The sequence below is a fragment of the Taudactylus pleione genome, unplaced genomic scaffold, assembly GCF_031769625.1.
Source record: "Taudactylus pleione unplaced genomic scaffold, aTauple2 ptg000285l, whole genome shotgun sequence".
Taxonomy (NCBI): domain Eukaryota; kingdom Metazoa; phylum Chordata; class Amphibia; order Anura; family Myobatrachidae; genus Taudactylus; species Taudactylus pleione.
This window is the reverse complement of record NW_028284687.1, coordinates 1392026-1661450: the sequence shown is the minus strand read 5'-3', so window position 1 is coordinate 1661450 and position 269425 is coordinate 1392026. Positions and strand designations below refer to the sequence as shown.

General features: G+C 44.3%; 6 protein-coding genes across 8 annotated transcripts; 2 read left to right on the top strand and 4 right to left on the bottom strand.

The window, feature by feature from the left end:
• Positions 1–27881: 27881 nt before the first annotated feature.
• On the bottom strand, positions 27882–43280 carry LOC148512047 (uncharacterized). Its single transcript, XM_088482350.1, has 7 exons — positions 43235–43280; positions 39780–39948; positions 35435–35626; positions 35232–35355; positions 35016–35113; positions 34702–34876; positions 27882–31556 (listed from the first exon to the last, which is right to left on the bottom strand). The coding sequence occupies exons 2-7, from the start codon at positions 39882–39884 to the stop codon at positions 30322–30324; spliced, it is 1929 nt and encodes a 642-aa protein (XP_088338476.1). The 5' UTR covers positions 39885–39948; positions 43235–43280; the 3' UTR covers positions 27882–30321.
• An 18908-nt stretch (positions 43281–62188) lies between these two features.
• On the bottom strand, positions 62189–70388 carry LOC148512046 (uncharacterized). The gene is made up of 8 exons (XM_088482356.1): positions 70339–70388; positions 68737–68848; positions 66456–66647; positions 66253–66331; positions 66036–66133; positions 65482–65881; positions 62939–63496; positions 62189–62602 (listed from the first exon to the last, which is right to left on the bottom strand). Exons 2-8 carry the CDS (start codon positions 68812–68814, stop codon positions 62262–62264), a joined length of 1746 nt encoding a protein of 581 aa, XP_088338482.1. The 5' UTR covers positions 68815–68848; positions 70339–70388; the 3' UTR covers positions 62189–62261.
• A 2419-nt stretch (positions 70389–72807) lies between these two features.
• LOC148512044 (uncharacterized) lies at positions 72808–173011 on the top strand. The gene is given in 5 exon segments (XM_088482330.1): positions 72808–72952; positions 73255–73458; positions 80814–81788; positions 86658–87242; positions 170876–173011. Coding segments are annotated over 5 exon segments (3261 nt in total). The 5' UTR covers positions 72808–72822; the 3' UTR covers positions 172243–173011.
• Positions 100429–117484, bottom strand: LOC148512045 (uncharacterized). 3 transcript variants are annotated; one of them, XM_088482361.1, is made up of 8 exons: positions 117428–117484; positions 116585–116767; positions 113560–113638; positions 113343–113440; positions 113089–113200; positions 108408–108505; positions 108192–108303; positions 100429–102974 (listed from the first exon to the last, which is right to left on the bottom strand). In XM_088482361.1, exons 3-8 carry the CDS (start codon positions 113591–113593, stop codon positions 102040–102042), a joined length of 1389 nt encoding a protein of 462 aa, XP_088338487.1. In that variant the 5' UTR covers positions 113594–113638; positions 116585–116767; positions 117428–117484; the 3' UTR covers positions 100429–102039. The 3 variants fall into 3 exon arrangements, with proteins under 3 accessions (XP_088338487.1, XP_088338485.1, XP_088338486.1); XM_088482359.1 differs by lacking the exons at positions 116585–116767; positions 117428–117484 and having other exon boundaries at positions 113560–113704; XM_088482360.1 differs by lacking the exons at positions 116585–116767; positions 117428–117484 and having other exon boundaries at positions 100429–102971; positions 113560–113704.
• Positions 173012–188296: 15285 nt separating the features above from the next.
• On the bottom strand, positions 188297–249716 carry LOC148512042 (uncharacterized). The gene is made up of 14 exons (XM_088482372.1): positions 249570–249716; positions 241962–242153; positions 241363–241441; positions 241135–241232; positions 240583–241015; positions 237744–239562; positions 236092–236150; positions 230275–230421; positions 219003–219074; positions 207329–207420; positions 192332–192443; positions 192154–192251; positions 191658–191991; positions 188297–189988 (listed from the first exon to the last, which is right to left on the bottom strand). The coding sequence occupies exons 1-14, from the start codon at positions 249696–249698 to the stop codon at positions 188703–188705; spliced, it is 4950 nt and encodes a 1649-aa protein (XP_088338498.1). The 5' UTR covers positions 249699–249716; the 3' UTR covers positions 188297–188702.
• Positions 199321–218302, top strand: LOC148512043 (uncharacterized). Its single transcript, XM_088482342.1, has 5 exons — positions 199321–199386; positions 205451–205529; positions 205648–205745; positions 211203–211806; positions 216921–218302. Exons 2-5 carry the CDS (start codon positions 205496–205498, stop codon positions 218228–218230), a joined length of 2046 nt encoding a protein of 681 aa, XP_088338468.1. The 5' UTR covers positions 199321–199386; positions 205451–205495; the 3' UTR covers positions 218231–218302.
• Positions 249717–269425: the final 19709 nt, after the last annotated feature.

The window sequence follows — 269425 nt, the reverse complement described above, 5'->3', positions numbered from 1 at the left end:
CATTTAAGAAAACACCAGAAAAGTCTCTGGTCACCTCCTTACTGCTCTTTCCCATCTTTCCCGTACAGTCCACGTTGACCACTGTTTGAACGCAATCAACTGATGCTTTTCGACCCACCCACCCACCTTCTTGAAGGTAAGTATGAATGCATGCTGGTCCGGTTAACCCCTTTAAATTTCCCGGCTAACAAATCCAATCCGACCGCCACACCTGCTACCTAAGCAAGATCAGCTCCCTACCTATCTCCCTATTAGTCCAATGCTAGATGTGGTGCACCAATCAAAGTACTGCTTCCTAAACATGTGATACAGACTCGTCACGGTTGTCATGGTAACCGCAACTATAGAAGACGGAAGCTGAGTCCTCCAGACCGGGAGACAAGACAACAGGATACCCGGTCAGATGCGGCTTTGTTTGACCCGATATACTGTTTAGTCCCGTAGGCGTGGCTACCTTTCGTCATAATTTTAATCCGTGCTTAGAGCGTGTTTCCAGACTGCTGCCATCATATAAACATCCGAACCTCATACATCAGACTCTCGGGGTCTCAACAAGTGAGTCTGGTGTTTATAAAAAGTGTGTCCATCCAGCAACTAGAATATAAACATAAAAACAGGAAACATGACAGAATAATATACATAAAACCTCCGTTTATAAAATCGCCAAAAACAAAGTAAAAGGAGGGGGAATAAAATCTATAAAATCCAAGTTACGCCTGTCATTAGACACTAGCCAGGATTTGACAGTCGGGAAGCCAGCGGTCAACATTGCCGCCATCGGCTTCCTGACTGCATCCCGGTCTCTATATATTAGGTTTGTGGCATCAGCTGAGTGTGCTAGAAGCACCAGAGCAGAGAGCGACCCCACCCAGGCAGGAAAGAGGAACTGCACAGGTTGTGACAGGTGCAGGGTTCTAGAATGAAGACTCGTTACCCTCTAATAAACGCTTCCTATCAATACCTTCCACTTCCAGTGAGTACTCAAGCTGCGTGTGCCATCGCAGTGACTTATGCACGCCCATGCAACTGCGATCAACGGACAGGCGCGTCTGGTTTTTCCGACCACTCCCCTCATCACCACCCCCAAACGCTGGCAACCTGTCACTCTGCGATGGATTCCTATGTGCGCCCGTAATCGCAGTGTGATCGGTGCGCAGGCACAGCGCGTTGCATGCGCAGTGGCAAACGATTGATCTGTGTACGTAATTGTGATTGCGTACGCTACTGAACCAAGCCCATTGTCTCCCCCTTCCTAAAATATAATTACATCTAAAAGAGTCCACAGTAGACTTGATGACCGTAAAGGTAAAAATGATGTTGAGAGGATTGTTATTCGAATAGGTACAGAACTTCAAAAGTTGTTGGCCACCTCTCCAAAAGATCAGCACCTCTTCTATGTATCTTGACCAGAACAACAGGTTTGCTTCAAAGGGATAATGGTTATGTAGTGATAGCTGCTTGTTGCTATGTAAAGATATGTAGCTGCTATGATTTCCACTTGTTGCTATGTATGGATCAGTAGTTGCTGTGGATTCCGCTTGTTGCTCTGTAAGGATCAGTAGTTGCTATGGTCTCTGCTTGTTGCTATGTAAGCATCAGTAGTTGCTATGGTTTCTGCTTGTTGCTATGTGATATGGTTTATGCTTGTTGCATGGTAAGGATCAGTAGTTGCTAAGGTTTCTGCTTGTTGCTATGTAAGGATCAGTAGTTGCTATGGTTTCTGCTTGTTTCAATGTAGTGAACAGTATTTGTCTCTGGTTTTTGATTGTTGCTATGTAAGGTTCAATAGTTGCTATGGTTTCTGCTTGTTGCTGTGTAAGCATCAGTAGTTGCTATGGTTTCTGCTTGTTGCTATGTAGCTGATCAGTAGTTGCTATGGTTTCTGCTTGTTGCTCTGTAAGGATCAGTAGTTGCTATGGTCCCTGCTTGTTGCTATGCAGTGCACAGTATTCGTCTCTGGTTTTTGTTTGTCGCGATGTAAGGATCAGTAATTACTATTTTTTCTGCTTGTTGCTATGTATGGATCAGTAGTTGCTATGGTTTCTGCTTGTTGCTATGTAGCGAACAGTATTTGTCTCTGGTTTCTTCTTGTTGCTATGTAAGGATCAATAGTTGCTGTGGTTTCTGCTTGTTGCTATGTAAGGATCAGTAGTTGCTATGGTTTCTGCTTGTTGCTATGTAAGGATCAGTAGTTGCTATGGTTTCTGCTTGTTGCTATGTAAGGATCAGTAGTTGCTGTGGTATCTGCTTGTTGCTATGTAAGGATCAGTAGTTGCTATGGTTTCTGCTTGTTGCTATGTAAGGATCAGTAGTTGCTATGTAAAGATCAGTAGTTGCTACAGTTTCTGGGCCTGATTCAGAGCCGGACGCTATGACCAGAGCGCTCGCTCTGAATCAGGGCCCTCCTACCTCTTATTGGAGCGGCCTTTTGGACGCTTGCATAGCTGTTGGTTACCACCCACAGCTTATGCGAGCGTCCATGATGATGGTCGCGATGGTCAAGACCATTGCGACCATCGGGCTTGTGAAGAGACCCTAAGGTAGGGTCTCGCTGCCGCAAGCCCTGGAGTGATTTTGGCTCTATCAGAGCCAAAATCACTCCCACTGAGATCACTAGTGATGTCAGTGGGGCCGGACCAAGACGGTAGGCGTTTCCATGGGAACGCCTCCGTCTGGCAGCCACGCCCCCGGCACGCCCACCAAAGGGGGCGTGCAGTCACTCAACATCGACAGCACGCCCCCTTTGGTGCGAGACCCTGAGCGACGGCTTCCCCGTCGCTTGCCGGGTCTCGCACATGCGTACGACGGAGGCGCCTCCGTCGTGCGCATGCGCACTTGGCCACCATCGACCCGCTTGCGAGAGTTCAGCGCTCGCGAGCGGGTCAGAATCAGGCCCTCTGCTTGTTGCTATGTAAGGATCAGTAGTTGCCACGGTTTCTGCTTGTTGCTATGTAAGGATCAGTAGTTGCTATGGTTTCTGCTTGTTGCTATGTAAGGATCAGTAGATGCTATGGTTTCTGCTTGTTGCTATGTAAGGATCAGTAGTTGCTGTGGTTTCTGCTTGTTGCTATGTAAGGATCAGTAGTTGCTGTGGTTTCTGCTTGTTGCTATGTAAGGATCAGTAGTTGCTGTGGTTTCTGCTTGTTGCTATGTAAGGATCAGTAGTTTATGTGATTTCTGCTTGTTGCTATGTAAGGATCAGTAGTTGCTGTGGTTTCTGCTTGTTGCTATTTAAGGATCAGTAGTTGCTGTGGTTTTTGCTTGTTGCTATGTAAGGATCAGAAGTTGCTGTGGTTTCTGCTTGTTGCTATGTAAGGATCAGTAGTTGCTGTGGTTTCTGCTTGTTGCTATTTAAGGATCAGTAGTTGCTGTGGTTTCTGCTTGTTGCTATGTAAAGATCAGTAGTTGCTACAGTTTCTGGGCCTGATTCAGAGCCGGACGCTCTGACCAGAGCGCTCGCTCTGAGTCAGGGCCCTCCTACCTCTTATTGGAGCGGCCTTTTGGACGCTCGCATAGCTGTTGGTTACCACCCACAGCTTATGCGAGCGTTCATGATGATGGTCGCGATGGTCAAGACCATCGCGACCATCGGGCTTGTGAAGAGACCCTGCGGTAGGGTCTCGCTGCCGCAAGCCCTGGAGTGAGTTTGGCTCTATCAGAGCCAAAATCACTCCCACTGAGATCACTAGTGATGTCAGTGGGGCCGGACCAAGATGGTAGGCGTTCCCATGGGAACGCCTCCGTCTGGCAGCCACGCCCACCAAAGGGGGCGTGCAGTCACTCGACAACGACAGCACGCTCCCTTTGGTGCGAGACCACGAGTGACGGCTTCCCGTTGCTCGCCGGGTCTCGCGCATGCGCACGACGGAGGCGCCTCCGTCGTGCGCATGCGCACTTGGCCACCATCGACCCGCTTGCGAGCGCTCGCGAGCGGGTCAGAATCAGGCCCTCTGCTTGTTGCTATGTAAGGATCAGTAGTTGCTGTGATTTCTGCTTGTTGCTATGTAAGGATCAGTAGTTGCTATGATTTCTGCTTGTTGCTATTTAAGGATCAGTAGTTGCTGTGGTGTTTGCTTGTTGCTATTTAAGGATCAGTAGTTGCTATGGTTTCTGCTTGTTGCTATTTAAGGATCAGTAGTTGCTATGGGTTCTGCTTGTTGCTATGTAAGGATCAGTAGTTGCTATGGTTTCTGCTTGTTTCTATGTAAGGATCAGTAGTTGCTATGGTTTCTGCTTGTTGCTATGTAAGGATCAGTAGTTGCTGTGGTTTCTGCTTGTTGCTATGTAAGGATCAGTAGTTGCTGTGGTTTCTGCTTGTTGCTATTTAAGGATCAGTAGTTGCTGTGGTTTCTGCTTGTTGCTATGTAAGGATCAGCAGTTGCTGTGGTTTCTGCTTGTTGCTATGTAAGGATCAGTAGTTGCTGTGCTTTCTGCTTGTTGCTATGTAAGGATCAGTAGTTGCTGTGCTTTCTGCTTGTTGCTATTTAAGGATCAGTAGTTGCTATGGTCTCTGCTTGTTGCTATGTAGTGAACAGTATTTGTCTCTGGTTTTTGTTTGTTGCTATGTAAGGCTCAATAGTTGCTGTAGTTCTGCTTGTTGCTATGTAAGGATCAGTAGTTGCTAAGGTTTCTGCCTGTTGCTATGTAAGGATCAGTAGTTGCTGTCGTTTCTGCTTGTTGCTATGTAAGGATCAGTAGTTGCTATGGGTTCTGCTTGTTGCTATGTAAGGATCAGTAGTTGCTATGGTTTCTGCTTGTTGCTGTGTAAGGATCAATAGTATAATCATAATACAGTGATACCTGGGATGTGTATGGGTGATGACTGGAGAGGTGACTGCTGGGAATGGAACATTATACAGTAACACCGGGGGATGTGTCTGGGTGATGACTGGAGAGGTGACTGCTGGGAATGGGACATTACACAGTAACACCGGGGGATGTGTCTGGGTGATGACTGGAGAGGTGACTGCTGGGAATGGGACATTACACAGTAACACCGGGGGATGTGTCTGGGTGATGACTGGAGAGGTGACTGCTGGGAATGGGACATACAGTAACACCGGGGGGATGTGTCTGGGTGATGACTGGAGAGGTGACTGCTGGGAATGGGACATTATACAGTAACACCGGGGGATGTGTCTGGGTGATGACTGGAGAGGTGACTGCTGGGAATGGGACATTATACAGTAACACCGGGGGATGTGTCTGGGTGATGACTGGAGAGGTGACTGCTGGGAATGGGACATTATACAGTAACACCGGGGGATGTGTCTGGGTGATGACTGGAGAGGTGACTGCTGGGAATGGGACATTATACAGTAACACCGGGGGATGTGTCTGGGTGATGACTGGAGAGGTGACTGCTGGGAATGGGACATACAGTAACACCGGGGGGATGTGTCTGTGTGATGACTGGTGAGGTGACTGCTGGGAATGGGACATTATACAGTAACACCGGGGGGATGTGTCTGGGTGATGACTGGAGAGGTGACTGCTGGGAATGGGACATTATACAGTAACACCGGGGGATGTGTCTGGGTGATGACTGGAGAGGTGACTGCTGGGAATGGGACATTATACAGTAACACCGGGGGATGTGTCTGGGTGATGACTGGAGAGGTGACTGCTGGGAATGGGACATTATACAGTAAAACCGGGGGATGTGTCTGGGTGATGACTGGAGAGGTGACTGCTGGGAATGGGACATTACACAGTAACACCGGGGGATGTGTCTGGGTGATGACTGGAGAGGTGACTGCCTGGAATGGGACATTATACAGTAACACCGGGGGATGTGTCTGGCTGATGACAGTAGAGGTGACTGCTGGGAATGGGACATTATACAGTAACACCAGGGGATGTGTCTGGGTGATGACTGGAGAGGTGACTGCTGGGAATGGGACATTATACAGTAACACCAGGGGATTGCTGGGAATGGGACATTATACAGTAACACCAGGAGATGTGTCTGGGTGATGACTGGAGAGGTGACTGCTGAGAATGGGACATTATACAGTAACACCAGGGGATGTGTCTGGGTGATGACAGGAGAGGTGACTGCTGGGAATGGGACATTATACAGTAACACCAGGGGATGTGTCTGGGTGATGACTGGAGAGGTGACTGCTGGGAATGGGACATTATACAGTAACACCAGGGGATGTGTCTGGGTGATGACTGGAGAGGTGACTGCTGGGAATGAGACATTATACAGTAACACCAGGGGATGTGTCTGGGTGATGACTGGAGAGGTGACTGCTGGGAATGGGACATTATACAGTAACACCAGGGGATGTGTCTGGGTGATGACTGGAGAGGTGACTGCTTGGAATGGGACATAATACAGTAACACCAGGGGATGTGTCTGGGTGATGACTGGAGAGGTGACTGCTGGGAATGAGACATTATACAGTAACACCAGGGGATGTGTCTGGGTGATGACTGGAGAGGTGACTGCTGGGAATGAGACATTATACAGTAACACCAGGGGATGTGTCTGGGTGATGACTGGAGAGGTGACTGCGGGGAATGGGACATTATACAGTAACACCAGGGGATGTGTCTGGGTGATGACTGGAGAGGTGACTGCGGGGAATGGGACATTATACAGTAACACCAGGGGATGTGTCTGGGTGATGACTGGAGAGGTGACTGCTGGGATTGGGACATTATACAGTAACACCAGGGGATGTGTCTGGGTGATGACTGGAGAGGTGACTGCGGGGAATGGGACATTATACAGTAACACCAGTGGATGTGTCTGGGTGATGACTGGAGAGGTGACTGCGGGGAATGGGACATTATACAGTAACACCAGGGGATGTGTCTGGGTGATGACTGGAGAGGTGACTGCTGGGAATGGGACATAATACAGTAACACCAGGGGATGTTTCTGGGTGATGACTGGAGAGGTGACTGCTGGGAATGGGACATTATACAGTAACACCAGGGGATGTGTCTGGGTGATGACTGGAGAGGTGACTGCTGGGAATGGGACATTATACAGTAACACCAGGGGATGTGTCTGGGTGATGACTGGAGAGGTGACTGCTGGGAATGGGACATTATACAGTAACACCAGGGGATGTGTCTGGGTGATGACTGGAGAGGTGACTGCTGGGAATGGGACATTATACAGTAACACCAGGGGATGTGTCTGGGTGATGACTGTATCATTGTGTGTCAGGTTCCTATAAGGTGTCAGGATGTCACTGTCTATGTCTCCATGCAGGAGGGGGAGAATATAGAGGAACACAGGGGTCTGTACAAGGACGTGATGATGGAGAATCACCGGCCCCTCACATCACTGGGTAAGGGGAGACTGTCATTTATTGTACAGGGGAGAGCAGGGATGATGGCCCCTATATACACACATCACCTGATAATCACATATATACAATGTACTCAGTCACTGTGTGTCTCCTACAGATGGACACAGTAACAGAAATACCCCAGAGAGATGTCCACATCCTCTTTATTCCCAGGATTGTACAGAGGAGAATCACAGGACCCCACAGGAGCATCAGGTAGGTGGGATTAAGGCAAGATAATTATTGTAACAATGAAAGGTGCTACCCTTTAGAGTACAGTCCAAAACGGATCATAGTGTAATCTACTCTATATATGCTATTCTGTGTATTCCTCCAATGTATGCATAAGTACATGAGGGAAAAAACAAAACATGGCATAATACCTCCATAAATGATACACCCGGTGGAAAGTTTTCCGACCAGTTACTACAGGAAAGGCAGAAGTAAATAAAGGAAAATCTCCATTCCCCACAGATTTGCAAACAGAACAGGGTTCTGTGATATGAGCTCCATAAAGCCACAGCCTTGACAAAGATGGTGATCGTTGAAACGCGTCGGCGTGGCTAAAGACTATTGGAGCGTGCATCTGTGATCTCTCAGCCACATCATGGCTGACTCAGGGATTTACACCGCACACTATTTATTTGCCTGTTGCTACTGGAAATCTTGTAAGGGCTTTCTCATCATCGCTACGCTATTTTAAAGTTTTGTATGATTAAAGGTTTTGCAGTAGAAACGCGTCGGCGTGGGTAGAGATTGAGGTGTTTGCACTAAATTGTGTATCCGTCTATTTTTTCTCTGTTACCTGGATTTATTCCTACTGGTGTTGGTATTACATTCATCCTTATTCACTTTTTACCTGCATACCACAGGGTGTATCATTTACCGGGGGTATTATACCATGTTTTGTTTGTCTCGAGTTGTGACAGGTGCAGAGTGCTAGAATGAACACTAGTACTGTGACGACTTGGAAAAGCCCAGACTTGCATCAGTTGTAATCTGACATCTTGTGAGTTAGTTTGAACACGACTTCATGGCGAGGTGATGTGAATTATGTTCGAATGGGGCATTTTAGTGGGTTCCTACGGATATTTCCGAAGTGCGGACATTCAACATTCCTCTATCTATGGTGACATGTGTATACCAGGAATACCTCATGGAAGGCATTACCACCCACCTTGGACAATACAGTGGCTGACCACAGGTGCTTAATGGTAACAGACGAGCAACACTGGCTCAAATCACATCCCCACCTGGGCTTGTGACATTGCTAATTGGACTCTGGAGGACTCGCATGGTCAAATGAGTCACGGTTCCAGTTTTGAGCTAGCGGTAGGGTTCGGGTGTGGTGCAGACCCCAAAGACACACTGTGCAGGCTAGTGGTGATGGTTCTATAGTGGTGTGGACTGTGTTCATGAGGCATGGGTTGGGTCCACTGGTCCGCCTGAACACGTCATTGACCGGTAACCACTTTGATGCATCTGCAGTCCTTCATGGACTTCATGTACCCCCACAATGATGGGATATTAAAGCAGGATAATACACCATGTCATCAGTCAAAAGTTGTCCAGAATTGGTTTGAGGAGTATTCTGGAGAATTCCGATGAATGGTATTTCCGCCACGTTCACCCAACATGAACCGAATCGAGCATTTATGGGAAGTGATGGAGAGGTCCATTCACACCGAAGATGTTGCACCTACAAATATCAGGGAGCTGTGGGAAGCTATGCAGATGACGCGGGTAAACATCTCTCCATAAGTCTTCTGTCCATTTCTGTAATCGATGACACATGAAGTTGGTGCACTTCGCTGGGCTAGAGGGGGCCTACATGATACTAAGCATCTATCCCATGACTATTGGCATCTCAGTGTACATTGGCTTTGGACACCCTTTGTCAACAATATGGTTTGCTCACCTGTGTTGTGCCTTGGAGACTTATTTTTAATAAACCTTTCTCAGATGGGATTTAGGGTCTCTCCAAATACCAAAGTGGCTTTTTAATTTATGATGTGTAGAACAGCTCAATGCTTCCAATTATAATCTATTTTTTGTTCTCTTACTGAAATCAGAAATTATTAATGTCTTCTTTTATTCCTGGTTTATATAGAGTAAAGATGATTTCAATAATTAAGGTTGAAGATATAGAGAGAGAAGAAGAGACTTATGTGACTGATATGAAGGCAGAAGATATAGAGGGAGAAGAAGAGACGTATATGAGAGGTGATCAGCAGTGTAAGGAGGATGAAATCTCTACAGATATCACCACAGGTGAGTAATAAACACTTATTACAGAAAAGAGTCACACACTCTCCTTGCGTAGTCACTACAGAAATCTCTTATCCTACACCCTGCTCTGTCAGTACAACTTAATGAGGGAAATGTATCTGCCCAGTTTGGGAGACAGGAGCAATCAGCCCCTATTAGACTTCTGCTTTACCCCTCACATCATGTCATTGTGTGTTACCAGCCCAGAGATCTGACCAGTCTCCTCCCCACACTCTCTGGTGTATCTCATACATCAGGAGACATCGACCCCTATTATACTCCTGCTCTCCTCCTAACATCATGTCACTGTGTGTTACCAGCCCAGAGATCTGACCAGTCTCCTCCCCACACTCTCTGGTGTATCTCATACATCAGGAGACATCAGCCCCTATTATAGTCCTGCTCTCCCCCTCACATCATGTCACTGTGTGTTACCAGCCCAGAGATCTGACCAGTCTCCTCCCCACACTCTCTGGTGTATCTCATACATCAGGAGCCATCAGCCCCTATTATACTCCTGCTCTCCTCCTCACATCATGTCACTGTGTGTTACCAGCCCAGAGATCTGACCAGTCTCCTTCTCACACTCTCTGGTGTATCTCATACATCAGGAGCCATCAGCCCCTATTATACTCCTGCTCTCCTCCTCACATCATGTCACTGTGTGTTACCAGCCCAGAGATCTGACCAGTCTCCTCCTCACTTTCTGGTGTATCTCATACATCAGGAGCCATCAGCCCCTATTATACTCCTGCTCTCCCCCTCACATCATGTCAATGTGTGTTACCAGCCCAGAGATCTGACCAGTCTCCTCCCCACACTCTCTGGTGTATCTCATACATCAGGAGCCATCAGCCCCTATTATACTCCTGCTCTCCCCCTCACATCATGTCACTGTGTGTTACCAGCCCAGAGATCTGACCAGTTTCCTCCCCACACTCTCTGGTGTATCTCATACATCAGGAGCCATCAGCCCTATTATACTCCTGTTCTCCCTCTCACATCATGTCACTGTGTGTTACCAGCCCAGAGATCTGACCAGTCTCCTCCCCACACTCTCTTGTGTATCTCATACATCAGGAGGCATCAGCCCCTATTATACTCCTGCTCTCCTCCTCACATCATGTCACTGTGTGTTACCAGCCCAGAGATCTGACCAGTCTCCTCCCACACTCTCTGGTGTATCTCATACATCCGTATAAGGGACATCACTTTTCAATGGGAGATCACACAGAACTATAACCACTAACCCATTCAATGCACATTGACTCTTCACTGCTCCTCTTCATCTGGTGATCTGTCTTAATACGATCTTTTATTCACTGCTGCTACTTCCATCTTGGCTTTGTACCACCATTCTGTGCCATCTTTATGCACCGCTGCGGTTTCCTACTCTGATCTATACCTCTATACTGCTTTTCGCTTTGACTCTCTATACTTTACTACACCGAAGCTTCAGCCTTAATTAGTAGCTTTACTGTGTGCTTATGCTAGTTTGGGTTGACGGGAGGGACACCTAGAGACAGCTTCTTTCTTCTTAGGGGCCATAGGGGTCCACAGGGTTGACCTTGGGGTATAGCTGTATCTGGATCCTCGGGCACCACGCAGTTAAAGCTTTAGCTCCCAGGATGCACTGGGTCCATTGGATGTCCAAGCTGCCGTTCCTACACCCCGCAAGCGCCGCGACACCAGTACAGATCTGGGGATCGCGGCGGGACCTCAGAGTCTGTACTAGCCAGGCTCTGGGGGAATCCCATGACTGCTGCCAGAGCGCCGGGGAACAGGTAAGACGCGGGTCACTTCTTGCGGTGACCCCCGTGTATATGCAGTCTCCTGCCTCTGGTCTCTGGGGACAGACCGGAGGCGCTAGCAGTAGCGGCGGGCTCCCCCTCTCTGGAGGCATACCCCGCCTGTCCACTAGACCACCAGGGAGTTTATGCCGGCAGTGGAAGCCAGCGTCCGGGGGTTAATTGCTAGCCAGGGGAGGCAGCCTTCCCTGTCTAGCGGCTCCTCAGCTCAGCGTGTCTTTCCGATCCTCCCTTCTCAGGGTATACCGCAATTATTGCAGTCTTGCCCTGGGCCTCAGACTGTTAGTCCGTATACGGGGTTACCTATATATACTCAGTCTCTTCCAGTGACTCAGCAGTCCATCATTCCCTTTCAGGAACTCCCTCAAGCGGTTCAACCACCTTGAGTGGATGTGTTCTCCAGTTCAGTCCAGAGTTTGGTGGCTTCATCATCAGCCTTTCAAACTATACTTCGGAGTGACAAACCTCAGAAGGCATCTAAACGCCCTGTTATGTCGTCCCAGTCTACGCAACTGTCAGAGTCGGATGCGTCCTCGGATGATGGGGAATTGCCTGAGGACTCTGACTCGGATTCCCCTGTCCGGTAAGTGGAAACTAAATCTTCCATTAATGTGCCGGCATTGGTAAGGGCGGTGTGATCCATTCTTGATATAGAGGATGACGCACCGGCCCCTAAATCCAAATACCCAAATTTCAAACAGGCAAAAAGTGACTTCGGCTTTTTTTCCTCTGTCTGACCAGCTGACTGATCATATGGCGGAGGCCTGGCAGTCACCTAGTAAGAGGTTCCAGCCGCAGAAACATTTAGCGTCTAGTTATCCGTTTCCTGCAAGTCATTGCAAAAAGTGGGAAACCCCGCCTGCGGTGGATTCTCATGTTACTCGCTTAATCAAGAGCGCTACCTTGCCTATGCCGTCCATTTCATCCCTAAAGGACCCCACAGACAGGAAAGTGGAGACTTGCTTAAAATCAATCTATTCTTTCTCCGGGGCGGTGGCCCATCCGTCCATGGCCATCTCTTGGGTGGCTAAAGCCATTGAGAGCTGGGCCAATGTACTGGAAGATGCCTTTCCTGAGGATGCTTCGGAGGTTCAGAGAGCTTTAGTGGGACAGGTGAGGTATGCCGCTTCCTATATTGGCGAAGCGGCTTTGGATGTCAGTCTTCTGACTTCCAGAGTATCGGCTGCAGCTGTGTCTGCTCGCCGGTCTTTGTGGCTACATTTTTGGAGAGCGGATGTGGATTCCAAGAAAGGCCTGGAGGCCTTACCCTTTAATGGGGAGATATTGTTTGGCCCAGACCTGGACAAAATTGTAGATACCTTGGCAAAGTCTAAGTCAGCTTTCTAAGGCTAGGACCTCTGCTTTTCGGTCTTTTCGAACTCAAGGGAAGTCCAAGGGTCAGTCCTTCCCGAGGCAGTCAGCAACCATGGCCGCCCCTAAACCACAGTAGCAGGCCTGGAGCGCTAGACGCCCTGCTTCCAAGCCAGAGGATAAACCTTCAGCCTGATGGGACGGGCCTCTTTCTGGGGGATCCCAGAGTGGGAGGCCGACTTCTTCAATTCGCCCAGTGCTGGTGCACTATCATCACGGATGCTTGGGTACGAGAAGTGGTCTCTCAGGGGTATGCCCTTTTCTTTTGTCACAGACCTCCCCACCCGTCTTCTGCACGAGTCCTTCTCAGGACGAGACCAAGGCCTTGCAGATTCAGGGAGCTTTAGAGTCCTTGCTGAAAGCAGGGGTCATTGTTCCCGTTGCGCTTTCTCAACGCTTACTACTCTACTCTGTTTCTGGTTCAGAAACCCAATGGGTCTCTTCGGCCTACCCTCAACCTAAAGTCGCTGAACAAGTTCCTCAGAGTGCCCAAATTCAGGATGGAAACTTTACGTTCCATCATTCTGGCTATGGAACCGGGGGATTACATGGTCTCCCCGGACATCCATGACGCTTACCTCCATGTTCCTATAGCGCCTACACACCAGCGGTATCTGCGGTTTGCTATATGTCAGCACCACTTCCATTTTCAGGCTCTGCCCTTTGGCCTCTCGACAGCTCCAAGGGTATTCACCAAAATTATGGCTGTCATGGCTGCCCATTTGCGGAGCCAGGGTATACGGCTTCTGCCATATCTTGACGACTTCCTATTGCTAGCAAGCTCTCCGGAGGTACTTCTACAACATCTGCACCTGACGATCACTTGTCTGCAGTTGACTGATAAACTGGAAAAAGTCCTCCCTGATTCCATCACAAAGGATGGTTCATTTTGGAGCCCTTCTGGATTCTCATCAGCAAAGGATCTTTCTGACTCCAGAAAAGATTTCCTCCCTACAACTACGAGTGCGCAGTTGCCTGAGGAGTTGCAGGGTGTCTGTTCACTCGGCAATGAGGATTCTAGGGTCCATGGTGTCGGCGTTTGACTGGGTTCTGCTCACAACAGATGCCAGTCTTCGGGGTTGGGGTGCAGTGACAGGTCCACTTTCACTTCAGGGCCGTTGGACTGCGGAAGAAGCAGTTCTCCCGATCAACATGTAGAACTTCGGGCCGTGTACAGGGCCTTCCAGTTGTCCGGTCACGCTCTTCGAGGAAGGGCCGTGCAAGTTCAGTCCTACAACGCCACCACTGTGGTGTACATCAACCGTCAAGGGTGGACTCGCAGTCGAGCAGCGATGTCAGAGGCGTCACGTATCCTGTCTTGGGCGGAGTGCCATCTTCCGCCCATCTCGGCAGTCTTCGTTCCAGGAGTCCTCAATTGGGAGGCGGACTTCTTCAGCCATCACGACGTGCATTCTGGGTAATGGTCGCTTCACCCAGAGGTTTTTTAACTACTGTTGGATAAGAGGGGACTGCTGGAGGTGGACCTCATGGCCTCCAGACACAATCACAAGTTGTCCGTGTACGGGTCCAGGACAAGAGATGCCGACGCAAGCCTGGTGGATGCACTGTCGTGAAATGGACTTTTCAGGTGGCGTATCTATTCCCTCCGACTATGTTTCTCCTGGCGATTGCTTTGGCAAGGAGGGTGTCAGAATTGGGGGCGCTTTCCTGTCCTCCCTTTCTGATAGTTCGCCAGGACAGGGTGGTGCTTTGCACTCATCCAGGTTTTCTTCCTAAGGTGGTTTCTAAATTTCACATTAATCAGGAAATTGTTGTGCCGGCCTTTCAGTCACCTGACCTCTCGGTTGGTGATGCTTCCTTGGATGTGGTCCGGGCTCTCCAAATTTATGTGGACCGGACTAGTTCCATTCGGAAGTCGGATTCCTTATTCGTCCTCTTTGGATTTCACAGGAGGGGTTGGCCTGCCAACAAACAAAGTGTGGCTAGATGGCTTCGTTTGGCTATTTCTGAGGCTTATACTCAGGAGGGCTTGCCTGTTCCAGCCTCTGTTAAGGCTCATTCTACTCGGTCTGTGGGCCCCTCGTGGGCAGCTAGCCTTGGCGCCTCGGCTGATCAGCTGTGTAAGGCGGCCACGTGGTCTTCCATCCAGACCTTCCTGAGGTTCTATGCTTTTGACATGTTCGCCTCTCATGATGCTTCCTTCGGGCGTTGGATTCTCCTTTCAGCAGAGGAGCATCCCCGCCCTTAGTTGGACTGCTTTGGGAAATCCCAAGGTCAACCCTGTGGATCCCCTATGGACCCTGAAAAGAAAATTAGAGATATGGTAAGAACTTACCTTTGTTATCTCTCTTTCTTCGAAGTCCATAGGGTCCACAAGGCGCCCGCCCTGAAGCACCTGGCTTCATACAGGCTGTGTGACTGGTCACCGGTTTTCTGTCTCCCTTTCTGTGAGTATGGTTCTTGTGTGTTCCAGTCTTCCTTCTCTCTGTTTTTCCTCCTCTGGCCTTGGCTACTTACCAACTGATGTGCCTGTGGCTCGGGGGCGGGGTATAGAGGAGGATGGACCCAGTGCATCCTGGGAGCTAAAGCTTTAACTGCATGGTGCCCGAGGATCCAGATCCAGCTATACCCCAAGGTCAACCCTGTGGACCCTATGGACTTCGAAGAAAGAGAGATAACAAAGGTAAGTTCTCTCATATTTTCTATTGCTACCTCTAGGTCCACTTGAAGAACTTTAGTAGTATATTCTCATTAATGGTAATGGCACCAATGTTTGTGTGTTAGGGCAGTGTCAGAATGGGTATTGTGGCTGGATGATGCCTCTTGCTAATGAGGATTCCTGTCGCGAGAAACTAGTTGATTAACGTTTATGCTTGGGAAGTGTTCCTCACCAAAGTCTTCATTTTGGATGGATTTATCCAATGTGTCTTTGTCATCTGCATGTCCAGGTTCTTGGATCCATGTGATGTTCATGGTAATGTGGATGCGTGAAATTGTAATATAACATCTGGTTGTGTCTTTTTATTTATAATAAAGCTTCATGTTCCTGTAATTCTTTCTGCGGCAGTTTCCATAGGTTGCTTACCAGGAGGTCAGGGATTAAACACCTCATGCCCATGTCCCCGATATGAAGTATCTGCCTGGTGGGATTAGCACTTAGATAATTCTATTCAGCCTTCCTGCAGAGGAGTTCCTACTGGTTCCACCATATTCCCAGGTGCAGCTTTTATTGTACTCCTAGGGGTATATTTACTAAAGAAAGAGTTTCTAGAAGTGGAGATGTTGCCGATAGCAACCAATCAGATTCTACTTAACATTTAGCTACCACTTTCCAGAAGATAATAGCTAGAATCCAATCTAAACTCTCACTTTAGTAAATATACCCCCTCGTCTTTATTCTACCACCCTGCACCTGTCACAACCCGTGCAGTTCCTCTTTCCTGCCTGGGGTGTCGCTCCCTGCTCGGGTGCTTCCAGCCAATGCAACAAATTGCTGAGATACAGACCAGGGGGTACTAGAAGCATCAGAGCAGAGAGCGAAAATCCAAGGCAGGAAAGCGGATTTGCACGGGGTTGTGACAGGTGCCGGGTGCTAGAATGGCCTTGCTCTTGGTTTATCCAGCTGCCTGCTCTCCTCTGGATGTTGCATTATTGAACTACTTTTACCACCTGCATTTTGACTCGTCACTTGTGTCCGACCTACTTGCTCCATTTTTTTTCCTCTTTATTATGTCTTTTCGTTGTGTCGGATCTTGCTTTAATGACCTGGGCAAACAGCGAGCCAAGAAAGAGGTGCAAGTGTAGTGGGCACAAAGCACCTGTCCCAGATTATTTATCTGGAGACCCCAGGCCTTACTCTGGGAACATCTGCATTCATCACTTGGTCATGCGGTAGGCTAATGTGGGCTGCTCCTCTCATGGGAGATAATTGTTCCTTTTCTGCAGGATTAAACTCCGGTTGCCAGTGAGGAACATCAGAGATCCCGCTTGGAGGCAAATCTTCCTGCATAGTTTGTACAGCAAACTCGCACTTTACCTCTCTATTTTGGAGGGGATCCCTATATAACTGAAGAGGAAGGGGAGCGAGTGGAGGGCTTGTAAGAGAGGGGAGGTAGATGTAGAGCATTTGGAGAGAAAGATGAGTCAAGTGTCAGCATTAAGGACAGACTGGAGAGGAGAGAGATGGGATTTGGGGAGGCCAGAAAGGAAGAGGTTACATTAGTCCAATCTGGAGATGACCAGTGAGTGTATGAGGGTCTTAGTAGCATAAAAAATCATAAATGTATGAAGGTTCATATGAGAGTTACATCATAACACACAGTGGACGCACTAATTTGGTGGCTGAAACAGCATTCATAAGCATACACCTATCCATTCACTAGGGATGAGATGTATTGAGGTGCCAAGTTTTTCAGTTGGCTTGTTCACTATTGTAGCTGTCTTCTTACCTTCTCTCATATTCTTCTACATCCAGGGCCAACCCTAGTTAAGGTCATTGTATTATGACCATAATGAGTCCCGTTTCATTCTCTTGATGTGGTTCTAAACAGGCCATTGCTACATGAATTACTTTGTAAACTCACCAGCCTAGCATTTGGCCAGAAAAACCTGTCCCTGTAAATGTGAAGGCACTTTCCACCAGATGAGTGTGAACCTTCCCGAGAAGCGTGACCTCATCTGTACAGATGTCGTGGGCAGCTGCATGGTCTTTACGGGTTTGGTATGAAATACCGGCTGCTGAATAGCCGACTGTGGAAGCAGACACTGAGAATCCCGACAGGGGCATGTTAGTACCCTATTCCTCCCCCCATAATCCTAGCCCTCCTTTAGTGGTGCCTAACCTCCCTGAGGGGTGCCTACCCTGTAGCCTAACCTTCCCTGTGGTGTGCCTAACCCTAAATCCCCCTGGGGTTGCCTAAACCTAACCCTCCCCTGCGGCTAACAGCTAAGAAGCCCCGGCTTACCTTTGATTGGGATGCCGTCTGTCAGGATTCCGGCGTCGTATGTAGACGGACGTTGAGATTTAGCCGCCTATGTTTAGTCCTGAGCTGGGATTCCGATGCCAGGATTTAAACTGATGGCATCCCAGCCATCGGTATAATAACTACATCCCGTCTTCACTCTTCACACACCTCCACAAAATGCTACAGTCTTAATGCTTGGACAACCCTCTCTATGCTCTTCTCCCTCTTATTCTGTTATCCTGGTCCTGCCCTTTGGGGCTTTGTTAGAAAATGAGAGATGTCTGTGGCAGCCAATGGGGGCTATGTAGGGGAAGGAGCCTGAGCTTTTGATAGTAAATTTAATGTGCCCAAACTCTTGTACCTGTACTCTTAACTCTCCAAGCATATCCAGTGACCTCCAATAATCTACAGAGACCTACAGTTGCCGCAATGCAAGTTAAAGTATAATTGTGGGCTTATATTTATAATGTTGTGTATTGTAAATTTGTCAGTGGTTAATGGAATGTGTTTTAGTTGCGTTTTGATATTATTTTTATGCCTATATATTTTATATAGTAAATAATGATAAAATAACAGGACTAAGGGTATGTAAACTCGATGTGCAACTGCATGGTCTGCACACAAATAAAGGTATATAATCCTATAATTTCCAACCAAGTTGATGGTGGGGAGACCTAGGCCCTGATTCAGAGCCGGACGCTCTGACCAGAGCGCTCACTCTGAATCAGGGCCCACCTCCATAATTATGGAGCGTCCTCCTGGACGCTCGTATAGCTGTGGGTCACCACCCACAGCATATACGAGCGTGCAGGTTGATGGTCGCGATGGTCTTGACCATCGCGACCATCGCCACTGCGAGCCGAAGCCTGCGGTTGAGTTTCTCAACCGCAAGGCCCGGAGTGATTTTGGCTCTATCAGAGCCAAAATCACTCCCACTGACATCACTAGCGATGTCAGTGGGGCCGGCTTCTGACGGTAGGCGTTCCCTTGGGAACGCCTCCGTCTGGGAGGCACGCCCACCAAAGGGGGCGTTCTGTCAATCAACATCGACAGCACGCCCCCTTTGATCAGACACAACGAGCGAAGGAAAGTCCTTCGCTCGTCGCGTCTCGCGCATGCGCAGTGCACACCATCGACCCACTTGCGAGCGGACAGCCGCTCACGAGTGGGTCTGAATCAGGCCCCTAGTGCGGATAAAGGTATAATTAATAAACTGAAACATCGGATTATTGCCTGTTGTAGTGACTACTTCTTTCCCATATAAGACATTGAGAGTTTCTCTACGGAGCTAGTATATACGTAAAATAGGATGACAGTTGCTGTTAATGTCATACATGGATTGGACGAAGATGGTACATAGTAGATTATGCATTGAAGTGTCAGTAGTCATGAGACTTATTGTGTAGGACCCCAACTAGCCCGGCGAAGTGCAGCAACACCACTGGAGACCTCTGGAGAGATGTTGACCCATGCCGTCTGCATAGCTTCCCACAGCTCCCTGATATTTGTAGGTGCAGGATCTTGGGTGTTAATAGACCTCTAACATGTCCCATAAATGCTCGATAAATATGATGTTGGGCGATTGTGTTGGCCACACCATTCATTGGAACTCTCCAGAATGAGCCTCAAACCAATTCTGGACAACTTTTGACCGATGACATGGTGCATTATCCTGCTAGAATATTCCATCATAGTGGGGGTACTTGAGGTCCATGAAGAGCTCCAAATGGTCATCAAGCAATGCAATGTAGCGGTTACCAGTCAATGACGTGTTCACGCAGATCAATGGACCCAACCCATGCCACGTGAAAAACACCACCAGCCTGCACGAAGCCTTGTTGACAACTGGGGTCCATGGACTCATGGGTTCTGTGCTACATCTGAACCCTACCAACAGCCCAAACCAATTGGAACTGTGACTCATCGGATCATGCCACATGTTGCTAGTCCTACAGGGTCCAATTAGCAGTCACAAGCCCAGGTGAGGTGCTGTGTCCAGTGTCATAGTGTTAACAGGGGCACTCTGGTGGGTTTTCTGCTCCCATATCCCATGGAAGCTATAGAACACTGCACTGACCTGCTGGATATGCATCTAGTACCTCCTGCATTGAATGTGATTTGAGCCATTATTGCTTGTCTGTTACTACAAACAATTCTGGCCAGATGCCGCTTGTCAAGATCATTAAACACCCTTGGCCACTGCGCTCTCAATGTTGTGTGGTAATGCCTTCCATGAGGTGTTCCCGGTACACACTTGACACTATAGATCAAGGAATGTACAATTTTCGCACAACTTTGGAAGTGGAATGTCCTATTCATTAGGCACCCACTATCATGCCCCGTTTGAACTCTGATAATTTACTTTACCTTGCCATGAGCAGCCTAGCCGGTGTTCACACTGACTCACAAGATGTCAACTGATGCAGGTCTGGGCATTTCCATGAAGTCACAGTGTAGTGATGCCATTTACCATTACCTTTACATACGGCTATCCCATGACTTTTGGCACTTCAGTGTATAATGAAGAAGTGTGTTATACAATGTCCCTGGTGAAGCATGGCATCACATGCTGAGTGAAACGCGTTGGCCACACTGCCTACACACAACCAGGAGATGGATGGACCTCCGGAGAGCTGAGTCGGCGGCGTCTGCGGTAGGAACAGATATCGCTACTACATCTGGCAACCGTGTCGCACTTCCATACACTAAAAGAGATTTCTACTATCAACAAATTTAGGCACTGTATGTAGGAACCACACCACTTGCTGGCCAACGCTACTTTATAGATGAGAACAAATCCATAGTACTGCGCTTCAAGCACCTGCACTCTTTATACCACATTGCGTTGGTTGTAAGGACACGCGGCTATTTAGGTGTGCACCAGTAGGATACCCATACCATTTACAATGTGTTTTTGTTAGAATCACCTGTTCTACAAACACTGGGCATTCCGATGTATCGTGAATGAATATTCCAACATATGTCAAACACGGGATGTAGCCAGCATCCCGGAGTGCTGGATGCCGATGGTCAAAATAGTGTAAATGGGGTTAGGCACTATGGGGTGGTTTAGGAATTAGGGTTTAGGGTGTGGGGAGGTTAGGTTTAGGCACTAGGGGGTGGGGTTAGGGTTAGGCACCAAAAAGGGATGGTTAGGGTTGGGAAAGGGGGGGGGGGGGGGGGGAGTTAGCATACCAACCAACAATTGTTGACCCAGGTGGATCCCAGCATCAGGATCCCAACTGCCAACGACCCATACCCAACCCGTCAAACACACCTTACACAGGAAATAACATCCCTGTTCCAAGCTTTATTATAAACTGAATTGTCTTCTGGCTGATGCATTTTGAAAGACGGATGTTGACATTTTATGTTCATTGGATTTCAGATTATGGCTGCTCCAAGGTAGGTTCCCCATCTATTGCCAAGTATTGAGTGTTAGGACTTTTTGTATTTATCCAGAAAACCTGCTCCAGATTGCCTGCTCAGCATTGCTTAAGCGTTCCAGTTGCATTGCCATCCAGCTGAGTGGGATACGGTCAGTATCCCGACGGCCGCAATGCCGGCACTGATATTGCCGGCACCAGAATCCAGACGCCTATCACAATACTGATGCTGACATCCCGACCGCTGGGATACCAAAAGTAAGTAGCGGGGTGGGGGGTTAGGCACTAGGGGGAGGGTTAGGATTAGGCACTAAGGGGGAGGATGCGGGGAGGGGGAGGTCATGGTTAGGCACCAAAGAGGGAAGGTAAAGGTTGGGAGAGGGTTAGCATACCAAACAACAAGTGTCGGTATTCTAGCCCTGTTGTGATGCCGGTGTCAAGATCAGGCAGGTCTCTATTTAAACCTACATTCACATGTGCTGTGTTCTGACACCGGCATTTGGCTTACGCACATTTTGGAATGCTGAAACCGAGTTTACAACATATTCCTTAGGGATTTACGGTTTGGACCACTTTCAAAATGGCATCATCTCCTTTTAGTTGTAATCAATTTATGAGTTCCTGCAAATGGGGGGGTCTAATAGGCTTAACCGACTGAATCGATTTATTGTAAACTCAATCCCATCTGTAATTTCATTATCCTTGGATCGGTACAATAATTTTTAGAGGTAAAACACTCACTGGCTCCTAGACAGCTGTTGAGACTCTGGGTGAAGTGCAGGCAATCTGTAGTAAGCCATACAGAGCCTGTGGGTATGTGCTGTAGAGCAGAGAGGACCAGCTGTAGGAACCTCTACAAGGCTTCTGCAGGTTCATGGTCTGCCAGACAGCCTCATTCACAAGGGGAGGGAGGATGTGCAGCCAAGCCGCGGCAGCTCACCTCCGGAGCGGGCCATCCCAGTTCATGGTAGCAGCTTGCTACAGAAGTCGTACAGGGAGGACACATTTGGTACTTCAGAACTGCACATGGGAAGGCTGTCATCTCAGGTGTAGGAGATGAGATAGTCATGGATGGACACCAGAGGTAGCACTGTCCTGAATGTGGAAGCCTGCTGATGGCCAAATTTCTTCCTGTCATTAAGTCCGGATGTACATGCTGAGTGGTGTCAGTGTTTCTTTACACTGTAGGCGCAGGTTTTTTTTTTTTTTTTCTATAAAAACAATATTCTTGCCACCAGGCGATAAATGTCTATCCATCGGTTTGTGAAAGCCATCGATCTTTGGCTTGATTAGTATTAATTCATATTGCCATTTTAAATCCATCGGTCAACGCGGCCAAAGATCTGCAGCTTTAACAAACCCACATATAGTAAAAAAATAGTATTTTTCATTTATATTGTACGCCATTTTTCTTTGCGTAGGTTTGGCCAATACTTATGTGGTGTCCATTCCAAATTTGGACGCAGTTTTGCATTTAGTGATACAAACAACCAAAAATGAAACCCAGGCGCTAAAGAGTTAAAACGATTTAGAAAAATCCTTCCAATTTCAATGTGGCTGAATGCGGTAGTCACCCTCACAAATGGAAATACATATATAAAATAAGAACACAGCCACAGACTATGGAGGTATCAGTTATTGTACTCAAATCAAAATAGCAGATCTACTGTATATATAAAACATTTATTTATAATAAACACAATCAGACAAAACTTTATCAACAATTGTCAAAAAAGACAATAGACAGACATGAATAAATATAATAATAATCTTAAAAGATTTTGTCAATAATTTGAACATGTAGCATTCAAAGCGTAATCCCTGGATACTGCTCAGTATTAAATACGTACATTCTTTCCTCCAAGATAGTGGAATGCAGTCTTTATAACAAAGTCACTGAGTTATTAATAGAGGGTTGGTAGACCCATACAATGAGTAGAAAGTATCCTTTCAGCAAATGTTATTAACTGCAGGCTCCTGTCACGTATTGAGAGCATATAGTTGGGGCTGGTGTATGATGTAAACCTTGTTGCCCAGATGGAAATGCGCTCAACCTGACCAGCTGGGAGCATCTAGTACCGATGACTACCGTTTGTGTTGCTCCTGAGGCCACGTATTCATTGGTGGTGGGAGCCCCGCTCCAAATCTGTTACAGCTACGGCTGTCAGAATGTTGGAAGCAGATTTCTTATTTGTCTGCTCGAGACCGCAATGGGGAGCCCCATCTCGCGCTGGTAAGCCACTCTGTAGTGCGGTGATGGAAGTGCTGTAATTTGGCTCTTCCAGTGAGCTCTGTGCTCAGCTCTTGTTGGTGAGCAGACGGTGAGTCGGTGTGTCACTCATAGCTGGGAATGACCGACAAGTTCTCACGGAGTCTTCTAGCTGCAGGTGAATAATTAGGGAGAGCCATGTCCACAGGAACGCAGTAGTGCATACACAACACCTACACGTTTCAACGTCTCAAAGACATCTTTTTCACCATTGTGGTCTCGAGCAGACAAATAAGAAAGCTCCCAGATGGAAATGGGCAACAAGGTTTGCATCATACACCAGCCCCAATTATATGCTCTCAATATGGGACAGGAGCCTGCAGGTAATAACATTTGCTGAAAGGATACTTTCTACTCATTGTATGGGTCTACCAACCCTCTAATAATAACTCAGTGACTTTGTTATAAAGATTGCATTCCACTGTCTTGGATGAAAGAATGTATTTAATACTGAGCAGTATCCAGGGATTACGCTTTGAATGCTACATGTTCAAATTATTGACAAAATCTTTTAAGATTATTATCATTTTTATTCATGTCTGTTTATTGTCTGTTTTGACAATTGTCGATACATTTTTGTCTGTTTTTATATATAGATCTGCTATTTTGATTTGAGTACAATAACTGATACCTCCATACTCTGTGGCTGCGTTCTTCTTTTATACATTTAGTGATATACTGTGTATATAGGAAGAAAAATACGATGTTACAGCTCTACAGATAAACATATCTGGGGATGTGCCTTAACAGACATACATACTGGATGCAGTTTTCACCAGCTGTGGTGACCACACTGTTAAAAGCGGCCTGTACAGCATAGTGCTGGCTCCCTAGAGGCTCCACAGTTTGCATCTGTCCTTCCATTCCTGGTGGTGCGGCTTCAGGGGGACTTCTCCACTGCTGGACCCTCCTGCAGCGTCTGGCCTATCCCAACATGGAGCCAGGCCCTTGAGTGCTGGACCACCCCCTACTGCTAGCTCCAACTGACATTGAGGGCTGGGTTTGAAGAGGGGGCCTGACCTACTATAGTGCCCGGCCAGGCTCTGTATATCATCAGCCACTTCTGGAAGACTAGGATCAGAAGGCTTTGCTGTGGGTGAATCAGCCACAGCTCCTGGGATTGCTGCTACAGCTGTTTATTGGAATCCTGCCTGTCTGTTTATATGCTACTTGGGGTTTATGCCTATAAAGTTGAGTCCCTGGATCTTCAATGTTGGCTTGGCCTCATTCTGTGGTAGTTCATGTCAGGAACCCTGTAACCCTCTGTGATGGCCATGACATCCCCTTTCCTGCAATCTATTATCCATGTGTGACTTTGTTTTATGCTGCCTCCCTTCTGGTGAGCCGCTCTCCTTGCTATTAGAGAGCTCCCTGTGTTACAGGTTTTGAGCCTCACCAAGAGGGAAATGTGAGTGCCTGGTGGATTGCTCTCCATCTCTGAATGTTCTTAGATGGTCATCTTGTGAATTGCCTACTGAATGGCCACCATGTAAATTGCCTATTTGATGTTTGCCCTCCCATGTTTATTTCCTGCACAAGCACTGCCTTTTAACCCTTCTATGGTCTAGTGCAGAGGTTCCCAAACGTGGTCCTCAAGGTTCCCCAACAGTCCAGGTTTTAGAAATATCCATGGTTGAGCACAGGTGACTTAATTAGTACCTCAGACAATATGATGTAACCACCTGTGCTCATCCATGGATATCTTTAAAACCTGAACTGTTGGGGAGAATTGAGATCTGTTGGGGACCTCTGGTCTAGTGTCATCTAAGTCTTAGCTTTGATTATTGCTTATCTGGGACTGCCAGACTATGCCTGAAGAAACATAAGCTATCTGCTTTAGTGCCACCCATCTGTTTCCAACCACATGGATCAGATGACGTGAGCACTTCTTTCTATCCCCAAAATGGCCACTACTCCCGGGTTTTCCTCATTGACTTCTCAACTCAAAACCTTCCCCCCTCTCCTGACTTGTGAGTGAATCCTGAATCTGATACTACTTTAACAGTCTGGACCATGCTTTCGGCTCTGTGGGTTGACCTGACACCAGAGAAGCTCCTATTTGGGAGCTCCATACTGAACTTTTAGAGATTGTCAGTCATAGGGACTACTTGAGAGACCAAGATGGGTGAATTGGTGGCTGCTCACATTGATCTGATCACAACACAGGACTCGACACAGTCTGGGATCTCCGTGCTCTAAGATAAAATCGCAGAACTGGGGGATCACTCTTGTAGAAATAATACCAAACTCTGGGGCTAATTCTGATTCAGTGGCCTATGCAGTTGACCAATGTTTTAGGTCTGCACACGTGTCCCAGTCACACAGCTCATGGTTGATAAGTGGTCACTAGCACTCCTGGTCCCTCTGTATCTTGCCTATTTTGTGGCCGACTATACACCATTAGTGTAGTCATAGGCTCCTGATCTCAGCTGTCAACATGACCATGACAGTTTCTTTCCAACTTGGAGGCCTGATAAACCCTTACAGAGGTGTTTTTGGTGTGCCCCTTTTGGCTGTGCTTCATGGAGTGGCCATCTAGGTGGGTTCTAGGTGAAGACTAAGGCATATGCAGACCCAAGCTGATCCGGAGACTAAATTATCCACATTAGAATGACAGAGTCAAACTGGCCGATCTCGCTCCCTTTAATAAGATTACTGAGGTCCAGCGCCAGCTACAGTTTAAGCGAAACGCGCGTCGGCGTTCACGCTATGTACCACTATGAAATAACAAAGTGATGTAATATATGTACCTGTAATTCATGTGAATGTTTGGACCATAAGTATTCTGATCTCACGCGATAGACGGCAGCTATTTACAAAATGTAATGAAACCTGAGTTAGGCTGACAGCCCTGAGCTAACGAGCGGAAGCAACCACCTGGCGGCTCTGAGCATATGAAAAAATAAATTTATCCGACTTAGTCTGCTAAGGGTCAGTGATTGCGATTAGATGGTTACAGTGAAAATAAATGTGTAAGTGTTCCATGTGGGCTAGACCTAAATTAAGTCACACATAATCCAGAAAGGAGCTGTTACAATAAATGTTGAATGTAGTCTAACATATGATTGAGCAATTATAGGTGTATACTGACCATTGCCCTGTGTGAATGAACGTCAGTAACTGCTGGAGTCTCTGAACGGGTGTAAATTAAATAATTTCGTCAGCTTAAGGTAACCATACATGGTGCGATAAAGCAGACGATCCGACGGATTGGTACGATTTGGCTGCTATATCGTACCATGTATGGGCATATCGGCCAGTGCGCGCACCCGTGGGGTCGTACCTGGGGATGCGATGTGCGATCCCATGCAGCACTATGCAGGGGAGAAGGGAGCCGGCATATCGGGCGGTTGGCCATCCGATCACTCTGTGTGTGGGGACCGTCCGATGTCGGTCGTCGGTTCCCCTGTCGAGTCGCACGGTTTGTATCGCACCATGTATGGGCGACTTTATAGTGATAATATCTAAATGTCTAATGAGGATCTCAATTGTATAGTGTGGACTAGATATAATCCATATCACACATGATCCGGAAAGGCACTGATACAATAAATGTAGATGAACACATGACTGAGTAATCACACGCTGACATTGATCATTGTAGTGGAAAATCTGAACATCTGAGTGATTAACGATCTTTATTTTGCCGATTTACATAATAGATGTGGATAAATCAACTGTGAAGACATAACACTAATTCCACCATATCTCACCTCTACCACAGAGAAGGTATCTGGGTAAATAGATATCGGGTGAAGAGAATATACATTTTTTTGGAGGCAGGGGGTACTCTTTTAGGAATCCTAATATCATCAGACGTTCCTGATCGCCTACAATCTAGCATTATATCCTGGCTGATAGCAAGTGTGTAGACAGGATATAGGGATAATAAACACACTACCCCTGATATACTGTATGAATCATATTATTGATTTGACTATCTTATTACCAATTTAGAATATACATCTATAACTAAGAAATCAGCTGCTGAGACTAATGGTGCGTACACACGGTCCGATTAAAATGGACGATATGAACGATAACAATATTGATCATATTGTGCATTTTTCATTGCCCAACGACCTGCGATGCGCGGGCACGTATGGTCGATATTGACCATCGCCCGTGCATGCAGGCCAACCTGGTTGATATTGACCAGGTTACTATAGGGACCAGCCATTGTTGATCACGGATCGCTATAGTCTTTGTTGATTTGGTGGTGTGCTGGATGATCTATATCGATCGTCCAGCACATCCGGGAGATCGAACAACGATATCGTTATCGATTGTCCAGTCTGTACGCACTATTATACCAACGATGGACAAGAGTACTGACATTTCATGAAATCTGTCTGAATCCAGAAATGATACACAAATACTACGATTGAAGCTACAATATAAAGTGCTTTTAATATAGAGCTGCCGTTATAGTGATGGAAGGATCGGTTTGGTGGAGCTAAAAATGTGTCATTCGAAACATTAGTAACAGTTTACAGTATACCTTGAGAACTGGAAACACTTTATAACTGGATAACACACGGATACAACTATTGAGATTGTAGGAAAACATATTTTTTATTTCAAAAGAAATCAGAGAGAGTCCAATGGGTGTTTATTATTTATAGATACAACTATTTGAAGGTAAGATATACACATAGATAAAAATAAAAATACAGGTACTAACCACTATACGAATTTGATCTCTGAAAAATAACAAAATAAATATGACTACTGGAACATAGCGATAAACTATATTTTATGTTGTGACAGAGAGGGTCTCTCCCACCTTCTGAGGAAAGGGTTAACCTCCCAGGGAGGAACCACACCCTCACCTCATTTAAGACCAGCTAAGGCGTAAAAACATGGTAAGTTGAGTTAATCAGTGGAAATGTGAGGGAGAGATTACACCTTTAGCAGCTCGCTCTATGCTGGACAATCTGAACCATGACTGTGCTGGGAATACTCTGCTTGTTTGAACTGCTGTCTCATGTAAGCTGATTTATTGTTCCTCAACTGTGTTTGCCTTATGTAAGAAGCCATTGCACTGGCTCTGCCTTTTCAAGCCTGGAATAAAAAGCTTACCTGTTTGCATCATCTCATTCTCCCATTGGTCGTCTGAACATACCCGCTACATATGTATATATACTTTTTACTTATTGGGTCAAGTTTCAGTATTTCTCTTAGGGTATTTGCCTCCTAAAAGCAATATATGTATTTTTATTAATACCAATAAGAGTTATACTTCAATTAATTTTGGTCCAGGTGCACTGCCAGTTAGAAGAAAAGAAAGAAGTCTTACGCGCTGATAGCCTAGAGTAAGTTTGGCGGTGGCACATCCCGGATGATCTGAACTAAATGATTAGATGACAATTTTGGGATTATTGGACCTATCTGTTATGGAAATATTTGATATTCAGACGAAATGTCATCTAAGAATACTAATTTGGTTTGGTCGTATAAACAGTAATATATAAACATTTCAAGGAAAGAACACCAATGGGATCTGAAGTAGCGAAATTAGTACCTAAACATTTTTGGTGTGTCCATATTTTCGTAGCCACTAGAGGTACTATTGCTCAGAATTGGGAGTCTCCTGTGCTTACTAAATTGTGTCCAAGGTTCCTAACTACTTTGAAATGCAGACACTTGGATTATCAGCCTGATCTCTACTAACGCACTGGTTCTCATGGCCTGAGTTTACTACTGATGGGTAGGGCTCTAATATTCTCAGACCTTCCCCTCCATTAACTAGGCTCCCGCGAGACCCCACTGAGCCCCCAGATACAATCACGAATGATATGTTTATTTCTATCAAACCAGCGCATACATCTGTAACATGAGAATTAGATAACATCTTTAAAGTCTTCAATAAAATTGTATGCATAGCAGCACCATCCCTTAATAGTTTGGGGAAGTTCTTTGATCCCATTAGTAAGGCTTCCCTAAATGAGTAGCCTCACCATGGACTAGACGCTGAAGGGCTGCCAAACTGTTGATGTCCAAAAGATGGCTTCCATTAAACCGTTAAAAACTCTTTTTGCTCCCCTGTGAGGCAGTGTAAAGCACTTGACACCCCCTCCTTAACTCAGAAAACTCTACACCCACTTCTGCTATAAAAGACTAGTGCCAAGGGCTGGCGCAAACCCGGTTCCCTACTCCAGAAGGACATGCTTATCTTATGAATGTGCCGCTGGTGCATGGTCAAAGACAAACCTAGGCACAATGGCTGGAGATAGGAAATGTAGGTCATAGTAGCACTGTAGACAACATGCTGCGAGTATGCTATACACTGTTCTATATATCCCATCTGTATCCAATATCTCCCCATAGGATGAATGGGAAAATACTGTAATGAATAAAATTTGTTACATACATTCCAACACAACATCAAAGAAAGGGGATCGGTATGAAATACTGCCGGACACATGTCCAGCTGTTCAAATCCCAATGCTGGAATACCGGCACCAGTGAAGATCCCGACAGCAGCTAAGGTACTAACTAATCTAACCACCCACCTAACCCTCCCTTAGGGGTGCCAAAACCTAACCCCTCCTTCCCCACAGCAAAAACAACCCTCCCGGGGAGGTGCCTAACTCTAGCCTCCCCCCGGGGGTGACTAACACCCCCCTTCCCCTAGCCTAATCCTAACCCTCCCGGGGTGGTCCCTAACCCTAAGCTCCACCAGGAGCCCTTAACCTAATCCTCCCCCCCCACGGCTGTCCATGCCTGGCTTACCTTCGATCGGGATGCCGGGCGTCGGACTCGTAGATAAAATTGCAAGCGTCGGGATTTCGACACCGGTCATTGGACCCTTGCCAAGATTAGACAGTCGGGATCCCGACTGCATACCACAGAAAGCACAACTGTCACCAATACAGAGTGCATATGTGCGTTTAGAAGCTTTTCATAAAGTATCAATGTCTGGATGGTAATGATAAAACATTACTATAACTGTGAAACTGGAGCTTTGATAGGAAATGGTCTCTAACTTATGTGAGTGCTCTGATGTATTACAAGATATGATTTCTGTGCAAAACATTTCCCACACTCAGAGCATGGAAATGGTTTCTCACCAGTGTGACATCTCTGATGTCTAACAAGTGCTGATTTCAGTATGAAACATTTCCCACACTCAGAGCATGAAAATGGCTTTTCACCCGTGTGACGTCTCTGATGTCTAACAAGATCTGATTTCTGCATAAAACATTTTCCACATTCAGAACATGGAAATGGTTTCTCTTGTGTGTGACTTTTCTGATGTATTGCAAGATGTGATATTTGTGTAAAACTTTTCCCACATTGAGAACACGAAAATGGTTTCTCACCTGTGTGAAGTCGCAGATGTCTATCAAGATCTGCTTTCCACGTAAAACATTTCCCACACTCGGCACATGGAAATGGCCTCTCACCTGTGTGATGTCTCTGATGTTTAACAAGATGTGATTTGTGTGTAAAACATTTCCCACACTCAAAACATTGAACTGTTTTCTCACCTGTGTGAGTTCTCTGATGTGTAACAAGATCTTGTATCTGTGTAAAACATTTCCCACACTCAGAACATGGAAATGGCTTCACAGCTGTGTGACGTCTCTGATGTGCAACAAGAGCTGATTTCTGTGTAAAACATTTTCCACACTCAGAACATGAAAATGGTTTCTCCCCTGTGTGACTTCTCTCATGTCTAACGAGATGTGATTTCTGAGTAAAACATTTCCCACACTCAGAGCATGGAAATGGTTTCTCCCCTGTGTGAGTTCTCTGATGTGTAACAAGAGATGATTTCAGTGTAAACCGTTTCCCACACTCAGGACATGAAAATGGCCTCTCACCTGTGTGACTTCTCTCATGTGTATCAAGATCTGATTTCTCTTTAAAACATTTTCTACACTCAGAACAAGAAAATGGCTTCTTCTCTGTGTGAAGTCTTTGATGTCTAACAAGCGAGAATTTCCGTGCAAAACATTTATCACATTCAGAACATGGAAATACTCTATCATTTCTATGAGCTGCACTGTGTGTTAGAGTATCAGCATTATCAGGAGAACATTCTCCAGGATTAGAGGAATCACGAGATAGATCGGCAATATGAAGTGCTGGATGTGTATTGAGGGAATTGGAGGATTCTCCTGTAGCATCCCGGGAGCTTTTATCTTCCATTTTAAAAGCTGAAGACAAAATAAGATGTCGTTCTGAAGTCTTCATGATTTTGTGTCCATCAGCTGGAAAATAAAATGTATGGAAATAGTTTTACTTTTTAGAAATCGAGCAATTTCTATACTATGAGTTTGAGAGGTGTAATATCTTAACTTAAAATTGTAAACAACAAACTTTCTGTAAAATATGGACAAAGAGAATGAAGAAAATATAACGTGTGTTAGGAAAAACAAGAAAACAGTCAAACTGAGACTTCTAGTTCCGGAGGACACAGAGTGAGCAGCATCTTCTCTCGGCTCCATGGTTTTTCAGCTTCGAGCCGCCATACAGTAGTTACTGACATACCGTTGGTAGACTTTTGGTACCCACCTAAGTGTTTGAAAAGGTACCTGGCCTCCATGATGCCTGCCAAACAGCAGCTGTCCTAGTCTGAGAAAAGCTGTCCCACCTCGAATATGTCCGCCAGGACTTCAAGAGATGCCAGAGCTAGACATCTGTGTTCTGAGAGACAGCTACAGGACCCACCAACCCGCTCTCTCCATCATCACCAGGCGCAGGTATTGTGCCCCCCCCCCCCCCGTTTCTTATGGGGACATTGTACAAGATATTATAAAGATTGTAAGCCCCTTGCTAAAAGAACAAGCAAAAGAGCAGACTGCAGAGATACAACAAGCAGTTACAAATATCAAAGGGCAGATCCAACAACTAGCCCAAAGGGTGTCCGTGGTGAAACACAAGGTGGGAGAAACTTTCCAAGATATCACCGCTTTGAAAACCACAGGCTCCTCGATTACGGAAGACTGACTTGGGTAAAATTGGATGATCTATTAAATAGATTACACTACAATTATTTAAAAATTGTGGGACAATGTAAAACACTGAAAAAGTCCATGTTAACCCATTTTTTGTGATCCACGCTTCTAGAAATAATGATTATACAAGATACCTGCACTGATCTAATCATAAAGTTTGTCCATAGGACAGGATCCTTCTGACCACAACAAGCTGAAAGCCCTGCAGACTGTGGCTGGTAACACACAGTGACATGATATGAGGAGGAGAGCAGTAGTATAATAGGGGCTGATAGCTCAAGATGTATGAGATACACCAGAGAGTGTGGGGAGGAGACTGGTCAGATCTCTGGGCTGGTAACACACAGTGACATGATGTGAGGGGGAGAGCAGGAGTATAATAGGGGCTGATGTCTCCTGATGTATGAGATACACCACAGAGTGTGGGGAGGAGACTGGTCAGATCTCTGGGCTGGTAACATACAGTGACATGATGTGAAGAGGAGAGCAGGAGTATAATAGGGGCTGATGGCTCCTGATGTACAGTCAGGTGCATAAATATTGGGACATTGATAGAATTTTCATATTTTGGCCTCTATTCACCACCACAATGGCTTTGAAATGAAACAAACAAGATGTGCTTTAACTGCAGACTTTCAGATTTAATTTGAGGGTAATTACATCCAAATCAGGTGAACGGTGTAGGAATTACAACGGTTCTATATGTGCCTCCCACTTTTTAAGGGGCCAAAAGTAATGGGACTATCAACTAAAAAGCTATTTCATGGACAGGTGTGGGCTATTCCCTTGTTATTTCATTATCAATTAAGCAGGTAAAAGGTCTGGAGTTGATTCTAGGTGTGGCATTTGCATTTGGAATCAACTGCTGTCGACTCTCAATATGAGATCCAAAGAGCTGTCACTATCAGTGAAGCAAGACATCATTAGGCTGAAAAATCAAAACAAATCCATCAGAGAGATAGCAAAAACATTAGGTGTGGCCAAATCAACTGTTTGGAACATTCTTAAAAAGAAAGAACGCACCGGAGAGCTCAGCAACACCGGAAGACCACGTAAAACAACTGTGGTGGATGAAAGAAGAATTATTTCCCTGGTGAAGAAAAACCCCTTCACAACAGTTGGCCAAATCAAGAACACTCTCCAGGAGGTAGGTGTATATGTGTCAAAGTCAACAATCAAGAGAAGACTTCACAAGAGTAAATATAGAGGGTTCACCACAAGATGTAAACCATTGGTGAGCCTCAAAAACAGGAAGACCAGATTAGAGTTTGCCAAACAACATCTAAAAAAGCCATTACAGTTCTGGAACAACATCCTATGGACAGATGAGACAATCAACTTGTACCAGAGTGATGGGAAGAGAAGAGTACGGAGAAGGAAAGGAACTGCTCATGATCCAAAACATACCACCTCATCAGTGAAGCATGGTGGTGGTAGTGTCATGGCGTGGGCATGTATGGCTGCCAATGGAACTGGTTCCCTTGTATTTATTGATGATGTGACTGCTGACAAAAGCAGCAGAATGAATCCTGAAGTGTTTCGGGCAATATTATATGCTCATAGTCAGTCAAATGCTTCAGAACTCATTGGACGGCGCTTCACAGTGCAGATGGACAATGACCCGAAGCATACTGCAAAAGCAACCAAAGAGTTTTTTAAGGCTAAAAAGTGGAATGTTATGCAATCCCATGACCTGAATCCGATTGAGCATGCATTTCACTTGATGAAGACAAAACTGAAGGGAATATGCCCCAAGAACAAGCAGGAACTGAAGACATTTGCAGTAGAGGCCTGGCAGAGCATCACCAGGGATGAAACCCAGCGTCTAGTGATGTCTATGCGTTCCAGACTTCAGGCTGTAATTACCTGCAAAGGATTTGCAACAAAGTATTAAAAAAGTGAAAGTTAGATTTAGGATTGTTTAGTTTGTCCCATTACTTTTGGCCCCTTAAAAAGTGGGAGGCACATATAGACACCGTTGTAATTCCTACACCGTTCACCTGATTTGGATGTAATTAACCTCAAATTAAATCTGAAAGTCTGCAGGTAAAGCACATCTTGTTTGTTTCATTTCAAAGCCTTTGTGGTGGTGAATAGAGGCCAAAATATGAAAATTCTGTCAATGTCCCAATATTTATGCACCTGACTGTATGAGATACACCAGAGAGTGTGGGGAGGAGACTGGTCAGATCTCTGGGCTGGTAACACACAGTCATATGATGTGAGGGGAGAGCAGGAGTATAATAGGGGCTGATGGCTCCTGACTCCTCCATTGGGCAGATACTTTTCCCTCATTAGTCTGTACTGACAGAGGAGGGTACATGATAAGAGCTTTCTATAGTGACTGAGCAAAGTAGAATATGTCTCTCTTTTTTTAAAATAAGTGTTTATTACTCACCAGTGCTGATATCTGTAGGGCTTTCCTCCTCCTTACACTGCTGATCACCCCTCACATACGTCTCTTCTTCTCCCTCTATATCTTCTGTCTTCATATTAGTCACATACGTTTTTTTTTCTCCCTCTATATGTTCAACCTTTATATCAGTCACATATGTCTCTTCTTTTTCTTCACCCTAAATAACCCACAAATCAATAACAGTTTAGCAATACACGATTTTATTTAGATAAAAATATAAGACACACACAGATTCTCTACAGATCATATAGTGACAGTCACATTGGTATATTGGTGAGACCCTAAATCCCAACTACCTGATGCTCCTGTAGGATCCGGTGATTCTCCTCTGTACAATCCTGGGAATAAAGAGGACGGGGACATCTCTCTGGGGTATTTCTGTTACTCGGTCCATCTGTAGGAGACATACACTGACTGAGTACATTTTATATATGTGATTATCAGATTATGTGTACTATAGGGGGCCCCCATACCTGGTCTCCCCTGTACATTAAATGACAGTCTCCTCTTACCCAGTGATGTGAGGGGCCAGTGATTCTCCATCATCATGTCCTTGTACAGACCCTTGTGCTCCTCTATATACTCCCACTCCTCCATGGAGAAGTATACAGTGACATCCTCACACCTTATAGGAACCTGACACACAAAATGATACAGTCATCACCCAGACACATCCTCTGGTGTTACTGTATAATGTCCCATTCCCAGCAGTCACCTCTCCAGTCAGCAGCTGAATGATCTTATTGGTGAGTTCCAGGATCTTCTGGTCATTGTGTCTCTCATGAATCAGTGAGTGAGGTGGCGGCACCGTGATGGGGCTCTGGGTCCTGTTCAATCCTCCTAACACACGGGGACGGCTGCTGGGTGTCTCAAATTCACTGGATGTCTTCTTCACTACTGTGTATGCCTGTGTATTGGGGAGAGACATCAAATATCACTGCATAAACTCCCAGATCCCCTCACCTCCCCAGTCATGTCCCTGTATTATTACTAAATAGATATACATAAATTATGTCACTGTGACACTCCCAGACCCTCTCACCTCCCCAGTCATGTCCCTGTATTATTACTATAGATATAAGTGATGTCACAGTGACACTCCCAGATCCCCTCACCTCCCCAGTCATGTCCCTGTATTATTACTATAGATATAAGTGATGTCACTGTGACACCCCCAGATCCCCTCACCTCCCCAGTCATGTCCCTGTATTATTACTATAGATATAAGTGATGTCACTGTGACACTCCCAGGTCCCCTCACCTCCCCAGTCATGTCCCTGTATTATTACTATAGATATAAGTGATGTCACTGTGACGCTCCCAGATCCCCTCACCTCCCCAGTCATGTCCCTGTATTATTACTATAGATATAAGTGATGTCACAGTGACACTCCCAGATCCCCTCACCTCCCCAGTCATGTTCCTGTATTATTACTATAGATATAAGTGATGTCACTGTGACACTCCCAGATCCTCTCACCTCCCCAGTCATGTCCCTGTATTATTACTATAGATATAAGTGATGTCACTGTGACACTCCCAGATCCCCTCACCTCCCCAGTCATGTCCCTGTATTATTACTATAGATATAAGTGATGTCACTGTGATACCCCCAGATCCCCTCACCTCCCCAGTCATGTCCCTGTATTATTACTATAGATATAAGTGATGTCACTGTGACACTCCCAGATCCCCTCACCTCCCCAGTCATGTCCCTGTATTATTACTATAGGTATAAGTGATGTCACTGTGACACTCCCAGATCCCCTCACCTCCCCAGTCATGTCCCTGTATCATTACTAAAAATATAAGTGATATCACTGTGACACTCCCAGATCCTCTCACCTCCCCAGTCATGTCCCTGTATTATTACTATAGATATGAGATGTCACTGTGACACCCCCAGATCCCCTCACCTCCCCAGTTATGTCCCTGTATTATTACTATAGATATAAGTGATGTCACTGTGACACTCCCAGATCCTCTCACCTCCCCAGTCATGTCCCTGTATTATTACTATAGATATAAGTGATGTCACTGTGACACTCCCAGATCCCCTCACCTCCCCAGTCATGTCCCTGTATTATTACTATAGATATAAGTGATTTCACTGTGACACTCCCAGATCCTCTCACCTCCCCAGTCATGTCCCTGTATTATTACTATAGATATAAGTGATGTCACTGTGACACTCCCAGATCCCCTCACCTCCCCAGTCATGTCCCTGTATTATTACTATAGGTATAAGTGATGTCACTGTGACACCCCCAGATCCCCTCACCTCCCCAGTCATGTCCCTGTATTATTACTAAAAATATAAGTGATATCACTGTGACACTCCCAGATCCTCTCACCTCCCCAGTCATGTCCCTGTATTATTACTAAAGATATAAGTGATGTCACTGTGACACTACCAGATCCCCTCACCTTCCCAGTCATGTCCACATATTTATTATTACTATAGATATAAGTGATGTCACTGTGACATCCCCAGATCCCCTCACCTCCCCAGTCATGTCCCTGTATTATTACTATAGATATAAGTGATGTCACTGTGACATCCCCAGATCCCCTCACCTCCCCAGTCATGTCCCTGTATTATTACTAAAGATATAAGTGATGTCACTGTGACACTACCAGATCCCCTCACCTCCCCAGTCATGTCCTTGTATTATTACTATAGATATAAGTGATGTCACTGTGACACTCCCAGATCCCCTCACCTCCCCAGTCATGTCCCTGTATTATTACTATAGATATAAGTGATTGTCACTGTGACACTCCCAGATCCTCTCACCTCCCCAGTCATGTCCCTGTATTATTACTATAGATATAAGTGATGTCACTGTGACACTCCCAGATCCCCTCACCTCCCCAGTCATGTCCCTGTATTATTACTATAGATATAAGTGATGTCACTGTGACATCCCCAGACCCTCTCACCTCCCCAGTCAAGTCCCTGTATTATTATTATAGATATAAGTGATGTCACTGTGACATCCCCAGACCCTCTCACCTCCCCAGTCAAGTCCCTGTATTATTATTATAGATATAAGTGATATCACTGTGACACTCCCAGATCCCCTCACCTCCCCAGTCATGTCCCTGTATTATTACTATAGATATAAGTGATGTCACTGTGACACTCCCAGATCCTCTCACCTCCCCAGTCATGTCCCTGTATTATTACTATAGATATAAGTGATGTCACTGTGACACCCCCAGATCCTCTCACCTCCCCAGTCATGTCCCTGTATTATTACTATAGATATAAGTGATGTCACTGTGACACTGCCAGATCCCCTCACCTCACCAGTCCTGTCCCTGTATTATTACTATAGGTATAAGTGATGTCACTGTGACACTCCCAGATCCCCTCCCCTCCCCAGTCCTGTCCCTGTATTATTACTATAGATATAAGTGATGTCACTGTGACACTCCCAGATCCCCTCCCCTCCCCAGTCATGTCCCTGTATTATTACTATAGATATAAGTGATGTCACTGTGATACCCCCAGATCCCCTCACCTCCCCAGTCATGTCCCTGTATTATTACTATAGATATAAGTGATGTCACTGTGACACTCCCAGATCCCCTCACCTCCCCAGTCATGTCCCTGTATTATTACTATAGATATAAGTGATGTCACTGTGATACCCCCAGATCCCCTCACCTCCCCAGTCATGTCCCTGTATTATTACTATAGATATAAGTGATGTCACTGTGACACTCCCAGATCCCCTCACCTCCCCAGTCATGTCCCTGTATTATTACTATAGATATAAGTGATGTCACAGTGACACTCCCAGATCCCCTCACCTCCCCAGTCATGTCCCTGTATTATTACTATAGATATAAGTGATGTCACTGTGACACTCCCAGATCCCCTCACCTCCCCAGTCATGTCCCTGTATTATTACTATAGATATAAGTGATGTCACTGTGACATCCCCAGACCCTCTCACCTCCCCAGTCATGTCCCTGTATTATTACTATGTATATAAGTGATATCACTGTGACACTCCCATATCCCCTCACCTCCCCAGTCATGTCCCTGTATTATTACTATAGATATAAGTGATGTCACTGTAACACTCCCAGATCCCCTCACCTCCCCAGTCATGTCCCTGTATTATTACTATAGATATAAGTGATGTCACTGTGACACTGCCAGATCCCCTCACCTCACCAGTCCTGTCCCTGTATTATTACTATAGGTATAAGTGATGTCACTGTGACACTCCCAGATCCCCTCCCCTCCCCAGTCCTGTCCCTGTATTATTACTATAGATATAAGTGATGTCACTGTGACACTCCCAGATCCCCTCCCCTCCCCAGTCATGTCCCTGTATTATTACTATAGATATAAGTGATGTCACTGTGATACCCCCAGATCCCCTCACCTCCCCAGTCATGTCCCTGTATTATTACTATAGATATAAGTGATGTCACTGTGACACTCCCAGATCCCCTCACCTCCCCAGTCATGTCCCTGTATTATTACTATAGATATAAGTGATGTCACTGTGATACCCCCAGATCCCCTCACCTCCCCAGTCATGTCCCTGTATTATTACTATAGATATAAGTGATGTCACTGTGACACTCCCAGATCCCCTCACCTCCCCAGTCATGTCCCTGTATTATTACTATAGATATAAGTGATGTCACAGTGACACTCCCAGATCCCCTCACCTCCCCAGTCATGTCCCTGTATTATTACTATAGATATAAGTGATGTCACTGTGACACTCCCAGATCCCCTCACCTCCCCAGTCATGTCCCTGTATTATTACTATAGATATAAGTGATGTCACTGTGACATCCCCAGACCCTCTCACCTCCCCAGTCATGTCCCTGTATTATTACTATGTATATAAGTGATATCACTGTGACACTCCCATATCCCCTCACCTCCCCAGTCATGTCCCTGTATTATTACTATAGATATAAGTGATGTCACTGTAACACTCCCAGATCCCCTCACCTCCCCAGTCATGTCCCTGTATTATTACTATAGATATAAGTGATGTCACTGTGACATCCCCAGACCCTCTCACCTCCCCAGTTAGCAGGTAGATGATCTCCATGGCGATATGTAATATCCTCTCAGTCATGTCACTCCTGTCTGTGTCCATCTTCAGTGAATCAGTGATGTGTCTCATCCTCACATAGTGTCCAATAAAAACCTTGGTTCTTCACAGCTGGATTATTTAGGAATCAATAGAACTATAATAAACATCACAGAGAATACATGTAACATAATCAGCTATGAAATACTAAGTGATCAGTACGTCTCCTCTTTCCACTAAGCCGTAGAGCCCTGAGCAGTGTCTGTCACCAGAGGCTGCTCCCCTATATAATTATAATAACAGGAATCCATAGGCTGCTCCACTTGTATAATAATAATGATAATAACAACAACAGGATACCACAGCCTGCTTCCTATGTATAATAATAACAGGACACCATAGGCTGCTCCCCTGTATAATCATAACAATAATAACAACTTGACACCAGAGGTCGCTAGCACTGTGTAATAAAAACAGCACACTGCAGGCTGCTTCTCCTATATAAAAATAATAATAATAATAATAACAGGACACTACAGGCTGCTCCCCCTGTACATAATAACAGGACACCACAGGCTACTCTACCTGTAAAATAATATCAGAAAACCTCAGCCTGCTCCCCCTGTATAATAATAACAGGACACCACAGGCTGCTTCCCTTGTATAACAACAGGATATACACAGGCCGCTCCACCTGTAAAGTAATAATAAACTCCAGACACCATAGGCTGATCCCCCTTATTAATAATAATAATAACAACAACAACACACCACTGGCTCTCCCTTTTTATAATGATAATAGAAGAACACCAGAGGCTGCTCCCCCTATATAATAATAATTATAGTAATTGGGCACCATATGCTGCTTCATCTTTATAATAACAACAACAGAACACAACAGCAACTCCATTGTATAATAATAACAGGACAACACATGCTGCTTTCCCTTATATTAATAATAACAGGAGACCATAGGCTGCTTTCCCTGTATAAAAATAACAAGACACAAGAGACTGCACCCCCTTGTAAAATTAATAACAAGACACAACAGGCTGCTTCCCATATATATTAATTAAAGGACACCACAAGCTGCTCTCCCTGTATAAAAATTATAACAACATTCTTCACTGGACACCAAAGGCAGCTCCCCTGTATAATAATAATAATAAACCACAGGCTACTCCTCTTTTATTTTACTAATAATAAAATGACACAACAGACTGCTTCCACTATATAATAATAATAATAATAATATTATTATTATTATATAGTTGAAGCAGTCTGTTGTGTCATTTTATTATTAGTAAAATAAAAGAGGAGCAGCCTGTGGTTTATTTTTAATAATAATAATATTATAATACAATGGAAAGACGAGTCATTTTATTAATAATATAATACAAGAGGAGCAGCCTGTCGTGTATTATTAATACAGTGGGAGCAGCCTGTAGTGTCCTGTTGTTAATATGATGTATTATTATTAATAATAAATTATATTAACAAAGGACACTATTGGCTGCTCCTGCTGTATAAATAATACACGACAGGCTGCTCCTCTTGTATTATGATGATAATTAAATGACAACAACATAATAGAAACTCCTCTACAAATAATATTAATAGGACAACAAATACTGCTCACACTGGATATTAATAATAATAATATTATTATTAACAAGAGGCTGCGGCTCCTCTATAAATAATAATACAAATAATAATAAAAAAAGGACAACAAAGGCTGCTCCCCCTCTATAAATAATAATATTAATGATAATATGACACCACAGACAGCTCACTCTGTATAATAGTAATTATAATTAAATAATAACTAATGGGACACCACCAACTGCTCATCTTGTATAATATAAATTATAGGATACCATAGGATGATAGATCTATGTAATAATAATCATAATAATAATTACAAATACAACAAGACAACACAAGCTGCTGCCCCTGTATAATAATAAAAACAGGACACCACAGGCTGCTCTCCCTGTATAAAATATTAGTAAGAGGACACCACAGGCTGCTACCCCTGTATAATATTAACAAAAGGACACCACAGGCTGCTCCCCCTGTATAATAATAGGACACCACAGGCTGCTCCCCCTGAAAAATAATATTAATAACATGACACCACAGGCTGCTCCCCCTCTATAATAATAACAACAGGACACCACAGACTGCTCCCCCTGTATAATAATAACAGGACACCACAGGTTACTCCCCCTGAATAATAATATTAATAACATGACACCACAGGCTGCTTCCCCTGTATAATAATATTAATAATAACATGACACCACAGGCTGCTCTCCCTGTATAATAATAATAACAAGACACCACAGGCTGCTCTCCCTGTATAATAATAATAACAACAAGAACATGACACCACAGGCTGCTCTCCCCGTATAATAATAATAATAATAACAACATCAACATGACACCACAGGCTGCTCCCCCTGTATAATAATATTAATAATAACATGACACCACAGGCTGCTCTCCCTGTATAATAACAATAATAACAAGACACCACAGGCTGCTCTCCCTGTATAATAATAATAACAACAACAACATGACACCACAGGCTGCTCTCCCTGTATAATAATAATAATAATAATAACAACAACAACATCATGACACCACAGGCTGCTCCCCCTGTATAATAATAATAATAACATGACACCACAGGCTGCTCTCCCTGTATAATAATAATAACAACAAGAACATGACACCACAGGCTGCTCTCCCTGTATAATAATAATAATAATAACAACATCAACATGACACCACAGGCTGCTCCCCCTGTATAATAATATTAATAATAACATGACACCACAGGCTGCTCTCCCTGTATAATAATAATAACAACAACAACATGACACCACAGGCTGCTCTCCCTGTATAATAATAATAATAATAATAACAACAACAACAACATCATGACACCACAGGCTGCTCCCCCTGTATAATAATAATAATAACATGACACCACAGGCTGCTCTCCCTGTATAATAATAATAACAGGACACCACAGGCTGCTCCTCCTGTATAATAATAACAGGACACCACAGGCTGCTCTCCCTGTATAATAATAACAGGACACCACAGGCTGCTCTCCCTGTATAATAATAACAGGACACCACAGGCTGCTCCCCCTGTATAATATTAATAACATGACACCACAGGCTGCTCCCCCTCTATAATAATAATAACAGGACACCACAGGCTGCTCCCCCTGTATAATAATAATAATAACAGGACACCACAAGCTGCTCCCCCTGTATAATAATAACAACAGGACACCACAAGCTGCTCCCCCTGTATAATAATAACAGGAGACCACAGGCTACTTTTCCCTGTATATATGACACCACGGGCTGCTCCCCCTGTATAAAGGACACCACAAGCTGCTCCCCCTGTATATAGGTCACCATTACCTGCTGCGGCCGCTTTTCTACCTCCTTCCAAGTGGAGAACCGGAAACAGATTCAAGAAAGACCGGAAGTCAGTTTGGACCGCACAGCCGGAAGTAATGGTGGAACGCACAGTGCGAAAGTGTTGGTGGACCGCACAGAACGGAAGTGAGGGTGAAACGCACAGGTAGGAATTGATGGTGGAACGCATAGGGCGGAAGTGTTGGTGGAACGCACTAAGTGAAAAGGGGGGGTGTAGGGTCCCCCGGGTGAGGGGAACACAGAGCCTGGCGGGGGGTTTGTACATACAGACAGTGAGAGAGAGCTGAATGTATGTAACATGCTTTATACAGGGAGCTGCTGTGTATACCGTCCCTCTATATACCATGTGCCTCCTCCCTGCCCCCTATTTATTGTACCCCTATACCCCCACTATATACCATGTGCCTCCTCCCTGTCCCCTGCTGGTTATTATACCCCTATACCCTCTCTATATACAGTGTGTCTCCTCCCTGCTGGTTATTATATCTCTATATACCATGTCCCTCCTCCCTGCTGGTTATTATACCACTATACCCGCTGTGAATACCATATGCCTCCTTCCTGCCCCCTTCAGGTTATGATACCCCTATACCCCCCTGTATATACCATGTGCCTCCTCCCTGCTGGTTATTATACCCGTATACTCTCTCTATATACCATGTGCCTCCTCCCTGCCCCCTGCTGGTTATTATACACATGTACCCCCTCTATATACCATGTGCCTCCTCCCTGCCCCCTGCTGGTTATTATACACATGTTCCCCCTCTATATACCATGTGCCTCCTCCCTGCCCCCTGCTGGTTATTATACCCCCTCTATATACCATGTGCCTCCTCCCTGCCCCCTGCTGATTATTATACCCCCTCTATATACCATGTGACTCCTCCCTGCCCCCTGCTGGTTATTATACCCTTAAAGCCCCTCTATATACCATGTGACTCCTCCCTGCCCCCTGGTGGTTATTATACCCTTAAAGCCCCTCTATATACCATGTGCCTCCTCCCTGCTCCCTACTGGTTATTATACCCCTATACTCCCTCTATATACCATGTGACTCCTCCCTGCCCCCTGCTGGTTATTATACCCTTATAGCCCCTCTATATACCATGTGCCTCCTCCCTGCCCCCTACTGGTTATTATACACCTGTACCCCCTCTATATACCATGTGCCTCCTCCCTGCCCTCTGCTGGTTATTATACCCCCTCTATATACCATGTACCTCCTCCCTGCCCCCTGCTGGTTATTATACCCCTATACTCCCTCTATATACCATGTGACTCCTCCCTGCCCCCTGCTGGTTATTATACCCTTATAGCCCCTCTATATACCATGTGCCTCCTCCCTGCCCCCTACTGGTTATTATACACCTGTACCCCCTCTATATACCATGTGCCTCCTCCCTGCCCTCTGCTGGTTATTATACCCCCTCTATATACCATGTACCTCCTCCCTGCCCCCTGCTGGTTATTATACCCCTATACTCCCTCTATATACCATGTGCCTCCTCCCTGCCCCCTGCTGGTTATTGTACCCCTATACCCCTTCTATATACAGTGTGTCTCCTCCCTGCTGGTTATTATATCCCTATATACCATGTCCCTCCTCCCTGCTGGTTATTATACCACTATACCCCCCTGTAAATACCATATGCCTCCTTCCTGACCCCTGCTGATTATTATACCCCTATACCCCCTCTATATACCATGTGCCTCCTCCCTGCCCTCTGCTGGTTATTATACCCGTATACTCTCTCTATATACCATGTGACTCATCCCTGCCCCCTGCTGGTTATTATACCCCTATACACCCTCTATATACCATGTGCCTCCTCCCTGCCCCCTGCTGGTTATTAAACCCCTATACCCTCTCTATATATCATGTACCTCCTCCCTGCCCCCTGTGGTTATTATACCCTTATAGCTCCTCTATATACAATGTGCCTCCTCCCTGCTGGTTATTATACCCTCTCTATATACCATGTGCCTCCTCCTTGCCCCTGCTGGTTATTATACCCGTATACCCCATCTATATACCATGTGCCTCCTCCCTGCCCCCGTTGGTTATTATACCCGTATACCCCCTCTATATAACATGTGCCTCCTTCATGCCCTCTGCTGGTTATTATACCCCCTCTATATACCATGTGCCTCCTCCCTGACCCCTACTGGTTATTATGCCCCCTCTATATACCATGTGCCTCCTTCCTGCCCCCTGCTGGTTATTATACCCCTATATACCCCCTCTATATACCATGTGCCTCCTCCCTGCCCCCTGCTGGTTGTTATACCTCCTCTATATACCATGTGCCTCTTCCCTGCCCTCTGCTGGTTGTTATACCCCCCTTCCTGCCTGTTCTATTCTATACCCCCCTGTAAATACCATGTGCCTCCTCCCTGCCCTCTGCTGGTTATTATACCGCTTTATCCTCTCTATATACCATGTGCTTCCTCCCTGCCCTCTGCTGGTTATTATACCCCCTATACCCCCTCTATATACCATGTGTCTCCTCCCTGCCCCCTGCTGGTTATTATACCCCTATACCCCCTCTATATACCATGTGCCTCCTCCCTGCCTCCTGCTGGTTATAATACCCCTAGTCACACCCCCTATATACCATGTGCCTCCTCCCTGCCTCCTGCTGGTTATTATACCCCTATTCCCCCTCTATATACCATGTGCCTCCTCTCTGCCCCCTGCTGGTTATTATACCCGTATACTCTCTCTATATACCATGTGACTCCTCCCTGCCCTCTGCTGGTTGTTATTATACCCCTATACCCTCTCTATATACCATGTACCTCCTCCCTGCCCCCTGCTGGTTATTATACCCCTATACACCCTCTATATACCATGTGTCTCCTCCCTGCCCCCTGCTGGTTATTAAACCCCTATACCCTCTCTATAGATCATGTACCTCCTCCCTGCCCCCTGCTGGTTATTATACATCTGTACCTCCTCTATATACCGTGTGCCTCCTCGCTGCTGGTTATTATACCCCATCTATATACCATGTGCCTCCTCCTTGCCCCTGCTGGTTATTATACCCGTATACCCCATCTATATACCATGTGCCTCCTCCCTGCCCCCTGCTGGTTGTTATACCACCCTTCCTGCCTATTCTATACCCCCCTGTAAATACCATGTGCCTCCTCCCTGCCCTCTGCTGGTTATTATACCCCTATACACCCTCTATATACCATGTGTCTCCTCCCTGCCCCCTGCTGGTTATTATACCCCTATACCCTCTCTATATACCATGTACCTCCTCCCTGCCCCCTGCTGGTTATTATACCCCTATACACCCTCTATATACCATGTGTCTCCTCCCTGCCCCCTGCTGGTTATTAAACCCCTATACCCTCTCTATAGATCATGTACCTCCTCCCTGCCCCCTGCTGGTTATTATACCTTTATAGCTCCTCTATATACCATGTGCCTCCTCCCTGCCCCCTGCTGGTTATTATACATCTGTACCTCCTCTATATACTGTGTGCCTCCTCGCTGCTGGTTATTATACCCCATCTATATACCATGTGCCTCCTCCTTGCCCCTGCTGGTTATTATACCCGTATACCCCATCTATATACCATGTGCCTCCTCCCTGCCCCCTGCTGGTTGTTATACCACCCTTCCTGCCTATTCTATTCTATACCCCCCTGTAAATACCATGTGCCTCCTCCCTGCCCTCTGCTGGTTATTATACCGCTTTATCCTCTCTATATACCATGTGCTTCCTCCCTGCCCTCTGCTGGTTATTATACCCCCTCTATATACCATGTGTCTCCTCCCTGCTGGTTATTATACCCCTATACCCCCTCTATATACCATGTGCCTCCTCCCTGCCTCGTGCTGGTTATAATACCCGTATTCACACCCCCTATATACCATGTGCTTCCTCTCTGCTCCCTGCTGGTTATTATACCCCTATTCCCCCTCTATATACCATGTGCCCCCTCCCTGCCGGGTGTTATACACCTTTACTCCCTCTATATACCATTTGCCTCCTCCCTGCCTTCTGCTGGTTATTATACCCCTATACTCCCTCTATATACCATGTGCCTCCTTCCTGCCCCCTGCTGGGAATTATACACCTGTAACCCTCTATAAAGCACCTCTCCCCCACCCCTCACCAATGTCACTGTGTGCCCTGTGCACAGACTGCTATGTAGCCTATCCTATTCATGTGACCATGGGCCCAAAGCCCCTCTCCCCCACCCCTTACCGGCCACATGTATGGTGCCAAACCTATCCCACCAATGTCACTGTGTGCCCTGTGCACAGACTGCTATGTAGCCTATCCTATTCATGTGACCACGGGCCCAAAGCCTCTTTCCACCCACCCCTTACCGGTCACACGTATGGTGCCACACCTATCTCACCAATGTCACTGTGTGCCCTGTGCACAGACTGCTATGTAGCCTATCCTATTCATGTGACCATGGGCCCAAAGCACCTCTCCCCCGACCCCTTACCAGCCACACACATGGTGCCACACCTATCTCACCAATGTCACTGTGTGCCCTGTGCACAGACTGCTATGTAGCCTATCCTATTCATGTGACCGTGGGCCCAAAGCCTCTCTTCCCCCACCCCTTACCAGCCACACGCATGGTGCCACACCTATCTCACCAATGTCACTGTGTGCCCTGTGCACAGACTGCTATGTAGCCTATCCTATTCATGTGACCATGGACCCAAAGCCTCTCTCCACCCACCCCTTACCGACAACACGTATGGTGCCACACCTATCTCACCAATGTCACTGTGTGCCCTGTGCACAGACTGCTATGTAGCCTATCCTATTCATATGACTGCAGGCACAAAGCACCTCTCCCCCCACCCCTTTCTGGTGGCGCACTTGGTTCCACACCGATGTCACTGTGTACCCTGTGCACAGACAGCTATGTAGCCTATCCTATACAAATAACCGCAGGCTCAAAGCAGCTCTGCCCCCACCCCTTACCAGCCGCGCACATGATGCCAAACATATCTCACCAATGTCACTGTGTGCCCTGTGCACAGACTGTTATGTAGCCTATACTATACAAGTAACTGTGGGCCTTATGGTGCAAGATGGAACAAGTACCTCTGCTATCCCCAAAATGTCCACTGCCTTCAGGCTTACCCCATTGACTTCTCCATCTCCAAGACTTTTCCTCCTTTCTTTAGATTGAATCCACCTTTAACAGTCCGCCTACCATGCATCCAATGTTTTTGGCTCTGTTGGCAGAGAGATGAACTCTATTTGGGAACTCCGTATTGGACTTTCAGAGATTGGTGGTCGTATGGACCACTTGGAGACCAAGATGGGTGAATTGGTGGCCTCTCACAATGATCGTATCACAGCACAGGACTCGACCCAGTCTGAGATCTCCGCCCTCTGAGATAATATTGCAGACCTGGATGATCACTCTCAGAGGAATAAAATTAAGATCCATGAGATACCAGACTCTGTCTCTCTTTTTTCTGGATTTTGTGTTAGATCTGTTCTGGAATCTCCTGCCTACAGCAGATGAGAGGGACCTCCCTTTAGCCCATTATAAGGTTGCCTTTCCTCTAAGGACACTCTGCTCCAGATGCATTTTTTTCATGTGAAGGAAAATATTCTCAGGACTACTCAGAACTTTGCAACTGTTTCCTGACCTGAATACTGTGGGTTTCATTCTGATCAAAGTGAATACTTATACCACATAACCAATTGAGTGAGTACAAATTAACACACTTTAGTACAAGTAACACTCGACAAACAACATACAAAGTATACAGTATACTCAACTTTTGTCTATGTATTCAGACAACACCAGTGATTCATCATCTTCATGAGATATAGGTCATCTGGGAAGCCCTCGTTTCACAATGCCCAGGCCTTTCAATTTACATTGTAGACACCTTACTGCAGTCTCAAGTCCATACACGAGCTGAAGGGCTTTTGTCTAGGTCTTGAATTATATACCATAGTCTGGGTGTTGGCTTCCGCATATTAAACTCATATTAGTTGCATACTGGGTACAACATAGCATGGACCATTCTTAGCTCTTGCACAGTAAGCACTAACATATAACCAGACAAAGCAATACAGTAATGACGTGTCCAAGGATGTCTGGAGTTAGACTGTCTTCCAAAGCCCCTTTTGTCTACAATATGGGCTTCGCTATCAGTAACCCATAATGCTTAGCACCTCTACACATCTTACAATGGTCATTCTTATGGAATGTGCTCAATGTCTAATAACACCATATAAGGTCTGAAGGGCTCATTATACATTTCTGCTAATGGCAGGTACAAGAAGACCCCTCAATATATGACTTGTCTGACCCTAAAGGTGAAGCTGACCATTCTCTGAAAATATAAATTGACTAGAACTGTATGAATACAATCTCCTTTTCAAACCTTACAAGGACCCAGCACAGGTTCTAATACTTGTGTGTTATGTAGAAATTAAATCATTAACCCACTGGTTGCATGACCTTTCCATATTCACAACAGAGAAGTTCCTTCTTCGTGATCACCTCAACCCTCCAGGCCCACTTTAATCATCTAAGGGGCTTCCATGTCAAATTAATTATTTGAGGAGAAGGCTCTACTTACTGTATGTGGTAACATCCATTGACTCTGGTGTAATATTGCTAGCTCAGTGGCAGATTTCGGTGGATATGTCCTCTCATTGTCCTATGCCGGTACCTACGGAGTGGACCCAGGTTTATTAAATCCTTAGTGTACTGTTTTATGATGTGAATTTACTACTCTTGGTCTTACTATATCCTTGCTTTGCCTCTGTGAATGGTTACAATTGACGTTGCCCTCTCCCTATTCTTGCATCGTTCCACCTATGTTACTCCTTGGAACTTGGGTTCTATGTCTCTGGCAATAGGACCGGATTACTCCTAGCACACAAGCTTCGGGGATGTCAGGCACCATGGTAACAAGCTTCTCAATCCCCTTGATATTGCAAATGAGTTAACTACTTACTATGCCCAGCTTTATCATTTTCAAGATGACCCTTCGATATTAACTTTTACTTAGCCTTCCGAGATAACCAAGCCCCTATTCAGGTGACCCTTTTTTACCAAGGGAAATTTTAGAGGCAAAGATTGTTGCCATTCCCAAACCTGGCAAACACCCTTCTGATTGTAAGAATAAAGCTGCATACACACACAACGATTTTGTTACCAACGATTTTATGAACGATTTTCTGTCAGATTATCTGTCAGATTTTTTAAAGTGTAATGAACGATTTTTTTGAACTATAAACGATTTTTGCATCCCTTACTGAAAATCGTTGAATTGACAAGTCTGACTGAACTACAAACGTGAACGCGCATGAACGATAATTGTTCATCGTTTGACTCAGAAAGTGAACGATTTTTCAAACGATTATCGTTAAACAATATAGTTTAACGATAATCGTTAAAAAAATCGTGTGTGTATGCAGCTTTATAGTCCTATCGTCTTATTAAATAACGATGTACAGATGTTAAGCTATTTGCTAAGCTGATTGTATCATGCATAACCCCCTTACTTCCCCACTTAGCCAGGTAGACTTTGTACATCTGATAATACTTGAAGAGTTTTAGGGGTATATTTACTAAAGGTTGGTTTTGCTTTCTTGGACATTTTTCCGTCGGTTTTGCAATCCCCTCATTTACTAAAGGCCTAATTGATGAAAATCTGACCAAATGACTGGTGTTAGAACCAATAGCCCATCGGCTTACTATCAATGTTTTCTTCTTCAGGGTCCATAGGGCTCCACAGGGGAGACAATCGGGTGTAGGTGGAACCTGGAGGACCGGACACCAGCAGCAAAGCTTTTCAATCCCAGGATGCTCCGGTCCTTCCCCCTATACCTCATCCACAGCCTGAAGGCAACTCAGTTTCATTGGTGTCCGGCAGGAGCTGGATCACCATTTTTAACAGTGGGGCTGCTATTAAGCAGGCCAAGCTTATTTTTATGATTTATTTTTATTTCTAGTATTTTTACTACTGAGCAGCAGCGTGAGACAGTCCCTTGGACGTCTGCACTGCTGCTCCATCACCCCTCCGCAGTGCAGTGACAGCAGCCCTTGGCTAGTTACTCCCGGCGGGGCTCTGAGGGGGACTAGCTAGCAGGCTCCCCGGACCCCAGAATGCAGCCCAGAATCCAGGGGACAAGTAAGGTGGATCTCCACGTCTTTGTGCAGTCTTGCCTCCGGTCTCAGGAGACAGACCGGAGGCGCTGATGTGGACACTGGTGTGGCCACGACTCCACAACACCACTGGGACATATATTATACTGGCGCAGAGGCATATTCTACAGGCCAGGGGACCCGGTGGTTAACATCAGCCAGGAGAAAAGGTGCTGTCCCTGCAGCCCCTCCCCCAGCTCAGGTGTCTCAGGACCCACCTTGGGCTGCCTTTTCACAGGTCCTGGCAAAAATTGCAGACCACCTAGTGGTGGTCCCTGTGGTAGCTCCCCTTACGGGATGGCCACAACTGGTGCTCCCGGCCAATCCTTTTCCTCCCCCATGGGTAGACGTACTTTCTACCTCAGTACAGAGTTTGGCGAATACCTCTACAGTTTTCAGCAAATGCTGCAAAAAGATAAACCTTTATCTACTAAGCGTGCTGTGTTATCTTCCCAGTCCATCCAGTTATCTGACTCTGATATATCGTCTGGGGAGACAGAAGATGCAGACCTCTCTCACTCTGACGTCTTAGGAGACGAGGATCCACCCTCTAAATTAAATACAGCTGCATTGGTGAGAGCTGTTAAGTCTATTCTACCATCAGAAGAGGAGAAACCCACTCCTCAGACAAAACAGCCACTTTTCAAACATATTTCCACACTCTGACCAGCTATCTGATCACATGAGCGAGGCATGGAATATGCCCCGTAAAAGGTTTCAGGTACCAGAACATTTAAGTTCCTTTTACCCTCTCCCCACCACTGATTGCACTAAATGGGAAGTTCCTCCAGCAGTGGATTCCAATGTAACTCGTCTGGTGAAGAATGCCACCTTACCCATCCATAATGCAACCTCCTTGAAGGAAACTACAGATAGACAGATGCTTGTCATAAATCTAAATATCTCTTACAGCAGCTATTATTCGTCCTGCTAGGGCTACAACCAGGGTGGCAAAAGAAATTGAGAGTTGGGCAGAGGCCCTAGAAGAGACATTTCCCCCTGATGCTTCAAGGGAACAGCTGTCCTACATATCTCACATTAGAGATGCAGCCTTCTATTTAGGTGAAGCAGCTATGGATATGGCTCTTCTAGCTTCCAGGATATCTGCAACTTCGGTAGTGGCTCGCCGTCTGGCTCCATTCCTGTAAAGCAGATTTGGATTCTAAGAAGGCTCTGGCATCTCCGCCTTATTCTGGAAATAACCTGTTTGGCCCAGAATTAGATAAAATTGTGATTACCTTGGCAGCTTCCAACACGGCATTCCTGCCCTCTGCATATAACACAAAGCCTCGGACATAATCCTTTCGGTCCTTTTGACCTCAGGGGAAAACCAAAGGTAAGTCCTTTTCAAGGCATCAGGCATCAACTAAGGCCTTGAAGCCTAGGACTAAAAAGACCTGGGCTACTAGACGTCCCCCTGCCAAATCTGAGGACAAGCCTACAGCCTGATGGGATGGGCCTCTCCCTGGGGCTCCCAAGGTGGGAGACTGACTTCTTCAATTTGCCCAGTTGTGGCATCAAACCACGTCAGATGCATGGGTAAGAGAAGTGGTCTCACGGATATGCCCTCATTCCTGAGGCGACCCCCCCAGCAGTTCTTTCGCATTGGACCAAACCAAGGCCCTGCTGCTCCAAAAAGCCATTCAGTCTTTACTGAATTCAAGAGTAATAATTCAGGTCCCCTCTACACAACAGAGCAAGAGATATTATTCTACCCTTTCCCTTGATCAGAAGCCCAATGGGTCTCATTGGCCTACCCTCAACCTCAAATCTCTGAACAAATTAATCAGGGTGCCCAGGTTTCATATGGAAACCCTCCGCTCTTTTATCTTAGCTATGGAGTCTGGGGATTTTATGGTGTCTCTGGACATCCAAGACACTTACCTATAGAGCCCTCTCATCGACAATATCTTTCGTTTGCACAAAAGAGGATGAACAGCGCTAATATATGTAATGAGAGTATATCATGAATTAAAATTGATAGGCTGTTGAGATAGTTATATATCTCCAGTTTGCTATACTACAGCAACATTAATCATTTCGGGCTCTGCTGTTTGGCCTCTCTACGGCCCCTCGGGTCTTTACCAAGATCATGGCAATTATGGTGGCCTCTCTTCATCGTCAAGGGATCAGACTACTCCCATACTTGGATGATCTCTTGCTGTTGGCCAGCTCCCCAGAGATTCTTCACTGCCGTTTAACCATTGCCTTTCTACAAATGCACGGTTGGCTGAGCAACTGGAAAAAGTCTTCACTGACAACCTCTCAAAAGATGGCGCATTTGGGAGCCCTCCTGGACTCTCGGGTTCATATAAACTTCCTAACGGCAGACGAAATTTCAGCAATACAGCACAGTGTGCAGACTGCTCCTCAAGCGCCGAGTGTCAATTCACTCTGCAATGCAGCCCTTGGGATCAATGGTGTCCACCTTCAACATGGTGGAGTTTGCCCAGTTTCACTCCAGGCCCCTACAACACCTGATCCTCTCCCCATCTGCTCAGATCCCAATGAGCCTTCCCCCAGAGGTTTGCCTGTCATTAGCCTGGTGGCTACAGACATCCCATTTGGACAAGGGACGCTCCTTTTGGATCCCGAACTGGGCTCTCCTCACCACGGATGCAAGTCTCCGAGGGTGGGGCACAGTAACCATCCTGCACTCCTTCAAGGGCCAATGGACCCCAGTTGATTCAGTGTTGCCAATCAACATCCTAGAACTTTGAGCCATCTACAGAGCTCTCACTCTGGCTCAGGATATTCTGAAGAACAGGCCAGCAAAAGCTTGATGCGTTTCTCAGCAGTAGGTCATGTGCTGTTTCATCAGCACTTCTGATGAAACAGCACATGACCTACTGCTGAGAAACACGTCAAGCTTTTGCCCGTGACATCAGAGTCTGACCTGTTGCTCTCTCAGACCTAACTACTATTCCGGCTATCCCGCTCCACATGCTGTCTGATTCTCAGTCAGAGCGACATTCTTCCATTATCCGGCCGGCCTTCGGAGTCCTCCTTAACGATACTGGATCAGAACCTCTATACACACCTTCCTATACCTCCTAATATCCTGCCTATACCTTCTAAGGATGACGCTAATTTGCGTACGCAGTCAGACTGTAAAAAAAGACTTAGACGTGGAATCTGTGGTTCCAAAGCACAAGTGTTATTCAGGTAAAAGTTCAGACAGTTACACGCAATTGATCCATACACAATTTAGCCGCAAAAGGAAATAATACAGACCCAAGTACAGTATACATATGCAGCGCTTCCGGACCCGGAGATAGGCATCAGCAAGAGACCCCTAGTCATACAGCACGAAGACTAAAAACTAGCATTCTGGCACACATATTTATACCCCCCCAGAATAAACAGGACAATAGGGAAGTTTGTTGCTGATGTCATTGGTTCCCAGGGGAGAAGCATCTGTTACAGCACATTTAACAGGCTGGTTCAAATAGACTCTCCCTGCCTCTAACAGCTGGGGATCTTTCTCTTCACGCCCCCTGTAACATCCTAACAGTTATTCCTGAAATATACATTTTGTTGCTTGTAGGCTCTGCGATCCATAACTTGAGTTTGCATGATGCGACCTCCCCACCGATAACACCGGAATACTGTAAAAAGAATACGCATCAGTACAAAACCAAACACGACTTGTTTAGCATGTATAATACCTTAGTTATCAAATACCTTTATTTCTCAGCATTTAAACTAACTGAACCAACTTAAATCATACACTTTAAAGCTTATTGAAACCTTATGTGTGAATATGTAATGTGTGGGTATTCAGGGTTTGATATAAGGACGCTAGTTAACTTGGGGCAGATGCGTGCGTATAAAGCTAATAATACAGCGGTTTCATACAAAGTCCTATGCATTCGCTAATATGCGACTAGTTAACAGCGCAATTGTGAGTATTAATGTGTGTATGAGAAATGATGAAAGATGCAATTGCATGTTGCTAATAGTAATATCGCCACATGTACTAAAGGGTAAGTTTATCTAAAATGGCGCTTAGGCGGCCATTCGCAAAATGGCGTCTTGCGATCTCATTTCCAAAATGGAGTCTTGCGGCCATTCGCAATATGGCGTCGCTGCGATTAAATTTTAAACTGAACTTGTCTCAGCCAATTATTCAGCTTCGACATCCTGTACCACGCTTAGCGCAGACACAGCGGTACAATGAGAGGGGTAATACCAGCTGACACGGAGTTGTGTAGCCAGACTGCATCCTGCATGTGTGGACAGTACTTTAAGGGATCATTACACCGGTCTCTCACAATTGCAAGTGAGAGGAAAGCCTGACCAGCAGCAATCTGATTTCATCTTCAAACAGCATGGATGAAGCATTCAGTGAAATAAACAATCAGTGAGTGTCTATATATGTTTTATCATCCTAAATAATTTCTCTTTTTTATACTGTGCACTGGTTTTTTTGACTTGTACTCACTGATAGATTGCCATTCCCTCGTTCTCCTTCCTTTTTATTGCTGCTATTGAATGAAATTCCAGTGACTCACTCGATCACAAAGTTAGAGGAGAGCATTCATATATTTTATCAATGGATATTCTTTCATTTCACAGAGAGACTGATCTTGTGTTTTAATAACTGTGTTGGCTACTGCAACAATTGTTACTCATCAGTGCCACTTAGCAGGAGGGAGTCGAACCTTTTTGTTGCAATTTCACCTGCTTTATATGTCTGATAATCAGACTGGTACGGAGACATTTTAATCACATCAGTGTTCTCCAGTGGATTTATCTGTTATATTTTGTACAATATCCTTTCGACGTCTCATGCTTGGACTCTTTTTATTCTAATTACCACTTTTTTATTTTTATATGTGTATCCATGATTGTTTATGATTTTTGTAGGATGATTACATTTATCTAATTATTGTCACCACTTTTTTAGACAGCGCTCCAATCCTTGTTTTTTCCAAGTTTATGTGAAGCACTCCACAGATCACTATCATCTGTGCAAGCTTCATTTTATGAAGGTTAAAAAAGTAGCAACACTAAAGAAAACTGTGTGGAATAGCCCCCCTCTCTCTCTCAAATAATTACCGAACCTCTGAGCTTAGGCTGGTATTGTAAAATAGGGGGGAAAACAGAGTTGAGTCTAGAGCTGAGTCTATATCAGGGGAAAGAGCGTGTGTTCCCGTCATAACGGTAACTGGTCAGCCCAGGGCTGGAATCCCTAGGGAAGTGGTGGTCCCTCTGCTAGTGATAGCTGCCCCGACTGGTTTAACCTTTTGCTGGTTATTGAAATAGGAGGGATCCCTTGTCATTTTTTTCCCATTTTGTAATAACATCCTAGGCTCAGAGGACCGTGGTGGTTACTGATTTGGGGGGGGACCCCACAGTTTTTTGTTAATTTTACAACTTTTAAGCATTGTTAATAAAATGAAGCCTGCACTGATCATACTGTTCTATGCTGTGGTTTAAATCCACTGCAGGTTAAAGGCGGATTGCCTTTGGATTTGCTGTGAATAACGGGTTGAAATCTAGTGAGCAACGTCGATAGGTGACAAATGACAGTCTGGACTGTTGCATAACCAATACCATTTTTTAAGACTGCAATCTTCCGTTGATTTTACTTAGACATCAAATCTGATGCTTAGTAAATATACCCCTTAGACTTGATCTCGATAAGTGGTGAGTTTTTTCTACTCTCTCTTGACGCTGAAAAAGCCTTTGATCGCTTTAGTTGGCGCTACATGCAGAAGACTCTGTCCACCTCCGGCTTCTCTGGGACAATCCCACACCAAAAAAAAAAAATGTTGTGGTATTTATATCACAAGAATAACTCCTGGCGCTGACAAATCTTTACTACAGAAAATATTTGTGTAAAAGATAAATGTAACAATAAAATATAATAATAAATGAATATTAATTAGACTACCTATAGATATTAATGACCTGCAGCTAGTGATAGGCTTGTGCACATTACCTCTAATTGGTCAAAACAAAAAAATAAAATTATATATCACTGCGCTTGGTAATATTTATGATATAATCTGCTGCTTATCATGAAAAACAAGTAGGCTTTTTTAAAAAAATAAAATAAAATACAACAATAAATTTAATGAACCACAATACATAAAATATCATAAAAATAACAAGACAATAGAATTATAATTTATCAATAACCATCCTGCACAACAGTGAAATCATATAATTGACAGACTAATAGATAATGTCCCAGTATAAAAAGATGTTAATATTTGTAGCAGTAGGTTACAAATGAGCTTAGTGATGTGTAGTAGCTTTTAGTTGCAAATAGACATCTCCTGTATTGATAAGTAAAAAGTTCAAAAAAGTGGATTTTCTTGGAAATTCACAATCCTTGTTGATAATACTAGTTTAAAAGTAATAAAAAATACGTGAACGTTGCCAGTTAAATGAAAATGAAGTCTGTTTTAATGAATTAAAGGAGAGTCAGCGGAACTGGAACTAATCAGATCTCCACAGCCAGTATGAATGAATTAGAGTGCAGCCGTATCCCACAGGTGGCTGCGGCTGTAGACAGCTGCGGGTTCCCTGTGATATCCTGATGCAGGGTAGAAAGGAAGCAAGGTCCGATTTGAATCATGTGAAGGAACAATATGCGTCAAAATGTTTAGTCTCCCAACAACGGGACAATTTTAGATTCCATTATGGCACTGTATGCTGGTCCATCAGCTCGGGTGTTCAGAACCAGCTTCCACTCCAACCCTTTGACTATGGCCAATGGCACTCGACAGAGGCTCCCCGTCTCCCTTTATATTAGTTCTGACCATCGAGACCCTTGCCCTGGAGATTTGCGATTGTTCTGCAGTTCCCGGACGGCTTATTTGCAGATTATGTGCTTTTATTTGTCGCACTGCCTGAGACCTTGCTCCCCAATTTGCAGTGATTGATTGACACATTATCTGGCCTCCTATTTTAATCTTGAATTCTACTAAAACAGAGGCTCTTCCGATTAACGTACCCCAGACTAAGCTTCTTGGTTTGCAGACTGATGATACTTTTACTTAAAAAAGGGACGGCTTTGGCCTATTTGGGATCCCTGCATCCCTAATGCATATCTTCTGTGCTGTCCACTCTCCTGCCTGCAAAATATGGACTTCAGTTGCAGAAGTTTAGGTCTGGGTTTATTTAAGGGCAGAGGCCCCCTAGGATAGTGTGTACTTGTATAACTTATTCTAAACTTCCTAGCTCATTTACAGGATTGGTTCCATCGCCAAATATTTAAACCATGAGTGAATTTTCAAAGGCGTCGGTGTTGGCTTATGCACTTTTCCATCTTGTGTGGTCCACTATTTTGCTACACTCCTTACAGGCTGCTCCCTTATTATTATTCTCCTTTATTTATATGGCGCCACAAGTGTTCCGCAGCGCCTTACATAGTACGTAAAACTAGTAAGTGAACAAGAAACAACTTACAGTACATTACAGTGCAGGACAAGGACATGGTTTATATACATTGCTGTAATAGTGATTAAAACACCAACAATAAGCAGCAGGGAGTTGACAGTCACTTGTTAGGTGCCCATATGGGGAGTAAGGAGTAGAAGAAAATGTAAAAAGTAGCACATGAGGGAAGAGGGCCCTGCTCGTGAGAGCTTACATTCTAAAGGGGAGGGGCAGACAGACAGGCGTGACACAGAAGGGGAAGATTAGGATGAGAGCTGGAAGGTCTTGATGAAGCAGCAGGTCTTGAGAGCCCGTTTGAAGACTTGTAGACAGGTGGAGAGTCTGATAGGGAGAGCGTTCCAAAGGTAGGGAGCAGCACGGACAAAATCTTGGATGCGGGAGTGGGAGGAAGTAATCAGTTGGCAAGAGGCGGCATGCATTTGTTGAGCGAAGTGGAGGGGGCGGGAGTGTGATGGTCCATTGTGAACACATTACAGGTTTTGGACAAGCTTTTTCTTCAGCTGGATGTGGATATTGAGCGACCTACAAGCTATCTGTGCATGCAGTGTCCCTGCTGATTCCCAATCTCTCCTAGTCCCAATAGGATTTACTGACTGTAGACTCACTTCTGGATTCTACATTTGTATTACACTTTGTAGAGTTGTGTCAAAACTTTAGCTTGCCGTGGTCAGACACCTTTAAGTTTCTGAAAATCAGGCACTGGATACTAGCTATAGCCAAGTTACCCTGCACTCTCTGTCCTCCTCCACCCCAACTTTGGTCCGGGTTGGCTAAAGGAGTCTCCATTTTGCTCTGGTACCATTACTTATCTCTCTCCACTAAGATTCAAGAGCTTAGGCCTCAGCTACAATGGGAATCCAATCTTCAATGGCCCCTTACCCTATCCCAATGGATAAGCATTTACAAAACTGCCCACACCATGTCCAAATGCCTGAACAACACAATTTTACATTGATTATATCTTACCCTGAATAAATTACATGCAATTTGGCCTCGTTGTTCTAAATTTTGCTGGCATAGTTGTGGCACGAATGGTGCCTTGTTTCGTATTTTCTAGACCTGCCCGGGCATTTAATTGTGGCTGGAGGTTTTTAAACTTATCTGATTGGTTTTATCGATAACTGTGGAACCTGAACCACGTCTTATTATTATTATTATCCTTATTTATATGGCACCACAAGGGTTCCGCAGCGCCTTACATAGTACATAAACATAGTACACAAGCATAGTACATAGACATAGTACATAGACATAGTACATAGACAGTTGAGCAGAACTAGAAAACAGTGTCATACAGTTTAAGACAATGCAATACAAGTACATGGTATATAAACACTGCTGCAACAGAAGCAGGATGGCAAAAGTCACGGGTTAGGTGCTTTTGAGTATAGAGCAGATAATATAACTAAAGAAAGGATAAGCACAAGAGGATAGAGGGCCCTGCTCGTGAGAGCTTACATTCTAGAGGGGATGGCCAAACAGACAGGGGTGACACGGATGGGGAAGACAGTGAGCATGGGACAGAGGGTTAGGATGACAGATGGCTGGATTCCTATTTTACAGTATGTGTGGAAGTCATTTGAATTAAGATTTATGCCACTGACATTCTACTTTAAGAGGCAGTTTTTGTAGGTGTCTGTTGAAAGCCATGGCTGTTATATCAGTGTATGTGACAGTATATGTAGGTGTATGGGGAAAGCCATGGCTGTTATATCAGTGTATGTGACAGTATATGTAGGTGTCTGTGGAAAGCCATGGCTGTTATATCAGTGTATGTGACAGTATATGTAGGTGTCTGTGGAAAGTCATGGCTGTTATATCAGTGTATGTGACAGTATATGTAGGTGTCTGTGGAAAGCCATGGCTGTTATATCAGTGTATGTGACAGTATATGTAGGTGTCTGTGGAAAGCCATGGCTGTTATACCAGTTTACGTGAAGTCTGACGGGTAGCTGAAGCCACTTCATGAAGGGCTATTTAGAGAGTTTGGTTAACGTATAAACCAGCAGTCTCAGGTAAATGTAGAAATTGGTGAAAGTAGTTATGGTAAAGAGATGTTCAGATGTAAAATAATAAGTTGTGATGAAGTGTGAATTCTATAAGGTACATTTATTGATTTGGAGGGTGATGGGAGACATGTGAGGTTTGCAGGATATTTATTCCATAGTAAATCCGCTGTATGTGTGTGGGGCCTGGATTTGGTGATATGTCACCAGATAATAAAAGCAGAAGGATGGAGAAGTAGATACAGTTGTAGGTGTGTAAAAATTTTTTATAGTGACACAATGAGGCTGTAATAGTCAATTTTTGATGAAAAGAAATCTCATTAGTTTTTAGAGGAGGTGAGTGACTCAATAGGGCTGCAGTGTGCCCAGAGAGGGGAGATGCAGGGAGAGTTAGGGATGTTATATCCTTAGAGAAAATACATTTCCCACACTGAGAACATGTAAATGGCCTCTCACCTGTATGACTTTTTTGATGTCTCGCAAGATCTGATTTTTGTGAAAAACATCTCCCACACTCAGAGCATGGAAATGGCCTCTCACCTGTGTGACTTCTCTGATGTGTAACAATACAAACGTCTGGCGTTTATCCTACTTTTACCCTAGATGGTACATAAGAATGGTTGTTATGTTCTTGGCCGTATTTTAATGACCACTAGCGTGGCTATAGCTAAGAATTAGAAGTCTCCTTTACTTACTAAAATTGTGTCCAAGGTTCATTGCTACTTTCAAAATGGGGACACTAGGACTTGAGTTCCCTCGGAGCTCAAAACTGATGGCTGATGTCCAAAAGATGGTTTCCTTCAAATCCTTATTGTGAGAGTGCTGTGACACTCTCCCCTTTAACTCAGAGAACTCTGCACTCACTTCAGGTATGCAGGACCAGTGCCAGGGGCAAGCAATGAACTGAAAACACAGTTCCCCACTTCAGGAGAAGCCACTTCACTTATGAATGAGCCTTTTATGCATGGTCAAGAGCAATTCTAGGCCTGATGGCTGGAGATGTGGGACTGAAGGCAGGAAATGCTGGCCATGGCAGCACTGCAGCCAACACGCGCATCCCCAGCTGTGACTAGCCAATAGAGGTATTGACACTGTCGTCATATATCCTATCTATATTCAATCATTTCCCATAGGAAATATTTTAATGTCTAAAAGGTGTTAAAAACATTTCAACATCACATCAAGTAATGCACAATTGTCACCAACACACAGCGCAGGAAGGCAGCCATTTTGGGACATTGTTTAGAAAACACAGAAGGTCATTAGATATAGGTCTGTCTGTGTACTGCAATCTATTTAGCAGCGCCGAATATTTCAACTTTTAAATATGCGCTTATGAATATATTTAATAATGTACAGTATGTGTCTGTGGAGGATAATTATAAATCAGTAATATACTATGTGACTGGAGCATTGATAAATGGTCTCTAACGTATGTGAGTGATCTGATGCATAGCAAGATATGATTTCTGTGCAAAACATTTCCCACACACTGAACATGGAAATGGTTTCTCACCCCTATGAAGTCTCTCATGTGTAACAAGAGCTGATTTCAGTGTAAACCATTTCCCACACTGAGAACATGGAAATGGCTTTTCACCTGTGTGACTTCTTTGATGTCTAACGAGATCTGATTTCTGTGTAAAACATTTCCCACACTGAGAACATGTAAATGGCCTCTCACCTGTATGACTTCTTTGATGTCTCGCAAGATCTGATTTTTGTGAAAAACATCTCCCACACTCAGAGCATGGAAATGGCCTCTCACCTGTGTGACTTCTCTGATGTGTAACAAGATCTGGTATCTGTGTAAAACATTTTCCACACTGAGAACATGTAAATAGTTTTAAACCTATGTGACTTCTCTGATGTCTAACAAGATCTGATTTCTCTGTAAAACATTTCCCGCACTCGACACATGGAAATGGTTTCTCACCTGTGTGAAGTCTCTGATGTCTAGCAAGATGTGATTTCTGGGTAAAGCTTTTCTCACACTCGGAGCAAGAAAATGGTTTCTCACCTGTGTGATTCCTCTGATGTATAGCAAGATCTGCTATTTGTGTAAAAGATTTCTCACACTCAGAGCATGGAAATGGTTTTTCACCTGTGTGAGTTCTCTGATGTCTAACAAGATCTGATTTCTCTGTAAAACATTTCCCACACTCAGAGCATGGAAATGGTTTCTCACCTGTGTGACTTCTCTGATGTCTAACAAGATGTGATTTCTGTGTAAACCGTTTCCAACACTCAGAGCATGGAAATGGCCTCTCACCTGTGTGAGTTCTCTCATGTGTATCAAGATCTGATTTCTCTGCAAAACATTTTCCACACTCAGAGCATGAAAATGGCTTCTTCTCCATATGACGTCTCTGATGTCTAACAAGCGATGATTTCCATGTATAACATTTACCACATTCAGGACAGGGAAATACTCTATCATCTGTATGAGCTGCACTATGTGTAAGAGTATCCACATTCTCAGGAGAACATTCCTCAGGATTAGAGGAATCACGTGATAGATCGGCAATATGAAGCGCTGGATGTGTATTTAGGGAAATGGAGGGTTCTCCTGTAGAATCTCGGGAGCTTTTATCTTCCATTTTAAAAGCTGAAGACAAAATGAGCTGTCCTTCAGAAGTCGTCGTGATGTTGTGTCCATCAGCTGGAAATAAAAATGCATTTTTTAAATAAAACAATTTTCATACAATTAATTAATTTCTAATGTTCAGTTACTTGGTCTAAATTTGCAAAATAACTATGTAAAATATGAAAAGCCTAATGACAAAAAATATTACGTGTTAGGGGAAAAAAGAAAATTGTCAAAGTGAGACTTCTGGTTCCGGCTGCGATGGAGCGAGACGCATCTCTTCCCGACTCTGATACCTGCCCCAATATGGCTGTTACCGGCATATCATCAATAGACTTCTGGTGCCCACATCTACTGCAGACCTCACTTTGGTGTATGGAGAGGCACCTGGCATCCCGATGACCGCTAAGTAGCAGCGCTCCCATGCAATATCTAGAGATGCCGGAGCTCGGGATCTGTGATGTTAGACTCAGCCAATGGACCCACCAATCCTTTTTCTCTATCATCCCCAGGCACAGGTACTGCGGCCCCCGTTCTAATGGGGACATTGTACAAACCAGTATGGAGACTGTAAGCCCCTGGCTAAAAGGACATGCAAAAGAGCAGATTGCAGAACATTTAAAAAAGCCAAAGGTCACTGAAATTTCATTGCGTCAACAAAATCTATCTAAAATCATAAATTTTATTGGATGGAATGGATAAAAACACATTTAATAACCAGTTCAAACGTTAAACATACTAAAAATAAAGAATTTCATACTTAAAAAAAATATATATAAAATAAAACAATCAGAGAGAAAAAATAAAGTCCACCACGTCACACCATCGTTTTGACGCCATATCCCTATGATGTGAGGGGAAGAGCAGGAGAATAAAAGGGGCTGATGGCTCCTGATGTATGAGATACACCAGAGAGTGTGGGGAGGAGACTGGTCAGATCTCTGGGCTGGTAACACACAGTGACATGATGTGAGGGGGGAGCAGGAGTATAATAGGGGCTGATGGCTCCTGATGTATGAGATACACCAGAGAGTGTGGGGAGGAGACTGGTCAGATCTCTGGGCTGGTAACACACAGTGACATGATGTGAGGTGGAGATCAGGAGTATAATAGGGGCTGATGGCTCCTGATGTATGAGATACACCAGAGAGTGTGGGGAGGAGACTGGTCAGATCTCTGGGCTGGTAACACACAGTGACATGATGTGAGGGGGAGAGCAGGAGTATAATAGGGGCTGATGGCTCCTGATGTATGAGATACACCAGAGAGTGTGGGGAGGAGACTGATCAGATTTCTGAGCTCGTAACACACAGTGACATGATGTGAGGGGGAGAGCAGGAGTATAATAAGGGCTGATTGCCCCTCATGTATGAGATTCACCAGAGAGTGTGGAGAGGAGCTTGGTCAGATCTCTGGGCTGGTAACACACACTGACATGATGTTAGGAGGAGAGCAGGAATATAATAGGGGCTGATGTCTCCTGATGTATGAGATACACCAGAGAGTGTGGGGAGGAGACTGGTCAGATCTTTGGGCTGGAAACACACAGTGACATGATGTGAGGGGGAGAGCAGCAGTATAATAGTGGCTGATGGCTCCTGATGTATGAGATACACCAGAGAGTGTGGGGAGGAGACTGGTCAGATCTCTGGGCTGGTAACACACAGTGACATGATGTGAGGGAGAGAGCAGGGGTCTATTAGGGGCTGATGGCTTCTGATGTATGAGATACAGCAGAGAGTGTGGGGAGGAGACTGGTCAGATCTCTGGGCTGGTAACACACAGTGACATGATGTGAGGAGGAGAGCAGGAGTATAATAGGGGCTGATGGCTCCTGATGTATGAGATACACCAGAGTCTGTGGGGAAGAGATTGGTCAGATCTCTGAGCTGGTAACACACAGTGACATTATGTGAGGGGGAGAGCAGGAGTATAATAAGGGCTGATGGCTCCTGACCCCCCAGGGCGGATACATTTCCCCCTTAGTTGGTACTGCCTGTTGTAGCAACTGAGCAAGGATTATATGTGAATAATTTTTGTAATAAGTGTTTATTACTCACCTGTGCTGATATCTGTAGGGATTTCCTCCTCCTTACACTGCTGATCACCCCTCAGATACGACTCGTCTTCTCCCTCTATATCTTCTGCTTTATTATCAGTCGCATACGTTTCTTCATCTCTACCTGTATCTTCTAACTTCATAACAGTCACATACGTCTCTTTTTCTCCCTCTATATCTTCTGCCTTCATATCAGTCACATACGTCTCTTCTTCTCCCTCTGTATCTTCTGCCTTTATATCAGTCACATACGTCTCTTCTCCTCCCTCTATATCTTCTGCCTTCATATCGGTCACATATGTCTCTTCTTCTCCCTCTATATCTTCTGCCTTTATATTAGTCACATACTTTTCTTCTTCTCCCTCTATATCTTCTGCCTTCATATCAGTCAGATCTTCACCCTAATTTAATCCAAAAAACAATAAATTAATTACTTTATAATGTTAAATGTAATTTATTAATTTTAAACAGTATAATATCAGTGTATAAGACACACACAGCTGCTCTATTGATCATGTAGAAAAAGTCACTTTGGTATATTGGAATCCCACCTACCTGATGCTCCTGTGGGGTCCTGTGATTCTCCTCTGTACAATCCTGTGAATAAAGAAGACGGGGACATCTCTTTGGGGTATTTCTGTTATTGGGTCCATCTGTTGGAGACACACAGTGACTGAGTACATTGTATATATGTGATTATCAGGTGATGTTGGTATATAGAGGGCCCCCATAACTGGTCTTCATTGTACAATAAAAGAAAGTCTCCTCTTACCCAGTGATGTGAGGGGCCGGTCATTCTCCATGATCACGTCCTTGTACAGAATCTTGTGTTCCTCTATATACTCCCCCTCCTGCATGGAGTCATAGACAGTGACATCCTGACACCTTATAGGAACCTGACACACACAATGATACAGTCATCACCCAGACACATCCTCTGGTGTTACTGTATAATGTCCCATTCCCAGCAGTCACCTCTCCAGTCAGCAGCTGAATGATCTTGTTGGTGAGTTCCAGGATCTTCTGGTTATTGTCTCTTTCATGTATCAGTGAGTGAGATGGAGGCGCCGTGATGGGGCTCTGGGTGCTGCTCAGTCCTCCTGACACACAGGGACGGCTGCTGGATGTCTCACAGTTACTGGATGTCTTCTTCACTACTGTGTAATCCTGTGCAATGGGGAAGAAACCAAATATCACTACATATACTCCCAGATCCCTTCACCTCCCCAGTCATGTCCCTGTATTATTACTATAGATATAAGTGATGTCACTGTGACACTCCCAGATCCCTCTCACCTCCCCAGTCATGTCACTGTATTATTACTATAGATATAAGTGATGTCACTGTGACACTCCCAGATCCCCTCACCTCCCCAGTCATGTCCCTGTATTATTACTATAGATATAAGTGATGTCACTGTGACACTCCCAGATCCCCTCACCTTTCCAGTCATGTCCCTGTATTATTACTATAGATATAAGTGATGTCACTGTGACACTCCCAGATCCCCTTACCTCCCCAGTCATGTCCCTGTATTATTACTATAGATATGTGATGTCACTGTGACACCCCCAGATCCCCTCACCTCCCCAGTCATGTCCCTGTATTATTACTATAGATATAAGTGATGTCACTGTGACACTCCCAGATCCCCTCACCTCCCAGGTCATGTCCCTGTATTATTACTATAGATATAAGTGATGTCACTGTGACACTCCCAGGTCCCCTCACCTCCCCAGTCATGTCCCTGTATTATTACTATAGATATAAGTGATGTCACTGTGACACTCCCAGATCCCCTCACCTCCCCAGTCATGTCCCTGTATTATTACTATAGAAATAAGTGATGTCACTGTGACACTCCCAGACCCCACTCACCACCCCAGTCACGTCCCTGTAATATTACTATAGGTATAAGTGATGTCACTGTGACACTCCCAGATCCTCTCACCTCCCCAGTCATGTCCCTGTATTATTACTATAGATATAAGTGATGTCACTGTGACACTCACAGATCCCCTCACCTCCCCAGTCATGTCCCTGTATTATTACTATAGATATAAGTGATGTTACTGTGACACTCCCAGATCACCTCCCCAGTCATGTCCCTGTATTATTACTATAGATATAAGTGATGTCACTGTGACACCCCCAGATCCCCTCACCTCCTCAGTCATGTCCCTGTATTATTACTATAGATATAAGTGATGTCACTGTGACACTCCCAGATCTCTCTCACCTCCCCAGTCATGTCCCTGTATTATTACTATACATATAAGTGATGTTACTGTGACACTCCCAGATCACCTCCTCAGTCATGTCCCTGTATTATTACTATAGATATAAGTGATGTCACTGTGACACTCCCAGATCCCCTCACCTCCCCAGTCATGTCCCTGTATTATTACTATAGATATAAGTGATGTCACTGTGACACTCCCAGATCCCCTCACCTCACCAGTCATGTCTCTGTATTATTACTATAGATATAAGTGATGTCACTGTGACACTCCCAGATCCCCTCACCTCCCCAGTCATGTCCCTGTATTATTACTATAGATATAAGTGATGTCACTGTGACACTCCCAGATCCCCTCACCTCCCCAGTCATGTCCCTGTATTATTACTATGTATATAAGTGATGTCACTGTGACACTCCCAGATCCCCTCACCTCCCCAGTCATGTCCCTGTATTATTACCATAGATATAAGTGATGTCACTGTGACACTCCCAGATCCTCTCACCTCCCCAGTCATGTCCCTGTATTATTATTATAGATATAAGTGATGTCACTGTGACACTCCCAGATCCCCTCACCTCCCCAGTCATGTCCCTGTATTATTACTATAGATATAAGTGATGTCACTGTGACTCCCAGATCCCCTCACCTCCCCAGTCATGTCCCTGTATTATTACTATAGATATAAGTGATGTCACTGTGACACTCCCAGATCTCTCTCACCTCCCCAGTCATGTCCCTGTATTATTACTATAGATATAAGTGATGTCACTGTGACACTCCCAGATCCCCTCACCTCCCCAGTCATGTCCCTGTATTATTACCATAGATATAAGTGATGTCACTGTGACACTCCCAGATCCCCTCACCTCCCCAGTCATGTCCCTGTATTATTACCATAGATATAAGTGATGTCACTGTGACACTCCCAGATCCCCTCACCACCCCAGTCATGTCCCTGTATTATTACTATAAATATAAGGGATGTCACTGTGACACTCCCAGATCCCCTCACCTCCCCAGTCAACAGGTAGATAATCTCCAGGGTAAGATGTAATATACTTTCAGTCATGTGACTCCTGTCCGGGTCCATCCTCTCGTAGCATCGAGAAATGACTCTTGATTGTCTAGGAATAAGTAAAACACACATCATAGAGAACACATGTAACATAGTCAAATATGAAACACTGAGTGACCAGCAAGTCTCTGATTTTCCCCTCAGCCATATAACCCTGGACATTGTCTTTGAGATGTTCCTGTGATCCAGTGTGAACCAATATCTGTGACCGGATGACTTCACTCCGCCAGGCAATCACAATTTTTTTTCACTGAGAGAATAGAGGGTAGTCACTTGTCTCTGAGTAACCTGAGTAGCCTTACTACACCTATAGTGTTCCCACTAGCTTGTTTTAGCAGGGCGCCGCACTGCACCCTGCTCAATTTTAAAAGGGTAAATTGCGCCCTGACCTTTTAGCGGCACCCCGCTAAAATAGCATGACCTGAGCTTTCCCCACCTGAGGGTCGACGGTGTCCCACGGGTGGAAAAAGTTCAGTTCACCGGCGGGTAAACAGACGCCGTGCTAATGGCATCATATGGAGCAGTCAGCATGGAGTAGCTGGATAAGGGTTTCAGTTTGGAGATACTGGGCTCAATGTAGAACAACTAGATTCCAGAGCGGAATAGTATTTGGCGCTTCTCTGGTAGTCACAGTATACGAGCAGATGCAGGTGTCTTCAGGCAGGATGTTTATTGCATATAAACCTCTTTAAAAAGAGTAGTTCTCTTGCAAAATCTGCTTGGGTCAATCACAGCACACAGATGTCACAGAAGTACAGTCCTCCCCGATAGCCAAAAGGATATTCAGGGCTCGCAGGCCCCTTTTTATCTCGTCCTAACACACAATACCACATGTGGTAAGCCCATCCTGAGGCCCTTAACTAATCAAGCTAAAGGCATGTGTCGTGCATGTACACATTTAACATTGTCCTTTTTGGACAGTGGGGGTGGTCACTCCTTGGTGTCCTGAAACCACCTGGACAGGTGAGCACAGCCCGGGCGCCAGTAAGTCTGAAGTGGGGGATTGATCCCTCAAAGGCCTGACTTCCAGGACTCTGTTGGCGGAACCGTATCACCTTCTTTGGCCAATTTTGGGATCCAGAGAGGCAAGATTCCCAGGCAGCAGCCTCCTGGCCACCGAGTGTGAGATCTCTGGAGCTCCAGTGAGACCATCAGCTCTCACTGCACCCCCTGATACCACTGTGATGCAGGAGGCTGAGAGGGAGGACATTGTGGTTCCCTGGGAGGGGGACAGGGGGAACCTGCAGCCCACAGAGTGTTTCTGATCCCCCCCTAGAGCACCAGAGAAATTTAAGTGCAATTTTGCTTTTAATTACATACAATATATTACTTTTTATATAAATACATTTAGACCTGTGTGTAAAGCCTGGTACTGGTGCCAATCACTGCAGCCTGGGGGTCAGTGCTCCACCTACATTATACATTTTATTTTATTAGGTGATAGCTGGGTGTGAGATGGGAATATATGGAAAGGGCACATCATCAAAAACCTCCCCCCACTCACCTCCTATAGCTCATTACATTTATGAAATAACTTACCCCCCCCCCCCGCCAGTGATCGCCGGCAGAGCTCTCCCTCTCTCACCCAGAGGACGTTACACACCAAACTTCCGGCCTGTGCGTTCCACCTGACTTCCGAGTTCTGCGTTCCACCTGACTTCCGAGTTCTGCGTTCCATATGATTTCCGGGTTCTGCGTTCCATATGATTTCCGGGTTCTGCGTTCCATATAACTTCCGTGCATTCAAGTCTATGAGTCCACCTGATCTCCCCGCCTTCTGGGTTTCTACAGCATGTGCCCGTTGATTGCTTCTGTTTTTATTATTATACAGGGGGAGCAGCCTGTGGTGTCCTGTTATCACTATTATACAGGGGGAGCAGCCTGTGGTGTCTTGTTATTATTATTATTATACTGGGGGAGCAGCCTGTGCTGTCCTGTTATTATTATTGTACAGGGGGAGCCGCCTGTGGTGTCCTGTTATTATTATTATACTGGGGGAGCAGCCTGTGCTGTCCTGTTATTATTATTATACAGGGGGAGCAGCCTGTGGTGTCCTGTTATTATTATTATACAGGGGGAGCAGCCTGTGGTGTCCTATTATTATTATACAGGGGGAGCAGCCTGTGGTGTCCTGTTATTATTATACAGAGTGAACAGCCTGTGGTGTCCTGTTATTATTATTATACAGGGGGAGCAGCCTGTGGTGTCCTGTTATTATTTTACAGGGGGAGCAGCCTGTGGTGTCCTGTTATTATTATACAGAGGGAGCAGCCTGTGGTGTCCTGTTATTATTATACAGAGTGAACAGCCTGTGGTGTCCTGTTATTATTATTATACAGGGGGAGCAGCCTGTGGTGTTCTATTATTATACATGTGAATCAGCCTGTTGTGTCCTGTTATTGTTATTATACAGGGGGAGCAGCCTGTGGTGTCCTATTATTATACAGGAGAAGCAGCCTGTGGTGTCCTGTTATTGTTATTATACAGGGGGAGCAGCCTGTGGTGTCCTTTTATTGTTATTATACATGAGGAGCAGCCTGTGGTGTCCTGTTATTATTATACAAGGGAGCCGCCAGTGGTGTCTTTTTATTAATATTATACAGGGGGAGCAGCCTGTGGAGTTCTTTTATTATTATTATACAGGGGTAGCAGCCTGTGGTGTCCTATTATTATAGTTTTGGGGATGTATCCTCACATTACTGACATTGACCAGGGCTCTATGGCTTGGGGAAAGGGGAGACTTACTGATTACTTAGTGTTTCATATCTGACGATGGTACATGTGTTCTCTGTAATGTAAGATGAGGGGATCTGGGAGTGTCACAGTGACATCACTGATATCTATAGTAATAATACAGGGACATGACTGGGGAGGTGACAGGATATGGGAGTGTCACAGTGACATCTCTTTTATCTATTGTAATAATACAGGGACATGACTGGGGAGGTGAGGGGATCTGGGAGTGTCACAGTGACCTCACTTATATATAGTAATAATACAGGGACATTACTGGGGAGGTGACAGGATCTGGGAGTGTCACAATAACATCACTTATATCTGGTAATAATGCATGGACATGACTGGGGAGGTGATGGGATCTGGGAGTGTCACAGTGACATAATTGATATCTATATTAATAATACAGGGAAATGGCTGGGGAGGTGAGGGGATCTGGGAGTGTCACAGTGACATCACTTTTATCTATGGTAATAATACAGGGAAATGACTGGGGAGGTGAGATGGTCTGGGAGTGTCACAGTGACATCACTTATATCTCTAGTAATAATTCAGGGACATGACTGGGGAGGTGAGGGGATCTGGGAGTGTCACAATGACATCATTGATATCTATAGTAGTAATACAGGGATGTGACTGGGGAGGAGGAGATCTGGGAGTGTCACAGTTACATCATTGATATCTATAGTAATAATACAGGTACGTGACTGAGGGTTTCTTTGAGTGTATGCAGTGATATTTTGTGTCTCCTCCAATACACAAAATTACACAGTGGTAAAAAAGGCATCCACAAGGAGCTGTACCCGTGTTGCAGGAGGACCGAGTAGGACCCAGAGCCCTATCATGGTGCCTCCATCTCAGTCGCTGATACAGGAAAGAGACAATGACAAGAAGATCCTGGAACTCACCAACAAGATGACTGGAGAGGTGACTGCTGGGAATGGGACATTATACAGTAACACCAGGGGATGTGTCTGGGTGATGACTGGAGAGGTGACTGCTGGAAATGGGACATTATACAGTAACACCAGGGGATGTGTCTGGGTGATGACTGTTTCATTGTATGTGTCAGGTTCCTATAAGGTGTCAGGATGTCACTGTCTATGTCTCCTTGCAGGAGTGGGAGTATATACAGGAACACAGGGGTATGTACAAGGACATGATGATGGAGAACCATCGGCCCCTCACATCACTGGGTAAGAGGAGACTGTAATTTATTGTACAGGTGGGAGCGGGTATGGTGGCCTCCTATATACACACACATCACCTGATAATCACATATATACAATGTACTCAGTCACTGTTTCTCCTACAGATGGACCCAGTAACAGAAATACCCCAGAGAGATGTCCCCATCCTCTTTATTTACAATACTGTACAGAGGAGAACCACAGGATCCCACAGGAGGATCAGGTAGGTGCGATTTAGGGTTTCAACAGTATACCAAAGTGGCTGTCACTATATGATGTGTTGAGAAATTGAGTGTGTCTTTTATTTTTCTGTTTTATCTCAATAAAATCAGGTATTATTAAAGAGTTATTGTTTTCTGGGTTATTTAGGGTGAAGAAAAAGAAGAGACATATGTAACTGATATAAAGGTTGAATCTATAGAGGGAGGAGAAGAAGAGACGTATGTGACTGATAATAAGGCAGAAGATATAGAGGGAGAAGAAGAGACGTATGTGACTGATATGAAGGCAGAAGATATAGAGGGAGAAGAAGAGATGTATGTGACTGATATCAATGAAGAAGATATAGAGGAAGAAGAAGAGACGTATGTGACTGATATTAAGGCAAAAGATATAGAAGAAGAAGAAGAGACGTATGTGACTGATATGAAGGCAGAAGATATACAGGGAGAAGAGGAGTATGTGAGGGTCGATCAGCTGTGTAAGGAGTAGGAAATCCTTACATATTCTCCTTGTTCTGTCACTACAACAATCTCTTATCCTACTCCCTCATCTGCCAGTGCAAACTAGAGGTAAATGTATCTGCCCAGTGGGTGAGTCAGGAACCATCAGCCCCTATTATACTCCTGCTCTCCCCCTCACATCATGTCACTGTGTGTTACCAGCTTGGAGATCTGACCAGTCTCTTCCCCACACTCTCTGGTGTATCTCATACATCAGGAGCCATGAGCCCCTATTATACTCCTGCTCTCCCCCTCACATCATGTCACTGTGTGTTACCAGCCAGAGATCTGACCAGTCTCCTCCTCACACTCTCTGGTGTATCTTATACATCAGGAGCCATCAGCCCCTATTATACTCCTGTTCTCCTCACATCATGTGACTGTGAGACTCTATGGGACTCTTGCTCCCCTCTTCACATCATGTACTAAGCTGAAAAATGCGTAAAAAACGTGTTTTACCGCATTTCTTATATGGACTAAGCATTCCTGTGCTTCGTCCTAGTGGGTAACGCCATATAATGCCTATAGGCTTCCTTTGGGGACACCCCCTGAGAGGGATCCAATCGGATGCCTCCCAGCTCCCTCCATGGCACGCGTGTCCTTCTGCACATGCGCAGAAGGATGTCAGGGGACTTCTGGGTCATAAACCCAGAAGTACCCTCTTTTGCAAAGGACAGCTCTTACTGGTAAGAGCTTTCCTTTGCTATTTTCTATGTACATACTGGCGAAATCGCTGGTATGTACCCGATAATTAGCGGGATGTACGGGATTGCGGTTGCGATGCTTAGTACATCCCGCCCCGTGTGTCTGTGTGTTATCAACAATCAGCTGCTGGTCTATCAATTACTGTACGATGGGTATCGGGAGACTACCACCAGCCACCTCACCATTGAAAGGATTACAGTTCTGCTGCTAGGCACTGGGACTAGTGCATTGCTGGTTGCTGTCGTACACTGGGAGACACATTACATTATATACATTGCATTTTTCATTAAAATCACAGGTATAAAATGTAATTTGTAGCACTGAGCCTAATAATGCACTTCACTTTCTTTGGTGGCCTAGCAGCATCTGGAGCTCTGCGTGGGCTGCCTGTTCCACAGTCAACTTCCCTGGGATGCGGAATGTCTTCTCCTAAACGGCTCCAGCTCATTTGCAAGGCGACAGCCACCTGGGGATCTGGTCACCCTGCCTTTGGATCCCGAATTCATCTAGAGAAGGTGGTTATGTCCCGCAGAGTCCTGGAAGTAAAAATTGGAGGGAAATGGAGCGATTGCATCCGTCTCTCCAAACTTCCAGGCACCGGAGGCGTGATCAACTCTGCCCAAGCTCTCATGCACTCCCCACTCTCTATTTGGAAAATGTAAATGTACACATTCGCATTGCTTGATTAACTAAGAAAACCAAGGTTGACCTACCCCTTGTGGTATTGGTTGTTGGAACTTTATAAAAAGAGGGCCTATGAGAAAGTTTTTATCCTCTGACCACCTTGAGAGGAGTGTACGTCTGTGACATCTTGTACTGTTTGCTGTGTCTTTGTAAAGACATATCCTATGAGCAATACATTTCTACATGCTTCAAGACGCCTGTATCTGCTTGTATCTTCTGACTACCAGACTAGCGCCAAATGCTACTCCTCTGACTGGTCCATAGTGAGGGACCGTAGGGAATTAACTGTCCAGGAGGTGCTTATGTTGGAGGCTGGGTGACACAAGCAGTTCCAGGTAGCAGTGTAGGTGCTTGGTGGTGGCAGCGAGTTACACATGAATGAAGCACTATGTACAAACTTCTGATTTGTACTACTTTCAGTTCACTTTTTTTTTTATTGAATTTTTTACATTTTCACCATAGATTAAAATAATGTGAAGCCTAACTACACGCTACTAAAGAGATAAAGGAAATACAAATTCAAATGAGGTCACAAAAATACAACATCTCCAGTGTAGAGTACGAGATGTCAACCAGTACCCGCTCCCCGATAATGTTCCATGTGACCTTAAAACATACTACAACTTAAAAAGAAAATAAGACTAATACATAGACAAGGTGTCACGGTGCTTTCGGATCCCGTCACTCACTTACCGGGTCCGGCAGTGCTGGTCGGAGCGTCAGTTCCCAGCACATCTCCTCCTCTTGGCCGTGCTCCTATAGGGCTGCGCGCGCTGCTCAGAGATGGTTTTAAAGGCACAATCACGACAATAGTGACGTCACTGTGGGCGGCAAATTTGAATTAGTTCTATATAAGGAAAAGCCTGGCCACTTCTCCTTTGCCAGATTATAGGTTCCCAAAGCATACTCCAGCGTTCCTAGTGATCCCTACTGGTCATTCCTGACCTTGGCTTTGCTTGTGACTTGATTCCGTCTCCTCTCTGGTACTGCGCTTCTCCATGACCTGTTAAAGTCTGCTCCCTGGTACCATCTTTTCCATATGGTTCTGACCCGGCTTGTCGACTGCAATATACACCTTCTTAGTACTCCAATCCAGAGTACACCAGCACCTGTACAAGGGAACCAAGTCTGAGGGCCGCGACCTTCATGTTGGACGCAAACAGCTGTTTGCAGGTCCCTAGTGAATATCACCGGCACGTTGGACTCCACTCCTCAATACTGGGTCTTGACAATCCCGAAGTACGGGCTAGCATCCACTATCCATCCATGAGTTGCGACGTAAGGACAAGAATAACCCACCAAACAGAAGAATGGAAAGTGGGGGCGAGGTTTGGAAACGGAATCAATATGACAAATTACTTATTTTACTTACATAATAGTGACCAGCATTAAGTACATCGCATCACCAAATCAGAAGATGCCATTAGACGGCGGTAAAAAAAACAATGAGTGCCTCTTTGGATATTAATAGGGTTAGACAGGAATTATTGCATACTGTTTGTGTCCTAGGGTAAGCGTACAGAGCATGGATCAATGCAATGAGTAATATTTGTAAACCCAAATTTAATTATGGATTCAATCGAATGGTCCCATGACACTTGGTGAAAGGCCTTTTCAGCGGCTAATGCTGAAATAAGCTTAGGTTCTTGACCTCCGGAGGATTCCACCCATCGAGCTGACGCAATCACCTCTAAATATTGCCCACTGAGTGACTGTCCCATATAAATCCCGTCTGGTCTGTATGAATAATAGTAGCGGGTACAAGCTTGATCCTCTTTGCAAAGATCTTTGTCAGTAGTCTATAATCAACATCAAGAGTTAGGTTAGTAAGAGCTAGGTAACTCCAGGGTTCTACGCAGTTTGGGGAGGATTTTAAGAATGGCAATATTAAAATATTCTGTGAGTTTACAATTTGCCAATATGGCATCAAAAACTGTAGTGAGTGTATCACATAACTGGGCAACACAATTTTGTAGTACTCCCCCATAAGTCCATCGGGGCTAAGGGTTTTGACTGGTTCTATATGTTGAATTGCAGACCGCACTTCAGTAGGGGTGATTGGGGCATACAACTATTTTAAGATGTCATAATCCAGCTGGGGAAGCCATAGTCCTATCCAGGAAGATATTTAGCCTGTGTGTCATTGTAAGGTTGGGTATCCACAGATTCATACAATGAAAGGAGACCCTCACTGGTTTCTATAGTAGTGTTTGCATTAGTGAATGCTCAGGGTTTTAATTAACGGGGCAAGTTGTGATCTCCTCAGGAGATTAGATAGAAGATGCCCTAATTTGTTTCCAAATATCTGCAATCTTTTTGGAAGGAGAAACTGTCTCCCATCTTGGACAGAGGACCTCATTCAGAGTCGGTCGTAGCGGCCGCACGGTCGTACGCCTCCGCTAAACCGCATGCGTAAAGTTCGCAATGCGCGTGCGCAAACTAGCTGCTACGATCAGAAATTTCTCTCTCCTTGAACACAGCCAGGTCGGTAGTTTGAGTGACAGATTGAGGCGTTTGTGGGTGGTAACAGGGGAAGGTGCTTGAAAACGGGGGAGTGGAGATCCGAATGCAGGCGTGCCTAATTATGCGAACGGCGTTTTATGGGAGTGCATAATTAACAAAATAGTGTCATGGCACACGTGACATGGGTGGTTTGTACACTGACCTGATCGTAGTGCTTAAGAGAGGGTATGTTCAACCTTAAGCTCTACGACCAGTTCCGATGGTCTCGATTAATCCTTATATGCCCGGATATGACGTGTAATGCCTACGAGAAGGGGGCGTATTTTTTGGTTTTACGGCCGCATCCTCCCCTTGGTCAGCCAGCTAACAATCCGATCTTAGGGACGAACTTGCGAGGGCATCATTTGCATATCCGGCCCCTTTTCCCTTACGACCGTGCAGCCGCAACGACCGACTCTGAATGAGGTCCAGAATCTCATCAAATTTTGGTGTTAGCTGTTAAGTAGGCCAACTTATTTCATGACAAGGGGGATGTTTTGTATTTGTTAAAGATGTCTGAGCAAGTTTATAAAAGTCCAGAGACATTGATATGTGTATGATATTATGAGGCCTCTAACAACTCCCTTAGAGGACTGCCAAAATAACAGAGGGTCCTGTCCTCCTGTTCATGCTAAATATTATGTCTGAACTCCCAAAAGGCCTCAACCTTTCCTCTAAATTTCAGAGATATGGAAAGATAAGTCAGGAATCTTTATCAGTCTTCGTGGCAAGGTAAACCTAGACTAACTGGTTCAATTTCTGTAGGCCAACACCCTTGGAAACAATATGTCAGCCGTCAGTATGTAGTCTATTTTCGACAAAGTGCTGTGTGCGGCTGAGAGGTACGTAAAATCTTTGTCCAAAGGGTGTCAGGATGCGGCCTGGGATCGGCCACTACTCACCTCTGCGCCGGTGTCCTTGGGCTTAGGTGTTCAGTCGCTGGGAGTGGAAGTGAGTAGTGACTGAGTATTCTCCCTGGGGTCTGCTAGGGCTTCCGTGCGTGCGTCCTGGTTTCTGGGCTGCCGAGCATGGGCGCAGCCATGTTGGTCCATATCACCTGATTAGTTTCTCCCAATGGTAGTCCTGTGGTCACTCAGCTGATCCAATGATCAGCTACCCAGGGGTATTTAAGTCTGACTCCAGGAACAGGAAACTGCTGTTCAACTTCGCTGTTCCAGTGACTTGTGATACTCACCAGTGTTGCTCTGTTTCTTTCCTTCAGAGTATTGCTTCAGCCTACTCACAGTTCTCTAGAGTTTCCTGCATTAGCTTCCATGCTATTCTCAGTCTGAGAGTTAGTTCTCTCCCAGTACTCCTGTCTTTTATGTTTCTATGCCTGTGTGTCTTGTAATGTGCTGCTAGTTCTACTGCAGCTTCTCTGTGTTACTGAGGTGTCAGATTACCTGCTATTACTAGTTAGCTCCCAGCTGGATCTCTAATCATTCCCAGTATATGCCTGTGTCCACATCTCTCTGTGTTTTTCTGTGCAAACCAGCACCTGCATATGTAGCAATTCTCAGTACATGTCTGTGTCCACATCTCTCTGTGCAAATTAGCACCTGGATTTCTAGCAATTCCCAGTATTTTCCAGTATTCGCAAGCAAGCCTGCGATTAGGATCTCTAACAGTGTTCCAGTATTTAGTTCCTTTCCAATATTCAAGCATTCAGTTCACCTCCAGTATTCTAGCATTTAATTCATTTAATATAGTTTCGGTCTTCTGCCATTCCCGGGTACCTGTCCAGAGGGCCGTGACCTGCTCACTTGGTGCGGCAAAAACCAAATCCCAATTGGAGGGGTCACTGGAGAAAACCACCAAGTGAGTTAGACTCCGCGATTCTGGGCAGGTCTAGCCAAACCTGGGTTCGGCTGCAACTAGGAGACCTAGTTACTGTCACTTCCCTAGTCATCCGAACTCCCAGCTCACCGTCCTCCATAGAGGAACATTTGCATCGGATCATGACAAAGGGTGTCTAAAGCTCCATTCATCTGTAAGTGGTATTTGATCCAGGAGAACCAACAGATCCTGGAGTAGAAAAGGAATCATTTCACTGTGAATTACCAAAAATCTTGACTTTACTTGGACTAAGAAGCCCCAGGCCCAACTCAGCTATATCAAAATTTTATAAAGTACAGCATTATTTAGCAATATAAAAAAGGAGGGTAGACGAAATCAACTATTAAAACAACATGCAAAAATGAGAACTACGGTTATTGGAATTATAGTAGCAAGTAAAACAGAAACTGCATAATTAAGCACCTTAATAATAGCTAAAATAGGGGAGTAACCAAAGCAATACAGTAAAGGTCAGCAATTGAGGTTTTAGGGAGACCGGTGAAACCTGAGCTGCAACAATACGAATGTGGGAGTCACAATAGCTTCCAGAAGCCTTCGCAACAGCCTCTGAAGCAGCTCCATGATGTGACCTGGTCTTTCCAACATCATCTCACGTCACAGAAGCGGCATCTCCCAAAGTAGCATTGGCAGCAGAATGCTCTTCATCCAAACAGGCCTGTGTATCCGAAGCCGAGGTGAAATCCTTGAAAGTATCCTTTTTAAAGAGACAAAGGCGTACATTTGAGACCAGATTGGACTAGACAGGAGCAAACGGGGAAACGTCATACGAGCCCTCGTGAGTTCTGGGGAGTAGTCCACGAGAATGTAGAATTTAGAGCCATTCCAATTCATCTTGCGCTGTCTATGTAATGCCGACCATATAGATTGCTTATGGTAGTAGTTAAGGCACCTGAAATGAAAAATATGTGGTCTGGAATTAGGTTGTGGTCAGAATGATCCTGTCCTAAAAGCACGATCTGTTACCAGATCAGTGCAGGTATCTTGTATATTCATTATTTCTGGGAGCATGGATCACAGAAAATGTTTAATATGGACTCATTCAGTGTTTTCAGGTTGTCCCACAATTGTTAAATAATTGTCTTGGGATCTATTTTCTAGATCATCCAATTTCACCCAAATTTCATAGTCAGACTTCTGTAATTTAGAAGTCTGTGATTTTAAAGCACTGATATCTTGAAAAATTTCTCCTAGCTAGTGTTCCACCACGGAAACCCTTTGGGCTAGTTGGATAAGCCCTTTGATATCTGTGACTGCCTGTTGTAGCTCTGCAGTCTGCTCACTCCATAATTTCTTGTTCAATGTGCCCATAAGAATGAGGGCCACAGTACCTGTGCCTAGTGATGATGGAGAGAGGCTTGGTGGGTCTGGTGGCTATCTCTGAGATCGCAGAGCTCTGGTGTCTTGAATTCACGGCAAACACAGTGTAGGTGGCATGGCTTTTCAAAGACTGGGACCACTGCTGTTTAGTGGGCATCAGGCATATTTTCGTTATTCTCTTTTCCTTGTTTTACAGAAAAATTGTTTGCAAATTTAAAGCAACTGCACTTCTCAAACTCACTAACAGTATGGAAATTACTCAATTTAATAAATAAACAATTTCCATGCAATTTATTTCCAGCTGATGGACACAACATCACGAAGACTTCAGAAGGACATCTCATTTTGTCTTCAGCTTTCAAAATGGAAGATAAAAGCTCCCGAGATTCTACAGGAGAACCCTCCATTTCCCTAAATACACATCCAGCACTTCACATTGCCGATCTATTACATGATTCCTCTAATCCAGAGGAATGTTCTCCTGAGAATGCGGATACTCTTAACCATAGTGCAGCTCATACAAATGATAGCGTATATTCCTGTCCTGAATGTGGTAAATGTTTTGTACGGAAATACTCGCTTGTTAGACATCAGAAACATCACATGGAGGAGAAGCCATTTTCATGCTCTGAATGTGGGAAATGGTTTCCAGAAAAATCATCTCTTGTTACACATGAGAGAAGTCACACAGGTGAGAGACCATTTCCATGCTCTGAGTGTGGGAAATGTTTTATACATGAATCACATCTTGTTAGACATAAGAGAGGTCACACAGGTGCGAAGCCATTTTCATGTGCTGAGTGTGGGAAATGTTGTACACAGAAATCATCTCTTGTTACACATCAGAGAAGTCACACAGGTGAGAAACCATTTCCATGCTCTGAGTGTGGGAAATGTTTTACACAGAAATCATCTCTTGTTACACATCGGAGAACTCACACAGGTGAGAAACTGTTTCCATGTGAGTGTGGAAAATGTTTTACACATGAATCACATCTTGTTACACATGAGAGAAGTCACACAGGTGAGAGGCCATTTCCATGCTCAGAATGTGGGAAATGTTTTATACAGATATCACATCTTGCTATACATCACAAAAGTCACACACGTGAGAAACCTTTTCCATGTTCTGAGTGTGGGAAATGTTTTATACAGAAATCAGATCTTGTTATACATCAGAGACGTCACACTGGTGAGAAGCCATTTCCATCTTCTGAATGTGGGAAATGTTTTATACAGAAATCAGCTCTTGTTACACATCAGAGAACTCACATACGTTAGAGACCATTTCTTACCAAAGCTACAGGCACCTAGTTATAGTAATGTTTTATCATTGCCATCCACAGACATTGATACTTTACTAAAAACTTTCAAATGCACATATTAAAAAGATAAAATTGCCTTTTTGGATTGCAGTACACAGATATCTCATACAGTGATGTGCAGTGTTGTAACCTTTTGCTACATTGTCGTTAACTGCCCATAGCCGGGAACTAGAATTGTAACTGTAATTACCATCTGTGTAGTATTTTACTACACAATGTCTCCAAAATGGCTGCCTTCCTGCGCTGTGTATTGGTGACATTTGTGCTTTACTTGATGTGATGTTGGAATGTGTGTAACTCCTTTTAAACATTAAAATATTTTCCCATTCATCTTAGGTGGAGATATTGGATACAGATAGTGTATAGAGTGACAGTTTCAGAGCTTGATCTGCTCCTACTCTATACCTCAATTTGGCTAGACACAGCTGAGGATTTGGTTGCAGTGCTACCATGACCAGCATTTTCTGCCTTCAGCCCCACAACTCCAGCCATCATGCCTAGATTTGCCCTTGACCATGTACCAAAGGCACATTCATAAGTTAAGCGACTTTTTCTGGAGTAGCTAACTGGGTTTTCAAGTCCAGGTCAGCCCCGGCACTGGCCCTTCATAGCTGAAGTTGGTGAAGAGTTCTCTGAGTTAAGGAGGGGGGAAGGGTCTCCGGTGCTTTCCGCTACTGCCCCACAGGGGGCAAAATAAATTTTTAAAGGTTTAAAGGAAGCCACCATTTGGACATCAACCATCTCAGTTGAGTTGTGGTCCTTCAGCATCTCCGTGGTGAGGAGACTCATTTAGGGAAGCCTACTAGACGGCTTAATAATAGGATCAAAGAACTTCCCCAAGCGATAAGGGGATTGTGCCAATGCTATAGCCAACAGCACAGCTCTAGCAGTGGTGCTATGGGTACAGGCTTTTGCACCACAAAGGAATGTACATGCACCTGCCCCTGCAGAGCCTGATAGTCTGTAGCCTTTACCATCTGGCTCTGCCTCAACTCCCCGGGACACTTAGTAACATTGAAGGAGGGAACAATCAATAATCGGCTCTGGTGGGGAAGACAAAAAAAAGGCAAAAAGCCGATTTGCAGACTGTATGAATGTTTTAATCCACCCATGTAAAGCAAAAATTTTTGAATTTTACGATTTTATTGAATATTTTATGGATTTGATAGAATCCTCAAGTTACAGACGTTGTTTTGATATTTTTATTTCTATCATTCATGTTTGTTGAGTTTCCATATACACATACATAATATACATAGGATAGGGGGTACAGAACAGGGAAGGGGTGCGATAACATATCATACATCTCAGTTACAGAACACAGTCAGTAATAAATGAAAGTAGTGTATAAAAGTCAGCATAGAGACCTTGTAAAACATCGTAGAGCTGTACATTGCCATAGTCCTTCATCACACAAACAGAAAACAAGTGTCACTTTCAAGTATCTGGGGGCTCAGTGGGGTCTGAGGGCAGCCTAGTTAATGGACAGGAAGATCTGAGCATATGAGCTCCCCACCCATCGGTAGTAAACTCAGGCCATGGGAATCAGTTCATCAGATCAGGCTGATGAAGAGTATGGGAGTCCGAGTATCTCCATTACAAAGTGGTAATGAACCTTGGACACAATTTAGTTGGTAAAGGAGACTTCCAATTCTGAGCTGTAGCCGCTCTAGTGGCCAAAAAAATATGGCCAAGACCATACTAACCATGCTTAGGTACCGTCTGGGGTAAAGGGAGGAGAAGCACCAGACCCGGTTCAGGTTTCACAGTTATTGATAAAACCGAATTTAAAAACCATCAAAAACTATGTAGTGACGCCCGGGCAATCCCAGAATACATCAAGCAAGGTACCAATGGTGCTACAATTATACCAACAATATTTAGAACAATGAGGCCAATTTGCATGTAATTTATTCAGGGTAAGATATAATTTATATAAATGTGTATGGTTCAGGCATTTGGACATGGTGTGGGTAGTTTTGTAAATGCTTTCATTGGGATAGGGTGAGGGACCGTTGGAGATTGGATTCACATTGTAGCTGAGCCCTACGTTATTCAGTCATAGTGGAGAGAGATAAGTAATGGTACCAAAATGAAATGACACCCCATGAGACTTCATTAGCCAACCTGGACCAATGTTGGGGTGGAGGAGGATGGAGAGTGCGGGGTAACTTGGCTATAGCTAGTATCCAGTGCCTGACTTTCAGAAACTTACAGGTGTCTGACCACAGCATCTACAGTTTTGACATAACGCCACAAAGGGTAATACAGATGTTGAATTCAGAAGCGAGTCCACCCTCAGTAAATCCTATTGGGACCAGGAAGAGAGTGAGAGATTGGGAATTAGCAGGGACACTGCATGCACAAATAGCTCGTAGGTAACTCCATATCCACATCCTGTTGGATAAACTTGTCCCATATTGATTATGTGTTCACAATGGACCGTAAGTGATTAGTAGGTAAAGGCTGTAGTAGATTAGGCGTACAATCAAGATCTGTAGGTAGATAAAGCAACATGAAAGCCCTTTCTAAATCCACCCATGGTTTACACCAATCCTGTAATAAAAAACGCCAAAAAGAAAAAAGTAGTCCATTCACTTGGATGCACAACAATGTCAATATAGGTATAATAATATTAAAATATAACTTTTATTGGATATACATTATTAAATAGACATTTTAAAATCAGCGAAGTAAAACGATAGAAAAGTAATGTACACATTCGCATTGCTTGATTAACTAAGAAAACCAAGGTTGACCTACCCCTTGTGGTATTGGTTGTTGGAACTTTATAAAAAGAGGGCCTATGAGAAACCTGGGTTCGGCTGCAACTAGGAGACCTAGTTACTGTCACTTCCCTAGTCATCCGAACTCCCAGCTCACCGTCCTCCATAGAGGAACATTTGCATCGGATCATGACAAAGGGTGTCTAAAGCTCCATTCATCTGTAAGTGGTATTTGATCCAGGAGAACCAACAGATCCTGGAGTAGAAAAGGAATCATTTCACTGTGAATTACCAAAAATCTTGACTTTACTTGGACTAAGAAGCCCCAGGCCCAACTCAGCTATATCAAAATTTTATAAAGTACAGCATTATTTAGCAATATAAAAAAGGAGGGTAGACGAAATCAACTATTAAAACAACATGCAAAAATGAGAACTACGGTTATTGGAATTATAGTAGCAAGTAAAACAGAAACTGCATAATTAAGCACCTTAATAATTGCTAAAATAGGGGAGTAACCAAAGCAATACAGTAAAGGTCAGCAATTGAGGTTTTAGGGAGACCGGTGAAACCTGAGCTGCAACAATACGAATGTGGGAGTCACAATAGCTTCCAGAAGCCTTCGCAACAGCCTCTGAAGCAGCTCCATGATGTGACCTGGTCTTTCCAACATCATCTCACGTCACAGAAGCGGCATCTCCCAAAGTAGCATTGGCAGCAGAATGCTCTTCATCCAAACAGGCCTGTGTATCCGAAGCCGAGGTGAAATCCTTGAAAGTATCCTTTTTAAAGAGACAAAGGCGTACATTTGAGACCAGATTGGACTAGACAGGAGCAAACGGGGAAACGTCATACGAGCCCTCGTGAGTTCTGGGGAGTAGTCCACGAGAATGTAGAATTTAGAGCCATTCCAATTCATCTTGCGCTGTCTATGTAATGCCGACCATATAGATTGCTTATGGTAGTAGTTAAGGCACCTGAAATGAAAAATATGTGGTCTGGAATTAGGTTGTGGTCAGAATGATCCTGTCCTAAAAGCACGATCTGTTACCAGATCAGTGCAGGTATCTTGTATATTCATTATTTCTGGGAGCATGGATCACAGAAAATGTTTAATATGGACTCATTCAGTGTTTTCAGGTTGTCCCACAATTGTTAAATAATTGTCTTGGGATCTATTTTCTAGATCATCCAATTTCACCCAAATTTCATAGTCAGACTTCTGTAATTTAGAAGTCTGTGATTTTAAAGCACTGATATCTTGAAAAATTTCTCCTAGCTAGTGTTCCACCACGGAAACCCTTTGGGCTAGTTGGATAAGCCCTTTGATATCTGTGACTGCTTGTTGTAGCTCTGCAGTCTGCTCACTCCATAATTTCTTGTTCAATGTGCCCATAAGAATGAGGGCCACAGTACCTGTGCCTAGTGATGATGGAGAGAGGCTTGGTGGGTCTGGTGGCTATCTCTGAGATCGCAGAGCTCTGGTGTCTTGAATTCACGGCAAACAGTGTAGGTGGCATGGCTTTTCAAAGACTGGGACCACTGCTGTTTAGTGGGCATCAGGCATATTTTCGTTATTCTCTTTTCCTTGTTTTACAGAAAAATTGTTTGCAAATTTAAAGCAACTGCACTTCTCAAACTCACTAACAGTATGGAAATTACTCAATTTAATAAATAAACAATTTCCATGCAACTTATTTCCAGCTGATGGACACAACATCACGAAGACTTCAGAAGGACATCTCATTTTGTCTTCAGCTTTCAAAATGGAAGATAAAAGCTCCCGAGATTCTACAGGAGAACCCTCCATTTCCCTAAATACACATCCAGCACTTCACATTGCCGATCTATTACATGATTCCTCTAATCCAGAGGAATGTTCTCCTGAGAATGCGGATACTCTTAACCATAGTGCAGCTCATACAAATGATAGCGTATATTCCTGTCCTGAATGTGGTAAATGTTTTGTACGGAAATACTCGCTTGTTAGACATCAGAAACATCACATGGAGGAGAAGCCATTTTCATGCTCTGAATGTGGGAAATGGTTTCCAGAAAAATCATCTCTTGTTACACATGAGAGAAGTCACACAGGTGAGAGACCATTTCCATGCTCTGAGTGTGGGAAATGTTTTATACATGAATCACATCTTGTTAGACATAAGAGAGGTCACACAGGTGCGAAGCCATTTTCATGTGCTGAGTGTGGGAAATGTTGTACACAGAAATCATCTCTTGTTACACATCAGAGAAGTCACACAGGTGAGAAACCATTTCCATGCTCTGAGTGTGGGAAATGTTTTACACAGAAATCATCTCTTGTTACACATCGGAGAACTCACACAGGTGAGAAACTGTTTCCATGTGAGTGTGGAAAATGTTTTACACATGAATCACATCTTGTTACACATGAGAGAAGTCACACAGGTGAGAGGCCATTTCCATGCTCAGAATGTGGGAAATGTTTTATACAGATATCACATCTTGCTATACATCACAAAAGTCACACACGTGAGAAACCTTTTCCATGTTCTGAGTGTGGGAAATGTTTTATACAGAAATCAGATCTTGTTATACATCAGAGACGTCACACTGGTGAGAAGCCATTTCCATCTTCTGAATGTGGGAAATGTTTTATACAGAAATCAGCTCTTGTTACACATCAGAGAACTCACATACGTTAGAGACCATTTCTTACCAAAGCTACAGGCACCTAGTTATAGTAATGTTTTATCATTGCCATCCACAGACATTGATACTTTACTAAAAACTTTCAAATGCACATATTAAAAAGATAAAATTGCCTTTTTGGATTGCAGTACACAGATATCTCATACAGTGATGTGCAGTGTTGTAACCTTTTGCTACATTGTCGTTAACTGCCCATAGCCGGGAACTAGAATTGTAACTGTAATTACCATCTGTGTAGTATTTTACTACACAATGTCTCCAAAATGGCTGCCTTCCTGCGCTGTGTATTGGTGACATTTGTGCTTTACTTGATGTGATGTTGGAATGTGTGTAACTCCTTTTAAACATTAAAATATTTTCCCATTCATCTTAGGTGGAGATATTGGATACAGATAGTGTATAGAGTGACAGTTTCAGAGCTTGATCTGCTCCTACTCTATACCTCTATTTGGCTAGACACAGCTGAGGATTTGGTTGCAGTGCTACCATGACCAGCATTTTCTGCCTTCAGCCCCACAACTCCAGCCATCATGCCTAGATTTGCCCTTGACCATGTACCAAAGGCACATTCATAAGTTAAGCGACTTTTTCTGGAGTAGCTAACTGGGTTTTCAAGTCCAGGTCAGCCCCGGCACTGGCCCTTCATAGCTGAAGTTGGTGAAGAGTTCTCTGAGTTAAGGAGGGGGGAAGGGTCTCCGGTGCTTTCCGCTACTGCCCCACAGGGGGCAAAATAAATTTTTAAAGGTTTAAAGGAAGCCACCATTTGGACATCAACCATCTCAGTTGAGTTGTGGTCCTTCAGCATCTCCGTGGTGAGGAGACTCATTTAGGGAAGCCTACTAGACGGCTTAATAATAGGATCAAAGAACTTCCCCAAGCGATAAGGGGATTGTGCCAATGCTATAGCCAACAGCACAGCTCTAGCAGTGGTGCTATGGGTACAGGCTTTTGCACCACAAAGGAATGTACATGCACCTGCCCCTGCAGAGCCTGATAGTCTGTAGCCTTTACCATCTGGCTCTGCCTCAACTCCCCGGGACACTTAGTAACATTGAAGGAGGGAACAATCAATAATCGGCTCTGGTGGGGAAGACAAAAAAAAGGCAAAAAGCCGATTTGCAGACTGTATGAATGTTTTAATCCACCCATGTAAAGCAAAAATTTTTGAATTTTACGATTTTATTGAATATTTTATGGATTTGATAGAATCCTCAAGTTACAGACGTTGTTTTGATATTTTTATTTCTATCATTCATGTTTGTTGAGTTTCCATATACACATACATAATATACATAGGATAGGGGGTACAGAACAGGGAAGGGGTGCGATAACATATCATACATCTCAGTTACAGAACACAGTCAGTAATAAATGAAAGTAGTGTATAAAAGTCAGCATAGAGACCTTGTAAAACATCGTAGAGCTGTACATTGCCATAGTCCTTCATCACACAAACAGAAAACAAGTGTCACTTTCAAGTATCTGGGGGCTCAGTGGGGTCTGAGGGCAGCCTAGTTAATGGACAGGAAGATCTGAGCATATGAGCTCCCCACCCATCGGTAGTAAACTCAGGCCATGGGAACCAGTTCATCAGATCAGGCTGATGAAGAGTATGGGAGTCCGAGTATCTCCATTACAAAGTGGTAATGAACCTTGGACACAATTTAGTTGGTAAAGGAGACTTCCAATTCTGAGCTGTAGCCGCTCTAGTGGCCAAAAAAATATGGCCAAGACCATACTAACCATGCTTAGGTACCGTCTGGGGTAAAGGGAGGAGAAGCACCAGACCCGGTTCAGGTTTCACAGTTATTGATAAAACCGAATTTAAAAACCGTCAAAAACTATGTAGTGACGCCCGGGCAATCCCAGAATACATCAAGCAAGGTACCAATGGTGCTACAATTATACCAACAATATTTAGAACAATGAGGCCAATTTGCATGTAATTTATTCAGGGTAAGATATAATTTATATAAATGTGTATGGTTCAGGCATTTGGACATGGTGTGGGTAGTTTTGTAAATGCTTTCATTGGGATAGGGTGAGGGACCGTTGGAGATTGGATTCACATTGTAGCTGAGCCCTACGTTATTCAGTCATAGTGGAGAGAGATAAGTAATGGTACCAAAATGAAATGACACCCCATGAGACTTCATTAGCCAACCTGGACCAATGTTGGGGTGGAGGAGGATGGAGAGTGCGGGGTAACTTGGCTATAGCTAGTATCCAGTGCCTGACTTTCAGAAACTTACAGGTGTCTGACCACAGCATCTACAGTTTTGACATAACGCCACAAAGGGTAATACAGATGTTGAATTCAGAAGCGAGTCCACCCTCAGTAAATCCTATTGGGACCAGGAAGAGAGTGAGAGATTGGGAATTAGCAGGGACACTGCATGCACAAATAGCTCGTAGGTAACTCCATATCCACATCCTGTTGGATAAACTTGTCCCATATTGATTATGTGTTCACAATGGACCGTAAGTGATTAGTAGGTAAAGGCTGTAGTAGATTAGGCGTACAATCAAGATCTGTAGGTAGATAAAGCAACATGAAAGCCCTTTCTAAATCCACCCATGGTTTACACCAATCCTGTAATAAAAAACGCCAAAAAGAAAAAAGTAGTCCATTCACTTGGATGCACAACAATGTCAATATAGGTATAATAATATTAAAATATAACTTTTATTGGATATACATTATTAAATAGACATGTTAAAATCAGCGAAGTAAAACGATAGAAAAGTAATGACAATTAAAATAAAGAGCTGTATTATCCTCTGTATCACGTATGTTTAATGAGATACTGTATAATTGTATTGTAACCATTAGAATGTCATTAAGTGGAATAAAGGCAAAAGTATCTGTATATGTTGTTATTACTGATCCTCAATTAATTAGTAGCATAAAAGCATGTATATTTATTAGATCTCAATACAACATATAATCTTTAATTGGGATGTAATCCTTATAATAAGATCCAGACTGTATGTCTTAATATACTGTATGTCTAAATAACACACTGATTGATCCTATGTTAGTAACCATCCCCTAGATACAGTAACAAATTATTTTACTTTGTTACAAAGTCAAAAAGTGCCCAATACCAACATCACAGCGGGCAACGGTATATTCCTGTACCAGCGTACAATCTCACTGCTACAATATTACACTGTACAACATCACAGCGGGCAACGGTATATTCCTGTACCAGCGTACAATCTCACTGCTACAATATTACACTGTACAACATCACAGCGGGCAACGGTATATTCCTGTACCAGCGTACAATCTCACTGCTACAATATTACACTGTACAACATCACAGCGGGCAACGGTATATTCCTGTACCAGCGTACAATCACACTGCTACAATATTACACTGTACAACATCACAGCGGGCAACGGTATATTCCTGTACCAGCGTACAATCTCACTGCTACAATATTACACTGTACAACATCACAGCGGGCAACGGTATATTCCTGTACCAGCGTACAATCACACTGCTACAATATTACACTGTACAACATCACAGCGGGCAACGGTATATTCCTGTACCAGCGTACAATCTCACTGCTACAATATTACACTGTACAACATCACAGCGGGCAACGGTATATTCCTGTACCAGCGTACAATCTCACTGCTACAATATTACACTGTACAACATCACAGCGGGCAACGGTATATTCCTGTACCAGCGTACAATCACACTGCTACAATATTACACTGTACAACATCACAGCGGGCAACGGTATATTCCTGTACCAGCGTACAATCACACTGCTACAATATTACACTGTACAACATCACAGCGGGCAACGGTATATTCCTGTACCAGCGTACAATCTCACTGCTACAATATTACACTGTACAACATCACAGTGGGCAGGCACATGGTTACTATCTATCTAATATACAATGTAACATATTCTCTAATTACTGAAATACATTTGTCAGAATTGATACAGCTCAAACTTTGATTGTACGCTGGTACAGGAATATACCGTTGCCCGCTGTGATGTTGTACAGTGTAATATTGTAGCAGTGAGATTGTACGCTGGTACAGGAATATACTGTTGCCCGCTGTGATGTTGTACAGTGTAATATTGTAGCAGTGTGATTGTACGCTGGTACAGGAATATACCGTTGCCCGCTGTGATGTTGTACAGTGTAATATTGTAGCAGTGTGATTGTACGCTGGTACAGGAATATACCGTTGCCCGCTGTGATGTTGTACAGTGTAATATTGTTGCAGTGAGATTGTACGCTGGTACAGGAATATACCGTTGCCCGCTGTGATGTTGGCATTGGGCACTTTTTGACTTTGTAACAAAGTAAAATAATTTGTTACTGTATCTAGGGGATGGTTACTAACATAGGATCAATCAGTGTGTTATTAAGACATACAGTATATTAAGACATACAGTCTGGATCTTATTATAAGGATTACATCCCAATTAAAGATTATATGTTGTATTGAGATCTAATAAATATACATGCTTTTATGCTACTAATTAATTGAGGATCAGTAATAACAACATATACAGATACTCTTGCCTTTATTCCACTTAATGACATTCTAATGGTTACAATACAATTATACAGTATCTCATTAAAAATACGTGATACAGAGGTTCTCAAACTCGGTCCTCAGGACCCCACACAGGTCACATTTTCCAATTCACCCAGCAGGTGCACAGGTGTATTCATTACTCCCTGACAGATTTTAAAGGATCCACAGAAGGAACTAATTATTTCACCTGTGATTCTGTGAGGAGACCTGGAAAACATGCACTGTTTGGGGTCCTGAGGACCGAGTTTGAGAACCTGCGCTGTAATGGAATGTGGATGCATACCTCTTGGTATCTGCAAGTAAGGCAACTGGAAACCCCCATGATGTTTAGATTGAGTTATATATGGATAGCCAGGGGTAGTAGGTTGAGCTCAGATATGTTAGCCAAGGATGCCAGAATCTAAATTCCAAAATAGGTCAAAGCCATCCTTTTCCAAGTAAAAGTATCATAAGTTTGCAGACCGAGGATGTTATACTGGGGTATGTTATTCGGAAGAGCCTCAGGCACTGATTCAGAGCCGGATGCTCTGACAGAGCGCTCGCTCTGAATCAGGGCCGGCCTTCTTGTTTTTTAGAGCGGCCTCCTGGCCGCTCGCATAGCTGTGGGTGACCACCCACAGCTATAGCGAGCGGCCAGGAAGATGGTTGCGATGGTCAAGACCACCGCGGCCATCGTGCTTACGACGAGACCCTTGTGGTAGGGTCTCGTTGCCGCAAGCCCCAGAGAGATTTCGGCTCTAACAGAGCCGAAATCTCTCCCACTGACATCACTCGTGATGTCAGTGGGACCGCCCCCAAACGGAGGCGTTCACATGGGAACGCCTCCGTTTGGGCAGCCACTCCCCCGGCCCACCCACCAAAGGGGGCGTGCTGTCACTCAACATCGACAGCACGCCCCCTTTGGTAGGAGACCCGGAGCGACGGTTTGCCCATCGCTATCCGGGTCTCATGCATGCGCACTGGGCCACCATCGACCAGTTTGCAAGCGCATAGCGCTCGCAAGCAGGTCTGAATCAGACCCTCAGTTTTAAGGAAGGGTCATCTCAAAAATTAAAACTGGGCATAGCAAATAGGTAACTGATTGGCAATATCAATGGGATTGAGAAACTTGTTACCATGGGGATTAAGCAGACATTTGATCCTGTTATGTGCCTGACGCCCCCAAAGCTTGCATGCTTGGAGTCTGCCCACCCTATAGCCAGAGACAGAACTGATGTATACATTTGTTATCAGCTAACTGCATACATGTAGAGGACAAGCTGTTTCCGAACCTCAGTAATTTGCTTTTTAAGGATAAGAGATGGGTGAGTTTGATTTTGTTCTAATGTAGAAAATGTAGTTTCTGGATCGGCTTGGGTTTGCACATGCCTCAGTCATAACCTGGAGCCCACCTGGATGGCCATTCCACAAAGCAGAACTTTAAGGGCACACCAAAAAAATGAAAATTGAGGGAACCGAACTACTCCAGATAAAATTAGATTTACAGCATTTACCACAGTAGGTAAAATTTGGAAGAATGGCGCCATACAAAAGGCCAACTGCTCATAAACTATAACAACCTTGGTATTATACAACCTAGAAAATCAGAACATCAAAAATTCATGAGAAACAATATGCTGTCTCTTGCTTTGCATAGGTGACCTCACTTCCCCATAGATCCATCTCTACGACCTGGATGTTTTGACGTTCCTCTCCTTCAAGACAAAGGACATGGAGGACTTTGGCCCTCATTCAGAGCTGTACGTTCTGAGCAGAGCGCACGCTCTGAATGAGGGCCGGCCTCCATAACTATGGAGCGTCCTCCTGGACGCTCGTATAGCTGTGGGTCACCACCCACAGCCTATACGAGCGTGCAGTTTGATGGCCGCGATGGTCTTGACCATCGCGACCATCGAAACTGCGAGCCGGAGCCTGCGGTTGAGGTTTTCAACCGCAAGGCCCGGAGTGATTTTGGCTCTATCAGAGCCAAAATCACTCCCAATGACATCACTAGTCAGTGTCAGTGGGCCGGCTTCTGACGGGAGGCGTTCCCTAAGGGAACGCCCCCCGTCAGGGAGGCACGCCCCCGGCACGCCCACCAAAGGGGGCGTGCTGTCAATCAACATCGACAGCACGCCCCCTTTGATCAGACACAACGAGCGAAGGAAAGTCCTTCTCTCGTCGCGTCTGGCGCATGCGCACGACGGAGCTCCCTCCGTCGTGCGCATGCTCAGTGCAGAACATCGACCCACTTGCGAGCGGACAGCCGCTCGCGAGTGGGTCTGAATCAGGCCCTTTGTCTTGAAGGAGAGACAGAGTAGGCCTGTAGGAACTCTCCTATTGTCTTTTTGGACAGACTCAAAATTCAAGTGTTCCAGTATCTGGCCTCATCCTCTGTTAATAAGCATTGAGAGTGATGGGTTGTTGCAAGGGCTCTCAGAGATAATGATTATTGCAATATACATGATTTCCCTTTTGTGGACATTGGTGGAAGAGAGTCCAATTAAAGCAATTGTTAAAATCCCCAGTTCAAGGCTCATTCAAGGCTCAATTGACCACTCAGTTTACAAAATTTTGTGCCCCTTGATTTTCTCATATGGTTTGGAAGGCCCAAAAGTCTGATGCATCGATTCATAAGCAAAAATAGTTGTTGATCTCCTTTTCTATGCAGTTTTATCAGCTTGAATGGTTGCCCCAGTCCTCACATTCCTTACGGGATTATAATCAACTTCTGGTGGTCAAAGATGAAATTCAGTTGGTCCTTGCCAAACCAAAAATTTGTTGACTTAACCAATGATTTTTTAGAAAAGTAACAAAGTAGATACATGCTGGCTTAGGGACTTAGGGCCTGATTCAGACCCACTCGCGAGCGGCTGTCCGCTCGCAAGTGGGTCGATGTTATGCACTGAGCATGCGCACGACGGAGGGAGCTCCGTCGTGCGCATGCGCCAGACGCGACGAGCGAAGGAAAGTCCTTCGCTCGTTGTGTCCGATCAAAGGGGGCGTGCTGTCAATGTTGATTGACAGCACGCCCCCTTTGGTGGGCGTGCCGGGGGCGTGCCTCCCTGACGGGGCGTTCCCACGGGAACGCCTCCCATCAGAAGCCGGCCCACTGACATCACTAGTGATGTCAGTGGGAGTGATTTTGGCTTTGATAGAGCCAAAATCACTCCGGAGCTGCGGTTGAAAACCGCAACCGCAGGCTCCGGCTCGCTAATTCGATGGTCGCGAATGGTCTCGACCATCGCGGCCATCACAAAGCACGCTCGTATAGCCTGTGGGTGGTGACCCACAGCTATACGAGCGTCCAGGAGGACGCTCCATGAAAATGGAGCCCGGCCCTCATTCAGAGCGTGCGCTCTGCTCAGAGCGTACGGCTCTGAATGAGGGCCTTAGAGCCAAACAGGGATCTCCAGCTACTGTGGCAATCAGGGATAGGCAACACACTCTCACTTACGACACAGTTAAGATGAATTATTCCTTTAGTCAGTTTTCTAGATCTCTTAATAATCTTCACTCTCACGACCAACTGAGCCATGGTTTGCTGATGTTCACACGGAACCCTTCTCTGCATTAGATGGACCCACTGATGGCATCAACTGACTGTACAATCTCTTTACCATTGGCTAATGAAATACATATCCTTTGGTAAATGAGATTTGAGGCACGGACAATGTAATGCTTTATGCGTGGAATCTATAGCTGCCAGGATCTGCCTGAATTCAGATGTTAGGGGGATTGATCTGGGCTCTTCACATGTAAGAGCTCACTCTTGGTAGATAATGTCCTCCTCACAGAAACCTTCATTGTGCGATATGTATTAATATTTTCACCACCCTGGGTAACACTTCACACTCATATTCCACACACAGCGCCGAGGTCACATCACTAGACTTGGGAAGAGAAGGATAGCACTAAGCAAACAATAGGATGAGGGGAACATCCTATCCCAAGTCTCTCCCCATTCCGTTAGCTTGCTCACAGTTGACCTTATTGTAGATATACTGTATATCAAATGAATATACAGCAGCCAAACTCCTCCTCCACCAATCTCAACCAGTATTTATATATAGAGGAAATATATAAAAATATTAATAGTGCACTCACATCCATAAAAGCATAACAACGTACTTACTTTTTCCAACATGTTCCGATATCGGTGGAGTACACAGAGGAAGTTTGGATGAACTTTTGTGAAAAACAGACAATTTTTTTGATCCATATCTGCCCCTTATGTATTTTTTTGTATTAACTGATATATTTATTCATTGGTGCCAGTGTGTTACATATCTGTTTGTAGGGTATTTGTCTTTGCTTGTTCAATGACATCCTGATTTGGACATGTACACTCACCCAAACCTCTAGCCTACACACGCAAGCCATGTCGAAAGCCGCACCTATCGTGTACAGCTGATGCAGTGTGTGTAACTCCCGACCGGCTCCACTGGGCATGTGCAGTACTATGAGACTCCACACGCCACAGCATAGCGTGACTAGCAGGATGCTACATGGCATATGGAGTGGCTCCACTGGGCATGCACCGGAGATCCCATGTGCAACTCGTGGAGCTGGCAGCCACCACAGTGCCGACATTGCCGCAAGTGTGTACCTTAAAACGCACAGTCAGTTTGTAATACAGAGACTCCTCTTTCAAACAGAGCCCACTACTAGTTTCTAAGTCATGAAATTACTATAGTATCTAAATCTGGAACAATGCCGACAGTGACGGAAGTATGCGCCTTAAAACGCACAGTCAGTTTGTAATACAGAGACTCCTCTTTCAAACAGAGCCCACTACTAGTTTCTAAGTCATGAAATTACTATAGTATCTAAATCTGGAACAATGCCAACAGTGACACAAGTGTGCGCCTTAAAACGCACAGTCAGTTTGTAATACAGAGACCCCTCTTTCAAACAGCCCACTACTAGTTTTTAAGTCATTAAATCACTATAGTATCTACTGTAAGTCTGGGATGCACTGTGTGTGACTCCCGATCGGCTCCATTGGACATGTGCAGTACTACAGTATGAGACTCCATACGCCACAGCATAGCGCGACTAGCAGGGCGCTATGTAGGTACTGTATAGAGCACCGCACACCACCTTCTTGAGCACACAGTGCATCAGCAGTACAGTGGCATAAAGTATCATAGAAATGCCAGGTGGTATGAAGTTGTGGACAATGTATTGAGTTTGGCGGCATTGAACAGAAGCGAATGATGGCTGGGGAGCATTAGTGAATATTTATCCCTCCTCATTAAAAGCTGTGCGTGCGTGTGAAATATTTTTATACAAAAGTACAGGACTCACACACTTAATGTAATGATTTAAACCTTTATTAGACATTCTTCTACAGCCCTGATTCCATGAGGAAAACGCTGTACTATAGTGTACCGAATCACTGCTTCTGTCAGTCAATCATCGGCCGGTGATACAGAAAACGCATTGGAAATCTGGCGCATGCGCTGTGTAGTTTAGGAAAAGTGACACCTAGTGGACAAGAAGTTGTATTACAAGTTATGATTTTTTTACAGTTGTACGCTACGTTCCCTTATGAAACATTCTGTGTGGCATGACTCAAGGCGTACTGTGTGGCATGACTCAAGGCGTACTGTGTGGCGCGAGATGCATGGTGCACTACATGGCGTATGGAGCATCAAACTAGCTGAGCCCATCTGTAGGCAGCTGTTGGTGGAGCACAGAGTATTTTTTCATTTCTATTCATAGTCCATTAACTGCTGAGAAAACTACAATACACAACGTTATAAACTATAAGCTTGCAATTATATTTTAAATTACATTGCGGCAACTATTGGACCCCATAGGTTATTTGGGGCTTACTGTATATTCTTGGAGAGTTAAGAGTACTGTGACTAGAGTTTGGGCACTTTAAATTAACTTTTTAAGATTATTCCCACTGCCATCATGACAGATAGATTCTCAGGCAGTGGCAGTGTGTGAACTACCTCTCTCCCCCGTTGACGGAGATAAAAGAGGCGCATGTTTAAAGTAACTACAGTTATGGACAGCTAAAAACTTATTATCAAGTTAGGTAACCACCTGGTGAATATGTGATTTACTAGCATAGTATGCAGACCTGTTTTGCGTGGCAGGAGAGACATTGAAGTCAAATACAAGAGCATGCTACGCCTCACAATAGAGAACATCTTGGCTTTGTCTATTTTTTATATATAAGAGATGATTTCCCTATAGAGTACCGTTTCTGCTGCTTGCCGACATAAACCATAAATGTGCTAGATTGTTATGGATGCAATTCGCCCAAGCTGACTCTAGCACCGACTTCTCAATTTTAGCGAGGATTCCAATTTACAAGGTAGCGCCACCATGAGCGATCCCCCAGAGTGAAAGGATTTCAGAGGACCAACCTCATGGGAGCAGGATCTGGGAATGTCATAGGCTCAGTTTGTGTGTCCAGGATTATAATACCAGTTACAAGCAGATTCCATAGGGAGTAAAGAAATTATATGAAGGGCGGTTTCCCCTATGTTAGTTGGGATCCGTCTAAGACAGTGAGCCATGAAACACGTATCTGTGCTTAGTACTTTTGCATTGGTGACCATCGATTTTCTGAGAATCATGTGTGATGAAGGGTCCCCCTCAGATGAACTGAAGATATGAAAAGATGTACACTATGTAGACAAAAGTGATTGGACACCCCCACGTAAGGGAAATGCATACCATTCCGCACGAGTTTCAAAATGGCCACTAATGTGGCGGTTTCAACAAGAACACTTGGTAGGGAGGTCCATGCACTTGCAGTTCTACGGAAACAACAAATGCTTTTATTAAGACGACATGGCCTGAACAATGTGTCTCCTTCCCAGGATAGTTCTAGGCTCCAGGTTTCACTCCCTGTGTCCTGGTTTTGTGCCTCCTGTGATTTTCATTTGTCCATTATGGACTATTTGCTGTTTTCCATTATCAGCTACCAAGTGCCATTCCCTGTGAGCTGTCACCTGCATTTCCATCTGCCGCTGTGTATCACCGTCACCTGTCAGCATATAGTTCCAATCTACCAGTACTATATTGTTCTGAGTCCTGGAGGTCAACTTTGTCCCTGGAGTGTATCCCTGGTCTTGCTGGCCCTCACAGGTCACTAGGTGAGGGGTCACCCAATGGGCCTGGTCTGCTCACTCTGGTTCCATTGGGCTTGGTATGTTCACTCTTGTTCCAATCCAGTATCCATGCATAGTATACATTGTCACTCGTGTACCTACTCTCCTGTGTAGACTCGGAGTATCATCAAGGCTCCATATTTCCTACTCACATCCATCATACCGCAGGGTCCGGGGCTGGATCTACAGAATATCAAAACCATGACACCGGGTATGTAGGTGATGATGAAGTTCTACCTCGAAAAGAAAATTGCCCATCGAGCCAATCGAAAATGTCTATTCTTGGTGGGGTCAATATTTTGCAGATTTCTGTGGTGAGTGAACACTATGATTACATAGTTATATCCCAATGTTTCCATTCCCAATTAACAGCGAGATTCAAAATTGTAACCTGCAGAGGAAAATTTGTGGGAAAAGGAAGCAGATGGATGGAGGCATCTACCTCAATAACTCTAGACCGGGATGCCAAGAGCACTGATGCTCAGATGAGATCTTATTTTAGACACTCAATATCTGTCATGGGTTGAGAAGGCCATACAGTTACATGAGCCCCTTTCTAGGTCAATGCAGTATCTGGGTTTCCTGATAAAGAAAAGGAATGGATGAACCTATTCCAAAAAACCTTAGGGTTAGTAAGTTGCTCCCAATCAAGGGTCATCATGACTTTACTGGGTCCATGGAAAAAACCCTCAGGAGATATTGGGCCTAATTCAGAGATGATCGCAGACGTGGCTAAAGTTCTATGCTAATGGTGATATAAAGCCCTACCCCTTGACTGCATCTGAATGTGCAAGGACTGAGATGCCCACTGTTAGCATCTATACACGCTTAAATTCCACCGATGCGTCTTTACACGCCAACATCGGCTGCAGCATCGAAACTCGCACCAGCCCTGCGGCAGGTGGAGCTTCTCCGTCTGCGCATGACCTCCCGTGTCACCGGCTGTGCGACCGTCTACCTGGCCACTTTCACTGATAAATAGCCACCTCCCAGTCATCGCCCAGGAACACACTGCACTTTTCAAAAACATTTGGGATACCGCGCATCTCATACCCAACTGCGTCCTCTGAGCGTACGCTCTGTGTAATGACTGAATTCCCTGAGTTTACAAAGAACCAACTTGACATGAATACAATGTTATATCGCGGGTAAAGGTGCCCCCTATAAAATACAGGCTGATGTCCGATCCCACCTTGGCGGATGTGTAAAATCGAGTGGGGGAAAAGAAGCCCTGGAGCCATCTGCTAATTGTTATCAATAAAGGGAATAGTAAAACAATAGGATACACACTGCAAACTGACAATGTACATGGGACCCCCAGACGCACTCATTGTCCCTCTGTACATTATATGGGGAACCCCCTTAACCAGCTGCCTCATTCCTTCATTTTCTTTCCCCTTTTTTTTCTTGTTTAAATAGTCTTAAGAAAATCAAAAAGACAACTTGGTTGATGATTATAGATTTATTACACTGTGTGTATACAGAGCACATAACTGCGTGTAGTATCTATATATGCACTGTACTGTTTTTTCATCTACTTATTCATGATATAAAAAGGAATTATAAATACAATATAAAATTAAAATGAACATGAAACGTATTCTTAGTCACTGTACAAACTACAATACACACTATAGGACTCATTATAAACCATAGGCCAGCAATGTGCTGTCACTTTCATATAAAGAGCACCAACAATAGGGCACACATGTAAGTTGCGGGAAGCGTCCAGGTTATGGAGATTTAGGTGCTAGGTTTAACGTGCCGATTTCTTACCTTTTATAAAGTTACCAATTTAAATCCAGTGGCTAATTTGCTGACAGCTCACCATTGACTGCAACTTGCAGGCTATTCAATTTGTGAGATGTTACATATATTTCTATAGCTCATTAATTAGAGCGCATGCAGCCATTTGCAGAAATTATTTAGCTTGCAGTCAATTGATCCATAAAGTACCTCGGTCACAGGTTCCATCCTCATGGGTCATCTTTCAACTCACAAAATAGCCCCAATCACTGTTAGTCAAGTGGATGCTGTTGATTCCTTTTAACCATAGGCTAGAAACCATCGATGGTTCACCTCTGTCCACAGTAGACAAAGCCTGCCACTAAATGTCGGAGGCTCCCCACCAATGTTCATGATCAGTGCGTCCCCCATTGATGGTAAAAACACCATAATACCACTGATGGTTGATAGCCGTCGTTGGCCAACCCTAGTCTATGTAATGTATTTCATAGCTAAGTGTGGTGATGATTTAAATTTTTAAGAAACACAGTGGGCTCGATTTAATTCAATGCAAATTGAATAATGCCGGGAATTAGCTCCTGGAACTATTCAATTCAGAGCGCTGTTAAGCCCTGACTAAGGATTTCTTCTCGCACCCCTCCAGGATGAATTGAATTGTGCCCAATGAATGTGTGATTTTGAATGTTTTTAATGAACTTAAATTTATCCTCTTGGTCGTGTGTTATGTCTTCATGTAGGGATATCCAATGATCTACCTCCGGTAAACCTTACACATGAACCCCATGTATAGAAATCAGGGCTTCCCCCCTAAGGAAATCCTGTTACATGAAATCAAAAAGACAGCCATCGGTCACACAATATCATTTCCATATTGTACTTTATAAGCCATCAGGAATTCAATTATCGTTCTTATTATCCGGAAGGTACAAAACATCCGGCTGCAGAGATGAGTTAAAGGAATCATTTACCAGTAACATTTTACCAGGAAAAAACAATCTGAGAACTGCGAGAACCACTGAAAATAATTTACCAACTGTAAGAAATATGGGCCCATAATTTTACAAAAATGTTCCCATTTATTTGCCGGGTGACTGCCTCGATGTACACTCACATTCTAATTTTGGGAACTTACGATGTAAACGTGCATGATGTTTCCTACCTAAGATGTAAACGTGCTTAGACAGAAGAGTAAATGTCTGACTTAATATCCAACTAATACCACTCTCACCATTCATGTCGCCTTTTCCTGACGTCAATAATCACCTTACAGTCTTTCTGCATCTTATTTTCACATTTTGGTGCAATGCAAGTGTGGAACCACTTAACTCCAATACAGTACTTCTGTCACCCAGTATCATGCTCATCATCCCATGGGGATTGTTTTTCACTTGTCTCTGTTATCTGCCGTTTAAAAGATGGTCTTTGTGTCACGCTTTTGTCACGCTCAGAACCAGAAGGTGGCTTCTCCCCTGTGTGAGTTCTCTGGTGTTTAACAAGATCTGGTTTCTGCGTAAAGCATTTTCCGCACTCAGAACACGGAAATGGTTTCTCACCAGTGTGGATTCTCTGATGTCTAACAAGGCCGGACTTCTGTGTAAAACGTTTCCCACACTCAGAGCATGGAAATGGCCTCTCACTTGTGTGAGTTCTCTGATGTGTAACAAGATTGGATTTAACTGTAAAACATTTCCCGCACTCAGAGCAAGAAAACGGCCTCTCACCTGTGTGACTTCTCTGGTGTATAACAAGATGTATATTATCTAGAAAACATTTCCCACACTCAGAACACGGAAATGGGTTCTCACCGGTGTGAATTCTCTGATGTGTGACAAGATTGGATTTAACGGTAAAACATTTCCCACACTCAGAACATGGAAATGGCTTCTCAACTGAGTGAGTTCTCTGATGTCTGACCAGGCTGGATTTAAATGTAAAACTTTTCCCACACTCAGAGCATGGGAATGGTTTCTCACCTGTGTGAATTATCTGATGTCTTGCAAAGATTGACTGGTGTATAAAAGATTTCCCACACTCAGAGCAGGGAAATATAGTATCGCCTGCATGATCTGTACTATGAGTAGCAATATCTGAGCTATCGGGAGAGCGTTCCTCAGGATTAGAGGCATCAGATGATATATCTGCACTAAGTTGCTCTGGATGGCTGCACAGGTTAATACGATTTCCCCCAGAAGATTCTCGTGTGAGGTTATCTTCCATTTCAAAATCTGGAGATAAAATTAGACGTCCCTCCAAAGTGTTCCGGCTTTTGTATCCATCTGCTGGAAATCAAATAAATAAAAAGAAAATATAATTTTCTATACATATTAATGAACAGATTACAATACACTCAGTTAAATACTATAGGGGCTAATTACCGGCGCCACACGGGGAAATGTTATTCAATTAATTAGCATTTTCCACACACTATAAACTACCATAGGTGCCATTTTCTCGCAGCCTTTTCTTTGGTGCTCTTGAAGTTGCAAGTAAAAGCCCTAACCCTAAGCGAAATGACGAGCAGGGTTACCCCACTAATTGAATTTCTAGTCGCGAGTACATAGTCACGGGATAAACCTCACGGGCAATTGGATTCCCCCCCTATAAGTGAGATCAAGATGGTAATTTATTTAAAATGTATTTGAAAACTTACAGCCACTTTATTAAAATTATAACTATATAAACCACAAATATGAATCACCTACGGAACAAAAAATCATCACATAGACCCAGCAACAGTGACCTGCAGACTGCAAAGCCACATTACCAGTCACATAGCATAGACCCAGCCACAGTGACCTGCAGATTACGCAGCCACTTTGTACATCTTCAACCAACATGCAGTCTTTGGCGAGGAACATCTATGCAGCATTCACACTGCCCAACCAGCATCAGAAGACAGGAAGAATCATTGGCCACTGACAGTATCCAATCAACTCACATCAAGAAACAGCTGTTACATGCAAACACTGGAACCGTGGAAGCAGAGTAGCCATGGGGTAAATTAGCAGCACATACTATTTCTACGCGAAAAGCTGCGCACTTTTCACAATGCGCAGGCTATTACATTTGGCACTCAGGAATGTTTTATTATTATTGTAGTGCATATTGTGAGTTACGCAATCTCTTAATACTACACAAGGAAATTTATGGGCATTGTCGCATGTGGTAGTGCACAAGGAGGATCATGAATAATGTCACCTTGGTCTCATCCACTTGACTGAATGACAGAGCGGATCCATCATGCAATAGTCTGCTTCCTTGTGGGCCACCCGAGTTTCTTGGCATCATAAAGCACCAGAGGAAAATTACTGTGTCTAACCAAGGAAGTTCTATTCAAATACAGACGGAGCGCGTGGATTACATCGAAAAAAGGGCCAAACGTGCCTGATCCCCAAAGGTAGCAGATGGGTGGACCATAGGAAAAACTATTTCCAGATTGATGTGGAAAGCCGACACATTAGGCTGGAACTAATGAATCGTATGCAAAACTGGCTTATTACCATGGAACACAAGATAAGGTGATTTGCAAGATAAGGCAACGAGCGCAGAGACACGCCGGACCAAGGCAAAGGCCATAAAGAAGACAAGCTTCCAAATCAAAAACTTCAGATGAACTGACTCCATAGGCTCGAAGGAAGTGGGAAAGGGGGGGCTGTTGAAGAGCCTACAAGACCAGGTTCAGATCCCATAGAGCCACTATGGGGACAAGGGAGGTTGAACACGCAGAACGCCTTGCAAAAATGTCCAAACTTCAGGAGGAAGAGACCTAAACCTTCAGAGAGCTCAGCTGGAGCCCTACCTCCAAACCATCATGAAGGAAGTAAGGAAATGAGAAAGACGGAAATAGGAAAACATTTCTTCTCCCACCACACAATGTAGACTTTGCATACTCTGTGGTAATTCCAGGCCCAAACAGGTTTCCTGGCCCGCAACATAGTCTGCACCACGCTGGACAAAATTCAGTTAGATCTCAAGAGACTGGCCACAACAGACATGCCATTAAAGCCAACAGATTTAGGTCCTGGTGATGAAAGGGACACTGTTGAAACAGATCTGGATGTAAAGTAAGATGCCATGTTTTGAATGGCAGCATACCAGGACCAACGGGAATAATCTGGATCCATCAAGATGATTGGCATGCCCTATGCCCGGATCCATTTCACTTCTTGAGGCAATATCGGCAATGGTGGAAAGAAATATCCCAGGTGGTACATCCACAGAATGGTTATAGCATCCACTGCGAAGGCTAGTGAGTCCCTGTAGTGAGCCAAAAACTGGGGAAACATGCAATTGTGCTGAGATGCCAAGAGATCCACATCTGGCAGGCCCAATTTCCAAATGAGCAGTTGAAGCTTTCTGGGTGGAGAGACCAACCTCCGCTTCAGAATCATGTTCCTGCTGAGAAAATCCACCTCCCAATCGTCTACTCCCGAATTAACACAGCAGTGATCGCCGTAATGAACATCTCTGCCCGAGATAGAATCTGAGCGGCCTCCACCATCGCACAGAGTGCCGCCCTGATAGTTGACATATGCCACCGCTGTGGCATTGTCCGATTGGATACTGACCAGCCTGCCCACCAGAACTGACTGAGCACTGGACAGGGACAGAAAAATTGCCATGAGTTCCAAAATATTTATGGGAAGGGTAGACTCCTGCAGGACCCAAAGACCCTGCAAACATAGGTGTAAGGCCACTGCTCCCCAACCCAGGAGACAGGCATCCATGATCACAATGATCTAAAATGGAGTAGCCAGTGACCGGCTTTTGTAGAGATTCTCCCTGACTAGCCACCACTGCAGGGACCAACGATTTCTCAGCGAGAGGGTTAGCAAATGAGAGGGCAGATGGTTGTGAAACTTGACCATTGGAATTCTCGAGAGTGAAACCAAGTATGCTGAATTGTCTAATGGCGGAAACCATCTTTCCTAACAATTTCAAGCACAGCAGGACTGGCAGATCAATCCATGGCCGAAACCTTCCAGACAAGACCCTGAAGGGAACAGATCTCATCTTCCGGATGAAACACACTCTGAAGGGTGGTGTCAAAAATCAACCCCGTGGAACATCATGCATTGACAAGGCACCAGATAGGACTTTTTAAAATTTAGGATACAGCTACAGTATGTTCATGTAACACCTGAATTATGTGGTCAAAATGGCACTGGAGTAAGAAAACGGAGGTCAACTTGATAAATCGATTGTCCAAGTAGTGTATTATTGATATAACTTCCTTCCGCAATAGAAACTCCATCACTGCCTTGAGTTTTGTAAAAACATGTGGAGCTGTGGCTAGACTGAAGTGAAGTGCCCTGAATTGAGAGTTGGCTCTTTCTACTGCGAACCTGAGGAGAAATTGATGCCCCTCTTAGATTTGGACATGGAGATATGAGTCCTTTATATCTATGGAGGTAAAAAACATTGACCTCAACACTGCAGATCACCAACCTCAGGGACTCCATCCGGACCGACCCTCCCACAACCTGGAGTTGAGGGCTCTAAAGATGAGACCGGGAAGGAAGGACTCATTTGGCTTTTGGACCAGTAAAAGGTGTAGAACAACTTCTTTTGTTGAGTCGCCAGCACAGGCACCATCAGAAAACAAAGAGAAGAAATGTCTCGTTCTAATGCCGGCCACTTTTCAGCCTCACTTGGGATAGTGGTGGAGAAAAAAAACTCCTGGGCGGGAGACCCCTAAGTTCGATAACATAACCTCTCTGTACAATCCCCATCACCCAGCAGTCTGTGGAGGACTCCATCCACCTGTCACTGAAAAGGAGGAGGCGTCCTCTCATTCCAGTGCCTGACAGGTGGGGAGCCACACCACCAGGCACTTGACTTTTCAGACGTCTTGGGTCTGGAACATCTACCAGACCAGGCAAATCTGCCTTGCTACATTTGGTTCCGATCCAAAAAGGCCAAACTCTAGACCCCAGCCCTCTGGTAGCTGCTCCACCTGAAAGGAAGGGTGAAAGGGACAAGACTGAGGCTCTATAAGTTTTAGCACCAACACTGGAAGAGAAGTACTGTTGCCATCTGTAGCCTTAACAATACGCTTATTCAGCTCCAGATCAAAAAGACGCCACTCTCAAAAGTATAGTGCCTCAAGAGAACACTTGTATTCTGAATACGCCTCCCAGGAACGCAGCCACAATGCCCGTCTAGCAGAGATAGCCAAAGCCAAAAGCCTGGATCCGCCTGAGCTGAAAGGTCATTGTATTCTCCTGCCTTCATTTAAATGGTCCAGAAGTCTTGGCCAGGGAGTCCATATCCACACAGTCCAAGGCTTCATGGACTTCAGAAATGAGGTCCTCCACACCTTGGGTAGAAGAAGAATTGAAGTCCTCGCCCTCCTCAGGAAGCTCCCCCTCCCTAATCCTTGAAGTCACCAAAAGGAAGTCAAGAAGAATTACAGTGCTTATGCGACTCCTAGAGTAGCGGGTCCTCAAAGAACCATCCAAATAGGAAGAGACCTTTGCAATACCATAAGCCGACCGCTCCATAGACTGGACCCAGGTTGGTTCAGGCACCAAAGGTGGCAAAAAAATCAGACACCCACTGGGGACTGACAGCCTGCACTTGAACAGGAACAATAGTGGTCAGAAGAGCCTGTTCCTCCCTCTAGTCATCCACCTACCTGACCAGCTCAGCAACGGACCTGCACAAAGATTGAGCCAAAGGAGATTTTGCCATTGAAGAAGCAAAGCCCCCCTGAACCTGCACATCACTAGGTCCCTTGAAACAGTCTGTGCATAGGGCCCCTGAATCCAGCTGACCACACAGAATAGTTTGGCAAATGCAATTAGAATATTGCAATACTTAGCATTCTAGGAAGAGGAAGAGAAGAAGAGAAGAGAAGAAGAGGAAGAGAGCCGGCATCCCAAAGCAGTGTCCCTGCAGGCCATAGAGGCAGCACCTCAGAGGAATGGAGTCTTCAGCTCCTCCCCTGCATCTATGTGACCAATAAGGGAGAGTCAAGCATGGCAGCTGGCTCCTCCCCCGTAAGGCTCTTCTCTTAGGGTGGCCAGCTATCAGAATGAACTTCCCTTCAAGGGAAAACACTTGGCGGAACCCGTTCCCGGGCAGTCTGTCTGCACGCGTGCTTCCCTTCATTCCTGGGGAGAGCAGCGGGATAAACCCGGGAGATGGCTCCGCCTGTGCAGGGGACTGGAAAAGGAGAGCACAGAGGCAGTGGCCTCCGATCCTCACTGCCCCGCTGCCACCGGTCTCCTGACGTGTGCTGCCAGTTGTAGAACAACATCTCCCAAAGTAAAAACAAAGAAAGTAATTAGAAATAAAATAATACGCTAAGATGTAGGGGCTGCTGCAGCTCAAAAGGGCACTTAAAAGATAGTAACCACCAGGGCTTTCTGAGGGAAGGTGCTGGTGTTATAGAGATAGGTTAGATAAAGTGCCAGCTCCTCGGACCCCTCAAGCAATCGATGGTAGTAGTGTCCCACAGATCGGAAGTAAAAATAATAGTGTTTATTATGCACCTGTGCTGATATCTGTAGGCATTTCCTCCTCCTTACACTGCTGATCACCTCTCACATACATCTCCTCTTCTACCTCCAGAACTTCCACCTTAATATTAGCCAGATCTTCATCCTTAGTAGTGCACACAACAATAAATGAACACTCCGATAATGTCTGATTTCATTCGTTTAGATGTAACATTAGAATTTTTTACATGATCCCTACATCCCACCTACCTGATGCTCCTGTTGGACCCTGTGATTCTCCTCTGTACAGTCCTGGGAATAAAGAGGATGGGGACATCTCTCCGGGGTATTTCTGTTACTGGGTCCATCTGTAGGAGACACACAGTGACTGAGTACATTGTATATATGTGATTATCAGATGATGTGTGTATATAGGGGGCCCCCATATCTGCTCTCCCCTGTATCTATAATGTGATTAGCAGCTGCGACCCTCATGGTGAGCAGGGTTTAATGTGATCCATATGATGTTTGGGTCATCTCTAATCTTATGAAATAATCCAGAATTGATTTATGGGTATAGGCGTCCTTCATGCTGACACATTACACCCTGGGTCTGTGGGCGCAGCGCTGGTAGGTGCCGAGACAAGTTGAGTCCTCTGTGCAGGATACGATATTCTGGTCACCATGTGAGGTGCTATAAAGACACCCCAGCGAGCAAACTATGTGGGTTAGCGTGAATAACCTTGATCTCAACTGATCCAAGTGAGTAATGGGTGGTGGTTTCAGGATAGCCCACACCATGAGTTTGCGAAACACCATAAAAGTTATACACATCGCGTGAATGCGTGCCCCCGAGAAATGCGAGATTCAATTAGAAATGGCGATTTGCGAGACTCGCAGTAAAGGCGCACAGATTTTTTTCGACATAAGGCCGCCTGGGAGAAGTGCATGATCAGTGGGGAAGTCATCATGATGGACCCCCAAAAAGTGGCAACTAGGATAGCAGGACAATACAGAAGGCCATTAGTGGCCATTCGGAAAGTACAGGAGGTTCTTACAGGCTGTCAAAAAGATTTGAAATGACGAGTTATCAAAAAAGGTGAAGAAATGAAAGCCAGCTGGTGTTTTTGAGCAACTTAAAGACTTTCCAGTATTTTGTGGGACATTTAAACGTTTAGTCTAATTTTTTTGCGATTTTATATAAGTTTTTAAAACATAGGAAGACCTATCTACAAGTTCAAAAAAAATTCTCCCAACACCCAACATACCTGTCCAACATCAATTACACCTCCACATACCTGTCCTACATCAATTACACCTCCACATACCTGTACCCCATCATTTACACCTCCACATACCTGTCCCACATCATTTACACCTCCACATACCTGTTCCACATCATTTACACCTCCACATACCTGTCCCACATCATTTACACCTCTACATACCTGTCCCACATTATTTACACCTCCACATACCTGTCCCACTTCATTTACACCTCTACATACCTGTCCCACATCATTTACACCTCAACATACCTGTCCCCCATAATTTACACCTCCACAAAGCTGTCCCCCATCATTTACACCTCCACATACCTGCCCCACATCATTTACACCTCCACATACCTGTCCCCTATGATTTACACCTCCACATACCTGTCCCACATCATTTACACCTCCACATACCTGTACCACATCATTTACACCTCCACATACCTGTACCACATCATTTACACCTCCCCATACCTGTCCCACATCATTTACACCTCCCCATACCTGTCCCACACCATTTACACCTCCAAATACCTGTCCCACACCATTTACACCTCCACAAACCTGTCCCACACCATTTACACCTCCACAAACCTGTACCACATCATTTACATCTCCACATAGCTATCTCACATCATTGACACCTCCCCATACCTGTACCACATCATTTACACCTCCACATACCTGTCCCATATCATTTACACCTCCACAAACCTGTCCCAAACCATTTACACCTCCACAAACCTGTACCACATCATTTACATCTCCACATAGCTATCTCACATCATTTACACCTCCCCATACCTGTACCACATCATTTACACCTCCACATACCTGTCCCTCACCACTTACACCTCCACAAACCTGTCCCACATCATTTACACCTCCCCATACCTGTACCACATCATTTACACCTCCCCATACCTGTCCCACATCATTTACACCTCCCCATACCTGTACCACATCATTTACACCTCCCCATACCTGTCCCACATCATTTATACCTCCCCATACCTGTCCCAAACCATTTACACCTCCACATACCTGTACCACATCATTTACATCTCCACATAGCTATCTCACATCATTGACACCTCCCCATACCTGTCCCACATCATTGACTCCTCCACATACCTATCTCGCCTCATTTACACCTCCACATACCTGTCCCACATCATTTACACCTCCACATACCTATCCCCCATCATTTACACCTCCACATACCTGTCCCACATCATTTACACCTCTACATACCTGTACCACATCATTTACATCTCCACATAGCTATCTCACATCATTGACACCTCCCCATACCTGTACCACATCATTTACACCTCCACATACCTGTCCCACATCATTTACACCTCCACAAACCTGTCCCAAACCATTTACACCTCCACAAACCTGTACCACATCATTTACATCTCCACATAGCTATCTCACATCATTTACACCTCCCCATACCTGTACCACATCATTTACACCTCCACATACCTGTCCCTCACCACTTACACCTCCACAAACCTGTCCCACATCATTTACACCTCCACATACCTGTACCACATCATTTACATCTCCCCATACCTGTCCCACATCATTTACACCTCCCCATACCTGTACCACATCATTTACACCTCCCCATACCTGTCCCACATCATTTATACCTCCCCATACCTGTCCCAAACCATTTACACCTCCACATACCTGTACCACATCATTTACATCTCCACATAGCTATCTCACATCATTGACACCTCCCCATACCTGTCCCACATCATTGACTCCTCCACATACCTATCTCGCATCATTTACACCTCCACATACCTGTCCCACATCATTTACACCTCCACATACCTATCCCCCATCATTTACACCTCCACATACCTGTCCCACATCATTTACACCTCTACATACCTGTCCCACACCATTTACACCGCCACAAACCTGTCCCACACCACTTACACCTCCACAAACCTGTCCCACATCATTTACACCTCCACATACCTGTACCACATCATTTACACCTCCCCATACCTGTCCCACATCATTTACACCTCCACATACCTGTCCCACATCATTTACACCTCCACAAACCTGTCCCACACCATTTACACCTCCACATACCTGTCCCACATCATTTACACCTCTACTTACCTGTCCCAAATCATTTACACTTCCACATACCTGTACCACAACATTCACACCTCCACATACCTGTCCTACATCATTTACACCTACACATACCTGTCCTACATCATTTATACCTCCATGTACCTGTCCCACATCAATTACACCTCCCCATAATTTACACCTTCACTTACCTGTCCCCATCATTTACACCTCCACATACCTGTCCCACGTCATTTACACCTCCACATACCTGTCCCACATCATTTACACCTCCACATACCTGTCCTACATCATTTACACCTCCACCTACCTGTCCCACATAATTTACACCTCTATATACCTGTCCCACATCATTTACACCTCCACATACCTGTCCTACATCATTTACACATCCACATACCTGTCCTACATCATTTACACCTACACATACCTGTCCTACATCATTTATACCTCCATGTACCTGTCCCACATCATTTACACCTCCCCATACCTGTCCCCATAATTTACATCTTCACTTACCTGTCCCACATCATTTACACCTCCACATACCTGTCCCACATCATTTACACATCCTGGTTTGATTGAACCACATGTGCTCAACCATGGATATCTCTAAAACCTGTACTTTTGGGTGCCTTGAGGACCTCGTTTGGAATCCTCAGAATTTACCATTTTTTGATTATACTATTATCATTGACGATTATGGATGAATCAGATATACCAAAGAGTGTGGGGAGGAGACTGGTCAGATCTCTGGGCTGGTAACACACAGTGACATGATGTGAGGAGGAGAGCAGGAGTATAATAGGGGCTGATGGCTCCTGATGTATGAGATACACCAGAGAGTGTGGTGAGGTGACTGGTCAGATCTCTGGGCTGGGAACACACAGTGACATGATGTGAGGGGGAGAGCAGGAGTATAATAGGGGCTGATGGCTCCTGATGTATGAGATACACCAGAGAGTGTGAGGTGGAGACTGGTCAGATCTCTGGGCTGGTCACACACAGTGACATGATGTGAGGGGGAGAGCAGGAGTATAATAGGGGCTGATGGCTCCTGATGTATGAGATACACCAGAGAGTGTGGGGAGGAGACTGGTCAGATCTCTGGGCAGGTAACACACAGTGACATGATGTGAGGGGGAAAGCAGGAGTATAATAGGGGCTGATGGCTCCTGATGTATGAGATACACCAGAGAGTGTGGGGAGGAGACTGGTCAGATCTCTGGGCAGGTAACACACAGTGACATGATGTGAGGGGGAAAGAAGGAGTATAATAGGGGCTGATGGCTCCTGATGTATGAGATACACCAGAGAGTGTGAGGAGGAGACTGGTCAGATCTCTGGGCTGGTAACACACAGCGACATGATGTGAGGGGGAGAGCAGGAGTATAATAGGGGCTGATGGCTCTTAACTCCCCCACTGGGCAGATACATTTCCCTCATTAGCTTGTACTGACAGAGGAGGGTGTAGGATAAGAGATTGCTGTAGTGACAGAACAAGGAGAATATGTGACTCTTTTCTGTAATAAGTGTTTTTTACTCACCTGTGCTGATATCTGTAGGGATTTCCTCCTCCTTACACTGCTGATCCCCCCATACATACGTATGTTCTTCTCCTTCTGTATCTTCTGCCTTAATAACAGTCATATCTTCATCCTAAATAATACACACAATATGAGAAATGTTTGACTTAATTTAGATTAAATAATATATCAGTGTATAAGACACACACAGCTCTCTACAGATTATATAGTGACAGTCACTTTGGTATATTGGTGAGATCCTAAATCCCATCTACCTGATCCTCCTGTGGGGTCCTGTGATTCTCCTCTGTATAATCCTGGGAATAAAGAGGACGAGGACATCTCTCTGGGGTATTTCTGTTACTGGGTCCATCTGTAGGAGACACACAGTGACTGAGTACATTGTATATATGTGATTATCAGGTGATGTGTTTATATAGGGGACCCGGATACCTGCTCTCCCCTGTACAATAAATGACAGTCTCTTCTTACCCAGTGATGTGAGGGGCCGGTTATTCTCCATCATCACGTTCTTGTACAGACCCCTGTGTTCCTCTATATACTCCCCCTCCTGCATGGAGACATAGACAGTGACATCCTGACACCTTATAGGAACCTGACACAATGATACAGTCATCACCCAGACACATCCCCTGGTGTTACTGTATAATGTCCCATTCCCAGCAGTCACCTCTCCAGTCATCACCCAGACACATCCCCTGGTGTTACTGTATAATGTCCCATTCCCAGCAGTCACCACCCAGACACATCCCCTGGTGTTACTGTATAATGTCCCATTCCCAGCAGTCACCTCTCCAGTCATCACCCAGACACATCCCCTGGTGTTACTGTATAATGTCCCATTCCCAGCAGTCACCTCTCCAGTCATCCCTCAGACACATCCCCCGGTGTCACTGTATAATGTCCCATTCCCAGCAGTCACCCCTCCAGTCATCACCCAGACACATCCCCTGGTGTTACTGTATAATGTCCCATCCCCAGCAGTCACCTCTCCAGTCATCCCTCAGACACATCCCCCAGTGTTACTGTATAATGTCCCATTCCCAGCACTCACCTCTCCAGTCATCGCCCAGACACATCCCCCGGTGTTACTGTAGAATGTCCCATTCCCAGCAGTCACCTCTCCAGTCATCGCCCAGACACATCCCCCGGTGTTACTGTAGAATGTCCCATTCCCAGCAGTAACCTCTCCAGTCATCGCCCAGACACATCCCCTGGTGTTACTGTAGAATGTCCCATTCCCAGCAGTCACCTCTCCAGTCATCGCCCAGACACATCCCCTGGTGTTACTGTAGAATGTCCCATTCCCAGCAGTCACCTCTCCAGTCATCGCCCAGACACATCCCCTTGTGTTACTGTAGAATGTCCCATTCCCAGCAGTCACCTCTCCAGTCATCACCCAGACACATCCCCTGGTGTTACTGTATAATGTCCCATTCCCAGCAGTCACCTCTCCAGTCATCGCCCAGACACATCCCCTGGTGTTACTGTATAATGTCCCATTCCCAGCAGTCACCTCTCCAGTCATCGCCCAGACACATCCCCTGGTGTTACTGTAGAATGTCCCATTCCCAGCAGTCACCTCTCCAGTCATCGCCCAGACACATCCCCTTGTGTTACTGTAGAATGTCCCATTCCCAGCAGTCACCTCTCCAGTCATCACCCAGACACATCCCCCGGTGTTACTGTATAATGTCCCATTCCCAGCAGTCACCTCTCCAATCATCACCCAGACACATCCCCTGGTGTTACTGTATAATGTCCCATTCCCAGCAGTCACCTCTCCAGTCATCACCCAGACACTTCCCCTGGAGTTACAGTATAATGTCCCATTCCCAGCAGTCACCTCTCCTGTCATCACCCCGACACATCCCCCGGTGTAACTGTATAATGAACCATTCCCAGCAGTCACCTCTCCAGTCATCACCCAGACACATCCTCTGGTGTTACTGTATAATGTCCCATTCCCAGCAGTCACCTCTCCAGTCATCACCCAGACACATCCCCTGGTGTTACTGTATAATGCCCCATTCCCAGCAGTCACCTCTCCTGTCATCACCCCGACACATCCCCCGGTGTAACTGTATAATGTCCCATTCCCAGCAGTCACCTCTCCAGTCATCACCCAGACACATCCCCTGGTGTTACTGTATAATGTCCCATTCCCAGCAGTCACCTCTCCAGTCATCGCCCAGACACATCCCCTTGTGTTACTGTAGAATGTCCCATTCCCAGCAGTCACCTCTCCAGTCATCACCCAGACACATCCCCCGGTGTTACTGTATAATGTCCCATTCCCAGCAGTCACCTCTCCAATCATCACCCAGACACATCCCCTGGTGTTACTGTATAATGTCCCATTCCCAGCAGTCACCTCTCCAGTCATCACCCAGACACTTCCCCTGGAGTTACAGTATAATGTCCCATTCCCAGCAGTCACCTCTCCTGTCATCACCCCGACACATCCCCCGGTGTAACTGTATAATGAACCATTCCCAGCAGTCACCTCTCCAGTCATCACCCAGACACATCCTCTGGTGTTACTGTATAATGTCCCATTCCCAGCAGTCACCTCTCCAGTCATCACCCAGACACATCCCCTGGTGTTACTGTATAATGCCCCATTCCCAGCAGTCACCTCTCCTGTCATCACCCCGACACATCCCCCGGTGTAACTGTAGAATGTCCCATTCCCAGCAGTCACCTCTCCAGTCATCACCCAGACACATCCCCTGGTGTTACTGTATAATGCCCCATTCCCAGCAGTCACCTCTCCTGTCATCACCCCGACACATCCCCCGGTGTAACTGTATAATGTCCCATTCCCAGCAGTCACCTCTCCAGTCATCACCCAGACACATCCCCTGGTGTTACAGTATAATGTCCCATTCCCAGCAGTCACCTCTCCAGTCATCACCCAGACACATCCCCCGGTGTTACTGTATAATGTCCCATTCCCAGCAGTCACCTCTCCAGTCATCACCCAGACACATCCCCTGGTGTTACTGTATAATGTCCCATTCCCAGCAGTCACCTCTCCAGTCATCACCCAGACACATCCCCCGGTGTTACTGTATAATGTCCCATTCCCAGCAGTCACCTCTCCAGTCATCACCCAGACACATCCCCCGGTGTTACTGTATAATGTCCCATTCCCAGCAGTCACCTCTCCAGTCATCACCCAGACACATCCCCCGGTGTTACTGTATAATGTCCCATTCCCAGCAGTCACCTCTCCAGTCATCACCCAGACACATCCCCCGGTGTTACTGTATAATGTCCCATTCCCAGCAGTCACCTCTCCAGTCATCACCCAGACACATCCCCCGGTGTTACTGTATAATGTCCCATTCCCAGCAGTCACCTCTCCAGTCATCACCCAGACACATCCCCCGGTGTTACTGTATAATGTCCCATTCCCAGCAGTCACCTCTCCAGTCATCACCCAGACACATCCCCTGGTGTTACTGTATAATGTCCCATTCCCAGCAGTCACCTCTCCAGTCAGCAGCTGAATGATCTTATTGGTGAGTTCCAGGATCTTCTGGTCATTGTGTCTCTCATGTATCAGTGAGTGAGGAGGAGGCACCGTGATGGGGCTCTGGGTCCTGCTCAGTCCTCCTGACACACGGGGACGGCTGTTGGGCGCCTCACACTCACCGGATGTCTTCTGGATCAGCTTTGTCAATAAAAAGAAGGCAATTGATTATCACAGTATATATAGTGATATATCATTTCCATCCCAATTATATACGCAAAAAACATATTACTGGGATGGAAATGATTTTGTTGGAGAAACATTAAAACATTCACTGATGGACACTTGTTGGGTTTATCTGTATAACTATATTTTTTTTATTTATATTTGGCCTTGAATATACTCGTATTCAAGGGTGCAAAGAAAAAATACTATTTGGGGTGTGGGGGGTTCTTTTATTTAATATTTACTGGTTATAAAATATAAAATATAATTTAAAACGAATATAAAATGTAGTGAATAGGTATCAGGGCAGTGTAGTGCTGGGAGACAATGGTAGGGTCATCTGTAGGATAAGCTCAGAACATATCACACTCCGTACATAGACGGGCGTGGGTCGCTGGGCGTTCTATCACGGTTGGTACCTGCGACCATGGCATAACCCAGGCGCTGCTCAGCCAGCTATAATAGTATAATAATAATATCCAATATCATCATATAGCATATATCTGTCACATGTGTATCCCATGTATATGCTGCCCAGGGTGAGTACTGACAGACATCTGTGTTACATGTTACCCATCATACCTTATTCTCTAATCTGTGTACTCAAACAACTGCCAGTCACAGGGCTCCTCTCACCTTGGGGGGAGCGCTACACACCCCACTTCCGGCCTGTGCGTTCCATCCTACTTCCGGGTTCTGCGTTCCACACGTTTTCCTGTCTCTGCGTTTCATGCGACTTCCGGTATTTCTGCGTTCCACCTGCCTGTGCGTTTCACAGACCGGAAGTGAGCGCTGAGACGAGCCTTTTCCAGCCTGTTATAGAAAGGGGGGGGGGTATGGTAAGGCATGAGGGTCATGCCCGGTGCTCTTGTAGGGATAGGGTTTGCTGTGTGCTAACATAGTGTCAGTGGAGTGCTGGCTGGGTTAGGTAAGTGCAGCAGCCCCCTGTGGGAAGGTTCTCTAGTCACCCACCTGTTATCTCCCATCTACAGCAGGTCCCCTATCACACCTATTCTGTGCTCCCCTATATCCCCCAGACCCTGCTCTGTCCCTTTATCCTTGGACTTAACTCCACCTGATCCCCGACCCCTAATAATGTTATAATAAATTATTCCAGATCAGTAGCGTTAGATACCACGCCACATCCCGTGGACGGCCCGGGACATGCACCTACTTACGTCTGGCGTTCGTCACACTTGGAATTTTCCCCGCAAACGTTATTCTGTTGCCAATTGTGTTAGGTCAAAGGTTGTGGGTCCAAGAATTTCGCCTGTTTCGGGTTCTTCTTACTATCCTTAAGATGATCTCCTTTTCCCAAAATTCTGTATCTCTTGTAGGCAACCACCGGCTCCATACCCTCTACCGGTGGTACTCGGTCTGTGGTGAGAGAGTTCATATCAGGTGGCATCGTGGAAAACTTCAAAAGATGATCCAGGAGTGAGCGGAATATCTTGAGACAGGATACCGGGTGTCTGAAACGCACTGATGCCGCTTAGACTGTAGGAATAAGGGACTGGAGGATACGGATATGTGATAGCGTGCCTTTTGGAAAGATCATTTCAGCTCCTCCTGACAGCTGCCCAAGAAGTCTGGAGTCATTCTTATGCCTAGTGTTCATTCTAGCACCCTGCACCTGTCACAACCCGTGCAGTTCCTCTCTCCTACCTGGGGTGTCGCTCTCTGCTCAGGTGCTTCTAGCACACTGTGGTCTGTACCGCAGCAGTTTGTTGCATCAGCTGAGTGTGCTAGAAGCAGCAGAGCAGAGAGCGACACCCCAGGCAGGAAAGAGGAACTGCACGGGTTCTGACAAATGCAGGGTGCTAGAATGAACACTACTTACGTTTATACCCTGATAGCTATTTTATAACTACTGTTGTGATATGTATTTTTTTATGTTTTTTTTTTTTTTTATGTCTTTATTGTTCCATTATAGGAACACATAAATAATTTGTTTTATGCTGCAGCTATCTGTGTTTTCTATGGATTCTGAAAGCAACCCACAGTCATCAACAAAACACCTGTGGGATCTGGACGCCTATTTAAGGAAGGGGGAGAAGTGAAGGGTTTTGATAGAAACTTTTATAGGAACACCCGCTAGAACCTCAATTTAAGTGCTTCTCCTCTGAGGGAGTAAGAAAAGTTTGCGTGTATATATATATATTACACTGAATATGTTGAATATGTTTATAGCCCTGTGGGATTCGGTTGTGCATGGGGTAGCCGGACGAAGCAGTTTATGAGGACAAGGGTCTGTGCAGCCCTTCCCTAGCTCTCCCTACCTGTATCTAGTCCTCTGGTGCCGCTGGCTTGGACTAAATACAGGGAGGTAGAGTCTAGGGAAGGGCTGCACGGACCCTTGTCCTCATAAACATCGGGCACTGGTCCTTTAAACTCTGAAAACTTCCGACACCATCCAGCCACCACACCCGAATCCCAAAGGGCTATAAACATGTCTATTTATTTTTTATCATAATTGTTTCTATTTGTTTTGTCATGTTTATCTTGTTTTATATGCCTCTTTCACATAACATAAAGCGCCCTTTTTCTGAACTTTCTCCCCTATGCCGCCTACTGTTTTGGGTACGCTACGTCTATAATAACCCCACCAATCCCTGGCTACTGTAATATTCCCACCAATGCCATGCTACTGTAATATCCCCACCAATGCCATGCTACTGTAATATCCCCACCAAGACTGGGGCGTTGGGTACGGCATGCTGGTGCTCAGGATCCCGACAGTCAAAATCCTGACAGGGTTAGGATTCCGACACCTGTCAGACGGTATCCTAACCCTCCCTCCCCGGTGCCTAAACCTAACCTCCCCCCTCCCCGCACTCTAAACCTATCCCTCCCCTCTTTGCGCCTAACCCAAACGCTAACCTTCCACCTAACCCCGCTACTTACCTTCGGGATTCTGGCGGTCGGGATGCCAGGCGCCAGATTCTTGACAGGCATTGGGATTCCGGCGAAAGGCATTCTAAGTTCCAGGATTCCTGCGGTCGGGATTATGACCACATCCCATCCAAAGATACTGTAATAACCACCAATCTCAGGCTACTCTAATAATTCAAACTATCCCAGGCTACTCTATTATCCCCACCAATCCCAGGTTACTGTAATAACCCCACCAATGCCAACCTACTCTAATACCTCCACCTATCCCAGGACACTGTATTATCCCCACCTATCCCAGGTTACTGTATTATCCCCACCTATCCCAGGTTACTGTATTATCCCCACCTATCCCAGGCTACTGTATTATCCCCACCTATCCCAGGCTACTGTATTATCCCCACCTATCCAAGGCTACTGTATTATCCCCACCTATCCCAGGTTACTGTATTATCCCCATCTATCCCAGGCTACCGTATTATCCACCACCTATCCCAGGTTACTGTATTATCCCCACCTATACCGGCTACTGTATTATCCCCACCCATCCCAGGTTACTGTATTATCCTCACCCATCCCAGGTTACTGTATTATCCCCACCTATCCCAGGTTACTGTATTATCCCCACCTATCACAGGCTACTGTTTTATCCCCACCTATCCCAGGTTACTGTATTATCCCCACCTATCCATGGCTGCTGTATTATCCCCACCTATCCCAGGCTACTGTATTATCCCCACCTATCCAAGGCTACTGTATTATCCCCACCTATCCCAGGTTACTGTATTATCCCCACCTATCCCAGGCTATTGTATTATCCCCACCTATCCCAGGCTACCGTACCTAGCCTGGGATAGGTATTATCCCCACCTATCCCAGGCCACCGTATTATCCCCAACTATCCAAGGCTACTGTATTATCCCCACCTATCCCAGGCTACTGTATTATCCCCACCTATCCAAGGCTACTGTATTATCCCCACCTATCCCAGGTTACTGTATTATCCCCATCTATCCCAGGCTACCGTATTATCCCCACTTATCCCAGGCTACCATACCGTACCTAGCCTGGGATAGGTATTATCCCCACCTATCCCAGGCTACCATATTATCCCCACCTATCCCAGGCTACTGTATTATCCCCACCTATCCCAGGTTACTGTATTATCCCCACCTATCCCAGGCTACTGTATTATCCCCACCTATCCAAGGCTACTGTATTATCCCCACCTATCCCAGGTTACTGTATTATCCCCATCTATCCCAGGCTACCGTATTATCCACCACCTATCCCAGGTTACTGTATTATCCCCACCTATACCAGGCTACTGTATTATCCCCACCCATCCCAGGTTACTGTATTATCCTCACCCATCCCAGGTTACTGTATTATCCCCACCTATCCCAGGTTACTGTATTATCCCCACCTATCACAGGCTACTGTTTTATCCCCACCTATCCCAGGTTACTGTATTATCCCCACCTATCCATGGCTGCTGTATTATCCCCACCTATCCCAGGCTACTGTATTATCCCCACCTATCCAAGGCTACTGTATTATCCCCACCTATCCCGGGTTACTGTATTATCCCCACCTATCCCAGGCTATTGTATTATCCCCACCTATCCCAGGCTACTGTACCGTACCTAGCCTGGGATAGGTATTATCCCCACCTATCCCAGGCCACCGTATTATCCCCAACTATCCAAGGCTACTGTATTATCCCCACCTATCCCAGGCTACTGTATTATCCCCACCTATCCAAGGCTACTGTATTATCCCCACCTATCCCAGGTTACTGTATTATCCCCATCTATCCCAGGCTACCGTATTATCTCCACTTATCCCAGGCTACCATACCGTACCTAGCCTGGGATAGGTATTATCCCCACCTATCCCAGGCTACCGTATTATCCCCACCTATCCCAGGCTACTGTATTATCCCCACCTATCCCAGGTTACTGTATTATCCCCACCTATCCCAGGTTACTGTATTATCCCCACCTATTCCAGGTTACTGTATTATCCCCACCTATCCCAGGCTACTGTATTATCCCCACCTATCCCGGGTTACTGTATTATCCCCACCGCTCCCAGGTTACTGTATTATCCCCACCTATCCCGGGTTACTGTATTATCCCCACCTATCCCAGGTTACTGTATTATCCTCACCTATCCCAGGTTACTGTATTATCCCCACCTATTCCAGGTTACTGTATTATCCCCATCTATCCCAGGCTACCGTATTATCCCCACCTATCCCAGGCTACCGTACCGTACCTAGCCTGGGATAGGTATTATCCCCACCTATCCCAGGCTACCGTATTATCCCCACCTATCCCAGGCTACTGTATTATCCCCACCTATCCCAGGTTACTGTATTATCCCCACCTATCCCAGGTTACTGTATTATCCCCACCTATTCCAGGTTACTGTATTATCCCCACCTATCCCAGGTTACTGTATTATCCCCACCGCTCCCAGGTTACTGTATTATCCCCACCTATTCCAGGTTCCTGTATTATCCCCACCTATCCCAGGTTACTGTATTATCCCCACCTATCCCAGGTTACTGTATTATCCCCACCTATCCCAGGTTACTGTATTATCCCCACCTATTCCAGGTTACTGTATTATCCTCATGTATCCCAGGCTACTGTATTATCCCCACCTATTCCAGGTTACTGTATTATCCCCACCTATCCCAGGCTACTGTATTATCCCCACCTATCCCAGGTTACTGTATTATCCCCACCTATCCCAGGTTACTGTATTATCCCCACAGCTCCCAGGTTACTGTATTATCCCCACCTATCCCGGGTTACTGTATTATCCCCACCGCTCCCGGGTTACTGTATTATCCCCACCTATCCCGGGTTACTGTATTATCCCCACCTATTCCAGGTTACTGTATTATCCCCACCTATCCCAGGTTACTGTATTATCCTCACCTATCCCAGGTTACTGTATTATCCCCACCTATCCCAGGTTATTGTATTATCCCCACCTATCCCAGGTTACTGTATTATCCCCACCGCTCCCAGGTTACTGTATTATCCCCACCTATCCCAGGCTACTGTATTATCCCCACCTATCCCAGGTTACTGTATTATCCCCACCGCTCCCAGGTTACTGTATTATCTCCACCGCTCCCAGGTTACTGTATTATCCCCACCGATCCCAGGTTACTGTATTATCTCCATTGCTCCACATCTTCTAGCCCAATGCGAAGCAGCTGCAATGCTATTAGCATACTCCTCTGAACCAGGACCATTAGACGTAAGCATTGGTACTTATTAACCATAGACCTGGCACTTAAAGAAATTATACCTGAAAAATATAACTTTGTTTACAGACGGGTAAATAATTAGAAAAAAACAGGTTGGGTATGGGATGCCGGTGATCCCCGATGCCGGCATCCCAACAGGGTTAAAATACTGATAAGTACCCCAACCCAACCTCTAAACCTAAGCCTCTCTCCCCGCACCCTAAACCTGACCTCCTCCCCTAGTGCCTAACCCTAAACCTACCCTCCTAGTGCCTAAACCTACCCTCCTAGTGCCTAACCCTAAACCTAACCCCTAGCCCCACTACCACCTGGCAGGATGATGGTACTGGGATTCTGACTGGTGTTGCTGAGGGGCTGCCCTATGTATAGGGCACCCCAAATACCATGAGAAAAGTAGAAGAACTTCCCTCTAGTTCTAACCAAAAGAACTGAGTAGAGATTTCATCACCTGTATGAATTGCAATATATATGCAAGACGTCAAGAACTTTAAAAGAAAGATGGGCAGAACATGCAGGAGATATTAAATAAAGCTTTTGATTAGCACACGATAGCCAATCATTTTAGAGAAGCCCACCATTGTTCCATTGTTTCCATTAACCAAGTAATAGGAATAAAGAAAATAGAGGGGAATTGGAGAAAAACGGGATGTAGTCGGCATCCCGAATGCCAGGATGCCGACAGAATATTGGCTCCACAATTTCGATGGTCATTAGAATACCGACTCTGGATTCCTAACGATAATTATCAAGGTTAGGTTTAGGCTTATGTACTAGTGTGAGGGTGAAGATTAGCCTGCAGGAGGGGAGGGTTAGGCACTAGGGTGAAGGTTGGGCTAAGGGAGGGGAGGGTTAGGCACTAGGGTGAGGGTGAAGGTTAGGGTTAGGCACTAGGGTGAAGGTTAGGCTACAGGAGGGGAGGGTTAGGCACTAGGGTGAAGGTAAGGCTACTGGAGGGATGGGTTACGCACTAGGGTGAGGGTGAAGGTTAGGTTATGGGAGGGGAGGGTTAGGCGCTAGGGTGAGGGTGAAGGTTAGGCTACGGGAGGGGAGGGTTAGGCGCTAGGGGGAGGGTGAAGGTTAGGCTACGGGAGGGGAGGGTTAGGCACTAGGGTGATGGTTAGGCTATGGAAGGGGAGGGTGAGGGTGAAGGTTAGGCTACGGGAGGGGAGGGTTAGGCTACGGGAAGGTTAGGGTTAGTCACTAGGGTGAAGGTTAGGCTACAGGAGGGGAGGCTTAGGCACTAGGGTGAAGTTTAGGCACTAGGGAGGGGAGGGTTAGGCGCTAGGGTGAAGGTTAGGCTACTGGAAGGGAGGGTTAGGCTACAGCAGGGGAGGGTTAGGCACTAGGGTGAGGGTGAAGGTTAGGCTACAGGAGGGGAGGGTTAGGGTTAAGCACTAGGGTGAAGGTTAGGCTATGGGTGAGTTAGGGTTAGTCACTAGGGTGAGGGTGAAGGTTAGGCTGCAGGAGGGGAGGGTTAGGTACTAGGGTGAAGTTTAGGCTACGGGAGGATTAGGCACTAGGGTGAAGGTTGGGCTACGGGAGAGGAGGGTTAGGCACTAGGGTGAAGGTTAGGCTACAGGAGGGGAGGGTTAGGCACTAGCGTGAAGGTAAGGCTACTGGAGGGATGGATTAGGCACTAGGGTGAGGGTGAAGGTTAGGCTACAGGAGGGGAGGGTTAGGCGCTAGGGTGAGGGTGAAGGTTAGGCTACAGGAGGGGAGGGTTAGGCTACGGGAGGGGAGGGCTAGGCACTAGGGTGAAGGTTAGGCTACGGGAGGGGAGGGTTAGTCACTAGGGTGAGGGTGAAGGTTAGGCTACAGGAGGGGAGGGTTAGGCGCTAGGGTGAAGGTTAGGCTATGGGAGGGGAGGGCTCGGCACTAGGGTGAGGGTGAAGGTTAGGCTACGGGAGGCGAGGGTTAGTCACTAGGGTGAAGGTTAGGCTACAGGACGGGAGGGTTAGTAGGCACTAGGGTGAAGTTTAGGCTACGGGAGGGGAGGGTTAGGCACTAGGGTGAAGGTTAGGCTACTGGAAGGGAGGGTTAGGCTACAGCAGGGGAGGGTTAGGCACTAGGGTGAGGGTGAAGGTTAGGCTACAGGAGGGGAGAGTTAGGGTTAAGCACTAGGGTGAAGGTTAGGCTATGGGAGGGGAGGGTTAGGCACTAGTGTGAAGGTTAGGCTACAGGAGGGGAGAGTTAGGCACTAGGGTGAGAACTTTAAAAGAAAGATGGGCAGAACATGCAGGAGATATTAAATGAAGCTTTTGATTAGCACACGATAGCCAATCATTTTAAAGAAGCCCACCATTGTTCCATTGTCTCCATTAACCAAGTAATAGGAATAAAGAAAATAGAGGGGAATTGGAGAAAAATGGGATGTAGTCGGCATCCCGAACACCAGGATGCCGACAGAATATTGGCTCCACAATTTTGACGGTCATTAGAATACCGACTCTGGAATCCTAACGATAATTATCAAGGTTAGGTTTAGGCTTAGGTACTAGTGTGAGGGTGAAGGTTAGGCTGCAGGAGGGGAGGGTTAGGTACTAGGGTGAAGTTTAGGCTACGGGAGGATTAGGCACTAGGGTGAAGGTTGGGCTACGGGAGAGGAGGGTTAGGCACTAGGGTGAAGGTTAGGCTACAGGAGGGGAGGGTTAGGCACTAGCGTGAAGGTAAGGCTACTGGAGGGATGGATTAGGCTACAGCAGGGGAGGGTTAGGCACTAGGGTGAGGGTGAAGGTTAGGCTACAGGAGGGGAGGGTTAGGGTTAAGCACTAGGGTGAAGGTTAGGCTATGGGTGAGTTAGGGTTAGTCACTAGGGTGAGGGTGAAGGTTAGGCTGCAGGAGGGGAGGGTTAGGTACTAGGGTGAAGTTTAGGCTACGGGAGGATTAGGCACTAGGGTGAAGGTTGGGCTACGGGAGAGGAGGGTTAGGCACTAGGGTGAAGGTTAGGCTACAGGAGGGGAGGGTTAGGCACTAGCGTGAAGGTAAGGCTACTGGAGGGATGGATTAGGCACTAGGGTGAGGGTGAAGGTTAGGCTACAGGAGGGGAGGGTTAGGCGCTAGGGTGAGGGTGAAGGTTAGGCTACAGGAGGGGAGGGTTAGGCTACGGGAGGGGAGGGCTAGGCACTAGGGTGAAGGTTAGGCTACGGGAGGGGAGGGTTAGTCACTAGGGTGAGGGTGAAGGTTAGGCTACAGGAGGGGAGGGTTAGGCGCTAGGGTGAAGGTTAGGCTATGGGAGGGGAGGGCTCGGCACTAGGGTGAGGGTGAAGGTTAGGCTACGGGAGGCGAGGGTTAGTCACTAGGGTGAAGGTTAGGCTACAGGACGGGAGGGTTAGTAGGCACTAGGGTGAAGTTTAGGCTACGGGAGGGGAGGGTTAGGCACTAGGGTGAAGGTTAGGCTACTGGAAGGGAGGGTTAGGCTACAGCAGGGGAGGGTTAGGCACTAGGGTGAGGGTGAAGGTTAGGCTACAGGAGGGGAGAGTTAGGGTTAAGCACTAGGGTGAAGGTTAGGCTATGGGAGGGGAGGGTTAGGCACTAGTGTGAAGGTTAGGCTACAGGAGGGGAGAGTTAGGCACTAGGGTGAGAACTTTAAAAGAAAGATGGGCAGAACATGCAGGAGATATTAAATGAAGCTTTTGATTAGCACACGATAGCCAATCATTTTAAAGAAGCCCACCATTGTTCCATTGTCTCCATTAACCAAGTAATAGGAATAAAGAAAATAGAGGGGAATTGGAGAAAAATGGGATGTAGTCGGCATCCCGAACACCAGGATGCCGACAGAATATTGGCTCCACAATTTTGACGGTCATTAGAATACCGACTCTGGAATCCTAACGATAATTATCAAGGTTAGGTTTAGGCTTAGGTACTAGTGTGAGGGTGAAGGTTAGGCTGCAGGAGGGGAGGATTAGGTACTAGGGTGAAGTTTAGGCTATGGGAGGGTTAGGCACTAGGGTGAAGGTTAGGCTACGGGAGGGGAGGGATAGGCACTAGGGTGAAGGTTAGGGTTAGGCACTAGGGTGAAGGTTAGGCTACAGGAGGGGAGGGTTAGGCACTAGGGTGAAGGTAAGGCTACGGGAGGGGAGGGTTAGGCACTAGGGTGAGGGTGAAGGATGGGCTACAGGAGGGGATGGTTAGTCTCTAGGGTGAGGGTGACGGATAGGCTACAGGAGGGGAGGGTTAGGCGCTAGGGTGAAGGTTAGGCTACGGGAGGGGAGGGCTAGGCACTAGGGTGAGGGTGAAGGTTAGACTACGGGAGGGGAGGGTTAGGCACTAGGGTGAGGGTTAGGCTACGGGAGGGTTAGTCACTAAGGTGAAGGTTAGGCTACAGGAGGGGAGGGTTAGGCACTAGGGTGAAGATTAGGCTACGGGAGGGGAGGGTTAGGTTACAGCAGGGGAGGGTTAGGCACTAGGGTGAGGGTGAAGGTTAGGCTACAGGAGGGGAGGGTTATGGTTAAGCACTAGGGTGAAGGTTAGGCTACAGTAGGGGAGGGTTAGGCACTAGGGTGAAGGTTAGGCTACGGGAGGGGAGGGTTAGGCACTAGGGTGAAGGTTAGGCTACGGGAGGGGATATTGGAACGGCAATCAACTGTTGCCTGGCAACCGGATATTAACTTATTTTGAAGACATGTTGTAGTTGGGATTTACCTATTTTGTATTTTTGCATGGTGAGTGCTCATCTCCATATTTCTAAATTAATCCTGGATTAGGCTGTGGGACTTTTTTTTTTTGTAGAACCCCGGGATATTGCAATGCTGGCTATTTTAGAACTATAGATAGATAGATAGATAGATAGATAGATAGATAGATAGATAGATAGATAGATAGATAGACAGAAATATATATATATACAGGGGCGTCGGAGGCGTTAAGGAGACCCCGGGAGTGTCAGTGACATCAGCAAGGTCCCGCCCTAACGCGTTGAATGCGGACCGACACGCTGAGGCAATTGTGGAAGCCGGCGGCGTGGTACGCGTGTATCCGACTGAGCCTCCTGCGTGTGGGGACAGAGATTGCTTGGTGGAGTGTTTGATAATATCACGTGGTAACCGGCCCACAGAGATGATATTCTTGGTACGGGTCACATACATTTAGTGCCTGCTGCTATTTTACTATAAAACTTTTTTACAGTATGGAAGCGCTCCCTGTTTGCATACATTTTAATTATATATATATTTATATATATATATATATATATTTATATAATCTATAATTATATATATTGTTATTTTCATATATATATTTTATATTTATATATATATATGTGTATATATAAAATCTGTAATTATATTTATTTAAATTTCTATATATATATGTGTGTGGAAATGTAAATATATATAATATTATAGATAGATATATGAGAGTGAATGTGGTCAGTGCTAGGAGTAAGGGCACTGCCAGAGACTGTGATGTCTCTCTCGCTGTCTCTGTACCTCGTATCCTAGTTACACACCCTTCCCAGCAGCTGTCTCCTCCCACTAAGACCACATCAGCCAATCGTATCTCTGAGCTGCATTTGGCAGCCCCTCCCTTTCACTATCCCCATAGTGACAGCAATCGCAATTTCTTCCATTGTTATGACTGACGCCCGGAGTAGCCAATGAGGCTGCACGAAAAAAAAAAGCATCACTAGAGTTAAAGTGTTGGCGGCCATTATGTTATAGTCTCTACTAGCACATTCTATAGCTTCTTTTATTGGACCGGACGAGACACCGCGGATGTGGTCACTGGTCAGGTGACATTTGTTTTTATTAAAAAGTCAAAGTCATCCAGCCAGGTAACTCCTTCTATGTCATGTTATTATTATATAGGGGAGAGGGGACCGTATAGTGATATATGAGGGGGAATAACACAGCTCCCAGCACACACTGATATGTGCTATTATTATTATATAGGGGAGAGGGGACTGTACAGTGTTATATGAGGGGGAATAACACAGCTCCCAGCACACACTGATATGTGGTATTATTATTATATAGGGGAGAGGGGACTGTACAGTGATATATGAGGGGGAATAACACTGCTCCCAGCACACACTGATATGTGCTATTATTATTATATAGGGGGAGGGGACCGTACAGTGATATATGAGGGGGAATAACACAGCTCCCAGCACACACTGATATGTGGTATTATTATTATATAGGGGAGAGGGGACCGTACAGTGATATATGAGGGGGAATAACACAGCTCCCAGCACACACTGATATGTGGTATTATTATTATATAGGGGAGAGGGGACCGTACAGTGATATATGAGGGGGAATAACACAGCTCCCAGCACACACTGATATGTGGTATTATTATATAGGGGGGAGGGGACTGTACAGTGATATATGAGGGGGAATAACACAGCTCCCAGCACACACTGATATGTGGTATTATTATTATATAGGGGAGAGGGGACTGTACAGTGATATATGAGGGGGAATAACACAGCTCCCAGCACACACTGATATGTGGTATTGTTATATAGGAGAGAGGGGACTGTACAGTGTTATATGAGGGGGAATAACACAGCTCCCAGCACACACTGATATGTGGTATTATTATATAGGGGGGAGAGGACAGTACAGTGATATATGAGCGGGAATAACACAGCTCCCAGCACACACTGATATGTGGTATTATTATATAGGAGAGAGGGGACTGTACAGTGTTATATGAGGGGGAATAACACAGCTCCCAGCACACACTGATATGTGGTATTATTATTATATAGGGGAGAGGGGACTGTACAGTGATATATGAGGGGGAATTACACTGCTCCCAGCACACACTGATATGTGGTATTATTATTATATAGGGGAGAGGGGACCGTACAGTGATATATGAGGGGGAATAACACAGCTCCCAGCACATACTGATATGTGGTATTATTATTATATAGTGGGAGAGGGGACTGTACAGTGATATATGAGGAGGAATAACACAGCTCCCAGCACACACTGATATGTGGTATTATTATATAGGGGAGAGGGGACCGTACAGTGATATATGAGGGGGAATAACACAGCTCCCAGCACACACTGATATGTGGTATTATTATTATATAGGGGAGAGGGGACCGTACAGTGATATATGAGGGGGAATAACACAGCTCCCAGCACACACTGATATGTGGTATTATTATATAGGGGGGAGGGGACTGTACAGTGATATATGAGGGGGAATAACACAGCTCCCAGCACACACTGATATGTGGTATTATTATTATATAGGGGAGAGGGGACTGTACAGTGATATATGAGGGGGAATAACACAGCTCCCAGCACACACTGATATGTGGTATTATTATATAGGAGAGAGGGGACTGTACAGTGTTATATGAGGGGGAATAACACAGCTCCCAGCACACACTGATATGTGGTATTATATAGGGGAGAGGGGACCGTACAGTGATATATGAGGGGGAATAACACAGCTCCCAGCACACACTGATATGTGGTATTATTATTATATAGGGGAGAGGGGACCGTCCAGTGATATATGAGGGGGAATAACACAGCTCCCAGCACATACTGATATGTGGTATTATTATTATATAGTGGGAGAGGGGACTGTACAGTGATATATGAGGGGGAATAACACAGCTCCCAGCACACACTGATATGTGGTATTATTATTATATAGGGGGAGGGGACTGTACAGTGATATATGAGGGGGAATAACACAGCTCCCAGCACACACTGATATGTGGTATTATTATATAGGGGGGAGAGGACAGTACAGTGATATATGAGGGGGAATAACACAGCTCCCAGCACACACTGATATGTGGTATTATTATATAGGAGAGAGGGGACTGTACAGTGTTATATGAGGGGGAATAACACAGCTCCCAGCACACACTGATATGTGGTATTATTATTATATAGGGGAGAGGGGACTGTACAGTGATATATGAGGGGGAATTACACTGCTCCCAGCACACACTGATATGTGGTATTATTATTATATAGGGGAGAGGGGACCGTACAGTGATATATGAGGGGGAATAACACAGCTCCCAGCACATACTGATATGTGGTATTATTATTATATAGTGGGAGAGGGGACTGTACAGTGATATATGAGGAGGAATAACACAGCTCCCAGCACACACTGATATGTGGTATTATTATATAGGGGAGAGGGGACCGTACAGTGATATATGAGGGGGAATAACACAGCTCCCAGCACACACTGATATGTGGTATTATTATTATATAGGGGAGAGGGGACCGTACAGTGATATATGAGGGGGAATAACACAGCTCCCAGCACACACTGATATGTGGTATTATTATATAGGGGGGAGGGGGCTGTACAGTGATATATGAGGGGGAATAACACAGCTCCCAGCACACACTGATATGTGGTATTATTATTATATAGTGGGAGAGGGGACTGTACAGTGATATATGAGGAGGAATAACACAGCTCCCAGCACACACTGATATGTGGTATTATTATATAGGGGAGAGGGGACCGTACAGTGATATATGAGGGGGAATAACACAGCTCCCAGCACACACTGATATGTGGTATTATTATTATATAGGGAGAGAGGACCGTACAGTGATATATGAGGGGAATAACACAGCTGCCAGCACACACTGATATGTGGTATTATTATATAGGGGAGAGGGGACCGTATAGTGATATATGAGGGGGAATAACACAGCTCCCAGCACTCACTGATATGTGGTATTATTATTATATAGGGGAGAGGGGACTGTACAGTGATATATGAGGGGGAATAACACAGCTCCCAGCACACACTGATATGTGGTATTATTATATAGGAGAGAGGGGACTGTACAGTGTTATATGAGGGGGAATAACACAGCTCCCAGCACACACTGATATGTGGTATTATTATTATATAGGGGAGAGGGGACCGTACAGTGATATATGAGGGGGAATAACACAGCTCCCAGCACATACTGATATGTGGTATTATTATTATATAGTGGGAGAGGGGACTGTACAGTGATATATGAGGAGGAATAACACAGCTCCCAGCACACACTGATATGTGGTATTATTATATAGGGGAGAGGGGACCGTACAGTGATATATGAGGGGGAATAACACAGCTCCCAGCACACACTGATATGTGGTATTATTATTATATAGGGGAGAGGGGACCGTACAGTGATATATGAGGGGGAATAACACAGCTCCCAGCACACACTGATATGTGGTATTATTATATAGGGGGGAGGGGGCTGTACAGTGATATATGAGGGGGAATAACACAGCTCCCAGCACACACTGATATGTGGTATTATTATTATATAGTGGGAGAGGGGACTGTACAGTGATATATGAGGAGGAATAACACAGCTCCCAGCACACACTGATATGTGGTATTATTATATAGGGGAGAGGGGACCGTACAGTGATATATGAGGGGGAATAACACAGCTCCCAGCACACACTGATATGTGGTATTATTATTATATAGGGAGAGAGGACCGTACAGTGATATATGAGGGGAATAACACAGCTGCCAGCACACACTGATATGTGGTATTATTATATAGGGGAGAGGGGATCGTATAGTGATATATGAGGGGGAATAACACAGCTCCCAGCACACACTGATATGTGGTATTATTACTATATAGGGGAGAGGGGACTGTACAGTGATATATGAGGGGGAATAACACAGCTCCCAGCACACACTGATATGTGGTATTATTATATAGGAGAGAGGGGACTGTACAGTGTTATATGAGGGGGAATAACACAGCTCCCAGCACACACTGATATGTGGTATTATTATTATATAGGGGAGAGGGGACTGTACAGTGATATATGAGGGGGAATTACACTGCTCCCAGCACACACTGATATGTGGTATTATTATTATATAGGGGAGAGGGGACCGTACAGTGATATATGAGGGGGAATAACACAGCTCCCAGCACATACTGATATGTGGTATTATTATTATATAGTGGGAGAGGGGACTGTACAGTGATATATGAGGAGGAATAACACAGCTCCCAGCACACACTGATATGTGGTATTATTATATAGGGGAGAGGGGACCGTACAGTGATATATAAGGGGGAATAACACAGCTCCCAGCACACACTGATATGTGGTATTATTATTATATAGGGGAGAGGGGACCGTACAGTGATATATGAGGGGGAATAACACAGCTCCCAGCACACACTGATATGTGGTATTATTATATAGGGTGGAGGGGGCTGTACAGTGATATATGAGGGGGAATAACACAGCTCCCAGCACACACTGATATGTGGTATTATTATTATATAGTGGGAGAGGGGACTGTACAGTGATATATGAGGAGGAATAACACAGTTCCCAGCACACACTATGTGATATTATTATATAGGGGAGAGGGGACCGTACAGTGATATATGAGGGGGAATAACACAGCTCCCAGCACACACTGATATGTGGTATTATTATTATATAGGGAGAGAGGACCGTACAGTGATATATGAGGGGAATAACACAGCTGCCAGCACACACTGATATGTGCTATTATTATATAGGGGAGAGGGGACCGTACAGTGATATATGAGGGGGAATAACACAGCTCCCAGCACACACTGATATGTGGTATTATTATTATATAGGGGAGAGGGGACTGTACAGTGATATATGAGGGGGAATAACACAGCTCCCAGCACACACTGATATGTGGTATTATTATATAGGGGGAGGGGACTGTACAGTGATATATGAGAGGGAATAACACAGTTCCCAGCACACACTGATATGTGCATTATGATTATATAGGGAGAGAGGACTGTACAGTGATATATGAGGGGGAATAACACAGCTCACAGCACACACTGATATGTGGTATTATTACTATGTACGGGGGAGGGGACTGTACAGTGATATATGAGGGGGAATAACACAGCTCCCAGCACACACTGATATGTGTATTATTATATAGGGGGGAAGGGACCGTACATTGATATATGAGGGGGAATTACACAGCTCCCAGCACACACTGATATGTGGTATTATTATTATATAGGGGGGAGGGGACTGTACAGTGATATATGAGGGGGAATATCACAGCTCCCAGCACACACTGATATGTGGTATTATTATTATATAGGGGAGAGGGGACCGTACATTGATATATGAGGGGGAATAGCACAGCTCCCAGCACACACTGATATGTGCTATTATTATTATATAGGGGAGAGGGGACCGTACAGTGATATATGAGGGGGAATAACACAGCTCCCAGCACACACTGATATGTGATATTATTATATAGAGGAGAGGACTGTACAGTGATATATGAGGGGGAATTACACAGCTCCCAGCACACACTGATATGTGGTATTATTATTATATAGGGGGGAGGGGACCATACAGTGATATATAGGGGGAATTACACAGCTCCCAGCACACACTGATATGTGGTATTATTATTATATTGGGGGGAGGGGACCGTACAGTGATATATGAGGGGGAATAACACAGCTCCCAGCACACACATGTGGTATTATTATTATATAGGGGAGAGGGGACTGTACAGTGATATATGAGGTGGAATTACACAGCTCCCAGCGCACACATGTGGTATTATTATTATATAGGGGAGAGGGGACTGTACAGTGATATATGAGGTGGAATTACACAGCTCCCAACACTGATATGTGGTATTATTATTATATAGGGGAGAGGGGACCGTACAGTGATATATGAGGGGGAATTACATAGCTCCCAGCACACACTGATATGTGGTATTATTATTATATAGGGGGGAGGGGACTGTACAGTGATATATGAGGGGGAATATCACAGCTCCCAGCACACACTATGTGGTATTATTATTATATAGGGGGGAGGGGACCGTACATTGATATATGAGGGGGAATTACACAGCTCCCAGCACACACTGATATGTGGTATTATTATTATATAAGGGGGAGGGGACTGTACAGTGATATATGAGGGGGAATATCACAGCTCCCAGCACACACTGATATGTGGTATTATTATTATATAGGGGAGAGGGGACTGTACAGTGATATATGAGGGGGAATAACACTGCTCCCAGCACACACTGATATGTGGTATTATTATTATATAGGGGAGAGGGGACCGTACAGTGATATATGAGGGGGAATAACACAGCTCCCAGCACACACTGATATGTAGTATTATTATTATATAGGGGAGAGGGGACTGTACAGTGATATATGAGGGGGAATAACACAGCTCCCAGCACACACTGATATGTGGTATTATTATATAGGAGAGAGGGGACTGTACAGTGTTATATGAGGGGGAATAACACAGCTCCCAGCACACACTGATATGTGGTATTATTATTATATAGGGGAGAGGGGACTGTACAGTGATATATGAGGGGGAATAACACTGCTCCCAGCACACACTGATATGTGGTATTATTATTATATAGGGGAGAGGGGACCGTACAGTGATATATGAGGGGGAATAACACAGCTCCCAGCACATACTGATATGTGGTATTATTATTATATAGTGGGAGAGGGGACTGTGCAGTGATATATGAGGAGGAATAACACAGCTCCCAGCACACACTGATATGTGGTATTATTATATAGGGGAGAGGGGACCGTACAGTGATATATGAGGGGGAATAACACAGCTCCCAGCACACACTGATATGTGTTATTATTATTATATAGGGAGAGAGGACCGTACAGTGATATATGAGGGGAATAACACAGCTGCCAGCACACACTGATATGTGGTATTATATAGGGGAGAGTGGACCGTACAGTGATATATGAGGGGGAATAACACAGCTCCCAGTACACACTGATATGTGTATTATTATTATATAGGGAGAGAGGACTGTACAGTGATATATGAGGGGGAATAACACAGCTCCCAGCACACACTGATATGTGGTATTATTACTATGTACGGGGGAGGGGACTGTACAGTGATATATGAGGGGGAATAACACAGCTCCCAGCACACACTGATATGTGTATTATTATATAGGGGGGAGGGGACCGTACATTGATATATGAGGGGGAATTACACAGCTCCCAGCACACACTGATATGTGGTATTATTATATAGGGGGGAGGGGCCTGTACAGTGATATATGAGGGGGAATAACACAGCTCGCAGCACACACTGATATGTGGTATTATTATTATATAGTGGGAGAGGGGACTGTACAGTGATATATGAGGAGGAATAACACAGCTCCCAGCACACACTGATATGTGGTATTATTATATAGGGGAGAATGGACCGTACAGTGATATATGAGGGGGAATAACACAGCTCCCAGCACACACTGATATGTGGTATTATTATATAGGGGGAGGGGACTGTACAGTGATATATGAGAGGGAATAACACAGCTCCCAGCACACTGATATGTGGTATTATTATTATATAGGGGAGAGGGGACTGTACAGTGATATATGAGGGGGAATAACACAGCTCCCAGCACACACTGATATGTGGTATTATTACTATGTTCGGGGGAGGGGACTGTACAGTGATATATGAGGGGGAATAACACAGCTCCCAGCACACACTGATATGTGTATTATTATATAGGGGGGAGGGGACCGTACATTGATATATGAGGGGGAATTACACAGCTCCCAGCACACACTGATATGTGGTATTATTATTATATAGGGGAGAGGGGACCGTACAGTGATATATGAGGGGGAATAACACAGCTCCCAGCACACACTGATATGTGATATTATTATATAGAGGAGAGGACTGTACAGTGATATATGAGGGGGAATTACACAGCTCCCAGCACACACTGATATGTGGTATTATTATTATATAGGGGGGAGGGGATCGTACAGTGATATATGAGGGGGAATTACACAGCTCCCAGCACACACTGATATGTGGTATTATTATTATATAGGGGAGAGGGGACCGTACATTGATATATGAGGGGGAATTACAGAGCTCCCAGCACACACTGATATGTGGTATTATTATTATATAGGGGGGAGGGGACTGTACAGTGATATATGAGGGGGAATTACACAGCTCCCAGCACGCACTGATATGTGGTATTATTATTATATAGGGGAGAGGGGACCGTACAGTGATATATAGGGGGAATTACACAGCTCCCAACACATACTGATATGTGGTATTATTATTATATAGGGGGGAGGGGACCGTACAGTGATATATGAGGGGGAATAACACAGCTCCCAGCACACACATGTGGTATTATTATTATATAGGGGAGAGGGGACTGTACAGTGATATATGAGGGGGAATTACACAGCTCCCAGCACACACTGATATGTGGTATTATTATTATATAGGGGAGAGGGGACCGTACAGTGATATATGAGGGGGAATTACATAGCTCCCAGCACACACTGATATGTGGTATTATTATTATATAGGGGGGAGGGGACTGTACAGTGATATATGAGGGGGAATATCACAGCTCCCAGCACACACTATGTGGTATTATTATTATATAGGGGGAGGGGACCGTACATTGATATATGAGGGGGAATTACACAGCTCCCAGCACACACTGATATGTGGTATTATTATTATATAAGGGGGAGGGGACTGTACAGTGATATATGAGGGGGAATATCACAGCTCCCAGCACACACTGATATGTGGTATTATTATTATATAGGGGAGAGGGGACCGTACATTGATATATGAGGGGGAATTACACAGCTCCCAGCACACACTGATATGTGGTATTATTATTATATAAGGGGGAGGGGACTGTACAGTGATATATGAGGGGGAATATCACAGCTCCCAGCACACACTGATATGTGGTATTATTATTATATAGGGCGGAGGGGACCGTACAGTGATATATAGGGGGAATTACACAGCTCCCAGCACACACTGATATGTGGTATTATTATTTTATAGGGGGGAGGGGACTGTACAGTGATATATGAGGGGGAATAACACAGCTCCCAGCACACACTTACATGTGGTATTATTATATAGGGGAGAGGGGACTGTACAGTGATATATGAGGGGGAATAACACAGCTCCTGGCAAACACTGATATGTGGTATTATTATTATATATTTGAAAGGGGACTGTACAGTGATATATTTACTGTTTCCCAGGTCACCCAGCAGGTGCACAGGTGTAATCAGTACTCACTGACATATTTCCCAGGTTACCCAGCAGGTGCACAGGTGTATTCATTACTCACTGACATATTTCCCAGATTACCCAGCAGGTGCACAGGTGTTATCATTACTCACTGACACATTTCCCAGGTCACCCTGCAGGTGCACAGGTGTAGTCATTACTCACTGACACATTTCCCTGGTCACACAGCAGCTGCACAGGTGTATTCCTTACTCACTGATACATTTCCCAGGTCACCCAGCAGGAGCACAGGTGTACTCATTACTCACTGACACATTTCCCAGGTCGCCCAGCAGGTGCACAGGTGTAATCATTAGTCACTGACACATTTCCCAGGTCACCCAGCAGGAGCACAGGTGTCATCATTACTCACTGAAAATTTCCCAGGTCACCCAGCAGGAGCACAGGTGTCATCATTACTCACTGACACATTTCCCCGGTCGCCCAGCAGGTGCACAGGTGTAATCATTAGTCACTGACACATTTCCCAGGTCACCCAGCAGGAGCACAGGTGTTATCATTACTCACTGACATTTCCCAGGTCACCCAGCAGGTGCACAGGTGTAGTTATTACTCACTGACACATTTCCCAGGTCACCCAGCAGGTGCACAGGTGTAATTCATTACTCACTGACACATTTCCCAGGTCACCCAGCAGGTGCACAGGTGTATTCATTACTCACTGACACATTTCCCAGGTCACCCAGCAGGTGCACAGGTGTACTCATTACTCACTGACACATTTCCCAGGTCACCCAGCAGGAGCACATGTGTAATCATTACTCACTGACACATTTCCCAGGTCACCCAGCAGGAGCACAGGTGTACTCATTACTCACTGACACATTTCCCAGGTCACCCAGCAGGTGCACAGGTGTAGTCATTACGCATTGAAAATTTCCCAGGTCACCCAGCAGGAGCACAGGTGTAGTCATTACTCACTGACACATTTCCCAGGTCACCCAGCAGGTGCACAGGTGTAATCATTACTCACTGACACATTTCCCAGGTCACCCAGCAGGTGCACAGGTGTAATCATTACTCACTGACACATTTCCCAGGTCACCCAGCAGATGCACAGGTGTAGTCATTACTCACTGACATATTTCCCAAGTCACCCAGCAGGAGCACAGGTGTAGTCATTACTCACTGACACATTTCCCAGGTCACCCAGCAGGAGCACAGGTGTAGTCATTACTCACTGACACATTTCCCAGGTCACCTGGCAGGAGCACAGATGTATTCATTACTCACTGATACATTTCCCAGGTCACCCAGCAGGAGCACAGGTGTAATCATTACTCACTGACACATTTCCCAGGTCACTCAGCAGGAGCACAGGTGTACTCATTACTCACTGATACATTTCCCAGGTCACCCAGCAGGAGCACAGGTGTACTCATTACTCACTGATACATTTCCCAGGTCACCCAGCAGGTGCACAGGTGTAATCATTACTCACTGACACATTTCCCAGGTCACCCAGCAGGTGCACAGGTGTAATCATTACTCACTGACACATTTCCCAGGTCACCCAGCAGGTGCACAGGTGTAATCATTACTCACTGACACATTTCTCAGGTCACCCAGCAGGAGCACAGGTGTTCTCATTACTCACTGACACATTTCTCAGGTCACCCAGCAGGTGCACAGGTGTAATCATTACTCACTGACACATTTCCCAGGTCCCCCAGCAGGAGCACAGGTGTACTCATTACTCACTGACATATTTCCCAGGTCACCCAGCAGGAGCACAGGTGTACTCATTACTCACTGACATATTTCCCAGGTCACCCAGCAGGTGCACAGGTGTAGTCATTACTCACTGACATATTTCCCAAGTCACCCAGCAGGAGCACAGGTGTAATCATTACTCACTGACACATTTCCCAGGTTACCCAGCAGGTGCACATGTGTAGTCATTACTCACTGACACATTTCTCATGTCACCCAAAGGTGCACAGGTGTACTCATTACTCACTGATACATTTCCCAGGTCACCCAGCAGGTGCACAGGTGTAATCATTACTCACTGACACATTTCCCAGGTCACCCAGCAGGTGCACAGGTGTTCTCATTACTCACTGACACGTATCCCAGGTCACCCAGCAGGTGCACAGGTGTAGTCATTACTCACTGACACAAATCCCAGGTCACTCAGCAGGTGCCCAGGTGTAGTTATTACTCACTGACACATTTCCCAGGTCACCCAGCAGGTGCTCAGGTGTAGTCATTACTCACTGACACATTTCCCAGGTCACCCAGCAGGTGCACAGGTGTAATCATTACTCACTGACATATTTCCGAGGTCACCCAGCAGCTGCACATGTGTAGTCATTACTCACTGACACATTTCCCAGGTCACCCAGCAGGTGCACAGGTGTAGTCATTACTCACTGACACATTTCCCAGGTCACCCAGCAGGTGCACAGGTGTAATCATTACTCACTGACACATTTCCCAGGTCACCCAGCAGGTGCACAGGTGTACTCATTACTCACTGACACATATCCCAGGTCACTCAGCAGGTGCCAAGGTGTAGTTATTACTCACTGACACATTTCCCAGGTCACCCAGCAGGTGCTCAGGTGTAGTCATTACTCACTGACACATTTCCCAGGTCACCCAGCAGGTGTACAGGTGTAATCATTACTCACTGACATATTTCCCAGGTCACCCAGCAGGTGCACATGTGTAGTCATTACTCACTGACACATTTCCCAGGTCACCCAGCAGGTGCACAGGTGTATTCATTGCTCACTGACACATTTCCCAGGTCACCCAGCATGTGCACAGGTGTACTCATTACTCACTGACACATATCCCAGGTCACTCAGCAGGTGCCCAGGTGTAGTTATTACTCACTGACACATTTCCCAGGTCACCCAGCAGGTGCACATGTGTAGTCATTACTCACTGACACATTTCCCAGGTCACCCAGCAGGTGCACAGGTGTAATCATTACTCACTGACATATTTCCCAGGTCACCCAGCATGTGCACAGGTGTACTCATTACTCACTGACACATATCCCAGGTCACTCAGCAGGTGCCCAGGTGTAGTTATTACTCACTGACACATTTCCCAGGTCACCCAGCAGGTGCACATGTGTAGTCATTACTCACTGACACATTTCCCAGGTCACCCAGCAGGTGCACATGTGTAGTCATTACTCACTGACACATTTCCCAGGTCACCCAGCAGGTGCACAGGTGTAATCATTACTCACTGACATATTTCCCAGGTCACCCAACAGGAGCACAGGTGTAATCATTACTCACTGACACATTTCCCAGGTCACCCAGCAGGTGCACATGTGTAGTCATTACTCACTGACACATTTCCCAGGTCACCCAGCAGGTGCACAGGTGTAATCTTTACTCACTGAAATATTTCCCAGGTCACCCAGCAGGTGCACAGGTGTGATCATTACTCACTGACACATTTCCCAGGTCACCCAGCAGGTGCACAGGTGTAATCATTACTCACTGACACATTTCCCAGGTCACCCAGCAGGTGCACAGGTGTAATCATTACTCACTGACATATTTCCCAGGTCACCCAGCAGGTGCACATGTGTAGTCATTACTCACTGACACATTTCTCATGTCACCCAAAGGTGCACAGGTGTACTCATTACTCACTGATACATTTCCCAGGTCACCCAGCAGGTGCACAGGTGTAATCATTACTCACTGACACATTTCCCAGGTCACCCAGCAGGTGCACAGGTGTTCTCATTACTCACTGACACGTATCCCAGGTCACCCAGCAGGTGCACAGGTGTAGTCATTACTCACTGACACAAATCCCAGGTCACTCAGCAGGTGCCCAGGTGTAGTTATTACTCACTGACACATTTCCCAGGTCACCCAGCAGGTGCTCAGGTGTAGTCATTACTCACTGACACATTTCCCAGGTCACCCAGCAGGTGCACAGGTGTAATCATTACTCACTGACATATTTCCCAGGTCACCCAGCAGCTGCACATGTGTAGTCATTACTCACTGACACATTTCCCAGGTCACCCAGCAGGTGCACAGGTGTAGTCATTACTCACTGACACATTTCCCAGGTCACCCAGCAGGTGCACAGGTGTAATCATTACTCACTGACACATTTCCCAGGTCACCCAGCAGGTGCACAGGTGTACTCATTACTCACTGACACATATCCCAGGTCACTCAGCAGGTGCCAAGGTGTAGTTATTACTCACTGACACATTTCCCAGGTCACCCAGCAGGTGCTCAGGTGTAGTCATTACTCACTGACACATTTCCCAGGTCACCCAGCAGGTGTACAGGTGTAATCATTACTCACTGACATATTTCCCAGGTCACCCAGCAGGTGCACATGTGTAGTCATTACTCACTGACACATTTCCCAGGTCACCCAGCAGGTGCACAGGTGTATTCATTGCTCACTGACACATTTCCCAGGTCACCCAGCATGTGCACAGGTGTACTCATTACTCACTGACACATATCCCAGGTCACTCAGCAGGTGCCCAGGTGTAGTTATTACTCACTGACACATTTCCCAGGTCACCCAGCAGGTGCACATGTGTAGTCATTACTCACTGACACATTTCCCAGGTCACCCAGCAGGTGCACAGGTGTAATCATTACTCACTGACATATTTCCCAGGTCACCCAGCATGTGCACAGGTGTACTCATTACTCACTGACACATATCCCAGGTCACTCAGCAGGTGCCCAGGTGTAGTTATTACTCACTGACACATTTCCCAGGTCACCCAGCAGGTGCACATGTGTAGTCATTACTCACTGACACATTTCCCAGGTCACCCAGCAGGTGCACATGTGTAGTCATTACTCACTGACACATTTCCCAGGTCACCCAGCAGGTGCACAGGTGTAATCATTACTCACTGACATATTTCCCAGGTCACCCAACAGGAGCACAGGTGTAATCATTACTCACTGACACATTTCCCAGGTCACCCAGCAGGTGCACATGTGTAGTCATTACTCACTGACACATTTCCCAGGTCACCCAGCAGGTGCACAGGTGTAATCTTTACTCACTGAAATATTTCCCAGGTCACCCAGCAGGTGCACAGGTGTGATCATAACTCACTGACACATTTCCCAGGTCACCCAGCAGGTGCCCAGGTGTAATCATTACTCACTGACACATTTCCCAGGTCACCCAGCAGGTGCACAGGTGTAATCATTACTCACTGACATATTTCCCAGGTCACCCAGCAGGTGCACATGTGTAGTCATTACTCACTGACACATTTCCCAGGTCACCCAGCAGTTGCACAGGTGTAGTCATTACTCACTGACACATTTCCCAGGTCACCCAGCAGGTGCACAGGTGTAATCATTACTCACTGACACATTTCCCAGGTCACACAGCAGGTGCACAGGTGTAATCATTACTCACTGACACATTTCCCAGGTCACCCAGCAGGTGCACAGGTGTAGTCATTACTCACTGACACATTTCCCAGGTCACCCAGCAGGAGCACAGGTGTAGTCATTACTCACTGACACATTTCCCAGGCCACCCAGCAGGAGCACAGGTGTAATCATTACTCACTGACACATTTCCCAGGTCACCCAGCAGGAGCACAGGTGTAGTCATTACTCACTGACACATTTCCCAGGTCACCCAGCAGGTGCACAGGTGTATACATTACTCACTGACACATTTCCCAGGTCACCCAGCAGGAGCACAGGTGTAGTCATTACTCACTGACACATTTCCCAGGTCACCCAGCAGGAGCACAGGTGTAGTCATTACTCACTGACACATTTCCCAGGTCACCCAGCAGGTGCACAGGTGTATTCATTACTCACTGACACATTTCCCAGGTCACCCAGCAGGTGCACAGGTGTAGTCATTACTCACTGACACATTTCCCAGGTCACCCAGCAGGTGCTCAGGTGTAGTCATTACTCACTGACACATTTCCCAGGTCACCCAGCAGGTGCACAGGTGTAATCATTACTCACTGACACATTTCCCAGGTCACACAGCAGGTGCACAGGTGTAATCATTACTCACTGACACATTTCCCAGGTCACCCAGCAGGTGCACAGGTGTAGTCATTACTCACTGACACATTTCCCAGGTCACCCAGCAGGTGCACAGGTGTAGTCATTACTCACTGACACATTTCCCAGGTCACCCAGCAGGTGCACAGGTGTAGTCATTACTCACTGACACATTCCCCAGGTCACCCAGCAGGTGCACAGGTGTATTCATTACTCACTGACACATTTCCCAGGTCACCCAGCAGGTGCACAGGTGTAGTCATTACTCACTGACACATTTCCCAGGTCACCCAGCAGGAGCACAGGTGTAGTCATTACTCACTGACACATTTCCCAGGTCACCCAGCAGGAGCACAGGTGTAGTCATTACTCACTGACACATTTCCCAGGTCACCCAGCAGGTGCACAGGTGTATTCATTACTCACTGACACATTTCCCAGGTCACCCAGCAGGTGCACATGTGTAGTCATTACTCACTGACACATTTCCCAGGTCACCCAGCAGGTGCACAGGTGTATTCATTACTCACTGACACATTTCCCAGGTCATCCAGCAGGTGCACAGGTGTATTCATTACTCACTGACACATTTTAAAAGATCCACAGGTGGAGATAATTATTTTACTTGTGATTCTGTGAGGATACCTGGAAAACATGCACTGTTGGGGGTCCTGAGGACCGAGTTTGAGAACCTGTGATATAGGGGATATTAGTGAAATAATTTTAACAAATACTCATAATACTAGAACTATGCATCAACCAATTATTGCAGTTAATACTGCTACATGACAGTTCGCAAATACGTACTACAGCGCATATTTTTCCCGCTATTGGGCACTGGGGACTCGCTGTGCTGTGGCCAATCCCTGACAGCTGGCTGCAGCACAGCGTATCCCCCTGAGTAAGACACAACGCTGTCTGTTATAGCAGCCAATGAGAGTCAGATAGACTCTCATTGGCTGCTCCTGTGGAAAGCCGTGCTGGGATCAAGTATCTGATCCCAGCATCGGCACAGCATCCTTGCCCGGCGCTGGGACAGTGTTTGTTCCCAGCGTCAGGTAAGCCACCGCGGCGGGGTTGTTTGGCACTGGCCGCGAGCCAAATATGGCTCGCGGTCCAGCAGCCAATAGGAGGCAGACGCGACGAGCCAATCATGGCTCGCCGCGTCATAGCCCCGCCCACTCGCGGCATCTTGAATTAGACGCCGCTGAGTGGGAAACTTCAGTGCTGGCAGCGGAGGGGAGGAGTGAAGACCTCCCGAAGACAAGAGCAGCGCGGCAACAGTTCCAGTGGCCGCGCAATAGGCCAGAAGTCGGCGCGATCAAGGTGGAAGATATGAAGAGGTGGCGGCGCTGGCCAGGACGGGCCAGTGGCAGAAGAATGAAGGTGAGGACCGAAGAGGACTGCGGGGGTGGAAAGAAAAAGAGCTAACGAAGCTCCCCCCCGCAGCCTCTTCCACCGTACGGGTAGGCGGCCTTGGGCCACCGTTATTTAACCCCTCCCGAGACCACCAGGGTTGTCGGGCACTAGGCTCGTGGGATAAATTCAGGCAATAGGCCTGTGGGTATATAGGTGGGCACAAGGCCCGGGCTACATAAGGGGCATTAGGCCCAATTGAAGGTGTGAGTGACCTGGGCATTAGGCCCAGGTCACTAAAGGGCAAATACGTGGACCAATACTGGGGGCAATGCATAGAGGGTAAACTACTGCTGGGGGCACTGCATAGGGGGGGGATTACTACTGGGGGCACTGCATAGGGGGGATTACTACTGGGGGCACTGCATAGGGGGGGCGATTACTACTGGGGGCACTGCATAAGGGGGGATTACTACTGGGGGCAATGCATAGGAGCACTACTGGGAGCAATGCACAGGGGGGGACTACTACTGGGGGCAATGCATAGGGGGACTACTGCTGGGGGCAATGCATAGGGGGACTAAAGGGCATTAATGTGCGGCATAACGTGTAAAGGGCATTAATGTGTGGCATAACATGTAAAGGCCGGGAATGACTGTGTGGCATCATTTGTAAGGTCTATTACTGCATGGCATAATGTGTAAAAACCGGGCATTAATGTGCGGCATAATGTTTAAAAACCGGGCATGGCTGTGTGGCAAAATGTGTAAAGACCGGGCACTGCTGCGTGGCATAATATGTAAAGGGCATTAATGTGCGGCATAATGTGTAAAGGCCGGGCATGGCTGTGTGGCATCATTTGTAAGGGGTTAGGGAAGGTCAGAGGCATATGGGGAGCTCTAAAGCATAAATTATGATGGGACCCAGAAATGGTCAGGTAGGACCCCATTTTTTTTTAAAGTGGAGGGTCCCTGGGACCCACATATTTTGTCACTCACCGCGATCACTGTATACTCATATTATGAGATATAATTGTGCACATATATTGGACACTGTTAACTAACACAAATATTCAGAAGGGAAGTGCTCTGAGATAACGTTTGTACCCTACTCCATATATCTCTACTGGAGCTGAATATATTAAGGTACCAGGAGGAATTTGTGTGGTGAATCCTGATTCAGAAACATCTTCATTTCCACAATATATTTATTTCCTCATGAGTATTCTCCATTTTGAAGGAATACAGGACATATCCAGGGTTGGCGCTACCATTAGGCAGCTGCCTAGAGCGCCGGCCACTAGAGGGCGCTGCATAGTCCCTTCAGCAAAAAAAAAAGAATAATGTCTCTTTCATCCATCTTTTATGTGGCATTAGTGGCGGCTGTGGATCTCATCAGCGACAGCCGCCGCTACGCCCGACCCCACTGTAACCCAGTGCAGGGAGGTTCCAGGCCGTACAGGCGCTCTCCCTGCGGCTGCCGCTGCAGTCTGCTACAGAGAGCAGCGGCGCCGGCTACTCCAACAGTCCACCACCTCGAGCCCCAAGTCCATCTTGGGACAGAACTTCTGGCAGTGCAGCAGCTGCCTGCACTGTTCCAAGGACCATGCACCGTTCCAGGGACCTCACGGTAATGGGCGCTGCCGGTCTCATAACTACATCTCGATTAATAATTTGGGTTTTTGTTAATATTATCTTAATGTTACCTACAGAGCAGAAGTATTCCCCATGTCCCCAATCCCTTCCACCCTGGCGCATATATGACTTTTCCCCAGCCATTTTGGCCACACTTTGTGACCGCATGCCCACATCGGGCCCTTACTATACGTACTACACACCGACTCCAGCCTGACCCCCAAGTCGTACACAGTTGTAATAGAGACTTGTGGCTAAAAAGATGTCAAGCGTGGCCACTAAAAGGAAAAGGGGCAAATTCTGTTTATGTAAAACTCTGAATTCAGCCTATGATGTTGTTTATCCTACCTGGGGGACACTGGGTAACCATGGGGTGCTGTAGGGCGAATTGTCAGCCAAATGCGTTGTGAGAGAAGTGCATGAAAAAGTGGGGTGACCTTCCTGGACCCCAAAAAGCTGAACATTTCCTTTCCAGAATCATACAGAAGGCTGTTAATGGGCATAAGGAAAGTACTGGAAGTGTTTTAAAGGGTGTTAAATGGCCGATTTGTGCATTTAAAAAAAAAAAAGTAAAAAAAAAAATGGTAAAAGCAAACTTTCCGTATGCTTACATACAAAAAAACTAAAAATGCACAGAAAAGTAGGAAAAAATATGCTTTTGGGGTACTTTGAGGTGACTCAAAAAATTTTAATTAAATAAAATAAAAATAAAAGGCAATTATTATTAAAAAAAAAATAAAAATACCTAATTAAATTTGTGGTGAATAATGCAACAACATAGTTGATTTTGGGGCAATTTTAGGAATTTTTTTTTTTTTTTTTTTACACCTAAAAAATTTTGCTATGCGAATTCGCAGGGAAAAGGGCAACTCGCATCTGCCAACACTCACCTAATTGGATTGACCCCTTAAATTGAGAGGTCTGATTAAAAAACCCCGGTCAGTCTTTATAAACAAACAAATTAACACAATAACTATTTAGTTGCTATATCATCAATGTGCAACAATAAACCTCAGACGTAGCATAATGCATCAAATGGAATATCCCAATTATCTCAGGTGCTTTTCACATCTGCCAGGAAGCATTATCCAGATACATACATGTAGGAACATCAAAAGTACCAGCAATGTTTATTAGTTAATATGGATGAAGTACTGATACCATAAATATACACAAGGTGTTATCTGAAAATACACGCTTTGGGTGGTAGTTCAGGGTATTAAGGTACTATTCTATTTAATTAATATTCCATATACAGGGTTGAGTCTCCCATATCCAAAATGCTTGGGGCCAGGAGTATTTTGGATATCGGAATATTCCGTGTTTTGGAATATTTGCATACTATAATACATGAAATTAATTACTGTTTCATATACACCTTATACACAGAGCCTGAAAGTAATTTTATACCATATTTTTATAATTTTGTGCCTAAAACAAAGTTTGTACATTGAACCATCAAAGAACAAAGGTGTCACTATCTCAGGCATGCTACAAATATTCCATATTTCTGAATATTTGGATATGGGAGACTCAACCTGTACCCAAAAAGCCTAAATATAATATTACGCTACATACATACGGAAGCACCGGAAAACAAATCCACTGATAACAGGCACTTGACAATAGTTATAGTTTATTATAGATGCAGCTTTAATATATTTAAATATATGAAGTAATTTCCAATGTACACACGTCCAAGTGCTCCTCAGCGTATTCAGGTGTAATAATCAGTTTACAGTCCCTTGTATTTTATGGTTTTTAGTGGGGGCTTGGTCACATATAACACCAAATGTAGTAGGGTGAGAGGTTAGAAAATGTGGGAGTTTAGCAGTAACCTCTCATATTGGTCGAGTTTTATCTTATGGAAAATCATCTGGATGAGACTTTAAATCGTGAGAGTTTTTTGAGTCTAAAAACAGGCGAGTTTGCATGTGCTCGTACTCTATTACATTGGCTGAGTTCACTGCTAAACTCTCACATTTCTAAATCTCACTCTATTACATTTGCCCCATGATGTTACAGCTATCCTGGAGGATGGAATATCACTTACACTCTCATGCTGGAGTAGAGGAGTGTACAGGACCCTCGAATGGGAGACTTTTTGGGTACACTTTGGGAAAGTGGGAGTTAGCTGTCATCCCTTACTTTGTCTGTTCTGAGTCCTCTATTGTCACCCAAGCTCCATCGTCTTGTTCAGAGATGACGATACATCCATTTGTGCAGCGGTTGTCTGAGGACTCGAAATATATTGTGAATGGTTACAGATAGAATTTGTGTTTTATGTGTAACATAGACCCTATTTGTATACTCTCTGTTGCACAATTAACCTATTCGATCTCAACCTGTTTGGAGATATTTTATTTAAATTTTTTCGATGTCTACCCCAATACACAGGATTACACAGTAGTGAAGAAGACATCCGGTGAGTGTGAGACACCCAGGAGCCCTTCCCAGTGTGTCAAGAGGACTGAGAAGGACCCAGAGCCCCATCACGGTGCTTCCACCTCACTCACTGATGCATGAGCGAGACAATGACCAGAAGATCCCGGAACTCACCAATAAGATCATTCAGCTGCTGACTGGAGAGGTGTCTGCTGGGAATGGGACATTATACAGTAACACCAGGGGATGTGTCTGGGTGATGACTGGAGAGGTGTCTGCTGGGAATGGGACATTATACAGTAACACCAGGGGATGTGTCTGGGTGATGACTGGAGAGGTGTCTGCTGGGAATGGGATATTATACAGTAACACCAGGGGATGTGTCTGGGTGATGACTGGAGAGGTGACTGCTGGGAATGGGAAATTATACAGTAACACCAGGGGATGTGTCTGGGTGATGACTGGAGAGGTGACTGCTGGGAATGGGACATTATACAATAACACCAGGGGATGTGTCTGGGTGATGACTGGAGAGGTGACTGCTGGGAATGGGACATTATACAGTAACACCAGGGGATGTGTCTGGGTGATGACTGGAGAGGTGACTGCTGGGAATGGGACATATACAGTCACACCAGGGGATGTGTCTGGGTGATGACTGGAGAGGTGACTGCTGGGAATGGGACATTATACAGTAACACCAGGGGATGTGTCTGGGTGATGACTGGAGAGGTGACTGCTGGGAATGGGAAATTATACAGTAACACCAGGGGATGTGTCTGGGTGATGACTGGAGAGGTGACTGCTGGCAATGGGACATTATACAATAACACCAGGAGAGGTGTCTGTTTGATGACTGCAGGGGTTACTGCTGGGAATAGGAAATTATACAGTAACACCAGGGGATGTGTCTGGGTGATGACTGGAGAGGTGACTGCTGGGAATGGGACATTATACAATAACACCAGGGGATGTGTCTGGGTGATGACTGGAGAGGTGACTGCTGGGAATGGGACATTATACAGTAACACCAGGGGATGTGTCTGGGTGATGACTGGAGAGGTGACTGCTGGGAATGGGACATTATACAGTAACACCAGGGGATGTGTCTGGGTGATGACTGGAGAGGTGACTGCTGGGAATGGGACATATACAGTCACACCAGGGGATGTGTCTGGGTGATGACTGGAGAGGTGACTGCTGGGAATGGGACATTATACAGTAACACCAGGGGATGTGTCTGGGTGATGACTGGAGAGGTGACTGCTGGGAATGGGACATATACAGTCACACCAGGGGATGTGTCTGGGTGATGACTGGAGAGGTGACTGCTGGGAATGGGACATTATACAGTCACACCAGGGGATGTGTCCGGGTGATGACTGGAGAGGTGACTGCTTGGAATGGGACATTATACAGTAACACCAGGGGAGGTGTCTGGGTGATGTTTGGAGAGGTGACTGCTTGGAATGGGACATTATACAGTAACACCAGGGGAGGTGTCTGGGTGATGACTGGAGTGGTCACTGCTGGGAATGGGACATTATACAGTTACACCAGGGGATGTGTCTGGGTGATGACTGGAGTGGTCACTGCTGGGAATGGGACATTATACAGTTACACCGGGGGATGTGTCTGGGTGATGACTGGAGTGGTCACTGCTGGGAATGGGACATTATACAGTTACACCGGGGGATGTGTCTGGGTGATAACCGGAGAGGTGACTGCTGGGAATGGGACATTATACAGTAACACCGGGGGATGTGTCTGGGTGATGACTGGAGAGGTGACTGCTGGGAATGGGACATTATACAGTAACACCAGGGGATGTGTCTGGGTGATGACTGGAGAGGTGACTGCTGGGAATGGGACATTATACAGTAACACCAGGGGATGTGTGTGGGTGATAACCGGAGAGGTGACTGCTGGGAAGGGGACATTATACAGTAACACCAGGGGATGTGTCTGGGTGATGACTGGAGAGGTGACTGCTGGGAATGGAACATTATACAGTAACACCAGGGGATGAGTCTGGGTGATGACTGGAGAGGTGACTGCTGGGAATGTGACATTATACAGTAACACCAGGGGATGTGTGTGGGTGATAACCGGAGAGGTGACTGCTGGGAATGGGACATTATACAGTAACACCGGGGGATGTGTCTGGGTGATGACTGGAGAGGTGACTGCTGGGAATGGGACATTATACAGTAACACCAGGGGATGTGTCTGGGTGATGACTGGAGAGGTGACTGCTGGGAATGGGACATATACAGTCACAGCAGGGGATGTGTCTGGGTGATGACTGGAGAGGTGACTGCTGGGAATGGGACATTATACAGTAACACCAGGGGAGGTGTCTGGGTGATGATTGGAGAGGTGACTGCTTGGAATGGGACATTATACAGTAACACCAGGGGAGGTGTCTGGGTGATGATTGGAGAGGTGACTGCTGGGAATGGGACATTATACAGTAACACCAGGGGATGTGTCCGGGTGATGACTGGAGAGGTGACTGCTTGGAATGGGACATTATACAGTAACACCAGGGGAGGTGTCTGGGTGATGATTGGAGAGGTGACTGCTGGGAATGGGACATTATACAGTAACACCAGGGGATGTGTCGGGGTGATGACTGGAGAGGTGACTGCTGGGAATGGGACATTATACAGTAACACCGGGGGATGTGTCTGGGTGATGACTGGAGAGGTGACTGCTGGGAATGGGACATTATACAGTAACACCGGGGGATGTGTCTGGGTGATGACTGGAGAGGTGACTGCTGGGAATGGGACATTATACAGTAACACCAGGGGATGTGTGTGTTTGATAACCGGAGAGGTGACTGCTGGGAAGGGGACATTATACAGTAACACCAGGGGATGTGTCTGGGTGATGACTGGAGAGGTGACTGCTGGGAATGGAACATTATACAGTAACACCAGGGGATGTGTCTGGGTGATGACTGGAGAGGTGACTGCTGGGAAGGGGACATTATACAGTAACACCAGGGGATGTGTCTGGGTGATGACTGGAGAGGTGACTGCTGGGAATGGAACATTATACAGTAACACCAGGGGATGTGTCTGGGTGATGACTGGAGAGGTGACTGCTGGGAATGTGACATTATACAGTAACACCAGGGGATGTGTGTGGGTGATAACCGGAGAGGTGACTGCTGGGAATGGGACATTATACAGTAACACCAGGGGATGTGTCTGGGTGATAATCAGAGAGGTGACTGCTGGGAATGGGACATTATACAGTAACACCAGGGGATGTGTCTGGGTGATGACTGTATCATTGTGTGTCAGGTTCCTATAAGGTGTCAGGATGTCACTGTCTATGTCTCCATGCAGGAGGGGGAGTATATAGAGGAATACAGGGGTCTGTACAAGGACGTGATGATGGAGAATCACCGGACCCTCACATCACTAGGTAAGAGGAGACTGTCATTTATTGTACAGGGGAGAGCAGGTATGGGGGCCTCCTATATATACACAACACCTGATAATCACATATATACAATGTACTCAGTCACTGTGTCTCCTACAGATGGACCCAGTAACAGAAATACCCCAGAGAGATGTCCCCGTCCTCTTTATTCCCAGGATTGTACAGAGGAGAATCACAGGATCCCACAGGAGGATCAGGTAGGCTGGAATTAGGGTCTCACCAATAGTCCAAATTGACTATCACTATGTGATGTTTGTATGTGTTATACAGTGATATTATATTCTGTAATCTCAAGCAAAAAATTCTGAAATTATTCGTGTTTTTTAACATTTTGTTTGTTATTTAGGATGTAGATCTGACTGATATTAAGGTACAAGATATAGAGGGAGAAGAAGAAACGTATGTGAGGGGTGATCAGCAGTGTAAGGAGGAGGAAATCCCTACAGATATCAGCACAGGTGAGTAATAAACACTTATTACAAAAAATAGTCACATAGTCTCAGTAACTGCAGCAAATTCCTATCCTACATCTTCCTCTGTCAGTACAAATTAAGGGAAATATATCTGTCCAGTGGGGGAGTCAAGAGCCATCAGCCCCTATTACAGGCCTGGCCAACCTGTGGCTCTCCAATTGTTGTGAAAGTACAAGTCCCAGCATGCCCTGCAAAAATTTTGCTATTAGGGAATGCTAAAACTGTGACAGGACATGCTGGGATGTGTAGTTTCACAACAGCTGGAGAGCCACAGGTTGGCCAGGCCTGCCCTATTATAACCTGCTCTCCCCCTGACATCATGTCACTGTGTGTTACCAGCCCAAAGATCTGACCAGTCTCCTCCCCACACTCTCTGGTGTATCTCATACATCAGGAGCCATCAGCCCCTATTATACTCCTGCTCTCCCCCTCACATTATGTCACTGTGTGTTACCAGCCCAGAGATCTGACCAGTCTCCTCCCCACACTCTCTGGTGTAACTCATACATCAGGAGCCATCAGCCCCTATTATACTCCTGCTCTCCTCCTCACATCATGTCACTGTGTGTTACCAGCCCAGAGATCTGACCAGTCTCCTCCCCACTCTCTCTGGTATATCTCATACATCAGGAGCCATCAGCCCCTATTATACACCTGCTCTTCCCCTCACATCATGTCACTGTGTGTTACCAGCCCAGAGATCTGACCAGTCTCCTCCCCACACTCTCTGGTGTATCTCATACATCAGGAGCCATCAGCCCCTATTATACTCCTGCTCTCCCCCCTCACACCATGTCACTGTGTGTTACCAGCCCAAAGATCTGACCAGTCTCCTCCCCACACTCTCTGGCTTATCTCATACATCAGGAGCCATCAGCCCCTATCTGCACAGGCGCTTCTGGAGGAACCAGCCACACCCGACACAGGTTAGTATCTGGGCTTCCTGTGCTGACAGTGCAACCACTCCACATGCCAGAGGCTGATGGTAGAGGTAAGTAGGATACATATTTGAACAGATCAGCACCTTAGGAATCTGCGGTCAGTCCTTAAGACTCTAGAAGTTTGTAAGGAATCCATGATTCGTTTGGTTCTGATAAAGAGGTCTGTTTTGGTCCACTTGTACATGCGCCTGTTAAAGTATTTTGTCTCCTCCTTTATGGCTGTTCAGTTCTGCAGGTTCCATTCCAGGGAGTTCTAGTTGGATTTGCTGTCCAAGTGGAATGAGTCACATCTCCACCTGTTCCAAGTCCTTCATCTCTCTACTTTATTGGGTGACTTCCAAACATCAGCAGGGGTCAGCCCTTTACAATCTGGACCATGGTCTAAGGGGCTGGGGAGCTGTAGTTCTCCATTTCAAAGGAGTGTGGTCCAGTGAGGAGAGCTCCCTTCCTTTATCCTAGAACTCTGGGTGATCTTCAGGGCCCTAACTTGGCTGGTGAAGGTCCCGTTGTACAATGCCATGGCAGAGAGAATTCTGGCCATCCGGGAAACTGTCAACATCATGAGGTAGGCAGAGCACCACTTTCCAGCCTTATCAGCTGTATTCATTCCTGGGGTCATAAATTGGGAGGCAGATTACCTCAGCCAACAGGATTTTCATCTTAGGAAGAGGTCCCTGCTCCCTGATGTATTCCAGGATCTGGTTCTAAAGTGGGGGTTGCTGGACATCAATACAATACGAGCAATTACTCGTCACAAGGTGACGAGTAATTGCTCCAGGACATGAGATCCTGCTGCTCTCTTGGCCTATGTCATGACTGTACTGTGAGACTTTCGACTGATTTATCTCTTTTCACCAATCTCGATGTTGGCCGAGTTCTAAAATGCATTGAGAGAATAGGTGATGTTCATCTTGGTAGCTCCAGACCTGGTACTCGGACTTCCGTGGTCTGCTGTTGGACTCTCCATAGCATCTACCCTGTGGTCTAGCCCCTTTTCAAAAAGGTCACTTTGTTCACCTTGTTTTACATCAGGTGTATTTAACGGCATCGCTGTTAAGGCTGCCATCTTAAGAGCTAAGGAAATTCTGGAGGAGGATATCCTGAAGATGCTTAAAGTTACGGAAGCTGGTTCCGGATTTGACGTTCCTATGTCTCTTAGTGTGAGAGGAAAATTTTTCCCATTACCTCTTTTCATCTTTCGCATGTGTTTTTGTTCCTCCAGGAGGGCCTGGACACAGACTAGTGTTTGATATCATTAAAGGTGCAGGTATCCACGCTGTCAGGTTTGTTTCTGCAATGCTTTGCTCCCTGAAATTCTGACATTTCTATAGGGTGTCCTTCAGGTCCATGCCCTGTTTCTTCCTCCTATTGCTCCGTGAGACATATATTTTGGTTCTTTGTCGCTTGCAAAAGGATGCTCTTGAGTCACTTGATTTGGCAGAACCCAAGCATCTCACATGGAAGACAGTTTTTTCTCATGATTGCCTTGGCTAGGAGGGTTTCGAAGCTTAGGGCCTGATTCAGAGCCGGACGCACTGACCAGAGCGCTGGCTCTGAATCAGGGCCCTCCTCCATGAAAATGGAGCGTCCTCCTGGACGCTCGTATAGCTGTGGGTCACCACCCACAGCATATACGAGCGTCCAAAAAGATGATCGCGATGGTCTTGACCATCGCGACCATCAGACTTGCGACGGAGACCCTGCGGTAGGGTCTCCCTGCCACAAGCCCTGGAGTGATTTTGGCTCTATCAGAACCAAAATCACTCCCACTGACATCACTAGTGATGTCAGTGGGGCCGGTTTCAGACGGTAGGCGTTCCCATGGGAACGCCTCCGTCTGGCAGGCACGCCCCCGGCACGCCCACCAAAGGGGGCGTGCTGTCAATCAACATCGACAGCACGCTCTGTTTGGTGCGAGGCCCGAAGCGACAGCTTGGCTGTCGCAGTCCGGGTCTCGCGCATGCGCACGACGGAGCTCCCTCCGTCGTGCGCATGCGCAGTGGGGAACATCGACCCACTTGCGAGCATACTGCCGCTTGCGAGTGGGTCTGAATGACCCCCTTAGTGCCTTGTCCTGTCGTTTTCCTTATCTGGTGCTTCATGATAACAGGGAGATGCTTCATACAAAGCCATAAGTGGTGTCTAAGTTACACCCTAATAAGACAATTGTGGTTCTGGTATTGCCTTGTGTCAATACTTTGGCTGACCAGGATTCTTGTCATTCCTTGGACGTGGTCCGAGCGCTCCGGATTTAGGTTTGTTGCACTTCATACTTGCGCACGATGGATTATTTGGTTGTCCTCTATGACCCTTGCAAGAGGCTACTCCAGCCTTAAAACATACGGTGTCTTGGCTTTGTGATGTCATTGTCAGGCTTACATTGTGTTCGAGGTCAACCAGCTCATTCCAGTTGGTCAGTTGGTGCCTCTTGGTCTGCGTGTCATAGGCCTCTTCGGACTATATGTGCCAGGCGGCCACCTGGTCTTCCATTCATACCTTTGCAAAATTCTATAACTTTGATACCTTTGCATCCAGCGATGAGGTGGAAGGAGGAGACATCTGGATTCACAAAGCGCTGCTGTTTTCTGTGTTTCTGGGACAGCAGAGACACTAGGGGCCGTATTCCATTAGAAGCGAAAAGTCAGTTTCCGCGATACTTTTACGCCGATTACGTCATTTTCGACGAATCAATATATACCAATATTTGATTTGTCCGACTTCGCCGGTGCGTAAAGTTTGCGCCTCATAACCAGCGGAAAAGTTTCGCCAATGGATACCTGGCGGAAAAAAGTGCAGGATTGGGGTTTTGGGGTGAAAATTTGCGGCAATCCCCCTAAACCATTTTTACACCCCCATTGACACTAACTGCTTCAAAAACCGCAAAAAAAACCCCACAAAGGACACCCCAAAAAAACACTTTGAAAAAGTTGGCGAAAAAAATTCAAAGTGGGGGTACAAAATCAAAAACTAGTGAAATAGCATTTGGGGGGGTCTGTAAATATGGGGGAGGTGTATTTTTGGATTGCAGGTGCCTGCTGAAGGTGCGTTTAGGCGCTTTTTAATGTTTGACTTTAGCAACTTTAAAATATGCTTGCGCCCCTTTTCATGTACCCCAAATTTGATGGCAATACTTATTTCCCCCCCAAAAAGTTGCAAAATGCTATTCTTCATCACTTGCTGACAGACGCTAAATAGCGCCTATTGAAACCATTCAAAGACCCCAAATACCTTCAGCAGGGCTAATCGGGGGTACCCATAGAGAACCCCTATGTCAGAGCATCTTTCGGGGGGGTGTCAGGCTGATATCCCCAAAAATGACAGCACTTTTCGCCTGTTTGCGTTTCGCCGGGTCCCGTTTTCACCGATTTCAAATTGAATGCGGGGATACGCGGGGACGTATTAATATTTTTTTGCACCTAAAACCAGCGATGATGGCGAAAAGTCTGGCAACGGACTTTTCGCTTGTAATTGAATTCGGCCCTAAGGGGTAAATTTACTAAAGTGAGAGTTTTTAGAAGTGTTGTTGCCCATAGAAACCAATCAGATTCTACTTAACATTTAACTAGCAGCTTCTAGAAGATACTAGCTAGAATCTGATTGGTTGCTTTGGGCAACATCTCCACTTCCAAAAACTCTCACTTTAGTAAATTTACCCCAAAAATGACTTACTGGAGAGAAAGCCGTCAAGTACACTCCATTGGTTGAGACGCATAAAATTATTTTATCTCCGCTCCACAGTAAGAGCCGTATTCATTTATAGCGGACCTGCGATACTTTTTTGCCTCCTGGACTTTTCAGCTACTTCGCGTGTTTTGCAGGCGGAAAAGTATCGCGCACGTGCCCGCGTATCCCCGTATTCAATGTGAAAGTACCCGGCAAAACTTAAACAAGCGGAAAGTACTGTCAGATTTGGGGAAATCAGCCTGACACCCCCCAAATGATGCTCTGACATGGGGGTTCCCTATGGTACCCCCCGATTTGGCTTGCTGAAGGTATTTAGTGTTTTTAAATGGGCTCAATAGCTGCTAAATAGCGTTTTTCTATACCTGGTACAGAATAGTATTCTGGGTTTTTGTTGCAGAAAATAACTTATCCCAGCAAATTTGGGGTACTTGAAAATGGGGGTCAGCATATTTTAAAGTTACTAAAGTGAAGTTTAAAAAATTGTGAAAAATCCACCTGCCGCAAGCACCTGCAATGAAAAAACACCTGGGGCGTACTTGGGGACCCCCCCCCCAGAGGCAAGTTCACTAGTTTTTATCTTTTAAATTCAAAGTAATTTTTTGGGGTGTTCTTAAGTGTATTTTTTTTGACACAGTTTACCTTTGGGGGACTGTCTGAAGGCTGCACGGGGGTTCCCGCAACGTTGCACCCCAATTTTGCACTTTTTTCCGCCTGCTATTCATAGGCGAAACTTTTTCGTCTAGTACATTGCATTGACTATCTGCCTAGGCAGAAAGTCCTTCAAATTGAATACGGGGTAAAACCAAAACAGGCGAAAATAACGTCACCCGCGAAAAAGTTTTGCCAAAAACACCCGAAAACTGACTTTTCGCCTCAAATTGAATACGGCCCATAGTTTATTCATTCTTTATGATGCCAGGAAAAGATTTCGGGACTTTGAGTCCACAGATGCCAAGTTTACGTCCAAAGTATTATGTTCAGATAAAACTGAATGAACCCTCCCCTAGGGGCAGCTTTTGTACGTTCCCATTGTCTAGAAAGTGTCCCCCAGATGAATGAAATAGAAAACAACAGTTTTGGTACTTACCAGTTAAATCTCCTTCTCTGACTTCCTGTTGGGACTCTTCGATCCCTCCCTTGTTGGTTGGGCGCATAAGTAGGATGCAATTCTGCCCTTAGTTCGTCAACCTTTCCTTAGGACTCTTTATGTTCAAACCGAGTAAGGGGTTGGAGGGGATGAGCTTTATACCCTTTTATGTATGTGTCTCAGGGATCATTAGAAGATATATTTTATATGTAATCCTGACATAGGGAAGTTTTGCTGTTAAATCAGCTCCTAGTGCAATCCTTCTCCTTCTGATTCCAAATGGTTCCAGTGGTGGATTTAGTTTCCAAACAATTTTCAGTTCACAGCAACTTCTACACCCCATATGGTTAGCAGTGTCCCTCAGATGGACTAAGGGCCTAATTCAGACCCGCTCACGAGCGCAGGACGCTCGCAAGCGGGTCGATGGTGCCCTAATGCGCATGCGCACGACGGAGGGAGCTCCGTCGTGCGCATGCGCGAGACCCGCATAGCGACAGCCAAGCTGTCGTTATGGGTCTCGCACCAAAGGGGGCGTGCTGTCGATGGTGAGTGACAGCGCCCCCTTTGGTGGGTGTGCCGGGGGCGTGGCTGCCAGACGGAGGCGTTCCCATGGGACCGCCTACTGTCTGAGTCCGGCCCCACTGACATCAGTAGTGATGTCAGTGGGAGTGATTTTGGCTCTGATAGAGCCAAAATCACTCCAGGGCTTGCGGCAGCGAGACCCTACCGCAGGGTCTCGTCGCAAGCCCGATGGTCGCGATGGTCAAGACCATCGCGACCATCATCATGGCCGCTCGCTATAGCTGTGGGTGGTCACCCACAGCTATACGAGCGGCCAGGAGGCAGCTCCATTTTAAGGTTGGAGGGCCCTGATTCAGAGCGAGCGCTTTGGTCAGAGCGTCCGGCTCTGAATCAGGCCTTAAGAGAGATGAGAGTAACAAAACTCCTATTATTCAGTCACTGTGTCTCCTACAGATGGACCCAGTAACAGAAATACCCCAGAGAGATGTCCCCGTCCTCTTTATTCCCAGGATTGTACAGAGGAGAATCACAGGACCCCACAGGAGCATCAGGTAGGTGGGATTTAGGGTCTCCCCAATATACCACAGTGACGGTAGAGAAGCCTTGTGTGTCTTATACACTGATATTGTACTGTGTCATCGCAATGAAAGCAGACATTATAAAAGTGTTAGTGGAAGGTGGCATCGCTGTTTGTGATGTCCCCAATTTGTGGAAAAATGTTATAAATCCAATGCTGATCATGGGCATAAATAAAAATCATTTATGATACGGTGATACTATAGCGTAGTAATAATGAAATTAAAAGATAAAAAAAGTAAACATTAATGAAGCATTGAGATACTATAGAAGCTGTTGATGAGTGTAATAGAAATAATGATGAATTAGTATCAATGATCCAAGTGTACAGTATAAACAGCAATGGAATCTTGACAATGGACAGGTACCTACTGTCAGTTGGCAGTCACATTGGACCTTGGTCAAGTCAGGGTGCTCTATGGTGCGACCTTGAGAGTGTAACCTCTAGGATCCGGGTAACTAGAACGTGCAGTCTTTAGTAGAAATACGTGAAAAAAAAAGATGGTGTTTGTTGGGTAGTCCATGTGACACGCCAGATCCCCAAGCCCAGTTACCCTGTCCTGCTGTGTTTCAAAACTGACTGAAAGAGACTGCTAATGACGGGGTTTTGCTGTTCAAAAAATAGACATGCACTCTACATATGGCAGTACCTAACAAAATGACCGGTTCATCCGTGGTCATTCCATTGAAGTCAATGGAGAAGTCTAGTAATGAACAATATTACAATCTATTGTTACACCAGGGATGTGGGGAAAAGCCGTGGGCTTTCTGCCCAGGGATGGTTGATCCTCATGAGTGGGGACCCCATTTTATTTTTAGGGTCCCAATTTTCTGAAGATTTCCAGCACTGGGCTGGTTTTACATTATTGCAGGGGTAACACCACACTGGGCGTCTCCCTGCTATAGTGTAAGCTCCTCATCTGGTTCAGCCCGGTGCTGGTTATTGGAAAATCATTGGAATCCCGCGCTGGTTTTCCTCCCAATTTTTTGATATCAGACCAGGCTGAGGTCCGGAGCTGGTTACTATTTTAGGAGGGGACCCCACCAATTTTTTTTTTAACCCTTTCCTTTATTTTTAACCTGATGAAGCCTGACCTGTTAAGGTCCCTATTTTCTAAGAACTAATTTGTCACAATTAAAACATTTATATTAAACCTAAACCTTCCTTTTGGTACATACTGTCAATCATCTTATTCTCTCACATATGTTTCACACATTGCTGTCTAAGGCCTTATAGCAGCGGTTCTCAAACATTTTTGAACCACGGCGCCCTAGACTATCAGCATAGTTTGCACGGTACCCCTAAGTCAAAAGTTTGTTATTAATAAATTCAGACAAAAATGTAGTAAAGTGAAGTAAATTGTGCTGACCTGTCATCCTTAGGTTCAGTTATGTGGTGGTGGACAGGTTTGCGCTTCTGTTTGTGCATATATTTACATTACATTGACCATAAATAATTTGCTGGACCACCAACCTAAGGCACCCATGCAAGTGTCCCGAGGCACCCCAGGGAGCCTAATGGGGGGCATCCACTAGACGATTTTATCCCTGTCCAACCTCTTAACGATTTTCCCTTGAAGTTTCCCTTGAAATTTGATCTTCCACTCTGAACAATTTGCAAAAGATTTGCAAAAGATCTAACGATAAACTATGTTGTTTCAATCTGTGATTGAGAGCTTTCAGCTATAGTGGGCAGATAGTGGTTCATCGTTTGATCGTTCAGCATGAACGATGTGTAAACGATGTGTAAACGATTTGTAAGCAATCAAGTGAAATTGACCTGCATGTTCAGTCGATGGAGGAGACGATCAAACGACCAGCGGGAGCGCGCATCGTACATCGTTAGAAACAATTACTGCACGATTTGCAAACGATGTTCGAACGATTATCGAACGATTTTATCATTATCATTCAATCGTTCAACTTTATCGTCTAGTGGATACCCCCCTTTATAGTGTTATTATGTGTTTTCACTTGGGACTTGGAATCGTCTATTCCTCCTTCAAGCATTAACCAAAGCAATACTCGAAGTAAGAACCTTATCATACAAATAGGCCTGTGAAGGCTGGCCCAAACGCATACAGACCCCGTAAGGGCTGGCCCAAACACATACAGACCCCGTAAGGGCTGGCCCAAACACATACAGACCCCGTAAGGGCTGGCCCAAACACATACAGACCCCGTAAGGGCTGGTCCAAACACATACAGACCCCGTAAGGGCTGGCCCAAACACATACAGACCCCGTAAGGGCTGGCCCAAACACATACAGACCCCGTAAGGGCTGGCCCAAACACATACAGACCCCGTAAGGGCTGGCCCAAACACATACAGACCCCGTAAGGGCTGGCCCAAACGCATACAGACCCCGTAAGGGCTGGCCCAAACGCATACAGACCCCGTAAGGGCTGGCCCAAACGCATACAGACCCCGTAAGGGCTGGCCCAAACACATACAGACCCCGTAAGGGCTGGCCCAAACACATACAGACCCCGTAAAGGCTGGTCCGAACACATACAGACCCCGTAAGGGCTGGCCCAAACGCATACAGACCCCATAAGGGCTGGCCCAAACGCATACAGACCCCGTAAGGGCTGGCCCAAACGCATACAGACCCCGTAAGGGCTGGCCCAAACACATACAGACCCCGTAAGGGCTGGCGAAAACACATACAGACCCCGTAAGGGCTGGCCCAAACACATACAGACCCCGTAAAGGCTGGTCCGAACACATACAGACCCCGTAAGGGCTGGCCCAAACGCATACAGACCCCGTAAGGGCTAGCCCAAATGCATACAGACCCCGTAAGGGCTGGCGAAAACACATACAGACCCCGTAAGGGCTGGCCCAAACACATACAGACCCCGTAAAGGCTGGTCCGAACACATACAGACCCCGTAAAGGCTGGCCCACCCAAACAATTATTCATATTATGGTCAACAAGGTTGTAAGAGTCTTTTTAAATAAACAGTAAAAGGGGATATTGTTTAAATTATTCAAATGTTCAGTAAACAATTAGATAATTTGCTTATACTGAACCATTCATGAACAGAAAATAAGTAAAGTACAAATACAAGATAATACAAAGAAAACATTTTATAGTACGTCATCCTAGAACTTTAATCCCCAGGCTCCCCCCTAGCCCACTTTTGCTCCAATATTTATACTTATTAGATGATGTCATCAAGACTCCTCTGTAGGTCCATGGGAAGATATAACACGTGAAGATCTATGCAAGTGTCTAACTTCACTTGGTATATGTCCATTTTATTTTTACCCAAGAGACCTTAATGAAATATCTTACATTATTTCTATGTTCTCCCATTCCTTAATATCTATTCTTTTATTGAAACATAAATGCCTTAGTATTCACATGTTGTTAATATATCATAGCAAGGTATATCTTTTTAGCTATAACATCAGTCATTGTCTTTATTGGTACAAACATATGTATTTATGTATCTAAATATATATATTTATTTATATATATATTCCATAGACAAATAACCTTACGGTTTCACATGTCCCATTAAGGCTTCTTAGACATGATCTGAAATTTCACAAAACCTATTGAATTTGTGCCACTCAAACTAAAAAAAAGCCTTAATGGATGTATTCCTCGCGCAATATAAATATGGTATGCCATCACACCCTGTGGTTAACTGCAGATTCAGCACTCTCACAGAGTGAGATTGCTGTCAATCACAAAATGGTGGAGCTGCTAATTCACAGAATTGTGTGCTCATTGGAATACACACATTGAATACACATTTGATCAAAGCAAATTTTGTATTTTCTTCTGTTCAGTAGCAGCGTGTTTCCATAACAATCTCATTCTCTCGCATGTTATGTTTAAACAGACAAAGAAAATTTCTCATGGTTATCTTATTCTTGTAGAACACACTACATTATAATATTTATGTATGGTTCTTTAGAGATCTTATTTGTTCCAGCATTTTCAATTCTATTTGTTTATTTGCCGTGTTTCACTCGCTATTGTCACCAAAGTTTTCTTTATCATTCTTAATGTAATTGAAGTAATTTAGTGAAATTTGAAACATGAGAAAAATGGTGAAGTCTTAGCAAGTGTTGAAAGTGTTCATTCAGCTCTTCTGCGAAAAGGTGAATCCTGAAAACCTGCACTTGCCTAATACTCCAGCTAATAGGCAAATCCTAAAAATCTGCATTTGCCTAATTCTCCAGCTTTTGCTAAATCTTGCAAACCTGCAACTACCTCACGGCTAATCCTGCATTCAGCCTCTGTCCCTTGCGTACCCCCCCTAGAATTCTTGCTATGGGTACCTCATCAGTCTCCCTCTAATGCTACCAGATGTATGCATGAAGAATAGCATCATAAGGCCATCCAGCTTCACTCACAATCCTTCAGCTAGCCCAAGAAGTCCCGATTCAAATCTCAATCTTCCTAGTGCCATGACAGTCCAATGTCGTGGTGCAAAATTCTGAAGTTACCATATTGTAATAAAATGCATTAAGGTCTTACTTATTCAGGATCCATCGGACTACCAAAGCTACACTATCAAGGTCTCACACCCTCACCTCAGCACCCTGATCAGACCATTTTGTGGCTTGACCACAATCTGATAGAATGTTTTTGTATTAATAAAGTTTTTTTTTATTGTTTTGTGGGGGTATTTAGGGTGAATACCGGTCTGACATTAAGATGGTAGATATAGAGGGAGAAGAGACGAATGTGACTGATATAAAGGCAGAAGATATAGAAGGAGAAGAGACGTATGTGACTGATATAAAGGCAGAAGATATAGAGGGAGAAGAAGAGACGTATGTGACTGATATAAAGGCAGAAGATATAGAGGGAGAAGAAGAGACATATGTGACTGATATAAAGGCAGAAGAGACGTGTGTCACTAATAATAAGGCAGAAGATATAGAGGGAGGAGAAGAGACGTATGTGAGAGGTGATCAGCAGTGTAAGGAGGAAGAAATCCCTACAAATAGCACAGGTGAGTAAACAATTATTACAGAAAAGAGTCACATATTCTCCTTGCTCAGTCACTAAAACAATCTCTTATTCTACACCCTCCTCTGTCAATACAACAATCTCTGATTTAATTGTTACTTACTGGGTAAGAGGAGACTGCATTTTATTTGAAGGAGACAGTAATTATGGGGCACCTTATATTCACACACAACTTGAGAATCACATACATACGAAGTACTTAGTCACTGTGTGTCTCCTACAGATGGACCCAGTAACAGAAATACCCCAGAGAGATGTCACCACCCTCTTTATTCCCAGGATTGTACAGAGGAGAATCACAGGATCCCACAGGAGCATCAGGTAAATGGAAACTAGGCTTTCCTAAAATACCAAGAATAACATAGAAGCTCTGTGAGTTTTATATGCTGATGTTTTGTTTTAATCATGGATAATAAAATCAGATGTAATTAACCCTTTCACGCATGAGGTCACTACAATGGACCGCTGTTTTTAAGTCATTATTTAATTCCTCCAAAAACAAGATCAAATTAAAATGACTGAGAATCATTCACCAGCTCCGAGCACTTCAGGGATTTCTGTAAAATATATTTTACTCAAAGACAACAGAGCAGGTAAAGAAAATACATTCAAAGAAAGTAATGATTAGGACATAGTGTGGTAATGTTTTCATTAAATACACAATTTATATTTTTCACAGTTGATGTAAAATCATTTGTCCACTTCAGTGGACGTCATGCGTTACAAAGATCTAAACCGTGTGCAAGGCTTATCCTGGCACATAGGCCTGACCTAAATATTTTTTTAAATATTATAGCTGTATATGTTAGTTTTGACAGTTGATAACCTTGTATGTATCATTATATGATTTATTTATTTTTTTTAAATTGCAAATTATTTCAAATAACTATCATTAGTAGCAGCTGTGGTAGTAGCACTTTGTTAGTACGGTTTTATTTTCTCCAGACATCAAGAGCTTCTAGCAACAGGGTTAGGTACAGAGTAGTAGAAGACAGTCCATCAGATTCCAGTGATACTGACAGTGACGATGGTGAATGGCAGCCAAACCCAATGGGAGAAGGAGCAGGGAGCTTAAGTAGCTACAGTGAAACAAACAATGACGATGATCATTTAGTTGAGGTAGCAAAAGGAAAACAATAAACAGTACAATGTGAAAACCCAAAGACAATGATTTGAAGGAGTCTTCCCCACATTTTTAGGACAGCACAAAGTGAATGTTGAGGGTACAGAACCCATACACTTCTTTATGCACCTATTTTTTTATACCATGATTGATGAAATTGTCCACAACAAAAATTTGTACGCACTCCAGAAAGGGAAGGAACATCTGTCACTGACGAGCCACGAATTGAACTGCTTTCTTGGGATAAATTGGTAATGTCCTATATCAGATATCCCAGATCCAGAATGTACTGGTCTTCAAATGACGGGCTTCGTCTAGACCTGATTGCAAACGCATTGCCTGTAAGCAGATTTGAAGAGATTCTTTGTTACCTTCACTTTGTAGACAATTATTCCCAACAGCCAGGAAACAAAGACAAGCTTGCCAAAATTTGGCCCGTGTTAGACAAACTGGAGGCATCCTTTGCTGGAGCAGTTGATCCCGAAGAGTATCAGTCTGTTGGAGAGCGAATCATTCCCTTCAAGTCCATCAATCAGTACATTCCCAAGAAACCCAAACCATGGGGTTTGCAGATGTGGGTGAGAGCAGGGACATCTGGGTACATGTATAGGTTTGAGATGTATCAGGGCAGAGAGGACATGGCTGAATTTAGTGACCTGGACATGTGTGCTGGTGTGGTCCTTCGCTTGTGTGATGACATACAAAACAAAAATCACAAGGTATTTTTTGATGACCTGTTTTGCACCATTCCTCTCCTCCAGAAGTTACACAACCAGGGTATCTATGCAACAGGCACATGTAGAGCCATCAGGCTCATGTGAGCTCAATCAAAGTTGAAGAATGAAAAGCAGCTAAAGGAAGAGGTGCATCATCAGTTGTTACCAATTATGAAAACATCACCATTACACGGTGGCTAGACAGCTCAGTGATTCATGTTGCATCGTCCTGTGCAGGCTTGCAGCCACAAGATTCTGCCTAGAGGTGGCGGAAGAAAGATAAAGAAGTGATCCACATCTCTTGTCCATTTGTCATCAAACTATATAACACGAACATGGGGGGAGTGGATCTTTTGGGTCAGCGTGTGGCGATGTACCCACAAAGACGCAAAAACAGGAGATGGTGCATTCGGGGGTTCTTTCACTTTCTTGATGTCACTTTGTGTAAACGCCTGGCTGCTGTATCGGATGTCTGGATGTGATGACTAGAATCAGTTGGATTTCAAAGCCTCCATTGCTCGAGTATTAACCAACGTCAAAGAGGAAGATCAAGTGAGACACCACCTCCGTTAAAGTGCAGGGCAGTATCAAAAGCACACCCTGAAATCTGGTTCAGTGTGGGAATTCACTGGCCAAAGCTTAAGGATGCAAAACATGCCATCAGGTGCCACGATGCACCTTGTACACGTAAAACGAAGTACATCTGCATGCAGTGTCTTGTGCCCTTGTGTCCAGGGTGCTTCTCCAACTTTCACACCAAGCGTTAACATCCGTCTAATTCAGTTCATTAAAAAGACACTTTCTAGGTATGACGCAAACTTAAAAGTAAATGACAATATTTGTGTTATAAATAGTGTGGACATTTTTGTTTCTGGACGAATATATTCATAAATAGGCATAAAAAATATTGTATTCAGTTTAGGGGAATTTTTGTTTCTGGAGAAAAAAATACAGTAAGCAACACAATAACAACAGATTTGAACCGTACCAGATATTTGTTCTTTCATGTTAACGTTCACAGTTACAATACTGTTCCACGATAATAGGGCATTTTTGTATGTTGTGGATGCATGTTGTCCACTCAAGTGGACACGTGTATACCTTCTTTAGTTTTTACAGTTTTAAGAAAGCAAAAACTTGTGTTTTTATAAGCCTTGAAGACTAATAAAAATTCTTGCATTAGGTTATCATAATTCATGCATGAATGGGTAAAAGTGTTATTAAATTGTTTTATGGGTTATTTAGATTAAAAGTCTGACTGATATTAAGGTAGAAGATATATATGGAGAAGAGACGTATGTGATTGATACGAAGGCAGAATATATAGAGGGAGATGAAGATACATTTGTAACTGATATGAAGGCAGAAGATACAGAGGGTGAAAAAGAGACATATGTGACTGATATGAAGGCAGAAGATATAGAGGGAGAAGAGGAGACGTATGTGACTGATATAAAGGCAGAAGATATAGAGGGAGAAGAGACATATGTGCCGGATATAAAGGCAGAAGATACAGATGGAGAAGAGACGTATGTGAGGAATGATCAGCAGTGTAAGGAGGAGGAAATCCCTACAGATATCAGCACAGGTGAGTAAGAAGTACTTATTACAGAAATGCTGAGTATTAGTGCTCTGTATGAGCAGTCGCCTCCTATTAGACACAGTTGTATCTGTCATCTACCAACATCCACAGCTGATAACAACGCCATAAGATCAGTCTATTAATATATATGTATAAAGTCTTAAAGGAAAAAGTTGTTTTACATTTCTTCCCCAAATAGCCCTCTCTGTAGTATATGCACAACAGATGGAAAACTTCCCGAGATGAGGTTGTTATTGCAGTCTTAAATGGAGCCCTCGTACTATTGGACAAGAGTTCCCCCATGTACTGTACCCCCCCAACGCATTTCTGCTTCTTCAGAGTCTTTCTCACGACGAGGTTTACATGACCGAGATGTAGTAGGGTGGAGTCTGACAATACAAAATAGCCTCAGACACGCGGTTTATGTCCACCCAGACAAAATGGCGTCCAGAAGTGTCATATTTAATCAATAATCGTAAGCAAGTTGCCAATGAAAAGTAGTGGAAGAGTTGGTATAATCTGGCTTCCTTATGTCATAAATATAAAAGTGAACATATAAGGCCTTATAAAAAATGGAGGAGAACATCAGTAGACAAGGATATGTACATAGTATATGATCATTGATAGAGGATTGGTGCAAAGTAACTTTCCCCTTCATCATAGGCTTTTTTTCACATAGGCTTTTTTACACGGACAGACCACTACATATACAACAAACCGGTAAGATGAGGTTTAATAGGAAATCAGATCTCAGAGCCTGGATCAACAACATTTGTTCCCGAAAACACCCTTTTAGTCTTAGACGTAGGTGTTAATGCTTGCCGTCTGACCATTAAGTTCTGCTGCTTGATGATCCCGTTTGACAAATGTCTCTTCCATCTCATGCAGAGCCTGTGGTAATATGCAGTTATAGAATCTACAGAGCTTATAATACAGACTGAATTTATATAACATCTAACAGACATGTCACACAAGTTATAATTAGGAACTGTGCTTAGGGCCTGATTCAGACCCGCTCGCTAAGCCACGGACGCACGCTTTGGGCGATAGTCGCCCGTTTGCATACGCGTCAATATGCGCATGCGTGCGTCACTCAGTGCGATCGGGAATCGTGCGCTCGCAGTACATAGACTGGACGCTAGTTTGAGTGACAGCGCCGTTTGTGGGTGGTAACAGGAAGGTGCTTGTGAACGGGGGAGTGGTGCTGCGAATGCAGGCATGTCTTGGCGTGCATAATTAGCAAAGATGTGTCATTGTACAGGTCACTGAGTTGTCTTTCAGCCTGCAGTGATGGCAGTGCTTGCGGCGGGGTAATGTCTACCTCAAGCTCTGCGTGCAGCTCCGATGGCTCTCGGTGGTTCCGATTGTCTATACACTTCCTGGAGATGACGTGTGTTGAGAAAAAAGTAAGCATCTTTATACTGGCATGCGTTCGCTCTGCCATCGCTCTCTAAGGCATAGAGGGCGTCCATTCGCCAGACAGTGCCATCGCAGCATTTGAATACCCGGCTCCTTTTAGCTGCGTGAGAGCGCAGCTTAGCGTCCAGGTCTGAAGAACTCCTTAGTCCTCTACATCAGTCGAACAGCTCCATTAGACATATAAGTTGATAATAGAAGTACTAATACTAGAGATGTACGGTTCTGTTTTACTCTATGTTCGGATCTCAAAATGGCATCTTATTGGCTATCCGGCTATCACGGGTTTTGGATAGCCAATATAACTAAACGCAGTCTAAATGTTTTATGTAACCCTGCTATATGTGTAGTGCAGCATCCAATGTCAGTTCATGACTTATACAAGGTACCTTGCAGCATCATCAGTGTATCTATTTGATGGTTATTTTGGGACTTTTAACTATAGACTTTACTTTGCCCAATAAACTTGTCATAGGGAAAACATTCATATTACCATGTATTTATTTTATTTCCAGCACATGGATGTAACAGCAGGAATGTCTCAGTGGAATTTCCCATGCTCTCTCCAGATTGTGAGCTAGAAGGCAACAACATCACAGGAGATTCTCCACGAGAAAGCCCCATTATACACCCAGTACATCACCGTGCAGATGTGTCATCTCATCCCTCTACTCATGGGGAATGTTCTCCTTCTAACTCTGATATTGGACCTTCTAGTACAGATAAAATATTTCCATCTTCTGTAGATACCAAATGTTTTACACAGAACACAAAGCTTATTACCAATCAATCAGCTAAGGCAGGCGAGAGGCCATTTTCATGTTCTAAGTGTGAGAAATGTTTTACACGCATATCAGCTCTTGTTATACATGACAGAAGTCACACAGGTGAAAGGCCATTTCCATGTTCTGAGTGTGAAAAATGTTTTGCACAAAAATCACATCTTGTCAGACATTTGAGATGTCACACAGGTGAGAAGCCATTTCCATGCTCTGAGGGTGGGATATGTGTTAGAAACAAACCACATCTTGATACACATCAAATACATCATGCAGGTCAGAAACCATTTCCATGCTCTGAGTGCGGGAAATGTTTTACACAGAAATCCGATCTTGTTAGACATCAGAGACGTCACACAGGTGAGAAACCATTTCCATGTTCTGAGTGTGCAAAGTGTTTTACACAGAAATCAGCTCTTGTTACACATCAAAGACGTCACACAGGTGAGAAGCCATTTCCATGCTCTGAGTGCGGGAAATGTTTTACACAAAAATCAGATCTTGTTTCACATCAGAGAATTCACACAGGTGAATTGCCATTTCCATGCCCCGAGTGTGGAAAAGGTTTTAGAAACAAATCACGTCTTGTTACACATCAGAGAAGTCACACAGGTGAGAAGACATTTCCATGTTCTGAGTGTGAGAAATGTTTTACACATAAATCAGCTCTTGTTAGACATCAGACACATCACACAGGTGAGAAGCCATTTCCATGTTCTGAGTGTGGAAAATGTTTTGCACAAAAATCAGATCTTGTAAGACATCAGAAACATCACATAGGTATGAAACCATTTCCATGCTCTGACTGTGGGAAATGTTTTACAGAGAAATTAACTCTTGTTAAACATCAGAGAAGTCACACAGGTGAGAGACCATTTGCATGTTCTCTGTGTGGGAAATGTTTTAGACAGCAATCAGCTCTTGTCACACATAAGAGATATCACACAGGTGACAAGCCATTTCCATGTTCTGAGTGCGGAAAATGTTTTACACAGAAATCAGATCTTTGTACACATCAGAGAATTCACACAGGTGAGAAGCCATTTCCATGCTCTGAATGTGGGAAATTTTTTAGAAACAAATCAAGTCTTGTTACACATCAGAGAGGTCACACAGGTGTGAACCCATTTTCATGTTCTGAGTGTGGGAAATGTTTTACGAATAAATCACATCTTGTTAGACATCAGAGATATCACACAGGTGAGAAGCCATTTCAATGTTCTGAGTGTGGGAAATGTTTTACACAGAAATCAGATCTTGTTAGACATCAGAAATATCACACAGGTGAGAAACCATTTCCATGCTCTGAGTGTGGGAAATGTTTTGCACATAAAATAGTTCTGATATCACATCAGAAAATTCACAGGAGAAAAGCAATGTCCATGAACTGACACATGGTAACAATATTCTAAATGTTCCTAGCGTGAAAAATGTTCTGTACAGAAATGATGAATGTTGTAATCAGAAACAATTTTTGTTAAACATCAGAGAACTCAGGTGAGAAACAATTTCCATTTTCTGAATGCTTACATTTTTTTACTAAAAAGTCGTCTTGTTGAATACCATTATGCATAAAATAAAATTGCAGTTATAATGAGGTATGTCAAGAATAGATAGTCTTTACTTCAGTTTAGACGACATTCTGTTTATACACTAAGGGGCTTATTTACAGATGGACAGGAGCATTTTTTCTTGTACATAAAAGATGCCAGCAAGAAAATGTATACCAATACTTACCAAGACAGACCAGTGTATGTAATCACAACTGATAAACGTGCACTATATATAAGCAATAGGTATATCATTTTGATAAGGGGTATTTCAAATTAAAATGTAAATTTTAACGTAATTACTTGTAGTCCAGACCTACACTCCGGTACCAACCTGTGTTATTCCTGCAGTAGTCTGAAGTATCCGTTTATTAACATTGAGTGTAATAGTGCTTCCAAGTGCCAAGACTTCAGTCTGCTACTATTTGTGACTTCAAGCAAGTCTTCTGATAACTCGCTTGCTCCATTGCAATTTCAATTTGACTGATCCCGTATTAGATACTTGAGCCTGTATTGCGGCTCTTGACAGTTCCACTTCAGCTCCACTACCCTTCTCAGCATGACTTCTCCAAGCTTGCCTCTGGGAGTCTGCTCATTGAATCATAGGTGTGATTAACAATGGTGGTTGTTCTGATGGTCCTCCTGAGTGTTGGGATCGTTTGGTGTTTCCAGTGGAGTTGCTGACTCTGGATGCTGAGTAATTGATCTGCGACCCTCTCTGAGGATGTAGGTTCCAGCCACCCGGCTCTGGTAGTACCACTTTAGTGGATTCCACAAGGGCTTTTGGTTATCTGAGTTGCCCCATGCCCAGTTTAGGAGTTCTCAAACATTGGTTCCAACTCCACAGTCCTGAGGGTAAGAGCTAGGGTTGAGTTCCTTTCAAGTGGTTCCAGGTACTGGCTGGGGGTTTCCAGTAGTCACTGACCTCCCTGATGACCTTGGGTCATATTCCATGTCGGTGTCTATCCCTGATCCATGGGTAAATGTCTGATACACTCAACTAATTTCCTATTCTCGTCAGTCCAGTCCATGGGTCCTGACTTGGAGCTCACCCTCAAGCCCGTGACAATTTAGGGTATTGCTACAACTCTGTTTCATGTATATCAGCTCAAAGACATTAACTTTGTCCTGTGAGTTTTCTGATGTGTGATACAAGTTGATGTTGAGTTAGACATTTGCCACATGGACAACAAGAAAATAGTACAAAGAATAAACAATAGAACAAGGCGCTCCAAATGGAGAGTAAATAGATGTACTTATTCTTCTCAAATGTCTATATTTCTTTCCTTGATTCTGCGTCTCTTCTTAGATGATGGTCAAAAAATTCTCTCCGTATATATAAAAGGGAGAAACAAAGGAGACAAAAAAAAGGAACTGATAGTGTAGTATGTATATAAATGAATGGTCTTTTAAAATTCCAAAAAAAAGATCCAATCCACTAGACAATGGGGTTTGTGTCAAACTATTGATAGCGGATCACCCATGAGTGAGGGTATGTGATGAAATGCTTACATAAAGCTTACATTCATCAGAATACACCATATATGTAATGGTTTATTTTTTTAAATCTTTATTCCTTAGTGTGTCAATCGATAGATGTCCTTATTCTTACCACACCACGTGACAATTGAATGGACCAAATGGGCTTACACAAATGCTTACACATGTATCGCTGTGGATCCTCGTGTAACGGTAAGAAAAATGGTAAGAATAAGGACATCTATCGATTGACACACTAAGGAATAAAGATTTTAAAAAAGAAACCATTACATATATGGTATATTCTGATGAATGTAAGCTTTATGTAAGCATTTCATCAAATACCCTCACTCATGGGTGATCCGCTATCAATAGTTTGACACAAACCCCATTGTCTAGTGGATTGGATCTTTTTTTTTGGAATTTTAAAACACCATTCATTTATATACATACTACACTATCAGTTCCTTTTTTTTGTCTCCTTTGTTTCTCCCTTTTATATATACGGAGAGAATTTTTTGACCATCATCTAATTAAGAAGAGACGCAGAATCAAGGAAAGAAATATAGACATTTGAGAAGAATAAGTACATCTATTTACTCTCCATTTGGAGCGCCTTGTTCTATTGTTTATTCTTTGTATAATTGTTGTAGGTATTGATAACACCTATATTGAACGAGCAGCTGCTCCTTTACTGCGCAAAGGGGTAATTAATTTTTGGTTTTTGAATCTAACAAGAAAATAGTATCTGGTCAGAAGGTCAAAAATAACCATTTCCATAGCCATATTGTCGACACAACAATGTCGACATTAGAATGACAACATGTCTACATCCTCAGAATGTCAACATGTTCACAGTGTTGACATCTGTAATGAGGATGCTGATGGTTAGGCCCACTGGGTTAGGCTGCTGTGGGGGGAGGGGGGGTTAGGCCCGCTGTGAGGGTTAGGCTGTAGGGGCATGTCAGGGCTATGGTATGGTGGTAGGGTCTAGGATTAGGAATAGTGGGGAAAATACCAGAATACCACTGCTGACACATCGCCACCTGGAACCGCTCCGCACATGACCACTTGGACTCAGAAAAAGATGATGGAGCTGTGCCAGGGGAGAAGACTACTATATTACCAGGGATGGTTTGTTGATAATTCATGTTGACATATCAGTGCAGACATAATGAATTCTCATGTCGGCGTGATGACTATCCACAAATTATACCACAAAAAAGAAAATAGTTTCTCAATTTTGTAAATTCTATGATATCTATGAAGACGTGATTATTGATAAAACCTATTGGGGTGGTGGTCACAATACATGTCAGCCGGAATGTGAAAGTGACTATTAGGCCACAGCAAGGCCTCCTTTCGACCAATTTTTTTTTGCAGATAAACATCGTAGGCCTTGTATGTCTAAAGTGGGCGACAAAGTATGGTAATCAACACAACATTAAACTTTGCCAGCGGTCACAGAAGTATGGGCCTAGATATATTGGACCTTTTCAGATTATCAGGTGAACTCCGCTGCTTTTCACCTTTAAACTTTTTTTCAAAATCTGTTTATTGAACAGCATAAAGTAAATGTACATCATACATCTCAAGAAGAAAATAAAATACAATACAACATTTGAGTAGTAGTCTGCATTGCTTCTTGACATGAAAGAAATATAAAAGTTGCTGTTACAAATTTTTCTTTTTAAAGGAATAGAAAACTGAAATCTTAATGGTGTAAAAATAACAACTAGGTCCTTGCTCTAATAAAACAGGTGTGTAAATAAAACATATCAAGCTGCTAGTCCAAATGGACCAGTACCACCTGGTCTCAATAAAGTCACCCACAAAGAAGTACAAATTAGGACTGCGCTATAAAATATAATATCTCATAAATATTGCTTGTTGAAATTAAGCAACGATCAAGGCTCCTCTAAATATAAAAAACAAATATATTCACAACCTACAATAGATAAAAGTAAAAAATAGACATAAATAAATAATAAAACAAGACGTATATAAAATACACAGTAATTGTATAACATACACTTACTGGTAGCAATTAAATTTAAATCACTAGTGACATGCACATAATCATTCCACATAAAGCTTAGTGCATCAGCAAATGTCCTGATGGAAAAGAGGGAGATATCTCTCCTTTAGTTGGTATATATCTGTCTGCATATTTGTTAAAGAAAGTCTTTTCATACACTGTGAATGCCTTTAGTAGCTATCCACATAATATCGAAATATTAATAATACACAATATGTATAAGAATTTAAATGAAAATATAGCACATTAGTTTATAATAGAATACACTAGTGTAATATTATAATATAATATAATACCCATGTTGCAACTGAAACCCATTGGGGAGAGGGTGGGGGTAGTACTGTTAGCCTAAAATATTCTAAGAAATGAAGTATAGGTCAAACTAAACTTAAAAGAGAAGGTATATAGCCAGGTATAATTACGCAGTAGACCAGATTATTTACACACTCGCTATTTGAGGGTCTTATAACAAAATAAATTAATTAGGACAGGTCATATAAAACAGGGAATGAGACAAGAAATTATCTTACATGACCCGACACAACAAAAACCACTCTGTATGGTCAAAAACCTTCCGAATGTTAGTTTGGGCAGGTAGACACTCTACAGTCATGGACAAAAGTTTTGAAAATTACACAAGTATTTGTTTTCACAAAGTTTGCAGCTTCAGTGTGTTTAGACCTTTTTGTCAGATGTTACTATGGTATACTGAAGTAAAATTACAAGCATTTCATAAGTGTCAAAGGCTTTTATTGACAATTACATTAAGTTTATGCAAATAGTCAATATTTGCAGTGTTGACCCTTCTTTTTCAAGACCACCGCAATTTGCCCTGACATGCTGTCAATCAACTTCTGGGCCACATACTGACTGATGGCCACCCATTCTTGCCTAATCAATGCTAGGAGTTTGTCATAATTTGTGGGTTTTTGTTTGTCCACTCGCCTCTTGAGGATTGACCACAAGTTCTCAATGGGATTAAGGTCTGGGGAGTTTCCAGGCCATGGACCCAAAATTTAGATGTTTTGTTCCCCGAGCCACTTATTTATTACTTTTGCCTTATGGCAAGTTGCTCCATCATGCTGGAAAAGGCATTGTTCCTCACCAAACTGTGCTTGGATGGTTGGGAGAAGTTGCACTTGGAGGATGTTTTGGTACCATTCTTAATTCATGGCTGTGTTCTTAGGCAAAATTGTGAGTGAGCCCACTCCCTTGGCTGAGAAGCAACCCCACACATGAATGGTCTCAGGATGCTTTACTGTTGGCAAAAAGAAAAGCAGCTGCGTTCTTATATAATTTAAGTTTCAGTGAGGAATTTAAGTAATATAAGAGTTTGTTCCAAAACCTATTAACCTTTCCACAATACCATAGGTTATTAGGTAGAGAGGCATTTAAGTGGTTACTTTTGATACAATTTCCCGTGGCAGATGGTACAAAGTTTTTCTTATGGTCAGATGATATAGAAGTACGATTCAATACTCTAAGATGAATCTCTTGTAGCCGTGCTGACTTAAGGTTAGGTAAAACAAACTCCAAATTTGTAAGGGTTGACTCAACGTCAGTTAGCTAGGGTATTTCTGTGTGCCATGACTGGGAAATGGTGGTCCAAGCTTATGAGTTCAAATCAATTAGATGAGTATAAAGGTGATGTATTCTCAATTTAGGAAAACGATATAGGGCCATATTCAATTAGCAGCCAAAAAACAGGCGAAAACGCAATTGGCGAAAAAAAACCTGGAGATAAGTTTTCTCCATTCCAGACCAGGCAAAATCCCTATTTTTGGCTAAAAATGTGGGCATTTCTTTCAGAACCCTTTGGACACCCCCCTAATGATACATTTTTTTAAATTGACAAAAACTTTTTCGTAAGTTGCGCACTTTGGCAAAAAACGACAGCGCAATTTTGAGTAAAAAAACAAAATGTTGAAAATGGTTTTAATGTATTGGGTCTGATTTTTTCGGGGGACGGTATGGATGTGTGAAGTATTTTAAACATTGCACGCGGTCGCAGCAGGCAGTTTTTTTAAATTGTGTTTGTACAACACGAAAATATACTTGCACCCATTTTAACGTAACCCCAATTTACGTGGAACAGTAATTTCCTGGAAAAAAATATGCTTCCTATCATTTTCAAAATTTTTAATTTTTTTTCATCCATAATTGCACGGTTGTTTTTCGCCAAAGAGCGCAACTTACTATTTTTTGGGGGGCTAATTTATCATTAGGGGGGTGTCCATAGGGTTCTGAAAAAAATCCCCAAATTTTTAGCCAAAAATAGGGATTTTGCTATTTTTTTTGCCTGGTCTGGGATGGAGAAAACTTATCTCCAGGTTTTCGTTGCCAATTGTGTTTTCGCCTGTTTTTTGGTGAAAATATCGCATTTTTTTGGCGAAAAACTGATGTTTTCGCCGCTAATTGAATATGGCCCTTAAAGAGAGCAATTGAGATAAAACGTCTGGATTGTCTGAGCCCCACAGAGGATTAACTAGTGATTGGGAATAATAACGTGCCTGCAGATACATAAAGAAATGAGAGCAAGGTAGTCCATATTTGTCTTGTAATTGTGTAAATGAAAGAATAACGCCACTCGGATCCAACACGTCTTTGATGGACATGATACCCTTTTGACCCCAGAGCTTGTAAAAAGAATTAATAAGAGAGGGAAGGAAAATTGGGCAACCCCACAAAGGTATATAAGGGGATGAAAGAGGGTTTTTCTTCAAGTGTGCATTGACATTCAACCATGTTCTATAGGTACCCCAAAATAAAATATTAAAATGCAGAATCAAAAGAAGATGCACTTTTGGGGTTTGCAGCAAGGCTGCCGGAGCATATGGTAAAACAAGACCTCCTCTAGAGAAGGGTTAGTGTAATGGTCAGTATGTAGTAACCAGTCAGTCACATAGCGGAAGAATGCAGATTTAGCAAATGCAGCATGTGGGGCACTAAGCCCTTCTTTGGTTTTGGGCAGATAACCTCGAGAGCGAGTCAGCCGAGGTTTTTGGTAATGCCAGAAGGGAAAGCTTAAGATCTTTACAATTTCAAAGTTGAGATTGTAGTTTATTCAGTAGTGGGGAAAACATAACATTATAGAGGGACGATAATTGAGTTGGAATATAAATGCCTAGATATTTGAGTTTATGATGTGTGACGATAAATGGAGAAGCTACAGTATATGAGGATGAGAGGATAGAAAAGGGGTCACATTAATAGGAAGCCCTTCAGATTTGTCTACATTAATGCAATACCTTGCAAAATAACTAAATAAAGAAATCATGTCTAAAATTGCAGGAAAGGAGTGTAGAGCATCCGAAATTTACATTCTTGGGCCCGTATTCAATACTGGAGCGAAAAGTCAGTGCTGGACTTTTCACTCCACGTCGAAGGTTTTGCAAGGATAAAGTATCGGGTGCGTGCCCGCTTTATCCCTGCATTCAATTAGAAAGGAGCGAAAACGGGACCGGGCGGAAAGGTAAGTATCGGAAAAAATTAGGGAATTTTCGGGAAATCATCCATGGACCACCCTAATGATGTCCTGACATGGGGGATCACTATGGGTTCCCCCATTTTGGCCTGTGGAAGGTAAGTATGGTTTTAAATAGCCGCAGCAGGGGTGAAGAAGAGCACAGGTTTTTCTTTTTTTTAAACTGGGTGCATCAAATTTGGGGTGCATGAAGATGGGTGGAAGCCTATTTTTAAGTCCCTAAAGTGCATTTTTAAAATTCTTCAAAAATGCACCTGCCGCTACTACCCGCATTCTTTAAAACACCTGCCACATACTGAATTAATTTAGTTAGGTTAAAACTTTGTTCCCCATATTTTTTTTTTTACCCAAAAATTTTAATTATTTTTTTGGGGTGCCTCTATTTTATTTACTTTACTTTTTTTGACAGATCATTTTTAGGGGCCATTCCCAAGGGTGCAGGCAATTTTTTTTAAGCCTGCACCCCTAAACTCCAATTCTGCACTTTTTTTCGCCACCTATTCTGTGGTGAAAACTTATCCCCGTTTTTTTACAAAGGCTTTTCGCACCGGCAAAAAGTCTTTGTAATTGAATAAAAGGATAATTAAAATAGGCGAAAATGAAGTCATCGGTGATAAATTATCGCATAACAGCTTTTCGCCTCAAATTGAATATGGCCCTTGGTCTCTAATTGCAATACCTTTAAAGGCGGGATTTTGATGTGATGCTATCGCCAATGGCTAGAGAGCAGCTGCGAACAAGAGCGGGGAAAGGGGGAGCCCGTCTTGTCCCTCTCTGAATATAGGAAGGTGGTGACAGATACCTGTTAGTGAGGACTCGAGGAATAGGGGAAGAATATAGAGGAGGTGAAAAGTTCAATAAAGAGTGGGGGTCAGCCAAATTGGCGAAGTGACTCAGATGATCCCAGGTTACCAGATCAAACACTTTTTCAGCATCTAAACCCAATAGAGACCTGGGATCATCCATCGTGGAATTGTGTACAGTTAAGACTTTCCCAATATTAGTGACTGAGCTTTGGCCCCATCTAAATCCTGTTCGGTTGGGATGTATGATTGACAGGAGCATTACCTTAAGCCTTTCTGCCAATATTTGTGTAAGCAATTTGCAATCTACGTTAAGTAGAGAAATAGGTCTATGTGGAGAGGGAAGAAGGTGGTCTCTACCTGGTTTCGGAAGGACTTTTACAGTAGCCGAGTTAAAATGTAATGGAAGGGTCTTATCGTCTAATATTGTGTTAAATACGTTTGTTAGTTAATCTACTATACGAGGACGCAATATTTTTGAAATAATTCACCACTAAGGCCATCAGCGCTCAGAGCCTTTAAAAGGTTTTAGTGATTTAATAGCCTGATCAACCTCAAATTTAGTAATTTTACTTGCAAGACTTTTCGCCTGTGTGGTTGAAATCTGCGGCAAGGTAAGACCATCCCAAAACTTCTGCTACTGCAAAAGATTCTTGTGAGTAAAGGTTCTGATAATAATGAAAAAAGATATCTGCTGTTTCCTCCCCCTTGAAATGTGTTATAGAATGCTCACCTTTGAGCTCTGCAATGTGGTTATGTGATCTATCTCCCCTTAACATGTTTGAGAGAAGCTGACTAGGGTTGTTACCATATTTAAAAAAGTTAATTTTACCAGATTGAAGCTACTTACCATCTATTTTGGGTAAGGACTTGATCATAATGAAGTTTGCATTCATTATAAGTAGCTCTGTTGGCCGGAGAAGGTGATACTTTCAAATCTTGGAAAGCATTTGTTAGGGAGGTTTGGGCTGACCGGTAAGTACTTTAGTTCCTTTTTGAAAAAGTATAAAAAGTCACCCCTTATTGCTGCCTTATCAGTTTGCAGAACCGTCACGGGTCGTGTGTCTGGTTATTAAATTCATAGTTAACCCAAGCAATTTGTAGCATTGATTTAAATTAAAGAGAAGAGCCAAGCTTTGCCGGAAAATGCCATTGGGAGCAAGACCCCAAAAGGAATTTACCCTGTATATCTACCCAGACTGGAGCATCAGCTGATGTCGATATTGGTTCGATATTTGTATCTAGAACCATAGGAGACAATGAGTTGGAAAGATAAAAGTAATCAAGTGTAGAAAATGCATTATGAGTAGCCGAAAAGTAGGTGTGTTCTAGTTCGATTGGATGTCTTACTCTCCACGTGTCTAATAGACCCAACTAAGAGGCAATATAGTTGAACCCTATTTTAGCTTGTTTAGGGGGAGAGCGAGAAGTTTTTTTTTCTATCTAGAACCGCAGAGGCAACTATATGAAAGTCCCCACCTAATATAATTTGTGATTCGGCAAAGGAGTATAATTTATTAACCAATCCTAGAAAAAATGATCTATCGTAGTTAGTGGGACCATAAACATTACACAAGCAATATCGAGTACCATCTAATGTAACGTCAATAATAACAGCGGCCACAGGGGTCTATATCAGTGGAGTGATAAGTATATGGGATACCCCTGTGAAATAATATTACCACACCATGGGCGTTGGAAGAATAAGAGGAGGAAGCCAAAACCTGGTGGTGCAAGTTTGACATGTTATGAGGGGGATAGGTGAGTTTCCTGTAGACAGGTGATATCTGACTTTATATTATTAAGATACGTCAAAATGCGTCTCCAAGTTATCGGAGAGTGGATCCCCCTAACGTACCACGTAGAAAACCTAAGATGGGAGGTCGTAACATACAACCAATCATATACGAGCTGCATTGTGACAAATTATGTTAAACCCAGTTACCACATCTCCGATGGGCCAGCAGATGGCAGCAACAACAGAAGCGGCACGGGCATCCAAAACACTTAAAAGAACCTCCAAGTATTGCTATCTGAAACTTTGAAAACTGACATATTGCCAATCATTGGATAGAGAAATAAAAAGATGATGAAAGTAAGAACATGTAATGAAACAAACTAATAAAAAAAGTATCATAATATGAGATAGCGGTCACAGCCATTATGTAAACTGATAACAGCTGTAAATAACTAACACAAACGTCATTAAATATCTAAAGACTAGTGTGGTAAAGAGTTATCTCGGCAGAAGAGAGAATACAAAAAATGGTGTAGTCAAACTATGGTTAAAGAACTAGAACTCTGAGTAAAGGACCCCAGATAGTGAAAATACACGATGCATTTACAGAGTACATTGCAATACCAATTAGAGGGCAATGTTAAAACACAACAGGTATCTTAAGTGTGAAAAACAAGACCTGATAAGCCTGTTGGAAAAGACTAAACGAATTGGGGTCAGTCATTCTGGTCCATCTCGGTAGTACCAGAGGCTCGTTCCTCTTCATCAAGATAGGCCTGGGCATCAGCTGCTTCCGTAAAGTCTTTAGCACCTTGAGAGGTAAATATGCGGAGCGCAGCAAATTGTAGACATGTATCTGCGTGCTCTGGAGACCTCTGCTAAATAATCTTGAAAAAGAAGAACATGTTGACCTTCCCAGTTACTTGGGCCTTTTTGACAGGCGACAGACCAGATATGTTCTTTGTGGCAGAAGTTCAGGCATTTAAATAAGACAGCCCTGGGACAATTATTGTTGGAGTCCTGGAAGGGTCCCAAGCGATGGGCACATTCAATTTCCAGGGAATTTAATTCTGTTGAGATGCTTAATAACTCCGAAAGGTCTGATTGGAGGAATTTAGTAAGATCAGAGCCTTTGACTGTCTTTCTGAGGTCAAGAAGTCGCAAATTGTTGCGTCTAGATCTATTCTCCAGCTCGTCTATTTTGGAGAGTAACTAGTAGAGAGGACATCAGGAAGGAGACTTGTTGCTTTAGTTACGAGAGTTCGTGAAAATGAGCCCCAATCCTATTCTCGTTCTCAGACACTTGGTGAGATATAGAGGCCATTTGGGACTTAAGATCGGCTATTGCCCCCATGAATTGATCCACTTGGTTTTGTAGTAGAGGTTCTACAGTTTCTCTTATTCTAACAATTTCTGTGTCTAACAGCGAAGCAGGTGTTGTCCCTGTGGTAGTATTAATGTCCGATGTAGTGAGCGGAGGTTGTGTATCTTCTGAAATTTCTGCATTCTTATCTCGTTTATTACCTCCCCTGGCCCCTACACTTTAGGAGTAGATGGTGGGGCCATAAATTTTGCCATATAGTCACTGACCGTAGATTTTACCTGAACAATTGCCTGTAGTCTAATCAATAATGCATAGAAATGGCTGTGACCATGTTCAATTCAAATCTTTACATTCTTTTAGTAGAGGGGTTTCGCAATCAAAAAGGGGAGAGCACCACCTTGTGGGGAAGCCCAATATTACAGGTGAGCTTCAAAAAAATAGGTATATGATGTCCTTATAATAAAAATAAAATGAGGAGAAAAAATACAGTATTTTCCCCAATCTTCACCTGAAGATTATAGTGTTTTTTTTATGTAGTAGTAAGATTATCTCCTCTTTGGTAATTATTCAGAAAGTATTACCTGTTATTGCAGGGAAAAGTTGCCAGGGAAAGGCTGCAAAATGGTACCTGCAGCGTGTAGGATTGCATCCCCTAAGAATCTTTAGTGGCAATATACAAACGCAGGGACCCGACCAGTGGTGACCCTGCATGTTTCGGCAGGTGATGACGGCTTTAATCAGGAGTCCAGGTAAGGAGATGGGTGTGAGTGAGCACCCAGCATTCGGTGGAAGCAGGGGGCCGGGAGTCAGCCACTCTAGGTTGCGGTCCCAGCAGGCCGTGACCTCCCGATGCTCCGCGGTCGAGGGGTGGAGATGGTGGTTATGCAGCAGGACAGCATCTGGGTGTGTGGTTCACCACAGCAGTAGCGGTGCTCCGACACCATGCTGCCTTTCTCTTCAGCGTCCAACCACGCCCCAGAATCATTTGAGAATTTCTAACACCTTCCATTGCTCTCTGCCTAAACCTGTACTTATTTCCAAGAAATTCAAGTCTTCTCACCCTAGGAGACCATCTCCAAGTCTGGTCCAGTTTATCCAGGAATATGTTGTGGAAAAAATCCTGGATTCCACATTTGTGTGTTTTAATTAAATTTTACTGTCATGGTGTGTCTCATCTTTATTTTAATATTTAATGCTCCACATGCTGGTACTTGTGGTTCTCCAAGAAGCAGCATGCAGGAGAGGCTTGCTGGAACCTCTAGTGCTCCAGCAAGACTATTATTCTATTTCTGACATAAAGACATTTACATAATCAACCTGCACCTACCAGCCAGGGGTGCCGGGGTTAGCTCTGGGCTTTCAGCCCAGGCCTGGGGTGCCATGTAGAAGGGAAACCCCTTTATTGGGGGGATCCCTAGCCTGGACTGACTAGCGGTCAGGTGTAGAGCTTTGGCCAGGGGACCTGAAGAAATGATTCCCTGGTTGCGGCATTACACCCCAGCTAGAAAGAGTCCGGTGCTGGTTATGGAAAATACAGGGGACCTCTACTCATTTTGTCTCCTGTATTTCCACAACCAGGACCAGCTCAACAAAGCCTTGTGCTGGTTCATAAAATACCGGGGAACGGTACACATTTTCCCTGTATTTTAAGCCCCAGGACAGAACCCGGTGTGGATTATGCTTGTGGAGGAGAATGCAAATCTTTTTGTGTTTTTATTTTTTTTAACACAGAAACATGCACGGATCTGCAGATTCTGTGTAACTCGGACCTGCTCAGACTAGACTTGCTAGTCTGAAGCAGGTCTGTTTTCTCAGGTTTTCAGTCAGTAATAGTGTGCAAGTTAAACACTCGCACTCTATTACATTGCCTGACTTGTATGCTCACAATGGCAATACATCTGGATGCGTGTTTTGCCATTGTGAGTTGTTGGGGTGTGAGAAACATGCAAGTTTACACAGGGTGAGTTGTAAAAATATGTGAGTATAGCTCTATAACAAATTTTACAAACTTGGACCCAATTAAATTTCCCCCCAAGTCTCTTTCAAATATAAGGTTTCCTTGGCTGACTCTGTAAGTACCATATACTCTGCCTCAGTGGTGGATAGGGCAACAATGGGTTGCTTTCTGATTGCCCAGCTGACCGCTGCACCTGTCAGTACAGATTAGTGAGAACAACGGTCATCCTCATCTGCTTCTCAGTCTGTATTATAGAATGATTTCAGTTTAGAATTCCCATACTCTATAAACTCTAGCTTAATGGAAGTTGAACCCTTTAAATATTTTAGATTTTTTTGATCACTGTCATATTCTTTCTCCAGATTAATGGCAAATTTGGTTACTCATTTTACGATATGTATAATGTCAGAACAAGTTTCAATACTTCATACATTAAGCTCCCAACAATGCTCTTATTAGGTACCTTCCTTTTTATATCCTCTATCTTTTCCTTGCTTGATGACAAGGGTTTTGTTAATTTAGTGCCTCTATCAATGGGACTACTGACTGGCTTTACATCTAACATTGCATACTTGTTAAGTACTGCATCCATATATCCCTCTTGATCAATTGTAATATTTCCTGTCTCCAAGTTTAAAAGCTTCTTAAGACTACATGTTATGTGCAGGCTTTCCTTCATTTGTTTTTACAGAACTCCTATTCTATAATTGGGTTTCCACACTGGCAGTCTTTGAGACACGCTTCCACCTATTGGCATATCCAATTAAACAAACTTGTACTGTGATTCTTATTCCAGCCTGTTAGGTGGTGCTGTTTCTCAAAACACTACATCTTTAAACTTTTTATTTGTAATGTCCCATAGTCTGCATTACTCTCTCTTGACAGTATTCAAGCAAGATACATTCCACTGACTTGGAATCCAGCTTAGGTCTCTTTTCTTTGGAATGTGTACATATGCTCTGCATCTGAGCATGCTGTTATTGACATGGCTTGTTTTCAGACCATGTCTCTATCAGTGTTTTGCCTTTTACAGTAACTGTGGGTGAACTATTCTTTAGCAATACTGCTGTAAAAACCCAGATACACTTCTCTATGCCTGCAATATCTAGCTTAGTCTACGCTTTCTCCAAAATTTGCACGATCACTGGCACCATTTTGTTCTGGTGTGCACACACTGGTTAACTGGTGCTTAAGACTTAAGACAGTTACATTCTTGTTTTCGTGATCCCTGCCCCGTCAAACCTGAGGATTTTTTATTTTGAACCTGTTTAACTCTTAACTCGATTTTTTTACTCAATTTTGTTTACTACATAACTGTTGGCTTTGATTAAGTATTGTATCAATCTCATGATATTAATGACTGTGAGGAAATATTGGTATCTGCTTATTGATTTTACTTCCATTGGGCCACACACACCTGCGTGCACCAATGCCTCAGATCTTGTTGCTGACTTTGGGAAAGGACAGCGGGGTTGCTTACCCATTATACAGCTCACACGTTGGTCTCTCACTTTCAGATGCTTCTTGATGGAATGGTGATGGGAATAGCTGTAAGTTATCATACCCCAGGTGGCAGAGTTGCTTGTGCCAGATTGACTTATCTCATAGGCCGTCATCGTACAACACTCCTATATCTAGTACTTATTCTTACTAGCAACAGGTTGCTGTTGCTATCACAGTTCCTCTTTTATTTTGCACAACACACTTGCCCTCTGCAAACATTTAAAGGATGCTGATGGCAATGAGGGCTTATCCTTAAATCTAGCACAAATAATACATCTTGGATGTCTGTAACTATGGTTCACCTTTGATTCTCAGGCACACCATTATATTGCGACTTTTGTCTCTAATCCCTCACCTAGTGAAGTAAACCACACTTCATGGCAACTAAAATGCCTTGTGGCTCCTGATTCCATGTACCAGCAATCCTTTCTGTGACTGTGTGATATTTATATTGACTTGTTCCTTTCTTCACGTTTCTTCTGCTGCGTGCTACTTGCATGTCTTATTTTGCATTCAGAGGCTTTATGTACTACTTTGTGACATATAAATCACTTATATTTAGGTGTTTTAGATTTAAGCTTAGTACACACCTATACAATCATCAGCCTTATCACCTAATATCGGGAGATCAGACTGACCATTTTATAGGTGTGTATGCAAGAGCAATAGCCAATAAACATCTTAAAATATTCCTGTAATGGTCGAAATCATGAGGCTGCATCTTATGTGCTGTTTAATATTTATCTGCCTGATCCCAAAGAAGCCCATACACACAGGGTTTTTTCTAACTTTCTGTGTACGGGACTAGGTAGGTGCATACTGCTCATCCCATCAGGAACATTTAACCCAATCAGCCGAGGATTGCAAAGGTGTATACCCACTTCAGTGTCCCTTGTAATGCAGAACTCTCAGCATTGGTTTCAACCAGTATGTGTCCTTGGAATTGCAGCATTTTAGGCCTCATGATCGCCATCAATAGTTTAGCTCTATTGGATTATAAAGCCACCACTAACAAACTCTAATCCAGGAGTAAGATTCTGCAGCATTGCCATGAGCAACCTCCTAATCCACTTGGACTCATACAGATATTCATATATCAGGAATTTACATTTTATCAATACACTTATTCATGTCTCTACATGCACTCAATTTGGTACCATGCAGGTTTATTCTGAGACCCTTATCTTCACACGCTGCCTGCAGGTCTATCCATGTGTGAATTATGGAAAACATGTGCTGCTCTACAGCTAGGCCTACGGTCCCACTACTTTATCAGGATTTGGATTATCACCGGGATCACTTGTGATTTTCCACAGCTTTTCCAGCTTCAGCTGCATCTCCATAGTGAACTTCCACATGGTGTAGTTCTCTGAACCTGTTTAGTGAAGGTCATACTTTAGGCTGCACTGTGTATATGTGGATTAAAATACAGGAACTTTTTGTTTACTTAAAACATTAGTGCCTGGGCCCATTACTTATTGATATAGAATATTGTGGTGGTGGTCACACTAGGTGACAGGTAGAATGTGAAAGTGATTGTTAGGCCACACAGGCAGTTCTTAACCAGGAAGCCAGTTTATTGATATCAACAGGGTAACAGGTAACATAGCAGAATCAGTGGTACCCACAACAGCGGTATTACAGGCGTTAACAGTGGTATATAGGTGTTTCACCTCCAGAGCCAAGTACTGGGAGTCCGTAAAGTACAGTGATACTATACACAGTAAAGATGGTGCTGGCTGCACATGCTCAGAAGCTCTGCGGTGATATCAGTTTGGAGGTTGTGTCTCCTGGTGCCTATGGGTCCTAGCGCCCAGTATGTGTGATAGAAGACCGTGAAAGAGCCAATTGCTCTCTAACAGTGATTTATAGTAATATATTTGCCACATTGAGAGCATTTAAATAGCTTGTCATTGGTGTAAAGTAACAAGTATGTACAACATCTCCCACACTTCAAACATGAAAATAGTGTATCTCATGTGTGCTTTTTTACATGTTTAATAAGATGTGATCTCTGTGTAAAACATTTGCCACACTCCAAACAGGGAAATGGCTTCTCACCTGTGTGACTTCTCTGATGTTGAACAAGACTTAATCTCCGTGTGAAACATTTCCCACACTCAGTGCATGGAAATGGCCTCTCTCCTGTGTGACTTTTCTGGTGTGTAACAAGAGATGATTTCTTTGAATAACATTTTCCACACTCAGAACATGGAAATGGCTTTTCACCAGTGTGAGTTCTTTCATGTATATCACGAACTGATTGCTGTGAAAAACATTTTCCACACTCAGAGCAGGAATATGGTTTCTCACCTGTGTGAGTTCTCTCATGTGTAACAAGACTTAATTTATATGCAAAACATTTCCCACACTCTAAACACTGAAAAGGCTTCTCGCCCGTGTGACTTCTCTGATGTATAACAAGGTGTGATTTCAGTGAAAAACATTTCCCACACTCAGGACATGGAAATGGTTTCTCACCTGTATGACTTCTCTGGTGTGTAACAAGAGCTGATTTATATGTGAAACATTTTCCACACTCAGAGCATGGGAATGGCTTCTCACATGTGTGTGTCCTCTGATGGGTGACAAGACAAGATTTATACATAAAACATTTCTCACACTCAGAGAATGCAAATACTTTCTCTCCTGTGTGACTTTTTTGATGTGTAACAAGATGTGATCTCCGTGTAAAACATTTCCCACACACGGAGCATGAAAATGGATTCTCACCGGTGTGAATTCTCTGATGTGTAACAAGTTGTGATTTTCGTGTAAAACATTTCCCACACTCAGAGCATGGAAATGGTTTCTCACCTGTGTGACTTCTTTGATGTATAACAAGATATGATTTCTGTGTAAAACATTTCCCACACTGAGAACATGGAAATGGTTTCTCGCCTGTGTGACTTCTCTCATGTGAAACAAGATCTGATTTCTGTGTAAAACATTTCCCACACTCAGGACATGGAAACGGTTTCTCACCAGTGTGAATTCTCTGATGTCTAACAAGTCGCGACTTAAAAGTGAAACATTTTCCGCACTCAGAACAGGACAAGACTGTATCACCTGAATTATCATGGGAAGATTGCTCATGATTAGAGGGATCAGATGATATATACCCACTGTGAGGTAATGGATGTATATTTAAGGTAGTGGAGTTTTCTCCGATGGAATCTTGTACAATATAATTATCTTCTATTTTAAATTCTGAAGATATAATAAGATGTTCCTCCGAGGTATTTTTGCTCCTGTGTCCATCTGGTGGAGATATAATAAATATATGATAATAGATATTATTGTTTACATTGAGAAACAAATTATACTACTAGCTACATCAAATGTGCAAACTATGAAGACCTCATTACAACAATAAATGTACGAACAGTACATGTGATAGTTTTTTTAATCTGTTCAACAAAAGTGAGTTAAAATATATCACAAATTACCAAGAACATTACAGAGAATCAAATCGCAGTCACGTGCAGATTGTGCGGCCATATATGCCACAGGGGATAGTCCATACTAAGGATCATGAGTAATGTCACACTGGGTCATCTCATTGATAAGTGATTACATCACCATGGCAACACCCTTTGTGCTGATGTATGAGACACAATATCCGCAGTCTGCATGCCGCGAGCAGGCTTCTGTACTCAGGCCCCTCATTATTGTTTGCTGCCACCACGATGGCTCTGATTACTGGATGTCTCACACACTTGGAGACTGCGTTCCCAGACTAGGGACATTCCTGACCTGATCAGCCCCACAAACTTAGATATTCTGTTACCATACATTGGGATTGAACTTCACCTGCTGTCTGGCTGAAACCACTGTGTGTATATATGACGAAAAGGATTACTGCGCAATAACTGAGTGCGTAACTGAGTCTCTGTGTCTGCTACAGCAAATCTGCTTATCCTAGAAAACACAAGCAGGTGAGAGACTCGATCATATTTCTAAACACTTATGTAGCTAAGCTAAGCAAAAAGGAATCTAATGTTTTGTATTTAAGAGTATAAGCTCTATTATCTATATGAAACACCAGAGAGTGTGGGGAGGAGACTGGTCAGATCTCTGGGCTGGTAACACACAGTGACATGATGTGAGGGGGAGAGCAGGAGTATAATAGGGACTGATGGCTCCTGATGTATGAGATACACCAGAGAGTGTGGGGAGGAGACTGGTCAGATATCTGGGCTGTTAACACACAGTGACATGATGTGAGGAGGAGAGCAGGAGTATAATAGGGGCTGATGGCTCCTGATGTATGAGATACACCAGAGAGTGTGGGGAGGAGACTGGTCAGATCACTGGGCTGGTAACACACAGTGACATGATGTGAGGGGGAGAGCAGGAGTATAATAGGGGCTGATGGCTCCTGATGTATGAGATACACCAGAGAGTGTGGTGAGGAGACTGGTCAGATCTCTGGGCTGGTAACACACAGTGACATGATGTGAGGAGGAAAGCAGGAGTATAATAGGGGCTGATGGCTCCTGATGTATGAGATACACCAGAGAGTGTGGGGAGGAGACTGGTCAGATCACTGGGCTGGTAACACACAGTGACATGATGTGAGGGGGAGAGCAGGAGTATAATAGGGGCTGATGGCTCCTGATGTATGAGATACACCAGAGAGTGTGGGGAGGAGACTGGTCAGATTTCTGGGCTGGTAACACACAGTGACATGATGTGAGGGGGAGAGCAGGAGTATAATAGGGGCTGATGGCTCCTGATGTATGAGAAACGCCAGAGAGTGTGGGGACGAGACTGGACAGATATATGGGCTGACAACATACAGTGACATGAGGAGGAAAGCAGGAGTTTAATAGAGGCGATTGCATCTGACCCGCCCTGGGCAGATACATTTCCCTCATTGCACTGACAGAGGAGGGAGTAGAATAAGAGTTAAGTGTTTATTACTCACCTGTGCTGATATCTGTAGAAATTTCCTCCTCCTTACACTGCTGATCACCCATCGCATACGTCTCTTCTTCTCCCTCTATATCTTCTGCTTTCATATCAGTCACATACGTCTCTTCTTCTCCCTCTATATCTTCTGCCTTATGATCAGTCACATACGTCTCTTCTGCCTTCATATCAGTAACATACGTCTCTTCTTCTCCCTCTGTATCTTCTGCCTTCATATCAGTCACATACGTCTCTTCTTCTCCCTCTATATCTTCTGCCTTTATATCAGTCACATACGTCTCTTCTTCTCCCTCTATGTCTTCTGCCTTTATATCAGTCAGATCATCAAGCTTATTAACCCATTAAACAATAAAAAAAACTTTAGTAATGTTTCATTTCAATAATGGAGACTACACTATAAAATTTAAGTATATAAAACAAACTCAGATTCTCTACAGATTATATAGTGACAGTCACTTTGGTATATTGGCCAGACCCTAAATCTCAACTACCTGATGCTCCTGTGGGATCCTGTGATTCTCCTCTGTACAATCCTGGGAATAAAGAGGACGGGGACATCTCTCTGGGGTATTTCTGTTACTGGGTCCATCTGTAGGAGACACACAGTGACTGAGTACATTGTATATATGTGATTATCAGGTGATGTGTGTATATAGGGGGCCCCCATACCTGCTCTCCCCTGTACAATAAAGGACAGTCTCCTCTTACCCAGTGATGTGAGGGGCCGGTGATTCTCCATCATCACGTCCTTGTACTGACCCTTGTGTTCCTCTATATACTCCCCCTCCTGCATGGAGACATAGACAGTGACATCCTGACACCTTATAGGTACCTGACACACACAATGATAGTCATCACCCAGACACATCCCCTGGTGTTACTGTATAATGTCCCTGTATTATTAGTATTGATATAAGTGATGTCACAGTGACAAACTCAGACCCCCTCACCTCCCCAGTCATGTCCCTGTATTATTGCTATAGATATAATGACACTTTCAGATCCCCTCACCTCCCCGGTCATGTCCCTGTATTATTACTATAGATATAAGTGATGTCACTGTGACACTCCCAGATCCCCTCACCTCACCGGTCATGTCCCTGTATTATTACTATAGATATAAGTGATGTCACTGTGACACTCCCAGATCCCCTCACCTCACCGGTCATGTCCCTGTATTATTACTATAGATATAAGTGATGTCACTGTGAGACTCCCAGATCCTCTCACCTCCCCGGACATGTCCCTGTATTATTACTATAGATATAAGTGATGTCACTGTGACACTCCCAGATCCCCTCTCCTCCCCGGTCATGTCCCTGTATTATTACTATAGATATAAGTGATGTCACTGTGACACTCCCAGATCCCCTCACCTCACCGGTCATGTCCCTGTATTATTACTATAGATATAAGTGATGTCACTGTGAGACTCCCAGATCCTCTCACCTCCCCAGTCATGTCCCTGTATTATTACTATAGATATGTGATGTTACAATGACACTCCCAGATCCCCTCATTTCCCCAGTCATGTCCCTGTATTATTAGTATTGATATAAGTGATGTCACAGTGACAAACTCAGACCCCCTCACCTCCCCAGTCATGTCCCTGTATTATTGCTATAGATATAATGACACTTTCAGATCCCCTCACCTCTCCAGTCATGTCCCTGTATTATTACTATAGGTATAAGTGATGTCACTGTGACACTCCCAGATCCCCTCATCTCCCCAGTCATGTCCCTGTATTATTACTATAGATATAAGTGATGTCACTGTGACACTCCCAGATCCTCTCACCTCCCCAGTCATGTCCCTGTATTATTACTATAGATATAAGTGATGTCACGGCATACTATGCACAGACTAGAGGTTCAATATAGAGAATATTATTCACAGTGTAGCAGGAGAGTATACATATTATGAATAGTGTAGGGGTACGGTACACAGGACATTAGGCACAGTGTAGGAGTACGGTATACAGGATATTAGGCACAGTGTAGGAGTACGGTATACAGGATATTAGGCACAGTGTAGGAGTACAGTATACAGGATATTAGGCACAGTGGAGGGGTACGGTACACAGGACATTAGGCACAGTGTAGGAGTACGGTACACAGGATATTAGGCACAGTGTAGGAGTACGGTATACAGGATATTAGGCACAGTGTAGGAGTACAGTATACAGGATATTAGGCACAGTGTAGGAGTACGGTATACAGGATATTTGCACGGTGTAGGGGTACGGTATACGTGATATTAGGCACAGTGTAGGGGGCACGGTATACAGGACATTAGGCACGGTGTAGGGGTACGATATACAGGACATTAGGCACGGTGTAGGGGTACGGTATACAAGATAGAAGGCACGGTGTAGGAGTACGGTATACAGGATAATAGGCACGGTGTAGGGGTACGGTATACAAGATAGAAGGCACGGTGTAGGGGTACGGTATACAGGACATTAGGCACGGTGTAGGGGTAAGGTATACAGGATATTATGCAGTGTAGGAGTACGGAATACAGAATATTAGGTAAAGTGTAGGGGTACGGTATACAGGATATTAGGCACAGTGTAGGGGTATGGTATACAGGATATTATGCAGTGTAGGAGTACGGAATACAGGATATTAGATAAAGTGTAGGGGTATGATATACAGGATATTAGGCACAGAGTAGGGGTGCGGTATACAGGATATTAGGTACAGTGGAGAGGTACGGTATACAGGATAATAGGCACAGTGTAGGAGTAGGGTATACAGGATATTAGGCACAGTGTAGGGGTACGGTATACAGGATATTATGCAGTGTAGGAGTACGGTATACAGGATATTAGTCACAGTGTAGGAGTACGGTATACAGGATATTAGGCACAGTGTAGGAGTACGGTATACAGGATATTAAACACGGTGTAGCAGGAGAATATACATATTATGAATAGTGTAGGAGTAGGGTATACAGGACATTAGGCACAGTGTAGGAGTATGGTATACAGGATATTAGGCACAGTGTAGGAGTACGGTATACAGGACATTAGGCACAGTGTAGGAGTACGGTATACAGGACATTAGGCACAGTGTAGAGGTACGGTATACAGGACATTAGGCACAGTGTAGGAGTACGGCATACAGGACATTAGGCACGGTGTAGAGGTACGGTATACAGGACATTAGGCACGGTGTAGGACTACGGTATACAGGACATTGGGCACGGTGTAGGGGTACGGTACACAGGACATTATGCACGGTATTGGAGTACGGTATACAGGACATTAGGCACGGTGTAGGAGTACGGTATACAGGATATTAGGCACAGTGTAGGAGTACGGTATACAGGATATTAAACACGGTGTAGGGGTACGGTATACAGGACATTGGGCACAGTGCAGGAGTACGGTATACAGGATATTAGGCACAGTGTAGGAGTACGGTATACAGGACATTAGGCACAGTGTAGGAGTACGGTATACAGGACATTAGGCACAGAGTAGAGGTACGGTATACAGGACATTAGGCACAGTGTAGGAGTACGGCATACAGGACATTAGGGACGGTGTAGAGGTACGGTCTACAGGGCATTAGGCACGGTGTAGGACTACGGTATACAGGACATTGGGCACGGTGTAGGAGTACGGTACACAGGACATTAGGCACGGTGTAGGAGTACGGTACACAGGACATTAGGCACGGTGTTGGAGTACGGTATACAGGACATTAGGCACGGTGTAGGAGTACGGTATACAGGACATTAGGCACGGTGTAGAGGTACGGTATACAGGACATTGGGCACGGTGTAGGGGTACGGTATACAGGACATTGGGCACAGTGCAGGAGTACGGTATACAGGACATTAGGCACAGTGCAGGAGTACGATATACAGGACATTAGGCACGGTGCAGGGGTACGGTATACAGGACATTAGGCACCGTGCAGGGGTACGGTATACAGGACATTAGACACGGTGCAGGGGTACGGTATACAGGACATTAGGCACGGTGCAGGGGTACGGTATACAGGACATTAGGCACGGTGCAGGACTACGGTATACAGGACATTAGGCACGGTGTAGGGTTAAGGTATAGAGGATATTATGCAGTGTAGGAGTACGGAATACAGGATATTAGGCACTGCGTAGGGGTACAGTATACAGAATATTATGCACAGTGTAGGGGTACAGTATATAGACTATTATGCACAGTGTAGGGGTACAGTATAAGGAATAATATGCACTGTGTAGGGGTACAGTATATATAGTGTAGGAGTACAGTATAAAAAAATATGCACTGTGTAGGGGTACAGTATATACAGTGTGGGAGTACAGTATACAGAATATTATGCACAGTGTAGGGGTCCAGTATATACAGTGTGGGAGTACAGTATACAGAATATTATGCACAAAGTAGGGGTACAGTATATACAGTGTAGGGGTACAGTATAAATAATATTATGCACTGTGTAGGGGTACAGTATATACAGTGTAGGGGTACAGTATACAGAATATTATGCACAAAGTAGGGGTACAGTATATACAGTGTAGGGGTACAGTATAAATAATATTATGCACTGTGTATGGGTACAGTATATACAGTGTAGGAGTACAGTATACAGATTATGCACAGTGTAGGGGTACAATATACAGATTATGCACGTGTAGGGGTACAGTATACAGAATATTATGCACAAAGTAGGGGTACAGTATATACAGTGTAGGGGTACAGTATAAATAATATTATGCACTGTGTATGGGTACAGTATTTACAGTGTAGGAGTACAGTATACAGATTATGCACAGTGTAGGGGTACAGTATACAGATTATGCACGTGTAGGGGTACAGTATACAGAATATTATGCACAAAGTAGGGGTACAGTATATACAGTGTAGGGGTGCAGTATAAATAATATTATGCACAAAGTAGGGGTACAGTATACAGAATATTATGCACAGTGTAGGGGTACAGTATACAGAATATTATGCACAGTGTAGGGGTACAGTATATACAGTGTAGGGTTACAGTATACAGAATTTTATGCACAGTGTAGGGGTACAGTATATACAGTGTAGGGGTACAGTATAAATAATATTATGCACTGTGTAGGGGTAACGTATATACAGTGTAGGGGTACAGTATACAGAATATTATGCACAGTGTAGGGGTACAGTATATACAGTGTAGGGGTACAGTATAAATAATATTATGCACTGTGTAGGGGTAACGTATATACAGTGTAGGGGTACAGTATACAGAATATTATGCACAGTGTAGGGGTACAGTATACAGAATATTATGCACAGTGTAGGGGTACAGTATATACAGTGTAGGGGTACAGTATAAAGAATAGTATGCACTGTGTAGGGGTAAAGTATAAAGAATATTATGCACTGTGTAGGGGTACAGTATGTACAGTGTAGGGGTACAGTATACAGTGCAGGGGTACAGTATATACAGTGTAGGGGTACAGTATACAGAATATTATGCACAAAGTAGGGGTACAGTATATACAGTGTAGGGGTACAGTATAAATAATAGTATGTACAGTGTAGGGGTACAGTATACAGTGCAGGGGTACAGTATATACAGTGTACGGGTAGAGTATACAGTGTAGGGACAGTATATACAGTCTACGGGAACAGTATATACACTGTAGGGGTACAGTATATAGAATATGATGCACATGTAGGGGTTCAGTATATACAGTGTAGGGGTACAGTATAAAGAATATTATGCACATGTAGGGGTTCAGTATATACAGTGTAGGGGTACAGTATAAAGGATATTATGCACTGTGTAGGGGTACAGTATATACAGTGTAGGGGTACAGTATATAGAATATTATGCACATGTAGGGGTTCAGTATATACAGTGTAGGGGTACAGTATAAAGGATATTATGCACTGTGTAGGGGTACAGTATATACAGTGTAGGGGTACAGTATATAGAATATTATGCACATGTAGGGGTTCAGTATATACAGTGTAGGGGTACAGTATACAGATTATACACAGTGTAGTATATACAGTGTAGAGGTACAGTATACAGAATATTATGCACTGTGTAGGGGTACAGTATATACAGTGTAGGGGTACAGTATATATAATATTATGCACTGTGTAGGGGTACAGTATATACAGTGTACGGGTACAGTATAAAGAATATTATGCACATGTAGGGGTACAGTATATACAGTGTAGGGGTACAGTATAAAGGATATTATGCACAGTGTAGGGGTACAGTATATACAGTGTAGGGGTACAGTATATACAGTGTAGGGGTACAGTATACAGAATATTATGCACATGTAGGGGTACAGTATATAGAATATTATGCACATGTAGGGGTACAGTATATACAGTGTAGGGGTACAGTATAAAGGATATTATGCACAGTGTAGGGGTACAGTATATACAGTGTAGAGGTACAGTATACAGAATATTATGCACTGTGTAGGGGTACAGTATATACAGTGTAGGGGTACAGTATAAAGAATATTATGCACTGTGTAGGGGTACAGTATATACAGTGTAGGGGTACAGTATATAGAATATTATGCACATGTAGGGGTTCAGTATATACAGTGTAGGGGTACAGTATAAAGGATATTATGCACTGTGTAGGGGTACAGTATATACAGTGTAGGGGTACAGTATATAGAATATTATGCACATGTAGGGGTTCAGTATATACAGTGTAGGGGTACAGTATACAGATTATACACAGTGTAGTATATACAGTGTAGAGGTACAGTATACAGAATATTATGCACTGTGTAGGGGTACAGTATATACAGTGTAGGGGTACAGTATATAGAATATTATGCACTGTGTAGGGGTACAGTATATACAGTGTACGGGTACAGTATAAAGGATATTATGCACAGTGTAGGGGTACAGTATATACAGTGTAGGGGTACAGTATATACAGTGTAGGGGTACAGTATATACAGTGTAGGGGTACAGTATAAAGGATATTATGCACAGTGTAGGGGTACAGTATATACAGTGTAGGGGTACAGTATATACAGTGTAGGGGTACAGTATATACAGTGTAGGGGTACAGCATACAGAATATTATGCACATGTAGGGGTACAGTATATAGAATATTATGCACATGTAGGGGTACAGTATATACAGTGTAGGGGTACAGTATAAAGGATATTATGCACAGTGTAGGGGTACAGTATATACAGTGTAGGGGTACAGTATATACAGTGTAGGGGTACAGTATAAAGGATATTATGCACAGTGTAGGGGTACAGTATATACAGTGTAGAGGTACAGTATACAGAATATTATGCACTGTGTAGGGGTACAGTATATACAGTGTAGGGGTACAGTATATAGAATATTATGCACTGTATAGGGGTACAGTATATACAGCGTAGGGGTACAGTATATAGAATATTATGCACAGTGTAGGGGTACAGTATACTTTATATACAGTGTATATGAAGCCTCAGCACTATACATCACCTCCTCTGCTTCTTCCCAGACAAACGACACCCGAAAAAGGGTTCAGACAATGGAGGAGAAATCACTTCCGGTCCTTGGAACGCATAGACAGGAAGTCAGCTGGAACGCACAGGCAGTGCATCACGGGTCATGTAGTTTCCAGGGTGAAGCTCAGTAACCACAGAGGCGGAGGCTCCGAGCGGCCATTGTCCTGCCTGTATGCGATCACAGTGACGTCACCCGGGAGCTGGGGAGAGATCGCTGTGACCTCACCTGGTAATGACCTAATGTTCCCTGTCTGTGTCTGGTTATTACATGTTATATGTGTATATTATATCTTACACTCTCCATATACCTCATACTGTATCCGTGTATATATATATATATATACATCTCATAGATCCCCTATATCTATCTATATACATCCCCTATATCTATATACATCCACTATATATACACAGCTCCTATGTATACTTCTATGTCTATATACACCCCCTATATCTATATACATCTACTATATCTCAATATAAATCCCCTATATCTATATACAGCTCCTATATATACATCCCCTATGTCTATAAACAGATCCTATATATATCCCCTATATCTATATACAGCTCATCCCTACCTCTACATACCTCCTCCTCTATCCCTACCTCTACATACCTCCTCCTCTATCCCTACCTCTACATACATCCCCCTCTATCCCTACCTCTATATATACCTCCTCCTCTATCCCTACCTCTACATACATCCCCCTCTATCCCTACCTCTACATACATCCCCCTCTATCCCTACCTCTACATACCTCCTCCTCTATCCCTACCTCTACATACATCCCCCTCTATCCCTACCTCTACATACCTCCTCCTCTATCCCTACCTCTACATACATCCTCCTCTATCCCTACCTCTACATACATCCCCCTCTATCCCTACCTCTACATACCTCCTCCTCTATCCCTACCTCTACATACATCCTCCTCTATCCCTACCTCTGTATACATCCTCCTCTATCCCTACCTCTATATATACCTCCTCCTCTATCCCTACCTCTATATATACCTCCTCCTCTATCCCTACCTCTATATATACCTCCTCCTCTATCCCTACCTCTACATACCTCCTCCTCTATCCCTACCTCTACATACATCCTCCTCTATCCCTACCTCTACATACATCCCCCTCTATCCCTACCTCTACATACCTCCTCCTCTATCCCTACCTCTACATACATCCTCCTCTATCCCTACCTCTGTATACATCCTCCTCTATCCCTACCTCTATATATACCTCCTCCTCTATCCCTACCTCTATATATACCTCCTCCTCTATCCCTACCTCTATATATACCTCCTCCTCTATCCCTACCTCTACACACATCCCCCTCTATCTCTACCTCTACACACATCCTCCTCTATCCCTACCTCTACACACATCCTCCTCTATCCCTACCTCTACACACATCCTCCTCTATCCCTACCTCTATATACATCCTCCTCTATCCCTACCTCTATATACATCCTCCTCTATCCCTACCTCTACACACATCCTCCTCTGTCCCTACCTCTACATACATCCTCCTCTATCCCTACCTCTACACACATCCTCCTCTGTCCCTACCTCTACATACATCCTCCTCTATCCCTACCTCTACATACATCCTCTTCTATCCCTACCTCTATATACATCCTCCTCTATCCCTACCTCTGTATACATCCTCCTCTATCCCTACCTCTATATACATCCTCCTCTATCCCTACCTCTGTATACATCCTCCTCTATCCCTACCTCTACATACCTCCTCCTCTATCCCTACCTCTACATACATCCCCCTCTATCCCTACCTCTACATACATCCTCCTCTATCCCTACCTCTACACACATCCTCCTCTATCCCTACCTCTACATACATCCTCCTCAATCCCTACCTCTACACACATCCTCCTCTATCCCTACCTCTACACACATCCTCCTCTATCCCTACCTCTACACACATCCTCCTCTATCCCTACCTCTACACACATCCTCCTCTATCCCTACCTCTACATACATCCTCCTCTATCCCTACCTCTACACACATCCTCCTCTATCCCTACCTCTACACACATCCTCCTCTGTCCCTACCTCTACATACATCCTCCTCTATCCCTACCTCTACACACATCCTCCTCTGTCCCTACCTCTACATACATCCTCCTCTATCCCTACCTCTACATACATCCTCCTCTATCCCTACCTCTATATACATCCTCCTCTATCCCTACCTCTACATACATCCTCCTCTATCCCTACCTCTATATACATCCTCCTCTATCCCTACCTCTACATACATCCTCCTCTATCCCTACCTCTATATACATCCTCCTCTATCCCTACCTCTATATACATCCTCCTCTATCCCTACCTCTACATACATCCTCCTCTATCCCTACCTCTATATATACCCCCCTCTATCCCTACTTCTACATACATCCTCCTCTATCCCTACATACATCCTCCTCTATCCCTACCTCTACATACATCCTCCTCTATCCCTACCTCTACATCCCCCTATATCCCTACCTCTACATACATCCTCCTCTATCCCTACCTCTACATACATCCTCCTCTATCCTTACCTCTACATACATCCTCCTCTATCCCTACATACATCCTCCTCTATCCATACCTCTACATACATCCTCCTCTATCCCTACCTCTACACACATCCTCCTCTATCCCTACCTCTACACACATCCTCCTCTATCCCTACCTCTACACACATCCTCCTCTATCCCTACCTCTACACACATCCTCCTCTATCCCTACCTCTACATACATCCTCCTCTATCCCTACCTCTACACACATCCTCCTCTATCCCTACCTCTACACACATCCTCCTCTGTCCCTACCTCTACATACATCCTCCTCTATCCCTACCTCTACACACATCCTCCTCTGTCCCTACCTCTACATACATCCTCCTCTATCCCTACCTCTACATACATCCTCCTCTATCCCTACCTCTATATACATCCTCCTCTATCCCTACCTCTACATACATCCTCCTCTATCCCTACCTCTATATACATCCTCCTCTATCCCTACCTCTACATACATCCTCCTCTATCCCTACCTCTATATACATCCTCCTCTATCCCTACCTCTATATACATCCTCCTCTATCCCTACCTCTACATACATCCTCCTCTATCCCTACCTCTATATATACCCCCCTCTATCCCTACTTCTACATACATCCTCCTCTATCCCTACATACATCCTCCTCTATCCCTACCTCTACATACATCCTCCTCTATCCCTACCTCTACATCCCCCTATATCCCTACCTCTACATACATCCTCCTCTATCCCTACCTCTACATACATCCTCCTCTATCCTTACCTCTACATACAACCTCCTCTATCCCTACATACATCCTCCTCTATCCATACCTCTACATACATCCTCCTCTATCCCTACCTCTACATACATCCTCCTCTATCCCTACCTCTACATCCCCCTATATCCCTACCTCTACATACATCCTCCTCTATCCCTACCTCTACACACATCCTCCTCTATCCCTACCTCTACACACATCCTCCTCTATCCCTACCTCTACACACACCCTCCTCTATCCCTACCTCTACATACATCCTACTCTATCCCTACCTCTACATACATCCTCCTCTATCCCTACCTCTACATGCATCCTCCTCTATCCCTACCTCTGTATACCTCCTCCTCTATCCCTACCTCTGTATACCTCCTCCTCTATCCCTACCTCTGTATACCTCCTCCTCTATCCCTACCTCTGTATACATCCTCCTCTATCCCTACCTCTACATACATCCCCCTATATCCCTACCTCTACATACATCCTCCTCTATCCCTACCTCTACATACATCCTCTATCCCTACCTCTACATACATCCTCCTCTATCCTTACCTCTACATACATCCTCCTCTATCCCTACATACATCCTCCTCTATCCCTACCTCTACATACATCCTCCTCTATCCCTACATACATCCTCCTCTATCCCTACCTCTACATACATCCTCTTCTATCCCTACCTCTACATACACCCTCCTCTATCCCTACCTCTACATGCCTCCTCCTCTATCCCTACCTCTACATACATCCCCCTCTATCCCTACCTCTATATACATCCTCCTCTTTCCCTACCTCTATATACATCCTCCTCTATCTCTACCTCTATATACATACCTATTTTCACAGAGATTGGAGAGCTTGTGGGCACGCCCCCAAGAGTGATGAAAATCGGTTGCGTCTTAAAGACATGCAATTGCCACGCCCCTTTTTTATTAAGTTTCCTTTATACGGTCTGGCGCCCTGCCCCACGGCGGTCCTAGAATGAACACTATACATTCCCCTATATCCCTACATCTGTTTAAATCCTATCATATAACTACATCTGTATACATCATCCTAAATTTCTCCTGTCACTACATCTTTATATATATTTACACCGTTTTAAATTCCTTTTGTGTCTGTAGAACCTTTATCATTATACAGTAACACCAGGGGGTGTGTCTGGGTGATGACTGGAGAGGTGACTGCTGGGAACGGGACATTATACAGTAACACCAGGGGACGTGTCTGGGTGATGACTGGAGAGGTGACAGTTTGGAATGGGACATTATACAGTAACACCAGGGGACGTGTCTGGGTGATGACTGGAGAGGTGAGTGCTGGGAAGGGGACATTATACAGTAACACCAGGGGATGTGTCTGGGTGATGACTGGAGAGGTGACTGCTGGGAATGGGACATTATACAGTAACACCAGGGGATGTGTCTGGGTGATGACTGGAGAGGTGACTGTTTGGAATGGGACATTATACAGTAACACCAGGGGACGTGTCTGGGTGATGACTGGAGAGGTGACAGTTTGGAATGGGACATTATACAGTAACACCAGGGGACGTGTCTGGGTGATGACTGGAGAGGTGTGAGTGCTGGGAAGGGGACATTATACAGTAACACCAGGGGATGTGTCTGGGTGATGACTGGAGAGGTGACTGCTGGGAATGGGACATTATACAGTAACACCAGGGGATGTGTCTGGGTGATGACTGGAGAGGTGACTGTTTGGAATGGGACATTATACAGTAACACCAGGGGACGTGTCTGGGTGATGACTGGAGAGGTGACTGCTGGGAATGGGACATTATACAGTAACACCAGGGGATGTGTCTGGGTGATGACTGGAGAGGTGTGAGTGCTGGGAAGGGGACATTATACAGTAACACCAGGGGATGTGTCTGGGTGATGACTGGAGAGGTGACTGCTGGGAATGGGACATTATACAGTAACACCAGGGGATGTGTCTGGGTGATGACTGGAGAGGTGACTGTTTGGAATGGGACATTATACAGTAACACCAGGGGACGTGTCTGGGTGATGACTGGAGAGGTGACTGCTGGGAATGGGACATTATACAGTAACACCAGGGGATGTGTCTGAGTGATGACTGGTGAGGTGACTGCTGGGAATGGGACATTATACAGTAACACCAGGGGATGTGCCTGGATGATGACTGGAGAGGTGACTGTTTGGAATGGGACATTATACAGTAACACCAGGGGACGTGTCTGGGTGATGACTGGAGAGGTTACTGCTGGGAATGGGACATTATACAGTAACACCAGGGGACGTGTCTGGGTGATGACTGGAGAGGTGACTGCTGGGAATGGGACATTATACAGTAACACCAGTGGACGTGCCTGGATGATGACTGGAGAGGTGACTGCTGGGAATGGGACATTATACAGTAACACCAGGGGATGTGCCTGGATGATGACTGGAGAGGTTACTGCTGGGAATGGGACATTATACAGTAACACCAGGGGACGTGTCTGAGTGATGACTGGAGAGGTGATTGCTGGGAATGGGATATTATACAGTAACACCAGGGGACGTGTCTAGGTGATGACTGGAGAGGTGACTGCTGGGAATGGGACATTAAACAGTAACACCAGAGGACTTGTCTGGGTGATGACTGGAGAGGTGACTGCTGGGAATGGGACATTATACAGTAACACCAGGGGACGAGTCTGGGTGATGACTGGAGAGGTGACTGCTGGGAATGGGACATTATACAGTAACACCAGGGGACATGTCTGGGTGATGACTGGAGAGGTGAGTGCTGGGAATATAACATTATACAGTAACACCAGGGGTGTGTCTGGGTGATGACTGGAGAGGTGACTGCTGGGAATTGGACATTATACAGTAACACCAGGGGATGTGTCTAGGTGATGACTGTATCATTGTGTGTGTCAGGTTCCTATAAGGTGTCAGGATGTCACTGTCTATGTCTCCATGCAGGAGGAGGAGTATATAGAGGAACACAGGGGTCTGTACAAGGACGTGATGATGGAGAATCACCGGCCCCTCACATCACTGGGTAAGAGGAGACTGTCATTTATTGTACAGGGGAGAGCAGGTATGGGGGCCCCTATATACATACATCACCTGATAATCACATATATACAATGTACTCAGTCACTGTGTGTCTCCTACAGATGGACCCAGTAACAGAAATACCCCAGAGAGATGTCCCCATCCTCTTTATTCTCAAGATTGTACAGAGGAGAATCACAGGATCCCACAGGAGCATCAGGTAGATGAAATTTAGGGTCTCACCAATTTACCAATGTGACTGTAACTATATGATGTGTAGAGCCAACTGTGTGTGTCATACACGGATATCATACTGTCTTATCTCAGTGAGTATAATCTGTCTCTATTTAAGTGTATTTCTGTTGTTTTCTCCTTCATCCACTGGGGGGCACTGGAAATTACTCAGCTGCATAGGCAGTTGAGGAGGATCCTGGCACTTTAATATGTCTTATCTGGCTCCACCACCTCCATACCCCAGCATGCCTAGCAAGCTCCGTTTAGGATGACATCCCAGTGGAGCCAGGCGGTTTTTCCTAAGTCTTCCGGGCAGCCTGATTTATTTTTCTCCTTTTACTGTGTGCAGACTCTGGCTTCAGGAGTTGGCCTGACCCATGGGATTACCTCCAGAGGGACCTGCCGCTTCTGACACAGGATTGTATCCTGGCTACCAGGGCGCAGCCTCTGGCTGCTGCACCCACCGTGCACCGGAGGTCCATGTAGCTGTAACCATGAACGTTCCTCCAGCGGTGGAGGGACGAATCCACGTCTGTCTTAGCCGCAGTCAACAATGTCCCTCCGACTTGGTTGGCGCTGGTAGCTTAATCGCAGCCAGGGATGGGGATGTGGCTGAGCAACCTCAGGGCCCTCCTGTACCACCAACGCGTTTCACACACAAGTCTTTCCTCAGGGTGTACTTGGGGTAACTCCAGTAAGGCTGTATATACACACCAAATAAAGTGGAAGGTGGGCCACCTCTATCTATCACTAGGTTGTGTACAAAATATGGCCATTAGAATTAAGCATATCTGTCTATTTTTGGCGCCATTATTATGTTTGGAAATCGGGGACAGAGTGATGTGGAGATCAGGGGAAAATGCAGATTGGAACCATTCTTATTATGAATATAACAAGCACAATGGGTGTTATATTTGAGGATGTCAAGCATTTTTTGTATATGTATGCACATGTTTTTTTTTATGTGTGTATAGTAGGGGGACTTTGTTGGACCTTGTACAGAGGACGCTCAACTGTATGTCCATATTTTAACACACAACCATGTGTTAGATATTGGTGGGCCGCCCTCTACTTTATTGGGTGTGTGTATATATATATATATATATATATATATACACACACACACACACATAAAATAGCCTTACTGTGGAGTTACCCCAAGTACTCCCTAAGGAAGGACTTGTGTCCATAACGCGTTGGTGGTACAGGAGGGCCCCTTGCAGAACTGAACTCTCTCTTTTTACATCGCAAAGGACATTCCTACCCCTCACAATCTGGATGAGGTGGAGTGGGCTTGTTTTGTAAACTGACTGTCATTGTCATCACCTTATTATCATGCATGTGGATTAAAAAATTTTATTACCAGTGGTTCCAGTTGACATCTCCTATTTTGTGTGGACCTTTGGCTAACCAAACACAGGGTCCAACCGTGACTCGATAGTAAGAAACCTTTATGTATACTACTATACCTGGTCCCAGGTGAGTTTGGTCTCTGGTTGAATACTGTTTTCTGCCTGATATCGATCCATCCAAAGGGTCTAAAGATTAATTTAAGTGTATGCATCTCACTGTGTTGAGGTGGGTTGGACAAGGAGTTGAATCAACTTCGAGAACTATTGTAAATGTTGGCGTAACGAGCTGTTCTATTCTCTCCTTATTTCCTGAGAGTGAGAAGGTTCCACAGAGGAGAAATAGAGGAGTTACATACAGCTTTGGACTCTCATTTCTATTTTACTTGTGATGCAGTAGGTGTCCTGAGCCTCTGACTAGTTTTGCTTCTATATCGAAACTTTATCATGTCAAGACCTAATTACTTTTGTAAGTAATTTAAGTAACTTTATTTGTTTTACGCGCTATGCGTGTAAGATCAGTGTTATGGGTTATTTTTGTACTATACGTCTTGGCATCTCTGCCTCTCGGAGTATATAGTTTTGGCTCATGAAGAAGGCAATGTTTACTTTCAGGTGTAATTCAATATTCCTTAGTCTTCACTCTAGCACCCTGCAACTGTCAAAACCCATGCAGTTCCTCTTTCCTGCCTGGGGTGTCAGTCTCTGCTCTGGTGCTTCTAGCACCCTTAGCTGATGCAACAAACTGCTGACATGCAGACCAGTGTGTGTTAGAAGTCTGAGATCGCAATGACTAATTTATACACGCCCATCAAATGGTGTTTAAACGGTCCAGACACACCTGTGTCTGGACCCCTATTACCATCCCCAAATGGAATAAATCCTCTGTGCAGACGTGATCGCAAAACAGTCGTTGCACGTGTGCAATGGCAAACAGTCGCTCGTTCTGGATAAAATTCACCATGGCTTACATCTCTGAATTCAATCAAGTCCGTAATCTCGAATGGTGTCCAGGAGACTCCTGATCAATATCGGGTAAGGGTGGACGCTAGTACTTTTTACCTGACGCAGACCTTATTTGGAACCCATGGTCAGGTAACCAAAAAGGGACTGTTGTGTTGAGAAAGGCACCTCCTGGTGTCTTCCGTCTTGAATTGCCTTTTAGTACTTGTTTGGGATGGTCGGAGAAAGGTCTCTTGAGTTTGGTACCAGGCGTCGTCCGTCTACCATCCGGGCATTGTCATACTCCTTATATTTCTTTGCTTCCACTATTCATTGCCTGTGGGTCGGGTTTCCTGTGACTACTGCCATGTGCCCACAGGTTGGCAATTTCCATCCAAGCCATGAGGCATTGTCCCGTCCTGATAGTCTTGATAGTTTTCTTTCATGCTTCACTCTGTAGTCTGGACTGCTATGTGGTGACTGAGTAAGACTTTCCGCAGATCTTGTCTGCCCTACATGACCCCCTAGGAGTCTGTCATTGTTTTACCTACCCTTGTTGCTGTTTGGTCCTCAGGGGATTCTTTCAACCCTCTTCCTTTTTCCATCCACGGACAGGTGCAGTAAAATGTTTCAAGGGTGACAGCATTAAGGGCAGATCTCGGGAATTCACGTCTACTATTGACCCATTGTCACCTTTAGTTACTCATATCCACAGGGTTGGTGGTCTTTGGAGAAGGGGCCCTGTGTACCGGCCTTTTCCGGCTCCAGGTTTGGTTTAGGACAAGGTAGTTCTCTAGCCTTTTTAGTTGGTGTTCCTAGCTGGTGTTTTGCTCATAGTCTTGGTACACACCTAGGTCTCTGTGGGCCCTTTCAGTGCGTGGTTATTCTTACACTGGTATGGTCCATATCATCTCCCTAGGGTACTGGTGCATTTTTATTCTCTGTCCTGTCCTATGACCAATTTTTGCTCTCAACTTCTGGTGGGTAGTTGGGCCTGATTCAGCAAACAACGCAAGCTTGCTCACGCACACACCCGGCCGCTGCGAAAATATGTTAATGAACCCAATCTCAATGACTCTGCAGCACAAATAGCGGACGCCCACCATGACATATTGCTGCCCACATTCCTTTACTCACATCTGCAATACCTCTCTAGACAGCGAAAACATACAGTAGGTAACGTCACGAACCATCAAACACATTAGCATAATAGTTGTTGACCAGACCTTACTCACAAACAGCTAAATTCCCTGTGTGCATCTAGAGCTCTGGCTGCGTCTTATGTCGCAGGGGTTTAATTATGCACGCCCCTGAAACGGCGTCCAAACGAACTGGCACACCTGCGTTTCACTGACCAACCCCGTCACCACCCCAAAATGGTCACTTCCTGTCAATGTGTGATAAGAATGCGTGCTCACTGCGATCGGTATCCGATCGCAGCGGCCGATTCGTGCAGGCGCACTGCGGTGCATGCGCAGTGCGAAACAATGGTGTGTACGAAATCTCATCTGTGTCCCTTGCTGAATCAGACATAATAGGGTCTTCTTAACACCTGTTACACAGTTTCTGTCCTTGGGCTTGAGAACCTGCTGTTCTCTTCCCTGTATGGTGACAGTGTGCATCTTCAGCTACCCCCTTATTGTCTCTGCTGGCCTCGGCCATTTGGGGGGGGGGTTAGGCAGGCCTTCTGGGTTGCGACCATAGCACAGGTATGGTTGTGCTGTTCTGAATAATACTTTCTCCTACCATTGAGTCTTCTGGTACCTTTTCTTAATTTTCCCAAGACCACGATGTTGTCCAGTCTGTATCTAGTGATTCATCAAGGTGGCGGTTAGTCTCCACCACTTCTGGTTGGACAGTTTCCATGTCTGAGTGATCGTAAAGATGTTCCTTGTAGCGTCGCCCTGTTTCTATTACATGCTTCTTGAAAGCTTTTGTTGGAAGACTCTAGTGGTCCCAATTATCCTGGTATGGTGATCGAGGCTCTTACGTGTGGGCCTCTCACCATTTGATCCTAGGTTGTGGATGTTATAATTACGGAAATACTGGGTGCGGTTCTTCTTGTGTTCCTCGGGGGGGGGGGCTTCTTGGGGTTCTGCGCCTGTACTTGGTGTGGGAGCCGTATGCCTTTTAACTCTATGTTTTGGCAGTTCTTGCATGTTTCCTTTTTTTTCTCCTGGTTTTTTTCTTCCTTTCTGGGATTTTTGGTCCAACTTCTCCCGTGGAGGGGGGGTGTCCTGGATCCATTATAAGAATTTCTATGGCAATCCTCCTAGTCTCCAGGCTCTGCTCACCAAGAGATTGCTTTCTGCCTCTGGGTTGTCCTCATCCCTTGCTTGTTGAGGTCTTTTTCTTCCATGCACTCACTGGTGCTGTGTTTCTCTATTCCTCTGTCAACTGGACTGGAGTCGTGTGGGTGTGTGTGGCCCATGCTCCCATATGGATGGCTGGCTTTTCTGATGCCCATGGTTGATTTATTCTCAGCTGTCTTGAGAGATGCTTCTGGCACCATATGGGTGTGTCATTTACATGACCAAGGGTCTATTACTATACAGCCCACCTCCCATGTGGATTGCTTTCAGACGTTACCACGGTATACTCCAGTGTCCCTCAATGGATGAAGGACCTGTAAAGCCATTTGTCCAATTCCATGAAAGACACTATAGTGTTCATTCTAGCAAATGTCTCAATCCGTGCAGTTTCTCTTTCCTGTCTGGGGTGTCACTCTCTACTCTGGTGCTTCTAGCACACCCAGCTGAAGAAAAAAACTGCTGAGATACAAACCAGAGTGTGCTAGAAGCACCAAAGCAAAGAGCGACACCCCAGGCAGGAAAGAGGAACTGCACGGGTTGTGACAGGTGCAGGGTGCTAGGATGAACAATGCACTGGATGTCCACTCTGCATGCTTGGTTTTCTGTTCTGGTCTTGTTTGTCTTTTCTCCCCCTCTTCTCTGGCTTGTTTTTAGGGCTTTGTTAATCATTAACTGAGCTAGCTAGGCCTCCTAAGTTATGGGGTGGGAGGAGCCAGCTTAGACTTTGGCAGGCTAATCCACCAATTCCTATGCCCCAGTGTATTCTCCAGTGTCCCCCATGGTATCTGAGAAAAGGGTTATACTGGTAAGTACAAAAATCCTGTGTTTTGTGTTATTTAGGGAGGAGGTCTCAATGATCTTGAGGGAGAAGAAGGGACATGTATGACTAATATGAAGGCAGAAGATATAGAGGGAGAAGATCTAAAGGTAGAAGATACAGAGGGAGAAGAAGAGACATGTATGACTAATATGAAGGTAGAAGATATTGAGGGAGAAGATCTTAAGGTAGAAGATACAGAGGGAGAAGAAGAGACGTATGTGACTGAGATGAAAGCAGAATATACAAAGGCAGAAGAAGAGACATATGTGTCTGATATAAAGGCAGAAGATACAGAGGGAGAAGAAGAGACGTATGTTACTGATAATAAGGCTGTAGATTTTGACGGAGTAGATGAGCCTTACGTGACTTATAAGGCATATGATATAGATGAAGAAAAAAAGATGCATGTGACTGATATGAAGGCAGAAGATATAAATGGAGAAGAGACATATGTGACTGATGATAAGGCAGAAGATATAAATGGAGAAGAGGTATATGTGGCTTATAATAAGACAGAAGATACAAAGGGAGAAGAGACATATGTGACTGATGATAAGGCAGAAGAGACATATGTGTGGGGTGATCATCAGTGGAAGGAAAAAATCCCTACAAATATCAGCACAGGTGAGAATTAAACTTATTACAGAAAAAAGTCACATATTATTCTTGCTCAGTCACAACAATCTCTTATTTTACACCCTTCTCTGTCAGTTGAAAACTAATGGTGGCATCAGTCCCTATTATACTCCTGCTCCCCCCTCACATCATGTCACTGTGTGTTACCAGCCCAGAGATCTGACCAGTCTCCTCTCCACACTCTGGTGTATCTCATACATCAGGATCCATCAGCCCCTATTATACTCCTGCTCTCCTCCTCACATCATGTCACTGTGTGTTACCAGCCCAGAGATCTGACCAGTCTCCTCCCCACACTCTCTGGTGTATCTCATACATCAGGAGCCATCAGCCCCTATTATACTCCTGCTCTCCCCCTCACATCATGTCACTGTGTATTATCAGCCCCTGAGATCTGACCAGTCTGCTCCCTCGTGAGCCATCAGCCCTTGCAATGTTAAGCGTATTTGAGGCATGAACAGAAACTGTCCCCCATATCAGTTAATCGCATCTGAGAAACTAACGGGCCACTAAAAAGTAGTCTATGCGAGACAAGGAATGAAGAAGAAATCTAGAAAGGTGGGTAAATGATCTGTCAAGTTGAGCAACCTCCATGGGTCACTTAATAGAAACAAAGTTTTAAGATCATGAATATGGTACAAAGAGGGAACTGTTGAACAAGAAGCAGGAGGGGACTTTTTCATATTAGGTTTGTACACTGTACTAAAGTCGCCACCTAGTATCAGAATATATAATGTGCGATGAGCTAAGAGTTGGGACAATTTAGCGGAAAAACAATAGGAGGAATATCAGGAGTATAGATGTTTACCAATGTATAATCCTACATCCATCTCTACATCCACAATCAGAGAATGGCCCATATAGCGATTTGGATCTATGAAAGGTTGATAAACATTTACGAAACCCGTAGGCCGTGAGATGGGAGCCATCCTCGTGCACCCAATGAGTTTCTGCAAAAATACCAGACCCTGGCCAGTGTCTACAGAGATCCATTATGACCATCATAGTTTCACTACACTAGCAATAGTACAGTAAGCAATGAAACACGGTGATCATTTTTGAAAACATATTTCTGTGCTGGAGAATCTCCACCAAACCCATCAAAGGATCCCATCCCGATACAGGGTGGATGATCTGGAATTAAATGGGCGGAAACACCTAGTGCCATGGCTTAGAGCCATGTTACATAAGCAACAACTAAGTGCATGAGCCTTTTGATTAAAAGGTACCTGTAGATAGCCACCACAAACCATATTGCTTAATCTTTGGAGTGAGAAGGTCATGGTGGAACTGTTAAAGAATGGGAGGCCCTATAAGCAGTCAATATCTTCTCCTTAGCCCTGACATGAAGGAATTTGGTGATAGCGAGCCTTGGTCTGCAATCCCTGTCTTGAAGCTCAGGACCCAACCTATGTGCCCTTTCAATCTGAGGGACAAAAACATCATCATGAATACCCAAGGCACGGGGAACTCATAACCTGGTGATTGTATTAGCTGAGGACCCTTAACCAACTCTGGGACACTTTCTGCAGCATATTTGCCTATTTAATGCATACTGATGTGTGTTAGGGGGCACATATTTAGTCCTTTTTATGTTGTTTGAGATGTGGTCTCCACGGTTACAGACGGTAACCTTATAGATCAGCTACTGCTTCTAGGATTCTCTATGTTGTTTTGCTGAGTTTATTGTGGAATCTGGTTATTTGATTGGCTGCCACGTATCTCTCTGGCCAATCAGGGCAGTCTTCTGGTTAGAAGCACACAGTCCTTCAGAAATCACTTTCATAATATGACCGAGACTGAAAGTCAAATTAGCCATTTACCAGGCCTGGCAAAGAAAAAAGAGAGACAATACAGAGTGAAAACTCTCCCTTCTATGGAACATCTCCAGACATTGGCAACGTATAACATCATAGCGATACCACTAGTAATCTCTGCGCTGATAACATAGGAGAAGGTTGGTATGAGTGAAATCACACACTAATTCGACAATATCCATAAATACATTTATTATTATAAATAATCCTTTGACCGGTCAACACGATATTTTTAAAACATCACATAAATTGTCCATAGAGAATCAATACACTTAAAAGAAAATTTCGCAAAGCTGTTTAGTGAGTAAATTATGGCTCCGCTCATCAAGGTCGCTAAAGGAGGTGGATCTAAAGTCTCTTAAATCCAATTTATGAAAGGGATATATGCTGTATTAGGCTCGTGGCTCGTATCCTCCAAGTGTAAAAAAGATATCTGTCTTTGAATGGTCACTGCAGTCAATTGAATGCGATGCCTGTTTAGATCACTCCGTATTAGTAGTGGTACAGGATGCATATTAATGTTAGTATGTCTCCACTTAGGAAGATCCAGGCGTCCCCCTGTAAGCTGGTCAGGGGGAAGGGGAGAGGGAGGCTAAATCTCCAGCGAGGCTTATACCTGTCAGGTTCTTTTTCTATAAGCCGCGGCATGATCTCAACCTCACTACCGCTGTCAGTCCAGTAGCGCACCGTGTACCCGTCTTTCCGGAGTTTCTCGGTACAGGCAAGTAAGTCCGAGTCACCAAGATATCCTGCGGGGTCCAAGCCTCTGACCGGTTTCGCTCCTCAATTTGGGGCTTTATCACAATTTATGTGATGTTTCAAAAATATCGTGTTGACCGGTCAATGGATTATTTATAATCATAAATGTTTTTATAGATATTGCCGAATTAGTGTGTGACTTCGCCAATACCAACCTTCTCATATGTTATCAGCGCAGAGGTTACTAGTGGATTTTGATGTTACACCTAATTCTTAGGTGTTGTTTTTTGTGGAACCACAAGCACTGCTGCCCGACATTGAGTACTCAACTGGAGCTCCCGGTTTTTTACCCCGATGGACCCCTCTGCTGTGACTGCTCCTGCAGTTTGGCCTTCAGACCAGAAAGAGGGTCCTTCCAGCATTGGTGAGATGATCTGTCTTTTTGCAACAAACTTTTCCATATCAGAAACCAGCTTTGTAGCAGACGATCATCTGTAGTACAGGGTATTTATCAATTTGCAGCAGAATATTCACAAGGCAAGAGAATATGTCCTAGTCTTCAATGTATTAACTTGTAACATGGACAAAAAGCACTGAATATCAATATTGCCAGCATTCTACATACAAAACTCCTCTTGTTCTTGCTCACAGTGCTATATTGATATTTCTCTTTTCAATTCAATGCCCCCTGTAGTCTTAATGAGCTGCACCTGAGGCTTAAATGATGAACATATAGCATGTCTCCACTTTATAACCTCTCAAGCCATGGATTGAATTGCTAGTGTCGAATCTGGTTCTCTGGACCTCACCGGGCCCAAAGAGAGCTCTGTATATGTGTCAGGAATCAGTTGTATACAGCCTGCTTGGGAATAATAAAAAAACAGCGAAGGGTGGTTTGGGATATTCTCTGCAGTGTATTAAGTTACATTTTTATAGCACTCTAGTAAAAGTCTCTCAACCCCCACCTACTAGATATTCTGCCTGGCAATAAGATAAGCAGAGACTTCAGTACATTTTGAATTGTTCTTGGTGTGCACATCCTGGCATTGGAATAGGCACGCAGTCCTATCCTTGAGATTGCTTCTCAGAAATTAGCTAGCAAGTGAGTGAGAGTCTAATCTATGTATTTCTAAACATTTCTTGCAAGTCATGTAGCGGACAGTGAAATAGGTTCATGAATATTGGTGCATACACACGGTCAGATTTTTCTTCAGATCTGAACGATAACGATTTAAAAAATCGTTTATATCTGAAGGAAAATCTGACATATCTGTCAGATGAATGATTTGAACGATGCGTGTTCCCGATGGTCAGATAACGATATCTGACCTCTGATGTGTTTGCAGTCAGACTTGGACGATTCCATTCATTTTAATGCAGTCAAAATCGTTCAAATCTTTGGTAAAATCGTTCAAATCATTCATCTGACAGATCTGACATATCTGACCGTGTGTATGCTCCATAACATTTAGCACAAAATGGTACAAGATGGCTGTTAACTTTATCTAGCAAAGTATTCCCAGAGTAAAAAAAGCTATGTCCTGGTCTCTAATGAATCAACTTAGTATAACATAGTCACAAATATTCTGAGTAAGTTACAACTAAAGGTGGTATCCACTAAACGATAAATTGGAATGTTTGAATTATAACGATATCATTCATCATCCGCAATATCGTCCAGTGGGTATGCAGTCAACAACCAGCGATGCGCGCTCCCGCTGGGTGTTGATGATATCTTTAATCGCTCGTACTTGCAGGGCAACCTGACAATATTGTCAGGTTCTGCAAGTACAGGGATGAGGGAGAGTGACATCACTGAACAATATTGTGAGCGATATATCGTTCGGCGTGGGTGCTGAATGTCCTTAACGACATTGAACCCGGCATTGCAGGGCAAATACTAGACGATATCGCTCATGGAGCATATCGTCTAGTGGATACCCACCTTAAGAATTAAGTAGCTTGCCTCCTCTGTGGTACCTCTGAGCCCAGAGAATGTCATTAAGCAGCTCTATGTTCCAACAGTCCCCGTATTCCTTCAGTGTGCAGCAGGTAAAATCCAGCCGGGACTTAGAGAAGTTCTAAACACCTGGCCAATATTTTAGATGGTAATCGCGGGCGACACTGCGCCAACATGCGGCTAAACTCTCTTGCACTTAATTCACAGGAGGCCGGGGCAGCCTCCTTCTTGCCTGACTTATCCCCAGGGGCTTCCGATAGCATGTGGGATCCCAATCTGAAACTGGGATCCTGTGTAAAATGCGACCAGTCTATTACGGCCTGCCCACCAGAAGTGTCTGCCTCCTCCACCGTAATATCCTATTGATAGAGAATATTACAATTGATTTATTTCCCGTCCGGTTCCCACCTCTTTTTAATTAAGTGAAGTCTGAATGTTTTATGTAACCCTGCTATATGCATAGGGCAACTTCCAATGTCGGTTTAGGAGTTACACATCCAGCCTTGCAGCCTCTTTAATGTATCTATTTGGCGGTAATTCTGGGATTTTTAAACATAGACTTTATTGGGCAAAGCAAACGTCATAGGGGAAACATTCATATTACCATGTATTTATTTTATTTCCAGCACATGGATGTAACAGCAGGAATGTCTCAGAGGAATTTCCCATGCTCTTTCCTGATTGTGAGATAGAAGGCAACAACATCACAGGAGATTTCCCACGAGAAAGCTCTATTATACACCCAGTACATCACTGTACAGATGTGTCATCTAATCCCTCTACTCATGGGGAATGTTCTCCTGCTAACTCTGATATTGGAACGTCTAATACAGCATTTACAGTAGATAAAATAATTCCCTCTTCTATAGATGGCAAATGTTTTACACAAAACACAAAACGTATTACCCATCAGCCAGCTAAGACTGCTGAGAAACCATTTCCATGTTCTGAGTGTGGGAAATGTTTTGCACACAAATCACTTCTTGTTATCCATCAGAGAAGTCACACAGGTGAGAAACCATTTCCATGTTCTGAGTGTGGGAAATGTTTTACACGCATATCAACTCTTGTTATACATGAAAGAATACATACAGGTGAGAGGCCATTTTCATGTTCTGAGTGTGGGAAATGTTATACACAGAAATCAGATCTTGTTACACACGAGAGAAGTCACACAGGTGAGAGGCCATTTCCATGCTCTGAGTGTGGGAAATGTTTTATACACAAATCAGATCTTGTTAGACATCAGAGACATCACACAGGTGAGAAACCATTTTCCTGCTCTGAGTGTGGGAAATGTTTTACACAGAAATCACATCTTGTTACGCATCAGAGACATCACACAGGTGAGAGGCCATTTCCATGCTCTGAGTGTGAAAGATGTTTTACACAAAAATCGGATCTTGTTATACATCAAAGAAGTCACACAAATGAGAAGCCATTTCTATGTTCTCTATGTGGAAAATGTTTTACACACAAATCACGTCTTGCCGCACATCAGAGAAGTCACACAGGTGAGAAGACATTTCCATGCTCTGAGTGTGGGAAATGTTTTGCACATAAATCAGATCTTGTTAGACATCAGAGACAATATACAGGTGAGAGGCCATTTCCATGTTCTGAGTGTGGAAAATGTTTTGCGCAGAAATCAGATCTTATTAGACATCAAAGACATCACACAGGTGAGAAGCCATTTTCATGCTCTGAGTGTGGGAAATATTTTACACGTGTATCAGCTCTTGTTACACATGAGAGAATACACACAGGAGAGAAACCATATACATGTACTGAGTGCAAGAAAAGTTTTACACAGAAACCACATCTTGTTATACATCAGAGAAGTCACACAGGTGAGAAACCATTTCCATGTTCTGAGTGTGAGAAATGTTTTTCACAGAAATCATATCTTGTTATACATCAAAGAAGTCACAGGTGAGAAACGTATTCTATGCTCTGAATGTGGGAAATGTGTTACACAGAAATCATAACTTACACATCAGAGAAGTCACACAGGTGACACACCATTTACATGTTCTGAGTGTGGGAAATGTTTTACCAATAAAATAATTCAGATTTCAAATCAGAAAATTCACAGTAAAAAAAAGCAATGTCCATGAACTGGTAGACCTGAACTGGGGTTGTAATAATATTCTAAATGTTCCAAAAGTGAGGAATGTTCTGTACTGAAATTAATGTAAACATAAATCACATTTTGTTAGATATCAGAGCCATCACACAGGTGAGGTAATTTCCTTGTTCTGAGTGCGGGAAATGTTTTACACACATATCAGCTCCTCTACAGGTGAGCAGCCATTTTCATGTTCTGTATGTGGGAAATGTTTTACATGAAAATCACGTTATACATCAGAGATGTCACACAGGTGAGAAGACCTTTCCATGTTATGAGTGAGAAATCACATCTTGTTATACATCAAAGAACTCACACAGGTGAGAAACAATTTCCATTTTCTAAATCCGGATAGGATTCCTTGGGTCCAGATAAGCTGAAATTAGGAACCTTGATTAGATCTCTACTCATCTAGGAGTGCAAGAACTCAGAGTAGCACTGGCAGGTGGGGAGAAATCCTAAAGCCAAGATCTGGACCAGAATATGGAACTGGAATCCACAGCCATAGTTATCTGAAACCGATCATAGAAAGCTCTCCCCCGGAACCTGACTCCAAGAGCCTGGAGCTGGAACTAATTACCGGGAACTCCGAGAGACTCAGCCAATAGAAACTCAGAACCGAAGTAAGCTAAAACTGGAAATGAGCTCAGAACTAAAATCAGGAATGAGGAACTCAGGACTGCAAGCTGGGGCACACAAACCTGAAACCTAAACACTGAACTGGAACTGGAGACTTGGCGCGAGCCTCAGCAACCAGACACCCGGAACAGGGGAACTAGTAACTCATAGCCATGAATTTGCTAGTAGATGGATATGATATAATGCTGCTTGCAGGGAAACACTTTATATAAGAAAAACACTTGCTGAGAATCAGGCACTTTGAAAAATGCAGAGTTCTTCCAGTGAAATGGGCACTTTACCGAATGCCGAGTACTAGCTGTGAAACAGGCACTTGGGGGAATGCCGAGTACTAGCTGTGAAACAGGCACTTGGGGGAATGCCGAGTACTAGCTGTGAAACAGGCACTTGGGGGAATGCCGAGTACTAGCTGTGAAACAGGCACTTGGGGGAATGCCGAGTACTAGCTGTGAAACAGGCACTTTACCGAATGCCGAGTACTAGCTGTGAAACAGGCACTTTACCGAATGCCGAGTACTAGCTGTGAAACAGGCACTTTACCGAATGCCGAGTACTAGCTGTGAAACAGGCACTTGGGGGAATGCAGAGTATTTAATGTGAAACACAGGAACAGAGCTGGAAGCAACTGAAGCCCAGAGAACAGAGTATTATACTCAGGAAAAGAAAGTGAGTTCTGGGAATGAGCTGATTTTAGGATAAGGGTTAAATGGGGCGCTCCTGGTATCGACTGGTAAAACAGATCATGTGGTCACAGCTACGGAAATCCGGTTGAACTGAGAATAGAATATGGCCTCCGCCATGCAGCTGGACTGTTTACAATTGGAGAGACCGTACTCAGGAATGCCATGGATGACACCACCCCAGACATAAGTGGGTCTAAGACCCAAATGACACAGATGAAGTTATGTCATGTCTTTTTCCCTCCTTATAACCCTTCCCTGTTGCCTCCTCTGTACTCCCCCTTTATGTTTTATAAAGAATCCACTTTATGAGTTGAGTATTATAATCTACAATTTCTCGAAATGTAGTTATGAGTCCGGTGGCCGCGATGCAGCCGGGCTCAATACCTACTTTGAAATCCCGACAAGTGACTTAAGAAAGGCATCAAAATACAGATGTCTATTAATCCCAATGCTGGGACGCCAGCCCATACGAGGTAAGTCAGGGGCGCCCTTAGAGTTAGCATTGGAAAGGGTTAGGTTTAGGGAGCATAGTGGGGTTAGACTTTTGGGGGGAGATTAAGGTTAGGCACCCCTAGGGGGGAGGGTTAGGGTTGAGCACCACTAAGGGAGGGGTAGGGATAGGGTACTTACCTGCCCTATCAGTATCTCCCTTCGGGCTGCTGGCGTCGGAATATTTACCGGCGGCTATTCAGCCGCAGGGACTTCATAGCCATTCCCTATTTCTCTGCTACAACACAAATCCTTATAGTTTTACTTCCAGGGTTGGAGTGTTAATTCATTATGACAAAATATTCTTATTGGCTTCATAACTTTGGTTATACATTGTCCTACATCTGAATGCAATGATGGAAGTCACTTAGTCATCAAATAAATAATCCCTGAGGGTGAAGCTAGGATAGGCATTAAGTAGTATTCAACACTCTTTGCTTTCAGGCTCCATTATCTGTTTTCTATATCCTGCCTTGGTTATATGGCTCTGGTGTTTATCAGACTGACGTGGCACTTACAATTCATCTGCCACTTGTGGGGGTTCTGCTGCTGCTGTGGATGTCTAAATTCTAGGGCCTGCTGGACTGTCCTGTCTGTAGAACACCTCTTGGTTCTATGTGACCTGCTTGATTTCTTGCTGGCCAGCTACCTGTATCGCATTCTGAAATAAAGTGACCTGTGTATTTTACTGTGATGCCTCCTGTCTGATATCCAGGGATGACTTCAGGTGGCCTATCTGCTGAGCCAGTTTTCCCGCCAACCGCTTTCATTAGCTGCCATATTAGCGAAGGCATTTCTCCTTTGTGTTCTGCGGGACGCAGACCACTTCTTGGGTGCACTGTCAGCTGTGGCTGCTAGTTCTTGATAGAGGACTTCTGGGGTGCCGGGTTTTGACCAAGCACTCATAAGATGGATACTCCTGCAGTGTCTGTTACCTTAAACTCCCTATGAGCCTCTCCGCTGCTAACCGTCTCTGGCTTCATATGTGGTGACAGTGTCTCTAAATCTGGCTTGCTCTACACGGCCTTTCTTTGCCTGATCCTACTCTAAGTGTTCCCTGTCTCTTGGAGCCGATTATTCCTACTCAGAAGTCAATCATGGCTGGCAAGGTAGATAGTGCCACCTCTGCTGGGTGGAGATTTGCATCCTTTTTTCCAGCAGCAGCCTAACACTTCCCATCCCCCACACCTGAGATGACCTTGCAACAAGCACTGGACACAGGCACCTGCGAAACATGTATCCAGTCGAATCAGTTGCTTTTATTGCACTGCATGCAAAATAAAAATAAACGCATACAGGGAAATAAAAAATTGATTGAAAAACTGACACAAGCGCTACCTCTTTAACCAAAAAAGTTCATGATAGATGATGATAAAGATGGTAGAATTACTTATGTAACTATGTCTGGTACATTTAAAACAATCATAGGGTGTACACTATTTATTGACATGGAACATATAAGTATAAAACACAATACATATGACACATAAATACTTCAGCTTGGTAACTCTGATGTAAATAACTATGTCACCAAGAAATCACAGATGCATGACATATAATACATATAAGTCCAATCCCGGTGTTTATAATATAAGGTGGCTGCTTTACCAGAATTATGCAGGTCATGGGCATAGGTGTAAAAAATTGCGGAGAGGTAGTCCGGGTCCCTCAAATCCACAGGTCCATTGATTCTCCACAATCCTGGTGCTGCTCCCTCCTGCCAACGCGTTTCGGTACTCCGTGTACCTTTATCAAGGCCTGGAGGTGTAGATGATTGGGCTCTCTTAAATACCCCTTTTGATGATGACTTCCGGTTCCGGTTATCGCGGACCGGAAGTGGTCGTCCGTTTCTAATTGCAGTCCCTCTAAAACATTCTGTATATCCTCCCAGCTTGAAAGCAGCATGTAGACATGTTCTTGTTTATTCCGAAGATTCCCTTTATTTATTTTCTATGAACGCTTGTTTATAGCGTCAAACCCGAACTTCCGGCTATACTTTTATTGTTTGGATCCTGATTCATTAGTAAACCATGCATGTGTCTAAGTTGCACTGTGCATGCATCAAGGTATGTTACCATAGTGGTTCACAGTGACTTGTTACGCACAGTGTGATTGGCTGTCAGGGATCATTTGGGGGAGGTAACAGAGCAGGAGCAAAGAACAAAGGCATGTTGCAACTATTTTGAGGGGTGTTCAAGAAATATGGCTCCGGCGTCTCACTTCCCCCGGCCATTCTGCGGGACCATAAGCTCACTCGGGACTTATAATTGAATTATCTGTGACAAATGCTGTGTCTTAGGGTCTGATTAAACAATGCATGTAGATTCCGGATGGTCGGGAATATGTGCAGGTGCACCTGACCCGTTCTGCGATCCTGCACGCAGACTGTCAGTGATTGTGCGACCCTATGGGCCGATGTTCCCGCAGATTATCTGATGCTGAGTTGTACAACGCAGCTCAGAAAAGTAATGCAGCAGGAAGCCTGATGCCTGAGTGCAGCTTTGTAATTCCGTTCGGTACCGAATTAAGTCCTTAAAACGCAGATGCGTACCAAGTGGTGGGTCTGTACGACATTTACATATTTCCACACAGCCGCAGCGCACACAGGTGGGCTTGGCTGGGCCTGGATTTGTGCTGTTTTGTCTATTCATTTTTTCCAGGTCCCCTGGGTGAGCTGCTCAACAGAATTGTGCTGTTTCAGTTATTCTAGCTGCTTATGTAAATGTGTTTGTATCAGGAGTAACCAAAATGGAGTTCTCAAGCCATTGTGCTGTTCAGTACTCAGTCGGTTTTGCATCATATACAGATTGTGACAAAGTCCAGTATATGTCACCATGCTCTAGAATGCTAACTAGTTACCTATTACACATGTCAGGTTATACAACTGTCTATAGTTATTCGGCAGTTTCATTTATGTTTAGCGTTCCCGCTAGGCTGTTTTGGCGGGGCGCGGCGCCCTGCCCTCACAGCCTGCAGGAGCCGTTCTCACCTGCGGGACGCAGTGTCCCGCGGGTGGAGAAACGTGCGGTGACCGGCATCTAGTCTCCCTGTCTGCAGGGCTTGGGGGCTGCCCGGCGTGTCCGTAAGTGCCGGGCACGCCCCCAAGAGTTACGAAAAGGGGACGCGTCTTATAGACACGCCCCCTTTTCCGATGACCACGCCCCCTTCTCGGTCGCCGTAGGCGCGCGCACGAGCATGCCCTCTCTAGCTCCAGCGCCCTGCCTCCCGCCGGAGCTAGAGGGAACACTATATGTTCATAATGTCATTTGGTAATTAGTTATATGTTTTTTGTTTTGTATACAATATAAGTTTATGAAGGGTGGTTTGATATACAAATATAAATGAGTGTCTTTTAAGGGACAGTTAGGGTGAAATATACTGTATGTGTATAAATATGTTTTTGACAGAGATGCTAAGAAGGGACAAAGATCATTGTTTAGTTAAGTGACCAGACATAGTTATTTATTAACAGTTTATTATATACTGCAGCATATTCCATTGCGCTTTGCATTTGGATACATTAATAGAACAAAACTGGATACTAGACAGATATATAGGTAAGAAGGCCCTGCTCGCAAGGTTACAATCTATCCAAAATCAACATTGTGTTACCTTCAGTTAATACAAAATACACACCATAAAACAGTTATTGAGATGTTATTTCCAATATTCATAATTGAAGCAACAGTGACCCCTACTGTCTATTAATATTTATGTATATTTCTTCAACATGACCTTTTATACCTGTTAAAATGCTTATTCAGGAGTTTTTCGCTTAGAAAGCCGCCTATATAAGCTGTAATTTGTCAGTACAGAATCAGCCTTATTCCTGGAACAACACTGACTGCAGAAGTGCTAGGACGTTTGAACATAATCCAGTCTCTAGATGCTGAGAGAAGGGATCCTGGATTTGCTAATGTGATTGCTGTATCTACTGAATTAATAGACGAGTATTATAATAAATTGACACTTTTATATTCAATTTGTTTAATTATAATTTCTAGGAATCCACCCATCTGTGATCTCTTAGTCTGAACCCACCTGAAATCATGTTGTACGGCTGGAGAGCTCCTTGACAGGGATGGTTCTACAACAGTGCCCATCAACTTTACCCTGTGTACTCTTTAGTATTAGAACTAGAGACACTCTAGAGGGTAAGGAGGTTACCATAGCGTCCCTATATGCCCCCAATACACGTCAATTGAATTTTTGTAGGAAATTTTGTGCTTTTCTCCAGAAATACAGTAAAGGTGCCATTATTATTATGGGAGACTTTAACCTTGTGCCCGACCCCTTGTTAGATAGGTCCAGTAAGAGTTTGCCCAGGAATCGGCAGTCTACCGAGTGTTCTAGAGGATTCCGACAGCTCCTTGCAGAATATGAGCTATATGACATTTGGAGAATTAAACATCCAGTAGATAGAGATTTCTCATTTTTCTCACATGTTCATGGCTCGTATTCAAGAATAGACTTAGTACTAGCTGATAAATTTACGCTATCTTCTATTAAAAAAATAGATATTATGCCTATGGCATGGTCTGATCATTCCCCTATTTTCTTTTCATGGGACATTGCACATAGACAACATATCCCTGGCCCGTGGAGATTAGGTAAACATATGTTTGCTCAGCCAGAGGCTCAACAACATATTCAGAAGTCCTTATCGGAATACTTAATCAATAACAAACCAGATGAGACCTCTGGCTTTAATTTTTGGTGCACCTTGAAGGCTGTTGTTCGGGGCTCTGCAATACAAATTGCCGCCAAGTTTAAACGAGAATATAGATTAAAATGGGCAAACTTAGAAGAGGTTGTTAACTCCCTAGAAACAGCTCATAAAGCGGACCCAGCAAATAAAACCATATATAAAGAGTTAGCTGGGGCACGCAAGCAACTTAATGTCTTTTTATTACAGGAGGTGCATAGGAACCTTGCCTGTTTGAATCAGAAGTTCTATATATTTGGAAACCGTGCATCGAGATTACTTGCCCGTAAGTTAAGAGGAAAGCGGGCTAGAGAAAAGATATATTCGATTAATAAATTGAAAGGGGGTAGGGTGATCGATCCGTTTAAAATAGCAAACTCCTTTGCTGAGTATTATGCTAAATTATATAATCTACGGGAGGATCCTTTAACTCCTCAACCAAGCTTAGAGGGAATTAAAGAGTTCCTCAGGGATGTAGATCTCCCTGTCCTAGACTCGGCCACATGTGAAACTCTTAATGCTCCGTGGACCATAGAAGAGGTTGAGAAAGCTATAGATCTCATGCCCTTAGATAAAGCCCCCGGTCCTGATGGATATCCCTCTAATTTTTATAAGGTTTACAAGGCGGATTTGGCGCCGGTACTTTTACTAGTGTTTAATGAAGCTACCAAGTCAGGAATATTTCCCAAAGAAATGCTAGAAGCCCAAATTAATAGCTTTAAGACTCAACCCACTGCTACCATCTTTAATTAATGCAGACCAGGTGGGATTTGTTATGGGTCGCCAATCACCTGATAACACCAGACGAGCCTTTAATATTATAGAACATTGTGAGAAGGCTCAAAAACAACTATTACTCTTATCATTAGACGCGGAAAAGGCCTTCGACAGACTACACTGGGGCTACCTCCGGGAGGTTTTTACGAAATTTGGGTTTCAGGGATTAATTGTAGATTCCATTCTGGCATTGTACACGGTCCCATCAGCTAGGGTATATGTAAACGGTTGCCTTTCCTCTAATTTTAGCATCTCTAATGGCACCCATCAGGGGTGTCCTCTCTCCCCATTAATTTTCGTGCTAGCAATTGAGCCTCTGGCTGAAAAAATCAGAGGGTCACACGAAATTCAGGGCCCTAAGCTGGGGAATACTAGCCACAAAATTTGTCTATTTGCGGATGATGTTTTGATTAGTCTGTATAATCCCCGAGACTCCCACCCTGCTCTACACCGTCTGCTGGATGCTTATTCAAGGGTCTCATTATATAAGCTTAATTCTAATAAATCCGAAGCCCTCCCAATAAATATCCCCACGGACACATTAGAATTTTTAAAATCATCCTTTAACTATTCATGGGAATCATGTTCCCTGAAATATTTAGGAGGGCGCCTGACTAGAACCAAAGATATAATTGAATGCAATTATGCCCCTCTACTGGCCAATTTTGAAGTGGCCTTGAAAGACTGGATGCTACATGAAGTATCCTGGCTGGGCAGAATAGCTGCCTTTAAAATGGTGCTACTGCCAAAACTGCTGTATCTGTTTCGTACTATTCCCAGAGTTCTCCCTAAACCTATGTGCAATAAATTTAACAAAGCCATAGGCCGATACATCTGGAAAGGGGGTAGGCCGAAAATAGCAAGAGCAACTCTCTCTTTACCTAAACTTGAAGGAGGAGTTGCATTCCCAGATATAGAGAAATACCAGTATGCTTGTTTGATAAATCAGGCGAGAGATTGGTTTATGGAGGATAACATTAAACCTTGGGTTGCGTGGGAATCGGAGGCCGTTAAACCCCTAGCTCTCCCAGATTTGTTATTGCTTCCGGTCGCCGCACAGCCCCCAAGTTCCAGGCACTCTGGTTCAGTTGGTGCCACAATACAGGCATGGAATAGATTCGTTATTAAGCGTGAAGATGTTTCCTTACCGACAACTGCTCTCTCATTATCTTGTATAGCTAGACTAATTGGAAACCTACAGGTGGAGTCTTGGAATGCTGCAGGAATTAATTCATTGGGGGATATGATGTCAGGTGGAAAAGTTATCTCCTTTTCTGAGCTTCAGAGTAAGTTCAGTCTCCCGAAACAGGATTTTTTTAAATACTTGCAGATGCGGCATTGGGTTCAGAGCCTACCCTCCCTCAATCTCCAACACAGTTCCTTACCTGGGTATATACTAAAACAATTCCAGTCCTCTACTCAAAAAGGTGGCATTACATGGTGGTATCAACAGCTAATAATGGAGAATAGACCAAACAAATTCACATCATTACAAAAATGGGAGGATTGGTCAAGAACATTGGAAAAGGAAGATTGGGAAATGGTTTTTCGAACCTGCTATAAGATGTCTCGATGTATGAACCACTCAGAAATGTTCTTAAAATTGCTCCATAGATCATATTTCACCCCTGAGAAACAACATAAGATTTGGCCATCCATTTCTAAATTTTGCTGGAGAAAGTGTGGAGAAGTGGGCAGTATCTTCCATGTATTTTGGTCATGCCCTCTACTGAGACCTATTTGAGTCGAAGTGTTCACCTTGATTGGGGACATTGCGGGAGTGGGGATACCACTGGACCCGGTTATTGCTCTGTTTCATTTTTTCCCGGGGAACTTATCAAAGGGAGATAGATATATATTGGGGCACATTCTGATTTCTGCAAAAGCTGCTATTGCTCAATTGTGGAGAACAGACTGTGTGCCCAGCTTAGGTCATATAATAAATAAAGTAAATTGCCATTGTGATTTTGAGACAGCGGACAGTAACTATTCTACTGCGGTCTCTTCGCCCCATATGCTGTGGTTTAAAAGGAAAGAATATAGGGATAGTCTGGGAGGAAATCCCTTGAGACCTGGCCCAACTGATATTGGAATACTACATTCTCCTCCTTCCAATAATATTGTCTCTTGAGTTCCAAAAGTGTATTGTTTTGTCGATATATAACTGGGTTATACAATACCGTTTTGAAAATGTGATATTTGTATGTATTTTCTGAGTGTGTAGTATCAAAAATTTAGCTATTTACTCTTTTTCTTTTGTCCCCCTCCTTTTATTTTAGTGTGTTTTTAAATATTATTTGATTTTATTTTTGTATATGTTATTGTTGAGATTATTATAATATTTCAATTTATTTACGGTATCTAATAAAAATATAATTGGTAAAAAAAAATAAAAAAAAAAATAGAGACACTCAGTCATGCTTACCTGCCTGGTTTGGGGAAATCTATGCTTTAAAGAAGGTTGCTAAGCAGGGTCCAGCTCAACAAGATGCCACTGGTGACTTTACACTTCTCTGGAAGTCTGGTTGCACAGCCTGATGCTTCTACTACCAATCTTGGTAGTGATCAACTACCAGTCAGTACAGCTTCTGTGGGTACACTGGGTTCACCGGTCCATGGAACTTTAACTGACTAGACTCTGGTTCTGCTTTCCATACCCCCACAACCAGACCATGGATTGGCCAGCATCTGCATTCCAGCTTGTGAAATGAGTCTTACCCTGGTAAGCCCGTGTTCCCTGCTCAGTTAGTGTCTAGTGGTGGATCTTCACGATCCTCACTTGGCTGCCTACAGTCCATGAGGACTATGAGTGGTGAGTCCTAGCAGCCCAGACATATAATAAGGACAATACACCCAGCTATAAACATATACATAGTAACAAGGCATCCTAAACCATAATACAGGGACAACGCAACTATATAAAAAGGGACTTATGTATAACAGTAAGCGTTACATATTCTACATAGTAAAATCGATCAATATAGTGTCGTATTCATGTCCAATGCACAACAGTATGTGATGCACAAACTATTTGTATTCTAATGTGCCAAGTTCCACTCACAGGTTGTGTGCTCCATCACCTGTGCACTCTCCTAATCATGTTCTTCCTGCCCTTATACTGAGAGTCAAAAACAGGCTGTACAAAGTACACCATTCGGGTTACTACCCTAAGATGAGCCGAGCTGCAGGGTTAGTTATGGGGAAGGGGAGACCACTTAGTCATCACATTCTGTCTTGCCTCTACTGCCTTTGTATTTATGGTGAGAGTATGGGGATTATGGGTGGAGCAGTACATCTGGTTGTTAGGGTGTAAGGTGGGGCGAGTTACTTGGTGGGCTTTGCCAGTCTATATTGATTACAATTGTTCAGTGTAGCATTAAGGTAGTCTAGTATGGAGACAAGCACTTGGTTTGTCTGTTACAATTTCAGGTGATGGGTGGCTGGTCCATTACTGTGTGTGTGGTGGATGTGCATTTGGTGAGGGGCAGGACTTTAAGCACCTTGGTATGGGAAAGCTTCTCTTACTTCTCATCATGTTCCAGAAGGATATTGATTTTTATCAGCCAACATTTCTGTCATCTCAGTTTTCCATGGTGAGGGCTTCAAGTGGCCTTTGGGCCGTCGCTTTGATGCTTAAGCGTTACTGGATACTATGTGACATGAGTGTGTGCACATTAATTGCAGTGCCCTTATATTGTCTATGGTATATGTAGATGAAATCCCACCGGGATGTAGTCAAAATGCCGACCGCCAGAATCCCGAAACTGAAAGCCTGGCACCGAAATCCTGACATACCAAACAGGTTAGCTGGGCGTCGTGACCTGTTAGCCACGGGGGGAGGGAGGGTTATTGCTAGGGTTAGGCACCACCAGGGAGAGGTTAGGGTTAGGCACCCCCCTTGGGAGGGTTGTTTCGGGTGTGGGCAGGGGGGGTTAGGCACTACCCCTGGAGTCTTAGGGTTAGGCACCCCAAAGGGCGGGTTAGGGGGGAGAGGGGAGGGTTAAATATACTTACGAGCTGGTGTAAAGATTATGATCTGTCAGGCTTCCAGGGTTGGGATTTGAACCGACAGCTTTTAAACCATCCGTATTTCATACCCACCCATCCCACCATGTTACTGGTATTTGCAGTACAGTCTGTTACCGGGAGACTGACTATCCTTGAGCCACCTTTCCTTAAACAGTGTTTTCTATGCTAAACTTTCTATCAATGTTTGTCTCCCTAGTGTCTGCATTGTGATATTGCACTGTTTTTGAGAGCGGTGACTTCATACTGGTGTATTACTTGCTGTATGACCACTGCCTTAATTTATACTTGTGTATTTTGTAGACTTTTCACATTTTCTTACAAATAAATGCAATAAAGAAAAACATCCCTGGTATAATGAAAAAAACTATTATCGCATATTGCCCAAATCCACCGTACATCTTTGATAACCTGTTACATAATGATCCAAATGTATCCCATCCATCCCTCTCGGACGCCTCTATAATTCATGTACCTTGTCCAAGTATCCAACAACCTCTGATAGATGCAGCGCTCCTGTCTCCCTATAGCACCAGTTCCTCCCCCAGCTTCCAATAACTGATCCGAGGCCATCTCATCCTCAGTTTCCAGTTCCCTGAGCTGTGGTTCTACAGTCTGATTTATAGGCACAACCTCTTCTACCATATGCATCAAATGAACCATTTCTTCTGTGGCAATCTCTAATAGATATAAAGTCAACATGGGTAATAAAGTTACTGACGTTCCTTCTCCATCTGAAGATTGTGTTGGTGGAACTTCAAATTAGAGGTTTTCCTAAATCACATTCTTGTTTTAGGTTCACAAATTCCTCTGTATATGTGACTTCTACTGCTACCTGTGTCTGTGAACAAAATGCTTAGTTTTTTTTTATAAAGTATGGTAAACCCACATGTTTTTATTTGTCCTGTCAACATAATCTTCATCTATTCCAATGGTGGCCAAATTCGGTCCTTAAAGACCCCCTAATGGTCCCTGTTCACTCTATAATCTGTAGATCTTTTTAAAATGAGTCCATTAGCAACTTAATGCACCAACTGTGGGTATTTTGTATTTGCCAGTGAGTAATGAATACACCAGTGCACCAACTAGGAGCTCTAGAAAATAGAGAAGAATTGAGGACCTGTATTAGTAGTGAAATAATGGATATCTGACACACTCAGATCCACAATATTCATGCTGAGGAGATATATATATATATATTGGTCTGACTCAGTTATAAGCAAAAAACAAAAACATTTTTTATGGATTTGGCATTGTCTGCTCCATGTGGTGTAATAGCCTATGGGACATATTCAATTGGCCGCGAGGTTTAGTGAGGCGAAAACCTTGCGCCCAATTTACGCTTCCCTATCCATAGTATTCAATTTAAAAAATAGTGGTTGCAGGGTTTTCAGCTCTGAAAACCCCGCGCCGTGTAAAAAAAAGAGAATTGTTCACTTACCTGCCTGGGGGTGTCCGCGGCTCCCGGTTGCCTCCCCTCTATCTTTACACTGGAGAGTGGGCTGCTGGGAGGCTCCAGGGGCTGGTGGGAGGGGCAAGTGCTGCTTGGAGATGTAGTTCTCCCAGCGCCCATTACAGGGGATCACACACAAAGTCACTCATACACACTTACAACACCACAAACGCTGACATTACTCACCCTGCTGCAGAAGAGCCGGCTCCCGACGCTGGATGAAAAATAAGCTGCTGACAAAGGTAAGTAATTACTGACTAAGCTAATTGGAAACTTCCAACTGCTTAATTAGTCCACAGAGGGGGTTCCGCCGGGGTGCCAGAGCAAGTCTCACTGATTTTTCCTAAAATTTACGATTTTAGGGAAAAACACAGTTGCTCGGGAGGTGCGAGAATTAAAAGCTCCCGGCTCGTTAAAAAAGAAAAACCCTGCACCTAATTGAACTGCAAAAATCCCGCACCTGCAGGAAAAACCTTGCAGGTGTGGGGGTTTATTTTGTAATTCATGCACCCAATTGAATATGCCCCTATGGGTTTCTATCCAAAACAACCGTCTGGTGTAAAGGTAAGGTAGAAAAACTATCAAGTAGTTCTGTTGCGGGTGCTGCGAAGGATAGCTATTCTGAAGCAGCTGTAAAGGAGAGGCTAGTCAACCTCAAAAATATAGGAATGGATACAATATAAATGGATACAGCACTAGATAAAAGGAATATCCTATATAAAGTATTGTGGAACGGATTGTGTTTAAGTGAAAAAGACACATTATTAAAACACAGCGGATAATAAAATCATGCAAAATTTAAGAATAAATTCTAAAATGAAAATCTGAGGGGCATGGATGTAACATCACAGATATAAGTTTACTGTATGATTTTGAGCTTCTGGGAAATATAATGTTAAATCAACGTACACCTATTCCTAGTTATAAGCTCATGAACATGGAAAATAATGTAGAAGCAGCACGTAAATGCAGTAGATGATGTCACAGTCTCGTATAATTACCACTGCAGTCCAACCAGCGGGGTTATTTGCAGAAACTAAATAGCTCCGGTGGTCTTGATCTTCGAGGCAGTGCAATTTGCATGGTTCCACTTGAGGGAGTTTCAGATTGAATATTTATGAAGGGAACAAGTCACCATCATGAGACCTGCCAGTTAGGGGTGGGAATGTGCTAAAAGAGGTTATTAAGGCGGTATTCCTCCCGAAACCACTTGCAGCTTATTTTGAAATTTAAGTGTGAGAGGTGCAACGGAAACCACCAAAGTCCACGTGGATCTTCGTCATTAGATAAATGTAACACTGACCAAACAAGAGCGTGATCAGACAAGGACATTGGTTCAATAGACGCCTCTGATATATTGGGGAACATAGTTTGTGATATGAGAATATAGTCAATTCTAGAGATAGTATTTTGTGCTGAGGATAAGAAAGTATATTCTCTCTCTGTCAGGCGCAAAGCCACCACACATCTACTAGCTGAAGACTACGGGTTAATAGAGGTATTCCTAGTTTAGGAAGAGAAGGTGGTTTTGAAGGTATCTAATATATCTACATAGGTAGAAGAATTAAGTTTAAAACCTCCACAGACTATTAAGGGGTCATTACAATAAACATAATTTAGCCGATAGTTGACCAAATATAAAAAACTTTGTGTAAGTATTAGGGTCATATACATTGCAGACAACAAACTTGTCTTTACCTAGGGATAATTCTGCAATAACATACCTGCCCTTGGGGTCATCTATTTCCTTTGTCACTTCACAATGTAAAGACCGTTTTGCCAAAATGACTACACCGCGAGCCTTGGAAGTAAATAGAGCAGCAGTGTGACCGGATGGCCTGACTCACGATCACAGATAGGGGTTTGATCCCCACTGGAACTTGGGGTATCAGGGATTCCCACTTACCGTCAGTGACTGTCTGTCACTGATTCCGCCCACTGCACCGTGGGTGTATAATGTTGCTGCCACCACCAAACTACCATCTGCATTTGGAACCGCTTATGAACGCCCCTGCTCCTAACTCCGGCACCTGGAACTGCTTCTACTGCGTATGCGTTGACTAGCGGTGGCCACACCCCCTGACTGGTGCCGGCTGATTCCTCCTGATCCCTTGCAATGAACCAGGCTCTGCACGGTAGCTGGCAGAAGGCTTGAACTTGGAGACGCGGAGCTCCACCCAGAACAGCCGGAGAACGGAATAGCTTTTGGTGCAATAATGTTGGTCGCAGGATTGAGATGCAATTGAAGTCAGGCAAGATGTTTATTGCTCAAAGTCTTAAAAAAGACTCGTCCTTCCAACTGAGGGGATTCAGCATACAAAAGATGTTACAGCAGTTCTTCTCCACAAAGGATATACAAAGATATACATGTACAGAAGTCCCCATACACAGGGCTCACAGGCCATTTTTATCCCATTCCTACACACAATACCACATGGGGTAAATCTGCCCTGTCTTCCTTTTAGCCAATCATGCTAGCTCACATAATAAGATTGTTTCCTTGTTCCAACCCCAAAACAGTTGGCTTCCTAAAGCACAAATTGAGTTACCATATACTGTCTCACAAAAGGTAAATATAAAGCAAATTTCAAGGGCATTCGTCCTTTTACATATCTACAACTAAAACCAGTTTTGGATCTCCCATTCTTAACACCTTCTGAGATCCTAGGAAGTTACAACCAAATAGGAGCTCCTTAAAAACAAATTGTTTTTCCCAAACTTGCTGGGTATTGTACACAGAGACAATCCAGAGACCTCTGCATTGCCTTTCAATGAAAGTGCTGTAAACGAAGGGTTAGGCCACTACGTCAGGATAAGTAACATCACTAGGAGGTGAGAATGTCTCAAAAGCCATCTGCATCTAAATGTTACAGCCTTCTAAAACAAAATAACTTAATACATTCCTTATAAGTGCATAGGCTATACATTCCTTATAAGTGCATAGGCTATACATTCCTTATAAGTGCATAGGCTATACATTCCTTATAAGTGCATAGACTATACATTCCTTATAAGTGCATAGACTATACATTCCTTATAAGTGCATAGGCTATACATTTCTTAGAAGTGCATAGACTATACATTCCTTATAAGTGCATAGGCTATACATTTCTTATAAGTGCATAGACTATACATTCCTTATAAGTGCATAGACTATACATTCCTTATAAGTGCATAGACTATACATTTCTTATAAGTGCATAGACTATACATTCCTTATAAGTGCATAGGCTATACATTTAATAGTACATTTCCCCAACTGCGCACAGCACATTAAATATAACATGTTCTAACACATGACATATACATTTGCAGTATGTGGCGCACTGCACCTACATTGTCCCTTTAAAGATGGTGCCATGCAATGAGGGTTAACCCCTTCAGTCCCTGGGTGGATTTTTACCACGTGTGGTCGGGCTCCAATAATGGCCAATTAAGCATCTGAAGTTTAGCGGTTTCTGATGGGACGAGAAGAGTCTCCTGCAAAAAGGCTATGTCTATTATTTGCCTCGACAGATATAGGAGAACTTTCCTTCTCTTGGTGGGGGAATTGCCTACACCTATGTTCCAAGAGCCAATTCTAAGCACAATCATATCTCATCAGAAGCGGATAAAACTACTGAGTACAACATGACAATCAGTAATAAAATTGCAATTAATGAAGATAACAGGGTGTGGTGTGTGGGGCGGGGGGAACAATTGGAAAGAGAAGAAACAAGACCAGTGTTCAGGGAGAAAGAGGAGCATGTAATGCCAGGTAAATCAGAAGACTAAATCTAGAAAGGTTGTGGGAATCAGCAAATCTACGACCAGTGACAAGCACGTAGCACACCCTGGTCATTGTATAAAGGATAAATATAGGAACCTTAGGTGCCGTACGAGGTATATATATATCAAAGACATGTGAAAATCAGAGACGGTCACTGTATTACTGGTTTATTTAAGGTGCAACAGAATTCAGGTGAATGGCAACATGGAGGACGGATGTTCCCATCAGGTGTAGAACTGGAGAACATGCAGGGCGTCCTCGGGTGAGAAAAATAGCAGAGAACAAGAGAGCACAGTGGAGAGTCTCTGGGAGTCTGAAATATCAGGTGCTGGCAATGTCAATATGGAGTGCCTATAGGCTATCATAGAAAATAATAAATATATCACCAAGTGTCGCAGTGCACCCCCCTATATACACCCCACCCCCCATTTACTCTTCCTCCATACATTATACAGGAGATCCTCTTATCAGCTTTTCCCTTCCTTTATTTGCATTTTCCCATTTCAATAATATTGAGAAAAACAAGAGGACAACTTGGTTGGTAAATACAGATTTTATTACTTTGTTTGTGTACAGGTCATATAACAGCATGACATATATAGTAAGCACAGTACTGTTGTTTAATGTACTAACTATACAAAGACACAAAATAAAATGAAACCTATTCTATTAGTCACTGAGAAAACTACATTATACAATATACTGTATGAGTTATTACAGAACTTACATGGCAATGTACTAGAACATGCAGATAAAGAGAGACCACTGTAGGGCCCCTGTTTAAAGTGTTACATACACTCCAACATAAAGTCTGTTCTATTAAATAAAACACCTTGACAAATACAAAGTAGACAACCTATAACAGATATTACGGTGTAGTGTATAATGCTCACATTATAATACCACATACGTGTATTACACTCCATCTGTAGAAGATCACAGGGCAATCTGTGGCTCCTGAGTGTCCGCAGAGACGGGCTGGGAGCAACCCTAAGCATGTGGCCCAGGCTCTTCTACCAAATTGCCAGCAACATAAAATTAGGAATGGTAAAAATTGTGAGAATTAACTTTTTCTAATGTAGACATGGTTTTATAAAGCCATTGAGAATAAGGGGAATTTTGTCTTACCTGCAAAATATTTTTTTCTGAGTCCATGGGTGACACTGGGACCATGGGTATAGTTGGATCTGGAGGAGCCCGGGCACCATAAAGTTAACATTTTAATCACCAGCCGCACAGGCTCCTCCTCCCCTATACCCCAGCCCCTGCCTTATGTAGCCGGTTAATACCAACAAAGCCCAAGGATAGGAAGTAAGAGCAGAGAAGGAAAAGACCTGGCACACAAAATCAGACAAACCCTAGGACCATATAATCAAAACAAAAGAGGCGCTAGTCAGTTAAATTATTTATTAATAACATTAAAATATGTTTTTTTACATATACCCTAAATATATAAACTCCAAAGAATTAGTTTATGTTATAAAGAGCAGGCTGTAAGATCTGCAAAGAAAGCGCGCTGTTCCCGAGACCTCCAACTTTTCATCTTCAAGTGAGTTAAATCTTATCACAAGTAGAGGATTGCATTCACACTGGCTGCTGTAAGGAGAAGTACAAACCACACAGGCGTTTCATTCTGAACAGGTCTGGCGGGGTAAGCTGTAAGGGATAGAGCAATATAACAGGGGCAATACAAGGCGCGCATGCCGTTTTTTTTTTTTTTACAAAGCCCAAACTCTCCCTGCATTTTACTTTTCAGATCTTACAGCCTGCCCTTCATAACATAAACTATTTCTTTGGAATTTGCCTAAAAATACATTGCTGTTTATATGCTAGCCTATTCAGGGATCGGTATGATTTACCGCCGGCCGCATGGATGAACATCCCGAACGGTGATTAAGGTAAGTATCACTAATCTTTCCCCCCCCTAACCCTCCATTAGGGGTGACTAACCCTAACCTCCACCCCAGTGCCTAACCCTAATCCCCCTCTAAGTGCCTATACCAAACCTTCCCCGCTGCCTAAACCTAAGTCTCTCGGGGGGGGTGTGTGGCTAACCCTAGCCCGCCCTTCCCCTAGCCTAAACCTAACCCTCCCGGAGAGGTGCCTAGCCCTAAGTCCCCCCAGGAGCCCTGAACCTAACCCTCAACCCCTCCGCGGCTCTCCGCGCCTGGCTTACCTTTGATAGGGATGCCGGGCTCCCGGCGTAGGTACAATGACAGGTGTCGAGATTTTTCGGGGGGATGATAATAGTACACAATAGAATCACATTGATTGAAATACAAGTTTAAGGATTCATCAAGTATTCTACTCTCAACTGCTTCTACCTAATTCTCGGCCTTGCTTATTAATAGTATTTAAGCACACTTGTCCAGTCAATTTTCTGACTAATTTTAGAGCTCAGTAATATGTGCTAATTGGGAGCATTTTCTTATATTTCAAGGTGCAACTTTTTATAGTTAAATTGTATTTGCATTATATATTATATATTATTTAGGATATAAATAAAAAACATATTTTAATGTTATTCATAAATAATTTAACTGACTAGCACCTCATTTGTTTTGGATTATATTTTCCTAAATTTGAGGTGTCCAGTTCTCCTAATATTTTATAGTGGCAGCTGTCAGTTAATTGTCTTGTTTAGATTGCTTAACAGGTTAGCACCTGTATTGTTGTGTGTTCAAACCCTAGGACCAAATGAGTACCAGAAAACAACCCCTAGCCAGCCAGGGGCATGAGGGTGGGTGCCTAGTAGCCTCGTCTCATGTCTATAACCTCACAGAAATGTATTTTCCCCGGCATGCATTCTCCGATGTTTCAGAAGCGATTTCTTTGTAAAACACTCACCACACTCAGAACATACAAACAGTTTCTCACCTGTGTGAATTCTCTGATGTTCAACAAGATTTGATTTGTGTGTAAAACATTTCCCACACTCAGAACATGCAAATGGCCTCTCACCTGTGTGAATTCTCTGATGTTTAAGAAGATTTGATTTATGTGTAAATGCTTTTCCACACTCAGAGCATGGAAATGGTTTCACACCTGTGTGAATTCTCTGATGTTCAACAAGATTTGATTTGTGTGTAAAACATTTCCCACACTCAGAACAAACAAATGGCCTTTCACCTGTGTGAATTCTCTGATGTTTAACAAGACTTGATTTATGTGTAAACACATTCCCACACTCAGAGCATGTAAACGGTTTCTCACCTGTGTGACTTCTCTCATGTGTAACAAGTTGTGATTTCTGTATAAAACATTTCCCACAATCAGAGCATGAAAATGGCCTCTCACCTGTGTGGTATAGCTTATGTTTGCTAAGAGCCGATTTATTTTTAAAACATTTCCCACATTCAGAACAAGGAACTGGTTTCTCACTGGTGTGAGTTTTCTGATGGTCAACAAGGCCATTTTTGCTTGCCAAACATTTCCCACACTTAGAACATGGAAATACTTCATCACTGGTGTGCTGTCTCCTATGCCTAAGTAGACTTTTATTCTTATTAAAACATTTCCCACACTCAGAGCATGGAAATTGTTTTTCACCCATGTGAGTTTTCTGATGTTTAATAAGCTTAAAGTTGCTTGTAAAATATTTCCCACACTCAGAACATGGAAATAGTTTGTCACTTGTGTGACGTCTCTGATGTATAACAAGATTTGATTTAAAAGTAAAACATTTCCCACACTCAGGACATGGAAATGGCTTCTCACCTGTGTGACGTCTCTGATGTATAACAAGAGATGATTTCTCTGGAAAACATTTCCCACACTCAGAGCATGGAAAAGGTTTTTCACCTGTGTGATGTCTCTGATGTATAACAAGATGTGATTCCCGTGTAAAACATTTCCCACACTCAGAGCATGGAAATGGCTTCTCACCTGTGTGATGTCTCTGATGTCTAACAAGATGTGATTTTTGTGTGAAACATTTCCCACACACAGAACATGGAAATGGCCTCTCACCTGTGTGACATCTCTCATGTGTAACAAGATGTGATTTATGTGCAAAAACTTTCCCACACTCAAAACATGGAAATGGTTTCTCACCTGTGTGACTTCTCTGATGTTTAATAAGCTTATATTTGTGTGTAAAACATTTCCCACACTCAGAGCATGGAAATGGTTTCGTACCTGTGTGATGTTTCTGATGTCTATTAAGATGGGATTTTTGTGTGAAACATTTCCCACACTCATAACATGGAAATGGTCTCTCACCAGTGTGACGTCTCTGATGTTTAACAAGATCTGAATTCCTCATAAAACATTTCCCACACTCAGAACATGGACATGTTCTTTTACTTGTGTGACTTTGATGAATAACTGAAACAGATTTACTATTACCACGTTCAAAACATGAAAACACTTTATCACCTGTATCAGTTGTACTATGTGTAGCAATAACCAATTTATCAGGAAAATATTCCTCATGATTAGAGGGCACAAGTGATTTATCTGCACTGATAACTACTGGATGTTTATTTCTGATAATGGAGTTTTCTCCTGAAGAATCTTGTGTGACGTTATCTTCTATTTTAAAATCTGAAGATAAAGCGAGACTTCCCTCCGTAGGATCCCTGCTTGTGCATCCATCTGCTGGAAATAACATAATTTCACACTATTAGCTACTACAAGAGGTCTGGTTGTTAAATCCCTTCAGTGCTAAGGACAACTAATATTCATCCTCAGCACACACCTCAAATTGAACACTGAAGAAGATCAAAGGGGGAGGGGTGGGGATTACCTATCATTGTGATGATGTAACAGAAAGGGGCAGAGTTTATGCCATTACTCTACAGGAACCAATGATGTCACACTTATGTGGAGACACGAAGGTTACGATCTCTCAAATGATGCAGCATCTTTGTGATTACTGTCTGGTGATAATGGTGACAATAACCTCATCCAACGCAGAACGATAGAGCCAGGGATAGGGGAGGGCATATAAAAAGTGACCAATTTATCCCGTTCTGGCACCTTCAGACCCACGGACACCATTATTAGGGCAAAATATATCTTCCTACATTTATCATGTATTTCATTGAAACTAGTAAAACAATTAAATGTATTATAATTTCAAGAGCAGATCCTATTATAAAAACCTGTGTGTAGAACCCTGGCACTTGTATTTTTGGAAATGAAGATTATTACCAAAGCAAGAACCAAGTATTTTTCGCTGTTGTTTAGTTTGGCTTTTTCTGTGTTTTTTATTTTTTTTGATACATGTATTTGCTGTTAGGTCCCTTTCTTGCACTTTCAATGATTATAATCTTACTTGCACATTTTGGGTAGATTTTAGTCGCTGTGTCAGGAGGAATAAGCAAACTAATGTTACTTCCTGAAACCTTAATGCCTTGTGGAAAAACAAGATGTAGTTTGTGTGGGGGCTGCATATATATAATGACTTATTCAGGTGATGGAATATGATCATCCCAAAAAGTACTAACAGAAGCTCCAGCATGGGATTGAAAACTTACAAAATCAAACTGAAATGCACTGCTATAAATCCCTCAAGCAACAAAGGCAGATACTAAGTTATATGGGAGCTTCACTAAAGACAATCACTGAGTGGATAAGAGAGCAACAGGACAGTGGTAGTAACTGTTTATTACTCACCTGTGCTGATGTCTGTAGGGATTTCCTCCTCCTTACACTGCCGATCCCCCCAAACATATGTCACTTCTTCTCCCTCTATATCTTCTGCCTTATTATCAGTCACATACGTCTCTTCTTCTTCATCTATATCTTCTGCCTTTATATCAGTCACATACGTCTCTTCTTCTCCCTCTATATCTTCTTCCTGATCAGTCACATACGTCTCTTCTTCTGCCTTTATATCAGTCACATACGTCTGTTCTTCTTTTTCATCTATATCTTCTGCCTTTGTATAAGTCACATACATATCTTCTTCTTCATCTATATCTTCTGCCTTCATATCAGTCACATACGTCTCTTCTTCTCCCTCTATATCTTCTGCCTTTATATCAGTCACATACGTCTCTTCTTCTGCATCTGTATTTTCTGTCTTTATATCAGTTATATATTCTCCCTAAATTACCCACAATTCAGATAAAATAATACTGTAATAAAGTCTACTCTTTTTAATTGAAATTAAACAGTAGCATACTGGTGAATAAGACACACATAGGTGCACTACATTCAATCTACCTGATGCTCCTGTGGGATCCTGTGATTCTCCTCTGTACAATCCTGTGAATAAAGAGGACGGGGACATCTCTCTGGGGTATTTCTGTTACTGGGTCCATCTGTAGGAGACACACAGTGACTGAGTACATTGTATGTATGTGATTATCATGTGATGTTTGCGTATAGGGGGCCCCCATACCTGCTCTCCCCTGTATAATAAATGTACAATAAATGACAGTCTCCTCTTACCCAGTGATGTGAAGGGCCGGTGATTCTCCATCATCACGTCCTTGTACAGACCCCTGTGTTCCTCTATATACTCCCTCTCCTGTATGGAGACATAGACAGTGACATCCTGACACCTTATAGGAACCTGACACACACAGTGATACAGTCATCACCCAGACACATCCCCTGGTGTTACTGTATAATGTCCCATTCCCAGCAGTCACCTCTCCAGTCATCACCCAGACACATCCCCTGGTGTTACTGTATAATGTCCCATTCCCAGCAGTCACCTCTCCAGTCATCACCAAGACACATCCCCTGGTGTTACTGTATAATGTCCCATTACCAGCAGTCACTTCTCCAGTCATCACCCAGACACATCCCCTGGTGTTACTGTATAATGTCCCATTCCCAGCAGTCACCTCTCCAGTCATCACCCAGACACATCCCCTAGTGTTACTGTATAATGTCCCATTCCCAGCAGTCACCTCTCCAGTCATCACCCAGACACATCCCCTAGTGTTACTGTATAATGTCCCCTTCCCAGCAGTCACCTCTCCAGTCATCACCCAGACACATCCCCTGGTGTTACTGTATAATGTCCCATTCCCAGCAGTCACCTCCCCAGTAAGCAGCTGAATGATCTTATTGGTGAGTTCCAGGATCTTCTGGTCATCGTGTCTCTCATGTATCAGTGAGTGAGGTGGAGGCACCGTGGTGGGGCTCTGGGTCCTGCTCAGTTCTCCTGACACATGGGAACGGCTGCAGGGTGTCTCACACTCACTGGATGTCTTCCTCACTACTGTGTAATCCTGTGTATTAGGTGTAGAAGTATAAAAAATTAAAATACTTTTTAAACTTTGGTTTATTAAGCAGGTCACACAACTATGTATAGAATACAGAAGACAAAAGCAAATGAAGGTTACATGGTAAGACAATAGTTTCATAAGCAAAATTTAGAATGCAAATATTAAAAGGACGTAACATATTAGTGAACAGAAAGAAACCAATGTCTTATAAGACCTAAGAGAATAACAAAGATTAGGAACAAGTCACCTTAGGTAACAAAAACACAAATCATAATTAACTAGTCATAAAAGGATTTTGGAAGCTGGGGAGTATCACTTCAATATAGACCAGTCTTATACCGAAGAGTAAATTTGAGACAAATCACAAGTTGCTCTCTAATATAGATATCAAATAGATGTTTTTTGATACATAGGAAAGTTTTGTAAGAGCTGGAGTATTTTTGTAAAGACGCTTTAGCCCAGTCCAACCTAAAGATAGGATATAATTTCTGATGAATAAGAGACATAGGTGGAGATTTGTTTTGAATCTATGTCTGAAGAACACTTTTCTGTGCAACCCCCAAGACTGCCAACAATAACTTATAAATTGGAAATTACTCTAACTCCCGGCAGAAGTGTATAAAAATTAACCTCGGCTAGTGTTAGAGAGAAGGAACTTACCAGAAAGTCAGTAGTAAACCTCCAGACCTGAACCCAAAAACGTTTAATGTAGGAGCAACTCCAGAAGCAATGATACATGTCTGCTCTCAAAGATTCAAACTTAGTACAAGAGTGAGAGTCTGAAATCCCAATTTGGAAACAACGATAGAGGGAGAAGTAATCCTGATATTTATTTCCAAACATTTCAGTGTACTTGAGTATAGATAAGAGCTTTATAGAAGACAAGGAGTTGAGGAGAATTCCAGGAGATAGGGCGGAAAAATAATACAATCATTTCACTAAACCTCTAGAGGTCCCGTCATAATCAAAAATGTATCTCAGGAACACATAATAGGATGAAATTGTCTTGGTTCCCAGAGAGGACCTGGATGGTAAAGAATTCAAAAATAATCACATGCCAATCACGAGACAACAGAAAGCAAGCTACTTGACAATGACAGCTTGAAAAAAATTGCAATCAAAAATCTAAAAAATTGTATCTGCAAAATAGATTATGAAATGAAAATGGGATTTTGGTGGATGGATTAAAAAATTGACCTAGAAGACTCAGAACCAGTTTTTGTCATAAAGTGAAGTGGTAGACCGCCATGCCATCTTGGTAAAATGGGATTTTCAATAAGGGAAGATAAGGTGATTATTGAGGATTTATCCAGTGCCAAGTTTTACATACTAGCTAGGCTGTTTCAGCGGGGTGTGGCACCCTGCCCTCCTTCTGGAGGGCAAAAAGCGCCCTGCCCTCCAGAAGGAGATCAAAAACTGCCCTGCCCTCACAGCCTGCGGGTGCCATCTTCACCCGCGGGTTGCAGTGTCCTGCGGGTGGGGAAATGTGCGGTGACCCGGTCACTGCCGGTGAATAGACGCCAGGCGCATGCGCCTGGCATCTATTCTCCGTCAGCAGCACTTGGGGGCTGCCCGGCATGTCCGTAAGTGCCAGGCACGCCCCCAAGAGTGCTGAAAAGGGGATGCGTCTTATAGACAAGCCCCCTTTTCGATGGCCACACCCCTTTTTTGGGAGCGCGTCAAAGGAAGTGCCCTCTCTGGCTCCGGCGCCGTGCCGGCCGCCGGATCTAGAGTGAACACTACATACTGATCCTAAGAAGGTGATTATCAGCAATATGACTATATCCATCATGACTATGATGAAATGTAGTAGGCTGCATCATCAGTAGCAATCCCTGCTCTGAGGTAGTACTTGGATAAATAAAGGTATCGGAGATCTAATCCATGGTATTTAACCGTGTTGCTAAGCTATAAACCCACATTAGGGTCCCAGCCCGGTGTTTGGGTTGTTGTAATTTCATAATAATCAGCAAAGACCTCTTCTTGCCCAACAGAAAAGTTCAAAATATAGAGTCTACACAAGTATCGTCCTTACAGGACAGAAGAGGTGGATAATGGATTTTAGAGGGAAAAAAAAAATCAGTATTTTAAGGAGATTGGATCAAATAGGAAATATAGGGACATTTCCACCTATGTGTCACGGCATCAATTGTAGAAATCAATTTGGTAATATTACAGTGATATAGTTGGATATATTATGGGGAGAAGTATTCTCACATAAGGAATGGAAGCTAGCAAGTTACAAGCCCATCTCGGTGGTGTGATTGCTGGGTGAAGTCACAGTGCTAAGGACTTTTCAAAACTGACTCTAAAGGTGATAGGACAACAAGTTCTGTAATTTTGAACATTAATAGGGCTAAGGAGAATTCAGTCTTTCAATCAGCGAAAGCAGATATCTTCAGCTCTTCCAAACCACCACAAATGCCCCGAAGAAGAGACCATTGTTGGAGGAAACAAAGCATTGGGACAAGTATCAAATTAAAGTGGAAGCCCCCCGCCCCCCCAAGCCTTACTGGCATCCAAACTAAGCAATTATATTAATGGATGACATCAATAGGGGATCTTTATCAGGCTTCAAAATGAGGGTTGTATCAGCTTAACTGACCCATGGAAAGGATGGGTGAAATTGGGGAACATGGCAAAAAAGTTCCAAGAAAACTGGAACCAGCTCAGCAGAGACCTATTCCTGAGGTGTAATCTCTGTATCAAGAAAAGCTCAATGACCAGAGCTCAAAGAAGGTAAATTAATGGACACCAAAAAGTCCTCCAGAACCTGAGGGACTGGAGAGTACAGTGCAAAGACTCAAGTAATAGTCAACAGGTTAACTATATGATTACTATTCCTGCTAGGTTTCACCATGTTAGCTAATAGTCTCCAGGCCCTTACCTCCACCACTAGAATTTATTTTTTGTTTTATCAATTTGTTGCTTGGCCTGTGAGAGCAAAAAAATCTTTCCAGTGGATGGTGACATTGTCACCACTCATGACCGCTTTATAGTTCTGAGAAAGGAGGGTGGGTTCATCCCAAAATTCCACATTGTCGTCATGTAACTCTGACCATTTAGGTTTCAAAATTTTTTTAAAATTCTTAGACTTATAAATATAAATAAAAAGGAAAACACCAAAAGCGAGAAAAGGGACACGGCAAGGTTAATTTAAGCACAATAAAAATACGGCCATGAGCCGTGATGGGAAAGTCGCCCAACGTAGCCTAAAAGCTTCTAAATAAAGTTATCACAGTAAAAAAATATTAAATTTTGGAGAAGGAAAGGCAAACCGCAGAGAGTAAAGTATATGAATGAGTGAAGGGATTGATAAGTCACTATGGCTCAGTTAAGACCATGAGACAAGTTTAAATGAGAGAGAGGCCCAAGATCAGACAGTCTGGGGCGGAGTGGGACCAGGGAACAATAGAGGAGATGGTTATCAACATTGATGTTACTGCCCAAAATTAAATTGAAGAAGCAAATGGGAGATATCATGGAAAGATAGCAGAGGGGGGCTATTAAGGGCATAAATATTCAACAAAGCATAGGGTGACTCATAAATTTGGAGCTCTAATAGCACACAGTGGCCATCAGGGTCTAAGGTGGTCTGGAAAATAAAGTAAGTCACGTGCTTAGTTGTCAAGATGGTGAAATCCCTAGATTTTGTAATACAAGGGTCTAATACACAATCCCCAATCCAAAAAAGAGTCATCACCCTTCTTACAATGCGTCTCATGAATGTAAACCCTCAACCTCTTACGGTGAGCAAGATATTTATTGCACTTGCTGGGTGTATTTAGGCCTCCAACGTTTCAAGATACAATATTCAAGGAAGCGGGGAGAACCGGATCAGAAAGGCTCGGTAAAAGAGGCATGGATACCCTTCCCCCTCAATAGGGACAAGATGAAACCAGTAGGATCAATAACATAACCCTCTCCCCAGCTATCGAGCAAAGAGGAATATTATAAATATCTAAGATGGCTTTCAACACAAAGTACTTAATACAAAAGTAATACAAATAGTATAAAGGGAAGGAGACACATATTTTAAGACGTTTTCTAATATTTTGCAGACAAAAATTATCAGCAATTGGGCTCTAGAGTTTAGTCTCCAGCACAACAGACAAATTACTATGAATAAACATAAAGGACAAAGATAGCTAAGGTGCGGGTCCATGAATCCCCCATTAAATGTCCCTATCCTGCCCACTTCAGTAGGAAGTGGCAGGATGTGGGAGAATTACCTACACTTCAGGGGGTGCGGGGGACTACCCGAAAAATCGAGTGCCTCCTGCGACTACGGCAACAATGCTATTGATATACGCAAGGTCACTGTGACGCTCCCAGATCCCCTCACCTCCCCAGTCATGTCCCTGTATTATTACTATAGATATAAGTGATGTCACTGTGACACTCCCAGATCCTCTCACCTCCCCAGTCATGTCCCTGTATTATTACTATAGATATAAGTGATGTCACTGTGACACTCCCAGACCCTCTCACCTCCCCAGTCATGTCCCTGTATTATTACTATAGATATAAGTGATGTCACTGTGAAACTCCCAGATCCCCTCACCTCCCCAGTCATGTCCCTGTATTATTACTATAGATATAAGTGATGTCACTGTGACACCCCCAGATCCCCTCACCTCCCCAGTCATGTCCCTGTATTATTACTATAGATATAAGTGATGTCACTGTGACACTCCCAGATCCCCTCACCTCCCCAGTCATGTCCCTGTATTATTACTATAGATATAAGTGATGTCACTGTGACACTCCCAGATCCCCTCACCTCCCCAGTCATGTCCCTGTATTATTACTATAGATATAAGTGATGTCACTGTGACACCCCCAGATCCCCTCACCTCCCCAGTCATGTCCCTGTATTATTACTATAGATATAAGTGATGTCACTGTGACACCCCCAGATCCCCTCACCTCCCCAGTCATGTACCTGTATTATTACTATAGATATAAGTGATGTCACTGTGACACTCCCAGATCCCCCTCACCTCCCCAGTCATGTCCCTGTATTATTACTATAGATATTAGTGATGTCACTGTGACACTCCCAGATCCCCTCACCTCCCCAGTCATGTCCCTGTATTATCACTATAGATATAAGTGATGTCACTGTGACACCCCCAGATCCCCTCACCTCCCCAGTCATGTCCCTGTATTATTACTATAGATATTAGTGATGTCACTGTGACACTCCCAGATCCCCTCACCTCCCCAGTCATGTCCCTGTATTATTACTATAGATATTAGTGATGTCACTGTGACACTCCCAGATCCCCTCACCTCCCCAGTCATGTCCCTGTATTATTACTATAGATATGAGTGATGTCACTGTGACACTCCCAGATCCCCTCACCTCCCCAGTCATGTCCCTGTATTATTACTATAGATATAAGTGATGTCACTGTGACACTCCCAGATCCCCTCACCTCCCCAGTCATGTCCCTGTATTATTACTATAGATATAAGTGATGTCACTGTGACACTCCCAGATCCTCTCACCTCCCCAGTCATGTCCCTGTATTATTACTATAGATATAAGTGATGTCACTGTGACACTCCCAGATCCCCTCACCTCCCTAGTCATGTCCCTGTATTATTACTATAGATATAAGTGATGTCACTGTGACACTCCCAGATCCCCTCACCTCCCCAGTCATGTCCCTGTATTATTACTATAGATATAAGTGATGTCACTGTGACACCCCCAGATCCCTCTCACCTCCCCAGTCATGTCCCTGTGCTATTACTATAGATATAAGTGATGTCACTGTGACACTCCCAGATCCCCTCACCTCCCCAGTCATGTCCCTGTATTATTACTATAGATATAAGTGATGTCACTGTGATATTCCCAGACCCTCTCACCTCCCCAGTCATGTCCCTGTATTATTACTATAGATATAAGTGATGTCACTGTGACACTCCCAGATCCCCTCACCTCCCCAGTCATGTCCCTGTATTATTACTATAGATATAAGTGATGTCACTGTGATCCTCCCAGATCCCCTCACCTCCCCAGTCATGTCCCTGTATTATTACTATAGATATAAGTGATGTCACTGTGACACTCCCAGATCCCCTCACCTCCCCAGTCATGTCCCTGTATTATTACTATAGATATAAGTGATGTCACTGTGACACTCCCAGATCCTCTCACCTCCCCAGTCATGTCCCTGTATTATTACTATAGATATAAGTGATGTCACTGTGACACTCCCAGATCCCCTCACCTCCCTAGTCATGTCCCTGTATTATTACTATAGATATAAGTGATGTCACTGTGACACTCCCAGATCCTCTCACCTCCCCAGTCATGTCCCTGTATTATTACTATAGATATAAGTGATGTCACTGTGACACTCCCAGACCCTCTCACCTCCCCAGTCATGTCCCTGTATTATTACTATAGATATATAAGTGATGTCACTGTGACACTCCCAGATCCCCTCACCTCCCCAGTCATGTCCCTGTATTATTACTATAGATATAAGTGATGTCACTGTGACACCCCCAGATCCCCTCACCTCCCCAGTCATGTCCCTGTATTATTACTATAGATATAAGTGATGTCACTGTGACACTCCCAGATCCCCTCACCTCCCCAGTCATGTCCCTGTATTATTACTATAGATATAAGTGATGTCACTGTGACACTCCCAGATCCTCTCACCTCCCCAGTCATGTCCCTGTATTATTACTATAGATATAAGTGATGTCACTATGACACTCCCAGACCCTCTCACCTCCCCAGTCATGTCCCTGTATTATTACTATAGATATATAAGTGATGTCACTGTGACACCCCCAGATCCCCTCACCTCCCCAGTCATGTCCCTGTATTATTACTATAGATATAAGTGATGTCACTGTGACACCCCCAGATCCCCTCACCTCCCCAGTCATGTCCCTGTATTATTACTATAGATATAGGTGATGTCACTGTGACACTCCCAGATCCCCTCACCTCCCCAGTCATGTCCCTGTATTATTACTATAGATATAAGTGATGTCACTGTGACACCCCCAGATCCTCTCACCTCCCCAGTCATGTCCCTGTATTATTACTATAGATATAAGTGATGTCACTGTGACACTCCCAGACCCTCTCACCTCCCCAGTCATGTCCCTGTATTATTACTATAGATATATAAGTGATGTCACTGTGACACCCCCAGATCCCCTCACCTCCCCAGTCATGTCCCTGTATTATTACTATAGATATAAGTGATGTCACTGTGACACCCCCAGATCCCCTCACCTCCCCAGTCATGTCCCTGTATTATTACTACAGATATAAGTGATGTCACTGTGACACTCCCAGATCCCCTCACCTCCCCAGTCATGTCCCTGTATTATTACTATATATATAAGTGATGTCACTGTGACACCCCCAGATCCCCTCACCTCCCCTGTCAGCAGGTAGACGATCTCCAGGGTAAGATTTAGGATCCTCTCAGTCATGTGACGCCTGTCCGTGTCCATCCTCAGGGAATCAGTGATGCATCTCATCCTCACGTGACATCTAGTAAACATTCGGCTTCCTCACAGCTGTTGTCTAGGAAAAAGTATAATAACTATAATAAACACCACAGAGTACACATGTAGCATAATTGTATATGACCCACTAAGTGACCATCAAGTCCTCCTCTATTCCCCCCATGTCATAGAGCTCTGATCACAGGATGAGAAAGAGTGTCCTTCCTGTATAACAATAATAACAGGACACCACAGGCTGCTCCCCCTGTATAACAATGATAACCGGACACCACAGGCTGCTCCCCCTGTATAATAATAATAACAGGACATTACAGGGTGCTCCCCCTCTATAAAAATGATAACAGGACAACACAGGCCGCTCCCCCTGTAAAATAATAACAGGACACCACAGACTGCTTCTCCTGTATAATAATAATAATAATAATAACAACAACAACAGCAACCACAACAACAACCACAGGCTGCTCCCCCTGTATAATAGTAATAACAGGGCACCACAGGCTGCTCCCCCTGTATAATAAAAAATAACAGGACACCACAGGCTGCTTCCTCTGTATAATAATAATAACAGGACAGTACAGGCTGCTCCCCCTGTATAACAATGATAACCGGACACCACAGGCTGCTCCCCCTGTATAATAATAATAACAGGACATTACAGGGTGCTCCCCCTCTATAAAAATGATAACAGGACAACACAGGCCGCTCCCCCTGTAAAATAATAACAGGACACCACAGACTGCTTCTCCTGTATAATAATAATAATAATAATAACAACAACAACAGCAACCACAACAACAACAACAACCACAGGCTGCTCCCCCTGTATAATAGTAATAACAGGGCACCACAGGCTGCTCCCCCTGTATAATAAAAAATAACAGGACACCACAGGCTGCTTCCTCTGTATAATAATAATAACAGGACAGTACAGGCTGCTCCCCCTGTATAACAATGATAACCGGACACCACAGGCTGCTCCCCCTGTATAATAATAATAACAGGACATTACAGGGTGCTCCCCCTCTATAAAAATGATAACAGGACAACACAGGCCGCTACCCCTGTAAAATAATAACAGGACACCACAGACTGCTTCTCCTGTATAATAATAATAATAATAATAACAACAACAACAGCAACCACAACAACAACCACAGGCTGCTCCCCCTGTATAATAGTAATAACAGGGCACCACAGGCTGCTCCCCCTGTATAATAAAAAATAACAGGACACCACAGGCTGCTTCCTCTGTATAATAATAATAACAGGACAGTACAGGCTGCTCCCCCTGTATAATAATAATAGTAACAGTATACCACAGGCTTCTCCCCCTGTATAATAATAATAACAACAGAACACCACAGGCTGCTCCCCCTGTATAATAATAATAACAGGACACCACAGGCTGCTCTCTCTGTAAAATGGACAATACAGGCTGCTGCTCCTCCTGTATATAGGACAGCACAGGCTGCTCACCCTGAATAGTAATAACAGGACACCACAGGCTGCTCCCCCTGTATAGTAGTAATAACAGGACACCACAGGCTGCTCCCCCTGTATAATTTTAAAAACCGGAAACCACAGGCTGCTCTCCCTGTATAACAATGATAACAGGACACCACAGGCTGCTCCCCCTGTATAATAATAACAGGACAAAACAGGCAACTCCCCCTGTATAATAATGATAACAGGACACCTAAGGCAGCTCCCTCTGTATAATAAAAAAAATAATTACAGGACACCAGGCTGCTCCCCCTGTATAATAATAATAGGACACCACAGGCTGCTCCCCCTGTAAAATAATAATAACAGGACACGACAGGATACTCCCCCTGTACAATAATAATAATAATAATAATAACAACAGCACACCACAGGCTGCTCCCCCTGTATAATAATAACAGGACACCACAGGCTGCTCCCCCTGTATAATAATAACAGGACACCACAGGCTGCTCCCCCTGTATAATAATAATAACAGGACACCACAGGCTGCTCCCCCTGTATAATAATTATAACAGGACACCACAGGCTGCTCCCCCTGTATAATAATTATAACAGGACACCACAGGCTGTTCCCCCTGTATAATAATAACAGGACACCACAGGCTGCTCCCCCTGTATAATAATAATAACAGGACACCACAGGCTGCTCCCCCTGTATAATAATTATAACAGGGCACCACAGGCTGCTCCCCCTGTATAATAATAATAACGGGACACCACAGGCTACTCCCCCTCTATATAAATATTAATAATAGGGCACCACAGGCTACTCCCCTGTATAATTATAATAATAATAATAATAATAATAATAATAAAAATAACAGGACAAGAAAGGCTGCTTCCCCTGTCTAATAATAACAGGACACCAAAGGCTGCTCCCCCTGTATAATAATAACAGGACAGCACAGGCTGCTCCCCCTGTATAATAATAGTAACAGGACACCACAGGCTGCTCCCCCTGTATAATAATTATAACAGGACACCACAGGCTGCTCTCCCTGTACGTAGGAGACCACAGGCTGTTGCTCCTCCTGTATATAGTACACCACAGGCTGCTCCCCCTGTATAGTAATAACAGGACACCACAGGCTGCTCCCCCTGTATAGTAATAACAGGACACCACAGGCTGCTCCCCCTGTATAATAATAATAACAGAACACCACAGGCTGCTCTCCCTGTATAACAATGATAAGAGGACAAAACAGGCAACTCCCCCTGTATATTAAAAATAATAATTACAGGACACCACAGGCTGCTCCCCCTGTATAATAATAATAAGAGCACACCACAGGCTGCTCCCACTGTGTAATAATAATAACAGGACACCAAAGGCTGCTCCCCATATATAATAATAACAGGACACCACAGGCTGCTCCCACTGTATAATAATAATAATAACAGGACACCAAAGGCTGCTCCCCTGTATAATAACAACAGGACACCACAGGCTGCTCCCCCTGTATAATAATAATAACAGGACACCACAGGCTGCTCCCCCTATATAATAATAATAACAGGACACCACAGGCTGCTCCCCCTGTATAATAAAAATAACAGGACACCACAGGCTGCTCCCCCTGTATAATAATGATAACAGGCCACCAAATGCTGCTCCCCATATATAATCATAACAGCAAAACACAGGCTGCTCCCCTGTATAATAACAACAGGACACCACAGGCTGCTCCCCTGTATAATAATAATAACAGGACACCACAGGCTTCTCCCCCTGTATAATAATAATAACAGGACACCACAGGCTGCTCCCCCTGTATAATAATAACAGGACACCACATGCTGCTCCCTCTGTATAATAATAATAATAATAATAATAATAATAACAGGACACCACAGGCTGCTCCCCGTGTATTATAATAATAACAGGACACCACAGGCTGCTCCCCCAGTATAATAATAATGACAGGACAGCACAGTCTGCTCCTCTGTATAATAATAATAATAACAGGACACCACAGGCTGCTCCCCCTGTATAATAATAATGGGACACCACAGGCTGCTCCCACTGTATAATAATAATGGGACACCACAGGCTGCTCCCCCTGTATAATAATAATAATAACAGGACATCATAGGCTGCTCCCATGTATAATAATAATACTAACAGGACACCACAGGCTGCTCCCTCTGTATAATAATAAAAACAGGACACCACAGGCTGCTCCTCCTGTATTATAAAAACAATAACAGGACACCACAGGCCGCTCCCCCTGTATAATAATAATAATAACAGGACACCACAGGCTGCTCCCTCTGTATAATAATAAAAACAGGAAACCACAGGCTGCTCCTCCTGTATTATAATAATAATAACATGACACCACAGGCTGCTCCCCCTGTATAACAGTAATAATAACAGGACACCACAGGCTGTTCCCCCTATAAAATAATAACATGACACCACAGGCTGCTCTCCCTGTATAACAATGATACAGGACAAAACAGGCAACTCCCCCTGTATAATAAAAATAATAACTACAGGACACCACAGGCTGCTCCCCCTGTATAATAATAACAGGACACCACAGGCTACTCCCCCTGTATAATAATAATAGGACACCACAGGTTGCTCCCCCTGTATAATAATAATGGGACACCACAGGCTGCTCCCCCTGTATAATAATAATATCAGGAGACCGCATGCTGCTCCCCCTGTATAATAATAATAATAATAATATCAGGACACCACAGGCCGTTACCCAGTATAATAATAAAAACAGGACACCACAGGCTGCTCCTCCTGTATAATTATAATAACGGGACACCACAGGCTACTCCCCCTCTATATAAATATTAATAATAGGGCACCACAGGCTACTCCCCTGTATAATTATAATAATAATAATAATAATAATAATAATAAAAATAACAGGACAAGAAAGGCTGCTTCCCCTGTCTAATAATAACAGGACACCAAAGGCTGCTCCCCCTGTATAATAATAACAGGACAGCACAGGCTGCTCCCCCTGTATAATAATAGTAACAGGACACCACAGGCTGCTCCCCCTGTATAATAATTATAACAGGACACCACAGGCTGCTCTCCCTGTACGTAGGAGACCACAGGCTGTTGCTCCTCCTGTATATAGTACACCACAGGCTGCTCCCCCTGTATAGTAATAACAGGACACCACAGGCTGCTCCCCCTGTATAGTAATAACAGGACACCACAGGCTGCTCCCCCTGTATAATAATAATAACAGAACACCACAGGCTGCTCTCCCTGTATAACAATGATAAGAGGACAAAACAGGCAACTCCCCCTGTATATTAAAAATAATAATTACAGGACACCACAGGCTGCTCCCCCTGTATAATAATAATAAGAGCACACCACAGGATGCTCCCACTGTGTAATAATAATAACAGGACACCAAAGGCTGCTCCCCATATATAATAATAACAGGACACCACAGGCTGCTCCCACTGTATAATAATAATAATAACAGGACACCAAAGGCTGCTCCCCTGTATAATAACAACAGGACACCACAGGCTGCTCCCCCTGTATAATAATAATAACAGGACACCACAGGCTGCTCCCCCTATGTAATAATAATAACAGGACACCACAGGCTGCTCCCCCTGTATAATAAAAATAACAGGACACCACAGGCTGCTCCCCCTGTATAATAATGATAACAGGCCACCAAATGCTGCTCCCCATATATAATCATAACAGCAAAACACAGGCTGCTCCCCTGTATAATAACAACAGGACACCACAGGCTGCTCCCCTGTATAATAATAATAACAGGACACCACAGGCTTCTCCCCCTGTATAATAATAATAATAACAGGACACCACAGGCTGCTCCCCCTGTATAATAATAACAGGACACCACATGCTGCTCCCTCTGTATAATAATAATAATAATAATAATAACAGGACACCACAGGCTGCTCCCCGTGTATTATAATAATAACAGGACACCACAGGCTGCTCCCCCAGTATAATAATAATGACAGGACAGCACAGTCTGCTCCTCTGTATAATAATAATAATAACAGGACACCACAGGCTGCTCCCCCTGTATAATAATAATGGGACACCACAGGCTGCTCCCACTGTATAATAATAATGGGACACCACAGGCTGCTCCCCCTGTATAATAATAATAATAACAGGACATCATAGGCTGCTCCCATGTATAATAATAATACTAACAGGACACCACAGGCTGCTCCCTCTGTATAATAATAAAAACAGGACACCACAGGCTGCTCCTCCTGTATTATAAAAACAATAACAGGACACCACAGGCCGCTCCCCCTGTATAATAATAATAATAACAGGACACCACAGGCTGCTCCCTCTGTATAATAATAAAAACAGGAAACCACAGGCTGCTCCTCCTGTATTATAATAATAATAACATGACACCACAGGCTGCTCCCCCTGTATAACAGTAATAATAACAGGACACCACAGGCTGTTAACCCTATAAAATAATAACATGACACCACAGGCTGCTCTCCCTGTATAACAATGATACAGGACAAAACAGGCAACTCCCCCTGTATAATAAAAATAATAACTACAGGACACCACAGGCTGCTCCCCCTGTATAATAATAACAGGACACCACAGGCTACTCCCCCTGTATAATAATAATAGGACACCACAGGTTGCTCCCCCTGTATAATAATAATGGGACACCACAGGCTGCTCCCCCTGTATAATAATAATATCAGGAGACCGCATGCTGCTCCCCCTGTATAATAATAATAATAATAATATCAGGACACCACAGGCCGTTACCCAGTATAATAATAAAAACAGGACACCACAGGCTGCTCCTCCTGTATTATAATAATAATAACAGGACACCACAGGCTGCTCCCCCTATAAAATAATAATAACAGGACACCACAGGCTGATCCCCTGTATAATAATAAAAAGAGGACACCACAGGCTACTCCCCCTGTATAATAATAATAACAGGACACCACAGGCTGCTCCCCCTGTATAATAATAATAACAGGACACCACAGGCTGCTCTCCCTGTATAATAATAACAGGACGCCACAGGCTGCTTCTCCTGTATAACAATAATAACAGGACACCACAGACTGCTGCCCCTGTATAATAATAATAACAGGACACCACAGGCTGCTCCCCTGTATAATATTAAAATCAGGACACCACAGGCTGCTCTCCCTGTATAATAATAAAAACAGGACATCTCAGGCTGCTCCCCCTGTATAATAATAATAATAATAATAATAGGACTCCACAGGATGCTCCCCCTGTATAATAATAAAAACAGGACACCACAAGCTGCTCCCCCTGTATAATAATAATAATAACAGGACACCACAGGTTGCTCCCCCTGTATAATAATAATAACAGGACACCACAAGCTGCTCCCCCTGTATAATAATAATAACAGGACACCACAGACTGCTCCTCCTGTATAATATTAATAAACGGACACCACAGGCTGCTCCCCCTGTATAATAATAATAATAATAATAATAACAGGACACCACAGGCTGCTCCCCCTGTATAATAATAATAACAGGACACCACAGGCTGCTCCCCCTGAATAATAATAACGGGACACCACAGGCTGCTCCCCCTGTATAATAATAATATCAGGACATCGCAGGCTGCTCCCCCTGTATAATAATAATAACAGGACACCACAGGCTGCTTCCCCTGTATAATAATAATAACAGGACACTACAGGCTGCTCCCCCTGTATAATAATAATAACAGGACACCACAGGCTGCTCCCCCTGTATAAAAATAAAAACAGGACACCACAGGCTACTCCCCCTGTACAATAATAATAACAGGACACCACAGGCTGCTTCCCCTGTATAATAATAATAACAGGACACCACAGACTGCTCTCCCTGTATATTAATAATAATAACAGGACACCACAGGCTGCTCCTCCTGTATAATTATAATAACAGGACACAAAAGGCTACTCCCCCTGTATAATAATAATAACAGGACACCACAGGCTGCTCCCCCTGTATAATAATAAAAACAGGACACCACAGGCTACTCCCCCTGTATAATTATAATAACAGGACACCACAGGCTGCTCCCCCTGTACAATAATAATAACAGGACACCACAGGCTGCTCCCCCTTTATAATAATAACAGGACACCACAGGCTGCTCTCCCTGTATAATAATAATAATAATAATAATAACAACAACAGGACACCACAGGCAGCTCCCCCTGTATAATAAAAATAATAATTACAGGACACCACAGGCTACTCCCCCTGTATAATAATAATAATAATAATAATAATAATAATAACAGGATACCACAGGCTGCTCCCCATATATAATAATAACAGAACACTACAGGCTGCTCCCCCTGTATAATAATAATAATAATAATAACAACAACAACAGCACACCACAGGCTGCTCCCCTGTATAATAACAGGACAACACATGCTGCTCCCCTGTATAACAACAGGACACCACAGGCTGCTCCCCCTGTATAATAATAATAATGACAGGACACCACAGGCTGCTACCCCTGTATAATATTAATAACAGAAGACCACAGGCTGCTCTCCCTGTATAATAATAACGGGACACCACAGGCTGCTCCCCCTGTATAATAATAATAATATCAGGACATCGCAGGCTGCTCCCCCTGTATAATATTAATACTAACAGGACACCACAGGCTGCTCCCCCTGTATAATAATAATAACAGGACAACACAGGCTGCTCCCCCTGTATAATAATAAAAACAGGACACCACAGGCTACTCCCCCTGTATAATAATAATAACAGGACACCACAGGCTGCTCCCCCTGTATAATAATAATAATAACAGGACACCACAGGCTGGTATCCCTGTATATTAATAATAATAACAGGACACCACAGGCTGCTCCCCCTGTATAATAATAATAACAGGACACCACAGGCTGCTCCCCCTATAAAATAATAATAACATGACACCACAGGCTGCTCCCCCTGTAAAATAATAATAACAGGACACCACAGGCTGCTCCCCCTGTATAATAATAGGACGCCACAGGCTGCTCCTCCTGTATAATAATAATAACAGGACACCACAGGCTACTCCCCCTGTATAATAATAATAACAGGACACCACAGGCTGCTCCCCATGTATAATAATGGGACGCCACAGGCTGCTCCTCCTGTATAATAATAATAGGACGCCACAGGCTGCTCCCCTTTATAATAATAAAAGCAGGACACCACAGGCTACTCCCCCTGTATAATAATAATAACAGGACACCACAGGCTGCTTCCCCTGTATAATAATAACGGGACACCACAGGCTGCTCCCCCTGTATAATAATAATAACAGGACACCACAGGCTGCTCCCCCTGTATAATAATAATAACAGGACATCGCAGGCTGCTCCCCCTGTATAATAATAATAACAGGACACCACAGGCTGCTCCCCCTGTATAATAATAACGGGACACCACAGGCTGCTCCCCCTGTATAATAATAATAACAGGATACCACAGGCTGCTCCCCTTTATAATAATAATAACAGGACACCACAGGCTGCTCCCCCTGTATAACAATAACGGGACACCACAGGCTGCTCCCCCTGTATAATAATAATATCAGGACATCGCAGACTGCTCCCCCTGTATAATAATAATACTAACAGGACACCATAGGCTGCTTCCCCCATAAAATAATAACAGGACACCACAGGCTGCTCCCCCTGAATAATAATAATAACAGGACACCACAGGCTGCTCCCCCTGTATAATAATAATAGGACACCACAGGCTGCTCCTCCTGTATAATAATAATAACAGGACACCACAGGCTGCTCCTCTGTATAATAATAATAACAGGACACCACAGGCTGCTCTCCCTGTATAATAATAATAACAGTATACTACAGGCTGCTCCCCCTGTATAATAATAATAAGAGGACATCACAGGCTGCTCCTCCTGTGTAATAATAACAGGACACCACAGGCTGCTCCCCCTGTATAATAATAAAAACAGGACACCACAGGCTGCTCCCCCTGTATAATAATAAAAACAGGACACCACAGGCTACTCCCCCTGTATAATAATAATAACAGGATACCACAGGCTGCTCCCCCTGTATAATAATAATAACAGGACACCACAGGCTGCTCTCCCTGTATAATAATAATAACAGTATACTACAGGCTGCTCCCCCTGTATAATAATAATAAGAGGACATCACAGGCTGCTCCTCCTGTGTAATAATAACAGGACACCACAGGCTGCTCCCCCTGTATAATAATAAAAACAGGACACCACAGGCTGCTCCCCCTGTATAATAATAAAAACAGGACACCACAGGCTACTCCCCCTGTATAATAATAATAACAGGATACCACAGGCTGCTCCCCCTGTATAATAATAATAACAGGACACCACAGGCTGCTCTCCCTGTATAATAATAATAACAGTATACTACAGGCTGCTCCCCCTGTATAATAATAATAAGAGGACATCACAGGCTGCTCCTCCTGTGTAATAATAACAGGACACCACAGGCTGCTCCCCCTGTATAATAATAAAAACAGGACACCACAGGCTGCTCCCCCTGTATAATAATAATAACAGGATACCACAGGCTGCTCCCCCTGTATAATAATAATAACAGGACACCACAGGCTGCTCCCCCTATAAAATAATAATAACAGGACACCACAGGCTGCTCCCCCTGTATAATAATAATAACACGACACCACAGGCTGCTCCTCCTGTATAATAATAATAACAGGACACCACAGGCTGCTCCCCCTGTATAATAATAATAATAACAGGACACCACAGGCTGCTCTCCCTGTATAATAATAATAACAGGACACCACAGGCTGCTCCCCTGTATAATAATAAAAACAGGACACCACAGGCCACTCCCGCTGTATAATAATAATAAGAGGACACCACAGGCTGCTCCCCCTGTATAATAGTTACCTCCTGCCAGTGACAACAATGGCTCTTTCTCTGCACCCGGAAGTGGATGTGTAATACTGATAATAACTACCGGGGTGATGCAGGAGAATAGTAGAGACCTTATGTCAGTGGAACGCAGGAGAATGACGGGTGGAACGCATATACCGGAAGTCTCATGCATTGCAATAACCGGAAATCGGGTGGAACATAGGCCCTGTGACTGTGGTTCCGGATGAGAGCGCGGAGGCAGCAGCAGGGGGATGTGATGGGATAATTACTGTGTCGTCTCCTGTGTCAGAGGGAGGAGGAGGAGGAGGGAGCAGGGTGATGGCGGCTGCTGCTACATCTCACATCTATGTCACACTGGCTGCATAGGGGGGAAGATATTAGGATACTGTGTTACATGTAACTAGTAATGGCTGTTACTGATGGGACGTCAGGGGGTGTAATCCTTAGCTGTGTGATTAGGAACATCTTATCCATTCCAGCTGCCGACACAGGGTGCCTACCACCTTATCCATTCCAGCTGCCGACACAGGGCCCATACCACCTTATCCATTCCAGCTGCCGACACAGGGCACATACCACCTTATCTATTCCAGCCGCCGACACAGGGCACCTTATCCATTCCAGCTGCCGACACAGGGCACCTACCACCTTATCCATTCCAGCTGCCGACACAGGGCACCTACCACCTTATCCATTCCAGCTGCCTACACAGGGCACCTACCACCTTATCCATTCCAGCTGCCTACACAGGGCACCTACCACCTTATCTATTCCAGCTGCCTACACAGGGCACCTACCACCTTATCTATTCCAGCTGCCTACACAGGGCACCTACCACCTTATCTATTCCAGCTGCCGACACAGGGCACCTTATCCATTCCAGCTGCCGACACAGGGCACCTACCACCTTATCCATTCCAGCTGCCTACACAGGGCACCTACCACCTTATCCAGCCATTCCAGCTGCCAACACAGGGCGCATACCACCTTATCCATTCCAGCTGCCTACACAGGGCGCATACCACCTTATCCAGCCATTCCAGCTGCCTACACAGGGCGCATACCACCTTATCCAGCCATTCCAGCTGCCTACACAGGGCGCATACCACCTTTTTCATTCCAGCTGCCTACACAGGGCGCATACCACCTTATCCAGCCATTCCAGCTGCCGACACAGTGCACATACCACTTTATCCATTCCAGCTGCCGACAGGGCGCATACCACCTTATCCATTCCAGCTGCCGCCACAGGGCACATACCACCTTATCCATTCCAGCTGCCTACACAGGGCACATACCACCTTATCCATCCCAGCTGCCTACACAGGGTGCAAAGCACCTTATCCATTCCAGCTGCCTACACAGGGCGCATACCACCTTATCCATTCCAGCTGCCGACAGGGTGCATACCACCCTATCCATTCCAGCTGCCGACACAGGGCGCATACCAACTTATCCATTCCAGCTGCCGACAGGGCGCATACCACCCTATCCATTCCAGCTGCCAACACAGGGCGCCTACCACCTTATCCATTCTAGCTGCCGACACAGGGCACCTACCACCTTATCCATTCCAGCTGCCGACACAGGGCACATACCAGTACCGGACGTTGACCACCTTATTAAGCTGTTCCTGGTGCTGTAACGGGGAGCAGGCCACCTTAGATAGCTGGAACGGGGGGCTGGCCACCTTAGATAGCCACTCCAAGTGCGATGCGGGGCACAGACCACCTTAAGTAGCCATTCCAGATGCCGGAATGGGGCACTGACCACCTTAGCCAGTATTTCAAAAGGATTAGAGAAAGCAGGTGGATCAGTGAGAGAAGAACATAATTCCTGGCAGCAGAGGAAAAAGAATACTGAAGGGGAAAAAAGTCAGAGATATGTAGGCTGTGGGTGAGTAAATATTACAGTAATCAAGGAGAGAGATGATGAGGGCAAGGATGAGGGTTTTAGTGGCTTCCAGAGTAAGAAGGTGCATGATCCTGGAAATATTGCAGAGAAACAAATGACATGATTGGGAGAGAAGGAGAAGGTGGAAGGAAGTATGACACATTGACATCAGACTTGGGAACAGAGGAAGGAGAGATATTGTTAATGGAGATGGAAGGGGATGGATACAGTAACTTCAGTTTTAGGGTGAGTTATAAGAAGTGGTGCAACATCCAAGAGGATTGAGTGGCATGGGAGAGGATAGGAGGGGAGCGGTCAGGGAAAGAGGGGTACGGTACATTTTGGGGTCACTGGCATATAGATAAAATTGCATGCTGAAGGAGCTGATGGCCACAAAGGGAAGAGGTGCCGATGGTCGCCAAGGGAAGAGATGTAGAGAGAAAACAGTGGGCCAAGGACAGAGAGTTAAGTGGAAAGAAGGGGACGTGGAGTAAGGTGTGGAGACAGAAGAATAGTGCTTGGACGGCAAGAAGAGATCCGAGTCACGGAAGCGAACGGAGTGGAGGATTTAATAGAGGGGATGGACAACTGTTAAAATCCCCATAAGGTCAAAAAGGATCAGTAGAGAAAAGTGACCCTTGGATTTAGCAGATAGGCTGTTAATACTCACTTTGGTGAGGGTGGTGTTGGTTAAATGGAGAGATCTAAGACCAGATTGGAGGGGGTCAAAGAGAGCTTGATGTGTTAAGCAGGGTGTTGTAAACACCCTGCTCAAGATGTTTGGAGGCCTAGAGATGAGAGAGGATGAAGAATGGGGGATATCAGAAGAAAGAGGGGAAGGTACCGGAGGATATGGACAGGTTAAGCATGTGGGAGCAGAAGTCAGGAAGAGGCACCAGTGGAGGAGAGAAAGTTGATGGGGCAGGTGGAGGAAGAAGAAGAGAGGTTATGGACTTCACCACCTGACAGGACAGAAAGAAGACAGAGTTGGCATCCAGGTAGGGTGGGGGGAAGGTGAGAGGATGAGTCTGCAAGGAGGAGATGTCAGATGTAAATGTTTTCAAAGGAATAACGGTTGGAAAAATTAAGAGCGGCATTTAAATATCTAAAATCTCTTTAATACAACAGTAATACATCCCGTCTTGTGTAGACTAAGAAAAAAAACCCAAAATAAGAGTTATGGTATAACATACCTCAGTTAACTCTTTTTCTTTTCGAGGTTCATAGGGTCCACAGGATATACCTTGGGGTATGTAGTTGGAGTGATCCACTGCACCAAACAGCTACAGCTTTAAGGCTCCCAGCATGCACTGGTCCTCCTTATATACCCCGCCCTCAGCCACAGGCATTCAGTTTGTAAACAAGCCTAACGGCAAGAGATGGAAAGTAGAGAAGGAAGTACAATGTACACAAAATCCGAAAAGGGAATCTGTGAGACAAAAAAGCAAAAGATCAGATCCCAACTGAGGCTAGGTGCGTCAGGGTTGGTGCCCTGTGGACCCCATGGACCTTGAAGAAAAAGTTAATTGAGGTATGTTATACCATAACTCTTATTTTCTTCAGGGTCCACAGGGTCTACCTTTGGGATGTCCTGAAGCAGTTCCTGAGCAGAGAGGAGAATCCGCCGCCCAAAGGAAGCATCCTGGGAAGCAAACGTATCAAATGCATAGAATTTGATAAAAGTAGGGATGGAAGACCAATGGGCTGCCTTGCACAGCTGTTCAACCGAGGCGCCATGTCTAACCGCCCACGATGGTCCCACAGACTGAGTAGAATGTGCTGTCGCCTTGTTTGGGACAAGGACATCAGCCTGTGTATAGACCTGAGAAATAGTCTTACGCAGCCAGTGAGCCAAAGTTTGTTTGCTGGCCAACCTCATTTGTGAAAGCCATATAACACAAAGAGCGAATCTGATTTTTTTTTATGGAATTGGTACGATCCATGTAAATATGAATGGCTCGAACCACATTCAGGGAAGCTTCACCTGTAGAAAGGTCTGAAGACTGAAAGGCCGGGACTACAATTTCCTCATTAATATGGAAACGGGAAACCACCTTCGGAAGATAACCCGCCCTAGTACGGAAGACAGCTTTATTTTGATGAAAAATCAAATACGGAGAGCGACATGACAGTGCTGCCAAGTCAGAAACTCTGCGAGTTGAGAAATTAGCGAGGAGAAAAGGTGTCTTTGCTGTCAGCCATCTCAAGTCCACCTTATCCAAGGGTTCAAAGGGAGGAGATTGCAGTGCCGTGAGAACCAAAGAGAAATCCCACGGTGCCATTGTTGGGACAAACAGAGGTTGTAGTTGGAGAACCCCCTGTAAGAATCTTCTAACATCCGGCAAAGGGGACAATCTTGCACTGGAACCATACTGACAATGCAGAAACCTGAACTCTCAAGGTAGCCAGGCGAAGACCTAAGTCTAATCCAGCCTGCAGAAAAGCAAGTACTCTCGAAACCCTGAAAATCTTAGGGTCATATTTTCTGTGAGAACACCAAAGAAAAAATTACCGCCAAATTCTGTGATAAATGCGGGCGGGAGCAAGCTTCCTTGCCCTCAGCATCGTCAGGATCACAGAAATAGAAAAACCTCTAAGATGGAAGCCTCAAGAGCCACGCCGTCGGAGCCAGCCGAGGTAAATCCTGGTAAAGGCAGGACCCTCCACTAGCAGATCCAGCCGTAGAGGCAGTGGAAGTGGACTGTCTATGGATAGACATTTCAGATCGGCAAACCAATGCCTCCTGGGCCAGGCAGGAACCATTAGTATTATCCTGCCACCCTCCTGCTTGAATTTTCTGACGACTCTTGGGAGGAGGGAGATTGGAGGAAACAGGTATTTATTGATGGGTGACTTTCCTGAACCGTCCACCTACCCTAAAAGGTGTGATGACCTGTCACCGCTCCCCATCCTTGCAGACTTGCATCCGTGGTGAGGAGTACCCATTTCAGGACCGATAACAGATGACCCTTGTTTAAATGAGTTGTCTCCAGCCACCAAGCGAGGGAGAGTCGAACCTCTGGCGAGATGTGAATCATCTGAGACTATCCGATGATACTGACCATCCCAATGAGCCAGAATCCAATGCCGTAGGGACCTGGAATGGAACTGGACATAAGCCACCATGTCGAATGTGGATACCATACAGCCCAGCACCTGCATTGCCAAGTGAACTGACACTCTATGCTTGCAGAATAGACTGCGCACACAAGATTGTAGTGCCACAATCTTGTCTTCTGGCAAAATAATCCTCTGTCCCAGGGAGTCCAGCAGTGCCCCCAAGTGCACCATCTGGTGAGTTGGAGAAAGAAGACTTTTTCCAATTGATTACCCAGCTGTGCTCTTGTAAGCAGATAATGGTCATCTGCAGATGACATTGTAACATCTCCTGAGATTGTGCTAATATCCGGAGGTCATCCAAATATGGCACTATCCTGACTCCTTGTTGTCTGAGATGAGCAGTCATGACTGCCATTAACTTGGTAAATACCAGAAGGACTGTGGCTAGACCGAAGGGTAGAGCCTGAAATTAGTAATGTTGCTGATCTATCGCCAATCTGAGAAAAGCTTTGTGGGATTGTGCAATCGGAACATGCAGATATGCATTCTGTATGTCCAGGGAGACCATGAAATCTCCAGGCTCCATCTCCAGCATAATTGACATTAGGATTTTTATACGGAATTTGGGCACCTTGATGAATCTGTTGAGATACTTCAGATTCAGGATAGGGCGATGTGACCCATTTGGTTTTTGAATCAAAAATAAATTTGAATACTAACCCCTTCCCTGTTGCATCACAGGAATGTGGACTATGGCCCTCATTCAGAGCCGCACGTTACCAACAGTACGCTCGTTGCGTTCCGATGTTGACTAACCGCGCATGCGTCGGTGTTACACTGCGCATGTGTGTACGGCAGATCGCGAGCTTTTTTTCTCTCGTTCCTAAAATAGCGTACAGGAAGTGACATGTCAAATGTGATTGACAGAACAGGGCGTTTTTGGGTGTTGACGGGGGTGGAGATGGAAAAACGCAGGCGTGGCGAGGCGTTTTTGGGGCGTACATACATTAGCAGATGCGAACGTCAAATGTGTTCGGACCGTCACATACGTCACTGGAACATCCTCTTTCCCTTCAAAATGCTCGCACAGTTTAGGGTCTGGATTACTCGACCACATTGGCGATGGCCTTCTCCTCCGTCCCGGGACTCCATGATGTTGCAGCGATTAATCGCGGGTGGTCACAAAAGCAATTAGTGTTGTATTGAAAACCGGCTTGGTATGTGTTTGGAAAGCAGTTTATTGGGATAGCACAAAACCGTACACAGGTGGAAATCATACCTGCTAATGTCAGGATTACACAATCAATTGGCGTACATTTTTGGGGGGTTTTTTTGGCCTCAATTTGTTGTTTATGGCCTATTGTGACAATAATGTCATCATGTTTTAATTAGCTCCCCCTTTTTTTTTTTACTGTGGAATTTGCATCGTTATGTGATTTTTTAAACGTTCCTTCAAGAGGCCTTTTTTTTTTAAAAATGAAATGGTTTTTTGTGTCAGTTTTTGCCTTTAGGGCCAGGATTAAATGTAACCCATTTGTACAATAATGTCACAATACAATGTCAGATTTTTATCATAAATTTATTGTTTAAACACAAACCAATTGGCATAATATTTTGTTTTTGTTTTTTCTGGCAAAGATACTTTTTAACAAAAAAAAATAATCAATAACTGCTAACATAAACGTACAAAAATATATTAAAAACATTTAACAAGAAAGGAGAGGGAAGTTTTGACCAGAAAGGAATATGAGCCAAGCACAGAAGGAGTGTGGGAAAAGTCGCCATTGCTGTCACCGTTTTTTCGCCCGTTTGGATGGGGGAGGGTGGGCGCCAGACCGGGTCCGGGATGCCATCGGGCTGGCCTGTCCAGAGGCAGATGTTGTGGCCTCTGGACTAGGCACATTTGGAGGATTGGCTGATGTTGTGCCAGAGGTGGAGGATCCTGATGTTCCGGCAGGAAGGGAGGTCGGCTCCACCATGTGCTGGCGAACGAGCTGCTCCAGGGCATCGGCGATGCGGATGTTGGCCCTGGTATTTTCCGCCAGGGCCTGACCAATGGTCACGTTGGCCGCAGCATTTTGCTCCAGGGCCTCAGCCACCCGTATCAGACTGGCGTCCATCCTCTGCAGAATCTCCGTATGGAAATCCGATTTGAAATTGAGTTCTGTGAGGAGGCCCACTGCCTGCGAGGGGGCACGCCCTGGACTGGCTTCTGCAGGGTCCTCAGCCGGATGTACTGGTTCCTCCCCTGCAGAGCCAGCAGAAATTCTGCGGCCAAGGCTTCCCTCTGGAGCAGACTCATCCGCCTGTGTCTCTGTTGGAAAAATGAGAAAAGAGTCACATTAGAATCTACATATTGGCACAATAGCATTTCAGTGTTGGTGACATCACAATACTTACCTGGGCCAACATGAGGAGCCGCAAAGTCTGGCATGTCCGTATCCATGTTGGACACGCCAAACACCTCCACAGGCTGCACACACCCCTGTGCCAGCTCTTCTAAATCCGTCAACTCCAATGACACAGGGGTGGGACCCCCACCTGTCCCCCTTGCATGCCTAGCCCTGTCCGCGAGTTTTTGCTTTAGGCGATATTTGAAGTCGCCCCATCTGTGGGGAAAAATGGAAGCCATTATCCTTTGGTTTAAAATGGGGTTTGTTTTTAGGGGGGGCAAGGGTTCACTTACCGCCGTTTGACATCCCGGGCTAGACGGATATAATCACCCACCCTATTGACAGCAACGGCTACCTCTTCCCACATTCTCCACTTCTGGCTTAGACTCATATTCCTGTCTGCCTGTGGCAGGATGTCCACACACTTCTGGATCAAAACCTCCATCTCCTTTCTTGTGAAATGTGGCTGCCTTTTTTTTTTGGCTGCTTTGGCCGGAATACTGGGCCCAGCAGCCTCTTCCATGTCATCCTCCTCACCTATTTGTGTAAATTTACAGAATTCACAAAATCACAACTTGCCTAATCTTATGTTTCAAATTAATCATTGATAGAAAATGCATGAAAGACTTACCGCCTGACTCTTGGGCATTTTTTCCCTGGTCTGTCGCCATGTCTGAGGTCCAACCAAGAAAAATTTGTGCGGGAAACGAAACACTATTTATGGCTTGGTGTGTCTCAAGTCGAGGTGGCGTTTTTGGATTGTTGGAGGTTATCTTGGCTGGAGTTTATTGATTGCGTAGAAAGGAGTTGGCGGTTGGAGATTCGTTTGTTGGTTAGATTTGCGTTTTTTTTTCCGTTATCTTTGTTGGTTTATATTTTTGGGACCTCGTTTCTTGATTTGGTAAGTTTTGTGAAGTCTAACTTTTGTTCAATTGTTGTTTCATTGTGTTTCATATATTTTGTAATTTTTGGATCCATAATTTCTTCTATTTTAGATTTTGTTTATTTTCGACCCCAAAGACCTTTTGATTTTGAATCTTAGATATTTGCTCTTGGTAAGTCCATTTTTTATCTTGTATTTGCAAACTAATTAGCGCATTTTTAGTAGTTACTCTTGTGACTTGTATTAGCGAACTAATTAGCGCATTTTTAGTAGTTACTCTTGTGACTTGTATTAGCGAACTAATTAGCGCATTTTTAGTAGTTACTCTTGTGACTTGTATTAGCGAACTAATTAGCGCATTTTAAACAGCTTAATAATCATTCTAACTTTTTGGTGGTTTATCTTTCGCTTTTTGAGCCAACATTTCGACCCGTTTTGATGTACTGTGTTAAATGTCGCTTTGCGGTTTTGCTAAATGGGTGTTTGGCATATTTTAACTTTGTACTAGCACAAAATTTATAAACAAAAATGCACAGAGTGAAATGTGTCAAGTAATTTTGGTGTTTATTTTCAGTTTGGTCGTATCATGACAATACCCCGGCATGTAAGCAGCAATGGATGGTATCATCAAGCTAAGTTGTTTTAATATAGTTTTGGGTTGGGTCAAAAGCCTTACTTTGAAATCTTTGAATTTCAGGTTGATCTGGGGCGGATTGTTCTGGCCATGCTCCCGGAAGCCGACCAACCTCAATCTCATCCCAGGCGTAGGCATGCAAGGCCCCAGATATTTCGAACACGTGTCACCCTTTTTGGAATGCCCGATGATGAGGTTTTAAGACGCTACCGTCTACCTCCCAAAATCATCATAGACACTCTCTCATTAATAGAAAGTGATCTTGAGCGGCAAATTGACAGTCCAACAGCAATACCACCACTGACGCAATTTATGGCGGTGTTACATTTCTGTGCCTCAGGATCGTTTCAAACAACGGTAGGAATAGTGGCGGGCATCTCCCAATCCTCCTTTTCCCGGATCCTGAGGGCAGTGATGGAGGCACTTTTCAAGCACCTCCATCATTTT

What these genes read in the sequence shown, in the direction of transcription:
- LOC148512047 (XM_088482350.1), bottom strand. Translation starts at nt 39,884, where the DNA reads ATGAGACACATCACTGATTCACTGAAGATGGACACAGACAGGAGTGAC. An exon ending in CTGGCCCCTCACATCACTGG is followed by an intron (nt 35,114 to 35,231) that starts GTAAGAGGAGAC and finishes TGTCTCCTACAG; the next exon opens with ATGGACCGAGTAACAGAAAT. An exon ending in GGATCCTACAGGAGCATCAG is followed by an intron (nt 34,877 to 35,015) that starts GTAGTTGGGATT and finishes TGGGTTATTTAG; the next exon opens with GGTGAAGAAAAAGAAGAGAC.
- LOC148512046 (XM_088482356.1), bottom strand. Translation starts at nt 68,814, where the DNA reads ATGGACCCGGACAGGAGTCACATGACTGAAAGTATATTACATCTTACC. An exon ending in GGACCCCACAGGAGCATCAG is followed by an intron (nt 65,882 to 66,035) that starts GTAGGTGGGATT and finishes GGATTAAATTAG; the next exon opens with GGTGAAGATCTGACTGATAT. An exon ending in ACATCAGAGAACTCACACAG is followed by an intron (nt 62,603 to 62,938) that starts GTGAAAAACCAT and finishes GAAGTCACACAG; the next exon opens with GTGAGAGGCCATTTCCATGC.
- LOC148512045 (XM_088482359.1), bottom strand. Translation starts at nt 113,704, where the DNA reads ATGACTGTATCATTGTGTCAGGTTCCTATAAGGTGTCAGGATGTCACT. An exon ending in GGGTCCAACAGGAGCATCAG is followed by an intron (nt 108,304 to 108,407) that starts GTAGGTGGGATG and finishes TGCACTACTAAG; the next exon opens with GATGAAGATCTGGCTAATAT. An exon ending in GCCTACAGATATCAGCACAG is followed by an intron (nt 102,975 to 108,191) that starts GTGCATAATAAA and finishes TTTGATTTCCAG; the next exon opens with CAGATGGATACAAAAGCCGG.
- LOC148512043 (XM_088482342.1), top strand. Translation starts at nt 205,496, where the DNA reads ATGATGGAGAATCACCGGCCCCTCACATCACTGG. An exon ending in GGATCCCACAGGAGCATCAG is followed by an intron (nt 205,746 to 211,202) that starts GTAGATGAAATT and finishes TGTGTTATTTAG; the next exon opens with GGAGGAGGTCTCAATGATCT. An exon ending in CCCTACAAATATCAGCACAG is followed by an intron (nt 211,807 to 216,920) that starts GTGAGAATTAAA and finishes TTTTATTTCCAG; the next exon opens with CACATGGATGTAACAGCAGG.
- LOC148512042 (XM_088482372.1), bottom strand. Translation starts at nt 249,698, where the DNA reads ATGTTTACTAGATGTCACGTGAGGATGAGATGCATCACTGATTCCCTG. An exon ending in GTCCAACCCACCTCAACACA is followed by an intron (nt 192,444 to 207,328) that starts GTGAGATGCATA and finishes ATGCAGGAGGGG; the next exon opens with GAGTATATAGAGGAACACAA. An exon ending in TTCTACAGATATCAGCACAG is followed by an intron (nt 189,989 to 191,657) that starts GTGAGTAATAAA and finishes TATCTCCACCAG; the next exon opens with ATGGACACAGGAGCAAAAAT.